At 38.1% G+C, this 288358-nt stretch overlaps 8 protein-coding genes, 3 long non-coding RNA genes and 1 pseudogene across 18 annotated transcripts in view; 4 read left to right on the forward strand and 8 right to left on the reverse strand.

Moving 5' to 3' along the window:
- Positions 1–8233: 8233 nt before the first annotated feature.
- Positions 8234–17474, reverse strand: LOC131544664 (peripheral plasma membrane protein CASK-like). The gene is given in 11 exon segments (XM_058783045.1): positions 8234–10153; positions 10250–10438; positions 14415–14469; positions 14557–14643; positions 14741–14802; positions 15015–15031; positions 15034–15097; positions 15841–15944; positions 16061–16130; positions 16226–16372; positions 17126–17474. Coding segments are annotated over 10 exon segments (1674 nt in total). The 5' UTR covers positions 16361–16372; positions 17126–17474; the 3' UTR covers positions 8234–9262.
- Positions 17475–27016: 9542 nt separating this feature from the next.
- Positions 27017–36898, reverse strand: LOC131544675 (uncharacterized). Its single transcript, XM_058783056.1, has 9 exons — positions 36824–36898; positions 31504–31605; positions 31169–31204; positions 30740–31001; positions 29733–29878; positions 27923–28214; positions 27681–27820; positions 27224–27310; positions 27017–27148 (listed from the first exon to the last, which is right to left on the reverse strand). Exons 1-8 carry the CDS (start codon positions 36870–36872, stop codon positions 27264–27266), a joined length of 1074 nt encoding a protein of 357 aa, XP_058639039.1. The 5' UTR covers positions 36873–36898; the 3' UTR covers positions 27017–27148; positions 27224–27263.
- A 6263-nt stretch (positions 36899–43161) lies between these two features.
- LOC131544658 (serine/threonine-protein kinase dst4-like) lies at positions 43162–67560 on the reverse strand. Of its 3 annotated transcripts, XM_058783035.1 has the most exons (13): positions 66522–67560; positions 64461–64545; positions 63494–63618; positions 63296–63386; positions 62971–63077; positions 62675–62758; positions 62540–62595; positions 62329–62424; positions 57947–58001; positions 53266–56265; positions 51592–51682; positions 50824–50887; positions 45925–48037 (listed from the first exon to the last, which is right to left on the reverse strand). In XM_058783035.1, the coding sequence occupies exons 2-10, from the start codon at positions 64543–64545 to the stop codon at positions 55186–55188; spliced, it is 1779 nt and encodes a 592-aa protein (XP_058639018.1). In that variant the 5' UTR covers positions 66522–67560; the 3' UTR covers positions 45925–48037; positions 50824–50887; positions 51592–51682; positions 53266–55185. The 3 variants fall into 3 exon arrangements, with proteins under 3 accessions (XP_058639017.1, XP_058639016.1, XP_058639018.1); XM_058783034.1 differs by lacking the exons at positions 57947–58001; positions 62329–62424; positions 62540–62595; ... (4 more) ...; positions 64461–64545; positions 66522–67560 and adding an exon at positions 43162–44212 and having other exon boundaries at positions 44861–48037; positions 53266–55180; XM_058783033.1 differs by lacking the exons at positions 57947–58001; positions 62329–62424; positions 62540–62595; ... (4 more) ...; positions 64461–64545; positions 66522–67560 and having other exon boundaries at positions 43162–48037; positions 53266–55180.
- A 4537-nt stretch (positions 67561–72097) lies between these two features.
- LOC131544680 (uncharacterized) lies at positions 72098–79039 on the reverse strand. The gene is made up of 4 exons (XM_058783066.1): positions 78901–79039; positions 78658–78719; positions 76795–76828; positions 72098–73245 (listed from the first exon to the last, which is right to left on the reverse strand). Exons 3-4 carry the CDS (start codon positions 76821–76823, stop codon positions 72411–72413), a joined length of 864 nt encoding a protein of 287 aa, XP_058639049.1. The 5' UTR covers positions 76824–76828; positions 78658–78719; positions 78901–79039; the 3' UTR covers positions 72098–72410.
- A 14292-nt stretch (positions 79040–93331) lies between these two features.
- Positions 93332–95049, forward strand: LOC131544689 (uncharacterized). Its single transcript, XR_009272187.1, has 3 exons — positions 93332–93414; positions 94256–94349; positions 94573–95049. It is a non-coding gene; the product is annotated as an uncharacterized LOC131544689 (long non-coding RNA).
- Positions 95050–99580: 4531 nt separating this feature from the next.
- LOC131543898 (uncharacterized) lies at positions 99581–125407 on the forward strand (annotated as a pseudogene).
- Positions 108763–117034, reverse strand: LOC131544687 (uncharacterized). The gene is given in 12 exon segments (XM_058783073.1): positions 108763–111327; positions 111330–111516; positions 111613–111753; positions 111755–111805; positions 113480–113534; positions 113625–113711; positions 113824–113885; positions 114782–114865; positions 116545–116654; positions 116766–116835; positions 116908–116958; positions 116960–117034. Coding segments are annotated over 12 exon segments (1644 nt in total). The 3' UTR covers positions 108763–110656.
- A 3351-nt stretch (positions 125408–128758) lies between the features above and the next one.
- LOC131544661 (apolipoprotein L3-like) lies at positions 128759–158524 on the reverse strand. 2 transcript variants are annotated; one of them, XM_058783040.1, is made up of 11 exons: positions 158201–158524; positions 157851–157988; positions 157703–157772; positions 157490–157575; positions 145256–145321; positions 144951–145034; positions 135493–135554; positions 135279–135365; positions 135110–135164; positions 130346–130534; positions 128759–130201 (listed from the first exon to the last, which is right to left on the reverse strand). In XM_058783040.1, exons 2-11 carry the CDS (start codon positions 157974–157976, stop codon positions 129272–129274), a joined length of 1755 nt encoding a protein of 584 aa, XP_058639023.1. In that variant the 5' UTR covers positions 157977–157988; positions 158201–158524; the 3' UTR covers positions 128759–129271. The 2 variants fall into 2 exon arrangements, with proteins under 2 accessions (XP_058639023.1, XP_058639024.1); XM_058783041.1 differs by lacking the exons at positions 157703–157772; positions 157851–157988; positions 158201–158524 and adding an exon at positions 154531–154575 and having other exon boundaries at positions 128762–130201; positions 145256–145324; positions 157490–157553.
- Positions 158525–173108: 14584 nt separating this feature from the next.
- On the reverse strand, positions 173109–176990 carry LOC131544691 (uncharacterized). 2 transcript variants are annotated; one of them, XR_009272190.1, is made up of 5 exons: positions 176482–176990; positions 175658–175771; positions 175432–175528; positions 174900–175002; positions 173133–173211 (listed from the first exon to the last, which is right to left on the reverse strand). It is a non-coding gene; the product is annotated as an uncharacterized LOC131544691 (long non-coding RNA). The 2 variants fall into 2 exon arrangements; XR_009272189.1 differs by lacking the exon at positions 174900–175002 and having other exon boundaries at positions 173109–173211.
- Positions 176991–183688: 6698 nt separating this feature from the next.
- LOC131544660 (serine/threonine-protein kinase Nek11-like) lies at positions 183689–237055 on the forward strand. 3 transcript variants are annotated; one of them, XM_058783039.1, is made up of 10 exons: positions 183689–183876; positions 190313–190391; positions 193215–193339; positions 194145–194235; positions 194410–194519; positions 216073–216162; positions 216244–216311; positions 234413–234496; positions 234635–234689; positions 235109–237055. In XM_058783039.1, the coding sequence occupies exons 2-10, from the start codon at positions 190313–190315 to the stop codon at positions 236189–236191; spliced, it is 1785 nt and encodes a 594-aa protein (XP_058639022.1). In that variant the 5' UTR covers positions 183689–183876; the 3' UTR covers positions 236192–237055. The 3 variants fall into 3 exon arrangements, with proteins under 3 accessions (XP_058639022.1, XP_058639019.1, XP_058639020.1); XM_058783036.1 differs by lacking the exon at positions 183689–183876 and having other exon boundaries at positions 190165–190391; XM_058783037.1 differs by lacking the exon at positions 183689–183876 and having other exon boundaries at positions 190165–190391; positions 234416–234496.
- A 37956-nt stretch (positions 237056–275011) lies between these two features.
- LOC131543899 (fibroin heavy chain-like) lies at positions 275012–285188 on the reverse strand. The gene is made up of 5 exons (XM_058781704.1): positions 285083–285188; positions 284720–285010; positions 281489–282189; positions 280645–280675; positions 275012–276525 (listed from the first exon to the last, which is right to left on the reverse strand). Exons 4-5 carry the CDS (start codon positions 280649–280651, stop codon positions 275012–275014), a joined length of 1521 nt encoding a protein of 506 aa, XP_058637687.1. The 5' UTR covers positions 280652–280675; positions 281489–282189; positions 284720–285010; positions 285083–285188.
- A 2200-nt stretch (positions 285189–287388) lies between these two features.
- LOC131544693 (uncharacterized) overlaps positions 287389–288358 on the forward strand; it is a 2940-nt gene continuing 1970 nt past the window's right edge. For both annotated transcript variants that reach the window (XR_009272191.1, XR_009272192.1), the window contains exons 1-2: positions 287389–287471; positions 288335–288358. The exon at positions 288335–288358 is cut by the window's right edge and continues 37 nt beyond it. This is a non-coding gene — a long non-coding RNA (uncharacterized LOC131544693). The remainder of the gene's footprint in view (positions 287472–288334) is intronic.

Genomic DNA, 288358 nt, shown 5'->3' on the forward strand with positions numbered 1-288358 from the left:
GCCTCACTTCTCAGAACGATGAGCTTTGTAAAAATCGCGTTTCAGAAAGCGGGGCAGAGAGGAGCAACAATAATGTACAGTATGAGGAAAATAACGTGTTTTTTGAACCTTAAACCGTATAAACACATTGTATTTCACAAAATACACAAAATAATGTTCTTTTTAGCAACGTCATATGACCCCTTTAATAAATTTTAAATAATTTTTAGGCTGTGCTGGTCAAAACCATTTAAAACAGTTCAAATCTTAAAACTTCAAAAATTAAGTTTTTTAATTAAATGAATATTAAATTAATCATAAATAATATTAATATCTTTTTGATATATCAATGATATGAAACTTATTATAAAACCTATCACTATTTTAAACTGATTTACTGTTTGTTTGTTTTTGTGTTTGTTTGTTTTAATACATAGTTTCAAATCTACGACGGCGTTTTTACGACGGTGTTTTAGTGCCACCTTAATAAATAAAAAAAATCTAAGATTAGAGATTAAAGTCGTAATATTTCGAGAATAAAGTCGAAACTACGAGAATAAAGTCGAAATATTACGAGAATAAAGTCGAAATATTACAAGAATAAAGTCGAAACATTACGAGAATAAAGTCGAAACACTACGAGAATAAAGTCAAAATATTACGAGAATAAAGTCGAAACATTACGAGAATAAAGTCGAAACACTACGAGAATAAAGTCGAAACACTACGAGAATAAAGTCGAAACACTACGAGAATAAAGTCGAAATATTACGAGATTAAAGTCGAAGTGTTTTGAGAATAAAGATTATATAGTTATATATATCCTTTTGTTCATGCAAATGGCCCGGATTGGGAGCACCGGGAGATATTCCAAATCTCAGTTTTCAAAATCTGTCAGTTTTATAGCGAAATACAAACAATATGTAGGCTATATTGCAATAATGTGTTTGTTAAGCGGCATGTGAGTCAATCATCTTTCAGATTACAATAACAAACGACGAGACATTTTCATTATAAATTAGGCTAAACTTTTTTTTTTATGCCTTATGATGTTCCTTCAATTTATATCTTGCTATAAACTTGAAATAAAGAGCAAAAACACATTTATAATTTGTATTTCGTTATAAAACTGGCAGAATTTGAAAGCTGAGCTGTGTGTAAAGCAACAAAGCACAAAATTGTTGTGATTACTGGTATCATATAATGAATGGAAGACGTTAAATATTATGTCCTCATTTACAGTATACCATGAATAAAACAGTTTGTGAATAGGCACTTAACGTTTACAGCAGAAAAGACAGCAATATAACATATGTTAACAAATTTGAGTCCACTTCAACCTTTAGAACGTTTTATTGCTGTTTAATTAAACAGGCTCTGTGAGGAGTGAAAGTTTGGGACGTTTTTGCGGAGTAGGTGGAATTTTCACAATAATTTAATGAATTTATTCACATAAATACAGCGATCTGTCACGCCACATTAAAGAGCTTGAAAATCACATTATTGTAAGACACATAATTTGTGTTTCGTTATAAAACTGATTTTGAAAGCTGAGACTTTGTTTTATATTAAAAGCACTAAAAGCACAAGCTTAAGCTATTGCTATTGTGTGGCTGACGCACTACAAATAATGAATGCAATGGAATGCATTAAATATTATTTCCAAGCATACTGTCCCCGCGAGTATGAGACATGATATGATTTCTGCTAATAATCCTACATAGCTATATTTGTAGTGTATTAAAAAAGGGTTAAATAAGAGAGCTAGAGCTGATGTTAAGATAAACAGTTGTTCCTGTTCAGTCTGTTAATAAATATCATATTCTTGATATTAAGCTGTTCCCGCGAGTCCTTAAAATTGACATCCCAGTAAGATGATGCGGCCGCTCGGACGCAACAATATTCAAATCAATTCCGGTGGCCTGCAACTTCTCCCGGTGCTCTCAACGCGGGCTATTTGCATGCGCGATATAGGCTATACTCTCAAAATATTATAACTTTAATTTCTACGATTTAAATGATCGAAACATTTCGACTTTATTCTCGAAACATTTCGACTTTATTCTCGTAATATTTCGACTTTATTCTCGTAATATTTCGACTTTATTCTCGAAACATTTCGACTTTATTCTCGAAACATTTCGACTTTATTCTCGTAACATTTCGACTTTATTCTCGAAACATTTCGACTTTATTCTCGAAACATTTCGACTTTATTCTCGTAGTTTCGACTTTATTCTCGTAATCTTTGATTTTTTTTTTATTTATTAAGGTGGCACTAAAACGCCGTCGTACAAATCTTCTACAAAACTGGCTCAGATTGGTTCAAGACTTACAAACCTTGATATTTAAAACCATTTCTTTGACAGTGAATTTGAATTTGATCACAGAGCACTAAGAATTAACATTCTAATATTGCATACTAATGAAAAGTTACAAAGCTATTGGTGGATCTCCTTAGTCTTTGCAGCAAAAATTATTTAAGAAACAGAATGCAATGAGCAAAATATATATAAGCAGAATTAAAACAATGTAATGTTGACCAATGTGCTAAAATTACTCAAATACAATCTACTATGAGACAAACAATGACTAACAACATCAAATGCTAAGAGCCTCTTGCTAATTAGCCTGCTGAACCAAACACTAATTCTAGTAAATGCAATTACAGGTTTCATTTAAGCTGGTATCTATATCTGTTCAGCTATAATCATCTGTCCTTCATATGTTTCCAGGATGAAAATGGAGGTTTTCCTCGTGCTCCTCATGACTCTGGTGTTCACTGATGGATTGGATAATGCCACATTAAGCCGTGACAAACAGGGTCTGTTTTCTAACTGGGAATATCCTTGCCAGAGATCTCAGAATAACAACGCATATAATATCTTTAATCACCGACATATTCTCTCAGAGGAATTTGACATGAACAGTGAATGGGCTTGGGCAGACTATCTAAAAAGAAAGCGTCTTTGCGGCAGAAAAAGTTCCCAGTCCTTCCTCCCTCAATTATACACCAATAGCATTATAAGAATCTGCAACGGACGAGGAACCAGAGACACGGGACACTTGTGCATCAGTACGGAAAGGTTCACTGTGTACATTGTTCAAAGTTCTTTGAGAAATGGACAGTGTGAAGTTAAAAAACCTCATAACAATAAATATTATGTGACTGTTGCCTGTCAGGTCATTGATAACCAATGTTTGCCTGTTCACTATGAGAAACAGATTTACTGGCAACCATCACAACGTGGTCAGACCTGTGAACCATAGGCAGAGGTTGTACTAAATAGAAATTTTCACCATTAATTAATGTTGCTATGCCACATGCATGTTTAAACTGGATATAATTCCAGAAGCTTCTCAATAAAAGCTTTCTTTACAGAGCTCAGTTTGGTTTTATAAAATTAACTGATCAACTGTATAGCTTAAATGCAATGTAAGTCGCTTGAAATAAAAGCATCTGACAAATTTATTAATGCATCTACTTTTGTGAAATCATTTTGATTGCCTTTAAGGTGAGTGTTATGCGTGCATCATGTACGCCCCAGCCCAGAGTCCTCAAATAAACATCAAATAAACAAATAAACAACCTAAAAAAAGGTTCTTTGGGGTTCTATATAGAACCCTAGGGTTCTTTACTCAACTCCAAAGAACTATTTATGCCAAAAAGGTTCTATATAAGGAGAAATAACCCTTTTTGGCACAAAAGGGTTCTTTGGGCTGAACCGTGCTTTACATATGTTTACACATTAGGCTATTTAAAATGATTATACTACATTATATTTGTGTTTTTATTTCCATTTTACTTTGACACACCTTTATTCTGAAGAAAATAAACTTAAAATTTACATCTGCACTGAATCAACCTATTATACCAACAAACTGATCAGGTATAAATACATGTGTACTAGCAATGTATAGCAATCTGGACAGTTGTATCTATTTATTAAAAGGTACAAGCTAGTCTTCTATTTAATCTGCACACTAACATGATTGCAAGTTCTTTAGTTATCATGTGATGTAAGATGCCATGCAGCTCTTTTATTGACGAGCAACATACTCATATGGAGTTTCAGTGTTTCATTTAAAAAGGCTATTCTTGTAACTCATCCCTCCAAACAGATGCATAAAATGATCTTTGGCATAAACGGCAAACAACTTTAATGTGTATCTATGCGCTGATCAGTTTTGTCTCGTCTGCACAGCGCCGCATTTCAGTCGCGCGCCTCTCGCGAGAGTGATCACTAAAAGCGCGCGAGCTCCGCTGTTTAAACTTCATCGGTTCACGGTGCGCTGAATGCGCTCAGCGCTCGAGAGAACGACGATTACATTGGTAAGTGAGAATATTAATTACTTTTAGTTTCTTTTAATTAATTTTACATAAACTCTTGTCATTTTTAGTTAGCAACCCTTTTCTTTCAAGAAGCACTGTTATTTTTCTCATGATTTCCCTACCGTGCCTAATGAAGTGGAAGTCTCGCACATTTAGTCTATGAAAAAAGCTTACTTCCACATTAAAAAAAGGTGAATAAGTTTGGTGCTGTTGCCACAGTAGCGAATTTCTACCGTTCCATCTCTGGCTGTAGCTAATAATATCCGCTTGGGCTTGGAGCCGTTGAGTCACATGATGTCATAACAAAACACTAAAGCAGGGGAGGAGCAGTAATGTTTGCATACGAGACGTGAAAAGAGAGGTATATAAACACACAGATATGTCTATTATTTGTTGAATGTATTAAGCAATATATTAAGTGTAGAGGAGAGAAAATTAACCTAAAGTATCGACCTAATCAGGCTAGTATCGATCCGATACCGATACCAACGTTGGTATCGATATTATCGATATTAGGATCGATCCGCCCACCCTTAGTTGTGGCTAGAAGGGATACTGCTCCGACCAGAAACTAACAATGAAGTTAAACTTTATACCTATTAGATTGTGTTTTATTAACGTCTACACCTATACCCCTTACAACAATGCAAAAATAGTAATCATTGGTGTACAGTGTGACAAAAATTACGCTGCATTGATGTGCGCATGCCCAGTAGAGCTACAGCTGTCTCCCTTCTGGCCTTAACCGCAGAAGACGATCACAGATGGACGAATTTACAGAAGCACGGAGTAACGAAGGTAAATGAGAGAAATGAAACCAGCAGAAAAGTGAAATTAGGACATATATAGTTTTTGTAGAACATTTTTGTGTTTTCGTCACTGGATGATTTATTTGGGTAGTGTAGGGACCAAAGGGACAGTTGAAACATAAGTAACTTGCGTGTGCATCACACCTGTCCCATATTTCTGTTCAACACATGCACAGTAACTTCAACTTCGATTGAAAGGGCATGTGATTCACTAAACCAAAGATTTCAAAAGAAGTCCAAGAGTTTCATTTCACCTCCATTCAACATTGAATAGCTTCTTGTATGCTCTTTTATGACAGTAAAACTGAACTTTGATGTTTGTGTTCTTTAGTCTGTGCTCTGTAGGGGAAAAAAAGACTTATTTTATAACATGGTGTTCTCTAAGGTTAATATACAGTTTATATAGCCTATATTTAAAAATAAATAATAATAATAATAATAATATGTGTGCTGGTCAGCTGGGTACTGTTGATAGTAAGGGCTATGATTAGAAGAGATAAAGAGGCTTTTTAACTCTTGCGCCAAATGTACACTGCAAAGGTGACAGAGAAGCCCTTCTGTATTGGCATTTAGGTGGCTATACACTAGTGTTGGGTTCGAGTCCACCTTTGTCGAGTCCGAGTCGAGACCAAGTCCGTAACCTATTTAGTCCGAGTCCGAGTCCAAAAGGTGCCGAGATGGACTCAAGTCCGAGTCCTTAATGTTCAAGTCCGAGTCGAGTCCGGTCGAGTCCAGAAACTGAATTATACTGGAAAAAAATATTGAAAATACAATCGACCTTTTTATTATTATTGAACTTTTAATCTCAAAACTTAGCCATTAAATTAATATTTGAACTTTTACAAACCAATGGCAATAAAAAAAACAAATTAACCTATTTCATTATTATATCTTTATTGTGTCTTCCAGTTCAACAACTGACACTTCAATTATTTGATGCCCCTGTCCCACATTTACAGAGGATGCAGAAAACAGAAAATAACTAGTAGTCATAACAACAAGCTTAATGCTTCATTACTTTTACTTATCTGTCTATCAATGACAAGAAACATTTTTAAACGTTATGTTGCTCAGATCAGATGCACAACTGTTCTGGTCTTTCTGGCACTCTTGAATTAATGAATAAAAACAGCAAAAAGAGTAATCAATATTTTGTGTCCCTTTAACTACTCGTTTATTTAACTTTTGTATAAAATCAGAATAAATTTGCAATAGTCCTCATTCGGATTGTGTTATTTTGTCGATATAATGTTAACAATATATATATGGCCTCAAAGCCGCTGCTGAAATCCACCCGCAATTAGCGGGTATTAATGTCAAACACTGCATGCCGAGATATGTATATTAGCCTATATTCTGTTGACATATTGTCATATCGCCCAGCATTAGTAAGCTAATGTTATTGGGATGCCTTGCAAATAAATTCCTTGTGATTTTCATAAGCAAAACTAATTGTTGCTGACTTTGATGACATGGTCTGCTGCTGTGTGCAGATGTGAGGCGCCAAATTCGGGGATTTACGGTTTGCGCAAGTCTAACGTTACTGCTGCCTGCTGGTGTGGTGCCGAGAAGGCAAGTAACATTGTATATATATATATATATATTTAATTTATATATTTTATATATATATTTTTTTATGTTACACATAATGCAAACTCTACTGTACTCGGCAAAATTCTCGAGTCCAAAATGTCAGAGTCTGTGACAAGTTCGAGTGCAAATTCATCAGAGTACGTGACAAGTCAAGTCAAGTCAAGTTGAGCTTTATTGTCATTCCGCTACATGCGGGGGCATACAGTGGAATGAAATGTCGTGCCTCACAGGACCACGGTGCTACATAAATACAGGCATACAACAATGGAGTAAGACAATATAAACCTATACACTTTGGAGTGATTTCCTTATGAACTAGCGGTAAATTTACACTATTTGGAGACGAACAGACGACATTAAAAGACAAAAAAGCACCCTCTTTGGGACCTGGAGCAGCCGCTGCATCTGATCGCGCCGCCATCTTGGATCCAGCTAAGACAAGTCAGACAAGTCCGAGTTCATTCATAATTGCACTCGAGTCCGAGTCCGAGTTCGAGTACCCCAACTCTACTATACACAGACTGATTAATGCGGCTCAGAGGTGGCATAAATATATTAACACTGCATTTTGTAATTGCTCTGTATACTTTGATGTAAGTGGCTGAGGTGGGTCAGAGCAGGCATAATTCAGCCTGATTTAAGCTGGCCTTGTAATGCCATACGATGTCACGCTATTGTATAGTAAGTTGTGATGTAATGTATATACTGAAGAATTAATACACTGAAGAGCTGGAACAACTTTTCTGGTAAAATTACAACTTTGAAATAATTTTAACATTTAACATTTGTTAATTGAGATATTTTATAGCATTAAGGATGAGTGTTTTAATTTTACTCTGGCATGAGTACAACTGGAACATATTTACTCCTTGTCTTTATGAACTATGTGTGGAAATATGAACTATTTATAGGTATTATTGATCATAATTTATTTTCGAGACAAAAGAAATGTCAGGATTGTATGTTTTAATGACTAGTTTTTTCTGTATTATGTAAAAAGCAAAAAGTGTTCAAACTGTACACGTCTGCGGGTTGAGAAGTCAATGGTGTGATTTATATTTTGTGTATCTTGGTCTTTAATGCAGTGCATTGTTTGATTTATGAGTAGATTTAAGTTATATAAGATGTTAGTCTTAATTTGTAATGTTGTTCAATAGGCAGATGTTGTGTTGCTTTTTTGTATAAATTACTCCTGCAAAATGCCAATATTATTGTATTTGCTTGTTTCAGCTGTTTCGATCAATGCAAGGAAAATAAACAGGAATAAACGCAAGCGTCAGTGCAAGAGCAAAGAGCGACCTCTCAAAATGCTGTAAGAGAATGTTTTTATGCATTACTCATTGAATCTGAACTACTGGTTATTGGTTTGTAATGTTTGTATGGTGTTTTTAAGGGAAACCTCTAGAACTTCTGTCATGGTTTCTATTTCTATCTGAAATGTCTGAAAAGTAATCATAGTCAATTAAACTACGCTATTTAAGCTGTTTATTGTGAATTTAATAAAATAGAGTGGACTGAATTGAAAATACCAAGGTTCGCATTTATTTCAGTTCAAGTGTACTGTATGTAGGAAAAAAAAAAAGCAGCCATTTACAAAGACCCGCTTACAGAAAAACAAGATTTTCAAAACATCAAATTAATAAAGGCAAAAATTCCCAAAACACATTCTTAACATTATTAATTGGCAGTGAAGTGAGCTTTCTCTGAGCATTACTCAATGGTTTAGACACTTCATTATTATAAACCCCATTACCTAAGCTTTGCTACCGCTAGTGTATAGTCAAGACCAAACCAAACTCCTCATCAAAATAAGATCCACATTACTGCTGGAGAAATGTCTTGTTTTTAATCATTAAATACAATTACAACAGTAAGACACTTTAAAAAGTTATCAATCAAATGAAATCACTAACAACAAAATTCATCTTTACCCTGCAGTGGTGGCACAGAAGTTGAATCTGAATTAATATAGTAACAACTGCATAAATATTGTTGAAATGTTTTAAAAAATAAAATTATGTAGAAATATAATGAAAAAAATTAATTATACTTTTCAATATGATACTAAAACTGCCAGTTTGCTAGGTGGCAGCAAATCACCTGTCACAGAATCATTTATTCAACCGCTTTGTTGAAAGCAGCTGATTCATTCAAGAAATCACAATCGTGCTCATATTCAGTAAACAGCTTATTAAATTCTGATCCAGCACAGCAGTGTCAAATAAATCAAATTAGAAATAAGTTACCGATTGCATTTGAAGCAGTAAGTTGTACGTCCAATCACATTAATGATGTTAACAAATAAACCACAAACGATGCACCAGCAATTTAGTGATATCCACAGTTGTGGTCTTGACCGTTCGTGAAATAAAATCCTGAGTCCTCTTAGTCTGAGACCAAGAAAAGACTGAGTACAAATGCTGTCGAGACCTTCAAAAAAATGTTTTAACACATGACTTGAGTACTACAACACTAGAGACTAATACAATCAAAACGTACATCTATGATGAAAGAACTGAATATATCAAACTTCCACCTTTGGTTTTTCTCAGTTATCTGTGTTTGGCGTCTCAGAGTTTGGGCTCAGTGAGTCTCGTAACATATCCAGAATCATCTGAAGCTCCTCTGTAGTGTCTTTTATTTTCTTCACAAATTTCATGGTCTCAGACTTCAGCTCTTCTGCCTGTTGAGTGTTTGAAGGCAGCAGGTTTGTGGTGTCGCTGTTGTTTGATGTCTGGTCATTCGACCTTATCGTTTGGTTGCTGGTGGGTTCTGGTTGACTCGATTTTAAAACGTAATCTCTGCGGATGTTGTGGATTTCTTTCGAGTCGAGAAAGACAAAGAAGATGTCAACAGCTATGAAAAGTGCAGATAAAACCCCTGTAACCGTCTCGGCCACACGAACTGCTCTTGCAGCCTGAGCTGCGATTTTCCCTACATTTATGACTTGAGTTAAACGGAGAAGCTCCGGGATTCCTCCCAGTCCTCGTCCAAGTCGAGCTCCAACACTCATCCCAGATTGTGCATTGGAAAGTGATTCATTGCTTGCTGAAAACTCATTTTCTAGAGTTTCCACTGCTGTTGAGATGTTTTGGATGCAGCATATAATGGAGGTAATTTTTTCCTGGAACCCTGTTATGATCATTTTAATCTTTTGTCTGTTGGTATGCTGGTTAACCATGTTTGTTATGTTGCTGACACCAGCTGTTATTCCACCAGCTACTGCCGTACCGATTCCCACTCCTGTTACTATCAGAGACGCCCCGAGAGTGAAGGGAGCCAGGATAAGTCCCACCACAGATGTGATTCCTCCAGCCAATCCCACAACACCTCCTGTGAGGCTGCTGACGGTTGTGTTGAAGTGGACCGTCTCCAAATCTTCTGCCAGGTTTCTCAGTACATCTAGAGTCTTATAAAGCTCATCGACAGTTTGTATGCTCTGAAAAATTATTAAATGGTTCAATTCAATGCCAGTGTCTTAAAAATGTACTCTTATTTCCTAAAAGTAAAATGTAAACATTAGTAACCAACTTGCCATTTTATGAAGGTGTTTAATGATAAAAGGCCTCATCAAGATCTCATTGACAGACGGCCGTTTCTCTTGATCCTTCTGAAGTGTATCTTTCACAAGCTGACGAAGGTCCGCAGAAAAGGTGTTGGGAAGAGCTTCATAGGAGCAGTTGAGTATCCTGCTAACAATCTCAACTGGATTTCTTGCTGTGAACTAAAAGGAATAACGATATGAGTTAACCAGTCGGTGGGATCTTAAAATAATGTATCAATGAGTTCATACAAAAAAGACAAAACAACCAACTGTTTGAAAATATAATGCAATATTATATAGATTATTTGTATTTCACCCAAGATGGCGGCGCGAGTACATCGCGAGGCTCTGGGTCTCTCCAGATTTTGCAATTTTGCGGTATTTTTCTTACTCATCTCGGGCCTGTTCGTGCAGAACAGTTGTGCCTTTACATCGTACACCCGTTGTGAGCTTTTGGATATCGGTTTGCGAATTTCCGACACTTTTATGGACAATCTTCGACTCCTTCCTGAGATCGCTAGGACACCCGAGGCTATGCACCCTACCCGGCTGGGCGGAAGTGCTCGCAGGCGGCGTCGAGATCGTAAACAAAGGCGGGGGAAGCGCGGAGGACTAAGAGCTAAGCTAAGGCTAACACCACACCGGCTCTCTTTACCCAGCATTTTCCTTGCCAATGTACGGTCGCTAGTGAACAAAATGGAGGAGATTCGACTCTTGAACTTTTGAACTGTAACGTCCTAATCTTCACGGAAACCTGGTTAAACAGCGGAATACCGGACACCGCTATTGAGCTAGCGGGACGCCACACACTCCGGGCGGATAGAACATTAGATGGCTCCGGTAAGACCAGAGGTGGTGGATTGTGCATTTACATTAACAAAGCTTGGTGCACAAACTCTGCTATTGTTGGGAGTCATTGTTCAGCTAACCTTGAGTTTCTCATGGTTAAATGTAGACCGTTTTATCTACCGCGGGAGTTCACTTCCACCATTATAACTGCAGCCTATATTCCCCCGGATGCTGATGCCAAGCTTGCTATGAAAGAACTTCACGCAGCCATCAGTAAACAACAGACTGATCACCCGGAAGCGGCTTTTATTGTTGCAGGTGACTTTAATCACTCAAACTTAAAGTCAGTGCTACCCAAGTTTCCTGTCACACCAGAGGAAACAAAACCTTAGACCATGTTTACACAAACATGGCTGGAGCTTACGTTGCGACACCCCTCCCCCACCTGGGACAGTCAGATCACCTTTCTTTGTTCCTCACCCCCAAATATGCACCCCTCATCAACCGTGTGAAGCCATCAGTGAAGACCATCAAGGTGTGGCCTGCGGGGGCAGATTCCACACTCCAGGAAAGGTTTCTACACACAGACTGGAGTATGTTTGCTTCTCAAGCCACCAGTGGCGCTCACACAGACATTGACTCTTACACCTCCTCTGTATTGGATCATATCAATATCACCATTGACAGTGTTACAACCCAGAAACAGATCACCACATATCCAAATCAGAAGCCTTGATGAACAAGGAAGTGCGACTCCTGTTGAAGTCACGCAACGCTGCCTTCAGATCAGGAGATGCACAAGCCTACAGCACATCCAGAGCAAACCTGAAGAGGGGCATCAAAAAGGCCAAGCACTGCTACAAGCTAAAGATAGAGGGACACTTTTCCAACTCTGACCCTCGACGCATGTGGCAGGGCATTCAGGCCATCAGTGACTACAAACCCACCCACTCCACCCCCGCAGCCACTGATGTCAACTTCCTGAACGAGCTAAATTACTTTTATGCTCGCTTTGAAAGAGACAACAGAGAAACTGCCACCAAGCTCAATCCCTCAGATGACCACCCACCAATCATACTCTCCTCCACAGATGTCTGCAAGGAACTGAGCCGGATCAGCGCGCACAAGGCTGCTGGACCAGACAACATCCCTGGTCGTGTTCTCAGGGCATGTGCGGAGCAGCTCGCTGGGGTTTTACAGACATTTTCAACCTGTCTCTTGCCCAAGCAGCCGTACCAACATGCTTTAAATGCACTTCCATTGTGCCAGTGCCAAAACACTCTAGTCCGAGGTGCCCTAATGACTACCGCCCTGTAGCACTCACACCCATCGTCATGAAGTGCTTTGAGCGGCTGGTCCTGGAACACCTAAAAGACTCTCTACCATCCACATTGGACTCACACCAGTTTGCCTACCGTAGCAATAGGAGCACAGAGGACGCAGTTTCCATGGCACTGCACTCTGTGCTCACTCACCTGGACAATAAGAACACTTATGCACGTATGCTGTTTGTTGACTTCAGCTCAGCATTCAACACTGTCATCCCAACCAAGTTAATAGCCAAACTTGGAGACCTGGGCATCAATACCTCAATGTGTAACTGGATTTTGGACTTCCTGACCAACAGACCCCAGAATGTTCGATCAGGATTCACCTGCTCCACATCCATCACACTTAACACTGGTGTACCACAGGGCTGTGTGCTAAGCCCGTTTCTCTACTCCCTCTTCACCTCCGACTGCAAGCCTGTGTATGGATCTAATTCCATCGTCAAGTTTGCAGACGACACCACGGTGATTGGCCTCATCAGTAACAACGATGAGACTGCCTATAGGGAGGAGATCCAGCACCTGGCCACATGGTGCACTGAAAATAACCTGCTCCTCAACACCACCAAAACGAAGGAGCTCATCGTGGACTTCAGGAAGGAGTCAAGAGGCACACGACACCATCCACATCAATGGAATGGCTGTTGAGCGTGTCTCCAGTTTCAAGTTCCTGGGGATCCACATCTCGGCGGACATGTTGTGGAAAACCAACACCTCCAGCCTGGTCAAGAAGGCTCACCAGCGCCTCTTCTTTCTGAGGACACTGAGGAAGAATCAGCTCTCCTCAGCTATCCTGGTGAACTTCTATCGCTGCGCAATAGAAAGCATCCTGACCAACTGTGTCACAGTATGGTATGGGAGCTGCTCTGTTGCGGAGCGCAAGGCACTGCAGCGGGTGGTGAAAACTGCCCAGCGCATCACAGGGACTCCACTACCTGCCATCAAACACATCCAGAGGAAACGCTGTCTGCATCGAGCTTGCAGCATCCTTAAGGACTCCTCTCACCCAGCCCACAGACTGTTTTCTCTCCTGCCCTCCGGCAGGCGTTTCAGGTGCCTCCGGACCAGGACCAGCAGACTAAAGAACAGTTTCTTCCCCAGAGCTGTCTCTTTACTGAACTCTAACCCCCGTTGATCCACTCCCTCATATATTATTAACTCTTCTCTCCTACCTCACATCTGCCTTATTTGCACTACTGAATGTAAATTTTATTACAGTAACAACTGTTTACTTTTGTATCTTGCACTACCATACCTAAATTGGATTATGCTCATTTGCACTGCCGACTGTTGTTACATTATCAATGCTTACATTAACATTTTGCACCGTCGTCTAATTGTAATACGCAATCACTTCCACTGCACTTTTACACCTTGTTTATAGTAATAGTCATCTGTATATATATTATATTGATAGTACATATCACCTGTAAATTCTGCTTATAGTAATAGCCATCTGTATATTTATTCACTATACATATTCACCTGTAATTTCTGTATATTTATTCACTACACATATTCACCTGTAAATTCTGTTTATATTAATAACCATCTTTCTATATATATTTATACATATACTCAGTACATATCCTTGTCCTGCACTTATTCAACCATTGTATATACTGCACTTGCTACTATTGCACTTCTGGTTAGACCTAAACTGCATTTCGTTGCCCTGTACCTGTACTTGTGTAATGACAATAAAGTTGAATCTAATCTAATCTAATCTATTTCCCTGAATATGGAATGTGTTATCCAGATGGAAAGCATTTCCTTTTATAAAGAAAATCTTGGAAAGCGAGCTCGATAAAATGGTTGCCTGCATTGTATTGGTTTGAAAATATGATTGATTTTCTTAATAAGAGTAAACTACTTATTTTGTGTGTGTGAAAATATTGTACAATATCTTACAATTTTGACAACTTGTATGAATTATTACAAATTGTACAGTCTTGGCATTTCTAAGTACTTTAAATTAAATTTGTGCAATATATTTCAAACTCAATGTATTTAGTTATTCAAAGGATTAAAAATCTTACTGCACACTTCAGCTTGCACAGCTCATAGATGACACATCCCAACCTCCAAATTTCACTGAAAAAGAAAGTAAATGTTATACAGGTATAACTCTCTCTATATAAATATATATAGAGCATGTTAACATTGCAATTCTTCTATTACGTCTTCTGATCATAAGGTTTGCCACTCAAATTCTCAGGTGCAACATATGCAAGAGCTTCAGTTCCTGTTGCGTGTGCATCAGTGGACCTAGAAATACACGGTACATATCATGTTCATCATATGAACTGATGCATTATTTCTTTCTGAAGGGTGTGCATTGTTTTGAAGTAAAGCTGCACGATACCATTCATTAATCTCTCCAAACTCCCCAAGACGAATGGTTCCACATGCAGTGAAAAATAGGCTCTTTAAAAAGAAAACACACATATTTTATAAGTTTGTGGCCGCTGGGAATGAGTGGATTGCAAAAAGAGTTAGTAATATCAGTCAAAAATCAATCTATTCACACAGCCTCCAACTATTACATGGCAACATATAAAATAGATTAATTGCAGAGAAACTTCCATTGTTTTGTCCAAGAATAAATGTACACTATGACACTTTAGGCTCATTTGTACCTTTGGCTGCAGGTTTTATGTAGAATCTGTTGATCATGCAGGTACTTTAATGCCATGCAAATCATCACAGTCCAGTCCAGAATCTGTAAATCAATAAAATGTGAATTTACAAATCAGAAATGTTTGCAACATTTTTAATACATGTATGAAGCAAGACACAGTGACATAAAATCACATAAACAGAACATTATACATAATTTAAAGCACTGTAAATATTGTTTTTTATGATTAGTTATTATATTAATAGATTTTAAGTATATACATATTCTACTTCCTATTAAATATTATCTGCATGAATAGACTTATTCCCAATGTCTTTAAGTCAAGTCACCTTTATTTATATAGCGCTTTTAACAATACAGATTGTGTCAAAGCACTTAACAGTATCAAATTGAAGGATAGAGTGTCAGTAATGTATAATGATAAGATTAAACACTCAATTTTCAGTTAAAGGCATTTCATTATTGAATTCAGAGATGTCGTTGTCTAGCTCAGTTTAGTTTAAATAGTATCTGTGCAATCAAATCGGCGATAATCGCTAGAAATTATCTTTTGTCTTTTAAAGACAACAAATTATTATTGTCTTTAATGCTTGTATTACAGTGTACTTCCTAATGCTGCTTCTCTGACCTGGCATGGTAACCTTGTTGCAATTTTCACCATGCTGTGAGTTTAAACAATGGGCAAGTCATGGGTTTTATTAGCAGTTAATTGGCTGTCCTGGTATTTGGGGCTCTATAGTGGCGACCAGATGTTTAGCATCATTATAATATTACATGATGATGGGTTAATTTTGACTATCTTTAAATCTATAAACATACCGTACCTCATTCTCAGAAAATATATCTACTGCCTGTATTTTGTGTTTGATTTTCTGAGCGAGATCTCCACCCTCACAGTGCTCCAGTACAAGATACAAGCAGTCAGGATCTGAAAGCAGATTCAATCATCACTGTATTTTAAATCACTGAAGTGATCAAATTACTGAAGGTAAGGGTGAATAAATATACCATGTTAACAGAATAAATTTTGAAGATTATTTCAACCTGTGAGGACTTCCTTGTGATGGATGATGTGTGGATGACTGAGTTGTACGAGAAGGTTTAAATCATTTTCCTAAAACCAGACAGACACTTGTGTATCAGAATTCCTCTCTTTTTTATTAAATATAATCTTTTAAATATCATTCAAACTTTAAATGTACGCTTTACCTGTCCATTGTTGAACTTTTTAATGACAAAATGATCACCGCCTTCATTTTTCACCAGGATCATCTGCTCGTCTTCACTCACTGATGTGTAGCCTGGATATTTTATAGCAGACTGTGTGTACTGTGTGTTGCCCATCTCTGAATGTTTCTACAAAGCAATATTTGAGAAGAGAGAAAGGAAAGGGAGACTGTTAAGCAAATAGTAATATGTTAATTAAGACAATTCTGTTCTAAACGTGTGTGTGTGTGTGTGTGTGTGTGTGTGCATTTTTGTGACAAATGAGGAAATAAATTTGTATAATAACAAGGGAATGACATAGATATTACAAGGAGAAGGTGACTTTTCAGGACATTGACCCATGTCCCCACTTTTCAAAACGCTTATAAATCACACAGAATGGAGTGTATTGAAAATCTGAAATAGCACAAAGTCTCCTGTAAGGGGTAGGGTTAGGTGTAGGGTTGGTGTAGGGCAATAGCACATACAGTTTGTACAGTATAAACACCATTACGCATATGGGATGTCCCCACTTTTCACAAAAACAAACATGTCTGTGTGTCCATATATATTTATTAATTAGAAACTAATAATAATAATTTAAAAAAGTAAAATGGTACGACCAAAATATTTATGTATTTTTATTAACTTAATACAGATCCACGAAAATGACTAAAAACACTATTAATTAATGTTAGGCCAGTAGTTGGCAATGCCACTTTGTAAAGAAGTAAAGACGCATTCCTATAGACTGGACATGTAATACTTTTGAGCATGATGTCACTGTTTTCCTTAAATTTGTGTTTTCTTAGCTTACACAGAGATCTGACAGTATTTGTAAGCACCACCTAAATGAAGATCAAATGATGAAATAAATGACTGAGTTGGGGTTGAGGCCTTTACCTTCCTTAAACTAGCAGAGCGACACACGGCATTTGTTGAGGCAAAAGTGGGCTGTAAAAACCCATGTAAAATCAGTCTTTCTGTATGGAGCAGAAATTTGGAGGACCAAAAAGTCCCAAAAAAATGTCCCAAAGCAAAAGTATAGACCACAAAAGGAAAAATAACTATCCACAAATAAGGAATCCCAAAAATGAAAAATTATTTTAGGAGCAAATCCAACCGAAGTAAACAGCCTCAGGTTCGCTTCATACAAACAATATATGCAGCATTCGTTGATGAATGCCGAAATAGTTTCTCAAAGAAAACCACAGCATGCTGAAGAGCCAAACAACCATGTTCACTATGTGAAACTTACCGTCTGCCACTCTCTTCCTTGTCCTTTATACCTGGAGTCTTACTCTCTCCACCCGAGGAGACTGACCCCTACAGATTTGGAAGAGAATTACAAGGATCTGTTACGAGTCTATTGAATTTTAAAAAATCATGTCAAAACAACTAAAGAGAGTATTTAGCAATGTAAAAAGCTACAATCCTCACTCTCTTATCTTTGTTTGATTTTCAAAGTCTTCTGTATGATATGCATATTAGGCTACTTGCCTCTTAAAACAAGAGGCAAATGACTTGCCCTGCTACTTTAAATTCTTAAAGTACTTTAAATACTTTAAATGCAAAGGTTGCAATGATGCACATAGACTGTAAGGGAACAGTTCTCACTATGGATTTTGCTTCAATAAACTCCTAATTTGCTCCTTATTGATATTTAATAAGGAAGCTGTTAAGTTTAGGTATGGGCTGGATTAAGGGATCTAAAATATGTTCATGCAGAATAAGGCATTTATGTGCTTTATAAATACTAATAAACTGCCAATATGCTAGTAATATGCATGCTCATAAACAACTAGTTAATAGTCAGAATTGGTCCCTAAACTGAAATATCACCGACTCTAAAAAGTGTTGAACTGCAACTGTTACCTTAAAGAGCTGTTTCCTGATTTAACCTATCAAAATGAGTTTTGATGGTATAAACTAATGTATATAGGTTGGTTCAGTGATGTTAAATTATATTTCTGACTTGAATAAAACCAGTTCATTTAAATGTTACTATTTTTTTTTATATAGTTAGTTAACTGCTTTTTACACAACAATGCTTACAGAAATGGGGATGAAGTTGTATAAACAGGCCAAATACACACTGGAAAAGGAGATCGGAGTGGCAAAGAGGAATTATTCTGGCAAGCTAAGGAACAAATTCTCTTCCAGTGATTCTGCTTCAGTGTGGAAAGGTATTAAAGATATCACCAGTTACAAGACACCATCCACCAGCACTCTGGAGAATCAACAACTGGCAGACGATCTGAATGAGTTCTACTGAAGGTTTGAAAAAACACCCCACACCCACCCTGAACACATCTCCACACAGCCATTAACACCTCCATCTACCCCCCTCTCCCCCACACCTGCAATTCAGATCAGCGAAGATGACGTGCGCCAGTTCTTCAGAAAGAACAAAAGAAGGAAAGCACCAGGCCCAGACGGTGTGTCACCAACCTGCCTAAAAAGCTGTGCTGACCAGCTGGCCCCCATCTACACACAGATCTTCAACAGATCACTGGAGCTGTGCAAGTCCCTTCATGCTTCAAACACTCCACCATCATCCCCGTCCCAAAGAAACCCAAAATTACTGGACTTAATGACTACAGACCTGTGGCTCTAACGTCTGTGGTCATGAAATCATTTGAAAGACTGGTTTTGGCTTATCTGAAGGCCTCCACTGGACCCTTACTAGACCCCCTGCAGTTTGCCTACAGAGCAAACAGGTCTGTAGATGATACAGTCAATATGGGACTGCACTTCATCCTGCAGCATCTCGACAGACCAGGGACTTATGTGAGGATTCAGCTCCGCCTTTAACACCATCATCCCGAACACCCTTCAGAATAAACTAACTCAGCTCTCCGTCCCCACCTCCGTCTGTCAGTGGATCACCAGCTTCCTGACAGACAGGCAGCAGCTAGTGAGGCTGGGAAAATGATCATCCAGCACCCGTACGATCAGTACTGGTGTTCCTCAGGGTTCTGTTCTCTCCCCACTGCTCTTCTCCCTGTACACCAGCGACTGCACATCTGAAGACCCCTCTGTCAAGCTCCTGAAGTTTGCAGACGACACCACACTCATCGGCCTCATCCAGGACGGTGACGAGTCTGCTTACAGACAGGAGGTTAAGGAGCTGGCTGTTTGGTGCAGTCTTAACAACCTGGAGCTCAACACGCTCAAAACTGTGGAGATGATCGTGGACTTCAGGAGAAACCCCCCTGCTCTCCCCCCACTCACCATCATGAACAGCACTGTGACTGCAGTGGAGTCATTCAGATTCTTGGGCACCACCATCTCTCAGGACCTGAAGTGGGACAATCACATAGACTACATTGCGAAAAAGGCCCAGCAGAGCCTGTACTGTCTTGGCCAGCTGAGGAAGTTCAACCTGCCACAGGAGCTGCTGAAACAGTTTTACTCCGCCATCATTGAATCCGTCCTCTGTACTTCAATAACTGTCTGGTTCGGCCCAGCTACCAAATCTGACCTCAGAAGACTACGGAGGGTAGTCCGGACTGCTGAGCGAATCATTGGTACAACCCTCCCAACTCACTCTTTGAACTGTTGCCGTCTGGTCGACGCTACAGAGCTCTGAGTACCAGAACAACCAGCACAGGAACAGTTTCTTCCCTCAAACAATCCATCTCATGAACACTGGACATTAAACGTGGAACACACAACACTATTATACATTATTTATTCACCACACATATATTATTTTTTCCATTTCAAATTTGCACATATTAGAGCTGTACACACATAATTGTCTATATTATATGTTGTGTTTTTGCTATTTTGTACATTGTCTATTTGTATATTGTATATTATTCTTTTATTATCTGTGTCCTGTCCTGTTGCTGTCTTTCTGTTGCACTGTGGAGCTTCTGTCACTATTACAAATTCCTCGTATATGTGTAAACATGCCTGGCCAATAAAGCTCATTCTAATTCTGATTCTGATTTAATTCTCAAACAGGATGATGATTGAGAAATGCCACACATGCTTTCTTTGTCTTTTGCTAAGATGAATATCCTGTAAGCTGAATATGCATGAAATATTTTGGAAATATGCACTTACTGTCGCCGATCTATCGTGCAATGTGAACACAGCAGCGACTGAATGCTACCCCAGATAGTCGTGCAGTGTGAAAACAACAGTGATCCGATTACTCTGAAAATCGTGAACTCGGCATTATGAGACATGAGATGTTTTCGACAGCTGATAGTTTGATTTGATTTACTCAGGTCACATGAGAGACTATCATTCCCACAAGCTTCACAGTCTGCTCGACGAACAGGACACGCTCTGCAGTTTGCACCAGGAAGAACCGATAGTGCAGCAAGTAATTCCTTTTTTGGCGTTATTAATCCTCACATGCATCCGATTCAACTGAACGTGACTCACTCGGCGGCGGCTCGATTGTTTTTTTCAAAAGTAACTTACAATGACAATCGGATTTAACAGTGTAAGAACAAAAAAAAACCTGCTACGAGGGATTTAAAGTATCAATAGGCCTAAATTAAACAAAAACATAAATACAGAAATAATAATAATAAATAGACAAAATAACTGGCTAATAATAATAATTAAAAAAAAAAAATATATATATATATATATATATATATATATATATATATATATATATATATAAATAATTGTTTTTTGTTTTTTTTCTACTTTTCATATTGACTCAAGTGGGGGAATAGAAGAAGAACCTCATCATCTCAAAATTTTTTGTTGTTGTTGTTTTGTTTGTTTCTTTTTAATTTACACCGGGAATCAGCAAAACAGAGCAAAATACAATAAAATGTGGTTTAGCAGCTGTAACTTTAGACTTGAGAATATGACCTTTTCCAAGCAAGCATTTTAACAGCATTATTTAAAAGAGCAGAGCCAGCATTACAAAACAAAAACAGGACCATTTCTTCCATAATATCAGTGAGGTTATTAAATCAAAATTGAAATCTCTGTCCAAAATTATACCATGAAGGGACATCTAAAGAACAAATAAAGCACTTATTTAATTTGCAGATCCACAAAAACAGCTTTCTTGATGAATATCCATAAACTTAGATTTAAAAAAAAAAAAATGTGAAGGACTTTAGTATGAATTTCTTTGACCTTATTTCAAAATTATTATGAACAGACCATATGTTACACAAAGATAAGGAAGGATAAATCTGTGTCCATGAATGCTTTAGGGGCAATACTGCTCATTGAGTGTAATGTTCTTCTGATATGCACATTACTGCATTTATTTATCTAACAAATAGCAGCCTGTATACAATATATACAAATAGCAATGCCACATATCATTAAACGGGGAATTTCTTCCTTTAGAGTACTGTAGGTATGATTTAATAAACTGAAGAAGCTTAGGCGATATGCCCTTAATTATCCTCAAATAATTATCCTATTATTTTCCATTGACTTGTTTTTTAATTTTATTTTTTTTATACAGAATATATTGATTATTCCATACAATACATTTGTGAGGTGTATACCTTTATATATAGTTCTGAGAATATTTTTACATTTTAACCCAAATAAAAATTTATCTAAGGCTGTATATATAAATTCATGCTCAATAGAGTCAAGTGCCTTATAGAAGTCTAGGAACAAAATAATGGCACCTTCTTCAATAAGATCAGAATAGTCCATCATATCCGATACAAGACGTATATATTATTAGAACTATGTCTACCTTTAATAAAACCCGATTGCAGACAGGGTTTTAATCTTTTTGCAAATAGAGAAGTTAACAATCTGCAATCAGAATTTAGGAGAGTGATAGGCTGGAAATTGTTAATGTAACGATTATCTATTCTTGGTTTTGGCAAAAGTCTAATAAGACCTTGTTTCATAGATTCTATTAATTCATCAGAACTTAAACAGTCTTCAAATACAGTGAAAATCAAATTTCTTAGAGCTTTCCAAAAAGTTCTATTAAATTCAAATGGCAAGCCATCAGGACCTCCAGGAGTTTTAGATAGATGGTGCGTAAATATACCATTATTAACTTTCCCCCTCATTTACTTTTTAATCCTTAATTTTACTGTACAACACACTAAACAACTAAAGTGAAACAAATAGTAAAGTTAAACATTCACAGAACAAACTGCATATATCCTTTAGTAAAGTTTACAGATGAACATTTTTACAAGAAATGACTGATCATCACCTTAAATCAGGTCCTCTACTGAAATTCTTCTACAATCTATGATGGCAAAGGGCTCTTTGAATCCAGCGATCTTCTTCTGTCGTCTGGCTTCTTCCACCAGTGGCCATAACTTGGCTCTTGCATCGTTCACATCTTGTGTCAGATCCTCAGTGATTTTAATGTTCTTTTGTTTGAGAACCTCAGAGTTTTTGGCGTCGATCCGAATGCGGTCACGTGTCATGCACGCCAAGAATTGCACAATGATATGGCGTGGTTGTGAGGAACCGAAACCCTTTTTCTGTCTGGGACCCAAACAGTGAGCAACATCCAAGTTTTGCAGAGTATCCACAAGATGCATGATAGAAGAACAATTACAGTCATCTTGACATTCTCGTCGTCGTGTTCCGGAATTCCAGATATTTTCAAATTCCAGCGTCTTTGATAGGATTCAAATTCATTCACCCTGTTTCGTATCATCTTATTCTCCGCATTTATCATTGATAATTTTTCCTCTGCCGTATCCAATCTATCGTTTATGCCACTCACTTGTTCTTTAATTTCTTTCACAGCAGTCTCAACAGACATTTTCTCTTGAAATGACTGTTGTGTTTCTCCATGTTGACTGCAGCTGCAGGGTGTTGTTAAAGACTGTTTCAGGTGTTTCCACTCTTATTTCCTTTTTTTTTTTTTTTTTTTTTGCTGAGCTGTCGGTGAATTGTTTCACATAGCCATGGTTCGATTTAATGCTGTCCCTGTCAGTTTCCACCGGTGTGGGTTTCTGTAGATTCTCCCTCGAGTTTCCAACGCTTGACTTAATTTTTCTTTCTGAGAAAGTATCTCATCAACGATCACGATTATTTAGACTAAGATTTTCATCGATATAATCACAAAATCCCTAGGAGGGTGGATGATAATTATCTTTTTTTAGTCTGATTTAGCAAGGCATAAATAACAAGGTCGTTCAGCACCTACGAGAATAATTTTGAGAAACCTAAAGCTAAATTGTGCACAAAAGAAAACGTCTCTCACAATACAACTTTCCTTGGCACCATCTTGGTGCGGCTTGTGGCTTTATTGGTAGCAGCACTCACTTCAACTCACCACGTCACCATTTTCCTCTATTTCCTGTCATTACTCTTTCCGCTTCCTCTTTTATTCACCGATTTATGATTCTTTGACGTCAGTTTTTGTATCTCTCCAGATTGGCTTTTAAACTTAGTTAGCTGATGTGTGATTCATTACAAAACGAACTCGTCACAACATCTGGCTCTTGGTGAGTGTTAACTGTGGACCCTGTATGAAAAAGAGCAGATTCAAATGTGTGTAAACATCACAATGAAACTGAAACATGAATTTGCTTTGACTGAAGTAAACAAGCAGAGAGAGGACTTTGCCTCCTCATGACACTCCGTCCAGAAATATCCATTAAGTTGCATGTGGACTTGGGAGTGGTCTAAAACTAAATTTGTTAAATTACAAACATTATTATCTACAACTTGGAACACAAGGCTTCAGGAAATGTGACATACAATGTGTGTGTGTACTTGTTATGCTACATTGTACATAACTAGTTAGTTCAGTGTTACTGTAAAGACGTTGACTTTGAGTTTATACTGGGTTACAGTGTGCTTGCATGAGAATTAAGTGATCGCTGTCTATATTTTCTGCTATTGTTGAATGATCGGCTGTTATTCGAGTGTTGATTAAGTAGTAGCCGGTTAGCATAGCCCCGCCTGTATTACCTGCTCGATTCAGTACATTTGCGAATATTTCTGTGATATTCCTTGTTGTGAGATGCTTATATGTATATTCTGTACATTGTGTTATTATTGCATATCTGCATTATTATTGTGTGTGCGCGTTACCAGACAAAGGAAAACAACAAGAGGCCAACTAATATACACTGGGTAATGAGGGTGACAAACTAGACACAGGTGAAGGGAGGTTAACTAATGATGAGAACATGACCAAATAAGGGCACACAGGAATTAACTAATGAAAGAGAGACAGAAACAGGGTCAGTGAACACATGAGGGATGAAAACAAAAGTCCAATGGGGTGTGACAATAATTAATCACAAATAATGTGAAATCAAATCAGCATATTAGAGTGATTTCTGAAGGAACTGAAGGAAATTCAGTTTTAATCACAGAAATAAATTACATTTTAAAATATATTTAATAGAAAACCACTATTTTAAATGTAATATTTAATATTATTATTATTTTTTTTAATCAAATAAATTCAGCCTTCTTTCAAAAAAATAAAAATAAAATAAAACGTCTTAATTATTTCAGAAATTTGACTGCCAGTGTGTAGCCTATATAAAATAATGCATGTAATTTACAATGTTATAGAGTAAGTTTGAGTATGATATTTTATGTTTGTTTTTTACATTTTCTTAGTTATGTGAAATTACAGAAGAAAGCCTGGATAGATTCACAAATATTCACTCTTATCTCATGTCTGCTGAAAACTGCTACGTTAATGTTTCTATGTACTTTGTGACGAATTGTCCATGCACTGAGCCAGAGCGCGTTAAATTAATTTGAATGTTTGACTCAAGTGGGCCATTCGTCTGGGCCAATGGAGGGATATAGGCTAAGTACATTTACTAAAATTTATTCTTTAAATATATTTACGAAATGGGCCGTCTCACATTGCACAGCGGCCCACCGGGAAAACTCCTGAATTCTGACCCCTGCCAGATTACTACCCCCCTAGTATTGGTAGGTTTAGGGTTAGGAGTGGGGGAGGGGTTAGGATTAGGCAATCAGGTAGCAATTACAACGAGAGGGGGTAATAATTTGGCATGGAGTCGAAAATGGGCACAACACCGGTGCTCCAGATGGCCAGTCCGCCACTGCATCCCTATTCTAACCAGACAAAGCTGCAAACTGTTCAACCACCCAAACCAGAATGCATGCAGATACTTTTATTTGTTAAAAGACCTTTTTAATATTGTCTAGTTGTATCTCATATAACTTAAAATTGAGTGAAATTGGTCAATTATGAGTTAAAGTAATAAAATTATAAAACATGTTGACTGATCATATATTTTACAGTGTACCACGTAATATTTTATCATTAATAGAAATGTTGTTAAACTTGCTTGTTTTTCATAGCATCAGTAAAGATGTTGCTGCTGACATCTAGTGGTTAGAAATATTATCATTCCAAACAACATTATATTTACATTTACATTTATGCATTTAGCAGACGCTTTTATCCAAAGCGACTTACAGTGCATTCAGGCTATACATTTTTTTTTTTTTATCAGTATGTGTATTATATGTGCAAGGAGTGAAGTTATCAAAGACTTCTGCTTTCCTGTCCCAAACATATCTTGAGTAACAAAAGGGCCATCTGGCATTCCTGAAGGCACAGGGGTGCTGATGTTGATCAAGGCCTGTAGGCCAAGGTGTGTATACATCGTGGGTCTGCTAATTGTCACACCTTTTGTACAGTGGGTGGAGCTGTAATCTGCTGATTGGTCCGTTTGAATTGGTTTTTAGTCACATGGTCAAGGAAGGGATAAAAGAAGATTGCAACTGTTGCTCTGTCTCTTTCTCTTTGCTGCCTCTTTTCTCCGCTTTCTCTCCCTCTTTATATTCCACATTGTGCTGTCTGTTCCAATATGTATAATTGCAGTGAACAGTGCCCCTGTTTCTGTATTCGAAAAAGTATGCACCCATCATAAAACTACTCCACACGGCTCCGGGGTGTTAATAAAGGCCTTCTGAAGTGAGTAGTTTTGTGTTGGATACATACTTTTTTTTTCGGATTCAGAAACAGGGGCACCATTTACTGCAATTATACAGATTGGAACAGACAGGACAATGTTGAATATAACTCCGAATGTGTTTGTCTGAAAGATGAATGTCAGACATGCCTAGGATGCCCTGAGGGTGATTAAATCTTGTTTTACCATCCTTCATCTATTTTGTAACAAATTCAAGTGTAACCATAACAAAATGCTGTTATTAAACCATTTTAATTATAAATGATGTGCTAACTAGTCTTGATTCAACATTAACTTTGACGTACTACCTACTGCAATACAATATGGTCACTCAATAGAAACGCTCTCCCACATATTTAGCTATTCTAACTGCGCTTATTTCCGGCGTTGGTATAAGTACCAGTGGGTGGCAATAGACTAGAAATATATGGTTTTATACCATCGTGCTGATAACGTTTCTTTAGTCATTCGGCAATCCTCCAGCCTGAACCACTGTAGGAAACCACCCTTACATATGTGAATAGCTAAAACATTTCAGCACTTAGCAGTCCTCTGACACTTTATAAAGTTACGTGAGGCAGCACCTTTTTAAATGGATATTTTTGTTATTTTTTTCTTAATACTAATGACTACGCAATTGCTGAAAACAAAATTAAGTAAATTATAACAGTAAACTGCAGTAAAACAAATGAATAATGATGTTAACTGAAATAAAACTTTAAAATTAATATTAATATAAATATTAATAAAAATATAAAAATATCACTTAAATAACACTGCCTCCACATAGTCAAGTACTTGCACTTTATACAATACAAATGGCTTCAAAGCAACAATCAGGAATCAGTAGTTTCAATTTTACATATAACTTTATTGTGATATACATTGAGGAACAGAAAAAATTCCAGCATGTAAATGAAGAACATCAAAACTGATCTGAAGAGAGTTTAGGTTTCACGATCATCGTCATCATCATCATCTCTTTCTTCACGTCAGAAATCCCTCGTTCCACCAGAACAGACTGAATCTGAAATTATCAGATCTCTTAAAACTACTACCAATGTGATTTGATTTCAGATTTCTGTATGTTTCCCTCTCTCACCTGTGACAGGAGCTGGATCTCATCTCAGGTTCAGACAGACTCAAACTTCAGGTTCATCTTCACAAGAGTCTTCTGGCAAAAAAGGACCTAAAAGGGCACACGAGCATGAACATGCATAGAAGAGAAAAGAACATGCTAAATGCAAATAATAAAAAACATAAAATAACTAAAAAGTCTACAATAACTGCAGAAATTTGTTGCAAATGCATCTGTCACGATTAAATGGATGCAGTGAGAGGTTGTGTAGTGATCCTCAAAAAGCATGAACAAAACTACACAAAGTAAAACAAACTAAAATACCTAGATGACATTAAATACAGGTTCACCTGCAGTAGTCAAACACAAATGTGCTTTATGCAGTAAATTATTGACAGCTGAGAGCATGCAACTATTGAAGTTTCACGTTGAAAAACTATAAATAGCCAAATTTCAACACTTGTGGCTTGTTTGATCGCACCTTCTCCATACACCTGCACCTCACACAGAGTAAGATACTTTGAATCTCCAGGAATGATCAGATTCACGTATTGACCCTCCATATCGTTACATGTGTAGTTGGAGGAAACACCAGCTGGAATGCTAGAAATCACAGCACATCTAAAGAGAGACGGAGAAAACCTCATTTAGACTTCTAGTCTTTCTTCATGTGTGTTTTCAGGGATTATTTATCAATATTAAGTCACTGAAAGAGGGTCTCACATGGGATTGTTGTTGCCGTTGTTCTCCAGAGAGTTTCCGATGTGAATCTGTGCTCCGTTTATTCGCTCTGGACAGCAGTCTAGTCTGTTTGTGATGACGACTCTATTAACTCGGTACACAGAACCGAGATCCACCCTCCACCACGGGTTAGTCTGAGCATCGGTTGAAGAACATGCTGACCATGAATTTGTGAAACCAGGATTGAAGTCAATGGCTTGTTGAGCAAACCAGTAGCCATAGGTTGACGACTGTGTGGCAGTTCTTCCTGTAGCCAAATTACCTGCAAGATATACTGTCAAGAAATGGCTTTAGTCAGCTTATTTTATACACTTTGAATGTTTTTGAGGAGGTTTTCTTAGGAATGCATATCTATCAGATCTGAACTGGTTTGAGTCTTGACAAAGCCATTTTTAAGGAATATCTTTTCACTTGACGGCTGTATTTGTAGCGTTTCCCAGGGGTATCTTTTATTATCTTTGAAGGGGGATAGTGATATATAACTGATGTAGGCTTATTGGTTTTATTACATACATACTTTACAACGTTTTAAAATATAAAATGTATGTTAATTTGCAACAGTTATGCTAACAACAATAAAAAGACATCATGACATTAAAACAGCGACATCTGCTGACGCACACCATGCTGCGTTGTCATGGGAACATCCCAGCTGCAGATAATGAGGAAATGCCAAAGTGCATTTCAAACGATGAAATAATGGCTCGCACGTGCCCTGTTCACTCCAGAGTCCCCACTCCAAAGGAATCAGGATGATCACATCCATTTGAATGTGCCCGTGAACCGGACGGTTCGGTACGTGTACCGTGCCACCCCTAATATATATATATATATATATATATATATATATATATATATATATATTTACTTATATATTTATATTATTATTTTTTATTCAAAATATTTCCAAAAGTGTTAACTGTATCATGAAATATCTCGATTCTCAAATATGTGTAAGTAAATGCATTTTGCACATTTATAGATCATGTTAGTTGATCTTTAATAGGCAAAGTATAGCTTAATGTTAGTGTAATCTATTAACTATGCATAAAACCTGTTTTTTTTTACTTAAGTGCCAGATATGGATGCAATGTCATAAAATATTTGAAAACGACTGACTTACTGCATTTAACATAAATTTAATAAAAACATTGTTACTAATAATAACAATTTCATTTTAGGAAAGAGAGCAAAGAACATGTACATTATCAAAGAATATTATCACTGACTTCAGTCTAGCCAGAGTTGAAGCACTCTCAAAAACTCTCATTATAATCACTGAAGCTGTTTACACTGTGAAATTAATCTCTTGTTTACATCATACGCACATCTGCACTTTGACGTTTCTAATGAGAGAATTCGCCAGAGAGCAGAATTCAGTCAGTGAGTGTGTGCTGTTTCAGCGATGACTCATCTGAACGCCTCTGATTGGTCATTGCATTCATAAGCTCAACAGAATTGTGTGTGATTGGTTATAATGTGCAGTGCTGTAAGCACGCGTCTGTCTCTGTGCAATTGTATCAAATATGAAAAAAATATTATTCTGCTATTTTTGTCTTTTGGAAGCTGCATTCAAAATCCACTTGGCTCAAATATCCGATTTGAATGGGCATGAATAATATGAGAGCAACGTCTGGGTATACCTAAAGTCTTTGGACCTGATCTTGACTAGAACTAGGCATAGAACTACATAAAAAAAAAAAAAAAAAAACACTTTATTGAAATTATTATTTTTTTTTAAGTCAAATTTGCATGGAAAGAGTTTAGACCAAGTTAAGTAGGTATGCATCACCTGGAAAAATCACATAGACTCCCATTTTACAGAGAGTAAGAATCTTTGAAGTTCCAGGAATATTCACAGAAACATAACGTCCCTCCATCCCACGACACAAGTAGCTGTAGGTAGCTCCTGCTGGGATAGTAGAAACTACAGCACATCTGGAGAAAGACAAAAGAGTGAGACACTCCTGTGACTTTGTTCCTCATTACTGGTGTGACTTGTATTTTCTTCTCTTATCCCTGAATGCATTTAATATGATTAACTCTTTCTTTTATAACACAATGTATATTTTATAATTTGATATTTCCTCAAACTTTTGTAACATATGTTTTACACGATTTTTATTTATTTTTATTATTATTAAGCAAATGTGCAATTATTTGTCACAGAAAATAAAGTTTTGCTGTTTTTATCCTTTTATCCTTCATCCTTGTGACGTTTCAGAAAGAAATGGTCTCATCGATTTTGTATTGTTATGAACGTTCTATGCAGGACAATGTTTCGTGTTTTATTTGATTGTAGGTGGCGGTAATCTGATCACTGGAGGCGAATTGCTAAGCGTATTGCCTGTGTGACACGAGCTGCAGTTTTAGAAAGATATAACATCAACCGTCTGATCGTTAGGTAACTAATCCAGTGTTTCCTCCACCGATCATCGCCAGGCCAAAATTGTTTTACCTGATCTGAGAAGGTGAGTTTACAGCCTAAAAAAGCAGTGTACCATGAAATAATAGTGTGAAAGTCTTTGTATTGCAATAAACATAGAACAAACAAATTACTCTTATGATCTGCTTCTTTTTAGGTAAAAATACACAAGTCTAAGTCTGATTCAGGAACAAGTGACTTGTATAAGTTCAATCCTTCACTGAATCAACATTTGACTCACTTACTGAACTGCAAATACCAATATTAACAGTCTAAACACATGCAAATAGTCAGTACACACACACACACACATGTGTATGAAGATACTGACCAACTGGCCAGAATCTGTATAAGAATACATCAGAGAGACTCACAGTGGGTTCCTGAAAACATCTGAAGAATGGTTTCCAATCCGAATCTCTGCCCCGTTTATCCATCTGTAACAGCAGTCCTGGAGACTGTTAGTGATGGTCACTCTGTTCACGCTGTACGTCTTCATCAGATCCAGTTTCCACCACGGGTCACTCTGTGTGACTGTACGACTACAGGTGGATCTCAACCTATCCAGAGCTTTTTGAGCATAACAGGTTGTATATGTTGTCGACTGATCGGCTGTTCCCCATCCTGCTACGTTCACTTAAATACGTTCAAGAGAAAACCTTATTTACAATTACAATTATTTATATTATAGCCCTGCTGGGCTTTTTAAGTTCATGGGTTTTCATCATGTGTCTGAAAATATTTCACAGCAGCACAAACTCACTAATAAAAGATGTAATAGTGTTTAATCCACAAAATCTCACCTTCTGTCCCCGCCTTCGTCTGAACTGAGAAAAAGCCTTGACATGAGAAACACAGAATGATGCTCAGTATTTAGCAACTTAAAAGGATTGTTCTTATATGAGTGTAAGCATATTTTGTAGGATTTATTTTTTAAAAATATTTGCCAGTTGGGTAAAATCCATTATAATCTCTAAAATCATGCATTAATGTACACTACATAATTTAGCTTCTCAAGTAAAAGTATTTTGTTAAAAAATTTCACATTCAATTATAATTTAACTTTCTGTCTGAAAGATGAAGCTGAAAACAGACTGTAGGTCATTAAGATATGCGACAGATTGTATGTTTCACTCACCCAGTAAAAACAACAGACTCTTGTAGAAAACGTTCATGTTCATTTCAGGCGATTCGTGATTCTTTCTGCTTTTGTTTGAGGAGGTTTGAATGAAAGTTGTTCCTGGGAGAAATATATTAGTTCAAGTTACATCAGAGTCACGTGATCCTAGTTCTCCTCCCACTTTTCTTTCTGATTGGAGCTGGAAAAAAATTGTTTACAAATAACAATAATAATAATAATAAGTATTTTTCTTAAACATATTTTAGCAACAAAACAAGCGAACACATTTTCACTGAAAATTATAATTTGTAACTTCAGTTTAGTGATTAATGATATCAAAATGTCAATATTGAAATTGTGCATTTATCTCTTTGGCAGACTCTTTTATCTAAAGCGAGTCAAAGAATGAATTTCATGTTGACATGCTTACATTGAATATTAAGTTAAACAACAATAGCAAAAGCCAGCAAATTGGATTGGTGCATTAAGGTTTGTATTCACTTTTGTATTCTAATTCAGTGGCATCAAATTTTACTTGAACTCTGTTGTTATTCCATGTAATTCTAACCTGTGTGACTTTCTTCCATTGAAACACCAAGGATGAGTTATTTTAAGTGAAAGAGACCTGAAGCTGTCAAGCTCCAAAATAACAACAAAACATAACGGTGCCACAGAAGTGGTTCGTATGACACTTCCCAGTCTTTATCTGGCAAACTGCATATTGTTTCCATCTTGTGTGCTGCACCTGCCATTTTTTAATTTGTATTTTCTTTCCCATCTTCTCAATATCAACACAGATTTGCATTTTGTTGTTTTATGCATGGAGGCTGCCTGTCAGAGCTACCTGACAGCATGCAAACACTGTCCTGCATCTGGTCCGATGAGAGGATCTGTTTTCTAAAAGACACAAAGATATCTTTAAAATTTGAATATTCACATTAGATGTTTATATAGCAATGCAGTAAATCTTTGCAGTATGCATCTACATCTGCTGCTGCTCATTTGTTTTTCTTATTCACAGCAAGTAAGTCGTTTGCTTAAGCATCTTCCAAAACCATGAATGTAAATGTAAATGTTCACAAATTGTTTATTCAGAAAAGCACAAACATGTGAGGATGTGCGTGGTTTGAAAAGAAACAGATCATCATTATTTATTTTTCATTTTAAAACTTATAATCTATAATCTGCCACAAGTCTTAGTTGCTTACAAATGTCTGATTAGTGTTTTTCTTGTCCCCGATACACTTGGTTATGCAGTTCGATTGACTAGGCGTACAGTTCTTTTGCCTATGCAAATAATGTTGTCTTTTTTTCCCTTTTTCTTTTTTTTTTGTGGAAAGAAGCTCAGAAAATGACAGTTGATGGAGATAAATTAAATGTTTAATTCAACGTGTTACTTTATAAGTAATTACAAAATTTACAGTGCATCTGTAAAGTTTTCACAGCGCTTCAATATTAATACTATTAACTATTAACTTCACTATTAATAATAATGGGAATTATTATTATTATTATTCACTTTTTCCACATTTTGTTATGTTACAGCTTTATTCCAAAATGGCTTACGTTCATTATTTTCCTCAACATTCTACAAACAATACCCCATAATCACAACGTGAAAGAAGTTTGTTTGAAATTTTTGCAAATGTATTAAAAAAAAAAAAAAAAAACACATGTAAAGAAGTATTCACAGCCTTTGCCATGACACTCAAAATTGAGCTCATGGTGCATTTACATGTTTGATATTTTGTTAATTTTTGAGCATGAGAAAGTGTCACACAACCTGTCAATCTTGCGTCATAAATTTCCTTCAAAATACCATCCATTCGTTTCCCAAAAGCACCATAGTTAGTATGGTCAAAGACTATAGAATACCCAAGAAGTGTCACTCCTATAGTTTTGAATGGGGAAAAATGCAACGCTCAATATGGCCGCTCAATCGCAGGAAGCCACGCCTTCTGAATGAAAGAGCCAATCGCTAATCAGTAAAGTCAGCATGTCACTGCAGCTGCCGTTAGAAGTCCCGGTTGCTATAGAAACAGTCAGTGCATGCGCACTGGTTGATCTAGCCTGAGAAATAAGCTTTTTATAACGCTATTAATGATACAGTTGTCAGATTTCTTTGGTGATTTCAAATATGAAATTGAATCGTAAGCTTAGTGAACAGTTTTGGAGAATTTGATGTTTCCTCATTCAAAGAGATAGGAGCTGCACTTGCATGCCCGAGAGGCGTTTCAAAGATGGCTGCTGAGTGTTACGGGGCTGACGAGACGTGAGACGTATGGATCCATTCGCAGACTTTATTAGGCAGAGACGTGGTCGTACAGGCAGGGTCAAACAATGGCAAACAGGTATGGCAGAGACGAAACAAAGAGTAATCCTAGGGCAAGCTAAGGTCGACGATCGGCGAACAGAATCCAGTGGGCAAGGCAGAGAGATAATCCAGGGAACACGGGCGAGAATCAAACACGGGAAAACAAAGGCAAGGCAAGGCTAGGCTAGGCTAGGCTAGGCTAGGCTAGGCAAGGCAAGGAAAACTAACGGGACTTCGTAGAGCAGCGAAAATGCATACAATACTCGGCAACTGGGGAGAGAATGTCCAGGGTGAAATAGTGTGTGTGATTGGTGATGCTGTGTGATCAGGTGTGCATGTGATTGGTGCAATGAGATATTGGTGACAGCTGTGATCAGAGTGGGATGATGGGAATTGGAGTCCATGTGATGTGTGGTGTGAAAGTCCATGTGGTGAGCGGGTGACCTCTAGTGGTGAGTGACCGGGAGTGCAGACCAGATTCATGACACTGAGTGACATGACTTGCCTTTGTAATGTGTTTCAGCAATACATTTCTAACATTTGTAATGTGTTTAGAAACAATTCTCAGAATTATCTTTACATGGACTTTAAAGAGACTTTGGTATGGTTCCCTGTCAGTCACTACAAGTTATGGCCCAATCCCTTTTCTACCCCTTCCCCTTTCCCCCACCCCTCTGTTTTGTACATTCACGTGAAGTGGTAGGGGTGTCTCGGTTTTGTTTTAGTTGGTGGGATTGGGGTAAGGAGAAGATAGCCCTTCAAATGAAGATTTTTCAGGACCACACTTCAAACGAAGGAGAATGAGCATAAACCGGCTACAGCGGCTACATGGCTGCCTGAGCGAACAAAAAGACCCATAAATGCAGGGACAGATTATGACTTCAAAAGGCCCCCTCCCACCTTTTTTCACCATTCCTGCTCTTTCCCTTAGCTGCACATTCACAGTAATAGAAAGTGAAAGTTCAGATTATCATGAATATTCAAACCGTTCTCATGCTGCGTCAAATGTCTGTGCAACACCTTAGTGGACATAAATGTAAATAAAAAGCTTTGATTAAAAATTTGAAGTTTTGGAGCAGAGAAACTTACTGACACAAAGAGACAGAGAGGAGACGAATTGGTGAATAAATGTTGTTATTTTTATTTTCTTTGCGTACAAAAAGTATTCTTGTCGCTTCATAAAGTTCAGATTGAACCACTGATGGCAGATGGACTATTTTGACCATACTTTTCTGGGCCTTAACCATGTAATTTACTTGGTAGTCAATGGGACAGTCACAAACCTCCCGGTTTTCATCCAAAATATCTTAAATTGTGTTCCGTGGACAAACGAAGCTTTCACGGGTTTGGAACGACATGGAGGTAAGTGAATATTGACAAAATTTTCATTTTGGGGTGGATTATCCCTTTAAACACAGTCGCTAATGTCTGGAGTCAAGATGAACATGCAGGTGGAAACCCGGTGACGTGTCAGTGTACTGGATCTGTGCTTTTTGTTCTTAAAGTGACAGCAGTATAATTTAGCGTAACGTTACCTGCAGTCGGTCATAATTTTAATCAAACAACAAAATACTAATCGCAAAATGTATTTAACTTGTCTTTGTTCTATTGAATTAATCTTATTGTCAGGGGCGGATCTAGAAAATAATTTTTAGGGTAGCAAAGGGGTGGCATGGTGTCTATGAGGGGTGGCAAAACCAAAGCAAGCATGCATAGTTTTTGGGGATTTATTGTCTGACGTGCACAATTGTGTTCACAAATATTGCATTAAAGTAATACTGTTTAAAATGAAAAATAAATAACAACATTTCAATATCCATCATGGCACCAAGTCAATACGCAATATGAAAAACTTCAAGAGGTTATAAATGTTTCTGAGCTTGTATCATTAAAGAAGACATTCTGTTATTACCAGAGGTGGGGATGTCTGTAATCACCCAGAACACACTATCAAAAGTCTAGCAACACCCCAGCAACTGCATAGCAAAAGCCTAGCAACCACCCAGAATATCCTAGCAACACTTTAGCAAACATCTAGAACATGGGTCACCAAGTTCGATTCTGAGGGCCGGTGTCCTGCAGAGTTTAGCTCCAACTTGCCTCAACACACCTACCTGGAAGTTTCAAGTATATCTAGTAAGAGCTTGATTAGCTGCTTCAGGTGTGTTTGATTAGAGTTGGAGCTAAACTCTGCAGGACACCAGCCCTCCAGGACCGAACTTGGTGACCCCTGATCTAGAACATCTAACTGACCAAACTATTTAGGTTTCTTAAACAAGACTTTAAGACAAGCCAGCATAAAATTGTCTTTCAAACTTTTCAATCTAGTTATTACAGGTATTCTTAAATGCTTACAATTTAAATAGACAGATGACTTTCCTGCCCAGTGAACACTCATGAGATCAATAACACTTAACAAAAACTCTTATTAGGATTCAGGAATTATTTTTGCAGCTCAATGTCTATTACAGTATACAACATAAATTAAATTACAGATAATAATAATAATTCAGCAATTAACTTTTGGGAACAGATTATTTTCATTTTACTACTAAAGTAGTCTTGCAGTAGATGAAAAACACTAGAAAAGTTCAAATACCAAAGAATTGTATATGAACTTGGTATGCACCACAATACAGTACAGTACAAAATGAAATAAAGAAAAGTAAATTCAGTATCCTCTGCACATTTGGTCAAATTTCATTACAGTGTACAGTACTATAGCAGTTTAGCTTACTGTACATATAGAAGAGTGAAATTTCCATCATCTAATGTACTGGTACTGTACTGTAATTATACTGAATGTGTAAGTATAAAACCCATGTATATTATTCGTTCAGCTCTCTCCTCTCTCAGTTGATTGGTGTCATCAGTTTTGCTGCCTAATGTTTGATACTCATTGTTAAACTTTTTGAGAAGTGTGTCTTTGTTTTGAGAACTGAATTAATGGTTTGGGAAAATGTGCCAACTAAAATCAGTTATATTAAATTAACAATCGAGAAAACGGCAATACAAGATTCTTACCTAACTCTGCTATTAGTTTGTGTGATCGGCATCTTCTTACTGATTTCATGTTATTGTTTCGTCCGATATGGCAGAAAGGCCTCTATATCTGATGAAAGTGGCGCGAGCGGTCGGAGAATCGATCAGCAAACAATTACGGGATGAATCTCAGACATATCCAGACGGGATTAGATTTCTCAGAGGACTTCTGAATAAACCGAGAAGCAGTATCTGATTCACGCACAAATGTAAAAAACAATTCGTTAGTGAATGGGCTGCGCTTTGTGTTTTTGACTCAAAAAGAACCGGTTCATAAGAGTCATTTGTTAATGAAGCCGACTACACTGGGCGCGCTGCGTGCGCGTGCACCATCGCGCGCTGTCATCGCCGCGGCTGAAAAGTAGCACATGAAACACTGCTTACATTTATATTTTATTCTGTGATCATTCTGGGGTGGCAGGTGGGGTGGCACAGCTTTTTCTTACTGCCACCCCGTGCCACCCTGGTAGATCCGCCCCTGCCTATTGTTTGTAATTTGCTACTTTGATCTTATACATGTGATATATAAGATATATTGTGATATTGTTATTGTGAAGTAAAATTTCCTATATTGTGTGAAATAATATGGTCATAAAACTGTCAGCTAGTTTTAAGATCAAACTCATAAAAAGTGACAGAACTTTGAAATATGTAACCTGAGAACACTGTCATGTGAACTCATCTGACAGAGAGGACCCGAAAACGATCCTTGGACTCCTTGGAGAATAATACTGTATGCAAAACAGGATTCTGGATCAGCTGTGAAGATTTTGTATGGAGCTGGTGAGTACATTTTTGCAAGCCCATGTCTCTGTCAGTAAGTAGATAGTGTTTTATTAAACAAATTAATAATAGTGTGTGTGTGTGTGTGTGTGTGTGTGTGTGTGTGTGTTTGATCAAATGACAAATATAGAGATACTGCCACCTGCTGATAATGTTTATTATTATGTCCTCTCATGCAGCCGCAGAACGCTGGCTACACGCGTGATGATTGGCGGTTGATCTTGTTTTTTATAATGGTTAATATATGATACTTTTAATGTTATTCCGGTCACACTTTATTTTATGGCCCAAATCTAACTATTAACAAACAGTGGCGGCGCCAGGGCGGGGCTTGACGGGGCTATAGCCCCATCAGAAACTTGCTTAGCCCCGGCACAGCCCCACCAAGGATTTCCAAAAGATTTTCCTGTTTATTAACTGTGGTGTCATTAACATTGAAAAATAAATATTAAAAAACTAAAAAAGGTGCCTAATATGTGGCCTATAAACAATTAATAATATGAGGGAGGGGTCAAGCAACGGGCAAAGTTTGCGCAAGACGGTGAACGTCACTGTAGAGAAAGTGAAAGTAAAATACTGACGGTTAACGCTGCAGTTACGGCGCATATTCTCTCCGAGGCAACGAGAGACGAATCTAATTTAACATATGCTGATAACGGTATATAACTGTCTTAAATTATTCCCTTAATATTTCTCTTGTGGCTCGTCAAGTGAAAAACATGAGACAAAACGTATTTCGCGTTAAACAGGATGTTTTTGAAAATCGGTGCATGAAATAAAGCTGCTCTGAATTTTCATTGATGCCTGCAGTGTTAATAATAATAATTATAGGCCTATAATTAATTGAATAAATTAATAGACCTGTTTTAAAAATAAAAAAAACTTTTTCAATGAGGATGCAGTGATGCCCCAGGTGAAAAAGAAATATATTTAAATTGTGCTTTTTCAGACACACTTAATATATTTATATTATACTGTACTAATTGCATATTAAATGTATTATTTTGAAACAACTTTAAGTATATTAAGTGTATTTCAAGATATGCTTAAGTTCAATTTTAATCTATTTGTAATATATTTAATATATTGAAATTGTGTTAAATTGGAACCACTTTAAGTATATTTAGTGCAATTTAAGTGTATTTTTAAAAATACATTTAAAATGTACTTTTAATACTTCATGAACTACAGGTAGAGTATATTTGAAGCATTGTTTTAATGTGCTTCAAGTACATGTCAATTGTATTTCAGCTTATTAGAAATGCATTAGCATTACACTAATAGTATATTATATTATATTTATTAGTATTATATTTTTCAATATATACACACACGTACACTTTGATATTTAGAAAACTTTATTGTATTATATATTGTGTACATTACAAATATTCATGAAGTACATTAAAAAAAGTACAGCAGCATATATACTTTGGTGAAAAACAAAAAAAAAACATACTATTAAATGTATTAAAAATTATTACTACAAACATACTCAAGTACATTTTAAAACATTATACAAAAAACAAATGAAAAAAAGACTGAAATGCTATGGAAGAGCCATCTTATCCATTTGTAGAACATTTCAGTTATACCTGTATTACTGAAAAGTAAAGAATTTTACATCAATGAATAAATAAAAATAACAATGCAATTTTCTGAAGAAAAAAAAAACATTTAAAGTGAATAGATGTGTGTGCAAAGACTGAAGATGATAAAGTTCAAGCAACAGAATAGGGAGGGATGGAGGGGTTTTGGAGGTGGACGAGGAGGTGGTGTAGGGATGGTGATGAGAGGATGACGGTGATGCCCTGGCGGCTTAGATGGTGTTTGGCACATGGCACAGACCCAGAGCATCCCAGTGCTGACAACACACGGCGGAGTCGAAGGAGGGAGGAGCCAAGATGTAGATGGTGTGGCTGCCGACCGATGGAGACAGAGCTGGTGGATCCGAAGCCGCAGACTAAGGGCCGATGGAGTTGAGCGTCGTCGCAGGTTCCGGAGACCTGGGCACAGCCTAGTCAGTAGTGTCTTGCAGCTTTAGAAAAAAAACAAAACAGAAACAAAATTAGATAACAGATTTTTACATGAATGACTGAAAAGAAGCACAAATTAGCCACCTGGAATGGACACATTGCTAACGTTTTTCTTCCAAGATTGACCGAATCACCCTCCATTAGGCCTGATTCAAAAATCTCTATAACAGAGGAGATATGACATTAAAATATACTTACTATTCCTTTGCTTGTCTCTGCACTCAGATTTCAGTTTGTCTTCTATAGCAGCTGATCTGAAAAACAACAAATGTTAATATTTCTCACACGCACACACACAAAAAAGGCAAATGATGATTGATGATTTGTTTTCTATTTAAGAATGACAGAACAATTTACCTGGTCGGAAATATAGTCAAAAACCTTACCAGTCTCAGCAGTTTCAGATGTACTGTATGCTTTTATAAGCAACCCTTCTTACAATTTAATCTTTGTTCTTATCTGTAATGAGAAATATATATATTAGAAAATAAAGTCATAAGGTTGTCAAGCTTGAACAAATATAGACACCAATCAACCAACACTACCACAGTTTGCTGATCATCTCAAGACAAAGTAATTGTATGTTCATAATCATGGTTTTTCAAAGATCATTAACCTCATTACAATGAAGCCAAATTGTTCAGGAAATCAGAAATAAATATACTTCATGTTGCAAATAAAAGAATGTTAATGTTAACTCATTTTATTTAATTTTTTTCTGCCAATGCATGTGTCAAAAACACGACTGGTACAGACAAATAAGGTTAATTAAATACAAATCTTACCTGAAGTCACAGTGAGGTTCTGAAGCCAGACGCCATACACGCTCGCAGAAGCTGGTAAAAATAAGAACATACCGCTGTCCTCCAACAAAAAACGACCCTATAGGTCGTTTGTGCAAGCCCTTATTACGACCTATATTTACGTTTTAAAGTTAAGCGCCCTCTAGCATGCGTAAAAATAATGACAGTCTCGTGTTGCGTCTGTCGTCATGAAATGACGTATGACTGTCATTACCAATCAAAATGCGTGTTTATTTAAATGCAATATGTGGACTTTTTACACCGATCTCACAGTATTCGTACATATTTTACTAGGTGGCTAATTCGTACGAATAACCACACCTAACCCTACCCCTAAACCTACCCCTTACAGGAATCATGCAAAATCATGATTTTTAGTGCACATTTTATGAGCGCGTGCGTTCTCTGGGATCGAACCCTTGATCGCATGATCACGTAATTACATATCGTCATATAACGCAATGCTCTACCAACCGAGCTACACGAAACCCGAACTATGACGCAGATAAAAGTGAAAATGTCCTGTTGCCGATAGGGGCGCAATTGTAGCATACGCTCTGATGGGTCGTATTTCAGGGATTTGGACAAATGACCTATACGGGCGTATTGGTTGGAGGACAGGTTGGGAGCTATGCCATGGTCTGTCTGAATACTGGATTCTGATTGGCTGGCAGGTGTTGATTAAATTCGTTGAACCGCACAGGTAGTTCCAGGCCAGTTTGATCACGTTCTATATTAATGCGCTTCCTATAAGCATTGGTAACCATAGTAACATACAGTTACAGTTGAATAGTAATACAGACGAAAATAACCGTCATTTTTATCGTTCCGGTCAAATATTACAGCACAAATATTATTAACATCTTTAATATGTGAATGCTGGCAAATGACCATGACATAAACGGAATAATCAACGGCTAGCTGTGCATTAAACGATCTGAATGCACTCCGCTGCGCGTCGGGCGGTTCTTCCCCTCCACGTCCTGCATTCAGATCGTTTAATGCACAGCTAGCCGTTGATTATCCCTTACATATTTTCTAATTAATTTCATAATTCCCCCAAAACAATTTGAATTCTGCCATCTGTAACATGGCTGACGAGACGTGAGTCGTGCGGATCCATGTGCAAGCTTTATTTAGGCAGAGACATGGTCGTACAGGCAGGGTCAAAACAATGGCAAACAGGTATGGCAGGGACAAGACAAAGAGTAATCCTAGGGCAAGCGAAGGTCGATGATCAGCAACAGTATCCAGTGGGCAAGGCAGAGAGATAATCCAGGGAACACGGGCTAGAATCCAATGGGGTGCAATGAGAGTCCAAACGGCAAGGCAAGGGTTAATCCAGGGAAACACGGGCTAGAACAAACACGGGAAAACACAAACCAAACAGGCAGGGGAAAACTAGGAAAACAACAGGGGCTCGGTAGAGTAGCTACGGCTATGGGAGCGGTAAACGCATACAATACTCGGCAGTGTGGCAGAGAAGGTCCAGGGTTTAAATAAGGTGTGTGATCAGTGTGTGCGTGGGATCAGGTGTGCGTGTGATTAGTGCCTGCAGCTGTGTGCTCAATTAGTGCAATGGATGATGGGAAATTGAGTCCAGTGTGCTGTGTGCTGTGAGAATCCATGTGGTGTGTGGTGACCTCTAGTGGTGAATGAATGGGAGTGCAGACCAGATTCGTGACACCATCACTCACCCTTAAGATGCTCCAAACCATCTAAGACTTTTGTTCATCTTCGAAAGAAAAGCGGAGATATTTTAATGAAATCTGAGAGATGTATGTCCCTCCGATGAAAAGATTCATCAAAGATCGATGTTCACGTTTCAAAAAGTTCATCGCAAAAAACATCACCAAAGTAATCCATATGAATTGCGTGGTTTCCTCCAAGCGCCCTAAAGAGACACGATCGCTCTATATAATATAACACTGTTTAAATTTAGACTTATATTCACATTCAAGGGACATTTGCACGCACATCATATTTGATTTACGAAGCTCTCTGCTGCGAGCTCATTATCATACCAACCAATCAGAGCCGTTCAATGGTTCTGGAACCAATCAGGTTTAGTCTGTGTTGTTTGAATTTAAACACAAATAAACGTTTTTTTGTTTTTTTCTCATTTCAGATATGATGTTGAATTTCAGAAATGTATATTAGAAAATAAAGGCGCTTGAACAAGTTTATAAACACCTAGCTTATTACAATTAATGTATCATGTAATGAACAACAGCCTAATCAACCAAAGTAGCATAACCCATATTAAACAACATATTTTAAATAAGTTTGTACATTGTAAATGTAAAAAATGTTTTTCAAAATATCGTACTTTTCCAAATATTAAAATTATAAATACATAAATATTTAAAATATAACCATGTGTAGGCCTACTGCAATATAAAGTACATTAAAAACCTACTAAAAGTGTAATCATTTTGTTATGTTCTTACACAAAATACACATAAAATATATTTTAAGTAAGAGTAACATAAGTGTGTTTTTTGTAAATACACTAAAACGTCACTAAAAGTATGCTTGTGTTTAGTATATTCCTTAAAAGTGTAACTAAGAATATATTTATTACCAAAGTATTTCTAGTATACTTTTTATAAACACATTAAAAGTATGCTTCTGTTCAGCATATTTCTTAGAAGTATAACTAAGCATATATTTAATACAAAAGTACTTCTAGTATACTTTTTAGAAATATATTCAAGTATATTTTTAATGCACTTCAAATAAGCATGTTGGGAATACAAATGTATTATAAACATACTACTTGAATTTCAAGTATATTTTTAATACATTTAATACTACGTCTTTTTCACCTGGGGCGCTATGAAATTATTGCGGGGCAATAATTTCATGTAATTTAATAATAAAAGTAATCTAATAATAATAATAATAATAATAATAATAATAATAGGCCTAATAATAAGAAGAATGTAACAGGCCTACATTAATTGGAAATGCTAAATCCTCTTAATATTGCCAATTTTTAATGCTTTTGACAATATCTCTGGCTATCTACACATGCATGATACGATGCAAATCAGCACGGGGAGGTTATCACCCGCAATGTGTGCCCGTGTGGAAATTACTAGATATGTGTAAAATAAAAAAATAAAAAAATAAAAATAAAGATAACTTAAATAAATAAATAAAATAAAACAAAAATGTTACGCGGCTGACGAGACGAGAGGCGTGCGGATCCATCTGCAGACTTTTATTTAGCAGAGACGTGGTCTTAACAGGCAGGGTCAAACAGTGGCAAACAGGTATAACATGGGCGAGACAAAGAGTAAACAAAGACAAGCGTGGGTCGACGATCGGCGAACAGAATCCAAAGGGGCAAGACAGGAGAGGTAATCCAACAACGTGAGCGATAGTCCAGGCAGGGGAAAACACAATCCGACAAAGGCAAGGCGAGGCTAGGCAAGGCAAGGAAAACTAACGGGGCTCTGTAGGGCAGCGATAATGCATACAATACTCGGCGACGAGGGAGAGAAAGTACAGGGTTTAAATAGAGTGTGTGATTGGTTACAGCTGTGTGCGTGTGATCAGGTGAGCATGTGATGGGTGAGATGGCTGATGGGAAACGTAGTCCATTGTGATGTGTGGTGTGAAAGTCAATGTGGTGAGTGAGTGACCTCTGGTGGTGAATGAACGGAAGTGCACAGACTGGATTTGTGACAGATAGAGCAGGAGCCCACCAGGGCGGATCAGGAACCCACAGCAGAGCCTGGGACCTAGAGAGAACAGAGACATAGAAAGGAGAGAGAACATGCACGGACCCAAGGACCGAGGCAGGGAGCACAGAGAGTTCATAGACGGCCTCTATAGCCGTGACAGGACAGAACGAGAGTTCATTGACGGCCTTCATAGCCGTGACAGGACAGAACGAGAGTTCATTGACGGCCTCCATAGCCGTGACAGGACTGAGCGAGAGTTCACCGATGGATACTGCTGACACCTCTGGAGGTTCTGCAGCAGCTGCCGCCACCTCTGGTGGTTCTACAGCAGTAAACTCAGGACACAAGGAGAGTTTAGTAATGGTCTTTTCGACCGCAACACAACAGGTTGAGAGTACATTACTGAGCGCCACCACCATACAAGGGGCTGAGGTGAGCCCTGCTGCTTCTGGAAGTTCTGCAGCATGTGCCACCACCTCTGGAGAAGCTGTGGCAGCAGTCGCCACCTCAGACAGTGCTGCGGTGGTGTACGCCGCCCAAACACAACATAAAGCAATCCCCATCATGGGAAGCACTTCAGACAGGGGAATCAGTTCAGGAACAGGAGGGCTAGAGTGAGTGGGTTTGGGGATACCAGCTGTGCGTGCAGACACCAGCGGTGAATCCCTCAGACTGGATATCAGACTGGAATAATGAAAGACTGACCTTGATGATCTGGGTGTGTCAGCCCGGACGTGACCCGACTCTGGAAGGTCAGCGGGGACGTGATGCTGTGACTCTGGACGAACAGCTGTGACGTGACTTGACTTTAGGAGATCAGCTGAGACGTGAAGTGACTCTGGATGATCAGCTGAGACGTGACTCGGTTGATGACGACCAACTGTGACTTGGCTTGACTCTCTGACATCAACTGCGACTTGACTTGGTTCTTGAAGATCAGCTTTGACTTGGCTTGACTCGTGAAGATCAGCTTTGACTTGGCTTGATTCGTGAAGATCAGCTGCAACTTGGCTTGACTCACGAAGAGAAGCTGTGACTTGGCTCAACTCGTGAAAATCAGCTTTGTCTTGACTTGATTCGTGAAGATCAGCTGTGTCTTGGCTTGATTCGTGAAGATCAATGGTGACTTGACGGGGTTCATGACGATCAGTGGTGCTTTGACTTAGCTCATGACGATCAACTGTAGCTTGACTTAGCTCATGACGATCAACTGTAGCTTGGCTTGACTCTCTGACATCAACGGTGACTTCACTGGGCTCTTTAACAGCAACTGTGACTTGATTTGACTCTTTGACATCAACTGTGACTTGATTTAGCTCATGAAGATCAGCGGTGACTTGGCTTGATTCCTGAAGATCAAGGGCGACTTGACTTGGCTCATGAATGGTAGCAGTGACATGACGGGGTGTTGTTGCGGCTGCCATTTTGTGAGCGTGCTCTAGCGCGTCTGTGATCATACAATTGAAAGCGGTGTCACATTCCTCCGCGACACCCACAGTAAATGCTGAACCAACAGTCACTAAAGCGTAATCTATAAAGTCACTTAGAGACGAACGGGGAGCTTCAAGGGTTAGTCGTGACTTGAGTGGCTGGTTAATACCCTCACAGAAAAAGTCTATTAACATGTAGTCTGGTAATTCGGAGCCATTAGCCAAAGCCAAATATTCCGTAATGTAACCCTCGAGTGATCGTGTACCCTGCTTGAGGGCTAGCAACAAGATCGCTGCGTCCATACCTGGCAAAAAAATCCTGGAGCCGCCACTGTTAACAAACCATTAACTACAACTTTTGAATCAGTAAACTTTCAATAAAATAATTAGCTTCTTATTAATAATTAGTATGGTAGTTGCTAAATTTAGGTACTGGGTAGGATTAGGGATGCAGAATATGTGCTTTATAAGAACTAATAAACAGCCAATATGTTAAAAATATTCCTGCTAATAAGCAACTAGTAAATAGTGAGAATTGGTCTCTATACTAAAGTGTTACCTTCATTCCATTATATATGCCATAATATGTATGTATTTATTTTTACTGGTTTAATACATGTGTGATTTGTAGTAAAAGGCAGAAAAATTAAGCTACTGACTGAGAGTAAAGTGTATATGTATAACACTGTTTGAATGGACACTAGTTGTTCTTCCTCTTGATTCTTTGTATTACTGCCCCAACTAAATAAAAATAATAAATAAATAAACAGACAAACAAACAATTAAATAAATAATAATAATTTTTCCATTGTTTTTTCCCCTTGGTGAGGATGTTAAAGGTTGAAGAAATTCCAATACATTTTTATCTGTGAATTTTATTACATGTTTTGATATGAAAAGTGGTTAATATGAAGCACATAATAGCGCAAAATAAAAAACATATTTTGATCAATAATGCAGAGCAAAAACAATCGTACTCCTGGATTTCTGCATTTAACAAAGTATCAATTTCCATAACCAAGAAAAAAAAAAGACACTGTTAACATTAACTGTTTTAGAACAATGAATTGTTGAAATTATTTAATACTGCAATGTAATATTGTAATATAATATTGGTCACTAGTTGTGTTGTCCTCTATCATGAGAATCCAGTAAGAAAGTTCACTTTTTCATTTTGTCAGGTTGAACTCGATTGTTTTTTGTTTGTTTTTTGTGTTGTTGTTGTTACACATTTATTTTAGTGTTTTTGCTTTTTCACAGAACAACAACTATGAAGGAAAGAAAAAAAATGATAATTACAATAATATAATAGAATATGAATTAAAATAATAAACCTATGACAGAACAACAGAACATTGAGGGACAAATGCATACAAAGACAAATGATCATTTAACTGGTCAGGTAACGCATAAGCAAGACACAAATTCGTAAATGCTGTAGAGTCACTGAATCCAACGTGAACTCAAATGATTTGATATTCTGTCTGCCATTTGGTTGATTTCTTTCACTCCGTTTTTAACTCACAAATTCCATTCTGCATATCATTAATGAATTTCTCTGCTTTCTCCTTGAACTCCATTTTATTTTCATTGTAGGAAAATAAAATGTTGAAATTCTTCAATGCAAACTTGTGTCTCAGCAGTTCATGCTTTTTCATTTTGTCAGGTTCATTTCAAAAGATTTGACATACTCTCTGTTGTTTTCCTGATTTGTTTCACTCCATTTTTTAACTCACATATTCCTTTTTGCATATCATTAATGAATTTATCTGCTTTCTCCTTAAACTCTCTTTTATTTATTTGTTCCTTTGTGGGTTTTGTTGGTTTGTCACGATGCCTCTTGTTGTCTTCGATGATCTCTTTGAGGATATCAGGCACAGAACTAACCTTGGCGATCATTTCTGAAAGCTTTCCAGAAAAATGCTCCATTTTAGAAACCACTTTAGTCCTGTCATGTTCCTGAAAGAGACTTTTTTCAAAGCAGGAGGCAAAATGTTCACTTAATGCCTGGGTTTTGTGGACTGATAGCGAAGGGTCTCTCAGTATTTCCTCAGTGCATTGACAGATATTTTCCAGCATGTCAATAATAAGGTTCATTTTATCCTGAAATCCCTTAAGTTCCTCTTCAATGGATCGTTTTAATTTCCTCTCCTGCTGTGTTTTCCTGTATCGCCCAAAAGCAGCACATAATACAGCAACTACAGCCACAACTGCTCCTGCTCCAGCAACAATATCAAAAACCTCTTCATCAATTAAAAATAAAGATAATGCTGACAACACCATCGCGATTGGTCCAGTTATTACTGCTCCTCTGAGTGCATGAATAACAAGTCTGTTACCATTTTTAAACTCATTGATGAGATCATGAATGTTATCTCTATACTTGTTGCATTCTAGGGAAATGTCCTTATGAACTCTGTTCAATTCCTCATTGAGATGAAAAATATCAGATCTAAAAAAAGAAAAACAGCAGAAACATCAGGGATTTTTATTCAGCATATTCTGTATGCCTCATAATACAAATATTTATATTTTAGTACATATACCCATGGGTATAGAAAATAATCACCCGCCTTTAAAAAAGAAATCGCAATGTGTTGCTTTGTGGCCTGAAATTAAAACTGACACAGTTATTGTTTTATCCAGCTGTATTTACTGAGAGCAACTTATAACATCCAAGTGAAAGATGACACCACCATGAATATATATATAAATATATATATTCATACACTGAGAAAAACTGTAATCTGACGTGTAACATTATATTAGATCCATGCATTACAGTAGGTCTTAGATCTGCCTCAATGTTAATCAAATATTAAAAGCAAAGACGGAATCACTCGCTGCTATTGATTAAACTACTGTTTATTTGCATCTTTGTTCTTATTTTTAATAACAAAGATAAAATAAAAAAACAGCTATACTGTGATTAATAATATAGTAATTATTATTAAGAAAAGAATTGTAGGGAAATATGCAACATTGCTGCTTGGAGATTTTTCTTTGGAATCTTCAGAAAACTTCAACTTGATTTTTCTCAAAATCAACTCTGCTGACTCTATCGCCTTCAGACGCTGAAGCTCAGTCGTTTTTTGTCAGATTCCAACATTTGCTCATTCCGACTCATTTTGCCAGCACAGGTCACAGATGGCGTTGTGTGCCCTTGAGATGGTGATTAGCCTCATTGGATTGAGTTTGGCGTTTTTAGGAGGGGGTGAGATTCAACTCTGCGATTTCTGTTTATTTATTTCTGGTAACACTTTATAATAACGTTCAGTTGTAAGTCATTTATAAGTGATTAGTTAATGATGAACCAATCATTTACAAAACATGACTATGCGTTCGTAAATTATTAATAAGTGATATGTTAATATCTTTCTATGTTTTGTAGATTAAGTTATAAAACATTTATAAGTGATTAGGTAATGATTAACTAATCATTTACAAAATATGACTATACCTTCACAAATGATTATTACTGTAAGTAATATGCTAATGATTTACAAATCTGTCGTGAGTTATCTTTAAAAAATAGCATATCATGAAATAATCAAACATATCCTTAGTAAATGGTTAATAAATTACTAGTTAATATATTATTAATCACTTATAAATCATTGAAATGTCAACATTGTACTATTTCCTCAATAAACATTTGTTAATCATGAACAAATGATTATCAAACCATTAGTAAATGATTGGTATATTATTTTTTGTTAAAGTTGTCTATTAAAAAGCACAAAAATACAATTCTGCTTAAACTAAATGATTTGCTGTCAAGTGAATAAACGTGTAAATGACTTACGGAGAGTTGTGTTAAACCCATTCTCTCATCAGCACAGACTTGTGTTCAGTGTGGAGTGTGTGGGATCTAGTGATAATGTGAACCGGTTTTACCCTCCACTGAAGACCACATCAGGTGCGCAGCGTTAAAATACTCCACGCGTGTCAGAGAAGACATCTGTCTACACCCTCACCGGTCAGACCTTACCGTGCAGTACACACTACAAAGTATTCAAAACCTGTTGTGTAAACGCATGAATAAATCATTTACAAAGCTTTCTGCATCCCCTAATCTAAAGTGTAAACTACTCATCACTTGTAAATGTTTTACAAAACGTATGTTTTCCGGTTGTGTGTGCGTAAATATATATACAACCTGTAACCGGAAGGTTTGTAAAACATTTACAACTGATGAGTGGTTTACACTTTAGATTAGGGGATGCAGAAAGCTTCGTAAATGATTTATAATGTTTATTGGGTAACACTTTAGAATAGGGAACACTTATTCACTATTAACTACGACTTTTCCCTCAATAAAGTCCTGATTTGCTGCTTATTAATAGTTAGTAAGGTAGTTGTTAAGTTTAGGTATTGGGTGGGATTAGGGATGTAGAATAAGGTATTAATATGTGTTTAATTACTACTAATAAATGGCTAATATTAGTAATATGCATGCTAATAAACAACTAGTAAAGAGACCCTAAAATAAAGTGTTACCGTTTATTGAGATAATAGTACAATGTTGACTTTTCAATGATTTATAAGTGATTAATAATATATTAACTAGTAACTTATAGCAACTATTTACCATTTACTAAGGATCTGTTTGATTATTTCATTATTTCAACTCACGCCAGATTTGTAAATCGTTAGAATATTACTTAATTATTTGTGAATGTTTTGTAAATGATTAGTTCATCATCATCATCATCCAATCACTTGTAAATGATTTATAACTTAATGTACAAAATATATATAAATATTAACATATCACTTATTAATCATTTATGAACGCATAGTCATGTTTTGTAAATGATTAGTTCATCATTAACTAATTACCTATAAATGCCTTACAACTGAACGTTGTTATAAAGTGTTACCGTCATAAGTTGCACTGAGTAAACACAGCTGGATAAAACGAAATCTGTGTCTGTCTTCGTGTCAGGCTGCAAAGCAACACAATGTGATTATTTTAAAGGGGGTGATTCTTTTCTATACCCACTGTATGTAAACATGTATATTAGCTGATGTGTATCGATGAAACATTTTCTTTGATTTGATACTTTGTCACATAAACACTTACGACTACACAGGCTTTTATTATTACGATTTTTTAAACATTGTCTCATTATCAAAATTATGTTAAACACTCATATAATTATTCTGGTCCTTTGTATCAAGTGAAAACCCATAAAAATACACAATGTATTAAAACAATAACTAACAATCTCTTACAGCATGTTAGTTGGCAGCTCCATGCTTCCGCGCCGATGGCGGGGTCTGGGTGAAGCCATTGTTGCTGTGATTCAATAACACAAGTGTTATTTATCATGCCAGGACCAGATAGGACAACACTGCGAATTTAAACGACTAGCAATATCTTCATGCTAACAGTCAAGCCAGTCGTCTGTTACTGGATGCTGCTATATGGTGCAGGCTACTTTGAAGCAATCTTATAAAACAACCAAAAAACAAACGTTGTTATTGACAAAATATCTTCCCTTCTACATAAATGTATGACACATGTTTACAAGAGACCCACAATGCATGTTGTGTTGATGTGAGAGTAGACAATTTTACATTCATGAAAGACAAGCCAAATCAACTTGGAATGTAACAAATGAAGCTTGCACGCAATGTCATATTTCCTCCGCTGTAAACAGCTGCACTCTCAAATTAACAACATGCATGTGACATTTCATTGTTAATTAGCTTTTCAACTCACAAACCCCAGTTTGGGAACATATGGTATACATATACCATATAATAATTCCATTCAATATGGCACACACAGTAATTCCATCCAATATGGTATACACAATAATTCCATTCAAATGTATGTAATACACTAGGTAGGTCAAAAGTAATCTAAAAGTAATCAAAAAGTAATCAGAATACATTACCTAAGACTGATTAGCACTGTGTGCCAATTGGCTGGTTGAAAGTATTTTTGTAATAAGTATAATGACTTAACTTTAATAATGTTAAGAACTATGACCTTACCCGAATAGCGTGTAGTAATTGTCCTGAACTCATCAGTGGAGTGGCAGTGCGACTCAGATTTGGCATCAGTCTTCTTTTAACTTCTTATAACCTGTCAATAAATAAATAAATAAATAAATAAATTTCATAACAGAAATTTGATATTAAACTAATATAAGTTTGCCTATACCATCAAAGTCTCTGTCTGAATGAAAGTCAACACTGAACTGTTGAATGTTGAATTCATATTGTGAAGCATTAACAGCCACTACATCTGTGTGGATCATGACTCGCATGCCAGCGGATAGTGCATTCATTTACATTTACATTTATGCATTTAGCAGACGCTTTTATCCAAAGCGACTTACATTGCATTCAAGTTACAGTTTTTACATTTGATCAGCTCTTGCTTTCCCTGGGAATCGAACCCATGATCTTGGCGTTGCTAGCGCCATGCTCTACTATTTGAGCTACAGGAAATCACATTCATATTCATTATGACACATATCGCATTCATATAGCCTACCATGAGGAGCTGATTAACCCTGCCATTTTTACATTAATCCAATAGAAAAGCCAGAGAAAGTAAGCAAAAATAGAAGCAAGAAAAGAACAAATTAAAAATAAAACATATCAATTAGGCAAAGGGTAGATAAAACTGGTATTAACCCATGTAATCCCACCGGTCACAATAGTGACCGTAAAAAAGGTTTTCATTTATAAAGCTCTAAAAATCTTGCTGACTATTTTAGTGCACTTCCTGCAAATATGGAAAAAGTAAAGGGTCTCAATTAAATACGTGCAGTTTCACATGATTAGTGCAAATTGTCACATGACCAGATCAGTGTATTTCCTGTTTGCACCTTGAGAAGATGATAACTGCCTCAAAGCTCCAAAACAAAAGGCTAGTAAAGTATATTATTAACATAAAGATATGACAAAGATTTTGGTACACATTATCTTTAAGGTGTCTAGTATTAATATATTAATTCACATATATTCCGTTTTGTTGAGTGTGGTCATAGAATGAGTAAACATGTTGATGGTCACAATAGTGTCCGGTGGGATAACAGTGAATTTAGGTATACAATATAAATCCAATTGCAGCTGTAAGTGAAAACTGCACAAAAATGTTGCAATGACAAAATATTGCACTAAATTAAAAATTAAAATGTTACAAAAAAATAAAAAATACAATATTGAAGTTGTAGTTCTGGTAGCACTAATATTTAAAAAAAAAAATAATTCCTATCAATGTTGCATAAGGTTATTTATGCATACTAGTAACCCTAGAATGTGATCAAACAGTTTAAAATAGCTGGGCTAAGAAGATATATAACAATTTTTATGAATGCAGAAATATGTTAATTCAGTACACACATTATACCTCCAACACAATTTTTCACACACTTTCCAAAAATAATTCTATTTATATCAATAAATAATTGTTGACTGTTTCAAAGGTTTACTAATGACACATCATTTGGATATTTTCGTGTCTGGGAAAAATTTGGGATTAAGCGGGTCAGACTTGACATTCTGTCCGCTCCTATATCACTTCTGAAATGATGGCCACGCCCCCTGTTAGTGCGTCATTATTGCAACTCCAATAACAACTTACTGCACTGGACATTACAGTGCGCACAAACAAGCACATAAACACACACATTCTCATCATATTAACACTAGACCAACCTTGCCGCAGTCCTGATCGGAGCTCATATTTTGCGCCCTAATAAACGATTATGATGAAACTGGAGAAGCTCCAGCTTTAAATCCACGCGTTGAAACAGAGCAACATCGTGCTTTTAACACAGAGACGATGAAAACTAAATTGCACTTAACATGCATGGAACATATCTATACAATTTAGTTTTAATACATAAAAAAAAAAAAGATAAACACGGCGTAAATCGTTTAAAGTTAGCCGGAATGAAGTTTGAAAATCACAAGCACACTTTCAGTTTCCGCCTTCTTCCTCGTTTCCTGCTCCTCAGCTCTCCCGCCCAGAACAGGCTGAACACAGTACACAGCAGAACTAATCACATGAAAATGAGGTTCGGGATGTGTTCTCCGGTAGGCTATATAACAGATACATGTCTGCGAATACAGAGTGCAAAGATGAAAATGTCAGAAACAGCTAAAGATTCTTAAATTATACATAGGTAATAATGTTTTGACGTCAGCAGTGATATTCTTCAGCATGTTTTAGTAGATTATATTAGGCTTCGTTGTTGCTTGTTGTGTCCACCATTAGATGGCAACACTGTACACGATAACTTAAATAAAATCAGTTGCTTATTGATTATTTATTTTTCTTTGTGCAGGCATGCATTAGTTCAATCGAATGCAGCACAATATGTATAAGAATAAAGTTTAGAAAGAGCTTTATTACCAAGTATGTTTACACACAAATAATTTGACTTGGCCACAGGAGCTTCTAGTGCAGAAGAAAGTAGTGCAAATATACATGATAGTGCAGACATAAATACAAATAAAACATTGTTTACAATGTCCATTGTGAACATGCGAGCTGTAACCACTGCGAGCTGTAAAGTAAACAGGAAGAGTTTGTCCGAACTCAAATGAACGCAAAACATTTGAAAATATTTTTTCCTCCCACCCCGATTTTTTCCACCACAATGTCCTTTAAAGGGCTCCGTACTTCAGAGATATTTTACTCACAAGAATTTCTATGGGTACCAATAATTGTGTCCAACGTGTATTTGAGAAAAACATTTATTTCATAATGAGATTTCCCCCATTTTCAATTGTTTTAGTTCAATGAAAGGTTAGATGTGTGATTTTTATTTATTTATTAATTTTGTTTAATAAAAGATCAAAAGGATTAACAATGCAGATTTATTTTCACAGACTTCTTTGGTCATATTTACCAAGGGTGCCAACAATTCTGACCATGTGTGTAAAAACAAGGTGAACAGAATCTGATGATCAATGATTATCCATAGCAACAAACTAGAGAGTGAATGAGTGACCAATGGAATTAATTTATAAACAAAGGCAAACAGAAACAGAGCAAACAAAGTGAAAACGAAATAAAAACAGAACATAACACAGAATGCATGAATTATTACCTTGGTAAAATGTATTAATTACCCACAAATCACTAAAAACAATTATAAAACACACACACCAATAAGTACTTACTTTTTTTTTTTTTTTATAATTCATAAACAAATCTACACCTCATGTAATAAAAAAAAAAAAACACTTGTATACAATGGATATGTAGTATCTGCTATACAGTTTTTATTTAATTTTATTTATTTATTCATATTTTTTCCTGTTATCATTGTAAACCTGCTTTGTTTTGTAAAATTTATATTGTAAAAAGTGCTATATAAACAAAAGGTGACAACTTGACAACATCACAAAAAACTCATGCTACATTTACATTTACATTTATGCATTTAGCAGACGCTTTTATCCAAAGCGACTTACATTGCATTCAAGTTACAGTTTTGACATTTTATCAGCTCTTGCTTTCCCTGGGAATCGAACCCATGATCTTGGCGTTGCTAGCGCCATGCTCTACTATTTGAGCTACAGGAAACGTGCTACACATGTGAATTCTGGTTTCAGAGCAATATAGGACTATATGTTTAAACTATTTAAATCATTGTTTATTTCCATGTCATCCCTGGCCAATTCTATATAGTCTTTTAGTTCCTCTCTTGTTTTTTGAATTTCCTTCTGGACATTGCAAAGCTCATTATGTGTTCTCCTCATCTCTGCAATGGATTTGAGAACTCTGGATGAGACCTTTTCTGGATCATCTACTTTTCCCTGTCTCATCTGGTGAATGTCTACAGAATCCATCACTATGAAGGCGACATCAAGTATGACTAGTAGTCCACTTAACACACCTGAGAGTGCTTCTGCTACTACTCGTCCTACTCTTGCAGTCTGAGTAGCAATTCTGCTAACATTTGCCAACAGACCTAAATTCATGAGTTGTGTGGCACACAACATATTTCTTTTGTCTAAATTGCATGATATTTGTACGTTGTCAAAAGTCGAGGTGCCACAAAAAAAACTGAACTTTGCGATTTTTCTCAGTACCTTTCTCAGTGTGTTCAGCGGTGTGAGAATAGGCTCACTTACAGAGTCATACTTTTTCTGAATTTGTTCAAGGCTCTCTCTGAATGATTTTTGTTGTACAGTATTAGTAATGGTGGATGCGGCACCTGTTACTCCACCTGCAACTCCAACTCCAACACCGACACCAGTAACAATCAGAGATGCACCGAGAGTGAACGGTGCCAAAATTAAACCAACTAATGCAGTGATTCCTCCTGCTGCTCCAATCACTGAACCTGACAGACTGCCTGCTGTGGCACTGTAATGTGCAGACTCCATCGAATCTGTTATTCGTCCCCACTCATTTACTAAATCCTCAATGTCTTTATAGTGCTTGTTGTAGGCCTTATCAAAGGCATTGATAGACTTCATAAAACTCTGTAGCAGTGTCTCTGGAGTTCTGCCGTTTCTGTCCACTGCATCTTCCAGGAACGGTTTTGCTAGAATCTCTTCAGCTGAAGGCCTGTCTTTAGGGTCACGGCTGAGCATTTGTCTGATTAATTCTCTCAGTTCTACTGAGTATCTCTCTGAGATATGAGGAGGGTTTCCTTTCATGCTGACTGCATGAATTATGTGACGCTGCATGTTATCTGCCTGTTGAGGAAAGAATAAATAAATAAAATAAGAATCTGGTTAGTGTCAGTAGGGGTTGAAAAAAAAGAAAAGAAAAGAAAAGCAGGTCTTGTTACCTAGCTCAAAGTTAATAAAATATCGCTAACACGTATTATGACCTTTGGCCAAGGGAATAATATAAATATCAAAATTGTTAAGATATACTGAATTTAACGTTCGTCGGACGAATAGTTGATGAAGTGTTAACTATCAATTTTGAATCAGTTTTACTCAAGTTGATTCCAAATCTTTGGATTCGATTCCCTCTGAACTTGACTAATTCCTTACAAAAGACTAAATAATCTTAACTGAGAACAGTACAAAACACAATTTAAAACCCAGGGGCCATTACACAACCCTGTTTTCCAAAAAAAAAAAAAAAAGTTTTATGCATTTTAACTGTTGTCTGTGAAACCAGGCATGAGACTGTTAATTTAACTGGAGTTTTTGCTGTGTACCATGAAAAAGCACTGAGCTCTGGGTTTATAGATTATTAGGTCACGCTTTATATTAGGTGGCCTTAACTACTATGCACTTACATCAAATACATTACACTTGTCACTAATCATGCCTGGCTGGCCTCCCTCTCCCGACTCCTCATCCAGATTCACCAGTCCTTCAGCCCCATCTTCACTGGTTCCCTTCAACCCATTGTCTTCTCCCCTGATGCTTTGCTGTGTGGATGAGCCTCAAGTCTTGTGGTCTCCAGCTTCGCCCAAGCAAGTGGATCACCCGGCTCCTCCTCCAACTGATGCCCATCGCTCCATCGACCTGTTGGCTCCGCCTTGGCTCCTCCCTCCATTGGCTCCACCAGGCACCCTCATCCCTCTGGCTCCACCTTTGACAGCCGTCACCCTGCCTGTGCCATGGACTCAAGAGCCTTCCACTGTGCTCCATCTATCCACCCTACTGCTTCAGCTGGCTCTGCTTCCCCCTGGCTCTGCCTTGGTCCCCAGTCACAACGGCTCCCCCTCAGTCCTCAGGCAGTCCTCGCTGCGGCTACGCCTTGGTCGTTTGAACATCGGTGTCGCTCGTTCCCATCAGCTCTCCATCTGTGCCTAGATGTCATCAGCCAAGACTCCATCATGGCTTCTCTCTCCATCAACTCTGCCATGGACTTGCATCTAGGCTGTGCCCAGGTGTACCACTTGGATACTCCTCCCATCCTCACCTCCCTGGTTCTTTCCACTGTGGCTTCCTCCTTCACCAGTAATTTGTACAACTCCGGAACCACCTCCTCAGCCATTTTACAACACAGGGCCGCACCTTCTCAGAGAGGGGCATTCTGTCACAATTATGCTCTTTAGTTTCATTTTCATGGACCCTTAGTTTGTGTCACATCAGTCACGTCTCCTTTGTTCCAAGTTCCAGCCACAATCTGTTGTCATGGACACTGATTCAGTCATCATGCATGCTAGTCCTGTATTTCGTATTCTCTGTGTATTAAGTTCATCAGTTTGATCTGTTCAGGGTCCTGTACTCTTTGTGCACAGCACATTGATTTGTTAAGTTTGCTTGTTGTTTAGATTTCCTGTTTTGAGTTCTATGATAACTCTTTTATTTGACCCTTTTGGCATTTTGTCATCATCACTGGACTATAAATGTAACAGTAAAATGGTGCTTTTTGGAAAAAATTAAAATTAATTAATTAATTAATACTCACCCACACATCAAGCATGCAGAGATCATGGAGCAACCATCCCAATGACCATATGTCACTAAAACAGTTGATGCATGACAATGAAAATCAAGAAGTATGTGTACACTTTAAAAATATATATAGTAACAATACTACACATTATATTTTTTAGTAGTTTTAAAGGCTTTATTTCTTTAATGGAATCTACCTGAATAAATCATGTAAAATCTCAGAAATTATTTAGTCTATAACACAATGAATTTAATATTTTTAGTGAAATGTGCTTTCTGCTTTTATATTTTAAGTCTCAAAATTGTGTGATTTTGAGTGGATGCAAAACATTAGTTTGAATTTGATTTTGAGTTATGTTGTTAAAGTAAATGTCTGTATGCTGCTAAAATGGCACAAGTAGGAAGAGTCTTGTTGCTGCACTGGCATTAACAAAGCTATGACTCATTGATCAAAGCAACATGCACAACTGTATTAACGTATGCAGTTATCTACAACCTAACCATAAGCTCTACTCTTCTGCGCAGCAGTAATGCCAAAAACTTACACATAACGGAAACATTTTCAAATGTTAAATATAACTGAACAATAAAGATCAACAGATGTCTCCCTTCACTCAAAAACACATAAAACAATGTGTAATTTCAATATTCACTCTCCATATCCAGCCACATGCAGAGCATGCAGGGAACTATCAATCACAGCCAAATGGTGTCTCTAAATAAAACTGCATTATTTAACTAATTATCTTAAAATGTTCTATACAAAACTGAACCACAATTTCCTTAATAAAATATACACACTATTTTTAATTATCACCTTAATTTTTAAATGAAAATGACAACACCCATGATTCATTTTGTACTGTACTGCACATAATTGATACATTTTTAGACAACTAAAATAATCAACCTGCATTATTTTGTGACATCTTGTGACATCTCATAGTCACAAGATGGCGCCGTGTGTGTTGGCTGGCCGTCGTTGCGTACTGTCTATTTTAATGTTTTTTGTTTTATTTGTATGTTTTATCAGCCCTAATTACTCTCTCTGGACTTATGACTGCAATACTTTGCTTCACATTCGTGCAGTGATGAACGATCTCTCTCGTAGTGGAAAGTGTTGTTTTTACCCGCGATTCATGCCTTCTATGCCAGTGGAACCCTGGCTTGGCCTAGAGTGTGGGCACTGGCGATCACGGCGGATTCGGAGCAATCGCCGTCGGAAGCGGGGCAGACGGGCGGGTTTCGCTGTGAAAGCTAGAGCATCATGGATGTCGGAGAGTCGCCTGCTGTCTTCGGGAGACTGTTCGAGTGAGAGACTCTCCTGCTTATGTTCAGTTTGTCCGGACTTTTGTATACCATCTCCGCGGGCTGTGACTCAGCGACACAAAGTTTCGAGAGGAGTAACTACTAACAATTTGCGTTATATTGAGTCGGCTGTTGTCTCGGTTGGAGCATCATCGTCTACGCGGGAGTCTGAAAGTATAGTAAATATGGCTCTGGTTAACGCAAGATCACTCTTAAACAAAAAGTTTATTTTAAATGACTTTTTTACACAACATGATTTGGATTTTTTGTTTATTTCTGAAACATGGCTTAATGTTGGCGAGACACACGCCCTGATTGAGCTTTCTCCATATGACTGTAAATTTTTTAGCACCCCTAGAACTACTGGCCAGGGTGGCGGGCTTGCATGTGTTTTTAAGAAGGGATTTAAATGCCGTCTTTTGTCAGTGATGAACTTTCAGAGCTTTGAGGCTCAAGTGATGATGTATGACGGCTGGAAATCTGTAATGTGTGTGTTGGTCTACAGACCACCAAAATATAATAAGGATTTCATTCAGCAGTTCTCTGAATTTTTATCACATATTGTGCCAAGTTGTGATAACATTATAATTCTTGGGGACTTCAATATTCATGTGTGTTGTCCAAACAAGCCAATGGTTTCTGAGTTTTTACAGCTGGTGGACTCTTTTAATTTTACACAATTTATTTCAAATCCAACCCATGAGCAAGGCCATATCTTGGACTTGGTCTTATCTCTGGGTCTTCCTATTTCTAATGTTGATGTCTTAAACTATGGTCTGTCTGATCACATGCCCGTAATTTTTAATGTTACTATGCCATGCAAACCAGTGTTGCCACAGTTAGGTGTGCTTTGTTCTCGTCTTATTACGTCATCCACGGCAGTAGAATTTTCTGAGGTATATAACTCCTCATCATTTGTGAATGTGATTGAGTCTCCCTCTCCTTTTGTGGGCCCAGACGAGCTGCTGATATTGTTCAATTCTGTTTGCTCTGATATCTTAGATGTAGTGGCCCCATATAAGGTTAGGAAACCTAAACCTAAACTTAATCCTACTCCATGGCTTAATAACAATACCTGTTTTCTGAGGCAGGAATGCAGAAAGGCTGAACGGAAATGGAGAAAGGATAAGCTGCAGGTTTCACTGCAATTTATGAGGCAGTGTTTTTCAGATTACCAGGCTGCTGTGAGAACTGCAAGGCAAAATTATTTCTCGAATGTCATTGCACAGAATTACAATGCCCCTGCAGCTCTTTTTTCAATAATTAATAGACTTCTCAATCCGATTGGATGTTCTACTTTGACCCCCTCTTTGGAGGTCTGTGAAATGTTTCGGACATTTTTTGTGGAAAAAATCGAAAAGATTAGATCTTGTCTGCCTGCATTCTCAGCTGAGTCTGTGATGCTACCGGCGTGTGTAAGGAGTTTGGAGCTCTTTGAGCAGGTGTCTCTGGCGCAAGTTAGGGATATTATCATGCGTTTGAAGCCTACATCTGGTAGTTGTGATGTGGTCCCTTTACGTCTTCTTAAGGAGATGGTTGATGTTGTTGGGCCGAGTATCACGTCTATTGTCAATAGTAGTCTTCATAATGGAGTTGTTCCTACTGGCCTTAAACAAGCAGTTATTCAGCCTCTTCTTAAAAAACCTAATTTAGACCCTCTAGATTTGAAGAATTATCGGCCCATCTCAAAACTTTTTGAGATGCAGGTAATGCGGCAGCTTTGATTTTGTTGGACTTAAGTGCAGCTTTTGACACAATAGACCATGTTATTCTTATAAATCGGTTGTCCCATTTAGTTGGAATTTGTGGGACGGTTTTAGAGTGGTTTAAGTCTTATCTGTCACATAGATCATCCTCTGTAAAGTATGGCAACTTTGTTTCCAACTTTGTTAACAGTGCCTGTTATTTGTGGTGTTCCCCAGGGTTCTGTTATTGGCCCCATTTTATTTTTATTGTATATGTTGCCCCTGGGCTCAATTTTTAAAAAATACAGCATGTCGTACCATTTGTATGCGGATGATACACAGATCTATTTACCTATGACAATGGGAGAGAAAAATGGCTCGAATTTGCTCTTTGCATGTTTAGAGGAGGTTAAGAGCTGGTTGTCTCAAAATCTGCTTCAGTTGAACTAGAGTAAAACTGAGATTATGTTTTTTGGCGCTGTCAGAGGTTGTTCAGATATGTCCACATATTTGGGTTCATGGTCTGATTATTGCCATGACCAAATAAGAAACTTAGGTGTGGTGTTTGACCCAGATCTGAAATTTGACAAGCAGATAAATGCTGTAGTAAAGAGTTGTTTTTTTTCAGATTAGGTCTATTGCTCGATTAAAGCCTATTCTGTCAAGAAAAGACTTAGAGAAGGTTATTAATGCTTTTGTGTTGTCTCGTCTGGACTATTGCAATGTATTGTATGTGGAGTCCTGCCAGTCCTCTATTTCACGTTTGCAATTAGTTCAGAATGCAGCAGCTAGGCTGCTAGTGGGTGCTAAGAAAAGTCATCATATCTCTCCTGTTTTAGCCTCACTCAAATGGCTACCCGTGAGCTATAGGATAAAATATAAAACTCCTTTTATATGTTTTTAAAGCATTGCACGGGTTGGCCCCTGCTTACGTGTCTGAGCTCATTGCTGTTCGTCAAGCACCTAGGTCTTTAAGATCTAATAATAAGTTATTGCTTACTGTCCCTCGTACTCATTTAAAGTCAAAAGGGGATCAGGCCTTTGCTGTTGCAGGCCCGAAGCTCTGGAATAGTCTGCCTCAGGAACTTAGACAGGGCGTATCGTTAAATGCCTTTAAAGTTGAAGTCAAAAACTATTACTTGTCGTTAGCCTTTCAGAGTGTGGGCTAGTCTTTGCGGTTAGTTGAATGTGTGTTGTCTTCTGTTTTGTGTTTTAATGACTGTTTCATGATTGTTCAGCACTTTGGTCTGCAGGTGCAGTTGTAAAGTGCTATATAAATAAAGTGAAAAAAACAAACAAACAAAAAAAAAACCTTCATGGAACGATCTTAAGGAAATTGTAACCATTTTATAATGCTGAACATATCGATATTTTATATACACTCAGTCATCCTAAAGCTTACCTCTTGGACTTATATTTCTTCTGATAAACTTCTGGGCTGACATAGAGATTTGCACCCACAACTGATTTGGCATATTCATCAGCTCTGCAAAGAAAAAAAAACAATGTAAACTCAAACCTATACATGTCCACGACTTTTGGTTTTGGCCAATAATTTGCATTTTGATCCATCACTAGTTCCCATTACTGTTTTTTGTTTACCTTTCCAATGCTTTGAGCATCCAAAATCGCCTAGATTGATGTAACCGTCTTCAGTCAGAAAGATATTCTACAATGACAAGAGAAATCTTGTAAGTCTTACAGATTTTACTTTGTGATATGATTTACTGAGCTTTATTGGTGCATACCTGAGGTTTAATATCTCTATGAAGAATTTTCTTCTCATGGAGATACTGCAGAGCCAGACAAATCTGAACAAGCCAGTCAAGGATCTGCACACATGGAGAAATGTGTGTGTGTGTGCGTTAGTGAGTGTGAGTATATGTGTGTGTGTGTGTGTAATGTCCCCACAAGGGTATTGTATGTTATGGGTATATCATACTAAATCATGTTTTTTAATCTAATATTTTGTAAAGTTTTTTGAGGGTTGTTTAAAGTATAGAGAATGGAATGTACAGTATGTATGTCTGCATAAGAAACTCACCTGTTTTTCTTCAAAAAAATGTTCATCTTTATGTTTTTCCATGACTTTTGAAAGATCACCTCCTTCACAGTACTCCATCACAATATAAATACGTCCCGCTTCTTTATCTAAATAAATTAACATCCAGTCAGAGAATAATTTAACTCAATGTATTAAAACAGCTTCATTTTCTGACAGCTATACTGAGGTGTTTAGTTAATTGTGCTATTCTTCTTCAGTCTCTATTGTGGTTATCGTTAGTAGTTTTTTAAGAAACATTATTACCACATTTTGATTTGGAACAAATAAAAATTAGTGTACAAAGAAGAAGGAAAAAAACAACAACCTTCAAATGAATTCACATAGGTAACAATGTATCCAAAGTTCAGATTGTTCAGGATCTCAACTTCCTTTCTGACTGCATCCAGCTCCTCCCCCTAAAAGGAAGAGAAAAAACTTCCATTTAAAAGTGACACTCTTATTGGAAAGAAAATTATGTGAATTCTATGGTCAAATACTTAAGTAAGATTTGGTAAATGCTTACATCTCTGGAATTCATCTGTTTGACCACATACAGGTCTCCATCTGTGTCTTTCACCAGAAACGCTATTCCTGAAGCCCCTCGTCCAAGTTCTTGCTCTATGGTGTATCCATGTTCTTTTAGCACTTCTATAATCAAGATTTAGAACAATTTCTACAAACCCACTAGAGATAAGAGAAACAAAGCTTTTCCAAACTTTGAATCAAATGAAACAAATGCTTCGTGAAATGTGTATTTTAAGTGCTCAAAACACCACAAGGTGACACCTGCAATGAAAACTCAGTCCAAACAAGCAGAAAAACCTTTTACAAAATGACTCTTGAAAAAATATTTTCTTGAATGTGTAATTTATTAAATGCAATCTACGTAAAATACTATTACATATGTTCCTGTACAATAATTGATTTCATTTATTGTGTGGGGTTTGTTTTGTGTGTTTATTGGGGGCCTAGTTTATAGGCCGATAAGAGATAAATAACTGTTTGTTCACACTGTCGCTCCAAATCCAATTATTTGTAAATCCAATTAGAAACTGATCTAAACAATTGACTTGCACACGGTTTAATAGTAACTTTCAGTTTGTCCCTTGACACTTTTTCATTTTCTGGAATATCTGCATTGGTTTTTATGGCAATGATGTACCGTTATGCCAAACAACAGCAAGATTATGATTCTCTATTACAACATAAATGTGTAGCCACCACACTGGACTGTCTAATGGGGCCTAAACAGGTTGGTATACCTGTAAGTTATCAGCAATTTGTTGAAACTATTGTGATGTTTAACTTTAATTTGAAAAAAATAAATAAATAAAATAGATGCATTGTTTCAGTCCTCTCTTGACTCTGGTCCACTCTGGTCTACTATTGCCATCAGATTGTTTTTTGTTTTTTTCTAAGGGAGATTTGATGCTTTATGCTGCCAACATAAAACTGATGTTGCTCAAATTCAATGTGAAGTTTATACTCACTGATCACACCAGCAGGAACGTTCATGCTGTGATCCGAGGTACTGCTGCCAGCACTGGTGACTGAGAGTCTGCGATACTGAGCCATCTTTAGGGGAAAACATACTAGATCTTAATGAAGTATCCATGATACTTACACTTTAAATATTATTGACTGAGCCCTTTTAGTGTTCATCGTATGATCCAACTGAATCCTGTAAGATCTCCTCATGAATCTTAATTCTGTCATATCTTATTATTGAATCGCCAAGACACAAAGGACAGAACTTGATGGGTGTTTTTGTCCTCCTTGAAATCTTGAAAGTGCTAGAGTCATCAGTACTGCCCTTCCCACCCTTCAGAAACAAGGAAACGGGCTGGAAAAATCACCATGGATCACAGCTATAGGCCACTGCTCTGCTCCAGTTGCGTCAGCAAAGGCTTTTTACTATTTAGATTTGAAACATTAGGTCTTAATTTATGGCATGCTATATTTTAGCATTTATAAACAAGAACAAGAAGAAAGATCATAACGTTTAAGCACTTTGGAAATGTTTTGGCTGCATATATCGTTATATTATTATAAGGTTGTATATGGCTTTTTTTTTTTTTTGTCAAAATTGAGATCATATTCTTATTCTGCAACCTATTTACATTTTTTTAAGTTGTGTATATTTTGGGAATGATGTATGAAAGAGAATTGTTCCCCATATCATTTTTGCTATATGGAATGCAAAAAAAATTGAAGCTCAATATCCATCTATCTATCTATCTATCTATCCATCTTAAATATGTTCAAGTCCATGCACTTAAAATCTGTCACTTCTATGTACTTTTTATTTTATTGTACATTTATTTTATTTTAAACACACACACACATATACATATATATACATATACATATACATATATATATATACACATATACATATACATACATATATATATATACATATATATATATATATACATACATATATATATACATATACATACATATATATATATATATACATATACATACATATATATATATACATATACATACATATATATATATATATATATATATATATATAACAATAGAAAAAAAGTTTGTAAAAGTTACAGAAAAAAAAAAATATATTAAAGTTATACAAATCTGTTCAAGTCCATTAAATGACATACATTATGCGTCCTCTGGTGGTGTGCAAGAGAAATTACGTGAATAAAAAAATATGAATTGTGCGTCTCCCTTTTCCCTCATTTAAAGAACATCGTTAACTGGAGTAATTATGGACAAGTTGTTTTGAATCATTGCCTTTCGAAATCTATATATGCAGTTTCAGCACAGAAAGCTGGAGTATCACTATCAGATTTTAACTGGTGTAAAATGACCACATCAGCAGCCAGCAGGCCAATCAAATATCCCTCTGGAAGCGTGCCAATAATACCTGGCAGACTGGGACAAAAACAGCTTCTGCTATATGGACGAACCAACAAAATTATTTATTTTTCTCCTAGCTATACCGTAGTAAAATCTGATCACACAAAAGATTTTGCAGTGATCGCTGTAGCCGGTCTATTCTCAACATTTATTGTTCGAATTGCCAGATAAAATTGGCATAGTTTAAAAGCTGTGATTTTGCTTTATTATGTAGGCCTATAACATGATACAGTTAAAAATTCAGGTGTTTTAAAGCCACGCTTCTCCACAAAGAACTCGTCGTCATCGAGGGGCTTTTAGCTACAAACCAGCTAACATTAATTTTGCCAAACTTTCATATAGGCTATGCATTTAATATGAAATCTCAAAATCGAAAACACAAAGGTAAACAGAAGTATTAGAGCACATACACACTGCATATGCTTCAGTCACGCGTTCCCTAAATAAATAACTGCATCCATACATACATACATAAATGAATAATTAATTCAAGCAATCGATCAATCAATCACAGTGGCCACTTGGACAAATATTACATTATTTAGAATTTGGTTCGTTTTTCCAAATAAAGCCTAATCATTATTTATTAATTTGTTTTGTTTTTTAGTTTCGATTTCGTTTTGGACATTCATACTGTTACATTATTAACATACTCCTACCTTGTTGCAGTCCTGATCGAACCTCTTGTGTTTTTGTTTTGTTTTGTTTTGTTTTTTGTTGTTTGGTGTTATTTTATTTTATTTTTTATTTTTTGCGAACTAAGGATACATGAAACAGGTAAAGCTTGAGCACGCGCCAAAACAGAAACACTTTTTGCTTTTACAGCTCGACGATAAAAACTAAAGTGCACTTAATGCGTACGGGTCCCACTGTAGTTTTAAAGCACGTATGTGCACCTGCGTGTTTAATAATATAACTTCCTTTTCTATAGCTGAGTCCCAAACTGAAGTGCACACACTTCTGAAGGCCACGCCTCCGAAGTGCATGAAGGAAGCTCCGCCTTCGCAGGATTTCCTAAAATTGCGCTACCTGGGTTTCCGGATTAGCGCTCTGTCGCATAGCAACGGTGCGAAAGGACTATGGCCAGGCCCGGGGTGGCCATCGGGAGAACCGGGAGAATCCCCGGTGGGCCGCTCCGCCCCGCTCATAAATTGGGACTGGCAGACTCGCCTGCTTTTTTAAAATTTATTTAAATTTTTTTACATACACAGAATAAGCTCTATGTGTTAAAGTTACTGTGTGGCTGATAACTAAGCTAATATCACTAGATTTGAATTTAACATTAAAATGTTACGTTTTCTGTTGTCAGAGCGCGTGCGCGCTCTCTCTCTCTCTCTCTCTCTCTCTTCCTCTACACAAGCGCGTGTCCCAGGTCGGTGCCATGGAGACAAACCGAAACCATTAATGCTGTGGTGTGAGTTAGCCAGAGTGCGCTAATCGCGGGAAGAATAAAATGGATAGTTAAAAAAAAAAAAGAGCCAGGTTACAAAAAAAAAAAAAAAAAAAAATACAAGAAAGGCATTGGAGGATGACGCGGCCAAATGTGCCAAACTGTCAAATATTTTTTCAAGAAGACAAACGAGCACACGTGACCTGGCGACTCAAGGTACACTAGCAACATTTACAGTTATGCATTTGGCAAACGCTTTTATCCAAACTGACTTACATTGAAGGATTTTTTTTATTCAGTTTTTTTCTATTGATTGTCTGTTTCAATTAAATGTAAGTGATTTTAGACTTTCGAGATGCATACTGATTTTCCATTTAGTTGATGACTGCTTGGCAGCTTTCAATTTTGAATCGAACTTTTTTTATTATTATTATTTTTTATAATGTTACAGTTGTATGTTTTGTAGCAGAAATATTTCATATAATTTCATTATTTTATTTATTACATTGACGTGGATATAAAAAAAAAAAAGTAGTGCAAAAAGTATATTTCCTACTACATTGTTACTAGTGGAAATCTAATTCCTGATATCAAGAATGAACATTTTAACTAGTAAAAACTGAATTGTTGATATCAAGAAGTCATATCCTGAGAATGAATAAAAGTCAAAACGGCTTGCCATAAAAGGACAGCTGACCAGAGGACAATCCTGCCAGGATAGGTGGAGCCAGAATTGCTCATTTTTGTTTTTGTGTTTTACCTCATAATGGAGGAGACTGTAATGTACCTCAGGTTTAGCCAAGACCAGGTAAATTACACTGGTTTGCTGCGTCCTTAATTGCCGGATTACAACTTTAAATGCAGGTATTGGCTTGGAGTTTACTTGAATAATGATACATATGAAAAACTACAAAATACAAACACACACACACAGCAGTTCAAATGCTGACTGATATCTTACAAAGGTGCGATTTTATATAGTTTATTGTCTTGACCATGGTGATCATATGTAGACAAGTTTGCAACCCGGATTTCTTAGGCAGTTAAGCATAAAAATAAAACTGTGAATATAAACAACAACATCAACAAAAAAAATAAATGAAATAAAAATAGAGCATTGCACAGCTCGATGTTCAGTGGCAGCTGTCCCGTCCGAGTCCTTCAGATGCAGCCTCTGATATAGTTATCAACAATTTGTTAATATTCTGACAAAATGTTGATACTTTCATTTTCAAAATAATCAGAGGTGGACCTCCTACAAATATGAAGTACTAAGTTTTCTTTTCTTTTTTTTTTTGCTGGTTTCTGTCATTGGACAAAGATCATCAGTGACTTAATCAAGCTCAAAATCGAACAAAGGTAGTCAGTATTTGTTGACGTTTTTCACATTAATTCACATTGTGCGTCACAGTATTTGAGCTTTTGCAACTTACTATAACACCCTTCATTTGTGTTGAGGTTTATCATTGAAACAAGTATTTAATCTCCTTTGTTATCATTATTCACCTTTCTTTCTTTCCTAGTCTAACTTTAACTGACGGATTAGCCTAGTCAGCAAGCAAGCAAGAACAGGTGAGGTGTTTCTTTTTGTTCAAAATATTTTTAAAGCAATACGTCAAACAATTGTTTTAATTACCTGACGACTTGACAGTGTGCTGATTTGTTGTTAGCATGATTAACTTCGCCAACATTGGCTCATACAGGCAGACCACTTAAAGGAAGAGTTTTACCCAACAACGAGATTTCTGTCATTATATACTTGCCCTCATGTCATCCTAAAATGTCTGTGAATTTCTTTGTTCCCAACAACACAAAATTAGATATTTTGAAGAATGTCCATACAGTAGAAAAGAGCTCCAAAAATCAAGCTATGTTTTGGTCTCTATTTACTTTAATTATGGGGACAAAATCATTCTTTAAAATAACTCCTTTTGCGGTGAATGGACAAATTAAATACAAATTAAATTAATTAATTTCAAAGAACAATGGAAGTGTTTAAACTGATGTCAATTAAAGAACAGATCAGCTAGAAAATAATCTGTTGACTTAATGTAAAAGGCAAGTATCACAGCCGGCAGCCATGTCACCCTGTAGCCCAAGACTGGTTACTCACTGAAGCTAAGCAGGGCTGAGCTGGTCAGTACCTTGATGGAAGACCTCCTGAGAAAACTAGGTTGCTACTGGAAGAGGTGTTAGTGAGGTCAGCAGGGGGTGCTCACACTGTGGTCTGTGTGGGTCCTAATGCCCCAGAATAGTGATGGGGACACTATATTGTAAAAAGCATCGTCCTTCGGATGAGATGTTAAACCGAGGTCCTGACTCTCTGTGGTCATTAAAAATCCCAGGATGTCTTTCGGAAAGAGTAGAGGTGTGACCTCGGCATCCTGACCAAATTCGCCCATTGGCCTCTGACCATCATGGCCTCCTAACAATCCCCATATCTGCTGATTGGCTTCATCACTCTGTCTCCCCTCCACCAATAAGCTGGTGTGTGGTGGGGGTTCTGGCGCACTATGGCTGGTGGATGCTGCACACTGGTGGTGGATGAGGAGGAAATATTTTAGTCCTCCTTTGTGAACAGTATGACAGGGGGTTGTGTTTAGGTTTTTGCAGAGACTGTTGTGACACGGTCACAGAGGTCATATTTCTCCCAGCCAAGAGAGGTTCTTCTGCAGTAAGACACGTAATGTCCAAGAGATTCCCTTGTAGGTCCTGGAGTGAATGTGACGACCCCTCTCACAGTGAACAAATGGTTGTCCATCTCCATGGTCACAGGGATTTCGGACAGTGGATGGTTTGTATCTGCACTTATTTCAATGCCCAGTAGTGGTCCAGTGATGCAGCTGTGTGTGACTGAGCCATTGCAGAGGAATTTCACTGATGAAATATCTTTTGTTTTCCAGCTATCTGACACTCTTGGGGTGATTTCAGTGGCTTCAGACACTTGGACCTGTTGAGTGCATCTTCCAGTGCTGCTTGGAGACTCTTCAGTCCTCCAGTCGGTAAAATATCTGTGTTGACTGGTAGGAGTGAGATGGTCCTTGAAAATGTTGTATTTTGACTGCAGTGTGGAGAAGAGCATTCAGTCGTAATTGTTGCACTTGGTACTTGTTTCATCGTTGATGTGATTGTTAGCAACATTGCAATCTGCATCGACCTGCCTCACACCTGATTTTAGGTGAACACATTGAAATATTTCCAGCAGCATTTTTGCACTCTTTGCGTAAGCATCTCTTCCAGCTCCGTTTGTGACAATGGTCTTCACCAAATCAAACATTTATATTTTTGTGCTCTTTGTCAAGATAATGGCACAATGATCCACTGTCACAGAAAGCAGAGCAAAGGCACTGGTAAAAGGAGTCAAAGACACAGGTATTATTTACACTTACAAGGATTTTGTCAACTGCAATATGTGTTTTAGTCTGGTAGTTGCCATTCTTCAAGACATTAATTTTTCTCTGTTTTCTTTTCAGGTTTATGTCTGCATGTAACCACTCAGAGCAAGGGGTCAGGTAGGACAGTTGGATTTTTGGAGGGACACCAAGGCCTTTCCAGTTTTCATCAGGGTCATCTTCTACGGTTTGTTGCTTAACCTCTGCATACTGCTCAATGCGACCAGGTTTTGGCTCAGTCTCCTGTGTCTTTGTCTCAGTGTGCTCTGTTTTCTTCACCGGTTTTATGTTTTTAAACTCAGCTTCAACATTTGCAGAGCTTGCTGTGTTGTGTACACTTTTGAAATGTGGAACCATCACAGCCAATGTTCCCTCTAAGCTGTGTGCGCGTGGCCGCGCAGAGAAATAATGTGCCGCGCACACGCAAAAATGAGTTGGGAAAGCCATTTGATTGTATTCTAGTAAAAACAAAATAACTGCAATGCTCGGGTAAACCGCTATAGAGTTAGAACCAATGCGGTTTACAGGTTTCATAGAAAGAGAATGATGTGCGCTAAATGAGTCGCTGTGGAAACCGAATATTTCAATGGTTGCGGATGAAATAGCTCAACACGAGAGCCAACACAATGACATGTGAAATAAAACGTCCTCATGTGTTAAAGAAGAGTGGCTTGATTAAGTGCTGGAAAAAGCGGATGATGGGCACAGAACGGAGACATTTACAGTCACACACAGGTGTATTGTGCAAACTGTACTTCATAGGGATGTTTAGACGGCTATAGAAGAATTCACATTCACGTTTTTTTTTTTATATTTAACTTGCAGATCTCAGTATAAATGCTTCAGTTTGTTTTCTATTCTCTTCTATCAGTTTAAATGCTTCAGTTGTTGTGATATTATATTATGTTAGGCCTATATTATGAACCTAATAAATAATTGACCTTGTTTTTTTAATGGAGTCACTTATGCTCATCAAGGCTGTATTTATTTGATCAAAATACAGAAAAATAAAACCAGTAATATTGAGAACTCTTAGGCTATTGCAATTTCTAATATTGGGTTTCTATTTTAATATATTTAAAAATCTAGTGTATTCCTGTAAAGCAAAGCTGAATTCTCAGCATCATTACTCCACTCTTCAGTGTCACATGATCATTCAGAAATCTTAATATTATGATGTATTATCAGTGTTGAAACTGTTGTGCTGCTTAATATTTTTTGGAACCTTTTTTCTTTGATTAAAACTTGACTTGACATCTTGACGTAGACATGTGGGGGCATGTTTGAATGAGCCGTTTTAGGGAGGCTTGGTCGAGTCTTAACTTTTATAAAGAATATCTCTTTGGTTTTGAGACTTTAGTCTTTGCAACTTCAGGGATCTTATCTATGCACAATCAGCTTGTAACACTCCAAAGAGAAAGGACAACTTGAAATCGCATCATATGACCCCTTTAATAATAATAATAATACTGAAGATTGATTCCAACCTAGTTGATGTGTCTTTACACCATGACAGCCAGAGTAATTACATATTAAACAACAACAACAACAACTACCAGAACATATGTAAGTATGTTAACTTCTATAATTTAGGACATACTGCTCGAAAAGACTGCACACATCCTGTGCAATTTCATACATCATTACATACACACATTTTTACAGGTTCAATTTTTAAAGAGTCTGTTTTCACTGAATAATTGATGATAATATCAGATGATGATTATAATACCAGACAGAGCAGTTCAAGCATTTCTAAACCAATTTCAACTGATTTGTATTGCTCTGTTAATATGAACTCTGGCACTTTTAATTTCATCCAGTGTCTCCTGAAATTCAGCAGCTGTTTCTCTCATCTGATAAATGAATTTCAGAGTTTCTGATTTGATTTCTTCTGCTTTTCTCTTGTGTGCTGATTGAGTCATTTCAGAGAGCTCTGTTGAATCACAATAAATACTGTAAGCATCAAGAATAAGCAATAGAGCTGAGAGAGATCCAGATAATTTCCCAACCATTCGGAGAGTTTTGGCAGCTCTTGCAGCTGTTTTTCCAATCTGAGCAGTTTTAAGTACAGTTAAAAGTCTTGTAACGCTCAAAATGGTTTTCACAGATCTCACACTTGTCACTATCACCTTATTTTGAACAGAATATGCCTGTTCTGCCTGCTGAAGCTCTTCTATGGTGTTAGAAATTGCATTCATGTGCTCAATCATTGGGTTGATTGTGTTCTGGAAATCATTGATGATCTTCTCAATAGTTTGTCGCAGGTTTTTCTGCTTGATCATGTTAGTAATGTTACACACAGCACCTGTTACTCCTCCAGTTATTCCAACAGCAAGACCAACACCAGTAACAGCTAAAGAAACACCAAACGTGAAAAATGATAAAGCCAGACCCGTTAGTGCTGCGATTCCTCCAGCCGCTCCCATTGATGATCCTACCAAACTGCCCACTGTAGTTGCTTTGTGCATGGATTCAAGTTCATCAGTAATGCCATTCAGTTCCTTTACTTTACTGATGAGAGTTGAATGGTTTTTGTCAAATTCAGAGTTAAGTTTCTTAATACTTCGTTGCAGTTGATCATTAAGAGCTTCCAGTTGCCTGAAACATCAAAAAATAAATAAATAAAAATAATAATAATAATAATAATAATAAAAATAGAAGTAGACAGCACTGGGTATCTGTTTTATGATTTTACCAGCTTACCACAAAGTACACATATTTTATTGACTGTTCTGCAATTTATAATTTTCATGTTGTACTTTTGCAATATAGCAAACTAACAACAACAACAACAACAAGCTGAATCTTTACATTATAAGCGCTCCTTTGTTAACATGAGTTAATTCATTTGCTGTTATAGAGGCTCCAGTTTTTCTCTCATACCGCTTTTCCACCAGGTCTGGTGCTGGAGCCGGAGCTCAAATGGGAACTGGACTATGCTTTTCCACTCAAAAAAAAATCCTGGGCCGGTGCCCAAATTCAGGTTCTGAGAATGAGGTCTCTGCAGAACAAAAGTGGGCATTTCTAATTTTGTGGGTTTTCAAACTGATGGTTGTTTCTAAATCATGCAGTGAAAATGATGCACCATACCTGACCCCACCCCTAAACATAAGTGCCGTTGTGACATGAGCCAGTCAGGTAACATGGTCGAAAACGCCCCTCTGTTTTGGCCTTGCCCAGCGATCTGGTAATTATCGTTACTTTCCTGCAGAGACCTATATTTGCGAAAACTTTCTGGTCTCGAACAATGGAACCTATGACATCAGTAGGCGGAGCTTCCAACCCGATCTCACAGCAAATCATACATATTTTACAAGGTGGCTAATTTGTGCTAATTTATACGAATTCGCACAACCTCACTCGTACAAATTCATACGATTTCTGCTAAATCATATGTATTTTACGAGTTGTACAATTTGTATGAATTTGTACGAATGACCTACACCTAACCCCGTACCTAAACCTACCCATCACTGCGATCTAGACAAATTGTACAAAATCGTATGAGTGAGGTTGTAAGAATTCGTATGAATTAGCCACTTCGTAAAATGCATATGAATCGGTCATGAGATAGTTTTGGAGCTTCCACTACAGACCACAGTTTGAAAAGCACTATTTTTAAAAGCCGTCGGAAATCAAGTAAATTAACAACAACTAGATAAGTCAGTTCAGCAGTAGTCAGCAGAAGAGACCAAGGCCCAGTTGCATGAAAATAGTCAGTATGTTAAAGGGGTCATATGATACGATTTAATGTTTTCCTTTGTCTTTGGCGTGTTACAAGCTGTTCATGCATATATAAGGTCTGTAAAGTTGCAAAGATTAAATTCTCAAACCCAAAGAGATGTTCTTTATAAAAGTTAAGACTCAGCCACGCCTTCCTAAAACGGCTCATTCAAACGCCCCCACATGTCTACGTCACGATGTGGGAAGATTTGCATAACACCGCACAAATGTAAAGAAAGAAGACATAACTTTTATTCTCGGTGTAGTATTGTTGCAGCCGCCATGTTGTGGAGACGCTGTGTATTTCGTTGTGAAAGTGAAAGTACTTTGTTTGGCCTTCCAAATGAGTACACAACTAGAAATCAGTGGTTAAGTTATATTTACAACACTGTTCCTGAACAGTACAACTCAAACATTTTTACCTCTAATCTTTTGAGTCAAATTGTTACATTTAATCACTCAATTAAGATAAGACATTTAGGCTGTTCCCAAACAAATGAAACCAGTATAATCAAAATTAATCTTTGCAGAAGTTGCATCTGAAGTGATATTTAGATGTATTTACACACTGTTTAATGCAGCTCAGAGGGACATTGAGTGCTTTAACCAGTTACAAATGCATAGTTTTGTGACATTTTAAACATAAAACATTGAATACTGATATCTGAAATTATTTTAAAAATGAAAATAGACTTTAAATGTGAAATTAAAACCGCCAGTAGGTGGCAGAAAGTCACTGTTAATAAGTGAGTCATTGCGACTGAACCGAATCATTTAAACAGTTGATTCATTCAGGAACGAAACATCGTCATGTTGCTCAGAGACGCAAAACAGTGCTGTAGCTGTTTGGAATGATTTTTTGTTGGCGAAATGGAGCAAAAACAGTAAATATGGTGTCTAAAATGTAAGTCTCTTAATATTAACTTATTGTTTATTGAACTGTTGTATAATATCATGCTTATTTTTGAAGAAAAATCGGCACTCTTCGTGTGATTTTTAACTATATGAAATTATGTAAATATATACATTTTCTGCCCCCATATCTTGAATTGTGTGATCATTCTTGATGCATTTTAATAAACTGAACCATGCAGTGAAAGAACACTCTAAATGCGCCGTTTAACCCGCTTCATCACGTAGGCTAATGTATGCGTGCACTCCATAGGTGTTTTATTTGTTTTTTGCAAAATACTCTATAATATCAAATTGCACATCGTTAAAACGACAATTACGATATTATCGCTGACGATATAAATCGCACACCCCTAGAGAGTAGCTGTGAACACTATAAAGTGGGGCAATTCCAACTTTGCAAGGACAGTCTGGCTCTTCTGACTCACAGCCTGTAAGTACGTTTTGATATTTAAAGAATTTGCTACTGACTATTCAAACGCAAGTTTTGGGCAGCATAGGGTAGTGCGATCACAAATGCAGACATGGTGTTATGTTTAAGCGGCATGACGCAATGCTACGAGTATGAGTCATTATAATCAGTAATTATGTCCTCACTGAATACAACAAATGCCTCATTTATAGTGGGTTTTATTGTTTTTGTCTGTCGCAATGGGACACGGCATCACAACATGGTTAGGGGCGTAACATTTCCGTCATATGCATGAGGCATTCGGCCAATCACAACGCACTGAATAGCTGGCCAATCAGAGCACACCTCGCTTCTCAGAACGATGAGCTTTGTAAAATTCGATGCATTTCAGAAAGGCAGGGCAGAGAGGAGCAACAATAATGTACAGTGTGTGAAAAATAATGTGTTTTTTTAAGCTTAAACCGCGTAAACATTGCATTACACCAAATACATAAAATAATGTTTTTTTTTTAGCAACATTATATGACCCCTTTAAGACTGTCTTAAAAACTAGTTTGACCAACTAGCAGTTAGCCAAGGGGTCTAACTGCTAGTTGGAAAAGTAACCAGTCTTACTTTTCAATTCAAATTAGAGCAGTCTACCTTTTTGTAACTGATTTTAAAAAGTTATGACCAGTCTAGAAGAAAAAAAAATTGCATGACTAACTTTTTTAAGACTAGTCTAAGCAGGCAACCGGCCCCAACACTCTCCTGCCGATTCTGGTCACATAGAGGGTTATCCTCCCTGCCAGTGGAAACGCAAGCCGGTTCTGAACAAATGCCACTCTTGGCTGAGCACCGGCTCCAGCTCCGGCACCAGCCTCAATCAGAAAGGCATAGCACTAACTTCCCTCCGTCTCGTTGACTGGGATGTACGTCAATGCTTACGGTGCACCAGCGCCCGCTACTGGTGGGAGCCAAGCTATTTGTTGAACTGGAAAAAATTGTTCAATGCACTATTCTGTAGGACTATTAAACCTGGTTTTATTTATTATTGATAATAATCTGTTGATTAAAAGTTAATAAAGATCAAGTCAAAGCTTTGAACAAGAAATACTTACTGCAGCGCCAGCTTGTCTGACTGATTCATTTCACCTGTGAACATTAAGCATTTTCAAAAGTTACTTTAATCATAATTCAAAACTAACAATATACAGTGCTTCATTTTTTTCAACATAAGACATAGAGATGTTATATACAGAAAGGCATTTCAAGACATTTGTATAGAGCTTTTCAAAATAAAAACTATTCAAAGCTGCTTTACAGAATGTCAATAATTAAATGCCTCTGTAAACAGGAAGTCTCATGAGAGGTAGAAAATTATTTAAAATGTAATTGATTAAAGCTAAGTAATGTCAATTTTGTGCCACTGGAAAATAAACATTGTTAAAACTGATTTTCAAATACAGCACCTGTCAACCACTGACGGGACAATTAATTGATTTACACACAATGTTGTAGTAAAGACTCTGGCCTACACAGTCTCAGAAGGTCTTGTGAATGTGTGTTTTTGGTCCTATCTCAGTTTCTTAAAAATATTATTGCTCATATATAGGGTTTAGATGCTTATCGAGAGTTTTAAAAAAAAAATCTATTTAGAGTCATCCATATTGTTACGGAAGGAACAGATCTTTATTCATAAACATGGTAAAAACACAGGCAGGGTCGAACAACAGCAAACGGGTATGGCATGGGCAAGACACAAGAGTAAACCTAGGGCAAGCGTGGGTCTTCGATCGGCGAACGTAATCCAGGGAGTAAAACAAGAGAGATAATCCTTAAACACAAGCAATGGTTCTTGCAGGAGCAAACAGAGTCCAAACAGCAAGATGAAAGAGCAATCCAAAATAAACAGGCAATAGGCCCTTTCGCACCGCAGGAACCTTTTCATAGTACCCAAACTAATTGTAGAACTACCCACTTTTTGGCGTGTTCGCACCGCGGGAACTAGGAACTGTTTTAGTTCCCGGAACTCCGTTTGGAGGAACTAATTAGCTCCTACTTCAGAGTAGGGTCTAAAACAGTTCCATAGGAACTATCGTGACGTAAGTGCACACTGATTGGCTAAACGCATATGAAAACGCCCTCATCCGCCATGATTTAAAACACTGTGTAAACACATACTGTGTAAACATCGCATCAACTTATATTTCGCAAGAATGGAGAACAGCGATAGATGGACGGACGCTGAAGTGAAGGCACTTTCGAACTCCTTTCCGATCTTTCAATTGCTTGACGTATAAGTTACGTCGACATTCCATGTCCATTATTGTGAACCCCGCAAGACACAACAAAAACACAGCTCCGATCACAGCGTCCTCCATTTGTTGTTAACATTGTTCTTCTTTGTTTTCGTTGTTGAACGCCGCGCAGAAATGACGTCACTGTCGACGGACTTAAGTCACTTCTTAGTACCCACTGTCGGTGCGAATGCAACCCTTTAAATGGTACTGGAAAATAGTTCACGCAAAATCGTCCCAGTACTTTAGTACTGTACTTTTAGTTCTGGAACTAAAGCGGTGCGAAAGGGGCTAATGATCAAAACACAGGTAATCCAAACAAGGAACTATACTTAGACTAGGACTAGGACTAGGACTAGGAAATAAGCAAAGGCTAACGAACAGGCTCCGTAGTGTAGCTGTACAAAGACAGTGATAATGCTAACAATACTCAGCAGAGAGAAAGAGAAAGTCCATGGTTTATGTAGCATGTCTGATGGGAATCAGCTGTGTAATCAGTGCATTCAGCTGCGTGTGTGTCATCAGTGCAATGGATGATGGGAATAGTCCGGGGTGAAGTGCAACAGTAGTGTAGTGCAAGAGTCAATATGATGGAAAACCAACCTCTTGTGGTGAATGAAAGGAAGTTCATAAACTGGATTTGTGACACATATCTGTTTTGTAAATAATCTAAATTAAACTCACCTGAAATCTTTAACTGTTGATGGACTGAAAGTATAAATCTCACAGAAGATTTCAACAGTTTCCTGCCGGCAACAAAATAACTAATTTAGTTTTTTGTTTTAAAAATAAATTTTCAACAATCTAATATATTGTTATATAAACAACCAAATAATCATAATCATCTGTGTGTAAGAGAAATGTTATGCTTTCTCATCAATTATAGAAACAAATTGACTAGACATAAAGAAGTATGAATGTTCCTACCTGGAGCAAGTGAAGAGTGATCAGCTCTGACTGAAATGCTGTTTTATTTATACAGTGAAAGTGAAAGGTATACGCTCTATTTATACCTCTCCCAGCTTTATATGATTATACAATGAACAAGACACTTTGACTTCTGTACAATGTTCTGCTATTGCAACATTTTCAGTTTCACTTTTGGTAAATTGTTTATTTTCTCTTTCACTATGCAATGTTTTCCAGGAAACACTGCTTTTCCAGCTCATTCAGTGTCCTGAAATATCTGGGTACTTTCTCTTGTCGAATTAATACAGTTCAGTGTGTCTGGTCTGATCTGGTTTTGATGTTGTCTTCGACCTTCTTTTTTTTTTTTTTAGTTTAGCATTTTCATAAAAAAAAAAATATGAATAATACATTTAACTGCTGAAGATATATTATTAATCTTATTATGTGACAAAGAGCTGGATGATGAGGGAGAACATTAAATATCCTGAATTTATTGTCAGTGAGGTGTAGCTAGCTAGCGGGTAGTAACCAATTACTTACATTCTGATGTCCCTAGCAGTGGCGTGCACAGACCTCCGGAGGGGCAGGGGAAAAAGGGGAGGGGGTTTGTATGGGTTTGGTCCCCCTCAGCTAGGGGTGGGCGATATGGCAAAAATATCACGATTTTTTTTTTTAGAAATATCACGATTCACAATATTATCACAATTCTTTGTCATGTTGGATTTTCTATTTTCCAAGTTGTTTGAGCAGTACAGCCAGACTAATTTCCCTATTATAAATACAAAGCCTTTCAAGGTAACAAAATATAAAAAAGTATGGCGGATATTTAGGCCAAAGTAGGTGAAGATAAAAATCGTTGTCATTATTTTATCTTTGTTATTAAAAAATGAGAGCAAAGATGATGTTGAGTGATTTTTCTCTTTGTGTTTGGTGTTTTATTAACATTAAAGGAATAATTCACCCCAAAATTAAAATAGGCTAGTGTTTGATTTCTATACCTTCATTTACTCACTCAAAAGTTGTTTTAAACCTGAACAAGTTTCTTCTGCTGAAAATAAATGCTATTTTGAAGAATGTGGAAAACCAAACAGTTGCTGGTCTACAGTGACTTCCATAGTATTTTTTTCCCTACTGTTAAAGTCAATGTGAACCAGCAACTGTTTGGTTACCCACATTCTTCAAAATATCTTCTTTTGTGTTTAGCACAAGAAAGAAATTAATACAGGTTTGGGACAACAGGTGAGTGAGTAAATAATGACAAAATTACAATTTTACGGTGAACTGTCCCTTTAATTACAGTCGGCAGCATGTAGGCTACTGTCCCTTTAAGACCTGCACGCATCTAATATACAGGCACGCATGCGTTTCTCTCAGCTGTTTACCTTCATTTTAGACATAACCAACTGAGTCTATACATAAACCTGGTGTGTTTTGACAGTATTAGCACAAAACATAACTTAGTTCAGTAATCAGGCGCTGTTTGACGGGCTTTTTACAGCACGCGCTTTGGGTGTATGTGCTCAGAAAAGGCGCTCGTCAGAACAGCACGCGAATGAAATGTTTAACCAGTAAGTCTTTGAAGCAGATGCAGATAATGTACTTTTGGTGACTGCGAATAAGTGCAGTGTCCCGTGAGAGTAACTCCACCGCTGAGTTAACACTGAATGTACGTGGCGTTGTACAGAGACGGCGGCGCCAGAACTGCAGCTGATAGAATGCGCGCTGAAGTACGATACTACGATATTTCTTCAAAAAAGCAAATCGTGGAGACGTTTTTATAGTCCACGATCAAAAATCTTCATATCGAACACCCCTACTCTTGGCAGAAATCGCAGACCGGGGGCACCGGACCGCAAGGGCACTTTACCGTCGGACCTCAAAGGGGCAGGGGCTCGAGCCCCCACTTGTGCACGCCACTGGTCCCTAGTGAAGAAATAAATATACAAACATGTATTTGAAATACATTTATTTCATGTTAAGTACACTACAAATACATTTACAGATTTATGTATTTATTAAAAATACCCTGCAATAAAATACTTTTATTACACTAAACCGGTATACTTAAAGTCTGCTAAATTGGAACAATTAAAAAGTACTTACTGCACTTTAATTGTGCGATAGTGATGCTGAAGTCCAACTGAAGATCATACAACCTCATCAATAGTGACAATAGTACATCAATAGTAATATTGAGAAATGTGAATAGTACACAAGTAGTAGTCCAAATAAAGTTTAATTACAATTTTTATATCAGTAAGTCTTGAGCAATATGTTAGCAAATAGCCATAAGAGAGAGAATGCAGAGAAGGGACAGATAGACAAATAAGCTGACTGGAGAAAGGATACAAGACATTCAGTGAGTAAAACATTCTTTATGACACATTTATAATATTTCATTTACTTTATTTATTGTCCATTTACTGATATATCACTCAATATTTACTGATATAAAAATTATCATTTAAATTTATTTGGAGAACTACCCTAGTGAAAAAAAGTATACTTTATTGTGTTTGTAATATATTCCCTGTTTTAATAGTACATTGCAAATATACTAACATAAAATGTACTCTTTAAATATATAAAACATATATTATTATCATGCTTTTGCCTATTTTCACAATACAACTTTTAACACACTTTAAAATAATTGTAATTTAGTATATTTTCTAAAAAATATATTTGAATTGAAAGTTCTGTTTATTTTTTATAAGTACATTTATTTGCACTTTACTTAAATATATTTTATGAATATTTTTTTAACTGTGTGCTGAAAATTATCATTGTAACAATACATTGAAAGTATACTTTCAAAGTACATTATTAAATAACCTGAAGTTGTAGTACACTGTAAAAAAAAAAAAAAAACGTAAAAAAAACGGTAATTTTCTGGCAGCAGGGGCGCCAGAAAATGTCTGTTAAAAAACAGAAAAATACTGTCAGGAAAAAAACAGTAAAAAACAGTTTAAAAAAAAACTGTAATTTCGTATCCTATAATTACGGTTTATTACTGTTATTCTACACAAAAATATCCTTATAAAACCATGAAATCTTTTAATTTTAATAAATTAATTGTTAAAATACAGTCATACACCTCTAAAACACAGAAAATTGTCTTCAAAAAAAGTTTTAAGTACAGATAATAACATACTGTAAAAAAACGGTAATTTCTTTTCCTATAATTACGGTTTATTACTGTTATTCTACGCAAAAATATCCTTATAATACCATGAAATCTTTTCATTTTAACATACATTGTTAAAATAACATTGTTAAAATGTATGTTAACATGCATTGTTAAAATATTCAAACACAGAAAAATTTTTTAAAGAATGATAAAAAAAAAAAGTTTAAAAGATCATAATCAGCAATTCTGATGAGCCATATAAAAAGTATTTAATTTGAGCTAGAGAGGTGACACATATCTAAAGGTATAGTTCACCCCAAAATAAAGTTGTCATTATTTACTCAACTTTAAGTTGTTACAAACCTGTACACATTTATTTCTTCTGTTGAACACAAAATATACTTTGAAGATTTGTTTGTAACCAAACTGTTGATGGACCCCATTGACTTCAATAGTATGGGAAAAAAAATACTTTAGAAGTCAATGGGGTCCATCAACTGTTTGGTTACAAACATTCTTCAAAATATCTCTGTTCAAAAGAAGAAATTCATACAGGTTTAGAACAACATGAGTGCAAGTAAACGATGACAATTTTATTTTGGGGTGAACAAGTATCTCCCATTAAGCAACTGTGCCTACAATGGCTGTGATGTGTTCCAACAACCAGTCTTAAAATCTGCTGCCAGTGTCAACATCTCCATAGATCATAAAGGAAATGTTACACCATGTCCTAACCAGCCGTGACAGCGACACACAATGATGCTATTTTAGAAACTGCTTTTATTTTTTATTTAAATGATCTAAAAGATCTTTCAGATCAATGCATTGTTTCTGGCAATGTGGCTTTTCACATTTCAGTGGACCCTGTACGGTTTCACATTGTGACACGGATGACCGCCTATGGTGGTGCAACATATGACTTTTAAAGGAATTATACTTGGTAAACTTTGATTTGCACCCAATTACACAACAGGCATATTCACCATGTGCTTCATTTGTGTGTAATTTTTGATGATTTACATACCCTTTCACTGTTTCCATAGAAATGCCACATATAGGACATGTGAAAGCATTTAGAACACTTGCCATATTGCAAACTTACTTAATGTTTGAGCTTGAAGGCTTCTGACTGATCTCAGTTCCAGAAGTTCCAGATAGCTATTGTTCCAATTCCTGGTATTGAATCAAAAAACTGAAAAATAAAAAAAAATTAGTTTGCATAATATTTGTGCAAAATTACATTACAATAAATTGTAACACAGCAACATTGATTTTCTTTATTTAATTGAGTCTCAGATTCAGTCACAAAAAAATCAGTAATTTAGGCATTTCTGAAACAGTCACTCAGTGTTAAGCCTTTACAAATTGAAATAAAGTGTGTTTGTTTCTTAAACCTTTACAATGTGACCATCGAGCACCACACTACCAGTATTTTCCTTATGCCATTTTAGCTGTATATCAATTACACTAAATTTGCTGACATTTTTTTTTTTTTGAGAATCGTGGATGCTTTTGCTAGAGACTGCTGTTAGTGTACCATTTGAAACCAAAGTCAACGTTGACTTATCACTTTAAGCCAAACAATTATCTTTTTCTAATAATTTTGACGATGTTTTGGGCCAGTTAATGCGCTTACGTGCGCAGCATATTTGAAAGCTGTTCCTAGCAGTGGTCAACTTTAGTTAGCTAACTTTTTTAGTTAACTTAGCCAGCCACGTGCCACACAGTCACGGCCACAAAAATACAAGCCAACACAAAGATAATGTTCTTAAAAATGTAACGTTAAATTGCGTTCAGGTAACGTTAACACAAAGCTAAAATGCATCTGCAACCTAGCTAATGTAACATCTGACATGCATTAGTTGTTTTGTTTTCGGTCGTCAATCTTAATGTATACTCTAGCTATGTCAGTATTGCGTTGAATTTTTGAATGTGTCAGTAAATATTTTCGACGTTACCTCTCACAACTGTTGCTTCCTCGAAAACAGCAGAATAATTCACCTGTGCTGTACAGAAAAATAAACATAAGTACAATTAATATGCACACAATAAAAGCATTCAAAGTAACAAATTAAAACAAGCAAATAAAGTCGACATCTTAGGTGTCAAAAGCCAAAGAGAAAAGATGGGTTTTAAGACTGGTTTTAAAAACAAAAAAAAAAGAAGAGGCCTGCTTAACACAAGTCGATAGATATACTTTTAACTAGGATATCTCTATTTCTAACAGATCTCTGATAATCTGTGACAAGCTAAGGGGTGTCAGAAATTAACACAGTTGTTACAGTATTTCACGTGTTAAAAGAGGCCAGCAGGTTAATAAAAAAATCACTTTATTTTTACAGTTAGTTTCGTTAAAATTATCATTGAAAATATGTTTAAAAACAGATATATACTGTATTCCATTTATACAAAGTTTCTCTGTTAAATTACGTTACACATGTCAATAAACAGTTTTTTTTTGTAATTTCATTAAAACATTTCTGTAATTTAAAAAAAAAGGGAAAACACTGCAAAATTTATTGGCAAAAACTGTAAAAAAAATATTTATTTTTTACAGTGTATGTTTTAAGTCACATTTTTGAGTAATTTTTAAGTTTACTTCTTCATGCTTGGAATTCACTTCATTACTTGGACATACATTTGTAACGGTATGTGGTTGTAGCAATCAGCGCTCGACGAAGGAGTAGACAAACCCTTCTGCATTCCTTATTTGGGAGTCACACTCATGGCCTTCACGGTCAAAAGTGACCGGACACCTGAAATTGAATTTTTTTTTTTCTTCAGTAAAATCAGTCTAATATATTTTTGTTCAATAATATTTTTTATTTTGTATTTTGAGAGAATTATATGGTACTAATTAATATTTATGCAATAATTATGATAGATTTTTCCAATTGAAAATAGTACAACATTTTTTTTTTCAAATTTTTTCAAATTATTTTTCAATTTATGCAGTATTTCAGATGAAAATAGACACTAGGGCTTTAAAATCCAATTTTTTGAATGCAGATTAGCACCTCCTGGTGTGAGCAAAGAAAGAAAAACATGTAATTTTATGGTGTAACCACTAGTTGGCTGTATAGGACTCTATAGAGAGTCTTGTGAATTTTAGACATATTTTTTTACTTTTATTAGGTTGTCGATATAAATGTATATTTAGGCATTCTCAAAGACTACTTTTTGTCAAAGTTTATTTTTATTTTTTTGCATTATTATTATTATTATTATTATTATATAGGGTATTATATAGATTTTTGCATTATTACTAGTCAACCCTGAACACAAAGCATTTTGTTACACACTAACATTAAAAAACTATAAAAATGTAACAAAAATGAAGAAGAATGCTTTATCAGAGCCTAATCCTTCAGGGTCTGATCTGATTTCAACCTCTTTATTTCACTCTAACTCATTTTGGCTATATGGTAATAGCCATACCAAGTCATTTGAGTGTGTATAATTGTGTATGTGTGTGTGTGTGTGTGTGAGTGGATGTATCTGTTTTACACTCTTGATGTTTTAGAGTATAACCCATTCCTTGTTGTCCACTTTTTAACTGCAGTGTAGTTGAATTATTGATTTTATTTTACATAGTTGCTGTGTTACAGGCACACCAGTTCATTGGGGTGTGTGTGTGTACAAGTGTGTGTGTGTGCGCGTGTGTATGAGTGGATGTGTTGATTTTGCACTCTAGATGTTTTAGAGTTTCACCCCTTCATTGCTGTGCAATGTTTTTCTGCATTGTTGGGGATTTGTAGATTGTACACACAAAAATGTTCTGTACTTTTTAATTTTTTCCCATTTCCCATTCATTTCCTATGGTCGGTCATTTTTGACCGAAGACAATGAGTGTGACTTTTTTTTTACGACCACTTAACTTTTTCGAATCATGCTCTCAATTTTTTTGTGTGTTCACATACCAGGTGCCATAAAAGTCACAGAGTTTCGTACCATTCTGGTGAAGCTACGATTTTAAAAAATTCTAAATGTAAAATTCTCTGGTCAGAAATGACCGAAGGCTGCAGTAAACATCAACACACACACTGAATACATTAAACCAGGACAAAGAACACAACGAAACGGAAGGCTTATAAAGATCAGGAAACAAAGGAGCAAATGAGATGATTAATACAAAACAGGTGACATGAATAAACTAATGATTAACTAATGAAAACAGGAACTACCAAATAAGGCAAAACAGGAACTCAACAGGAACATACACGTAACAGGTGCAGGACAGGGACACAGAGGAGGCCTCCAGGGCAGATCAGGCAGACCCGGGAGCCATGGCGGATCCGCCTCTGTGGTCTTGGCCAGGCCACTATGGAGAAAAATAGGTGAGGATGGTTAAGATTAAGCGACAACCGAAAGGCGGCTCTCATCTCTCTCACCACGAGCTGTCGCGCAAGTGATGTCAGCAACCATCGACACACTTGTCTATAGAGTGCAGGTTAAGTGTCACTAAATAAACAAGTATATATTCAGCTTATTGTCAGCCTCTTACATGTGTGCTTCTCATAATTAGTGAATATGCATAAACAGCCTTTTAATTAACAGAGTAGAATAATCATGGCTGATAGTAAGACATGCAAATGTAAAAGAAAAGCAAACTGAATGCAAGAACATGTTACTTCTTGCCCAACTGATTAATGAAAACAAGGAACATTTGGAGTTGGGATAACCTCCAAAACCAAAGGTGATACCTAAAGCTCATTATCGTCAAATGTTCCTAAAATGCTTATATTCTGAGGCAGATTGCTGGCAACAGCAATTTTAGGATAGTTTGTGGTTCAGTCTTAGTGAGAGTCCTCTAACGTTTCACAGATTTAGGAGCTAGTTTTAGCGCTAAAATGCTTTGTGAAATACTCTTAGAGCAAAGATTTAGGAGTCCTAAATTTAGGACTGACACACCCATTATTTTTAAGATTTTCTCCTAAATCGGTGAGTTATGAGCTACAGTACTTTTAGCCTTAAGATGTTTTGTGAATACGGGCCCTGTTGACTAACTCTCTGTTATTGCAGCTCTAGCTAACTGTTGTGCTCTGAGTTGAGTCAGACACTGCAAGATATTCAGCCTACAGCTTTGCTGTTTAACATTAATTTTGTATTTCCCTGTTACCAACTGCTTAAGCTGTTACTCTCTTGATTGATGGTTACCCTTTTGGAAGCTGTAGGGAGGTGGGCTCCTTTTCTTTTTGTACTGTACCTGTTTTCTCCTGTTTTGAGGATTAGAGAGTGAGTGAGTGTACAACTTTGTTGATTTTCTTTTAGAAAGAATTTAACCCCCAGAATATAAATGCTTTTGTTTGTTATTTTGGCATTGTTCCCGCTCCTGAAGTTGTTTTGCTTCCTTCTTAATTTAACTTCCTTTTATTTGGAAAATATTGTATACACTCAGAGCGGTTAATAAACCTGTTAAAGGGATCTTGATGATGTTGTCATGCTGTGGCAGGGGCTCGGGCAAATGCTCTCCTTAAACCCTTAATATTGTTACGTTATCTTCAAACCCCTTGACACGTGCAAGACATAACACTATTAAAAACAGTAGTAAATAACACTAGTACACCGATCTGTAGAACAAATGGGTTACAGAATGAAATGAATTATGCAAACACTGGCCATGAAGGCGGCTATGCTTTTTCATTCAGTATAGCAGTTAAACTTTCACATGCTAAAATCAGTCACAAGAACACTACATAAACATCTACATAGTAATGCTTACTAATGGAAAATATTACAGTAATAAGTATTATTGAATGAATAATAAACAAATGTTTAAGTCACCCAGTTTATAGTGTATATAAATAGTTGTATTTGGCCTATAGCTAAATTCTGAACCCCACCTCAGACCTCACTAATCGTCAAACCCTGGTTACGGTCATGGACCTGAGAAACATGTTCCCTGTGAATATTTCAGCAGTTACTATTTGTGTCCTGTATTTCTTTCAAATTAACCAGTGATAACAGTCGTTCGTGATTTAATTCTGTCTTTTTCAAAGGGACAAATACAGATTACTCTCACACAGCTGCATAACCGTGTTATAGTCTTTGTTTTTGTTTATTTATTTTTTTTGTAATAATGGTTAATATTATAGTTAATCTTATTCCATTATGTATGCCAAAATATTTATTTGTTTTTACTGGTTTAATACATGCTTACCCAAGTTCAGTTGTTTGATTTATAATAAAGGTAGATAAATTAAGGTACTGACTGATAGCATAATGTATATGTATAAATGCTGTTTAAATGCACACCGGACTTTCTCGAATCTTTTTATTACTGTCCCAACAAAAAACAATAAAAAAAGCTTTTATTTTTTTCCATTGGTGAGGAAGTTAAAGGGTTAAAACAATGACTTTATTCACTTTAAATTCCAATGCATTTATACATTTTATTACATGTTTTGTTATGAAAGTGAGAAATATAAAGCAAAAAAAAACCTTCTTCAACTTTTGATCAAGAATGCAGAGAAAAAGCCATCTGGTAAAAAAACAAAACAAAAAAAAAAATTGTAGAAGGACAATGAGATGTTGAAATGATTCAATACTGCATAGTGATATTGGTTGCTAGCTGTGTTATCTTCTGCTGGATCCAATAACTAGTTGTGTCTCAGCAGTTCATACTTTTTCATTTTGTCAGGTTGAACTCAAACGATCTGATATTATGTCTGCCGTTTGGTTGATTTTTTTTCACTGCATTTTTTAACTTGCAAATTCCTCTCTGCATATCAGTAATGAATTTTTCTGCTTTCTCCTTAAACTCTCTTTTATTTATCTGTTCACGTGTGGGCTTTGCAGGTTTGGCACTTTGCCTCTTGTTGTCCTCGATGATCTCTTTAAGGATATCAGGCACAGAACTAACCTTGGCGATAATTTCTGAAAGCTTTCCAGAAAAATGCACAATTTTAGACATCCGGTCATCCACTTCAGTCCTGTCATGTTCCTGAAAGAGTTGTCTTTTTTCAAAGCAGGAGGCAAAATGTTCACTTAATTCCTGAGCTTTGTGTTCTGATAGTAAAGCGCCTCTCAATATTTCCTCAGTGCGTTGACAGATTTCTTCCATTATGTCAACAATAGGGTTGATATTATCCTGAAATTCCTTAAGTTCTTTTTCAATGGTTCGTTTTAATTTCTCCTGTTGTGTTTTCCTGTATCGCCCAAAAGCAAGACATAATACAGCAACTACAGCCACAACTGCCCCTGATCCAGCAACAATATCAAAAACCTCTTCATCAATTAAAAACGAAGCTAATACCACAAACAACATCACGATCCCTCCAGTTATTACAGCTCCCCCGAGGGCATATGTTTCAAGTCTGTAACTATTGTCCAACTCATTGATGAGATCACTAATTGTCTCCAGATTCTTGTTGCATTCTGGAAAAATGTCCTTATGGAGCCTATTCAATTCCTCTTTGAGATGATTAACATCAGATCTAAAGGTAAAAACAAAAAAGAAACAAGCAACAGTATATTCTGTACATTTTGTAATACAAATATTTACAGTGTATAGGCCTATTGTTACATTTATGGTAAAACTGTGTATTAACTGATATTTATAGATAAAATAGTTTAAATAGTGTGATACTTTATGCTATATACAGTATACTAACTTAAATTGTGTATTACGTATAACTAGATAGATTTTATTAGTCATCTGCATCAAGTGAAAACCCATAACAACCATAAACATAACCTATTAAAGCAATATCAACAATCTCTCACGACAGGTTAAGCGGTTCCTCCATGCTTCCGCGCCGATGATGACCTCTCGGTGAAGCCATTGTTGCTGTGATTAAACAACACAAGAACTACGTAATTATCATGCCAGGACCACACTGCAAACTTAAGTGACTCGCAAGATCATCACGCAAACAGTCAAGCCTGGCTAAGTTTCATCCATATTTCATCCTGCTGGAGAGACCAAAACTCAGCAATGAACTTAATTTCGCTGAGGCTCATTTCAGTCTCCAGTCAGAAGGAGGTGTATATACAATTCTGAATGATAAACACACTCATGATGCAGACTGGAATCATAAGTCACATTGTGTTTGTTCGATTAGGCCAGAAGAGAGCTGCCAGAAAATATTATCAAACTAACTGTACTGACACAATCAGATGAGAACACAAAACCTGAACTGATTTGAGCTGAATAATGACATTAACTTTGCAAGGCTGACATATTAATTCTTCTATTTCCTGAAGCTGCTTTGAAGCATTTAGGTTGTCTTAGCTTGATGTGCTTAGTTTATCCACAAGGTGGCAATAATAACAATAATAATATAATGATAATAATAATAATAGCCTACAAGTATTACCAAGATAATGCATGGACAAAATTTGTAATACTTATATTGCAAAGCCTTATTATATCATATAAGATCTCTATTAGAGAGTATTTTTCTTATGCATTTGAATCTCAGGCAGTAGTGGCAGAGACAATCACTTACATTAGCTAAACTATAACCTCATAAGTTAACTTTCCACCTCTGTTACAAGCAGTTATCACGGAAGTAAAACAGTCAAATAATAGATAGTGTGATACTTTTACTGCTTTTGTTTCAGCCAAGTTTTGGTTTTGTCCCTTGTGTTAAATGTACAGAATTATACAGTTTAACTTTATATGTAGGCTACAGTAGGTGAATCTGAATGGTTGCTTTAGCGCAAACATCCTTTTATAATGTAACCAAGAATACTCACATTTCAGAAAGAAATCTGAAATTATCTGATTCCTCCAGAATTCATGCGGATGACATTAGTTTCACATTTTTCCTCTTCTTTCATAATTTTAAGGAGCACAAGCCTCCTTATCCTATATGGAGATAGGAACATATCAACATATGGATTTGTTGTAGGCTACTGGATACCGGAGAGGGTTGGTGTAACGTCTTGCAGAGGGTTTAGTCTGAAGTGAAAGACGGGAGGCGGGAAGGAAAACCCGAGGCACAGAACTGGTATTCCTTATGGATAGTTTCGCACAAGCGCACTCTCCACATACAGTACATGTCAAGGAGCGGATATAAAACAGGAAAATAAACACTCTGATAAACGCTACAAACTAAACGAAACAGACTAGGCTACACAAGTAGTGTTCTATAGCAGTCAGAGAGCAGCCATCTCTCTTTCATCTGCGCATGCACGCTCACACAACGCGCAACGACAACGAACAACAGCAAAAGTCATCGGAAAGGGATGCGTTATATATCCATTTGGTACCAGTTACTTTGGGCCACACGTGTTAAACAGATCGTTTGTCTACCCTTCCTCCCGCAATGACATTTTTATATAGGAGAAAATGTATGTAGCCTAATATATAATAAGCAAAATAAAATATAGGAATTATAGAAAAAAAATGTACATGTGGAAAAAATCTAATGTTTTTCTGCATTTTTTTTTTATTCCTCATGTTATGTGAAACATAAAAAAGAAACATAAATGCCAAAAATGCGTATGTCTGTCTTTTATATTAATTCATATAATATCAACACATGTTGACAGGATGGATATATGTACAAGACATATACTGTATGTCCAAAAATGTTTTACACATACATAAATATACATATTTGTATACGGTAGTAAACATTGTTCCCATTTCTAATAGCTTCTTATGTTTTTACTTAATTTTACAATACATTATTTATTTACATTTACATTGTCATTTAGCAGACGCTTTTATCCAAAGCGACTTACAGATGAGGACAATGGAAGCAATCACAATCAACAAAAGAGCAATGATACTCAAGTGCTATAACAAGTCTCAGTTCGCTTAACGCAGTATAGCAAGTTTTTATTATTATTATTATTATATAATAAATAAAAAGAAAACAGATAGAATAATAATAAAAAAAGAAAGTATCAATAAAATAGCTTCGCAGCTAAAAAGCCTCATTACATTTCTTAGTATGGAGGTTCTTGAAGCAGTTTGACTTAAGATTCGCTGGTAGACGCTGCTGCTGAGAGACACAGACAACGCACTTAATCTCTCTCTAATAACTGCATTATACAGCACTAATAACTGCATTAAAATGATTTACTAATTAATTTAAATTATTAACTAATGCACTCTCAAAGTGGTCATGTGGCCACGAGGCCGCACTAACGGAACGGTCTCTATATTCTCAAACAAACTCGATTTGTATTGACCGAAGCGTTATTGCGACAGAAAACACTGTAACGGTTTCCACTGATTAAGAAATATTTTAGTTTGCTTGTGTACTAATATTATGCCTATTATATTAATGTTTTTTTTTTGGCTATGTCACGAAAAGAAGATGATGCTCAAAAGCAGGTGATGTGACTTTCTGCTCATAATCCCTTCTTGTGAATTTAAGTTTTGCATCTGAGTCTCCATTTGTATTTTTATTTTATTTTATATATATATATATATATATATTTAGTACAACTGATTAGTAGAAGACTTCATTTACGTTCTTCATTTCAGATTAAGTTTAAAGCTTTATTAATCTTGGAGAGAGGGGAGGCCAAGAGTACTGATGTTTCATCATGAAATGTGTATTAAAGATAGAAAACGTTACCCTATAAGGACCACAGTTGGAGAATTGCAGATGCTAGTTGGGTCTTGTGGTCCCCAAATGTATGTCAGGTCTCATGTAACCACAAATTGTTATTGGAAAGGTTGCCACATTTTTCCATGGTCTCATATTTATTAAGGGTACCGAGCCAACTGTGAGTGCTTGTCATTCCTGGTGGATATCTGCTTGTTACAGGTGCTGGTGTTGGAGTCACAGCTGGTGTAACAAGTGCTGCCTCCAGCATTACCAATGCAGTCAAACAAAAATCTCTTCGTGACAGCCTTTAAACAAATTCAGAAGAACTATAAGCAAATGTGATCCCATAATGAGCAGAAACATGAGTATTCTTAAAGGAAAAAAGAATATGGTATTTATACTTTGAAAGGTCTTTTAAAAAAGCCATAATGTTAAAGGAATTTTCAGTATTCCAATTTTTAAAAGACAATTTTTATATACACTGAAGAAAAAAAAAAGATACACATTTTTTTTTTTTAAGGTAAGTGGTTGCAAACAACTTATTTTAGCTACATTTAAATAAAATAAAAATACAAAATTGTTGAAAGTTAGTCAACTAAATTTGTTTATTTAAATGTAGCTATTTCAACCATTTACCTTAAAAAAAAAATATTATTATTATTTTTATTTTTTTTAGTGTAATAAGAACATTTCTTTGTTAGTTATATGTTTCTTTTGTTTTAAAATGTTATTTTTCCCCGGTTTAAGTGATTGGTCCTCTAGAGACTTTTATTTTGATGGGAATAAAGCTGATAAGTGCGAATAAAAGAAAGAAGTTTATTTTGAAGAGCGGTTCAAGCAGCAGAAGACGATCGCAGATGGACGAATTCACGGAATCACGGAGCAACGGAGGTAAATAAGACAAATGAAAACTGCAGAAAGGCGAAATTAGCACATACAGTTTTTGTATAACATTTTCGTGTCATTTATTTTTTTTTTTTTTGTATTTTCCTCACTGGATGATTTATTTGGGTAGAGTAGTCTGTACAGTTGGACAGACAGTAACACCCTCTTCTATTGTGTTAATAAAGGATTCGGTTCCCTAAAACAAGGATTTCTAAAGAAATCCAATAATTTCATTTCACCACCTCCATTCAACATTGAAGAGCTTAATTTAGGCTCTTTTATGACTGTAAAACTGAACTTTGATGTGTGTGATCTTTAGTCTGTGCTCTAAACATTGACTTATTTTATGACATTAATGCAGTTTATGAAAATGTGTGCTGGTCAGCTGGTTATAGCTGATAGAAGAAATGCTGCAATGGTTGGAAGCGATAAAGAGGCTGTTTATTTCATATTTCATAGCTTTAAGGATGAATGTTTTAATTGTACCCTGGCATGGGTACAACTGGAACATATTTGAACTATTTATATGTATTATTGATCATAATTTATTTTCGAGACAAATAAATCTCACATGGCAGGATTGCATGTTTTAATGACTTTTTTTTTTTTTTTTTATTAATTTAAAAGCAAAAAGTGGGTTGAGACGGACACAAAGTCAGTGGTGTATATTTATTTTTTTATTTTTTGGTGTACCTTGGTCTTTGTTAATATGGTGTTTAGTTTGATTTATGATTTTAGTTCTGTTAGTCTTCATTTGTAATGTTGTACTACAGGCAGATGTTGTGATGCTTTTTTTGTATAACTTTCTCTTCCAAAATGCCAGTATTATTGTATTTGCTTGTTTCAGCTGTTATGGTGTTTTGTGGAGACAATGCAAGGAAAATAAAAAGGAGAAAAGGCAAGCGTCAGTGCAAGAGCAAAGCGCTACCTCCCACAATGCTGTAAGATAATGTTTTTATGCATCACTCACTTCAATCTGAATTATTGGGTGTTAATACAAAGATGTGATTCACTATGAAGCAAACTTGTTTTATAAGCAAAGCATGTGTACACACGTTGCACAAACTATTAAAACTACATATCAGTAGTGGTTAGTATTATTGGAAATGCATGCAAAACAAATTGTACGATTCAATACAATTGTTTTTTTTTTCTCTCCTGTAGATCAGTTTTCAATCATCTCGAAAAACAATTGGTTGCACTCTATCTGAGAGATTTCTCTCCAGTCGAGCAATGCGTGCAGATTGCATCTTATCATCAGGACATTTGAAGAAGATTTCAGACGTGCTTCTGGAGCCATTACAAATGCATTAAATGTGGAAGTAGCTGGAGGCTTGATGATGGGTTTGGGGTTAGTTTTAGCTCCAGTTCATCAGTGCATTTCTGCTCTTATCACAGGAGCGGGAGTAGTTGTGCTTTCAGGTGCTGCAATCAGTGATACAATCTGGAACAAGAAGATCATGAGCCTGCAGGCACAATTAATACAAGACACTGAAGCTGAACTGAGGGAATTTCAGAATAAAATCAGCCCTATGATGGACAAGATGAATGAGATCAGTCAGCAGGTTCATGAAATATTGAGAGACCTCAATTACCCAGAGCGTGATGTTGGATATTTAAATAAATATTTTTCATCTGCCAGTGAATTAGTGCGCTTCATACAGATATATGACATTAGTGTACTGGCTGCGCAGATAACGTCTCAAGCGTCATGTTTGATTGGAGTCCGTTTCATCGGAGTTCTGCCCGTTAGAATGGCACTTGATCAGATGTGGATAGAAATGGTTCAGTTACAGAATGTCATGGAAGATATTACTAAAGCAATAGATAGAATAGAAAATCAGCCTGACTAAATATTGTAACTTATATACATTCACATGCAAGATTACAAACACTGCTTTTACACTGCATTGCTGATCAAAGAATTTATGTTTTGGGCAGAAATATTCAGATTTTATGTTCTCAAATAAGACTTGTACACTTTAATACAAAGTAAATGTAAGGTGAATTACAATAGCCCTGTTTATTGGGATACATTTTAGGAGAACTAAACAGGGAAAAAACTACCAAGACACATAAATGTTTTATATTGTGTGCACATGAACAGTATTTATGGTGATCAAAATGTGTTTTCCAAATGCACGGCTTTAATAAACTGAAGGTGTTACAACTTTTGATTGGTGCTATTTTCAGTCTAAACACTGTTGCTGGAGCTTCTTATGAATAAGGTAAGTTTTGTGCTGTTGCTCTCATCTGTCTTGTTTTGAGCAAGGATAATTATTCAAAATTTAAAAAAACTGTACATTGAGGCCATCTAGTGGTGAAAATGATAAGTAAAAAGAAAACTGATACTGAAACACAGGCATATCACTGCTGATGTCAACTCCTTTAAATTGAAATATAACTAAAGGATCTTCAGCAGTTTCGGACATTTTCTGTTCCTGTTCTTTCCGTTGCTCTCCGTGTTTGCAGACATCTGTGTTTGTCTATACAACTTTTTCAAACATGGCCTATCTAAAGTCACTGTTGTGTTTCCCAAACATATTTTATTAGATTGTGCTCACTCTGAGAAAACCTTTTTTTTAAACAGATTTTAACAGAGTTATGCCAAGTACTTTTTTTAAAAATATTTTAGCAAAGCAAAATAGTAAAAGCATGATATAATTCAGCCATAATTTTTCTCGCCATGATAATAGCCATACTCTTGTTTTCCCCTAGATATTATATATATATATATATATATATATATATATATATAATATGTTAAGCTACTCAATCATGTAAATCAGCTTTTAAAAAGTTTAATTATTTCACTTTACGCTGGAAACTAGCAAAAAAAAAAAAAAAAGACTACACTGAGTTATTTCAGCGAAACCGAAACTACACTGGGTTTAATATTGTTTAATATTGTGAGACTGAACAGGCTGTGGCTGGAAGTCAGCAGTAGTTCTGTGTTTCTCTTTTCTTCAGTGATCCTGCTTGTGTTTAATATACTAATCCTCAATCAACACTTACTCATCTAATTAACCACCATTTCAAAGACAGTTACAGAAGAAAATATGCCACCAACTGAGACCAAAGTTATTTCACAATGGCAATATATAACATATTTTCTTATTTTTGCTGAAAAATTGGTTGTTAGGATACCAAAACTTGATAGATAGCAGTGACATTCTTATTAAAGTTACAAACGCTATTCAGTCAAGAGTAGTGAGTGGTTTTCTCTTTTTCTTTTGTTGTTTGATTAATCTCAGAGATGGGGCGACACGGGTTTATTAGACTGCTGTCACGAAGGACAAAAAAATGCATCCTTTTAGGGGTATACAAGTATAACATTCTATCTGAGATATAGCAGGACATATAAACATTTTATTTCACTGTGTTGCATCTTTATGTATACAGTAATTTATTAATGACATGCATCACTTGCATGAACTACTGCTTATCAGAAACTGGATCTGTAGGTCAACTTTGTCCCATGGGTGTAAGAAGACATTAAAACGGGCAAGCTCACAATTCAGCTAAAATGTCATTTCCTTAAAGGGGTCATGGTATGAGAAATCAAATTTGTCTTGATCTTTTGGCATATAAGAGGTCTTTGTACCATTAAATCTAATGTTATCAAAAGTAGAGACGGGGATACCATCCGGTCCTGTAATTTTAAAAACATCCACATCCACTGGTGTTCACTCGCTTAACGACTGACACTTGATTACGCTGAATGCTGAATGCTGAATGCGCATCAAAAGCATGTCTTGTCTACACTGGATACAGAGCATTTTGTTTTGTAAAGGAGGCACATAGAGTTCACAAATAAACATTTGTTGAAAGATGAAGCGGTACTAGATCTGACTGCAGCTGTATCAAATGGTAAGCAAATGATTTAGTAATGCTTTTATTTTGATCATGCTGTTAAAACACTCACATGCAATAGTGAGGGGGTGTTGATACTGTTTCCTATGCAATGACGTTAGCCAATCATAACAGTGGCTGATTACTGACAAGCCTTTAAGGACCCACCCCTTAAAAACAAGTCATTTTAGAGGTAGGTTCAGAATGAAAATAATCATTTTCCACATATTTATTTATTTATTTTTGTGTGCAAAAAAACTTTATTAACATTACAATTAAACATTAATTAAAATTAAAACACAATCCATGTCATGACCCCTTTAAGCCGTGGTGCTGTGCAGGAAAAACAGGTGAGAGTATCTATCTGCAGGGCCGTAGCTAGAGGATTGGGGGTCCCCTGAAAAAATATTGATGTGCTCCCCCCTGAGGTGAGCTAATATTAGACAGACCCAGGTAAACAATGAAAATGAATTAATCTTTTCTGTTTCTTATAGCATTAGTTTTGTATTGTTTGTAGTGTGATCAACGTTTGCATAAGTAGTAGATGTGTTAGGGAAGTAGCACGTAACATTTTAATTATATTTTGCTAAAATGAACGAAATGACTCGAAAAAAGATTTGTTCATTTTGCTGAACGAGACTCAAAGGTGAATGAGTCAGTAAAATGATCCGAACTTCCCATCACTAATGTACATCGCTAACTTCATCTGACGTCTCAACTCTGATTTGTCATCTTGTTCACGATCTGGGGTGCGACTTCTGAGGATACTTCATATCTGACTAAACCATTTTTCAGGAGGGTAGAGGAGCAGATATTAGAAAATGTATTTAACCAAATTGCATGCTTTTTTTGTGGTTTTCATAATATCTCAGTTATACAACTAATAAAATATTAGAATTATTTACAGAACATGGGCCTATATAGTATAATTCCTGGATTCCTAGAATTGTCACCACCTTTCACCCCACTAGCTACGGCCCTGCCTATCTGAGTATTTCCATCAGAATGTGCTGCTAATTTGAGATTGGTCATCAGTGTTAAAATTCAAATTGAGGCCAGCTGGATATTTTATAAATGTTTCCTGCCATTTTATTCACAACAGACTATTTATACTTAATTTAACTGAACATAAATCTGGTTGCGAGGGACTTCGAAACCAGTATTTCCGTCAAAGCTGATTGTCAAGTAAAACACTCAACACAGTCTGCAGCTGTGTAGGAATATTCATTCATATTTAAGTATAATAACAACATTGTGTCTCTCAGGATATTTAATGTAAAATTATATATATATATATATATATATATATATATATATATATATATATATATATATATAAATCTTCGATCTTCATCTCCATCCTCAGCAGCGACCGTAAGCAGCAATAACCGTGCTAATGCGCTCGTTACAAATCAAGAAGCTTATAGGACAGGATTTACAGCAGAAAAGCCAAACACTCTTCGGCTCTCGCTTGCTTCGTCACAGATTGTGACATGCCGTGTTTCTGGTGAGGGGTGTTTGAATGAGAAATGTGTGCCTTCACAGAGTGGATCGGGATAATAATCTGAATAATATTTTTGAGCAATTAACAACTTATTCCACTGCGGCTGCAACACATCATCATTTGGACTAATTTTAGTACTGCTTCTGATATTTTTGCAATAAATATTGTGATTACACTTATATTTTTGTAATGTTTTTCTTTATACTGTACATATTTTTAAGAAATAGTTATGGTTAGGTTTAGAGGTAGGAGTGGGATTAGCGACTATAAAATATATTTTTAATGCTATTTTGTTCCTAATGTAACACCCTACTCTCAGATGTTGCCTTTCTAGAGCTCTTCAGGATGAACACACGGGTTCTTTTGAAGTGTCTCTAGACTAATTAGAAGAACTCCCTTTTACCCCAACTAAATCATCTCTAACTGGTGCAGCGCGATGGGAATGAAACAATCAAACTCTGTATTTAACAAAACCACTAACTCAAATCAAACACCAAATTAGAGAAACTAGTCAGTTCTCTTCCCTAAAGGCAATTACAGTTTTATTTAGAACCACAGTAAACGTTGCAAACTGCAATAGAAAATAATAAAAAATGAATAAAAATCACACTTCCCCACACAAATAAGTTACCTAAATAATTATAATACTCATAAAACTAGACCCCTTACAGATTCGAATGGTGTATTGCTCTTATCTGTACGATCAAAAATGGCAGTAATTCAAAAAAGAGTAAAATAAAGAGTAATTCAAGCTCATTTTGGCCTTATCAGGAAAATCTGCCTCAAAACGCGTATTTGTCAACCCCAGAGGGTTAAATGTCAACTGTATTAAGGTGGATCTTGTTGTTTCTTTACATTTATTATGTTCATGTTAAAATTTATGTAACACAAAATATCTTACATTCTTGCTAGACATTTATTTTCCTCCATATTTTACATACAGCCAAGTCTTTCACCATGCAGATCAACTCTTATCGATCGAGGTCCTCCAAAACGATTCCGTCTAGACACAGAGAGAAAAGTGCTTGATGAAAACGGGAAAGTCAGAAAATGGATTTATGGGTTAAAATTTCCCATGGATTAAAAGATGCCAGTAAACAAAACCAAATTGTTCTACTGGTAGGAGAGACCGGCACTGGTAAGACGACTCTCATCAACACCATGGTCAACTACTTACTGGACGTGAAGTTTGAGGATGAAATGTGGTATGAAATAACAGAGGAAGAAGCGAAGGACCAGTCAGAATCACAAACCTCTGAAATCACTATGTATGAGGTCTTTCCTGTTAAGAATCCCATATCGCTCACCATCATTGATACTCCAGGCTACGGAGACACTAGAGGACTGGACAAAGATCTGGAAGTAGCTGAGAATTTATCTGCACTGTTTCAGAGCAATGATGAAGTTTGTGAAGTCGACGCTGTGTGTTTTGTGATTCAAGCATCTAAGAATCGTCTCTCAGATCGACAACATTACATTTTCAGTTCAATTCTGTCTTTGTTTGGAAAAGACATTGTGAACAACATTGTGTTTTTAAATCACACACTCTGATGGTCTGCCACCTAAAAATGTCCTCGGTGCCATTAAAAAAGCTAAAATCCCCTGCAGACGAGAAGAAAGTGGTGACCCTGTTTATTTCTTATTCAACAACCGGCAGGCTGAAGCCCGTCACACCAGAGAACGTCACATGCGTGCTCAAAGAGTTGCCTGGGAAGACAGCGCGGAAGAGATGAAGAATTTCCTTCAGTTTCTGGACAAAAAAAAAAACAGAAGGAGTTTGGAGTTGACTTCAGATGTCCTGATTGAGCGCATTCGATTTGAAGCATCCGTCTGCAACTTACAGCTGCGAGTTCGAGAGAAAGAGTTAAAGAAGTTTAAAAAAGCTCAGATCCAGGAGGCAATGAAACAAAACAAGGAAAAGATTGACGTGTACAAACTTTACCATTAAAGTGAAAGAGACAGTTAAAATGAAGGTGCTCATTGAGAGCGAATCATGGAAGCACAGGAAGGCAACGACCTGCACCGTCTGTGAGGAAAACTGCCATGAGTTTGACTGCTGGTGGGTTTCTAATCCCAGCAAATGTGAAGTCATGAAAGACAGATTCTGCACCGTGTGCACAGGGAAGTGTCATCACAGCAAACACGTCAAAGAAAACAAGAAATATGTGATTAGAAACTCCAGCGTGCTATTTGAGTTTGAGGAACTTAGAAAGGAGTATGATAAAGCTCAAGAAGAGTCCAAGAGGTTTTCGGTCATAATGGATGACCTTGACCATGAACTGGAGGCGCTTGAGGACCAAAAGTCAAATCTTCTGTCCACTGCTTATGAGAACATCAAGCATCTGTCTCAGATCGCATTAAAACCAGACTCCGCCTTCACTCTTCAGCATCTCGACTTCTTCAGCCCCAGAGTGAAGGAGTCTGGGAAAGAAAAGTGGGTCCAAGAGCTTGAAGAAATGAGGAGAAACGCTGAAGCTGAAGAAGCAAATAAAGACGCTTTGAGTTATCTTAAAGCTGGTCTGTCAAACTGGAACCTTTCTTTGGGGGGCACTGAATAAATACAGTGAAATGAATCAATGAAAATGAAGACGACTGCATACAAAGAGAAATCAATGCAAGTGACTTTCTGTAGTCCTGAAAAAAAACTTAATCTCAAGTTAATTTACATTAACAAAGCAAGCTTGATAATATCTCCAGTCTTTTATTTCCTGTACTCTAATAACAAATGGATATCATTAGTTTTGGCTACTGTACATAATTAACAATTTGTTTTTGCAACCACAAACAATGATTTATTTACTACTATGTTCATTCTGATTGAATACTTAGAGTTTATGTCCAATTTTTGTTAACTCTTTTGCTTTTATTTTTATTTCACACAGACTGTTTGTTTGTCTGTTTGTCTGTTTGTAAAACACAATTAAAATCTCTATGACCAAGCCAGCCAAACCTTCTTCAGGTTAGTGACAAACAATTAGTGAAAGTTAAAATCTGAACATTACACATGTGGAAATCTGTTCACTGAAGTACTAAATTGGGTACTTATACAAGTGGTGCACAAACTCTTCCCAGGCGTTTACAGATCGAATCTTGCACCTCCTGATCTGCTTGCTCACAAGTCGGGGCTGCCCCTATTAACATCAAACTTGATTTTTATCTGGATGATGACGACTATTATTATGTCGGTACTTTCACAATGGCCAATATGCGAGTGCAAAACAAGCTGTTGTACGGGTCTGTTGCTAGTGGAGATGGAGAAACTGCTTGTGGAAGTTTTGCAATAAAGCAACTGTCTGTATAATGTGACACTGATGTGCATTTTTGTACTTTTGGATAAAATTATTATTATTTATTTATTTTTACATGCCAACTGAACAAACTTTGAAGTTGGCTTGAGAAAGCCTATTTGAAGATTTAAAAGCTTGTAGTTCGAAGGCGTTCATTTGAAGTTCAATAAATAAACAATAGTCTAGATAGATAGATATATAAAGTTAAATGTTTAAATGGCGTAGAATATTACATAGAATGGAAGCTTCATTTAGTCTCAAGTGATTCTGGAAGTTTAAATTTGAATTTTGACAATTGGAGTTTGCATAGTCTTGGCTCATTTGACCATTCTGTCAGTGTAAAGGCATGGGTATACTTCATGTTCCGCGTCCGGACATGTCTTGCGTTCAGTCGCGTCTGCACAGCTTTCAAACCATACTCATCCACGGATGAGCGTGGATTGCTGAGTTTGACACATGTGCAGTATAATTGTTTGGATTCTTGCGTCTCTGCTGCCTTTTTCTTGCTCATGCACTGTTGTACGCACACTGTCTCTGTAACGGAGCCAACGAGACTTGAGGCATGCGGATCCATTTGCAAAGCTTTTAGACAGAGACATGGTCATAACAGGCAGGGTCAAACAAATGGCAAACAGGTATATTGAGGGCAAGACGGAGGAGTACTCAAGTAAACGGGCGTGGTCTTCGATCGCCGAACAATATCCAGAGGGCAAGACAAGAGGGGTAATCCAGGTACACGAGCAATGGTCCAGGCAGGGGCAAACAGAGTCCAAAACAGCAGGCAAAGGGTTAATCCAAGATGCTAAGGCAGAAATCAAAGCATGAGGAAACAGGCAAGGCAAGACTAAGACAACTAAGTGGGCTCTGTAGAGTAGCTATCACTAGGAGAGCGATAACTGCGTACAATACAGGACCAAAACAGAAACACAGAATGGCTCAGTGAGGCAGCTAACACTAGGGGAGTGCTAAACGCAGAACAATACTCAGCGATCTGTGAACGGAAGTCCATGGTTTATATAATGTGTGTGATTGTGTGATAGTTCTCAAGTGTGAGCGTGTGATTGAGACAGGTGTGTGTACTTAGTGCAATGAATGCTGGGAAATGCAGTCCGGGGGTGACGCGCAACAGTTAGTGTAGTGCAAGAGTCCATGTGGTGAGCAAGTGACCTCTGGTGGCGAGTGGACGGAAGACCACGAACCGGATTCCTGACAGTCTCCAAGGTCTCAAAAAATCGCCTGAATGCGGACAGGGTGCGCGGCTGTCCGCAAGCCCTCCTGATGACAAAAATTACGTAATGTGGACGGTGTGTGGCTGCGGACGGCCGAAGTATACTTTGGCCTTAAGTCTATGGGATTGGAAGTTCCACCCAATTGGTCCAACGACGAAATCCATTGGGGTGGGTCAAGGTAAAATGTGTTTTGGTCTTTTACTTGTGCTTCTGCAAAGTTCACTTATTTTATCAGTATTTAGTTTCAATTTGAGTCTACCTTTGTGTTTAATCTGACTCAAATTTAAATAATTAAATTTAGGCTGTATTTCTAATTAAATAAAAAAGATATTTGATTATTTTGAATATCCCATACTTTCAATTATTCGTACATCAGTGACCTGATGTTGCATTTGAGTCTCTCATTGGCCGTACGTGGATCTCACGATCACAAACTCGTCAGTCTGATTTTCGTCAGAGGATGTAGCTTGACTAATAGGCTATCTTTAAATCTGCTGCCTACTGCTTGCTTTTGATAAAAAAAAATGCATAAAATAGTGTAGTTAACTTAGTCATTTCCGATTCAAATTGCTAAATCAGTTATAGATAGAAATCCAAAGATCACCGATGAAGTGCCTATACTGGGTTTGGGGTTTCTGGTTACAGAATGCCAAAGCAGTGTTTTGCCACTTTGCTTATATATCCAGACCAGAATAAATCCATTTTCAAATCAGTTGTAAAACCATAAAATAACCCGAGTCAGAATTTCTGGAAGAAATGCTTCCAACATGGCTCAAAACTACACACTCAAACATAACTTATTACCAAAAATTTTTTGAGTAAAATGGATTTTATTCCCATATCCACACCTTGCGTATATCATTTCGAATAAGAACAGATTCATCCACCAACTCATGGGCCATATCATGCAAAAAAAAAAAATTGGAAAAGGATGTTTAAATGTATAAAAGTAAAAAAAAAAAAAAAAAAATATATATATATATATATATATATATATATATATATATATATCAATATAGAAAAGGAAAGGATGTTTTGCTTACCTGGTTAAAGTCAAACTCCCAGTTCAGCTCCAAATACAGTGCACTCTGTCAAACAGATGACTTTTTTTTTCTTTTTTTTTTTTTTTACAATTTTGAATATAAAGCAAACTGTTAATTTGACAACACCTGAAAATGTATAGAAATCTATTTTCATTAGGATCAGCCTGATGTCTTTTGATGTCAATTACAATGTAATTTTACAGTTTCCATATGCAATCAAAATGGGACGGCTGTGGCCACATCTGAAACATGAATACTCCCTCAGAGCAGAGAATGTTAAAATGCTTTTCGTATCAATTGTATGGAAGAGTAATGTTGGCATGATCAACAATTGTTTGTAAAAAATGTCCAAAGGCAATATGATTAAAAAAAAATTAAAAAAAAAAATTAATTAAATAAATAAATACATAAATAAATTACATTTATTTAATTTAAAAGACAGTCAGCTGTCTTTTAATATCCAATAATATTATTAATAATAATAATAATAATAATAAAGAATAGCACTGACAGCAGCAATTGTTGTCCACATTTTAAGTTTATTTTCTGTGTAACTCTATGACTTGAGAGGCCGTTCATGTCCAATTTGTATTTACGATAATTCCAATAGCACTTGAAGGCAGCATAAAGCGTGCACTGGCATGGAATGTAAAATACAATGTGAGTGCAGGCCAGCAAGGGAGTGGGGAGGGGGAAAATTGCACTCGGGCTCGGTTCAAAGAAACCATGCCTAGTGTGAGTACACCCTTAGAAGATTTTTCTGCCACCTGCTGGAAAACACTTTAAAAATTAAAATGCACTCCTTAATACAGTCATTTTCATGTGTTCTGCTTTTGGAATTATATTTAGACATTATAAAATCAATATTGCAGCCTCACATTTAAAACCACTAAAACATTAACAATTTTAACACTTTTTGGTACTGATGTATGATTTAGCAGCTCAAATGAACCACACAAAAGTTACCTATTTTTAATTAAAAACAGCAATTTTCAGCAAAAGGTACACTATAGTTTACATCCCTGTCAATGATCTCCTCGATTTCTCTTAAATGTAAACCGATTGCCCATACACAAACATAAGGTTTTGTTTTGTTTTGTTAGTTTGATTGTTTTATTTAATCTGAAATGAACAACAGTGTTTTTGACTGTTACGTGCCGCGTGTGTTTTTGTTTCCTTTCTCTTATTTCTATCAATCTGTTCTCTAGTCTGTCATCATTGCTCTTAGGTCTCTGCTGGATGGAGGAGACGGCTGTTAATCATCATTAAGGGCGTCGTCTCTGCAGCCAATCCGAAGTCACCCTGCTGTTTAAAGAGCTCCCGGCGTGTCACGCTGAGTAGTTCAGTGTGTGTGTTCAGGTGTTTTGAGTTAGTTTGTTTCGGAGTTCGTAGTTTCTTTGGTTGTGGATGTGTGAGCATAATACTTGTCGATGTGTTATCGCGACGTTGAGTGGAGTGTTGATAATAGTTACTGTTCTTTCTTTGATTGGGGAAATGAGGAACAGGTTAGCGTATTGCGCGCCCTAGGATACATTCCGCCCGCAGTTAACAAGTGTTAGACACACTAGGTGAGAGGTGAACGTCTCTTTTGTATTTTTGTTTGTAGTTAGTGTAGTTTAGTTGTGGCGTCGCATACGCCGAAGATGTCGAGTTTGTTTTCTATATTTTTCTTTGGTTAGTTAGGTTAAGAGGGTTTTGGGGACTCAGTTTAGAATATTTATGTTTTATTATTTTTGTTGATTTGACGCCTCCTTCGTTCCTCAGTTTTTCCTAATTTAATGTATTCTTATTATTTTTGCTTTATATATTATGCATTGTATATAGCTCACACATTGTTTAGTGGCTCAGGCTTAAAGAAATTAAAACATTTAATTGAATTTAAGCGTTCTTCCTGCCTGTTTTTTTCTACAATTTCTATTCTCCCAGCAATATTGAATAATAATGTTGCGTTCCAATCCCTAGATCTTTAAAGATCGTAACATTGACTGACTAAATGACTTAAAGTGAAAAAATATGGTTAATTTTACTAATCTCTGTTTGTTTACTTCATTTTAATGCATTGTTGTATATTCCTTTGTGTTTTTTATGTTCCATGCTCCTTTCACTCATGTGTCTGTGTCAGCAATGTGTCGAAGGGTAAGCCATAGAGTGAAAGTGAAGTGACTTGTGGCCAAGTAAGGTGAGCTATACTCAGAATTTATGCTCTGGCACCCAGGGAGCAGTTGGGGGTTCGGTGCGTTGCTCAAGGGTTTCACCTCAGTCATGATATTGAAGGAGGAAGACAGCGCTGGTCATTTACTCCCCCACCGACAATCCCTGCCGGACCTGAGACTCAAACCCTCAATCTTCGAGTTACAAGTCTGACTCTCTATCCATTAGGCCACGACTGTACTCACTTGACAATAAAATAAATTTTGCTAAACACAGTAAAAAAAATTAAATTCTTCATTATTTTTGAGGAAGATTCTGTTTTCCTTTTCTTTTAGTTTATTTCATTCAAGCCACCTGGGAATTATTGTCCACTGCAACCTTGACCACTTTTATCTGCCCGAACGAGTAAAATGGCATGCATCGGCAAACTTTGCTCTTCTCATCATTTCACGAACATGACCTAACAAGCTTACGCTGCCACTAGGAGTTGATGCAACCTAGAAAGTAAAAGGCTGCAGTGAAGAGTGAAATAAGCGTTGTTCAGACAGACAGTTCTCACTTAGAAGTTGATCAGAGGTTTTATTATGCTTCATTAACAAGAAATAGCATGTACAACAATATCCCATAGTAGCTAAGATACAGGAAAACATTTAACTGCATCGTAGTCTAGCCTTTTGTTGTGAATAAACTGGATAACTTATTTTCTGCTGACATCATAACTTGTTTACATGATTAGACAGACCTGAAGTACATCATAATTTAAGAGTAAAATTGTCTTTTCATGTGTAATATTTAAAATGTTATCATGACATCGTATGCCATGGTATGATTTTCAGTTTAAACTCAAGCATTTAGTTTGCATCCAAGTAATGTATTCTTTTTTTTCTTTGATGTTTACTTCCATTAAAGTGTAGCAAATTAGCTCAAAAGGGAATGTATATAAATAATTAAAATTAATTATAATTATTTATATCAGATGCCAGCAGGGACGCCGCTACGGATCCTGGGCCCCCTGGACCGCATAATCACTTGGGCCCTGTGGGGGGGTTGTTGTACAGATCACGTTCTGGTAGATTCCCCCTCGGTCGAAATCGTGTTATACTGTTTCAGCTATTAAAATAGTTCAGTTTTGTATGTAATGGCAAATTTTCGAAATTTCGTTTCGAAGCTAGTCGAAACTAAAGCGCAGGACGTGGAGGCGCCAGCGCAATGAATTGCAATGTTTTCAATGGAAACAACTTACGCCGTAATTTTTGCTCATAAAGGTAAGAGTAATACATCATTTGGAATTGTAAAGGGTCTACTTTTATTTGTGTGCACTCACAATATTTAAAAAAACATTTGATAAAATAAATAAAATAATTTGATAAAATAAAGAAAACAATGATGCGCCGTCTCGTCTTGAACATGAGCGCTTCACAAAAATGAACCAAAAGTCAATACATGCCTCACAGACATGATAAATATATCTATAGAAAGCTTTAAATTACTACTTAACGAAATAAATCAAATCGAAAACAAAAACTCTTTCATTATAAACCGTGAAGATTCACTTGCGCGTCTAATGAGGAGAGAGTCAGGATCATCATCTTCATCTTTGCAACACTGACACAGAAAACACTAGTTTATTAGTAAATAATTCAAATATCTCCTTACTATTTTCCCCTGACACATTCATGGTAATTACTTTTGCTGGGGCTTTGCAGCAAGCTTCAGCGTATTGCGTGTATTTGAAGCAGAACTCTTCATCTGTGCTGACGGCGCGCTCTCTGCTGCTGCTGCGGGACTCTAAACACCGTCGAGCCGCTCTTCACAGCCGCAGCACAGTCTCGTACGTGTTGTTTCCACCAGCGCCAATTTTTTTCATCACTAATTGATGGATGTCTAAAATATAAAAATAAGGAGAAAGCCTAAAACAGGCCCGGCCCGCGTATGAACTATGACGTGAAAATTGGCCCGATCTAAGCCCAGGGAATGCAGGGCTCTAGCGTTCTCCTCGGTAGAAATCACGTTTCCCCCTCGGGGGCCCCACCCCATCGTCGGACCCTTAGAATCGTCCTAACCCCCCCCAACAATAAAAGCAAGGAATTAAAATTTTAAAATGATTTAAAAATTGATGTAAAATTAATCAAAACAGTTAAGAATAAAAGATGATGATACATACAATACACACAGATGAATGCACAATACACAGCTAAACAGATGTGTTTTGAGTCTGGAATTAATTATGACTACTGATTTAGCACATTTGATCTTTTCTGGAAGCTCATTCCCACTGCGGGCGGCATAATAGCTAAAAGGGGACGCCCCTTGTTTTGTGTGAACCCTTGGTATTTCTAACCGACTCTATCCTAATGATCTGAGTGGTCTGTTAGGTTTATATTCAGTGAGCATATCTGCAATGTATTGATGTCCTAGGCCATTGCGTGATATATAAACGAGTAATAATACTTTAAAACATGAGGACTGGTGTGATATGCTTATATTTTCTAACATTCTGGATGAGTTGCAGCTGTTTAGTTATTGCTTTGAGATGACTACTGAAACTAAGGCCTAACTCCAGAATCACACCAAGAATCTTGACCTTTTTTTCTTTTTTTTTTTTGACCCCAAGACTCAAGGTATGTATTCACCTTGAAAACTTCATCATTGTTTCCAAATGCAATGACTTCAGTTTTCTCTTTGTGGGGTCTTATGATGTGATTTCTTGTTTTCCTTTTCTTTAGTGTGGTATGTAGCTGTTTGTGCATGTATAAGATCTGCAGAGTTACAAAGCTCAAAGTCTCCCACAAAATGATTTATTCTATCTAAAAGAGAAGGCTGATCCAGACCGGGCTAAAACGCCTCATTAAAACACGCCCCCACATGTCTATATCATGATGTGGAAATACTTGCATAATGCCACCCAAATGTTCACGCAAAGGAAGAAGGCGTAGTTTCAGTAACTGCAGTAGTGTTGATGCAGCTGTGTCAGGGAGACGCTGTGTGTTTCTATGCGAAAGCAAAAGCACTTTATTTGGCCTCCCGAAAGTAGATGCAATTAGAAATCATTGATTAAGATTTGTTTACAACAGAACAGCACAACCCAAATGTTCGAATTTGTGCAATGCATTTTATGGACAACAGTTTCATGAACCTAAGAGAGTACAAGGCTGGCTGTGAAAAGAAAAAAAAAAAGGGTAAATTCCTACTTTGCTATGACAATCTGGCACTTCTGAATTAGCGACTGCAAGTATGTTTTGTTATTAGGTTAATCATTTGCTATTGATTGTTCAAATGCAGAGTTTTGCGCGTAATGCGTTCTGTTACACCAAATAACGATCTTTAAAATAGCATCATATGACCCCTTTAACTAAAGAACATTTTGGCATCTCCAGCTGTTAATTTAATCAGTGCATTGTCAACTGTCCTGTCATTATGAAGGTTAAAAACGCCAAAAATAAATCTTAGGGAAAAAAAACAAACAAACAAAAAAAAACTAATTTGTAGAGACCAAACATGGTATAGGTGAGGTTACATGAACCAGTGGTTCTATCATAAGCATGCATAAAACAGTATACAATACAAAAGACAATATACAAGAACAGTAATAATACACAGAGTGACCTGGGGATATGCATGTTCATTCATAGAAAGGTTTGTCTATGAATTAATGAAAGGAGTCATTTTCTATAGACAGTATGTGTCTGTTTCAGAGGGAATGAAGTAAGAGGGGGAATCTCTCTGCATGCCATTATGTTGTAAAGTTTTTCTGGTCTGGCTGAGGTGTCCTGGCATGGAGGGTCGTTCACAGACATCCCTGCACCCAGTCTGGTTGTTGCGTGAGGGATCTGTTGGATTATTTATTAAAAATAACAAATAATAATGTGTCTGATTTCCCCAGCCCTTACAAACACAGTTGAAAGGAAAAGAGTAACGTTTACATTTTATAGTTTCAAAACATCAAGGTTATAAAGGCAATAACTTCCAATATAAATTCTTAGTTATTGGGAGTGGAAATGTTTCTCTTACTGCTTAAGTTTTCTCTGAGCATTATCCAAAGTAACGATATTGATTTAAACACTTCAAGAAAAAAAAACAATATATTCAGTTACCATTACCTAACTTTTGCCACTACTTTAAATAATTCATATATAACGAAAGAACAAACTGAACATCATAAACTGCCATCTCTGATTTTTCTCAGTTATCTGTGTTTGGCGTCTCAGGGTTTGGGTTCAGTGAGTCTCGTAACATATCCAGAATCGTCTGAAGCTCCTCTGTAGTCTCCTTTATTTTTGTCACAAATTTCATGGTCTCAGACTTCATCTCTTCTGCCTGCTGAATGTTTGAAGGCAGCAGGTTTGTTGTTTCACTCTTACTTGATGGTTGGTTGCCGGTGGATTCTGTTTCTTGCTGACTCTCTCTTAAAGCGTAATCTTGGCTGATGTTGTGAATTTCTCTGGAGTCGAGAAAAATGAAGAAGACATTAACAGCTACAAAAAGTGTAACGGTCTCAGCCACACAAACTGCTCTTGCAGCCTGAGTTGCAATTTTTCCCACGTTTGCAACTTCAATTAAACGAACAAGCTCTGAAATTCCTCCCAGTCCTCGTCCAAGTCGAGCTCCAGCACTCGTCACAGATTGTGCACTGTGAAATGACTCGCTGCTTGTGGTAAACTCATTTTGTAGAGTTTCCACTGCTATTTGAATGTTTCGGATGTAGTAAATTATTGAGGTGATCTTTTCCTGGAACTCTGTTATCATCATTTTTATATGTTGGCGGTTTGTGCGCTGGTTAACCATGTTTGTTATGTTGCTCACACCAGATGTGACTCCACCAGCTACTGCAACACCGATTCCCACTCCTGTTATATCAGCGAGGCTCCAAGAGTAAAAGGAGACAAAATTGCTCCAACTACAGATGTGATTCCTCCAGCCAATCCCACAACACCTCCTGTGAGACTGCTGACGGTTGTGTTGAAGTGGGCCGTCTCCAAATCTTCTGCCAGGTTTCTCAGTACATCTAGAGTCTTATAAAGCTCATCGACAGTTTGTATACTCTGGGAAAAAAAAAAAAATATATATATATATATATATATATATATATATATATCATAAAATCTGATTTTGTGCAGATTTTATGTTAGTTAACTTACCGTTTTATGAAGGTGTTTAATGATAAAAGGCCTCATCAAGATCTCACTGACAGATGGGCGGTTCTCTGGATTGATCTGAAGTATGTCTATTACCAGCTGATGAAGGTCCTCTGAGAAGGTAAGAGAAAGAGCTTCACAGGAGCAGTTTAGACAACATCTTTGTAACAATCTCAACAGGTCTTCTTGCTGTAAACTAAGAGGAATAAAAATAGAGTTAACCACTTAGTGGGATCAATAATGTATCAGTGAGTTCAATCATCCAACTAACTCAATTTTAAATCAGTACTAATCATAGCTAAACCAAAACCGAAACTTAAACGTCATCTGTTAAGTTCACAATTCAGTCTCCAAAGGAACCATATCATATTCTGAGTACTGTAATCCAAATAAAAAAATTATTTGCTCTACAGCATTGAAATTTTCGATACAACTAAACTTCATTCTTCAATCATATTTCATTGTGTTCATATTGCATAATCACACAAAATGACAATTCTTTCACAATATGATATTTTCAATTTACAGCGAAGTATAAAAGAATGAATGTACACATTATTAAATAGATTATTGACATACTTTATACAGTTTGTACTGAAGGAATACATTTTCCAGATCTGCCCCCTTATAGCAAGCGTTTCCTTTTATAAAGCACATTTTGGAAGGCAAGCTACACTGATAAAAATGATTTTTTGGTGAAGTAAACCCTACATAAAAACAAATGTAATTTCTACATTAAATAATTTAGTTCAGGCAAGAATTAAAAAATTAAAGTAAATTCTATATTAGTACTCAATTTAAGCTTGTAGAAATTAAAGTTTGAATTTATAAGCATATTTTACTTGGAACTGTTTGTCATGTTTACAAGGATTCTTTAAGTAAATATCAAAGTTATGATCCCGTTTTTCCCATCATGCACTGGGGCATGAATAATTAAAAAGGTTAAATTTGTCACTGTTTTTTAGTTATATTTACACTGTTCTATGGTTGCTTTTGTTGTTAGGTTTAGTAACTTACTGTTTTGTGACATCTGGAGTTGATTTTCTACTCAAAATGACCCATTCTTACTCAAACACTATCCACTGATTGTCACCGTCATTGTGTATGGTGTACCAAGTATTGAGGTCTCTGTGTTCATTTGGGTAACAATTCTTTTGAGTGGACATATTATCTTAAAAGGATAACAAGCTGTCTACTTGCTTGCTTACATGTTTGTAAGTGAATCACATGCTTTAATAGCATGGTTGTTTCCCAGTGCTACATCGTTTGAGTAAATTTTAGAAGCCATGACTGAGTGAAAAATACTTAAGTATTGCAGATTTAACATAAAATAATCAAGTAAAAATTACTCATCAAACTCTAACTGGCCATGTTAATTTTACTTATTTCCTTTGCTAATTTTACCTAACTTAGCCAAGTAGATTTTACTTAATTCAGTACTTACATTTTACTTAAAATTTATTTGTGCAAAAACTTGCCAAATAAAAATTAAGTAAATTTACTTATTGTTTTTTTCAGTGTACTTAAAAACAATTGCTTATATTGTATTGTTTTGAAAATGTGATGGAAGGCTAATTGATTTGCCTCGAGTTAAATCCAGCTATCTTGTATTGAATTCAGGGCCGTCCTTTGGGCGGTGCAACTGGTGAGGTTGCACCGGGCCCCGCGCTGTGAGGGGGCCCTGTGGCGAACGGACCGAGGGGGACCCCCCCTCCCCCGAAACGCGATCATGAACGGACCGAGGGGGGGCCTGCTCCCTACCTCGCACCGGGCCCCACGTCAGCCAGGGACGGCCCTGATTGAATTATTAACCATTTAACAGTGTTGCATTTTGACAACTTCTTAAGTTAAACTGAAACAAAAATCTTACGGCACACTTCAGCTTGCACATCTCATAGATGACACACCCCAACCTCCAAATTTCACTGCAAAAGAAAATAAATATTATAAAAGCTTGAATTCAGGGTTCTGATATGGAAATATATATTAAGCCAACACTGCAGGTTTAAGATTACGTTTTCTCATCATAAGGTTTGCCACTCAAATTCTCAGGTGCAACATATGCAAGAGCTTCAGTTTCTGCTGTTTTTGCATCAGTGGACCTGATAGAAACAGAAATGTGTGGTATGATTATGTCTGCACATATACTATATAAACTATCTTTATTGTTTTCTATTTGCTTTTGAAGAGGTTTTTATGTTTGGAATTCCATACCATTCATTAATCTCCCCAAAATCTCCTAGGCGAATGGTTCCACATGCAGTAAAAAACATGCTCTGCCATAAGAAAAGACACATATTTTGGTGGGTTTTTGGGTGCTGGGAATGAGTGGATTGCAATAATATCAGTCAAACTCAACTCAAATCAATACAGCCTCTAGCTATTTTGTGACCATGTCTAAAATAAAATCAATGGATTGCAGAGAAGCTGCATTTATTTTATCTTGTGTACATTTTTTATCTAGTGTACATCTGTGGTCGAATCATGAAAATGTAAGATACTTGCATGCAGGGGAGCAGCTTCAGCTCCAAAAATATTCAAAAATATTCAAAAATATTCAACTATTTACACTAAGTGCAAATAGCTATAGATTCTATTTTACACTATATTTTCTGTTATTTATATTACTTTTTGCAGATAGTGGCAATTATCTGCACCTACAGTATAAAACAGTACTCAGTAATAACATATTGAGTGCAAATTATCATTTTAATTCAGATTATTAGGCTACACGGATGCCACCTTATTGGGACAATAAAGCCCTCCCACACCTTCAACCTTTTGATTATTTCCTCCATGTTTATTGAAAATAAAAATGCCTTTCCGATGTGATATGACATTTGAAAAGGGAGAAAAAAGTTTGGCAAAAGGTGAGTTCAAACTCAGGTCAATCATGTCAAAATGCACACACTTTACCATCTACACCACTGGAGGTGATGTTAAATAAGTGTCTTTTGTACTGTTGACTTCCCCAATGAACCGTTGGTGGGCGGAGTTAGTGTAAATAGACACTCCGTATAATAAATGATCTGTATGGTATTTTGAGCAGAAACTTCACAGACACATTCTGGGGATACTCAAGACCAATATCACATCTTGTAAGGAGAAAGGGGTATAATAGGTGGTGTTGTTATTTAGTGTTATCTAGAATGAATTTTCAGATATTGCATACCTTTGGCTGCAGGTTTTTATGTAGGATCTGTTGATCATGCAGATACTTTAATGCCGTGCAGATCTTCACAGTCCAGTCCAGAATCTGTAAATTGATCATGTTAAATTACAAATCAGGGATGTTGCAGTAGTTTTGCATTTTTTGTAATACAAGTATGAAAAAAGACAGTGACAGAAAAGACAATTGTATTCTAATTCACATAAACAGATCATTATACATCATAGCAGTCAAAATTTCATAGCTTCGTTATCATTGTTGCCAACTTAGTCACTCTGTCATTAGATTTAGTGACTTTTCAGACCCATTTATGAACTGTTTACAGCAACAACAAAATCGCCTGGCAACAAATCTAGTGACTTCTTTCGAAAATGTTATCTAGTTTTCGATACTCGTATGACATAATGACCTATAGAGCAGGCTTTAGCTACTTTATATTGAAAGTAATTGGCCACAGTGTTTCTTTATGATTAGTCTATATTAATAGATTCATACATACATATTGAACAGCCTAATAAATATTAAATATTATTTGTAATGCTTTTATTGCAGTAGTTGTACATCATAACCATTTCTTCTCTAGTTTAGTCTAGTTTAGTATCATTAAAATACTATGATGTGATGGATTCATTTTTTTCTATATTTAAATCTACACTTAGATACAGTCTGCAGTACCATTTGTAGGCATAGGCAAGCTGAAGGGGCGCCAATGAGCGCACGTACTGGCACTATATTTTAGAAGGGTTGTGATAAAGAGTGGCACGGTCACCCTGAAATATGATCGCCGCCCCCACTGGATCCCCAACATCACTGGGCTAGAGTACTGTCAATCTGACGATGCCTGTATGCCATTGGATCAGAGCGCTGTCATTTGCTGCCTGATTGTTGCATGCAAAGTTTGCATTTGTAGCGCTCATCAACGCCATTAGATCAGTGGGCTCTTTCAGTGCTTTGGCAAAGTAATGCTTTTTTTTTTTTTTGCCATGCAATAAAGCTAAGTTCAAAGGCCACTTTATCATATTGGTACAGTAAATAAAGTTCTCAAAATCAGTATTTTGTTTAGGCAGTATTTGTGGCAGTTGATAAATCATGTTGCGAGATTTGTCCAAAAGGTGTACGTTTTTGCACCAATGCATTATTAAAGGATCAGCGTGTCATGTAATATTCCCAAATAAACTTTAACAGCCAATTAAAAAATATTGGTATAGTAAAATTCGCTAATTCAATACATCCTTTATTAAACTGCTTTGTCGAGTTTAATGCATCCTTACGGGGGTGTCGATATGCTGAATCAATTCATTCACTTCTAACACAGCACTTAATGGGAGAAGCGTCATACACATAGAGGTGCAGAACTTCACATTATTTAAAGGGGAAGTTCAGCATTAATGAGTAGCAAAGGATTAAGTAGCTGCATTGATTACTTTTATGCCACTGATCAGGCTTTTATATGTAGTTTGGGGCAACAAAGGGTTTTATAGGTTTGACTGAAATAATAATGCAATAACTGACACTTTAAATCAATGTTTCAAGCAACAACAACAAAACAATTGAACAAAAAACAGATAAAGACAAAAAGTAGCCATTGATAATATCTAAACATGTATCCAAATGTAATAAAATTAATTTGTGATTTATGTGTAAATTATGTGCAATGTCTTAGCTACTAGGGATTGTTACATAGGGCTATACAGGCATCTAGTGGCAACACAGTGATATTACAGATAATAAATTGAGCAAAAGGTTTATCTTAACAGTAAATTTACCTCATTCTCAGGAAATGTAGGCCTATCTGCTGCCTGTATTTTGTGTTTGATTTTCTGAGCGAGATCTCCACCCTCACAGTGCTCCAGTACAAGATACAAGCAGTCAGGACCTGAAAACAGATTCATTCATTAAAGTGATCAAACTACTGTAAGTGAGAATAAATATACTCCTGTAACTTCAGATATGTTAACACAATATGAATTTTGAAATTTCTGTCAGCCTGTGATGACTTCCTTGTGATGGACGATGTGTGGATGACTGAGTTGTAGGAGAAAGTTTAAATCATTTTCCTAAAAACAGAGAGACAGACACACGTGTAACAGAATTTCTTAATAAACCTAAACTTTGAAATGGAATCTTACCTGCCCAGCATTGAACTTTTTAATGATAAACTGATCACCACCTTCATTTTTTCACCAGGATCATCTGTTCATCTTCACTCACTGATGTGTATCCAGGGAATTTTATAACTGACTGATCATTGCCCATCTCTGAAAACTTCACAAAACTGACATGTTCACAAAATCACCAACAGGTGGCACAAACAGACTGTTTCCATGCATGCACAGCTGTGTCTGTGACATTAAATGGAGATAGTCAATTTAAGTTAAGTTAACTCAACTAATTATTTACAACTTAAATTTAATTGACAAAAAAACAACAACAAAAACAACAACAACAACAACTAACAAACAGTTTGTTTAATTTAAAAATTCACAACAAGAACAACTAAAGAGAGCATTTAGCAGTGCAAACAACAACACATTTTTTTTTCATCTTTGTTTGATTTTCAAAGTCCTTAACCTGATATGGAAATGTTTGCCTTTTCAAACTACAGGCAAATAACTTGCCCTGAAAGGCAAATATATTAAATCCAAAGGTTGCATTGTGTAAAAAGTGATGATCTGAATCAGCTCATAGAAATCAGTTTCCATAAAGAGCTGTTTCTAATGTAACCCATACAAATGAGTTGCATTAGTATAAATGAATGTAGGTTGGTTCAGAATTTTATTTATTTATTTATACTTAGATGTCACCATTTCATTTTTAGTGTACATAAGACAAAATGTGAAACGTATGAAATCCATCATGCTGTCATTTTCATTCTGTTTACGTCATAATTTAACCACTGTTTACACTAGTTTGTTTACTCCTATCAAACATCCTGTTTACTCCTAGCATTTCTTTGTACTCTGCTAATTCTACATATAACAAATATGTTTTGTGAACAGTGTAGATGTCAATACTAAATGTTTAATCTACAGTAACTGTAACGGAATAAAAACATAAGTTTGAAGTGGTTTGTCACTGACAGACAGAAATATATCTCCTTGAGTCTCTGATCAAAGTAAACATAAATAAAGCTAATAATGATGCAGCTGTATCTATGTTGTGCTTAGAAACGCCCATACAGTGAAAAAAATAAATACATACAAATAATAATATAGCAATACAGTTTCATTACTGTGGGTGAGAATGAGATCCCTAGGGATGAAAATTTACTTGAAAAATACTTTTCTGAAGATTCATAAAGTCTACATATATAAAAATTGTGCCTCTGTAGGTTAATGGTAGCTGCTGTTGGTTCTCTGACTGGAAGTATCTCTGGTTTTCTGGATTATTCCTAATCCTGTCCCAGGAGTGTTTTCTCTGAGGAGGTAGGGGAGACGGCTCACTCTTTATGTTATGAGCAGTGAATAATCAGTCTGTTTACCCTTGATATGTGTGGCATTTGAAGCCATTCGTTTAGATTTGATGAGGCTGTTTATGAGTGAAAAATACAAACATTGCAGAAAAACATCCTCCAAATGCACTGCAAAAAGCTCCTGTCTTCCAAAGTCAAACATTAAAAAATTAAATTATTATTATTATTTATTTATTTTTTTTAAGAAATTGAAAAATTACTTCTATAAATTCAGTTTGAGAAAAATAAAATATTACTCTTTCCCGAGGAAGGGTGCAAAACGCCCGCGCTCTGACTCAAACGGTTGTAGTAGTAACACCAGCGCTGGGTTGTGGTTGTTGTTTAGTCTGAGGTTGGGGAGGGGGGCGTTACAACAGCCCTGGTTACACTTAAGAGTTTGCTGGGTAAGGACTTGTTAAATAAGCCAGTTGTTAATAAACCAATAGGCCTATTTCACAGCTGATTTAAGTGTCTCAAATTGTTTTGATGGGCCTTTTTTAACCTTATAGGTGATTTAATGATTTATTAATTAATTGTTGTTTTTATATAAATGTGTACAATTAAAAACCATCATTCTCAGGAAACTAATGAATTGTTTTGTTCAAAGCAGACTCGGTGTCTGTCTTCTGTGAAGTGGACAAATTTAGTCCAACGATCACCATGAATTCCAGGTAAGTTAAACATCTTTTACAGGACGGTAAACATTTCAAAATTAAACGAAGGTATTTAAGTGCTATATTTGTCTGTGTTAGGCTATATGTTGTGATGCTCTGTGATGAACTGATTTTTATGTCATATATTTGTCACAGCTCTACCTGTGTCACAATCAAAGAAACAAAACAATCAACATAAAACGCATCAGTTTATTGGTTTTAATATTTATGTTAATAATAATCTAGGTTAATAATATTAGTTTTACATCGTTGTCCCATCCATGTTGTGATGATAAGCAGTGGGGGCTATACAGCGGCAGTTCCCACATAACGTGTTTTTGCAATCGACTGTATGAATGTGTGGCCCAAGGGACTGGATGACAACAAAGTCAAACTAACAATTAGAATTTGTATTTATTTATTTATTTTATGTTGACTACTCCACCTAGGGCCTATTACCCCAGGAACTTATCAGCATGACATTTTATCTAAAAGTCACGGATTCATTATCGGACAAGGAAATGGTCAGAGACGTGAGTTCCCCATAAAAGCACTTTTATTCAACCAAATACAATCACAAGTCACTCTAATAAAACACCCATTCCCTCAATTAAGCATCCTACTAAACACACTTATACCACTACAAATTGTATAGAAAATTTGATATCAAAAGAATGAACAGAGAAAAGGAAAGAAAAAAATAAAGTAAATTGGAATGCAGATGAAAACAAACAATTATACACACACACAAATAATAATAATAATAATAATAATAATACTAATAATAATAATAAAAAAAACAATTCAGTACAATTTCCAGAAGACTATACCACAACAATACAGGGCTGAGGGACAGCTACTTCAGGCAACCCTGCAAAAAAAGGTCATTAAGTACTTTTTGATTACTTTTCTAAATTTCTAATGAATGTTTTCAAACATTTACATCATGCAGGGTTAACAGTATTCAACACCGATTACTGTCAGACTTTCAAAATCCTTCATTCATCACTTAAATTAGGATGATAATACTTGAACTCATCCACCACAAAATCATACTTTTTGAACCACCTTTTACTTTGAGATTGATCTGAAGTTCAGTGCAGATTTAAAATAATAAGAATTAGTTTACTGTTACTGTTTTTGAAACCAAATTCTAGAGATTATGTTTATGTGTTCATCTCATATATTGAGGCGGCAGAGGCTGAAACACCACGAGCGATACACACGCTTCAGTATTTGTGGTAAATGAAGCCATTAATTTACACAGAGATACGCAGAACGTGCAGGATTCATATATTGTCTTTTTCCGGCTTAATATTCACAGACACTAGTCCATATCACGTTTTGATTCAAGTGTACTGACCTGCTTTTGATTTATTCATCCAAAATGTGGCATATTCTGTGACATTATAGGATATTATATATACAGTGCCCTCCAAAAGTATTGGAACAGTAAAGACAATATTGCTCTGTTAGCTGTGGAGTCAAGACATATACAAATATGCCAACCCCCCTACTGGTTACTTTTAGACGAAACCTACGTTCACTTTCTCCCTCCCATCTTTCCTCTGTAGTATCCTCCTCTCTTCCCTCACCTACCCATTTATCATCTCTGGATGTGAATGCAGCTACTGACACTTTATGCTCCACCTTAACTTCTAATCTAGACAACATGTGTCCTCTTTCCTCTAGGCCAGCACGGGCTGCCCCTTCTAACCGTGACTATACAAAATAAGGTAGTACGCAGCTATCTTCCTGCCCCTAAAAAGATAATGTGGCTTGGTTCTTTAGCAGGAAATTTTAGATGTGGACGGTGTAAACATTGTGATAATATGGTGACAACTAATAGTTTTACTGATGTGTCCTCTAGGAAAATATATCAAATTAAGTCTTTTATTAATTGTAATTCCTCGTATGTAGTCTATAGGCTAGAGTGTGAGTGTGGATACTTCTATGTAGGTCAAACCAAGAGAAAATTGCGTTTAAGAGTGGCTGAACACCAGTGATGGGAATAACGGCATTATAAATAAACGGCGTTACTAACGGCATTATTTTTTTCAGTAACGAGTAATCAAACAAATTACTGTTTCCCCCGTTACAACGCCGTTACCGTTACTGACAATAAAATGTGGCGTTACTATATTATATTATTAGAATTTAATTTTTCAGTTCATCTGAATGGATGCGCAGTGTAGCTGTATTTGACGTACCACAGAAGGCACACGACTCACCATCGCTTTCTCTCACATACACGCACGCAAACAAAGATACAGAGCAAGAGAGTCTTTCATAACATGCAGAATTGACGCGCTACATGTAAACGATATTCTTTGTTGTATTTTCCTGTCAAAATAACGGAGTTCCTTTTGGAATTCTTCAGCTTTTAAGAACTGCCGGGTTCTCTGGTAGTAGGCGGAGCTAATGCGCAAACGACAATCTCATTGGCTGGCGCTCACCTATTATCATCCCTGTTTTGATTTCAGCAAATCAATTCTAGCGAACGCAGACAACGTGATTAATATTCATGAACCCAGCAGCTCATTAATCCTTAGTGCGTTTTATATTGATGACAAATATGCATTCATACTTGGTTATTCTAATTACTAAAGTTCTATCATCATATAATATTAAATTATCATGAAATTATATTATAATGCTTGACTGACTGATACTAAGTGTCAGTAGATAAATAGTGTAGATTAATATACAATGTTTTATAATAATAGTTTATTCTTTTTAGTGTCCATTTCATTAATTTAACATATTTAATATTGGGAGCATCCAAAGTTATTTGACATTTGAACATTTTTAAAAAAGTAACGCAATAGTTACTTTCCCTGGTAATTAGTTACTTTTATAATGATGTAACTCAGTTACTAACTCAGTTACTATTTGTGAAAAGTAACTAGTAACTAATTACTTTTTTATAGTAACGTGCCCAACACTGCTGAACACAAATATGCTATTCGTGTGAAAAATATGGCATATCCCATGGCGAGGCATTATAATGAGGTGGGCGATGTCACTGAGAGTTCTCTTAAAGTTATTAGAATTGAATCTATCCCTTGTTCAATAAGAGGTGGAAACAGACAGAAACAGCTTCTACAAAGAGAGACTTTTTGGATGCATATGCTCCGGGCGACTAAGTCCCCAGGAGTTAATGAAGAAATGAAGATTTTTTACAATTTTTGTAATTTGTACTATTGATGATGTGTGGTTTGATATTTGCATTGATATATGTATAAAAGTTATTTTTTTATTTATTTTTTTATTTTTTTGGACTAAGACACTAGTATTAGCCACACCTACATATTAACCAGCTGTCTTGGATGATTTAGTAATTAACTCTAGTTTAAGAACACCTGTTTAAGCAATTGATGTGCGTCCTGAAGAAGGCTTTGTGCCGAAATGCGTAGATCTACTTTTAAATATTTGTAATGATTTAAGCCCAGCACATTAAAGGCTTTTTATCTTACTCCGTGAGTGCCTTGGAAGTATTTCGTCTACATAATTTGATCTTTACCTCTACTATACCCAATGAGCACCAGGGGCTTTATAAAGACACCTGTATAGCACTCTCTGCTTCTGTTTCCAAAACAAGAAATACATCATCAGAAACTCCAGCATAATCGTACAGTTTGACAACGTGATAAAAGAATATGAAAAAGCTGAAGAAAAGTGCAAGAAGTTTTCAGTTATAAAGGATACACTTGTCAAAGATCTGCAGGAGATTGAGGACCAGAAGTCAATTCTTCTGTTCAATGCTTACAGGACCATCAAGCATCTGGCTCAGATCGCATTAAAACCAGACTCTGCCTTCACTCTTCAGCATCTGGACTTCTTCATCCCCAGAGTGAGGGAGGCTGGGAAAGAAGACTGGGTCAGATTGCTGGAGGAAATGAGGAGAAACGCTGAAGCTGAAGAAGCCAATAAAGATGCTCTCAGTTATCTCCAGGCAGGTCTGACAAAACTAGATCTCTTTTTTAGTGGGCAATGAACACATGCAGACAAGACAACAGATAAATCAATGACAATGAAGAAAACTGTTTACAATGAGAAATACAATGAATGCAAGTGGCTCTCTGTAGATCTGAAGATAATAACGTTCCTTTAACCATAATATCAAGTTCATTTTTATCTCTGTTTTTAGCGTTTATTTAAAACGAGGCAAGCTTGATAATGTTTTAAACTCCTATTAGTTCATGTACTCTAATTATACTGTAAATTAGTTTTAGTACTGGATGGTAATTTGTCACAAATTAAAATATCACAACCACTTGTGTTAACCTTGGTTAATCTCTTCTACATTTGACCGATATCAATTGCAGTCAATTTAAGTCTTTCCTGTCTTCTTGATTTGTGTTATTCCCCTGTCTGATTGTCTCTCTCTATGTCTCTATTCCTGTCTGTATGCTCATTGTCTTTACCTTCGTTAAATAAAACTCATACAAGATATTTTAGAATTTTTATTTTATTCATTGGATTTACATTTTAGCCATGATCTTAGCCATGTCGATAATGCGTGCCATGCATAATCCCAGCCTGTGGTTTTCATTGGCTGCCTGTAAATAGCATATATTTTGACCTGCTCTCAAACACTTCAGTTAGTTCCTGTTATCAACATGTTAACAATGCAAAAGCAAATTCTCTTTGTATTAACTGAAGAGACAGTGGTTAAAATGATCACAGCAGTATGACTTTTTGTTGGGTACTCAGGTGGGAAAGACGTAGTATTAAATTAAATGTAATATTAAATGTATTAAAAATATACTTGAAATTCAAGTAGTATGTTTATAATACATTTGTATTCCCAACATGCTTATTTGAAGTGCATTAATATATTGAATTGCATTTTAATATATTTCTAAAAAGTATACTAGAAGTACGTTTGTATTAAATATATGCTTAGCTATACTTCTAAGAAATATGCTAATCACAAGCATACTTTTAATGTATTTCTAAAAAGTATACTAGAAATACTATGTTAATGAATATATTCTTAGTTACACTTTTAAGGGATATACTAAACGCAAGCATGTTTTTTTGTAACGGTACGTTAGACAGAGTGGGATCCATAAGCAGCTTTATTGAGTGAGCCAACAGACAAAGTCAAAATGCCAGCAAACAGTACTGGAGGAGGCTAGGCAGAGACAAAGTAGCAGGCGGCAAGAAATCAAAGTAAAGTTTACCAAGACGAGGCAGGTGGAGAACAATCACAAGTTCAGTGGGCAAAACAATACTTCACATAGATCAGAGTGTGAGTGCTGCTTATATAAACGAGGGACAGGTGTAGCAGGGTGATTGGCCCAGGTAAGTGGGATCATGGGAAACTGAGTCCGGGCAAAATGAGATCAGAATTCGGGCGACATGGTGGCGAGAAGAAGGTAATGCCGGAGTTCGTAACATTTTTAGTGACGTTTTAGTGTATTTACAGAAAAAAAATGGTAACACTTTATTTTAAGGTCTCTTAACTAGTTGCTAATTAGCATGCATATTAATAGAATATTAGCCATTTATTAGTAGTAATTAAGCACATATTAATGCCTTATTCTACATGACCTTATTCTACATCCCCAATCCTACCCAATACCTAAACTTAACAACTACCTTACTGACTATTAATAAGCAGCAAATTAGGAATTTATTAAGGGAAAAATCGTAGTTAATAGTTAATAAGTGTTCCCTGTTCTAAAGTGTTACTGAAAAAATACTTATGTTACCCTTACTTAAAGAATATTTTGTGTGTACTTTGTGTAAGAACATAACAAAATGATTACACTTTTAGTGGGTTTTTAATGTACTTTATAACCATGTGTAGGCCTACTGCAATATATTTTAAATATTTATGTATTTATAATTTTAGTATTTGGAAAAGTATGATATTTTGAAAAACATTTACAATGTACAAATGTTTGTCAACTATTATTAAGCATTGCAATACTTAAAATATGTTGTTTAATATGTCGTTCAGTTTTACTTATAAGGTTATGCTACTCTGGTTGATTAGGCTGTTGTCCATTACATGATACATTAATTGTAATAAGCTATACTGAAATTCCCACAAGGATTTCAACATCATATCTGAAATGCCTAAAAAAAAAAAAAAAAACACGGTAACACTTTCTATGAAGCCCGTATTTATAATACACTATGAGGGTATTCTTAAGGCATTATAATGAATGCATAACGCATTATAAAAAACCTTGTGTGTTATAAAATCTCATGAATAATCATGACAACAATTATCATACATTATAGTACTTACGTATTTGTGGTTATAACTTTTAAGAGTATGATTATTTATAACACACAATGAACACCATATTAAATCTACTTCATTTATAATGGGCTATATCATAGCTTGACATTGTTTATTTAAGATCTGTACAGTACCTTACTATATCTCTTGAGTGCAATGTTTATATATATAACTAATTGTATTAGTAGACTTAGGTAGGGTAGGTAGAATGTTCGCATATTTGCAAATTATCCTATATTCAGTTTGTCTGTTGAGGAACCATCAAAATAAAGTGTTAGCAAGCAGTATATTCAGCAGACACACTACTAATACTCTCATGAGTGCTAGTTGACATGTAGTTGCAGACTTACTTATCAACAGCTGTCTAAAGGGTGCCATCAAAACTGATATTATATATATATATACAGTCATGGCCAAAAATATTGGCACCCTTGGTAAATATGATCAAAGAAGGCTGTAAAAATTAATCTGCATTGTTAATCCTTTCAAACTTTTATTTAAAAAAATTCAGAAAAATCTAACCTTTCGTTGGATAATAAGAATTTAAAATGGGGGGAAATTCATTATCAAATAAATGTTTTTCTCAAATACACGTTGGACACAATTATTGGTACCCCTAGAAATTCTCATGAGTAAAATATCTCTGAAGTATATTCCCATTCATATTCACAATTTTGAGCAGTCCAGGGTGATTATGAACATGAAATTATCCAGCCATGGCTTCCTGTTTCACAGAAATTTAAATAGGAAGGAAAACAAAGCACAAATTCCCTTAAATCCGATTGAGATGCTGTGGCATGACCTTAAATAGTTCATTCATGCTCGAAAACCCTCCAATGTGGCTGAATTGAAACAATTCTGCAAAGAAGTGTGGGACAAAATTCCTCCACAGCGATGTGAAAGACTTATTGCCAGTTATCACAAATGTTTGTTTGCAGTTGTTGCTGCAAAGGGTGGCACAACTAGTTATTAGATTTAGGGGGAAATTACTTTTTCACGTATGGGCCAGGCAAGTTTGGACAGCTTTTTTCCCTTAATAAATGAAATCATCATTTCAAAACTGCATTTTGTATTTACTCAGGTTATCTTTGTGTAATATTAAAATTTGTTTGATGATCTGAATCTTTTAAGTGTGACAAATATGCAAAAGATTAAAAAAAACAGGAGGGGGGCAAAAACCTTTTCATATATATATATATATATATATATATATATATATATATATATATATATACATATATACACACACACAGTGGGTACGGAAAGTATTCAGACCCCCTTAAATTTTTCACTCTTTGTTATATTGCAGCCATTTGCTAAAATCATTTAAGTTCATTTTTTTTCCTCATTAATATACACACAGCACCCCATATTGACAGAAAAACACAGAATTGTTGACATTTTTGCAGATTTATTAAAAAAGAAAAACTGAAATATCACATGGTCCTAAGTATTCAGACCCTTTGCTCAGTATTTAGTAGAAGCACCCTTTTGATCTAATACAGCCATGAGTCTTTTTGGGGTTGAGAAAAAAAAAAAAAAGCTGGAAAAAAACTCAAATTGATAAAAGGACTTTAATGCCTGAGGTGGGAAAATATGATATTTTGAATATGATATATTAAAATATGATGAATATTTTTTGGAGGTTTGATATGTGCCTAATGATGTGGGGTATTTAGAAGTTGAAAAGGTTGAAATGTTACCGAATCCCAGGAATGACCCTCCTGTCATTGATCAGAAGGTATGTTCCTATTTTTTTTTTTTTAAGTAGGAGCACTAGTGCTCCTGAAAAGAAATGTAAGCAATATAGTCCTCAAGAATGTAATATTAAAAACTAACTGCAAATGTTTTTGCAAAGTAATATGTGCAAATTCACACACTATGTATCTTTAATTTGGCCAGAATTGCAGGTGCTTGTCTAAACATACAAGAAAGTTTAGAGAAAATATTAAATACGTTGTTAATAAATGTTATTATAGATTATAAATAATCTATATATAAATAAATAATCTATAATTAGATTATAGATTATAATCTATAATCCCCCCAAAAAAAGCTCGAGTCCCCCCCAGTGAATTCTGGCCATTTCCACCACTGCGTGCAGCGCGATTCACCGACAGGTCCGCCAGCATAAGCTCACTGTGGCTAGCTATCTCGGCTACCTCCGATCACGCGTCCGCTCCTTCTCTCCCAAGTATACGGTCTCCGGCTTCGTTTTCCACTCACTCACTCAGTCGCTCGCTCAACACCCCGAGTCCGCGATCCCCTTATCTGAACCCCCGCTCAGTTTCATCGGCTTTACTCACTCTTTCTAGCGTTACATTTGTCTCAAACGCGCCAGCGCCCTGTGCTTCACACCGGTCCAGCGAGAAGAAGCCCGAAAAAACCCCTCTCGCACTCTCTCTCACGGTCCCTCTTCCGGTCACGTGTATCCGTTGTCATACCGACAGCCAGACACTATTGACTATACAGCATTAATACCCAAATGACCAATAAAAATAGTAACATGAAAACAATAATGATAGAGTAATAAAAAGCTTACTGTATGAAACCTCTGATAATATTATTTAGCTAAATAATATAAACTTTAATTTGAATCACTGTCATGAAATAAAATCACAAATATTGATCTCCTTTTAATTATGTAAAATTAATTGAATATATCCTTCTTTAGAAATCAATGTCTCCTATTATTTATTTTAATTAAATAAACGTTTATTTTTTAATAGTCATGTGACTCGTTTTTGAGTAAGAGAGATTAATCATAACCTGCCCTGTTTCCGTTACACTATAATGCCCAAGTTTACCACTGGGCTACATACAGAACACCCAATCTGTCTGCCTCACTATGGAGTCCTATCTAGGGGTCACATCACATGCCACTATATAGACAGCAACACAGAACTGGGCTCAGTGGTGCTGGCAGTATCTAAGTTCCCAAAATCACATACAGCTGACAACATCAAAGAGTCTTTGACAGATCTGATATCTGACTGGTTCAGTTGCTGCTATGGCGACAGACAATGCGGCCAACATGGTGTTAGGAATTCAGAAACTGGGACTACGCCATCTCCCTTGCTTTGCTCATCCCATCAACCTCATTGTTAAGAGGGCAGTAGAAGAACATGATGTGTTGGCAGACATCCGTAGCAGAAGCAGGAGTGTGGTGTCTTTTTTTTTCTTTCTTTTTTTCAGGAGCAGACACTGACATAAAGACACAGACAAGCTAATCCTTGCCTAAAGGATGGGCAGGCAGCCCCTGAAGCTGACACACAAATGTGTAAAAGTACAGTCTTTTGATTAGAAATGTACTTGAGTTAAAGTAAAAGTAGCCACCTTTAAATCTACTCTGATGTAACAGAGTAAATGTGGTTTGTTATACCCACCTCTGAATTGCTAGAATGACTTTAAAGTTGTCTTGGAAGGGAGAATCAGTACAAACTTGAAAACTAGGTGCTCAAGGTAAAGATGCAGGTACTCAGTGTAACCAGTGTATGTTTTGCAATTACTTGACTTGCATGCAAAGACAATGTCTGAAATACTTCACACTTTCACAAAGTGATGTTTGAATGGAGAAGGAGTCATGTTTGTATTTGTTCTATGTTTATTATTAACAGTAGTAAATTAACTGTTTATTGAATAACTAAACACAGCCTAAAGTCTTCTCATTAATGCTTTAATTGATCATTCATTTTAATGGCAAATCAGTTGACATTTTCCTGAAAATTTACATTGCAGATTGCAGTTAATCTGCAGAAAAAAATAAATAAATAAAAAAGACAGACACAATGACTGGTATACACAACAAGCTCATGTTTTCCATTTTTATAGTTTTAAAAACATAGAGGAAACAAAGATAGAATAACTTAATATTCTAAATAGAAAAAGGCCCAATATGCATTTCGAACATAATTAAAATTACAAGACCACTGGAAGAGCAGTGAGATAAATGCTTCTCTAATTTCTTCTAGAAAAAAATATCTCTGAGCAACAACCAAACTAGAAATTACATCATAAAAACCCAGAATATATGCTCAACCATTACATGTGCTGCTACTATAATCAGTACATATACTTTATCTATGATGAAAGAGTATACTGAGTATTATAGACTGCCATTCTTGTAATTCTTAGTTTGGTATCAGAATGCTTAGTTCTTCCAGTTCATTTTTTAATTCATTAAGATTATTGTTTAGCTCCTCTACAGTTACCCTTATTTTTTTCACAAATATCATGATCTCAGACTGCAGCTCTTGCTCATTATTATTGGAGGAATCATCTTGTTGAATCGCCATTGAAGCATAATCTTTGCGGAGTTTGTGAATTTCTCTGGCGTCGAGGGCAATAAAGAAGATGTCAACAGCTACAAAAAGTCCAGACAGAACCCCTGTAGCTGCTTCAGCCACACGCACAGCTCTTGCGGTCTGAGCTGCAACTTTCCCAACACTTGCGACTTCAGTTATACGGACAAGCTCTGAAATCCCTCCCAGTCCTCGCCCCAGTCGAGCTCCAGCATTTGCCCACACATCTTCCCCAGACTGTGCAATGGACCATGATTGATTGCTTCTAGATATCTCTCTTTGTTGCATTTCCACTGCTATTTGGATGTTTTGCACGCAGCAGCTTGTGGAGGTAATTTTTTCTTTTAGCTCCGTAATGAGCATTTTGATCTTTTGGCGGTTTGAACGCTGGTTAACCATCTTTGTTACGTTGCTTACACCAGCTGTTACTCCACCAGCTACTGCAACACCGATTCCCACTCCTGTTACTATCAGAGAAGCTCCGAGAGTGAACGGAGTGAGGATAAGTCCAACTATAGAGGTGATTCCTCCAGCCAATCCTACAACACCTCCTGTGAGACTGCCTACAGTTGTGTTGAAGTGGACTCTCTCCAAACCATCAGCCAGCTCTTCCAGTACCTTTAGACTGACTTTAGACTCATTGGTTGTCTCCTGATGTTCAGACTCATTAGATGACTCTTGACTTTCAGGCTCATTAGGTGTCTCTTGACTGTCTTCATACGTTTTACGCACATTAAGCTCTTTAATAGTTTGTGTGCTCTGAAAAAAAAAAACGTTTTATGAAATTCAAATCTTTTTTTTGACGGTTCAATGTTCTGTCTAATATCATTAATGTCAGTGCCAGTTTCTGAAACATTGTTACTTTATGACTTTAGGGGACTTCAGCAAAGTACAGTAACTCACCTTGTCATAAAGGTGTTCAATGATAAAAGGCCTCATCAAGATCTCACTGACAGACGGGCGGTTCGCTGGATCAGTCTGAAGTGTGTCTGTTACCAGCTGACGAAGGTTCTGAGAGAAGTTCACAGGAAGCGCTTCATAGGAGCTTCTTAGTATCTTTGGAATAATATCAACTGTGCTTGTTCCTACAAACTAAAGACAGGCAAAATATGAGTCAACGATTTTGTAAGTAGTTTGCAAAAAAAATAAATTAAAAAAATAAAATAAAATAAAATAAATACATATTGTTTCAAAGCAGCTTTAAAGGGGTCACCGGATGCCCATTTTACACAAGCTGATATGATTCTTTAGGGTCTTAATGAAAAGTCTATAACATACTTTGGTTAAAAATTCTCAATGGTAGTGTAAAAAACACCTTTTTAAACCTGTCAAAATCAGCTCTGTTTTCAGCACGCCGTTTTTTAGTCCATGTTGCTTTAAATGCTAGTGAACTCTGCTGACTCCGCCCCTCTCTTCTGTGGAGTCACGAGCAGACCATAGATATGTGTAGAGACCCTATTCGACCACTCCAGATATTTATTTTGACGCTCAGCCATCACGCATTCACCATAATAATCAATGAATATTCAATATATACAAGCGTATAATTTGCTGTTGTAGACGCACACAGTCAATGTGCTCAAAGATTCACAGACCGTTCCAAAAACGGCAGATGCCAGTTTGGTTTACTAGGCTACACAATCATGGGGAAGACTGCTGATCTGACAGTTGTCCAGAAGACAATCATTGACACCCTTCACAAGGAGGGTAAGCCACAAACATTCATTGCCAAAGAAGCTGGCTGTTCACAGAGTGCTGTATCCAAGCATGTTAACAGAAAGTTGAGTGGAAGGAAAAAGTGTGGAAGAAAAAGATGCACAACCAACCGAGAGAACCGCAGCCTTATGAGGATTGTCAAGCAAAATTGATTCAAGAATTTGGGTGAACTTCACAAGGAATGGACTGAGGCTGGGGTCAAGGCATCAAGAGTTGTCGTACAATTTGGCTACAGTTGTCGTATTCCTCTTGTTAAGCCACTCCTGAACCACAGACAACGTCAGAGGCGTCTTACCTGGGCTAAGGAGAAGAAGAACTGGACTGTTGCCCAGTGGTCCTAAGTCCTCTTTTCAGATGAGATCAAGTTTTGTATTTAATTTGGAAACCAAGGTCCTAGAGTCTGGAGGAAGGGTGGAGAAGCTCATAGCCCAAGTTGCTTGAAGTCCAGTGTTAAGTTTCCACAGTCTGTGATGATTTGGGAACAATGTCATCTGCTGGTGTTGGTCCATTGTGTTTTTTGAAAACCAAAGTCACTGCACCTGTTTACCAAGAACTTTTGGAGCACTTCATGCTTCCTTCTGCTAACAAGCTTTTTAAAGACGCTGATTACATTTTCCAGCAGGATTTGGCACCTGCCCACACTGCCAAAAGCACCAAAAGTTGGTTAAATGACCATGGTGTTGGTGTGCTTGACTGGCCAGCAAACCCAACAGACCTGAACCCCATAGAGAATCTATGGCGTATTGTCAAGAGGAAGATGAGAAACAAGAGACCAAAAAATGCAGATGAGCAGAAGGCCACTGTCAAAGAAATCTGGGCTTTCATACCACCTCAGCAGTGCCACAAACTGATCACCTCCATGCCACGCCGAATTGAGGCAGTAATTAAAGCAAAAGGAGCCCCTACCAAGTATTGAGTACATATACAGTAAATTAACATACTTTCCAGAAGGCCAACAATTCACTAAAATGTTTTTTTTATGGGTCTTATGAAGTATTCTAATTTTTTGAGATAGTGAATTGGTGGGTTTTTGTTAAATGTGAGCCAAAATCAATCACAATTAAAAGAACCAAAGACTTAAACTACTTCAGTCTGCGTGCATTGAATTTATTTAATACACGAGTTTCACAATTTGAGTTTAATTACTGAAATAAATGAACTTCCACGACATTCTAATTTATTGAGATGCACCTGTATATCTATGGAGCATAACCAAATTTCAGCCGTGAAACTTGCTAACTAGCATGTACAGAACTGCGTCATTCTGACAGGAACCTCAGAACAGTCCGATTTGAGAAAGGGGATTTTAAAATGGGGATTAAAAAAAAAAAAAAAAACACTGGGTGGATTTTTATAATTATAGGATGGATGTGTACACACACTTCCAACACACATTTATGTTCAAACAACTTGAAAAGTGAATTTTGTATCCTATGACCCCTTTGCATCCGAAGACGAAATTAAAATGACATCGAGCTTTTTCTGAAAACGGTCGGTACTTTTCAAAGATACATTCATATTATTTGAAACGTGCAATTCTCATGTATAAACAAAGTATAAGCCTTTTGGAAAATCTAGCTATTTGTGCCAGTCAGTTTTGATATAGTGATGACGGGCCGCCACAAATAACTCAAATAAATAATTCATGGGAAACGCTTGCTATAAGTCAAATGGCCATATAAGTGATAAAAAATAAAGTTAAAATAAAAATAATCTCATATTAGAGGTGAAATGTCACCCGATTACGCCAAACATCATACTCTCACTGGATGTCATGACAACAAATGTCATGAAGGAAAAGTTTGAATATCTCACCTTCGCTTTCATTCTTAATTCTTAATAGTAATATTATATTACTATTACTATATTACAGGATTCTTTGACAGTGGCCTTCAGCTCATCTGCATTGTTGGGTCTGGTGTCTCTCATCTTCCTCTTGACAATACCCCATAGATTCTCTATGGAGTTCAGGTCAGGCGAGTTTGCTGGCCAATCAAGCACAGTAACACCATGGTCATTGAACCAGCTTTTGGTACCTTTGGCAGTGTGGGCAGGTGCCAAGTCCTGCTGGAAAATGAAATCAGCATCTTTAAAAAGCTTGTCAGCAGAAGGAAGCATGAAGTGCTCTAAAATTTCCTGGTAGATGGCTGTGTTGACTGTGGACTTCAGAAAACACAGTGGACCAACACCAGCAGATGACATGGCAGCCCAAATCATCACAGACTGTGGAAACTTCACACTGGACTTCAAGCAACATGGATTCTGTGCCTCTCCACTCTTCCTCCAGACTCTGGGACCTTGATTTCCAAATGAAATGCAAAATTTTCTTTCATCTGAAAAGAGGACTTTGGACCACTGAGCAACAGTCCAGTTATTTTTCTCCACAGCCCAGGTAAGACGCTTCTGACGTTGTCTCTGGTTCAGAAGTGGCTTGGTAGCCCTTTTCCTGAAGACGTCTGAGCATGTTGACTCTTGATGCATTGACTCCAGCTTCAGTTCACTCCTTGTGAAGCTCTCACAAGTGTTTGAATCACCTTTGCTTGACAGTATTCTCAAGCTTGCAGTCATCCCTGTTGCTTGTGCACCTTTTCCTACCCAAATTCTTCCTTCCAGTCAACCTTGCATTTAATATGCTTTGATACAGCACTCTGTAAACAGCCACACCTTTCAGTAATGACCCTCTGTGACTTACCCTCTTTGTGGAGGGTATAACGGCTCCTGAATTCTTCTCCGTGACCAGAAAAACCACGCTTCAACTGATGCCTTCGATGCTTTCAATTTTTAATTTCTTCCTCGCAAACGTCAGGACAGTAAACGAATGAAAATAAATACAATTACAATCAAGTTTGTGATGCTTTGTGAATTCTCCATGATGTAGTTCGATTAATCCCAAAATGTATTAAACTTACATCAGTACACACTGTACCTTAAATTATAAACAAATGATAAACCAGATAGCAAACATACCGTGTGCTTTCCAATCAGGATTCAGGAGACATTAGGAGACATATTCCGAACAAACACTCTTCTCAATCTTACACCTCTCAACTTGCGTGCAAGTCTTTTCTGAGATCACGCTGCTTGTAAGAAATCACGTGACCGGTAAGTCTAATGTAAGTCTCATTTTCTCCTGCAGGTGTCACTATTGGCAACTATAATGCAGATAAAATATACAATACCCAAACTAGTATTCAATTATTACACAACATTTATAATAAACAAAAAAACCTTTTAAGTGACCAAAATATTCAGCAAGAAAACTATCTGCGACAGCTACAGAGGGTGTCAATGTTCGTCTTCTGGATCATTGCCAAGGCAGCAGTCTTCTCCATTATTGTGGTTTCAAAGAACAAGGGATACCTGGAATTTATACTGTAGGGATGGTCATTTATTGAAACTCAAATGTAAATATTCTAATATTTTGAGATGCTGATTTTTGACTTTCATGAGCTGTAAGCTCTAATCATCAAAATCAAAAGAAATAAACATTTGAAATATATCAGTATGTGTGTAATGAATGAATATAATATACAAGTTTCACTTTTTGAATGGAATTAGTGAAATAAATCAACTTTTTGATGATATTCTAATTATATGACCAGCACCTGTATGAATGTGAAAGAATTAAAAGCTACTTTTTTAATGAAAAAAAAAAAAGGATAATCTGTCACAAAACACCTTTTCTGAAACCTTGAAAAACCAAATGAAACTTTAAACTGAACTGGAATATGATAATGAGTAAAGAGAAACATGTATACTAATCTGGAAAATGAATGTACTGACTGACTGAAATTTTGATATTATTGCATCGCTAGTTGAGTGGTTGATTATCTCAATGAGAGTAACCTGCAGTATATCTATATTACTAAAAAATGTGTATTTTATTTATTGTTTTTTTAAGCTTAACATTGTTCTAAACATGCTCAATATCTAATGAAAGAAAAATCTTACAGCACACTTCAGCATACACATCTCATAGATGATACAGCCAAGACTCCAGATTTCTCTGTAAAAAAGAAAAATGAGAGAGAAGATTATAAAGGTTACAGTTTCAGTATTTAGCTATGGAAACGGTTTAGTCATACTAGAATAAATATCAGAAATGTATTATATTTATTACGATTTCTCATCGTAAGATTTGCCTCTCAAAATCTCAGGTGCAACGTATAAAAGAGCTTCAGTTTCTGATGTTTGTGCATCAGTGGACCTGACAGAAACAGAAAGAGAAATACATGTTACAGATCACTGTGCTTTGACTAAACAGTATTTCATGTAGTACATGTTGAATAGATCATGTCAAGTCCTGTTTTTAATTAAATGAGCACATACAGTACCATTCATGAATCTTTTCAAACTCTCCAAGGCGAATGGTTCCACATGCAGTGAAAAATATGTTCTGCCATAAGAAAACATATGCATTTAGGAAGATATAGTTATAGCGGCAATATTAGTTTAAAATAATTAAGGCAAGACACTACACGCAGCTGTCATGAATCCTGTCCTTGGCCCTCCGTCCGATTGCTACCAGAGGTCGCCCTTCCATTACATTGACTCTCCCATTACACAGACTGTTACATGTCACCCCGGACTACATTTCACAGGTTCCATTTCACTGATTACACTCTCACCTGTAGCCAATCACACACATTATTTAACCCCCTCCCAGATCCTTCTCTGGTTGCCCCTCGTCTGGACTATAGTCTGTTTTTTGGATTACCCGTTTGCCTCGCCCTTTGGATTATGTTCGCTATTGATTGACCCTTGCCTGTTTGCTGGACTACTCTTTGTTTTGTCTTCAACATACCTGTTTGCAATTGTCTGACCCATGCCTGTTTTTGACCACGTCTTTTAATAAAATTAAAAATTAAAAATTGTCTGGCTGTTGAAAGTATTTTTATATAGCAACAAAAAGAAACAAGAATTTTGAACCCATGGCTTTATTCAATGTTCTAATTTTTGTCCTAGAAATTAATTTCTCAAGATGGCACCGAGGATGGCAGCTATGTTGTGAGCTCTGAGAAAACTCTGCAGTTTTTTGTATGTTTTATTTGTTATTTTGTTGTTTTAAGTATTGGATGTTGTTAGTATAACTGTCTACGATAGACACACGCTTTTAAACATTGGTTTCTTCGTCGAGCAACGTAAACCGGACTTTGAATTCTTGAACGCCGGTGTTTTGTTTACAGACACCGCATCAGCACCCTTTGTCTGGGCTGCACGGTCGCAACAGAGGAAACGCCGCCGGAAAAGGGGGAAGAGAGCCGCCGTCCTTGTCAGAATCAGACGACGTCCTCTCCGACCTCCTCTCCCAACCATTTTGCTGGCTAACGTTCAGTCAATGGACAACAAACTCTGTGAACTGTGGGCACGCATCTCATACCAATCATAGGTGGGGGCGTTTCTTTATCAACAACTTGTGGTGTGATGAAAGGAACCTACACTCTATTAAATCCTTCTGCTCCTCTGATCTGGAATTTCATATGCTTCTGTGTCGACCATTCTGGCTACCGAGGCAATTTACAGCGATCATGATCACAGCTGTTTGCATTTCCCCTCAAGCCAACACAGACCAGGCATTCAAGGAACTGTATGGGAATATAAGTGAGCAGGAAACCGCTTACCCAGATGCGGCATTTATTGTTACCGGGGACTTTAACAAAGCCAACTTCAGAACAATAGCTCCAAAATATTTCCAACACATCGCCATCAACACACGTGGTGATCGTGCACTGGACCACTGCTACTCTCCTTTCCGGGACACCTACAAATCCCTCCCCCGCCCACCTTTCGGCAAATCGGATCACTCTTCCGTTCTGCTCCTGCCTGCTTATAGGCAGAAACTGAAACGGGAAGCACCTACCCTCAGGACAATTCAATGCTGATCGGATGCTGTACTACAGGACTGTTCTGATCACGTGGACTGGGACATGTTCCTGGCAGTGTCTGATGACGACATATAGGCGTACTCAGATACTGTAATGTGTTTCATCAGGAAGTGTGTAGAAGACGTAGTACCGACAAAAACAATCTGCATCTACCCCAACCAAAAACCGTGGATTAATAGCGATGTTCGAGCAGCCTTGTCAGCGTGGACATCTGCCTTTAAATCCGGAAATGTTGACGATCGAAAACAAGCCAGTTACGATCTCAGGAAATCCATCAAAGCCGCCAAACGACAATATAAAAACAAAGTTGAAGAACAATTCAACACCAACAATACAAGAAGCATGTGGCAGGGCATCAATAACATCACAGATTTTAAAGGGAATAAACCAGTTACTGTGAACATTGTCGCCTCTATCGGACGAGCTTAATAATTTATATGCTCGTTTCGAGGCTCACAATACTGCCCACACAGAGAGCGCTCCCACGGCTGTTGCAGAAGAGGTGAGTGGACTCTCCATTTTTGTCACAGATGTAACCCTATCCTTCCGACGGGTGAATATCTGCAAGGCTGCGGGTCCTGATGGCATCCCAGGCCGTGTGCTCCGAGCATGCACATTCCAACTAGTTGGGGTTTTCACAGACATTTTCAATCTCTCCCTCTCTCTGTCTGTGGTTCCCTCATGCTTCAAAAAATCCACCATTGTGCCCATACCAATGAAAAATAAAATCACATGCTTGAATGACTGGAGGCCTGTTGCTCTGACACCCATTTTCAGCAAGTGTTTTGAGAACTCATCAGAGACTACATCTGCTCTGTGCTGCCTGCTTCACTGGATCCGCTACAATTTGCATATTGCAGCAATCGTTCCTTAGAAGGGGGTGACCCAATACTTTTGGCAATATAGTGTATTTGCATCGGTAAAAATCTATTTATTTATATATAATTACTAGTGGATGCGCTACAGTTTTATTGTTTAGAAAGTGACCAATAATCTGTGACCAATATTTTATATATAGATTGATTTCTCCTCTTGAAACTGTTTCTCAAGCGCGTTCTCTCATCATCGCTGTGCGTGAATATGACGAAGCACAACGACACTACGGAGACCTGAGGAAAAACTGGGATTAAAGTCCAAAACCTGACTTGAAATAACCTAACAAATCAATTGGGGCTAAAGCGGTTATAAACGACAATGTAAGTTCACACAATCGAACTAATTTTTGCACGTTTATTCTTAAGCAGCCTTTAATGTCGATCATGGATCAAATCGATCCACCATGGCGAATATATTTGTGCTGTTTAATGCATTTGAGATGTTTTGTTTTCCTCAGTGCATAACAGAGATGTCACAAGTATATTTTTCATCTGTAAATGTTAGAAAGTCATGCACATATATCCATTTTGCTTTCAGGAGTGGGCTTACGCAAGTGGATGAGTGCTGCTGTTAAAATAGGAGCGCAATAATTCTGAGTCAAATATGCATTTTATATGCATTTTATGCATTTTATGATAGCATAAATGTAAAGGGCCTATTGTAATGGGTAAATAAAATGTAAGCTGATACAGTCCTAATTACTTAGCTCAGATTAGTTAATGTGTGTTTCTTATAGCAGTTAAAATGTAGTTTTAATTTAGTGATTTTAACTTTTAGTTTAGTGATTGTTAAAGGGGTCATATGATGCGATTTCAAGTTTTCCTTTCTCTTTGGAGTGTTTCAAGCTGTTCATGCATAGATAAAATCCCTGAAGTTGCAAAGACTAAAGTCTCAAAACTAACAAGATATTCTTTATAAAAGTTAAGACTTGTCCACGCCCCCCTAAAGCGGCTGATTCAAACACGCCCATGTCTACATCACGGTGTGGGGAGATTTTCATAACACCGTCCAAATGTATACGCAAAGAAAGGGCGGCGTGATTTTTATTCTCACTGTAGTGTTGTTTCTGCCGCCTGCGCCATGTCATGGAGACGCTGTGTTTCGTTGTGAAAGTGAAACTACTTTGTTTGGTCTTCCAAAAGAGGACACAACTAGAAATCAGTGGTTAAGTTGTATTAGCCCAGACATGATAGTTACCTCCGAGGTTTCAAAACAGCTGATCATGCTGGAACTTACGGTTCCATGGGAAGAGCGGATTGAGGAAGCAAATGAGAGGAAACGTGTTAAGTACCAGGAACTGGTGGAGGAGTGCAGGGAGAGAGGCTGGAGAACCTTCTATGAGCCTATAGAAGTCGGCTGTAGAGGCTTTGCAGGACGTTCACTTTGCAAAGTCCTCAGTCGTTTGGGCGTTACAGGGGTGCCTAAGAAGAGGGCAATTCAATCCGCAAGCGAAGCCGCAGAGAAGGCCACAAGGTGGCTTTGGATTAAGAGGGCTGATCCGTGGACTGCTACTGGGACGCAAGTCGGGGCTTGATCAACCCCGGCTGGGTCGCCTGGGCGAGGGTGTATGATGTTGCGAGACCCGAAACACCCAGTGATCCCATGGTACATTACTGAGGATGCGTCCCAGGGCATCCATGAGATGTTTCTTGCATAGTTAATGTCTGGCTCAGCCAGTGACTCCTAGAAATAGACTAGGTGACGAGCAAGAACAGTTTTGGTCGACTACTGGAGAGACAGTTGACGGCACGGAAAGACTGCACCTGGGACAGTATGGGTTAGCAACCCAGCCTGTGTCTTTCGTGAGAGAGAACCCAAACAAGCTACTGAAAGCCCTATAGAGAGATACCCACAGGAGATCCCGAGAGGGGGGGAGGATGAGATCTCCAATCGGACGGATCAAAGGTTAACAACTTATGCAAACGGACAAACGACGAATGTGACATGCATTTGCGGAAAGCTGTGCAAGAATCATCGAGGCCTAAAAATCCATCAGGCCAGAATGAAATGTTTGGAGCGGGAGAGTGAGGTGCAACGCACAGGTCTTGAACCTGGTGAGACGCAGGAGGAGCCCGGCCAGGAGGCAACCCACAGAGCCCAGTCCCTCCACGTACCAGAGCCTCCAAATCCCAGCAGAGTAGTTCAGCAGCGGATTAAGTGGCCCCCAGCCAGCAAACGGAGTGAGTGGCTGCAGTTTGACGAGGATGTGTCCAACATCATCCAAGTCACAGCCAAAGGAGATGCTGACAGCCGACTCCAAACGATGACTACCATCATCTTTAGCTATGCTATGAAAATAATTTCAGGATGCGGGTCACTTCAGGGTCAGAAACATCAGACTGGCATCGCACTGGGAAAGGAATAATAACAGGCTGTACCATCTCTATTATTCTTTTCGCTCTTGCCATGAACATGGTGGTCAAGTCAGCCGAGGTGGAATGCAGAGGGCCCTTAACCAAGTCAGGCGTACGACAGCCCCCTATAAGAGCTTACATGGATGACCTTACCATCACAACGACATCAGTCCCAGGGAGCAGGTGGATACTACAAGGACTTGAGAGACTCATTACCTGGGCAAGGATGAGTTTTAAGCCCTCTAAGTCAAGGTCCATGGTGCTGAAGAAGGGGAAAGTGGTTGACAAGTTCCGTTTTTCCATCTCAGGAACTGTCATCCCAACCATCACGGAGCAACCTGTCAAGAGTTTGGGGAAGCTTTTTGACTCCAGCCTGAAAGACTCTGCCGCCATCCAGCAGTCCAACAAAGAACTTGGAGCCTGGCTTACCAAGGTTGACAAGTCCGGTCTGCCTGGTAGATTTAAAGCTTGGATCTTCCAGCATTCCATCCTGCCCCGAGTCTTGTGGCCCCTGCTGGTATACGCAGTCCCATTGACAACAGTTGAGTCCCTAGAAAGGAAGATCAGTGGCTTTCTTCGGAAGTGGCTGTGCCTTCCACACAGTCTTACCAGCGCTGCACTGTATGGGACGAGTAACATCCTGCAGCTGCCCTTCAGTGGCCTCACAGAAGAATTTATGGTGGTACGCACCTAAGAAGCCCTACAGTATAGAGACTCCAGGGACTGCAAGGTGTCATCAGCCGGCATTGAGGTGAGAACAGGAAGGAAATGGAAGGCTGGGAAAGCAGTGGAGGTGGCAGAGTCACGCCTGAGACCAAAGGCATTGGTGGGCACAGTGGCAACAGGCAGAGTTGGCTTGGGCTACTTCCCAAAGACCCTGGTTAGCCAGGCCCGCGGCAAGGAAAGACACCATCTACTTCAGGAAGAGGTCCGAGCAGGTGTGGAGGAAGAGCGAGTGAGCAGGGCAGTGGGACTATGGCAGCAGGGAGCGTGGACTAGGTGGGAGAGTACACTGCAGCGTAGGATCACCTGGGCAAACATCTTGCAGGCAGATTTCTATCGTGTCCGTTTCTTGGTACAAGCTGTCTATGATGTCCTGCCAAGCCCAGCGAACCTCCATGTCTTGGGGAAGAGCGAGACACCTTCCTGCCTTCTTTGCTCTGGAAGAGGCTCTTTAGAACATCTCCTCAGCAGCTGCCCAAAGGCTCTGGCTGATGGTCGCTACCGTTGGCGCCATGACCAGGTGCTTAAGACAATTGCGGAGAGCTTAGCCTCAGCCATCAACACCAGCAAGCACCATCATGCTCCAAAAAAGGCAGTCCCCTTCATCAAAGCTGGAGAGAAACCCCGGGCGCGCCCACAATTAACAACAGGCCTCCTCCACAATGCCTCGGACTGGCAGCTGCAGTTCGACCTGGGAAAACAGCTGAGGTTCCCTCAGCACATTGCAACAACAAGCCTCCGCCCAGACATGATAGTTACCTCCGAGGTTTCAAAACAGCTGATCATGCTGGAACTTACGGTTCCATGGGAAGAGCGGATTGAGGAAGCAAATGAGAGGAAACGTGTTAAGTACCAGGAACTGGTGGAGGAGTGCAGGGAGAGAGGCTGGATAACCTTCTATGAGCCTATAGAAGTCGGCTGTAGAGGCTTTGCAGGACGTTCACTTTGCAAAGTCCTCAGTCGTTTGGGCGTTACAGGGGTGGCTAAGAAGAGGGCAATTCAATCCGCAAACGAAGCCGCAGAGAAGGCCACAAGGTGGCTTTGGATTAAGAGGGCTGATCCGTGGACTGCTACTGGGACGCAAGTCAGGGCTTGATCAACCCTGGCTGGGTCGCCTGGGCGAGGGTGTATGATGTTGCGAGACCCGAAACACCCAATGATCCCAGGGTACATCACTGAGGATGCGTCCCAGGGCATCCATGAGATGTTTCTTGCATAGTTACAACACTGTTCCAGAAGAGTTCAACCCAAATATTAGAGTGTGTATAGCACATTTTACAGAGGACTATTTGCTGATCCTGGGAGAGAGTAGCCTTGCTTGCAGGCTTGCACAAAGGCTGTTTCTATAAAGTGGGGCAATTCCAATTTTGCAAGGACAGTCTGATGCTTCTGACTCACAGCCTGTAAGTACGTTTCTGCTACTGACGATTCAAACGCGAGTTCTGAGCACTGTAGAGTAGTGTTTCTTGTTTGTCGTTTCTCCGATCACAAATGCAGACATGGTAATGTTTATGCAGCGTGATGGGACGAGTAAAAAGGCAGTATAAGTCATTATAATCAGTAATTATGTCCCCACTGGATGCAACAAATGCATCCTTTATTATGGGTTTTATTGTTTTAGGCCGTTTCTCAAACAGAAGGCTGCATCCTCCGGAGGTCGCATTTGTAGGCTGCATACGTTACAAAGAAGATCTTAGTATATTAATGGTTATAAATTTGACTATTATTCTTAGTTAAGTGTAAATTGTTGTAATATGCTTTTGACTCGCAAATGTAATGCTCAGTTAACTGAAATAAACCAGGCTTGATGACGTATGCAGCCTACAAATGTGACCTCCGGAGGATGCAGCCTTCCGTTTGAGAAACGGCCTTAGTCTCGTCTCGCCGGGAAAGGCCATTACAATACGGTGAGGGGCGTAACATTTCCATCTCACACTTGAGGTATTCGATCAATCACAATGCACTGGATAGCTGGCCAATCAGAGCACACCTCGCTTCTCAGAAGGATGAGCTTTCTAAAAAATTGACACGTTTCAGAAAGGCAGAGCATAGAGGAGCAACAATAATGTACAGTATGTGGAAAATAATGTGTTTTTTGAACATCATATGACCCCTTTATAGGTAGCAATTTATATGTGACCCTGGAGCACAAAAGCAGTCATAAGTAGCACAGGTTTATTTGTAGCAATATACAAATATTAGCCTGACAGTTAGCCTGCTTTATACCAGGTTAGTTTCCCAGCATAAGTTTCCACAGTGACTGAGGTTGATCTTTGTTAATTTTGCTTTATGGAACCAAATCATTTGACAGTGAGTCAGACTAACTGAAATAAGCCTGGCTTATTTGGTTAACTTGTTTTATGAAACAGGCCTCGAGGCTTTAGATGCCAGACAGAAGAAGACACAAGTTAATTTATGATTTGCTGTCTGTCTGAACCAAAGAAATAAAAGTGATCATATTTTTTCCATTGCATATTATTGCATCAAATCGCATTGTGTTGAATCGCATCGAATTGCACTGCATCATAATAGGGGTGAATCACATCACATTGCATCGCAAGCTGCTTCATATGTATCTTCAGTGTATCGTGTCGTTGGCTATGCATCGAGATGCGTATCGCATCGGCCTCAGTTAGGGAGATGTTCATCCCTAGTGCAAATACATACGAGCATCATCACTGTGTCTGTCACGTGACTCTGTTCCCCTCTGGAGCTTGAACTGATGGTAAAACTAAGGACATTATTAACTGTCTTTACATTTATTTTGAAAGCTGAAGCTCGCAATTGTGGAAAGGGGCGTTACATTTCCGACGCGTTCTTATGGTTTTTGGCCAATCACAATGCACTGGGTCAGCTGGCCAATCAGAGCAGACTGTGCTTGTCGGAAGGAGGGGCTTTGTAGAAAACAACGTGTTTGAGAGAGGTGGGGCATATAGTGAAGGAGTGGATGCCGAGCTACCATATCCTTCATATTGATATTAATTATATTATTACATTATTTCTTGTTTGACTATTAATCAAGTTATGTCAAGAGTGAAATGTGTAGCCTTATGTGCGCTTATGAGATATTAAAGAATCCTGCTTTATGCTGTACTTCTACTCTCTAAGATGATGACTTCATAGTGTGTGTGTAATGAAGGCAAGGAGGCCTTGAAGTTCTGATAAGTGCTCTGTGTGTATGTATGTGTGCTGGTAGCTCTCTCTCTCTGTGTTAGAAGACTGTCTCTGTCAGCTGCCGCCATCCTGACCAAAAATAGTTGTCCAGAAGACACCTATCTTGTATGATCCCTGATCGCTGACGTCTGCCCAATCTGATGGAGATATGTTTGAAGCGTTTTCGTCCATATGTGGAGATTATCTAAATTTATCTAGGTTTTATCAGAATTTTGATGACTTATGCATTGACGCAGTTAGCAACCTCTGTTAGGGTATAATTGCTGGTGTTTTTGACATGTACGCAGAGCGGCCTACGAACTCGATTGTGAGTCTTGAAGCTGACTTGTGCTGATGAAACTGCAAACTGTCTTCAATAAATTTTCTTCATTTTTTGATCGAATCTTTTGACTTCTGGTCTTTATTCAACACACCTGGTCCGAGGGTCTTTACTGTAAATTCCCCTACAAGAGGAACTACAATAATGTACAGTATTTCAAAAAATAATGTATTTTTTGAACATCAAAGCATGTCAACATATGCTGTTACACCAAATACACAAAATAATGATCTTTAAAAAAGCATCATATGACCACTTTAAAACTGTGAGACAAAGTCTTTACTTCACCAGAAGCTTCAGATATTCACTCTGATTAAACATTACACAAAACATTAAAAATAAATAAATAAATCTATGCTCAAATGAATTGTTAACAATAAAATCTGTAAACATAATTTAGAAAACAGAAGTGAATTTTCAGTTTATGCATTAATTGTACATGAACTGAATGTAATTTGTACCTTTGGCTGCAGATTTTTATGTAGGATCTGTTGATCATGCAGGTGTTTTAATGCCATGCAGAGCTCCACAGTCCAGTCCAGAACCTGTAAATAGATAAACTATGAAAAACATTTGACATAATAAACTCAAAAATATATATATATTTTTAACTTTACAGATCATATTGTATTTGTAAGGTTTAATGTTCCTTCCTGATTACTGTCACGGCTACATCGTTCTCTCTCCACTGAGTTTAATTACCACACTCATCAAGAACTGCACTTATTCCCAGCACACACACACACTCACACTCTCTCTCCATCACCTGTTCAGCCCATTGCTGGTTGACTGCGTTTACTCCCTCTATTTGGTATCCTTGTGTTCTCATCTCCTGCTAAGACTGTTAATTCCAAGCTAAGTGTTTTGTGAGTTCAGCATGTTATTCAATAAAATGGGTTCCCAACATTGTGGGGCCCTTACTGTCACGTAATATAAAATTAAGGCCTCCTGACTGCATCGTGATCCCAAAACAAACATGTATACAATATATTGAACACGCCTAGAGAAAACAACTGTATAAAAGAGGGTACAGAAAATGATTCTGGGGATTGCTCTGCAGAGTTTTCTTATTGTCCCTGATGATAATAAAGTCTCTCTTCTAGCATCAAAATCGCAAGACTTTGAGAATGATCCCTCACAGCAGCGGCAAAAGCCACCACACTTATTATTATTAAAATAATAATAATAATAATGCTGTGATTAGCTAGTAATCAGTACTTTGGTATTGTATTACAAATTGTACAAAAGTGTGTGTTATATATACACACACACACCTTTGTCTTATTTCAGGGGCTCACAAAATTTCTAAATCCTTGATAGTCCATAGCACTCTTCAGGTTTTGGTAGCCCGTGATTTTAGCTATTTTTTAACTAGAATTTCATTAGCCTGAATTTGAAAAAGCCATTTTTAAAGAATTGAACAAAAGTCAAAATATCAATCTAAAACATTTTCAAAACACAAATATCGACAAATACCAAGGAAGGAATTTTATTTCACTATTTATGATGCATCTGCATGATTTTTAAAATCTAATTTAAGGTTTTTGATGACCCCTAAGACCTGCACAAATAAAATGAATACAGCATGATTAAGGTAGGGCAATGTCTGTGGTAACATTAAACCATAAAAAATTATTTACAGTTCAGATACAGGTTCTCACAAAACAAATCGTATTATAAGTCAAACATACAATTTATGATTTTAAAACATGTATGTATGTATGCATGTATGTATGTACAGCCGTGAAAATTTTTTTGCCCCCTTCCTGTTGTTTTCTTTTTATTATTTTTTGCATTTTTGTCATACTTAAAATATTCAGATCACCAAATACATTTTTTTTATTACACAAATATAATGCAAGTAAATTCAAAATGCAGTTTTTAAATGATCATTTCATTTATTAAGGGAAAAAAGCTGTCCAAACCTACCTGGCCCTACGTGAAAAATGAATTGCCCCCTCCTGTTAAATCATGAAAGAACTGTGATTAACCACATTATTTTAGAAAGCTGAGTTAAATTTCACTAGACACACCCAGGCCTGATTACTGCCAGACCTGCTGAATCAAGAAATCACTTAAATAGAACCTGTGACGGTTCCAGTGAGTAACCGGTTAACTCTGAGTTGCAGGTGATTGGCTGAAGTGAGTGGTTTCACACCTGAACGGAATCATGGTGCTCCTATGAAAGACTGGGACAGTTCTTCCAGAAGTTAGGAAGGAAGTGGGGACTGAGCTTCTGCTGTCTTTGTTTGAGTTGTGTTTCGGGTTCCTTATGAGGCTATCGGAGAACTGCTGAGATGTGAGGGATAAGGGAGATCATCGCCACCTTTGATTCATCTCTCTTGGGTTGGCCGTTGCTTTCTGAGGTTTTCTGGACTGTGAATGATTGGACTGATGTCTTTCATAAATATTACACATTTACACGCACCTGCTGACACTGATTACCATTTATACTGACATTCAATGTTGTTCTGTCTTACACGGATAAATAAATTAACATAATTGGCTGTGGTGTGTGGTGACTCCCTTGTTTTGTTGCGATTCAGAAAAGAGAACGTAACAAATGGGGGCTCGTCTTAAAGCGAAATTATAACGTAACCGGATGAAATTTGTTTGATTAAGATTTGGTATGATGTGTGAAATAATGAGCTTTCGGTATGCGCATTGTTTTGAGAGATGCACATAAATATTGTGTGTTTATTGTCTCGTGAGTTCGAAGGTAGTCCTCATTAAGGGTGAGTGCATTTTTCTTTTTGCAGGTGAGGCATTGTTCATTTTCTCCTGGGTAGGAATTGGCAACGCTTAGCGTTGATTTTGTTATTTTGCCTTTTTTATTTTTGTGCAGGCTTTTGGGTGAAGTACACCGCCGCGGTTGCAAATTGAGCTGTTTGTTCAATTTCTAAACCATCATTACTTTGGTGTTTAATGTCGCTTTACTCTTGAAAGCTGCACAAAGACTAGGCATAGGTTAGTTTAGTGGGTTTGTAGGCAGTTTAGAAGGGGGAGAGTGAATAATTGTTTCACCTGTTTTGTGTTCCGAAAGGGAAATAAATGCACTTGCTTTGGTTTAAAAACATAACATTTTAAAAGAACAGAATGTCATCTATAGAAGAATTTATTAAAGATCCATCAGAAGAGATATTAAATTATTTTGTAAAACAACAATTATGGGAACTTGTAGATCATTTTAAAATTTGTGATGTTGACAAAATATGGAAAAAGGAACTGCGTTCTGTTGTGAAAAATTGGTTATGTGAAAATAACTTTATGGTGGCCTTCCCTCAGAGAAAACGCGATGTTGATGTAAAAGGTTCATTAGATATTTTCTCTGGGTTATCTTTCGAGGAAAGGAAAGAAATCTTGCAAATGCAGCAACTTCATGATAAAGAGTTGATTAAAGAAACTAAACGTTATGAATTGGAGATTGAAAAAATAAGAAATGCGAATGTGCTCCGACAACGCGAGATTGAGTTTGAACAAAGTAAATTAGAGGCTGAGAAGTTCGCACGAGATCATGAGCTGCAGGTGGAGCGGTTGAGATTGGTGAAGGAAGGGAGAATTATGTCGGATGCTGGGAGAGAGGTTTTGGTTTATCTGGAGGGTTTGACTTGGCCAGTAATTTAAGGCTGCTTCCCAAATTTAATGAACATGATCCTGATGGTTTTTTTTTCTTTGTTCGAAACTTTGTCTGAAGAAAGGAATTGGTCATTGTCTATCTGAATTGTCACGCTTCAAACGGTGATTACAGGCAAGGCACCGGAGGCATATGCAGCGCTCACGATGGAGGACAGAAATGATTATGACAAGGTAAAGGTAGCTATTCTGAGGGCCTATGAGCTGGTTCCGGAGGCCTATCACCAGCGATTTCGAAGCTGGAGAAAAGGTGATCGCCAAACACACTCTGAGGTGGTAAGGGATCTGGTTTCTTATTTTGATCGTTGGTGTGTTGCGTCCGCTGTTGATGATTTTGAAAAGCTGTGTGATTTAATCATTTTAGAACAATTTAAAAATATTGTGCCGGAATATATTGCTACATACATAAACGAAAAGAAGCCTAAAGACGCAACGGAAGCTGCAGTTTTGGCAGATGAGTATGTATTAACGCATTAAAAAGGTGTACAGAGAAAATAGATCAGGTCAACAGAGTGGCAATTTTAATGAAAATAGAGTTGGTGTAAAGAAATTTGAACAAACTTATCCTTTAAAATCAGAGAATAGTGGTCGGGTGAAGACGGACAGAGACCTAGCATGGAATTTATTGTTTTAATCTGGGACATTGGAAAAATAAGTGCCCAGTTTTAGCTGCAAAGTGGAAGTCTGGAAAAAATAAATCCCAAACTAATTATGTTAATCCTGTGTTAGTGACTGACCTTAATGAAACTTCAAATGACCTTGATCATGGTACTTCCATAGTGGTTGGAGATGAAGTATGTGAGTCCAAGATAATAACCAGGAAAAACTTTGTACCGTTCATTACGGAAGGTTGTGTGTCTTTGCTAAACTCTGAGAATAAAATATCAGTTAAAATCTTGAGAGATACAGGCTCATCAGAATCTTTTATTCTTGAATCTGTTCTGCCCTTTTCTGAGGTATCAAGTGAAGGGAGGAGTGTTTTGCTTGGGGCAATTGGATTAAACACGCTTTCTGTTCCCCTACATAGAGTACACCTGACGTCCGATTTGATCTGTGGAGAAGCATCCTTGGGAGTTCATCCATCTTTGCCATTTGATGGGGTTACTGTTATCCTGGGCAACAATTTGGCTGGAGGTAGAGTATGGCGAGATGTGATTCCACCTCCTGAAGTAGTGCCTATCCCAGTTACAGAGAAATCCGACATTCTGCATCTCAATTTTCCTGAAGTATTTACAGCTTGTGTTGTGACTCGTGCAAGGAGTCGTGAGATGTCATTGGAGAAACAAGAAGTGTCAAAATATGTTGTGCCTGGTTTGTCCACCCTTTCACCTATTTCTCATAGGGAGTTGGTAGATGCGCAGCAGAAAGACCTTGAGTTGCAGAAGTTGTTTGATGCTGTTGTTCCGTCTCAGGAGGTAAGAAGTGCTGTTAGTGGATGCTTTATCCAAGATGAGATGCTTCTAAGGAAGTACGTCCCTTGTAGAAAGTATTTGTTGGATGAATGTGTAATTCAAGTGGTGGTGCCGAAACCATTTCGAGACATGGTACTACATCATGCACATGGTGAAGTTGCTGGACATCTAGGAGTAAAAAAGACTTATGATCGAATTTTACGACAATTTTATTGGCCCCATTTGAAAAAGGATATTTCATCTTTTATTAGAACGTGTCACACTTGTCAGGTCACTGAGAAGCCAAATCAGTTGTTGAAACCAGTGCCTTTGAGTCCCATAGTTGTTACAAGCAAACCGTTTGAACACTTAATAATTGATTGTGTGGGACCACTGCCTCAGTCTAAATCAGGGAGTGCATATTTGTTGACCGTAATGTGTCAGGCAACTCGCTATCCAGCAGCCTATGCCATTCGAAAAATTACCACCAAAGCAGTTGTGAAAGCTTTAACTCAGTTCATATCTATTTTCGGGATACCTAAAATTATTCAAAGTGACAATGGTACTAACTTTACGTCACGAATGTTTGCTGAGATTTTGAAGGTACTTAAAGTGAAACACAATCAGTCGAGCGTGTATCATCCTCAAAGTCAGGGTGCGCTTGAACGGTTTCACCAGACTTTGAAGTCACTTTTGCGTGCTTACTGTGTGGAGCTAAACCGTGACTGGGAGGAGGGTTTACCCTGGCTATTACTTGCTGCAAGGGAAGTACAGCAAGAGAGTTTGGGATTTAGCCCAAATGATTTAGTTTTCGGTCATCGCGTACGTGGACCTCTTTCTGTTTTGCGTGAGGGACTAGGTGAGGAGGATCTTCTGCAAAATTTGGTTGAGTATGTAAATGGTTTTCGCAGACGTTTGTTTTTGGCCGGGTTGACTGCACAGAAAAATCTTGCTGTGGTGCAAGGGAAGATGAAGAGGCACTTTGATAAGCGTGCTGAGGGTCGTGTCTTTACACCAGGTGATCAGGTGTTCATTTTGTTACCGTCTCCTGGATCCCCTTTTAGTTTATTGGGCCATATACTGTTCTTCGGAAACTGTCTGATGAAATCTATCAAGTTGCAACCCCAGATAGGCGAAAATCTAAGCAGTGTTTCCATGTAAATTTGCTTAAAGCTTATCGTTCTCGAAATGCTGAAATTCAACCAATGAAATCAGTTGTTCTTGTTGCCACTGCTTCTTTTGAGTCTTATCAATTTTCTGTTGAGGGAGAGGATATGGTTGTGAATGAGGACATAGTAGTTCCTGAAGATTGTGTTTTGCTTCCTCGATTAAAGAATTCAGAGACTCTGCAGAATTTAGATGCCCTGTTTTCACATTTGACAGAGGTTCAAAACAAAGACCTAACCCAGTTGTTATGGGAGTTTCCTGGCTTGTTCTCAGATATACCCACTCGTACTCATCTGATACAGCATGATGTTGATGTGGGAGATGCGCAACCTATTCGTCAACGTTTTTATAGGGCTCCAGTCAGTAAGAGGAAAGCATTGGAATCTGAAATTCAGTATATGCTTGAGAATGGAATAGCTGTTCCGTCATGCTCAAGTTGGGCCTCACCTTGCTTGTTGGTGAGGAAATCAGACTCAACTTATAGATTTTGTACTGACTATCGCAAGCTTAATGCCATCACTAAGCCCGATGCTTTTCCACTTCCTCGAATGGAGGATTGTGTAGATCAGGTGGGTACAGCTAATTTTGTGAGCAAACTAGATCTTCTTAAGGGATATTGGCAAGTGCCGTTAACTCCTAGAGCTAGAGAAGTAACCTCATTTATTACATCGTCTGGATTATACGCGTACTCTGTTATGAGTTTTGGTTTACGAAATGCACCTGCCACCTTCCAGAGATTGATGAACCGAGTGGTTTTTGGGCTGGAAGGATGTGCAGTGTATTTGGATGATGTCATTGTTTTCAGTGAGACCTGGTAACAACATTTAGTTCATCTCCGAGCTCTCTTAAATCGCTTGGCTGAGGCATGTCTTACAGTTAACCTGGCCAATTGTGAGTTCGCTAAGGCTACTGTAAGATATTTGGGAAAAGAGGTTGGCCAAGGTAAAGTGTGTCCGGTTCAGGCCAAAGTTCTAGCCATTCAGCAGTTTCCTTCTCCGTCCACTAAGAAAGAACTCATGCGCTTTTTAGGGATGGTCGGTTATTACCGGGGTTTCTGTTTTAACTTTTCGACTGTGGTTTCTCCACTGACTGATTTGCTTAAGAGTTTGGTGAAATTTGATTGGAGCGAAAATTGTCGGAGAGCTTTTGAAAACGTTAAACTGTCATTGACCACTGCTCCTGTGCTGGCTGCTCCGAGGCTGGATATGCCATTCAAATTACAGGTGGATGCCAGCCAGGTTGGTGCTGGAGCTGTCTTGTTACAGACAGGGGAGAATGGATTGGACTATCCAGTAAGTTTCTCTTCTCGTAAATTTAACTGGTAAATTTAGTGATTGAGAAAGAGGCTTTATCTTTAATTTGGGCACTTCAGTTCTTTGACGTGTATGTGGGGAGAAATGCCCGTAGAGGTGTATTCCGATCACAATCCTCTAACATTTTTGCATTCTTTACAGTCGCCGAGTCAGCGCTTAATGCGTTGGATTCTCTTTTTACAGCCTTATAATTTGATTGTTAAACGCATTAAAGGATCGGATAACATAGTGGCAGATGCGTTGTCTCGTGTTCCTGATCTGACCAATTAAGTACCATGGTTGTACGGTAGTTTCTGTTTTTCTGTGCTCTTTTGTCGCCTTAATTTGCTTTCAGGATCCAGATTGCTGGTGGCAAGGTGGGCCGTGTGGGAGAATGGGGAGAATTGTGAAAATCATGTTTGTACTACGATCAGAGGTTGTATAATAACATGGGTATAGGAATATGATTTCCAAGGTTATGGTGGTGGGATTTGTTTTTTTTTAATCTGGTTTGGACCAGATCTTTTTTTAAAGGGGGGTGTGTGACGGTTCCAGTGAGTAACCGGTTAACTCTGAGTTGCAGGTGATTGGCTGAAGTGAGTGGTTTCACACCTGAACAGAATCATGGCGCTCCTATGAAAGACTGGGACAGTTCTTCCAGGAGTTAGGAAGGAAGTGGGGACTGAGCTTCTGCTGTCTTTGTTTGCGTCGTGTTTTGAGTTCCTTATGAGGCTATCGGAGAACTGCTGAGATGTGAGGGATAAGGGAGATCATCGCCACCTTTGATTCATCTCTCTTGGGTTGGCCGTTGCTTTCGGAGGTTTTCTGGACTGTGAATGATTGGACTGATGTCTTTCATAAATGTTACACATTTACACGCACCTGCTGACACACTGATTACCATTTATACTGACATTCAATGTTGTTCTGTCTTACACGGATAAATAAATTTACATAATTGGCTGTGGTGTGTGGTGACTCTCTTGTTTTGTTGCGATTCAGAAAAGAGAACGTAACAAACCTGTCTGACAAAGTAAAGCATGTTTAAAGAGCAACACATCACGCCGCGATCTAAAGAAATTCAAAAACAAATGAGAAACAAAATAGTTTACATGTATCAGTCTGGAAAGGGTTATAAAGCCATTTCTAAGGCTTTGGGACTCCAGCTAACCACGGTCAGAGCCATTATCCACAAATGGAGAAAACTTGGAACAGTGGTGAACCTTCCCAGGAGTGGCCGGCCTACCAAAATTACTCCAAGAGCACAAAGACGACTCATCCAGGAGGTCATAAAAGAACCCAGAATAACATCTAAAGAACTGCAGGCCTCACTTGCCTCAATTAAGGTCAGTGTTCATGATTCAACAATAAGAAAGAGACTGGGCAAAAACAGCATCCATGGGAGAGTTCCAAGGCAAAAGCCATTCCTGACCAAAAATAACACACAGGCTCATCTCAAATTTGCCAAAAAAATATCTTGATTATCCCCAAGACTTTTGGGCAAATATTCTGTGTACTGATGCAACAAAAGTTGAACTTTTTGGAAGGTGTATGTCCCGTTACATCTGGTGTAAAACCAACACAGCATATCATAAAAAGAACATCATACCAACAGTCAAACATGGTGGTGGTAGTGTGATGGTCTGAGGCTGCTTTGCAGCTTCAGAACCTGGATGACTTTCCATAATTGATGGAACCATGAATTCTGCACTCTGTCAGAAAATCCTGAAGGAAGGACCATCAGTTTGTGACCTCAAGCTCAAGTGCACTTGGGTTATGCAGCAGGACAATGATCCCAAACACACCAACAAGTCCACCTCTGAATGGCTCAAGAAAAACAAAATGAAGGTTTTAGAGTGGCCAAATCAAAGACCGGGCTTACATCCATTTGAGATGCTGTGGCATGACCTTAAACAGTCCATTCATGCTCAAACCCTCCAATGTGGCTGAATTAAAACAATTCTGCAAAGAAGAGTGCACCAAAATTCCTTCACCGCGATGTGAAAGACTTATTGCCAGTTATCGCAAATGCTTGTTTGCAGTTGTTGCTGGAATGGATGGCACAACCAGTTATTAGATTTAGGGGGCAATTACTTTTTCACGTAGTGCCAGGCAGGTTTGGACAGCTTTTTTCCCTTAATAAATGAAATCATTATTTCAAAACTGCATTTAATGAGTTTTTCCTTAAAAGATGCAAAATAATCTGCCAATGGGGTAAGCAAAATAATCTTATTTCAAACCGAAAACAAGATTATTTTGACTTTTTTTTTTTTTTTTTTTTTTTTCTGAAAATTTGATTTAAGAATTAATAGATATTTGGACTGGAAACAAGACAAAAAAAGCATTTTCAGAAAAACATTTTTCACAGTGTGTAACATTTTCTCCCTATAAAGCAGTTTGAATTGCCATTGTGTGTGAAATGTGCTATGTGAATTAACTTGCCTTTACCTATGTTGGCATTTAACTAGTTCAGGTAGCCAAACTTTACCACTCACCCACTTCAACTTTTTTTTTCAGAGTGAGGGAATGAGAGAGTTTGAGGAGGACGATGCCCTTACTGTGGCTCAACTAGAGGCTGGAGTCAGGTGCAAATGGAGCTGGTCCTGGTTGAAGTTAGAATCAAAGTGTGATGTGAAGGGAAAGGAATATTTGTTTCAATTGTCACAGTTAAAAAAAAAAAAAAAGAAACCAGGCCATGCCAGATGCAGCCTCTGCTGCAGAGAGATCAATTATGCTACCAAGGCCTCCCATGCCCTTTTGGCACATTGTAAAAGTTGTTTGTAATTCTATATATAATATTTGGTAAAACACACATATATATATATATATATATATATATATATATATATTTAATACATCAGATATAACAAATATTTACATACATGCACAGTTTAAGATAGCTTTAATCACCTTTTTGGTAACTTCACAACTTAACTATATGTATATAGTTAAGTCATGCACTAACTATATATGCTTTCTGTGTGTTCATTAAAAATTCTAACCTATCATTTCAGAGCAGTTTTACTGTCAACAAACAACAGTGAGTTAAAAATGTCAGTAATACAAAAAAGGAAGAAAATTACAAACAATAAGGCAAATACAACAAAGAAATATACAAATAAAATAAACAATTTAGCCTATAATAGCCTACTATACAGAAATTGTTAAAAGTATTTAAATCTAAAACAATAAACCACCGCATAGACTTCATACAAATTTAACAAATTAATTCATAAAGTTATGAACAATATTCAGTGAAGAGTATTTAATATTCAATTCAATATTTGTCTGTGTTTCACTCCATCTCGAACCGCACACACGGAAAGCACTTGGGAACAGTGTCCATCCACAGCTCAGTGCGCTATTAACTCATTTTTTAGTATCAAGCAAGAATGACAGGAGACTGCATACGACAGTCACGATACATGATTTGACTGATTTGGATGTTACGTTGTAGAAAAAGGCGACAGCACACCGCATTAAAGGAAAGGATCATTCATGTTTTCTGGCCAAAATAAAAAACAAACCTAAAATGAAATCATCTTTGAGAGCAAGAGGGCCCCCTGGTATTTCGGTGGCCCTACGCAACATGTGTACTTTGCGTACAGGGAGCATCGGCTCTGCTTCTGTTGATGGCTTTAAAGCTTCCAATTTGAAAAACACAGTATAGAAAAAATTCAACATAACACATGCACACTGCAATAAAATCACAATATCAGTTCCCATTTACAGATAACATTACATTTGTAAATACAGTCGAACCAAAATTTATTCAGACGCCTTCAACATTTCTCACATTATCACAGTTTATTCACTAGAGTTTAGAAAATGGTAATAACATATGACAAGAACTGTGTTAGAACAAATTCATCTTGATAATGTCAGATAACTTTGATAGAAAGGCATGTAATGAATTCGGTTGAATAGCTGTCAGCTGTTAAATGTAGGTCAACCAATTACGAAGCAATGCTTCATTTTGTATGTGGTGTAAAAGTTCACATTAGCAATTAAAGAAAAACACGAGCAAAACGTGGTCAGGTCAAAGTGTCTGAATTATTTTTGCTCCCAAATTTTTTTAATCAGTTTTACTGGTAGTCCACTGTATGAATAATTTTTGGGTATAATATGTCACAGTTCATTTTATTTTGCTATCCTCACTTACATAAATGAACTAGTGCCCTGCACACACTAGTAAAAAAATATCAATAAGTATATCTGGTGTCTGAATAATTTTTGGTTTAACTGTAAATGTCTTCTTTTAAAGTCCGTGTAAAGAGAATTCTGAGAATTGTTTCTAAACAAATTACAAATGTTAGAAATGTATTGCTGAAACACATGACAAAGACTCTGAACTATGTAGTACTGAATTGTGGAGTTAAACCTTTAAACAGTTTTTCACCAATTCTGTGTTTAGGATTTTTTGGGCGGGGCTAAAACCGTGCTCGATGACGCAATGGAGCCACCGAGCGTGGCCCCGCCCCTAACACTAATAACTATGTTGAGAGGTCAAGTTCTTATGGCTACTTCACACCGCCACAGGCGGCGAGCTCCGGCGAGAGCGGCGCGGCGTGTCTTGGACGGTGAGGGCGTCGAGGAGAGTTGAAGTCAGGTCAACTTTATGGTAATGAGTTATGACGCGGTTGGGCGGCAACCAATCGGAATGTAGAAGTCCTCCGCTTGAGAGGAGTCCAGAGAACGCAGTCCTGTAACCTTGGTTTCCAATCACGTTAGTTCCCAAGCATTTTCACGCTATACGCTTGTTTTCAGCGGGAATGCAATTAATTTGCTCAAAACAACACCGATTTGACCAGTTGGCATTTATTGGTTTATTTCGTTAGTAAACATGTAACAATAATTGTTGTAACTATAAGTTATTTCCATTGATCAGTTTCTTACTTTCACAATTAAAATATTTCATGAGGTTAATTTATACCCTACGTGGTCAGTCTGCACAAGATCAACATCCTTGTTTCCTTTTCGGCTCCTTTAAATACAAGACCAAGCGTTCGATCGTCAGAGCGTCAACAAATATTTCTACAGCATCGTTGGCAGGGCGGCCAATTTTGACGCTCTCGCTGGCGGTGGTGAACGCACGGTTTGTCTTTTTGAATGTCTGTGATGTTAGATATACAGATTCAGGGAATGGATACCAGGGTCTTAGCCCAGAGACATCAATATGTGGCAGAATACATACAATTTAAAAACATGGAGCGTTCACAATTCGCATCTAAAAACGCATGGAAACGCGAGCTGTACTGCTTTCTCTTCTTTTCTTCTTCTTCGTTTGAGAGCAGAGAGTCCTGCTTATTTTTCAAATATTTTGATAACTTATTTTAGTTACTTGGCGGGTTTTTTATCATTCAAATTTTTCTGTTGTGTGACAAACTCAGAACACATATTTTAATATCACTTTACACGGACTTTAAGTTCTTTCTGAGAACAACTGTTAACTACAGTTTAATTCTCCAAGTCATTGCAGTGGGTTAAATTTCATAATCTCTGAATCTGCAAACATACCTCAGTTGCTTTCTTTTTGATTTTGATTATCTGAGGTAGATCTCCACCCTCACAGTGCTCCATTACAAGATACAGACAGCGACGATCTGAAAGCAGATTCATTCATTACAGTGCACTTTAAAATCATATATTAATATTTGCATATATCATTGCATATCCCTGAATGCAGCTTTAGGTACAACAATGGTTTAACAATGTAAATGTTCTTTTAACCTGGGATGATTTCCTTATGTTCGACTATGTGTGGATGATTGATGTTTTGGAGAAATTGTGATACATTGCCCTAAAAACAGACAGAAATGCACTTATCAGAATTTATCTTTACATTTAAATATCAATATAAACAATGAGTTTGTCTTACCTGGTTAGCATTCAGCTTTTTGATGACAAACTGATCACCAAACTTATTTTTCACCAGCATTTTATTGTCTTGTTCACTCACTAATGAGTATCCATTTTTTGTTAGAACTGACTTATTGCTCCCCATCTCTGAAGATTTCTGTGACGTAGAAGAAGAAGATTCATAAACTTTTTCTTTTTTCTTTTTAAATTCAAGAGTTTATAAAGGTTTCCTAAAGCTTTCATAAGTTTCCTAATGCTTTCTTAAATAGTAAGTTCATTAGAGGTGTTGTATTTGTTAACCGTTTGAAAAACGAAATCCTCTAACTTCAATCCAAAAACCCAAAGCCAAATCAGGAGATTTGCCCTTACCTCTTTGATTGGGAGATGTCGCTAGTGGTTTCAGAAATCCTACGACGGTACCCGGGCAGTTCAGTGGGTCTGGGATGTTTTCAGGTTCAGATAATAGGTCACCATTAATCAATCACTCCGAGTCTTGTTTTAAGAGAGATTTCAACGAATCACCATTGAAATGGTTTCGCTTTATTAAAAACAACAACAACAAAAAAAAAAAACAACAACTCATAAGTAATAAATCAAAAGCAACAGCGAATATAGTCTTCAACCGAGATGCGGCAAAGCAATTCAGATAACATCAGTGGATTATATAGTAGGAGGCGTTTACAATACTTTCTCCTTTGCAAAGCATTTAATAAAAGATTCACTTATAGGGTATACAGAAGTCACATTCACAAATTAGGTCACACCCATTTCCCCTGCAGCTGTGCAGTGGGTCTTGTCGTTAGGGCCGTGCACAGGGGGGTGTCCCGATGGCTAGAGCCACTGCCCCTCTGTCCTCATCGGCTGAGGTGCCCTTCTCACCAAACCCACCCCCGCTATCACCCCAGCTCAAAGCGTCCAGTTACCGCTCCGCTAAAGATCCTCTGATTCCGCGAATCCGCTCCGTGTTTTCCCGCCGCTCCGCGGCATCACTCACAGTCTGTGTGCCGGTCTCTCTGGAGACGACCGTTTTTTCCCGAAGGTCGATGCATTGTAATCCACATTACAGTCAATGGTTGAACTGCTGAGTTCGTAACTTGGTAGTTTGTTTTTGTATTTCTGTCTGCAATGATTTGCTCTCGGTCTTCTAAAAGTTGTAGCAACTTGTACAGAATATCCACGTTCTTAGAATGTCTAATCAAATTATTCACCAATATAAATAACACAAAATCTGCTGTTGTTGGCACACTTTGTAAAAAAAACAAAAGCTTCACAAAAAAGGAGAAAGAGAGAAGGGAGGCTGCTAAAGGCAAATCAACATACCAAACATGAATTCAAAGCTCCAGCAGGTAAATCATCATTTAGAATATTTATCAGTTTATCACACTTTAATTCTTGCTATTAAGTATAGTTCCCATTATAATCACTTGTCTTAGTTACTAGTAATCTAACACGTTTATAATATTAAAACCATAATAATAGGCCTATAATAGTTAAAAAGGTCATAGAAATGTTCTAAATGAGCTGTTTATTAGTATATAATATGCTGTATAATTTTAAATTACATGTCTAATACTTATACTTCCATTGAAGAGGAGGCAGAAGCAGGCTCAGAGATTGAGGGAGAGCCCACTCCATCAAAACATCTACAATAAAGTCCGAAATTATTACGGAGTGTGCTACTGTCACAAAACAGACCAGGAGAAGTTAACTGGGATGTGTTTATTTATACAGCAGATGCAAACTGAAGCAAATACGTTCAGACTGGACATTAATCATAACATAACTTAAAGGAAGGTAGCTTAAACAGTCCTTTCTGCTTTCGCAGGATAGTCGAACATAAAGATCCAACGGGGAATTCCAAACAGCAACTCAGGTAAGTGTCCAGTTTTCATGAGTTCAATTGACTTATGATAATTGGTTTATTTTTCCCTTGCAGGTATAAGAATATAAGGACAGATGAACTGCAGATGGCAGAAGGTCAGATAGGGGAATCTAGGTAAGTACTTCAGATGAGTAAACAGGTTGATGTTCACCAAAACTCCTGAAGATATCCAACTTGACCATCCATACACAATATATCCCTCAATTGGCAGGTAGGTAGGTAGACTGGAGGAGTGGAAAAACCACGAGGTTGGAAGACTGAAGAAACTGCAACAAGACCAGGCAATTGTGATGTGACTGGTGACAGTTTATATAGCGTGGGGGAATGCGGTGATCAGTAGCAGGTGTGCTGATTGGAGAAAGGGTGCAGGTGTGAACCAGACAGGCTGCTGGGAAATGTAGTTCTGGGCTGGTGACTGAGCTGGTGAGAGGGCTGGTGACTGAGAATGTGAAAGCTGCCTTCTCTTTTGAAAACTCAAGTTTCTGAACAGCAAGATTTTTAATGCTTTTTATTTATTTATTTTTTTAATCTCTTCTGCTCATCAAGCCTGCATTTATTTGATCCAAAGTACAGCAAAAACAGTAACTTTCTGAAATATTTTTTACTATTTAATATTCCATTTGAATATATTTTAAAATGTAATTTATTCCTGTGATTTCCAAGAATTTTTAGCATCATTACTTCCTTCACACGATTCTAATGTTCTGATTTGCTGCTCAAAAAACATTTATTGTTAGTATTATGTTGAAAACATCTGAGTAAAATTGTTTTCAGGTTACTTTGATGAATAGAAAGTTCAGAAGAACAGCATTTACCTGAAATAGAAATATTTTGTAACATCATAAATTCTTCATTTATTATAAATCTTTATCATCACTTTTGATCAATTTAAAGCATCCTTGTTAAATAACAGTATTAATTTCTATAATTTATTTCCAACATATATATACTTTATATATATATATATATATATATATACACACAGATAGATAGATAGATAGATAGATATAGATATTCTGAATGGTTATAGTGTATAAATGTGGATCTTTGGATATTTCTATTAATCAAAGAATCCTGAATAAAATTATATTAATATTAAAATAATATTAAAATGATAGTATGATAATAATTAGGGATGCACCGATACCACTTTAGTCCACTGTATGAAGAATTTTGGGGTATAATGTCACAGTTTACTTTATTTTGCTATCCTCACTTACATAAATGAACTATAGTGTCCTGCACCCACTAGTAAAAAATATCAAACATTATGTCTGGTCTCTGTATACTGACTGTATATCCTTCGGTTATCTTAACACTTAATTATGCCCATTAAAATTAATTTTACAAGTTTTTGTTACATTCGCTGTTTTTTTTTTTTGTTTTTTTTTGCTCTGTGGTACATTATCTTTAATTTAATAGCATTAGAGCTGCTCCATTGCAGCGGCTCAGTACTGTAATCACGCACTTTGCTGTAATAATGCAGGGAACTACTGGTTATAAATCTCTAACTGTGATATTTTCAGAAACAGAAGTTGTTGTTGAAGTTTTTGTTTGTTTGTTTTTTAAATCTGAAACGTGCTGCGATTTATATTTCAAAGCCACTCATATAATGCAGAAACACTCATAAAGCAAGCAAAACGTGCAACGCCCGCCCATACAGTATTTGTACTGGTGCAGAATGAGAGGGACAAGTACAGTACAGCCTAGCCATTTCACACAGGCTGATGTTTCACTTTCGCCAGAAAGTCGTGTATGCTTAAGGTTGAAAATAAATGATGTTTATAGTGAATGTCCCTAAATTGTCTTATATTTACGATTTAGTTTTAATTCAAATGATGCGCGCTATGTGAGCGAACATCAATAAAGTTCACACAACAGAAGTGCGCTCTCTCTCTCTCTCTCTCTCTCTCTCTCTTCCTACCGTTAAGTAACTTGTGCATTGTTTTACTTACTTGTTTTTGACATATCCGACCGAAGTACAAACTTTCTGGTGATGTCTGTGAGAAAGGGATATTCACTCGACAAGCTCGCGCATCTGCGCCGCCGCGCGCTCAATCCACTCAGCGTGCTTTATCAGCTTGCGCACATCAGCTAATACTAAATGTTCAACATTGTATTCATTGCATACATATACTTCGTAGACATCCTTAATCTCTAATAACTCCATTCTGCTGTCTGTTGTTCTGTTGTCGGTGTTTCTTTGTCTGAATATGGCACTTATCACATGATGTGTGGTATCGGCGTTTGGTAATCGGGGCATTTTAACGAGTACGAGTACGAGAACAGGAGCTCAGTATCGGTGCATCCCTAATAATAATAATAATAATACTACATGTTTATTGAGCAGCAAATCAGAATATTAGAATGATTTCTGAAGGATCATGTGACACTGAAGAGTAATGATGCTGAAAATGTTGCTGTGATCACCGGAATAAATTTCATTTGAAAATATATTCAAATAGAAATCAGTTATTTGAAATAGTAAACATATTTCAAAATTTTACTGTTTTTGCTATACTTTGGATCAAATAAATCCAGACTTGGTGAGCAGAAGAGGCTTCTTTAAAAACATTAAAAATCGTCAAAAACCTTTGACTGGTAGTGTATATTTGTAATAACTGGATAATGTGTATTAACAAGCACCCACCCCCTTAATACCCCTTTTTTGGTTTGGGCCACTGCCCCTCAAAATGTCTGTGCATGACCCTGCTTGTCATCATTACATAAGCTAAGCAGAACTAGCACACACACATACCTCCAGACCAGTCAAGTCAAGTCACCTTTATTTATATAGCGTTTTTAACAATACAAATTGTGTCAAAGCAACTTCACAATATCAAAATAGGAAAATAGTGTGTCAATAATGTAAAATGACAAGATTAGACATTCAATTTTCAGTTAAAGGCATTTCATTAGGCACAAAAACTTAAGTCTGACCTTTATTCCACTTACAGCTGCACATTTTTCTACTTCACAATAACAAAATCTTTTAGGAAGCATGAGCGAGGCATATTCATGTCAACACTTTTCCATCTTAGCCGTTAACCACAATAGCAACACTTGCAATCTCTCGCTTTGACAGGATGTTGGTTAGATTATCTAGAGGCCTGTTTTGTTTCTATTCTTTGAAGCAGGCGCTGACATTCTGCAGTTCCAGAACCTCAGTCTCGCCTCTCAAAGATTCAATTTTTAAATTAAAATCATTAACTTCAATCGATTGTTTAATCTTTCTCATAAATTGTTAATTTACAGGTTCATGTTGACAAATTAACTGAATCAGATCTTTAGCTGTGGAGATGAGTTCCTCTTTTTCCTGGTTTCTCTGGCTCATCTCTAGCTTTGGTGGCTTTGTGGTGCCTCCGCTGTAATGATTCTATAAGCAAATCATCGAAAGGAATTTCCAGTTCACATGTATTATTCAGATCTCTAATATGTGGAGATTGGCCAGTAAATTGAATATAATTTATTTCTCATACAGAGGCCATAATTAGTAAATAGTTGATGTCCCAAACAAGTGTAAAATGGTACCAACAAAATCTTTGAAACATCAAAAAATGTTTTTATGTTTTAACTGATGGTTGGTACTCAAGAGTAGTAATCAATAATTCAATAATGTTGGTAACTGAAATAAAAATGGCAAGTCATTCATCTATTTTTTAAATGACTTCTCTCTGACCTCTCTCTGATTCTAAATCATGTTTTTTTTTTGTTTGTTTGTTTTGTTTTTATAAATGAGATAAGATTTAATAATAATAATTTGATTTTAAATTAAATAGAAATGGAAGAAATTGTCTAGAATTAGTACCTTCTTCTTTTAAGGCTTGAGATAAGGTCTCTGTGTTCCACTCAACAGAATCTGCTGTCATATGTAATGCAGACAAGTTATTTATGGCTAATGTAAGGAAAATGTAGCATATAGGTGAAAGTATGTCACCTGTGTGACATTAATGTACAAATATCCTGTTCAATCGCTATAGAGTCAGATTTCCCTGCTAATTCTAGCTTTCGTCTGTTTCATGAAGTATAACGTGATACATTATGACTATGAAAAAATACTATAGTAATTTATAGTGTAGTGTTTTTGAACCATACTATAATAGAGAACATGAATTAATTTGTTGTGGTAATTCCATAATTGCTGTGGTAGTATAACAACTATAGCAATATAAACAAATTACTTTACCCAATAGGCTACTGTACTACGTTTTCTACAACTATAGGGTACTTTACTACATTACACTACAGTTTACTGTAGTAAAAACTAAAGTATAATACAGTTTTATTACAGTTTATCAGTTCACTATAGCTAATAATACAGTATGCTTTAGCATTCATTAACAAAGTGTTGTAAATACTATAATATATACAGTAAAATACACTTTACTATAGTATGGTTTTACTATAAATTACTATAGTATTTTTTTCATGTGGGTATACAGGCCCCCTTGTATATTAACTTCTGAGGATTTAAAACACAATGCAGTGATGCTGGTGATAGATGTAAGTGTCATAATTACAGCTAACCTGTCAGAGAGTCACAGTCACTTCAGTCACCACCATCACCGCAGTCATCAGCACGTTCACAAGATCACAATCACATGCATTCTAATTCCCCGCACCTGCTGCAGCTCATCAAGCTCCACTACATCTACACCGCGGTATGAAAATGATCGCTGCCATACAGTCTATGTGCCGTGAACGAGTCTTCTTGAGAGAGTTGCGAGTGAGGGCGAGCAGATCCAGCTATTTTAAGCGTTTTTTGACTTGTCTTTTCCACTTAATTTGACACTTTAGAAAGTTGATAAAGTAGGTTGCAGTTTAGGGTCAGTGATATCTTTATGATATTATCTTATTTGCAAAAGATTTGAAATAATTTTGGTTTATTTTTATTTATTTATTTTTTGTTTGTTTCAATAGCAATAGCTGGCAACACTCACTTAAACTGACAGTAATCAAAAAAGCCCATGGACAGGTTACCGCTGACAGGATAGCACCTTCGGTCAGAAACGCTGTCAAAACAATAGCATTTGACACAGACCTGTAGAACAAGTAGGTTCCAGAATGAAATGAAGAACGCAAACACTAGCCATAAGTCTTCTCACTAATTTTCAAAGCCTGGCTACGCCCAGCAAACATTTGGACGTATAATGACCGTTGAAAAGACGCCCCTCCGACACGTCCCGTCATGGTCGAAAAATATATCCAAAATGAAAATTGAACCGACGTCTTCTGGCTGTCAATTACACGTCTTTTCTGCACGTCCCTGGACGTCTAAATGTGTCATCTTCTGGATGTCTAGTTTGTGTTAATTTAATGTATTAATTTAAGTATATAAACCTGCATATAAAATAATCACACACCCATTGTGTAACATCCTGAAAGGCATTAAATTATGTCTTGAGGTTTACACATTGAACTTGACAAAAGTTGTAAAAAGGTCCAAAATTGGTCCAGTCAGACCTGAACGTCTACAAAACGTTTTAATCATGTGTACATCACAAACAATAACACATTATTCGTGGACTTAAGCAATATATATTTTTTTCCAACAGTCTTGCACTGACAAACCCCCCCCCCCCAAGTCAGATTCCCAGTGAAATGCTCTCCGACAGTAAATGCAATGAGTTTGCTTCCTTCTTTTCTGAGAAGATCAATAACATCAGAAAGGAGATTGGCATATCTACTTTTGCAGAGGTCACACAGATTCGACCGCAATTTCAAAAAGAAGTGACTATGTCTGTTTTTGAAGCAATTGATTGCAACATTTTGAAAGAAATAGTACAGCACCTTAAATCATCAACCTGCTATCTTGACACACTTCCCACATCTTTTTTCAAAAGTGTGCTTAACTGTTTAGAAGCAGATCTCTTAGAAGTGGTGAACGCCTCACTTCTTTCTGGGACTTTTCCAAACTCCCTGAAAACTGCAGTTGTTAAGCCCCTTCTGAAAAAGCGCAATCTTGATAACACAATGTTGAACAACTATAGACCAATATCAAATCTTCCGTTCATAGGTAAGATTATTGAAAAGGTAGTTTTCAAAACAACTGAAACAACTACTTAAACAACTACTTAAACTTAAATGGATACCTGGACAATTTTCAATCTGGTTTCCGAGCACATCATAGCACAGAGACAGCACTCATTAAGATAATAAATGATATTCGCTTCAATTCTGATTCAGGCAAAATATCAGTTCTGGTACTACTAGATCTTAGTGCTGCGTTTGACACTGTTGATCATAACATACTTCTAGAGAGACTGGAAAACTGGATCGGGCTTTCTGGGATGGTACTCAAATGGTTCAGGTCATACTTAGAAGGGAGAGGTTATTATGTGAGTATAGGAGAGCATAAGTCTAAGTTGACGTCCATGACATGCGGAGTCCCACAAGGCTCAATTCTTGCACCGCTCTTGTGAATATAAAAAAAAGGCAAGGTTTGAGGTAAATGATACACTAATTTTGAAAATGTTTTTATGGTCCTACAACCAAATTTAAATTACAATGGAACAAGATTTTGCATCCATTTTATGAACGAAGCATTAGAAAAAAGTAATCAACATGTATTATATGCTATTTTACTCTACAATAATCTTATGTCAGTAAAAGGTTTTCTGCATTAAATGCGTGTTAGATTTTAGCTGTGAAAAAACAGCATTTCTCCGCTCCCTCTTCAACCCCACTGTGGTGTCCTTGAGAAAGACCCTTAACCAGGTGTGTAAGTGTGTGAAAGTGAACAGGACATTTCTGATAAAGACAGGTAGTCTTTTAGAGAACGTCCCCTGAATAGATAAAGGGTACCAATACAAATGACATAAGACAAGGAACAAGACATTTTTTGAATGTAACAAGGCCAAAATTACATACATTCTTTTCAAGTCTGGCTGACTGTCTGAGTTAAGTACGGACATCATAAAACTTCTGAGCAAGAAAATAGGCAGGTATATAAGGAGATATAATGGTGTGTGTGACAGGTTAAATCCTGAATTCAAGTAATATCAAAGGCTGGGTTTATTATTGTGGCAATCATATTTACAGTATATATAATTTACTGAAATATCATGCAGCAGTACACACAAACAATGCAAGGTAAATACATAACTGTGCATGACTTTGTTCACACAGTCTCTGAGAGAAGATCCACCAACTCTAGACAGATCAATCACACCACCTTGATACCGACTGATGTTCACTGTCATGAAGCCTGTTATCACCTGTGGAAAAAATACAACAAAACAATTTATATTAATTTTGAAATTCATATCTCAAAATATATAAATTACTTTAATATTGTTACATTTGCACTATCAAACCCTGCAACAATCAGACCTCATTCCAGAAGAGATTATTTTCATTACACTCTAGAGATGGCACAATGACAATGCTTACAATGACAATGGTGACGTGACCTGAATTGCACCCTTGGGGTATCAATACAGTGTCATTAAGCATTTAACCTATTGATAACTACTACAGCATTTTAAAAGTGTCAATTGTTCATTCAAAATCAGAACAAATTCTTCACATATTTCTAGATGCTGGAGCTGGTATTTCAGGGAAACATATAGTCCTTTAATTTCTGTAATTGACAGGACTGTGTTTGTCTTGTCCTGTAACAGGGCAAAAAAAGAAAAAAGAAAAAAAAAAAGAAAAGAAAAATCAACTTCCTAGTTGTACACATTCAGATATAAAGTTTTCAAAACATTAGCACCTACGCCTCAACATATGTCCACAGGTCTGTGAAGATTCATGGCTTCTGTGTTGTTGATGTTGACCTCCAAAGGTGTTATGTTGTGCATCCACTGTTGAAAAGAGTAAAACAAATAATGGAAATAAAGAACCATTTTATCTATGGAATTTTGAAGATGGTTATAAAGAGCTTTGCAACCACTTCCATTAAATGTTATCCAGCAGGCTCTGGGTAAATTGTCCTTCTTGGAAATATTACATAGGATGTGTTAGTTTTGAGCATTTCACTGTCCCATTTTACTACTAAATGCTAAAACAATAACATGTATTTGTCCTATGCATCTACATAATGGAGGGAGGACCCTATTATCTGAAATCAAAGCTAACAAACAATATCTTTCATCCAAAACTTGCATGCCTGCTGAATTAATTGTTTAAAGTACTCAAATTTCCATGGAAGGTGACATTACTTCCATAACCCATTAATGATCATATAAAAATCAGATGAGAATTGTACTACATTCACAGTAATTTTTGGTGGCGTACCTGTTCTTTCCTCCTGTAAGTGTGACAGCCCAGCGGTTTATTAAAACATTCAAGAAGTGATGCTGTTCGACTGTTGTTGTATGGGATGTAATTCGTCATGTGTTGATCCCTCCGTGAGGGGATTGCCCTCCACTGACCCCTCGGATTCAGAGCTGCAATCACGTTCCACTAAAGCATCAACCCTTGTCCATCGTCGTCTCCACTTCCTTTGGTACTCAGGACATATTTAACAAATCTAAAGTTTTCAAAATATTTTTAAAGCAGTTACTGAAAACATCCATGTTCAAATTCATTTACAGACTTCAGCACATGTTATTATTGAGCTCTTCGTACACTTTCTGAACATTTCAGTCTCTTTCAGGTCATTTACTTTCTGAAAGAAACTCTGAAAAGGCTACATCTGACAGTAATAACTTTTACTCGATCATTAAATATACTGGAGTGATATTATCTGCTGTCTGTCATAGCTACTACAATAAATACATATCCATTTGTTTGGGGTTTTAACGAATTCATGTTTTATTTTTTAATAACAAAAAATGTATATATATATATATATATATATATATATATATATATATATTTCACTAAATGTACTTCTCATTTTAAATTCCAATTCTAGCAGTTACAATAGCACCTAGAAAATGAAGCACTAGAACAGTGCTTACCAAACCTGTCCTGGAGGACCCTTAGTCCTGCACATTTTGTATGTCTCCCTTATCAGACACACCCAATTCATGTCTTGCAGTCTCTACTAACGAGCTGATGAGTTTAATCAAGTGTGTTAGATAAGGGAGACATACAAAATGTGCAGTGCTAGTCCTCCAGCACAGACTTGGGAAGCACTGAGCTAGAAGATAATTCATTTTGCCCTCCCGCACTCCAGCCTCATCTGAAATGGGGTGTTTCTCAAACGGAAGGCTTCTTCTTCTCAGTTTTCTAGCGGGTAGCGCCAACGTTTAGGTGCAGTATCGCCACCTACTGTATTAGAGTGTGGACCAGTGGACCAGGAACAATAGATTATTTATTAGATTTTTTAATGAAACGCCAATAAAAAGCCTATAATGGATGAATCTGCAACAACTTTCCATTATCTATTCCCCACTGTTAAGCAGAAATCAAGGACAATTTATACACATTGTGATATTTCACTATTACTATTACACAAGGACAAATTCATGCAGTACTAAGAATCACTACATATATATATATATATATATATATATATAAATCTAATTAGCAAAAATCAGTGTAAAATGTCCTCCTCACCCCCTTATCTTTCTCCTCACATGCTGGACATCAGTAATGTGCATGCTCGTGGTTTTAATGCAGTACAAGATCCACGTTGATCATTCCTGGTACATTCTCAGTTATCCCTTAAGTGTTTGTAGCAATAAAGCCCATGGCAGCATCTTGTAACGCAAAATAATTAATCTTGTAACTCCCTTTATTTCACCACAAATTGGTATATTTGTCACAAAATATTGTGACGGGAGGAGCCAACGACAGACACAGTGGGTGTGGCGTCAGGCCTCGGAGAGGCTTTTATTAACAAAATAAAGTGTCCAGGGAAAGAAGTGTCCAAAATAAACAGGGGTCTGGTGTCCTCGTCGTGCTGCGGGGCTTGTGCAGGAGGGCAGTGTTCCAGGAGGAAGGGTCCAGGAAGGCGGAGTCCGGCGGCCGCACGCGCTCCCACTCGGGTCCGGGCGCGAGGCGGCGGCTTCATCACAGCGGCGGCTCTTACACGTCGTCCACGGCCTTTGGCAGGACTTGTACGGCCCGACATCCTGGTCCGACGGCCGTGTCTGGTGCGGCTTTCGTCCGGACCGCGGGTTCGGCAGCTCACGTCTCGGTGGCGCGATGTCCCTCGCACCCTTCCTGGACCCACGAGGACACCAGCGTGCATGCGGGGAAGAGACCGGTCTCGAGGAGGCGCGCTGGGCATTTAACAGCGGCGGTGATGAGGCTTCATTCAGTCCAGCTGTGCCTCATCACACGCCGCCAGCCAGCGTTGATCCCACGCCTCCTCTCATCCACCCACTCCAGTCGGGAGCCTGGTGAAGGGCGGCGAATAAGGGACGGGTGGTGATGATAATGAGGGGAGGGCCACTGATCCGTCACATTCCCCAAGCGACATCCCGTCATCGGTCGCCGCCCACGCAGGAGTGCTACCTTCCTCAACCAGGCTCCATACGGTCGGAGTGGGCGGGCAGGGATTCCTCTCCGGGCGATCCTCCCTCTCGCACCGCGCCGGAACAGGGACAGAGAAACCGGTATTAGTCGACAGCCTCAACCAGCCACAGGGTAAGATGACAGGTGGGGAAACGTCACTTACCCCTTTGGTGGTTGGGAGGCCGTCTCCGTCGTTTCTCCGTCCCACGCGCTTCTCCACGAACTTTGCGGGCGAGAGGGATGGCGTCTTCAGGTGTTGCCCAACTGCGCTGTCTAGGCTCCGCCTTGCCCGCATTCTCCACCACTGTGACGGGAGGAGCCAACGACAGACACAGTGGGTGTGGCGTCAGGCCTCGGAGAGGCTTTAATTAACAAAATAAAGTGTCCAGGGAAAGAAGTGTCCAAAATAAACAGGGGGTCTGGTGTCCTCGTCGTGCTGCGGGGCTTGTGCAGGAGGGCAGTGTTCCAGGAGGGGAAGGGTCCAGGGAAGGGGCGGAGTCCGGCGGCCGCACGCGCTCCCACTCGGGTCCGGGGCGCGAGGGCGGCGGCTTCATCACAGCGGCGGCTCTTGGTGAAGAGGCGGACATCCTGGTCCGACGGCCGTAATACGGGTGCGGCTTTCGTCCGGACCGCGGGTTCGGCAGCTCGCGGGTTCGGCAGCTCACGTCTCCGGTGGCGCGATGTCCCTCTACGCACCCTTCCTGGACCCACGAGGACACCAGCGTGCATGCACGGGGGAAGAGACCGGTCTCTCGAGGAGAGGCGCGCTGGGCATTTAACAGCGGCGGTGATGAGGCTTCATTCAGTCCAGCTGTGCCTCATCACACGCCGCCAGCCCGCGTTGATCCCACGCCCCTCCTCTCATCCACCCACTCCAGTCGGGAGAATGGTGAAGGGCGGCGAATAAGGGACGGGGTGGTGATGATAATGAGGGGGAGGGCCACTGATCCGTCACAATATATACAATAATAACTTTTTGGTGTATCGCTGTCCCAGATGTCATTTATCAAAACTGTTTATGTCTTAAGTAAAAACAATCATGGTAATTAATTGAATGTAGTTCTTCAAGTATATCAAATGAACACATATGAGCCTACTTAGTAAAATTATGTATTTATTTACCAATCATTTTCTGTACACAATATTCACCATATTCCTCCCCAACACACTCGACCTGCTCCAGTTTGCATACCGTCCAAACCACTCTACAGATGATGCAATTTCCTCCACCCTCCACCTGGCTCTTACCCACCTAGAAAACAAAGACTCTTATGTTAGAATGCTGTTCATTGACTTCAGCTCAGCATTCAACACAATAATCCCACAACAGCTCATCAACAAACTAAACCTGCTGGGCCTTAACAACTCCCTCTGTAATTGGATTCTGGACTTTCTAACCGGAAGACCTCAGTCAGTCCATGTCGGCCACAACACCTCGAGCACTACCACACTGAGCACAGGTGCCCCACAAGGCTGTGTGCTCAGCCCGCTGCTCTTCACGCTGCTGACCCACAACTGCACTGCCAAGTCCAGCTCCAACCACATCATCAAGTTCGCTGATGACACAACAGTGGTAGGCCTCATCAGCAACAATGATGAAACGCACTACAGAGAGGAAGTGGCACAGCTGGCGGAATGGTGTGGCACTAACAACCTGTCCCTCAATGTGAGTAAGACAAAGGAGGTTGTGATGGACTTCAGAAGGAACTCTGTTGACCACCCCCCACTGACCATCGACAGCTCGCCTGTGGAGAGAGTCAGCAGCACTAAATTCCTGGGGGTGCACATCACAGAGGATCTCACCTGGACCACCAACACCATGTCACTCTCCAAGAAGGCACAACAGCGCCTACACTTTCTCCGCCGGCTGAAAAGAGCAAGTCTCCCTCCACCCATCCTCACCACTTTCTACAGGGGCACCATTGAGAGTGTGCTGACCAGCTGCATCACTGTCTGGTACGGGAACTGTACTGAAGCAGACCGCAAGACACTCCAGCGGACAATGAACACAGCTGCAAGGATCATCGGTGCCCCTCTCCCCTCCATCCTGGACATTTTCCTTACACGATGCTCCAGCAAAGCCAACAGTATCGTGAAGGACTCCACACATCCCTCCCACAGTCTCTTCCAGCTCCTACCGTCAGGAAGACGGTACCGGAGCATCAGAGCCCGCTCTGCCAGACTGCTCAACAGCTTTTTCCCCCAGGCTGTGAGAGCCCTGAACTCAAATCACCCCGCCCCGCTCTGAAACCCCATACAAACCCCCTACCTCCTGAAACATGGACCATCTGAAACTTATGGAACTTTTTTGTGCAATCGAAGTGTGCTACACGCAGGTGAGTGGGCCTGTACAAACCACCTGTAGTAGCACACTCTCCTCCTCTATGCACACTAGTCACTTTTCACACACACTGCTGTGTGTACACAAATCCCACAAAAAGACTCAGTAATACACGTATGTTTACATGCTCATGCACTACAAATCTGTTCCCCAGACAGCTGCTGACTCACAATGTTTCTCTTCGCACAAGTACAGTATTTATCTGAAGCACTCGTATAGTTTGTATTGTTTGGTTTGTTTGTTTTTCTAGTTTATGTATATGTAAAACATTTTTTTTTATATATAGTATATTTATAGTCAAATCTATCGGTAGGACAGTTGTGTATAGGTTTATATTGTTTTACTTCATTGCTGTATGCCTGTATTTATGTAGCACCGTGGTCCTGTGAGGCACGACATTTCGTTCCACTGTATGCCCTGCATGTAGCGGAATGACAATAAAGCTGAACTTGATAGTAAAGTTGATAAAGTAGCATGGAAGACAAATGAGATTCAAGAAAAATAATAATGGATCATCAAAAATACATTAACATCATATATTAATCAGTTCACACAAATGAGTGATGAACTGTCCTTAAAAGTCACACAATCCCATCCAGTCAACTATGATACAGATCATGTGATGCATATAAGACATTTGATACTGTTTCTGAAAATAATGATTCCTTATCACATCTAAACTGGTTTCTTGCTCTTCCCCGTCCATTTCCCCATCATGATCTTCTTCCCTCGTGTCTGTTCCCAGACCTGGCCAAAGCAAAACAAAAAACACAAACAATTCAGATGGGGTTGTTTAATGGACAGTCAGCTCAGCTTATGTTCTGCGTGATGTTTTAGCAGGGTGAGCAACTATGACCCTTGAAGCAGTGGCGTGCACAAGGGGGGGGGGCAGGGGCTCGAGCCCCTGCCCCTTTGAGGTCCGACGGTAAAGTGCCCTTTGCGGTCCGGTGCCCCTATTCTGCGATTTCTGCCGAGAGTAGGGGTGTTCGATATGACGAGTTTTGATCGTGGACTATAAAAATGTCTCGATTTGCTTTTTTGAAGAAATATCGTAGTATCGTACTTCAGCGCGCATTCTATCAGCTGCAGTTCTGGGGTCGCCGTCTCTGTGTACTGTACAACGCCACATACATTCACATCAGTGTTAACTCAGCGGTAGAGTTACTCTCACGGGACACTGCACTTATTCGCAGTCACCAAAAGTACATTATCTGCATCTGCTTCAAAGACTTACTGGTTAAACATTTCATTCGCGTGCTGTTCTGATGAGCGCCTTTTCTGAGCACATACACCCAAAGCGCGTGCTGTAAAAAGCCCGTCAAACAGCGCCTGATTACTGAACTAAGTTATGTTTTGTGCTACTGTCAAAACACACCAGGTTTATGTATAGACTCAGTTGGTTATGTCTAAAATGAAGGTAAACAGCTGAGAGAAACGCATGCGTGCCTGTATATTAGATGCGTGCAGGTCTTAAAGGGACAGTAGCCTACATGCTGCCGACTGTATTTAAAGGGATAGTTCACCCTAAAATTGTAATTTTGTCATTATTTACTCACTCACATGTTGTCCCAAACCTGTATTAATTTCTTTGTTGGGCTGAACACAAAATAAGATATTCTGAAGAATGTGGGTAACCAAACAGTTGCTGGTTCACATTGACTTTAACAGTAGGGAAAAAAATACTATGGAAGTCACTGTAGACCAGCAACCGTTTGGTTTTCCACATTCTTCAAAATAGCATTTAGTTTCAGCAGAAGAAACTCGTTTAGGTTTAAAACAACTTTTGAGTGAGTAAATGAAGGTATAAAAATCAAACACTAGCCTATTTTAATTTTGAGGTGAATTATTCCTTTAATGTTAATAAAACACAAAGAGAAAAATCACTCACTACTCTTGACTGAAAAACTTTAATACAGTTGCTTTAATAGGAATCAATCTATATAGTGTTTTATTTTTATATTTGTTCATTCAATTTCTTGAATGGTCCTGCTAAATACACCTATTGCCTACCTGAAAATAAAACACTGTTTATTTTATTTGTATATTATGTGTATTTGTAATGTGTATCTTTGCTCTCATTTTTTAATAACAAAGATAAAATGATGACAACAATTTTTATCTTCATCCACTTTGGCCTAAATATCCGCCATACTTTTGAATATTTTGTTACCTTGAAAGGCTTTGTCTTTATAATAGGGAAATTAGTTTGGCTGTACTGCTCAAACAGCTTGCAAAATAGAAAATCCAACATGACAAAGAATTGTGATAATATTGTGAATCATGATAAATAAATAAAACAATTGTGATATTTTTGCCATATCGCCCACCCCTAGCTGAGGGGGACCAAACCCATAACCCCATACCCCCAACCCCATTTTGCCCCTGCCTCTCCGGAGGTCTGTGCACGCCACTGCCTTGAAGTACTGTACACATACCATTTTTTTAAGCTGTTTTAAGGCCTTTTGAGAAGCTTTTTCTTTGAAGACAATTTACAACATCCTCTTCTTTCACTCCTATCCTATCCCCTCTTGCTTCCATCTTAAAACACAAATGTGTTGCTTCAATATTAAAACACAAATGTGTTTTAGTCTGTGCAGTCTGAGGCCTTGCTTCAGACCAATCAACTATCAATCAACAATTTATAACACACAACACTTACAAAACAATGAAATAATGTAAACTGGTGTTTATGTCAACTAAACCACTTTTATAACACATGTCTGCTAAGAAAGAAAAAGAAAAACAGGCAGTGTGGTTTTTAAAAACTTAAGATCAAAAATGTTCCAGTCACACTTTGTTAACATGCTATAATTGTAATTTATCCATTTTTTATGTAATTTATTTTGTTACATCCAAAAAAAAAAAAACAAATAGAAAGATTAATCACTGCTGACATGAACAGTCCTGTGACAGATCGTCATAAAGTGCTGTACTACATAATACAGCATTGCTTCAATACAGACATACCAGTGGACTTGCGCACCTTTCTGTCTTCGTTTGGGCGCAAGATGGCCATGTTCATTCCTCACCCTGAACAAAGAATTTCCTTGATCTTCCTTCGCTTCTGTAAAACAAGAAAATCTCTACTTACTCTATGTGCAATTAATATTGCTCCTTAAACATATAATTAAGTTCATTTAAAATAAGAATCAGACCAGAGCATTTGATGAGTAAAAAAATCTAGAAAATTTACCTGGGAAGGGCTGATCATGGCAAGATTCGTTAAGACTCAGTAATAACTTTTAGTTTTTAGGAAGGTTTGTGAGGGTTGGCTCTTAAAAGAGCTGTTGAGTTCGATATTGTAGACCTGAAAAAGAAGGACAGCACAATCTGTGAGTAATCCTGTAAGACAGAAAGGAAGGAAATATTATTATATTGCATGCAACTTGTTGGTTTATACATTACTGTGGGTTTTATTTATTTATTTTATTTATTATTTAATGAACATACTTTCCAGAAGGCCAACAATTCACTAAAAATTTATTTTTAAAAAAAAATTTTATTGGTCTTATGAAGTGTTCTAATTTGTTGAGAGTGAATTGGTGGGTTTTTGTTAAATGTGAGCCAAAATCATCACAATTAAAAGAACCAAAGACTTAAACTACTTCAGTCTGTGTGCATTGAATTTATTTAATACACGAGTTTCACAATTTGAGTTGAATTACTGAAATAAATTAACTTTTCAACGACATTCCAATTTATTGAGATGCACCTGTGTAGCACAGAGGAGACTCTCTCTGAGTTCCTGTGTTTCAGACTGGCCAAAATGCTCAGTACAGTAGTGTGTTAAATGCCTCTGTCACAGATCAGTCAGGCCCTTCATTCCACCAACCACAGCGTTCCACCTCACCAAAGTATTAATCACGCACACCTGCACCTAATCACAACCTCATCAGCACCCACTATAAAGATCCACAGCAACTACACCACATTGTTCGATCTCATTGATGACAACATGGATTCTCTCAATGCTGGACATGCTAACCAGATTTATATCCTTCCAAGATAACTACTTACCTTGTGTACCTTACTTCCTGTGCTCTTCCTCCTTGTGTTGTCCTCTCCTCATAGATCGCCCTTCTTCAGAGTGTGTGCGTGTGCCATTACGGATCCCCTCGTCTTGTCATCTTGAATTCTCTGTGGGAAAGAAAACATTATCATCACCTCTCATCTATTACCAAGAATCACGCTTCAAGAGACTCTACTCCCCTCTAAAGATCACCCTCTCACCTTGCAATATATCACCTGTTCAATAAACCTCATTTTGTATTACCACTTACCTTTTGTGTCCGAGCCTGAACGTAACAGCCTCCTTATTTAATTGTATGAGTTATGACTATTTTAATACATGTCTTTCCTCCTTTGTCTTCCTCTTAACATGAGCTCCTTTCGACTCTGTGAGACCACGCCAGTGTTGATGTGGACCAACAAATTCTCACACAGCTCTCTGTAATGGCACCCCGAGTCCTTCAAGTTTCACGGAAAAGTTCAGGTGCATGATTGATGACTGAAGATGGCAGACTGAAAAAAGGTAATTAAATCATTACTGCTTAGTTTTTCACTTACCTCTCTGCCTGAGATCATACTTGTCCTCTTTCCTGCATTTTATCTGTCTTACACACAGTAATGGATGTGTAAAAAAAAATGGTAAAAGATTCCACCATGTTATGTTAATCCAATGAGGTTATTTTGTTGAAAGGCATACAGTTGGAAGCAGCTATTCCGCTCTTGCCTGCTCTGTTCAAGGAGGACCCGGCGTTGCTGTTTGAAGTTGAGGTGAGCCTTGAACAGTTGACTACAGTGTGTGAAACACAATCTAATCAAAGCACTACACTTATTGCACATTTTGTTATTCAGATGATTTCAATGCAAACATTAGTTTTTTGTTTGTTGGTCTACACAAACTATGCTATCAAACTGAAGAGAAATTTTGTTAACACACACACACACAAACAAACGTAAGCGCACACAAGTGAGCACACTCCCACTCCTATTTGTAAATATTAAGCCGCGACACGTCTATTTAAATATGACTTTGTGTCTCTGTGTTAATGTATGGCGCAGACGCACGGGTTTGCTCACTACTCATACAGAAGACCGCGTGACGCTTGCGGCGATATTAACGTCTGTCGTCTCACTAAATGAGGACATGAATACATGAACAACATCTCCAGAACTGCTCTGAGAGTCACTTCATGAGCATTCGAGCGTTTCATTTGAGAAAAACTATCCTCACGGCAACCCGTCAAAATAAAAGTTCGGTTTCACTTGAAGACATTGGGCAGAACGTAATAGGCTACTACGACTAAAACTATTAAAACCTTATCTTTAAGGAATAATCATACAATGTCTTCAATGTTATTATCAATATAAAATTCTTGATGACTGCTAGTTGTTTACTTATCTACTTGGCAGAATTCAAATGAGCCATATTAATCTAGATTAATTCCAAGATTACAGTGAGATTAATCTAGATTAAAAAAATTAATCTATGCCCACCACATATATATATATATATATATATAAGCAGGACTCTCTCTTCTTCAAGAATATACGTATTTCAAGCTTGTTGCATTATTTTGTGTGTGTATAAAACAACTCCCTGTATATTGTGATGTTGTATATGTATATTCCCTGGCTTGTCAGCACTCATTTTATTTGCTACTGAAATAAATTAAAAGGTTTTGAAAGTGGGATGCATTTTGTTTCTCAGTAATCATTAAAGCCGCAATTTGGTAAGAAATTATTAGTTATCGTTCATCTTTTTAATTAAAAGTGTTATTTAGAAGCATATTGGCTCATCTATGGTAGTAATATATGGCACCTCTAATGGTTCTGTATAACACAATTTGACAAATGTGCTATAAAGCTTCTTATCTTTAAGAACATGTGCCATATAGTACCAAACAAGGTGTCCCTTAAAAGCCAAAGAACCACTGTTGAACACCATTTTTGAGGAAAAAGTGCTATATGGCACCTCAAAAGACTGCAGCCTTTTCCTAAATGCAAGTCACTGAACCCTGTAAGTTGCTGTCTTCCCATGGAGTTCCACTGGAGATAAACTGTTCTGTGTTCCAGTTGAAATGCTATGCATGTGACTGCAAAACAATTTTAAGTTCTTTATTTTTGATATATATATATATATATATATATACAAAATATATTGGGACTGTTTGTTCTTTATAACTTTTAACAGTTGAAAATATTAGTTAATTGGTTCAGTTCAACATTTTGTTCTCTGGCTTCAGATAGACGGTGGCTTTCCTTTTTTTTTTTTTTTTTTTAATTTCTCTCTATAAATAAATTTATTTTATTATATTTATTTTTTTTACAGCTCAATTGCAATAAGGATGATGTATCTTTCAGTACAGTCAGTATCTGTGGACAGTGGTGTATTTATGCTAGTGGTAAGTGGTTACAGTTTTTGTTTTCTTTCCCATTACAACATTCATAATTGTCATCAAAAGACACTAGGCTGATCCAAATGAAAAAAAGTTATATCAATTTCCAGGTATTGTCAAATTAACAGTTTGATTTCTATTTAAAGTTGTAAAAAAAAAAAAAAAAAATGTATTCTGTTTGGCAGTATGCTCTTTATATGGCGCTTAACTGGGAGTTTGACCTCACCCAGGTAAGCAACATATCGTTTCCTTTTCTATATTGGTAAAAGGTATTACTTTTGGACATTTAAACATCAATTTCCAAATTTATCCTTTGCTTTTCAGCATGATATGGCCCATATAAGGAGTTGGTGGGTGAATCTGCTCTTATCCAAAATGACACATGGTAGGAATATGTGAATAAAATCCATTTTACACAAGTAATGTTACTTTTTTTTTTTTTGTTTTGCAGTGCACATCAGCCATGTCGGAAGCATTCAAGGAGGAGACAACAGCAGGAAATGTTACAGGATGCTTTTGACACTGTTTACACCAGGGGTGTCAATCTCAGTTCCTGGAGGGCCGGAGCCCTGCAGAGTTTAGATGCAACCCTAATTAAACTAATCAAGTCCTTCAGGCTTAAATGAAAACTGCATAGTATGGGTGTTGGAGCAGGGTTGGAACTAAACTCTGCAGGGCTCCGGCCTCAGGAACTGAGTTTGACACCACTGGCTTATATTGTACAGCCCTGACTTTTACTACATACCTGTCACAGTTATGGACTTTTTGTGTTTTCATTCCCCATGTGCTCTGTGTGACCTAGTTTCTGCCATTGTCTAATTATTAGTTAATCACCTTCATTGTGTTCACCTGTCTGCCCCTCGTTATCTGCCCTATATTAGTTGCCGTCCTTTTGAGTTCTATTTGTTTGGTTATTGCTTATGTTACCCTGTGTGTGTTGGACTCCTCCTTCTTGTCATTATATTAAATGGATCATTCTCTTCAATCTTCTTTGTCGTATGAATATCGTGTGTGCACAGCTCAGAGACCGTGACAATACCTAGCCTGTTACGAATTTAAAGACTACTTTAAACAAGAACAAAACAATGTTGTTGTTTTTTAAATACTACAATTGTAAGACTGAACTTTCATAACACAGCAAAATATGATTTTAAATAAACGTCATTAATGAACCCTTTTTTTTCCATTTTTTTTTTGTAATTTATGCAGGTCTTTCATTATGTAAGTTTACTGAATGTTTGAGTATTTATATAATACAAATGAAACATGCAATATGAAGGCATAAGCATCTCTCTGTGTTTATGTATATCCTTTATTTAACACAAACAATGTATGTAATGTATGTAATGTATGTAATGTATGTAATGTATGTAATGTATGTAATGTATGTAATGTATGTAATGTATGTAATGTATATGTAATGTATGTATATGTAATGTATGTAATGTATGTAATGTATGTAATGTATGTAATGTATGTAATGTATGTAATGTATATGTAATGTATGTAATATATATAATGTATGTAATGTATGTAATGTATGTAATGTATGTAATGTATGTAATGTATGTAATGTATGTAATGTAATGTATGTAATGTATAATGTATGTAATGTATGTAATGTATGTAATGTATATAATGTATATAATGTATATAATGTAATGTATGTAATGTAATGTATGTATGTAATGTATGTAATGTATGTAATGTAATGTATGTAATGTATGTAATGTAATGTATGTAATGTAATGTATGTAATGTATGTAATGTAATGTATGTAATGTATGTAATGTAATGAAAAAAAAAACCAAAACCTTTTTATCAAATAATACACAATACTGAATAATATATACTTACATAAGTATTAACATTTGTTATAAACTGATATACTTAGTGATGTGACGTTCGACACCGGGGCTTCAAAGCCTGTATCAAAAAAAATGAAGCATCTGGCTGTGAAGCACTGCACCGGTGCTTGATTCATTTTGACAAAACCATATGATCTGTGACGTCCGAAGCTTCGTTTTTGCACACAACCACATGACTGTTTCAAATAACGCGAACTACTTGCGCAGTCTGAAGCGTCACTCACTTCTTTGATAAGAATGAATCAATATACGAATAAATATATGCATGTGTAGTTTTGTGCATGTTCATTTTATGTTAATTCCCGCTTCACAATCACTTCAGCTGACCATTTTGATAATCTTCTTTTATTTTGATCATTTATGCATAATCATATATTCTTGCCTATTTTTTCCACAAATTTATTCACAGACTCATTTATTCATATATTGTGTAAAACAATGACTGACATGTAAAATATTAATTTATATAGAGTTAATACTTTCTTTGTTTTATTTTCATAGCACAAACTGATTTATTATCTGAAACAATCCAAAAAGGCCTGGGTCGTATGGGACGCAAAGGCAGCTATTTCCACCTTTTGACCACAAAATGTCGTTAGTGTGCATCGTCTTGAAAAGCTTCGAGTAATGAACCTTTTTACGACACAGTTGAGGGGAAGCCTCGGTGCTTCGCAAAGCTTAATTTTTCCATCACTAGATATACTCAATTATTTGTCTTCTTGCCGCTGGCTGCAAGCGACAGCCTCTTCCGGTTTTTAGCGACAGCTGACGTTCGGTTACATCCGATTGGCTGCTGCTACGTTGGTCGATACTGATTGGCTGCTACTGAGTGGCAGGTCCCTCCTACCCTCCGGCTGCCAGTAACTGCCTTCCGGCTGTCAATGGCAGCCGCTTCCTGCTGCCAGCTGCCGATTTTTTTTTTATCTGAACCCCTGCTGCCTGCGTGTCAATGGATAAACTCTCTAATCTATCAAGGTAAGATATTTACATTTCATTTTATATTAGCCAAATTACTGCTGCTTTTATATAATTGGATATTTTTTTAAATATTTGAAAATTCAGTAATGGCAGAGTCGACAGTCGACTCTGCCAGTCGCGATTACTTGGGTAAAGTTGTTTTTATATTCGCACATTCACAACATTCACACATTTCCGTGTTCAATAACTTTCTAATTATATGTGCAATAAAGTTATTTTTTGCAAATTCTAATCAGCGACATCATTGTCAACCTACTACATTTTTTTCACAATCGATCAAAATGGCCAAGTATTGTTTTAATGTCATACTTACTTACGAATGTCTGCTAAATCTCCAATTTGTGGGGAGCATAAAACTAATAGGTTACAGAATGAAATATGCAAACACTGGTCATGAAGAATGATATTAATTCAGTTTGGTAGTTAACCTTTTACTAAAATCATGCTAAAAACATTCATAAGAGCAACAAAGTTATTAACATCCATATAGCAACACTTTTTTTTTTACAGCTATTACAGTAATAAGCATTGTTGCATGAATAATAAATAATAAAGTAATCAACAATTGTGATTAAAGATAATGTCTGATTTATTAATGCCCATCCCCCCAAAACAGAGAGTGTAATGAGTTACATTTTAGGTGTTGTTAGGTTTTAGGTGTTACCCAACATCTCCCCATGCGATGGCATGGCACCATGATGGATTTATTGTGAAGATGAAAGCCCATAAGAGTGTGGTAAGTTAACTTTAATTTTCAACTTTTTTATACATTTTATTCTGATGATGTTTGCAAGATATAAAGCTACATTCATTTTTATAAGAATATGTGAGCAAACGCTCAGTTTCTGAGTCAAGCTGTACTAACTGGCCTTTTCCTCCCGCAGCGCGGCTGTCAGACCAGGGGAAGATTCGTCGTGAAGTCCTGAGAGTATGTTAAATTGGTAGGTATACGTTAAAATACATGTGTACAGTTTTCTTCATCATCATGTACATATTATTGTAATTTTACTTGCTCACTTTCCCAGTAAACTAGTATTTTCCTCCCGCAGCAGCACTAGCAGACCAAAGACTCGTGAAGATCAGTGACTCGTGAAGTCATACGATTACGTTAAATAGGTACAGGTGAACTTTTGTTTTATCAATTAAGCCGTGCTAACTAGCATTTCCCTCTAGTCTGGACTACCGTGAGGCAGGTGGAAAGAGTCGTCGCCATGAAGAAGAGCATTTTAAATGTTTTGAGATGATATGTGTTCTCTCATTATTATTGTGTAGTCTTACTAATTAAGTACATTAACTCTTCAAACTTTTATTTTTATATTTTAAACCATTTATTTTCCACTGGCACAATGTGTTTTCTGTGATTTTACTTGTAGGCTATATGTATGTTCACTGAAATATGGTTAATACGCTGTTAATTCTGTGTTATTGAAGTTCAGCTGTGAAAAATAAAAGATGAATCATGAATAAAGCTGTTGTGTGAAGCAATGACTTGTTTTGTTGAATATAAACTAACAAAATATAATTAAAATATCGTTATCAATTACTTATTTAAAAATAACTTTTAAAATATCTTTATCAATTACTTATTTAAAAATAACAATTTCACTCTGAAACAACTGATAGGGATTTTGTTGAAGCTTTCTTTTAGGCCTATGTTCTGTCAAAAAAGCTGTTCTTTTTTGTTCTTTGTCACAAGTCACTGTCAAAATGCCCAACTCCTGCATGTTATTCAAGGAACAACAACCATCTCATCAAAGCATAAATGCAATGAATAATAATAATAATAATAATAATAAATGGATAGATAAATATCATCACACTAAACAACAACAAATATGTGCCATCCAGTAACAAGCCCAAATATGCATCTGTATTCTGGAAATAAGGCCCTGCCCCCCAAAAACCTGAAGTTCAAAGTCGCAACTGTGGGTGGACATAAAGAGGAGAAAGATATACAAGAGAAAGAAGGAGGAAGTCTTTTATGTATGTTACAGGTGCTTTGAAACTAAAGTGGGTAGGTTCTGTGCATGTTAAATGCTATTTAGTTTTCATCACGCTGTAAAGCAAGAAGTTCTCCTGCTTTGGTACGTGGATGTAAAGTTTGAGCTTTATCTATTTCATTGCATCTTTCATTTGTAAGCATCCTTCATCAGGACTACAACAAGGTTAGTGTATGCATTGGTGTTACTGTAACGGTGAGAATTTGTGTGAATTTGTGTTTACAAAAAAGTTGTACCCTTATTTCTAAAATGTCAAAAACGAAATCGAGACTACTCCCGGAGGTGGGTGGGTAAATACATAAATAAATAAATACTGTTTTAAATTAGGCTTTGTTTGGAATAACTAACAAAATAAAAAAAAAAAAAAAAAAACGTAATATTTGTCTAAGTGATCACTATTTTTTTTTTTTTTGTTTGTTTGTTTTTATCATTAATTAAAAATAAGTAAATACATTTATTTATTCATTATTTAAGATTAAATTCAATAGACGGGATGTGTGATGCCACAGGGTGTATGCACTCCGATGCTTTTATTTAGCTCAATGTTTTCAATTTTAACATTTTATATTAATATAATATATAAATGTAATATATAATTGTCACGCCCAAGGACTGTTTGTGTGTGTTTTCTGTCTCTACGTGCTCCCTTTGACTTAGTTTATCCTCGTGTTTGCCCATATTTGGTTATGTTCCTGTCCTTATTGTTTCATTATTAGTTCATTTGTGTCCAGCTGTGTTTGTTTATATCTAGTTTAGTTTGAGTATTTTAGCCCTGTGTTTTCCTGTGTCTAGCGTCCGGTAATATATGTTGATGTTGTGTTTTTTTTGTGTCTATGCTTGCCTTGCATTTCCCCGTTTTTGAAGGATTAAAGACTGTTTACTTTTAGTTTTGCCCTCATCTCCTTGTTCTTTGTTTTGCCACAGAAGGCAACCATGACAATAATATAGCCAATATAAATATATGGAAGTTTGATCCGTTTGGAGTAAAGCATAATTCATATAATCAGAAAGCTTTATTTTGGTGTTCCTTGTTCCTTGTTCCTGCTCCTGTTTTTTTTCCGTGTTCCTGTCTCACAGATATGACTCACACATTTCCGCAGATATTTGATTGGCCTGCTGGTGCGGTACGTTTACGCCAGTATAAATCTGATACCCGATGTTCCTGTTGGGACAGAATTAGTGAAAAATATGGATTTCGAAAGGCAATGATCTAAAAACAACCGAGGAAGTGCTTTTCCATAACAAGCATGGCAATTAGTGTTGGGCCAGTGTTCCTTATAGGGGAGATGATGAGATGTTTTCATATTTAACACATCAATAACCACATTCACATGTAAATATGGGAATTTGCACATATTCCAATTATGTAGACTTAGAAATTTGCTTTTAGAAATCCATGTAAGACATGTACTTTTCAGTAAAAGTGTTCTAAAATCACTAAAAATTGTCTACAATAAATGATGAGGTTTTATTATTATTATTATTAATGTAATTTCCCTTTCACACCACCAAGGTATGTAGCAAAACATGGTCAGGTCACACCACCAGAGTATATTGTATTGTTTGTTGTTTGATTGACAGATTATGTCAGACATGCTGTCACGTAATGCACTGATACTGACTAGTATTTTACTACTGTTTTGGCAAATCTTTCTCTAAGAAGCTAGGTCTAAAATAACATTTCACACTTGTCTTGCACACACACACACTCATGTTTGTTTTAGTGGTTTACGGGGACTCTCCATAGGCATAATGGTTTTTATACTGTACAAACTCTATGTGCTATTGCCCTACACCAACCCTACACCTAAACCTGCCCCTTACAGGAGACTGTCTGCATTTTTAGATCAAAAGAAAAACACCATTTAGTATGTTTTTTAAGCCTTTTGTTTTACAGGGACATAGGCAGTGTCCTCATAAACCACCTTCAAATTGTAATACCTCTGTCATACCCATGTTATTATACAAATTTTGTCCCCGTAAACCACAAAAACCAGTACACACACACACACATTAAATAGATTTCCAGTTATCTCTCAGCTCATCGAAAAATCAAGCATATTAGACAATTTAAAGAACACTCTTTAGTAGTTTAAAGCAATTCATATCTATAATAATAAAATTTACGTTCACTTAAGACATAACTGGCTGTGTTAATTGAAAACTCACCAAGATGGACATTTTGAAAAATACAAAGCACAAAGTAGCCTATATTTGTCCGTGTTTCACTCCGTCTTGAATTGTACACATGGAAAAAGCTTGGGAAACTGCAGCTCGGTGCACTTTTAACTCGTTTTTTTAGTATCGAGCAAGAATGGCATGAAGACTGTATATGACGTTACATGATTTGACTGATTTGGATGTTACGTAGAAAGGGTGACAGTGCACAGAAAGGAACATTCATGTTTTCACAACCGCTGACCAAAAACAAAACTAAAATTAAGAATATAGCTGCAAGCAGTGATCACCAGGGTTCAAGCATTTTAAGGCCTAAGGTGGTATGCTTTTAGGGTCTAGGCCAACCTGGATGTACAGGTGCATCTCAATGAATTAGAATGTCGTGAAAAAGTGAAACTTTCATATATTTTAGATTCATTGCATGTAAAGTAAAACATTACATACTTTTTTTTTTTAAATTTTGATTATTAGAGCTTACAGCTCATGAAAGTCAAAAATCAGTATCTCAAAATATTAAAATATTTACATTTGAGTTTCAATAAATGACCATCCCTACAGTATAAATTCTGGGTATCTCTTGTTCTTTGAAACCACAATAATGGAGAAGACTGCTGACTTGGCAATGATCCAGAAGACAAACATTGACGCCCTCCACAAAGAGGGTAAGTCACAGAGGGTCATTACTGAAAGGTGTGGCTGTTTACAGAGTGCTGTATCAAAGCATATTAAATGCAAAGTTGACTGGAAGGAAGAATTTGGGTAGGAAAAGGTGCACAAGCAACAGGGATGACCGCAAGCTTGAGAATACTGTCAAGCAAAGCTGATTCAAACACTTGGGAGAGCTTCACAAGGAGTGAACTGAAGCTGCAGTCAGTGCATCAAGAGTAACCACACTCAGACATCTTTAGGAAAAGGGCTACCAAGCCACTTCTGAACCAGAGACAACATCAGAAGCGTCTTACCTGGGCTGTGGAGAAAAAGAACTGACTGTTGCTCAGTGGTCCAAAGTCCTCTTTTCAGATGAAAGTAAATTTTGCATTTCATTAGGAAATCAAGGTCCCAGAGTCTGGAGGAAGAGTGGAGAGGCACAGAATCCATGTTGCTTGAAGTCCAGTGTGAAGTTTCCACAGTCTGTGATGATTTGGGCTGCTATGTCATCTGCTGGTGTTGGTCCATTGTGTTTTCTGAAGTCCACAGTCAACGCAGCCATCTACCAGGAAATTCTAGAGCACTTCATGCTACCTTCTGCTGACAAATTTATGGAGATGCTGATTTCATTTTCCAACAGGATTTGGCACCTGCCCACACTGCCAAAGGTACCAAAAGCTGGTTCAGTGACCATGGTGTTGGTGTGCTTGATTGGCCAGCAAACTCGCCTGACCTGAACCCCATAGAGAATCTATGGGGTATTGTCAAGAGGAAGATGAGAGACACCAGACCCAACAATGCAGATGAGCTGAATGCCACTGTCAAAGAAACCTGGGCTTCCATACCACCTCAGCAGTGCCACAAACTGATCACCTCCATGCCACGCCGGATTGAGGCAGTAATTAAAGCAAAAGGAGCCCCTACCAAGTATTGAGTACATATACAGTAAATTAACATACTTTCCAGAAGGCCAACAATTCACTAAAAATGTTTATTTTATTGGTCTTATGAAGTATTCTAATTAGTTGAGATTTGTTAAAAGAACCAACGACTTAAACTACTTCAGTCTGTGTGCATTGAATTTATTTAATACACAAGTTTCACAATTTGAGTTAAATTACTGAAATAAATGAACTTTTCCAAGACATTCTAATTTATTGAGATGCACCTGTATAGCTGACAGTGAAACACATCGAAAATGGACAATAGTCTCACAAAAACACACACACACACACACACACAGAGAGAGACACTCATACAAGGACATACATACACACATATTTTATTGCTGATATAGATCTTTGAAATAAATGACAGGTGACAATAGTTTTTGCAAGTCTTCTCTTTTTAAGAGTTTATATTTCTCTGTGATCATAATATGGCAAAATCATAAAAACTGACATAACAAAATGGTAAACTTGAATTAAATGTGATGTTAAATGCTATAACAGTGATGTTATAGTATCTCCATGAGAAGAGCTATGAACAGTTCTGTTTGAGAGTTTAATAAGCCCATTAGTGGTCTTCCGCTGCCATCTAGTGGTTATAAATAACAATTTCTCATACAACACTGTGTTTTTAACCTTTATAACTATTATAGTGGTATATCACTATGTAAAGAACATATTATAAGATGACCGTTTTATAGTTGTCCAAATGCAAATGATCAACATATTTTTTTTTTTTTTTTTTTTGATAAATATCGACCTAGAGAGTCTAGAGAATAGTACTGCACTGATTTTTATTGATTTTCAGTTAAAACCTGAGGGCTAGTTCACAAAAGCAGTTTTTTAAAAATAATCTCAAATACTTAAATAACAGTTTGATTGACAGCAGTGATCCTAGAGGCAAAGTTGTTCAGAATGAGAAGATCTATTTTATGATATGAAGATATAGTGTATAAGTGAATATTATGAACATGTTATTGCAATTTGAGGCCATTTACTATGGAAAAAGTGTTTTTGGAGGCCTTTTTACTGTTATAGCAACACCTATAATCCAATCTCCATGAAACTTTGCATAGTTGTTAAGAGTCATGTGACACATGTTTTCACCAAGTTTAGTAAAGTTTCGAGTTTTCCGTTAGGTTTTATAGGCTTTTGGGTATGTGTGGCCACGCCCACTTTTAAAATGAGCCTGTTATAGCTAACCAAAGGACAAAATTCAACATTTCTTCGATAATTATTGATCTAGAGCAGGGGTGTGCAAACTCGGCCCTTCCAGGCCACTTTCCTTCAGAGTTTAGCTCCAACCCTAATCAAACACACCTGAACCAGCTAATCATTGTCTTCAAGACTACTAGAAGGATACAGGCAGGTGAGTTTTATCAGGGCTGGATCAAATCTCTGCAGGAAAGTGGCCTGGAAGGGCCAAGTTTGCCCATCACTGATCTAGAGAGTCCAGAGATTATTACTGCAGTAGTTTGATCGAAATTGAGCAAAAACCAGAGACTAGTTCGCAAAAGTAGGTTTTTAACATATTTCTGAATAATTAATAAACGATTTGATTTACAACATTAGTCCTAGAGGCAAAGTTGTTCAGAATGATGAGATCTATCATATGACATGAAGATCATGTGTTTTTATGAATATATGAACATGGTCATTTTCAATAGAAATATTGTGTTTTGAGGCCTTTTTAACTGTTATAGCGTCACCTATGGTCCAATCTCCATGAAACGTTGCATGATTGTTAAGAGTCATGTGACACATGTTTTCAACAAGTTTCGAGTTTTCGTTTAGGTTTTATAGGCTTTTGGGTATGTGTGGCCACGCCCACTTTTTAAATGAGCCAGTTATAGCTAACCAAAGGACAAAATTCAACATTTTTTTCCATAATTATTGATCTAGAGAGTCCAGAGATTATTACTGCAGTGGTTTCAAGATCGAGCAAAAAACCAGAGACTAGTTCGCAAAAGTAGGTTTTTAACATATTTCTGTATAATTAATGAATGATTTGATTGACAGCAGTAGTTCTGAGGCAAAGTTGTTCAGACTGAGGAGATCTATCAAATGATATACATATTGTGTGGATTTGTGAAAGGCCACGTGATTACAGAGCCAAAAAAGCTCATTAGCGCCAACTAGTGGCAGATTTCTTTCAAAATTCTTACAGACCTTTAGGGCCATGAGTTGAACATGCCCACCGAGTTTCGTTCCGATTTACCTCTGTTAACCTTGTTTAATAGGTGTTTAAATTTCATTGGCCAATCACGGCCATGTTTTTTGAGATACGCAAATGACCTCATATACACTTGTGCCCCTTTGGACCAAGATGCTGCATACCAATTTTCAAGTCGATCAAACGCTTCAAATAACATTTGGCTAACGTTAGCATAGACGTTAATTGACATACTGTTTCACGCGAAAATCAATATTTCAACTTTTTTTTTATAATTATTGATATTCAGTGTCCAGAGAATATTTATGCAGTAGTTTGGTTCTGATCAGGTGAAAAAACCTAGGACTAGTTCGCAAAAGTAGGTCTCCGATATAAAAAAAAAAAAAAAACTTGGGTTTTAGAGAAAATCTGGCTCATACACTTTTTCGCCCTAATCGTATAGGAAGGATCAGCTCTGTAAGGAGGACAAAAACAGCCTTCAAGTTCCATCTTTAGTGTTGGCAATTCAATAATAACATATCACAGAATTAAGGAGATATTACATTATTCAACTGCTTTATATGTTGCACATTAAAGGGGCTTCATCAATAATATTTAAACTGTAAATATGATGGATACTTCATTAAGATTTTTTTTTTCTTTCTTTTTTCTGAAGATGGCTCAGAATCGCAGACTCTCCAGTGCCAGTCATGACAGCAGTGCATCAGATCACAGCAGTGATACTAGTGTGATCAGTGAGTATTCATTTCATATTGAATTCGAGCAACATTTGTTTTATGTCAGCAGCATACACTGAAAACTGAATTTTAGAAATCACAATCTGATGACAATAGCCCCTTTCACACTTACAGACTTTACTGGAAAATTACCGGTAAAATTGAAATTGAAATTCAAAGTGGTCAATCATAACATTCTGACACAGATGACGCATTTACTCCACATTGTGTAGTTCGTTTTGAACAGCGCCGATCCCAGACTTCTGGGGGTCCTACGCAAAACTGTGTTGCCAGAGAAGTTCGGCGGAGGGATTCACTCGAGAAACAGTATCTGTACTACGTTCACATTACATGGTTTGACTGATTTATACGTAGAGAGGGTGACAGCGCACCGGATTAAAAGAAATGATCATTCATGTTTTCATAACCGCTGGCCAAACTCAAAAACGAAACTAAAATTAAAACACGTTTGAGAGCAAGGGGGCCCCCTGGTGTTTCGGGGGCCCTACGCAGCTTGCATATTCTGCGTATAGGGAGGATCGGCTCTGATTTTGAAGTAGTCTAATATGATGTCTCTGGGCCAAAAGAAGCTGCATGAAAGTGAATGTGTGAAAGGGGCTAATGGTAGATGAGAGTAGGCTGCAGTCAGGGGAGGACATATCATTGCACTTTTTACTTTTAACTTTGCATAAATACTTACAACTTGCCGGTAAAGAATTATATATATAATTCTTTATGAATATATACATTATTAACACATAGCATTCTAAAAGGGGACTTTTAAAAGGCGGAAACGACTGCATGGAATAAAGTCACATATGAAAACCTACTGGTTTCTGCCTCATTAGACATAATTCATCGTGGTAGCTACACATTTATGTTGTAAGACAGTATCTTAATTGCAGACCCCTCATCAAACTGGGTGTTATTGTTGTTTGGCCTAACACATTATGATAGCCATAGAAACCAATGCAGATATTCCAGAAAATGAAAAATTACCACAGGACAAACATAATGGATCTGAGCAGTTATTACAATGTGGAATGTCAATCATCTAGATCAGATTCCAATTAGATACAAAAATAATTACATTTAGAGTGACAGTCTGAACGTTCCTTCCTGATCTCGAATAAGATGTATACATTTTAAGACTTTAATGATACGTTAACACTTAACAATGCGTGTGCACAAATATGCAATAATTCATTCTTAACTAATGCACAGATAATCATGAGTTAATGCATGACTCACAATGCAACTGATAAAGAGTCTGTCTGATTAATAGATTAAGTAATATATGAATTGCTATTAATTAAATGTGTCATCATGTATTAATTCCTTAACAATATAGTATTAACTAATAGAGAAAATAATGTGTTAATTACCACAGCGGGTCAAAGATATGCATTTCAACTTCCAGTTGCCTACTTTAATTAATCATTAGCTAGTGATTTGCAAAGATATCATTATATTATGACTTCACTTGTTGAGGTACATGACTATTAACTAAAAATGACATTTTGGTTTTGACATACACACTTAGCCATGGATTTCGATTTCAAGCCATATATAACTAGAATTCCACTGTACCAGATGAACAGGCATCCAGTGCCTTGTTGTTTATGGCACAGGAATATATCGGGCTGAAGCTTGAGTTCTAGAATTCAAAGGCAGGACACTGAGAACATGCAGCCTGGGACTGGTATTTCTGTCTATCACTGATTCTACATCTGACGAGAGCAGCGCGATGCGACACGACACAACCAAAGACAATAAAGCCAAAATAATCAGTGATATTGTCTACACTGAATTTTGGCACGACACTATGTGGTACAATAAATCTCTGACAGTAAATTGATGCTCATTTCTATTTCTGACTGATTCCAAGGGCTTGTGTTACTTCCAATACGAAGGACGAACGGATTTGGAATGGTCTATCATGTCCAGTAGTTCAGATTCTGGTGTGCTAATATTCATGTGCAGCTCAACTTACCCATCCTTAAAAATATTCTGACATTACGTTCACTGTGCAACTGTCCAAACAGTCCCACAGACCTGTCCCCCAGATAGCAAAACCATAATGGCATATTACTTAACAATGAGTTAATAGTCATGTGCCTCAACAAGTAAAGTCATAACAAAATGCTATCTTTGCAAATCATTAATGATTAATTAAAGCAGACAACTGAAAGTTGAAATGCATAGCATTGACCCATTGTGATAACTACTGTAACACGTTCATTTGGACTATACAGTAAGGTAATACTAAGGAATTAATACATGATGACACATTTAATTAATAGCAATTCATATATTACTTAATCTATTAATCAGACAGACTCTTTATCATTTGCTGATGTAGTAATCGTTAATGAATGGTTTAGAGTCATGTATTAACTCATTATTATCTGTGCATTAGTTAAGAATAAATCCATGTATATTAGTGCACCTGTATTGTAAAGTGTTACCATTGTCTCTTATTCGTCTAGGCCCCCCAAAAACACACAAATCAATCCCCACAAATAAATGAAATAAAATATTTTACAGACAATTAATATTTAATAGTATTTCATGCATATTGCATTCAATATATTATACTTTCAAGAGAATATTTGCAATTGTTTTGTAAAAGGTGTTTTTATGCTTGTTTAAAACGAGTTTTCATTGCATTTACACAATTTGACCAGCAGGTGTCACCATATGGGGTTTTGTATACAAACAAACAAACAAACAATTAAATAAATGCATTTGCGAAGCAATTGGTTCAGTTGATTCAAAGTTTCCAAAAGTTCTCTAGTGGTAAATATATCTTGTAGAAATGACTCTAAATCTTGATTATAGGAGTGTTAGATAAACATGGATACACCATGCAGAAAGAACTTGGACGAGGGGTTTCAGGAATAGTGTTTCTGGTCACAGACACGGATGGAGATCACTATGCAGTCAAACAGATGAATTCCAGAGATGTAAGTACAATTAAGCATTTACTAAATTAAGAATTTACTTAATCATTGACCATATTAATTACATCTTTTGTTTGCTATTAAAGTGTCATGAAACCAAAAACAATTAAAATACATTTAAAATAAAAAGAATAAAGGCAGTTACTTTTTGTTTACTCTTCTTTGAATTTTCGGTCTATTATTGTTTGCTGTGTAACACAATAATCCGTCGTCTCATTGCGTTCATGATCAGACGCTGTATCAGCGCCCTTATTTGCGCATATTTCATTTGAAGAAGACATCACATGTGCACGTAAACGGTGCTGGTTCATGTTTGGAGCACGAGAGAATATGAAATATGCTCACAAAAACTTGAAACAGTTTGCTCCAGTCCGGATATGAACTATGATCTGCGCAGCGAGTGTTGTTAAACTCATCGCGCCGTTCAGCAGAAACTGATAACATAGACGCTCTCTCCAGCCACAGCAGCCAATCACCACTCCAGATTAACGCATATGCGTCACTTTTCGTGATGTTGGTTCAACTTTGCTTTTAGAAGAACGAAATTGCTCCAAAAATAAAAATAAAAATAAAAAAAATAAATAATAATAATAATAATAATAGACATAATGAGTGCTATTGTTGTTTTCACTGATGTACAACATATTCATAAATGTTAACAGCTCAAAAAAAATGTGTTTTAGGGTTTCATGACACTTTAAAAAGCTATTAAAGTTACAATTTTTCAGTTGCTATTAAATGCAAGCTCATCTTTTGCTAAAAAAAAAAACAACCAAAAAAAAAAAACAACTACAATTGTTCCCGTCAGAGGAAGGAGCTGGACAAAGTCCAACAGGAAGTCAAGATCTTGAAGAGAATGAACTGCGGATATATTGTTTCTTATGTGGAATCATTTGAAGGTGTGTTTGTTTAAATATTAGAACAAAGGAAATATTTTTTTTCTTTATTACAAAGTTAAAATGTTTTATTTTTCTCCCAAAATTAAACAGAACATAAAATGAACACAAATGAACACATACTGTTTAGATATTAAATGAATGAATGAATGTTTGACTGGTCATTTTCTTATTTAGATGTTGAAGCCAAACTCTTTTATATTGTGATGGAGTATTGTGCAGGAGGAGATCTTTACAATACGATGAAAACACAGAAAGAGCACACTGGCTATTTTGAAGAAAAGCAGGTGAGTGTCTTATGTAGACACACATACTCTGCGCAAATCATTCATTTTAATTTTGGCATTGGTTATTTTGGAGCTGATCTTATTGCTAAATGCATTTGAAAGTAAAAGAAAGTGACGTAGCGTGTGGCGACCCATACTCGGAATTTGTGCTCTGCATTTCACCCATCCAAGTGCACACACACACAGCAGTGAGTAGTGAACAAACAAACACACAGACAAGTAGCAATGGGCAGCCATCTTTTATTTTTTGCTGCAGGGAGCAGTTGAGGTGCCTTGCTCAAGGGTCTCACCTCAGTCGTGGTTTCGAAGCGCTGGTCATTCACCCCACCCCACCTAATTTTGACTGCCAACTCTTTAAAATACATCAAAACAGCACAGAAACAGTATTCAGTTGAAGAAAAGATGAAAGTTATTCCCAGTACAATCATCTCCATTTAAATCATAAAGTTTGAAAAAAATAGATTTAAAATTATGTGCCACTGAGACAGCATGCTGTTGTTGCACTTAAAATATTAACGTTTAGAACAGTGCAAATACAAACACCATTATAAACTCATAGTTCAGCATCACAAACCATGATATGGGTTAAAATGAGAGCCCATTTCTCTCCAAAACGGTGCCAGTTTTAGCGTTTTGCAATAAAGAAATAAGAATAACTAAACTTGATAATTATGTTACAATTTTAATATAAATGCACATTGTTCTAGAAGGATGGCATCATGCCATACCTTTTACTCGAATAGTTATGCTGATAATACAGTTTGCAAGAAAAAATGCATTAAATAGCTAAGTATTTCTGGGGAAACTTTTTTTAAAAGAAAACACGCGCGCACGTCTCTTTGCTGAGCCGCGGCGGTCTCGGTGAATCAGCAGCATCCACAACTGAATGGAACAAAAAGTGTTTAACTTGAAAATTGTTTATACGCGAGTGCACTTGCTAAATGAAGGCGGATTGGATAAAATGAATAAAATAAAAAACGTTTATTAACGAGTTTCAGTTTTATTACATCACGCGCTGACACAGATGCAGTAGCCTAACGCCACGGGTCATCAATAAGGTGCAGATTGGTCCTGAACAGTGTTGGGAAGGTTACTTTGGAAATGTAATAGGTTACAGATTACAAGTTACCCGATTTAAAATGTAATAAGTAGTGTAACTTTTCAATTACTTTATTAAAGTAATGTAACTTATTACATTTGATTACTTTTCTAAAATTTTCAACTGTTAATCATTTTGAAACATTTAAAGCAGGCAGGGCTAACCTTACAGTAGTGCTCAACACACTTTCAAAATCTTTCATCACTTGAATTAAGATTATAATAAGTAAGAGATAATGTACATCTTTATTTTGCAATAACACCTGGCTGGATGTACATTATCCCGCTTATTACAGGCTGCTTGCCACAAAAGAAAGTAATTGGACACAAAACACTGATCTGAGTTGAAATATTTGAACGCAAAGCTTCCAAGAAGAAAGCAGTTGCTAGTAAGCGGCAAGTTCAAAGATGGATATTTAAGGGATATGGTACAGTCAAACCTTTTTAATTGCACAACATTCCACCACATAAATAATGAAGTACTAGTACTTACAGTACTGTCACGTTTCTCAGGAGCACGGAACGAGGAGACATGGAGATAATCAAATAACAGTCTTTAATGACTCAACAGGCAAGGAACAGGTGTAGACACACACAAAAGACATCTAAGAGCCGACCAAAGCCAAACTGAAAGGACTGGGGCTTTAAACTCAGGATAACGAGGGAACTAAGGAGACACAGCTGGAATCAAATTAACAATCCGACTGGGGAGAACAACAGAGGGGTGGGATGTGTGGGAACAATGGCGGAAGCTCAGGAGGAGGACGGACACCCGAGAGGGGGCCGACAGACAGAGACCAGGGAGGCGACGAAGGAGGGAGGAGCCATGGAGGAGAGATGGCCACCGACTCCAGGGGGCCGACCAATGGTGGCGGAGCAGGTGGTGGAGGAGCCCGAGGCGGAGACAGAGAGCCAACGAGCCAGGGGGATGCTGATGATCCGGGGGGCCAGGGTGGAGCCGAGGGCTCTGGCGACCGAGGCGGAGGCGGAGCTCCCGGAGATCCGCGGCAGAGCTGGAGCGACTGAGGACCAAGTTGGAGTTGGCGGGAGGAAGGAGCCCAACGGAGCCGGTGGGACGGAGCGACGAGGTGTAGCCGGTGGAGTGGAGTCCTACGGCAATGGCGGGTCGATGCCCGACCAAGGCGGAGCCGGGGGGATGAGGGAGCCCGGTGGAGATGATGGATAGACGGGTGACGGTGGAGGCAAAGGAGCTAGGAGCCGAGGTGGAGCCGCTGGGTCAACGGGCTGAGGCGGAGTCTGGGCCTTGGAGGCTGGAGGCGTAAGTGAGGGATACTCCAGTCCCGGTGACGCTGGAGGATGGCCGTCCCGTGGGGCTCGCACCGCATAGATGGTGGGCTGAGGGTGAGCGGAGGGGCTGCCAGACGACAGCGGTGGAGGAGGCAGGAGCGGGTGGGACGGTGGGCATTTGTGAGCCTCCGGGCTTCCAGGACTGAACTCAGGAACAGAAGCTGACACTGGGGGGGCGCTCTGGAGGACGCCTTCGGGGAGCTGGCACTGAAGGGCGCTCTGGAGGCGCGGAGCTGGCTGGGACCAGCGTAGGTGAAGGAGGGCTGGTTGGGACCAGCGGGGACAACGGAGAGAAGAGAGGGGGAAAGTCGACCTCCAGATCCGCTTCCCAATCGATCAGATCCCCTTCCACATCCAGCAGCCCCAGATGTATAATCAGCTCACCATCAGCCGCGGTGCAGGGGGCGGAGCTACACTCAGCGCACACACCGTCCACGGCTGGCTGCCTCGTGGTGGGCACTGTCAAGCTTGCATCAAAGAATGAGCAGAGTGCGTCGTCCGGGTAGCTGCTGGCGTTAGCTAAACACAGGAACAGTCTTTTGCGGTCCTCGAGAGATCTGTCCCCCTGCTCCAGCAGGAGGAGGAGGAGGAGGAATTCGGGCCAGATGAGGGGATCCATGGGGCACAACGGAAACAAAAAACACTGGGTAAAACACGGAAACAAAACGGAAGGGAAAACACAGAGGTTACTGCATTTCATTCGGTTCTTCTGTCACGTTTCTTAGGAACACGGAACGAGGAGACACAGAGATAATCACATAACAGTCTTTAATGACTCAACAGGCAAGGAACAGGTGTAGACACACACAAAAGACATCTAAGGACCGACCAAAGACAAACTGAAAAGACTGGGGCTTTAAACTCAGGATAACGAGGGAACTAAGGAGACACCCCTGCAATCAAATTAACAATCAGACTGGGGAGAAACTGGGTCACAGGGAACACATGGGGAGCAAAAACCACAACAAAACAGTCCAGGGGCGTGACAAGTACTAGTTTTTTAGTTATCTTTTAATCAATTACAGTGCACAAAACAAAATGGCAGCAGCTGAGTGAGTCCACGATACCGGGATGACAGAATTAAGAAATTGTACACATAATATTGAATTGAGTTTTAATATTTTATTAGCTCACCAAACGCAAAGCTTCCACCAAGAAAAACTGTTCCTTGTAAGCGTATAGCGCTGACTTCAGTTACCCCGATGAGGCTGCGTTATTAGCTATCACCACTTGTTATCGGGCAATAGCAGACCTTGGAACGCCACATAATCAAGCATTCCACAGAGCCCTGTAATAATTTAATTTAAAGTACAGCCACCACAAAATCAGACTTAACTCCTCTTATTTACTTTGACATCATTCTGAGATTAAATGCAGATTTAAAATCATTACAAGAAATAGTGTAAAAGCTATGATACTGGTTTTGAAATCAAATGTTTGCATAGCTATGACAGGAAACACTGGCATCTAACAATGCCTTGGAAAAAACAGATAACTTAAAAAAAAATATAGCATATGAATAATCCAAATAGGAAATAAAACAGTTATCAAATAAGCATGTGTCCTATGTGTCCTAAACTCCTGAAACACTGGTGTCTCATTTTAGAGCAGTGTAACGCCACACCAGCAGAGGGAGCCCTCGCCCGAGTACTGACTGGTACCACTCCCTCTGCTGCTTCTGTGATCACTTTCTGTTTGGCAGCTATTTAAGCATGGCCAGGCTAACAGACCTTGCGAAGTATTGCCAGTTTCACTGTCTTACTGAGCGTTTCCTTTGACTAGTATTGTTTGCTACGTGTATGACTTTTCGCCTGTTTCTCTGGATTTTTGCCTTTTGGATTGCCCTCTTGTTTGTTTGCCAGTTGGACTGTGTACTGTTATTTTGACTCCTTGCCTGTGACTACGACTCCGAATTCTGCCTCACGACTGGGATTGTTATGTGATTCCTAATTAAACTTCTGCATATGGATTCTGACACAGAATCAGCCTCTCCCTCATTACAAGCAGTCAATGCAATTTATTAAAGAAGTCAATTAAATATGTGTGTGTGTGTGTGTGTGTGTGTGTGTGTAAAAAAAAAAACCTTTGTCAGAGGTGTGAAGTAACGAATTACAAATACTCACGTTACAGTAATTAAGTAGTTTTTATCAGTAATTGTACTTTTTTTGAGTGGTTTAAAAATTGTGTAGGGGAGACCGGGGAGTGTTGTAACACAGGGTTAGTTGTAACACGGTCAGTTTGACAAGTCAGAAAAGGGCTGTGGTCATGTCATCAGTATCATGCACTCCATTCACATTTTTTATGTTACAGAAGAAGTGGCATGTGAATGTGAGCAACAGTGTAGATTTTATGACCAAAAAATGATTTTCAGGAAAGAAACCAATATTTTTCATTAAGATTATTTTTTGCCTAGCAATCATTGTGTTGTAGATACAACCTTTTGACTTGCATAACCTAAAGTAGCTGTTTCTCTAGTTTAATTTGATACTTTGCATTCATGCTAACTTAAACCCCACATGCTAAAACAGTTAGCTATGTTATGGCTGTTTGGGGTGGGGATAGTTGTAACAGTTCATTAAAAATGTTACAACCAACTCTTAATGATTACAATGAGTCCAGTTATCAGTAACACTTTACAATAAGGTTCATTAGTTAACATTAGTTAACAACATTAGTAAACATGAACTAAGAATGAACAATACTTCTACAGCATTTATTAATCTTAGTTAATGTTAATTTCAGCATTTACTAATGCATTATTAAAATCACAAGTTGTGTTTGTTAACATTAGTTAATGCACTGTCAGAGGTGGGTAGAGTACCCGAAAACTGTACTCAAGTAAAAGTAAAAGTACTTGAAGAAATATTTACTCAAGTAAAAGTAAAAGTAATAGTCTGAATAGTTACTTGAGTAAGAGTAAAAAAGTATCGGATAAAAAAACTACTCAAGTAGTTAGTTACTAGTTACTTTGGATATACTGAATACTGTATAGTCTATTTTTATTTAGATATATAGATATTTAGATACATTTTTTATACACACACACACACACTGCCGTTCAAAATACTTTTAATGTTTTTTTTTTTTTAATGTAATTTATTTCAGTGATGCAAATCAGAATTTTTATCAGCCTGATTTATTATCAATGCTGTTTTTTTTTTTTTAGCTTTCTATTCATAAAAGAATCCTGAACAAAATGTCACAGGTTCCAAAAAATATTAAGCAGCAAAACTGTTCCCTGTTGAAAAAAACAGTATATGCTGGTATGGTATGTTTTGAAGCATGGGATGCTGGTTTGAGCACCAGCTCAAGACCAGCACATGACCAGCACAAACCAGCATCCCAGCTTCATAACATACCATACCAGCATATGCTGTTTTTTTTGTTTGTTTTTTTTCAACAACACTGGTTATAAATCAATATATTTGAATGATTTCTGAAGGATCATATGACTCTGAAAACTGGAGTAACCGCTGATACAAATTCTGATTTGCATCACTGAGTTAAATTAAATTATATTTTAAAGTTTATTTATGTATTATAAATGTATATAACCTCTGACACGGAGAAGAGTGAAGACTCCTCACATGACCGCTACAGAACATCTGAACATTTACATTTACATTTAGTCATTTTGCAGACGCTTTTATCCAAAGCGACTTACAATTTGGGGAACACATGAAGCGATTCATCTTGAAGAGGCAATTCGACAAAGGAAGTGCTTGTAACACCAAGTCTCAGGCATTGTTTAAATAAGTACAAGCTAGCAAGGGAAGGAATAAGTAAGGAGAACATTTTTTTTTTTATTTATTTATTTTTTTATGTGTAGGTTGAAGTCAAGTAGTGTCGAAAGAGATGAGTTTTCAGCTGTTGCTTGAAGATTGACAGGGATCCAGTACTCCGAATATGGGTGGGAAGATCATTCCACCAGCCAGGAATGGTGAACGAGAATGTTCTGGAGAGTGATTTTGAGCCTCTTTGTGATGGTACCACGAGGCGTCGCTCACTAGCAGATCTCCGATTTCTGGAGGGGATGTAGATTCTTAATAGTGAGTGCATGTAGGCGGGTGCTGAGCCTGTGGTTGTTCTATGAGCAAGCATCAGTGTCTTGAACTTGATGCGAGCTGCGATTGGTAGCCAATGCAATGAGATAAAGAGAGGTGTAACATGGGCTCTTTTGGGTTCCTTGAAGACCAGTCGTGCCGCCGCATTCTGAATCATTTGTAGAGGTTTGACTGTGTTTGATGGAAGTCCAGCCAGAAGAGCATTGCAGTAGTCCAGCCTAGAAATGACAAGGGCCTGGACAAGAAGTTGTGCAGCATGCTCCGTCAGAAAGGGCCTGATCTTTCTGATGTTGTGTAGTGCAAACCTGCAAGATTGAGCAGTCTTTGCAATGTGGTCTTTGAAGGTCAGCTGGTCATCAAAGATTACACCAAGATTTCTGACCGAAGTTGATGGGGTAATTGTTGATGAACCTAACTGGATCGTGATGTCATGCTGTAGAGTTGGAGCGGCAGGAAAGACAAGAAGCTCAGTCTTTGCCAGGTTGAGCTGGAGGTGATGTTCTTTCATCCATGCCGAGATGTCTGCCAGGCAACCTGAGATCCTTGCAGCTACCGTTGGATCATCTGGTTGAAAAGAGAGATAGAGCTGTGTGTCATCAGCATAGCAGTGGTAGGAGAATCCATGTGCCTGTATGATGGGACCCAGTGATGTAGTGTATGTGGAGAAGAGGAGGGTCCAAGAACCGATCCCTGAGGAACCCCAGTGACCAGTGTATGTGCTTTGGATACCTCCTCCCAGGCCACCCTGAAAGACCTACCAGTGAGATAGGATTCAAACCAGCGAAGTGGAATTCCAGCGATGCCCAGTGATGAGAGAGTGGAGAGGAGTATCTGATGATTGACAGTGTCAAACGCGGCAGATAGATCCAGCAGAATGAGGACTGATGATTTGGAATGGGCTTTTGCAATTCGCAGGGCTTCAGTGACCGAGAGAAGTGCAGTCTCAGTTGAATGGCCACTCCTGAAACCTGACTGTTTAGCGTCCAGTTTGTTGTTCTGTGAAAGAAACAATGAGACCTGGTTGAAGACAACACGTTCAAGTGTTTTCGCTATGAATGGAAGGAGAGAGACAGGTCTATAGTTTTCTATAAGAGAAGTGTTTAATGTAGGTTTTTTGAGCAGTGGGGTTACCCGAGCCTGCTTGAACGCAGTGGGGAAGATGCCTGTGAGGAGGGATGTGTTGATGATGTGTGTGAGTGTCGGTAAGAGCGTGGGAGAGATTGCTTGCAGAAGGTGCGAGGGATTGGGTCAAGAGGACATGTTGTAGGATGGTTGGAGAGGAGAAGTTTGGATACTTCAGCCTCCGTCAGGGGACAGAAGGAGAAAATGGGAGGTTTAGCAGTGGAAGTGGTTGGTTGGGGGTCCTGTGTGCGTGGAGGTGAGAACTGATCACTGATCGATCTAGTTTTGTCTGTAAAAAAAGTAGCAAAGTCATCAGCTGTAATAGAAGTGGTGGGAGGTGGTGGAGGGGGACAGAGGAGAGAATTAAATGTTCTGAAGAGATTACGCATGTCTGGAGCGCTGTTGATCTTGTTGTGGAAATGTGAGGATTTGGCAGTGTGGACATCAGCAGAGAAAGATGAGAGCAGAGACTGATACCTACTCAGGTCCGACGGGTTGTTTGATTTGTGCCATTTTCTCTCTGCCGCTCTGAGTTTAGTCCGATGTTCACGAAGAACATCAGATAACCAGGGGTTAGAAGGGCAGTCCGTGCTGACCTAGAGGAGAGAGGACAAATGTCGTCTAGACAAGAAGTTAAGGTAGAGCATAAAGTTTCAGTAGCTGCGTTTACATCCAGAGATGAGAAATGGGTAGGTGAGGGAAGAGAGGAGGATACCACAGAGGAAAGATGGGAAGGAGAAAGGGAGCGCAGGTTTCGTCTAAAAGTAACCGGTAGGGGGGTTGGTGGCACACGGGTAGCAAAATGTAGTGTAAATGTAATGAAGAAATGGTCCGAGATATGTAGCGGTTGTACCAGAATGTTATCTGCAGTACAATTGCGTGTGTAAATTAAATCAAGTTGGTTGCCTGATTTGTGCGTGCTAGTAGTGGTAAGGCGATTGAGATCAAATGAAGCTAGTAGCGAGTGGAAGTCTGTAGCATAAGGCTTGTCTAGGTGAATGTTGAAATCACCAAAGACTAAGAGTGGAATGCCATCCTCCACAAAAGAGGACAACAACCCGTCCAGCTCCTCTAGGAAGGTGGCTAGAATTTGTCCAGGGGGACGGTAGATTACCACAATCTGGAGTTTTATCGAGCTGATACAGTAATGGCATGACATTCAAATGAGTTGTAATTGCAAAGGGTAGAGCGGGTTGAGTATTTCCAATTGTGTGAAACGAGCAGGCCAGTACCCCACCCGACCAACTTGACGCCAAGTATGAGAGAAAGAGAAATTAGTAGAGAGAGCAGCTGGGGTTGCTGAGTCTTCTGGACGAATCCAGGTCTCAGTCAAGCCCAAGATGCTGAGAGTGGATTTTAAAGAAAAGGCAGAAATGAAGTCAGCTTTGTTGACGGCTGACTGACAATTCCAGAGACCCACAGAGAAAGCCAGAGGTGTAGTGGAAGATGTAGAGATAGGGCGTAGGTTAGCAGTATTACGTTGCCGTCTGCGAGTGATGTTAGAGCGTGGCTGAGAGAGAACCGGAATGTTTTGGAGACACATGATAGAGGTAGAAGGAAAGAGGATAGGAGAGCAGAGTGAGGAAGGAAAAAGATACTTAAGTGTGTAGCTCGGTGTCGTTGCTCGGTTCAAGTCGCACAGGAAAAAGTTGCAGGTCTTTACACTCCTCGGTCTTCACACGAGGAGGCTGAACACGACGGCTGAACGCTTCCGCAGACGCTTCCACGTCAGCGCACACACCTCAAACAAATACACAGTCTAGAGTAAAAAAAAAAGCTGTGGTCGCTTTTAATTAGCACAACCACCAGCCAATCGCAGGGCAATGGCTCAAATCGAAACTAACACTTCGCACTTAAGTGCAGGAAAGGAGTTTAAGCTAAAGGGCAGTTATTATAATGATCAGTTAGTGCAATCAAAAATATAAACCACAACGAAAAAGCAGAATAGAAATAGGTAGGAAACGAACTATTCTTTCCTAGCAACAAGGAATTAATTTAAACAACAGAGCTAAGAATGAGTATTAAAACACTTACGCACTGCCGTCTGTCTCTTCTGGTGACTAATCGCCTTCTCCCGGGGTCTAACAGTGCCCGAACAGTTTAAATAGTTTTTACAGTCGCTGTGGTCGCTTTTAATTAGCACAACCACCAGCCAATCGCAGGCCAATGGCTCAAATCGAAACTAACACTTCGCACTTAAGTGCAGGAAAGGAGTTTAAGCTAAAGGGCAGTTATTATAATGATCAGTTAGTGCAATCAAAAATATAAACCACAACGAAAAAGCAGAATAGAAATAGGTAGGAAACGAACTATTCTTTCCTAGCAACAAGGAATTAATTTAAACAACAGAGCTAAGAATGAGTATTAAAACACTTACGCACTGCCGTCTGTCTCTTCTGGTGACTAATCGCCTTCTCTGAACATAACGAAACAAATCTGAACATAACGAAACAAATGCACTTCTTCCGTCTGTTCTGCAAAATGTAAACAAATGTAGCCTTTATTTCTGCAAGCGTAAATATTGTGAAAATATCAATATTAATTGTGTCTTGGCAAGGCATTCCTCCTGGAACTAACACAGGTTTGGCGGGTGTTTATTTCATACTCTGTGACAATTAATAAATTATACATTGTATAGAAGGTACATGTACAACAAACTGGTAATGTCATGGTATCGTGTACTGTAATCGAATCTATACCTGTGGAAACGACAGCACACGCGGTGTTCGTCTAATAAAGATCTTCATAGCTAGCAATAGCCTTTCCACGTCTTCAACGCTCTTGATGTTACAGCGGCAGGGAACTGAACTAATCATTCAAACTGATTCGCGAACCGATTCACTGGTCTGCCAACTGGTTTGATCAAGCCTTCGAACAGAATTGACTCAAAAGAATGAATCATTCGCGAACGGGCATCGCTCATTGCCCAGAAAAAAAAAAAAAAAGTAGACGGGCACGCTTGGAATAAATTGAAGGATTTTTAATGCATTAAGATAAAGTAACGAGAGGAGCGTCGCCCACAGTAACGAAGTAAAAGTACCGTTTTTTCACTAGAAATGTACTTGAGTAAGAGTAAATGTACCCGTTTTTAAATATACTCTAAAAGTATTAGTTACCCAAAAAATTTACTCAAGTAAATGTAACGAAGTAAATGTAACTCGTTACTACCCACCTCTGTGCACTGTGAACTAACATGAATAAACAATGAACAATTGTATTTTCATTAACTAACATTAACAAAGATTAATAAAGATGAATAAATAGTGTAATACATGCATTGTTCATTGTTTGTTCATGTTAGTTAATACATTAACTAATGTTAACAAATGACACCTTATTGTAAAGTGTTACCCAGTTATCCAATCACATCCTCTATTGAGTCATGTGAGGTTTTTGTTGCACATCAAGGGATTTATGTAAAATGTGTCTCCATCATAGTTTATGTGCATAACTTTTTATTGGACAAAAACACTAGCTGCCTCAAATGAGCACATACATTTTTTTGTGCACAATTTTAGAATTTCTGTGCATCTTGACATTTCCATACAGCATTCCAAAATTCACATAAAAATAGGTAGATGGCAACACAGCTAGTGACTGAGCCCTTATGTGACAGGAACACAGTACACACACACACACACACACATACACACACACACACACTCACACAAACACACACAGCAATTGTTTTTGTGCTAAATTGAAAAGGAATACAATATAATGTTTTTTGTCACTTTAAATGGTTCACTTTATTCAAAACTGATTATTTTTTGTTTGTCAGTAAAGTTCTTGCATAAATTGGCAGTGTGGGTCTTATTTCAGCAAATTACTTCACACTGTTACATCTATCCCCAGCCTGTTACAACTCACCCCAGTAGTGGGGTAGGTTGTAACAACGGAACTCTTTGTATTTGACATTAACTCACACCATTTGTGATTATGCAGTACACGTCCAAGTGAGTTTTATTTGTAGTAGACAAATGTGGCTACGATATACCAAAGTTTGAGAGATCTAGCACAAACAACCACTGATTTACTGATGCTCAAACAAAAAGTGTTACTATCATCCCCGGTCTCCCCTACTTTTACTTTTACTTGAGTACATTTTAAGTGATATATCGGTACTTTTAATCCGCTATTTTCCTCCGTTTGTGGTCCTTACATGCTTATTTTAATTTTATTTTTATCCATCAACGTGATTGGATAGAGAGATAGTAATCGGTCTCGTGACTTTCATCAAATCAAACTGTGCATAGAAAACTTTAATCGCCAACTGCTGTTTACAACCTGGTCTCATAGAAATTCGTACCTCTGTGCACTTTTTGTGCGACACCATTTTACGTACCTTGCTGCACGTTTCGCCGCAGTTTCAAATAGAAATGTCCACTGAGTGGCGCTAAAACACAGGTTCAATATGTGAACCCTGGCACGTTTTTATTACGTAGATATTGGTACGTATTGCTGTTTTTTTATTATGTTGCTTCAGATACGTATTGCGACGGTTCAGAATTCAAATATCCGGGGACTATCGAGTAGGTTTAGGGCTGGATTTGGTGTAGGGCATGTTGAAAATACGCCCTACACCAAATCCAGCCCTAAACCTACCCGACAGTGTTAAAAAATGCAAAACTGATATAAAAACATATTAATTGACGCAACTGTGCCATTTGAACTTCCTTTTACACAGATTTTAACTGCTTTGTGGTACCGTAGTTACACGGGATTCGAACCGGTGCTTCTCGTCTCCTAAGTCCGTCTCCGTACTCCGTGAACCACCGAACAAACTTATCAGCGATGAAAACCCATAGATATGAAGCTGGATGTGTGCGATGTTAACGTTCGAAAGCATCACTTTTCAAATCTTCCAGCACATTAATATTGTTTTGAAGTCATAGCATCATATTCTTCAAGTAATTGTGCCAAAATTACGCTTTATTAATCGCAACTCTGTAAATTTGTGTGAAAATGTTCATTTATTTTGGAAACTGCAGTGATATGTACTTATTGGTACATATTTCATGGCACGATAAAAAGTGCACCCAGGTACGTAAATGCCATGAGACCAGGTTGGCTGTTTATCATTGCTGCTGGAACACAGCAATTTTTTTCCCCTTTTTTTCAAAGGAAAAATATAAGTGAAATCACTGGAGTACAAAGAATGACAATGATACAATGGCGCCGCAGATGGCAGCCATGGTTTGTCGCTGCTTGGTACTTGTTCTTTTTTTGTTTGTTTGTCCTGTCTTAAGCAAATTTTTCCCGATCAGCTTTACTAGAAACGAACTCCTGGACATCAGAAATGGCACACCAAATAACTTTCTACCTACATTTGAGCATTCAGACGTTTTACTGGACATTTTAATCGGAGGAGCTGCGTTCCTATACAAGCACTCCAGGCGACACGTCACCGAGTCCTCGGGGAAAACGAGAGGTGGTGGATTATGTTTTTATATCAATGAAGGCTTGTGTACAGACGTGACAGTTTTAAAGAAGATGTGCTGCCCAAATTTGGAAGCTCTCTTTATTAACTGTAAGCCTTTTTATTCACCGCGGGAGTTTTCCTCATTTATTCTGGTGAGTGTGTACATTCCTCCTGACGCGCCTGTGAGCGCGGCGCTAGAACTGCAGGCCGATCAAATTACACACACAGAACAGCGTTATCCGGACTCTTTCATTATCATTATCGGTGACTTTAATAAAGCTAATCTCACCCGTGAACTGCCTAAATATAGACAGCACATCACATGCCCCACCAGAGACAGAAATATACTGGACCACTGCTACACTGTCTTAAAGGATGCATACCACTCTGTCCCCCGTGCAGCACTGGGACTCTCTGATCACTGTTTGGTTCATCTTCTACCAGCCTACAGGCAGAAACTCAAATCTGCTAAGCCTGTAGTAAAAACTGTAAAGAGATGGACTGCTGAAGCAGAGCAGGATTTACGGGCCAGCTTCGAACTTACTGATTGGAGTGTTTTTGAGGCTGCAGCTACTGATCTGGACGAGCTTACTGACACCGTGACGTCCTACATCAGTTTCTGTGAGGACATGTGTGTACCCACCAGGACTTATTTAACATTTAACAATGACAAACCTTGGTTCAGTGCAAAACTCAAACAGCTTCGCCAGGCCAAAAGAGGACGCCTACAGGAGCGGGGACAAAGCCTTGTACAAACAGGCCAAATACACACTGAATAGGGAGATAAGAGTGGCAAAATTAAACTACTCTGGAAAGCTAAAAAAAACTGCTTTCAAGCAATGACTCTACATCAGTGTGGAATGGCCTGAAAGCCATCACGAAGACCCCATCCCCCAACACTGAGGCCAATCAACAACTGGCTGAAGACCTGAACGAGTTCTACTACAGGTTTGAAAAGACTGGTCTGACACCCCACACCCGCTCCGACCGTCTCACAACACAGCCATCAACACCCTCACCCTCCCTCCCCCCTACTGTTTCTCAACCTGTACTCAAGATCTGTGAAGATGGTGTATGCAAAGTCTTCAGAAAGCAGAAGATAAGGAAAGCCAAAGGCCCAGACGGTGTCTCTCCAGCCTGCATCAAAGCCTGTGCTGTCCAGCTATCATCCATCTTCACACTGATCTTCAACAGCTGTGTGAAGTCCCATCCTGCTTCAAATGTTTCACCATCATCCCTGTACCCAAGAAACCAAAAATCACAGGACTTAATGACTACAGACCTGTTGCTTTAACATCTGTGTTCATGAAGTCATTTGAGAGACTGGTGTTGGCCCACCTGAAGGACATTACTAGACCCTTGCTGGACCCCCTGCAGTTTGCTTACCGAGCAAACAGATCTGTGGATGATGCAGTTAATATGGGACTGCACTACATCCTGCAACATCTGGACAAACCAGGGACTTATGCAAGGATCTTGTTTGTGGACTTCAGCTCCGCTTTCAACACCATCATCCCGGACACCCTTCAGAACAAACTAACACAGCTCTCTGTACCCACCTCCATCTGTCAGTGGATTTCCAGCTTCCTGACTGACAGGCAACAGCTAGTGAGGCTGGGAAAACTCACATCCCACACCCGCACCATCAGCATTGGTGCCCCTCAGGGCTGCGTTCTCTCCCCACTACTCTTCTCCCTCTACACAAATGACTGCACCTCTAAAGACCCCTCTGTCAAACTCCTGAAGTTTGCAGATGACACTACAGTCATCGGCCTCATCCAGGACGGCGACGAGTCAGCTTACAGACAAGAGGTTGAGCAGCTGGCTGTCTGGTGCAGTCACAACAACCTGGAGCTGAACACGCTCAAAACTGTGGAGATGATAGTGGAATTCAGGAGAAACCCCCCTGCTCTCCCCCCACTCACCATCATGAACAGCACTGTGGCTGCAGTGGAGTCATTCAGGTTCCTGGGCACAACCATCTCTCAGGACCTGAAGTGGGACAATCACATTGACTCCATTGTGAAAAAGGCCCAGCAGAGGTTGTACTTCTTTCTTCAGCTGAAAAAGTTCAACCTGCCACAGGAGCTGCTGAAACAGTTTTACTCAGCTGTTATTGAGTCGGTTCTGTGCTCCTCTATAACTGTCTGGTTTGGGTCAGCCAGCAAATCAGATTTAAGAAGACTTCAACGGACTGTTAGGACAGCAGAAAAGATCATTGGTGTACACCTGCCCAGCCTTCAGGACTTGTACAACTCCAGAGTGAAGAAACGGGCAGGTAACATCATCAAAGACCCCTCTCACCCCAGACACAGCCTGTTTGCACTTCTCCCTTCAGGCAGACGGTTCAGATCTCTATGCACTAGAACATCTAGGCATAAAAACAAATTCCTCATGTGTTTGCGCACACCTGGCGAATAAAGCTAATTCTGATTCTGATTCTGGAAGTGCAGTCTTCAAGCATCAATTCAGCTGTATCTTTCTCTAATATGTTAATGTCAGTTTTAATGAACAAAAATAGCCATTATGAAAGTATAAGTACAAAGTATAAGAGGCTTATATAAGAGGAAATAAAGACAAAAGCAAACAATTCAGTCAAACATATGCTACAAAGTCAGCACTGTAATGTTATACTATAGTTCAAAATAAATATGACATGACCAGGAACAAATCATAGATTCATGAGACCACGAATACCTGTTAAATATACCCAAAACGAATTGTATCTCATGTTTAATCACAACAGAGCAGGGGCGGATCTAGAAAATAATTTTTAGGGTGTCAATGGGGTGGCATGGGGTCTATGAGGGGTGACAACACCAAAGCAAGCCCCCATGCATAGTTTTTGGGGATTTATTCTCTGACATGCACAGTTGTGTTCACAAATATTGCCTTACCATTAAGTAATCATCTATACTGTTTAAAATGAAAAAGAGTGAGTCCGAAATTTTCGCATGTTGAAAAATAAATACGACCTCACGTTGTGCCAATCACGTTTACACACTGCCTCCGAAACTTTCGTCCGTCACAAAAAATTCAGATCAGGTTCGATTTTCTGCGTTTTCGCATCCGTAGCATTCATTTTAATAGGAAAGGATGAAGAACACGAAAAAACGGAAAAACGCATGCGAAAATTTCAGACTCAATGTGCAATGGCCTTCAGTGTGCAGAGACCTTAATACTTTTGAATTTCCTAACATTAGAAAGAAATACAATAATATCACAGCATTGAATCTGGATCAGTTTTGAAAACAATGCTTGGTTTTCTGTTATTACCAGAGGTGGGAATGTCTGTAATCACCCAGAACACACTATCAATAGTCTAGCAACACCCCAGCAACTGCATAGCAAGAGCCTAGCAACCAACAACACTTTAGCAAACATCTAGAACATCTAACTGAGTAAACTATTTATGTTTTTTTAAACAAGACTTTAAGACAAGCCAGCATAAATTTGTCTTTCAAACTTTTCAATCTAGTTATTACAGGTATTCTTAAATTCTTACACACAATTCAAATACACAGATGACTTTCCTGCCCAGTGAACACTCATGAGATCAATAACACTTAACAAAAAACTCTTATTATGATTCAGGAATTATTTTTGCAGCTCAATGTCTATTACAGTATACAACATAAATTAAATTACAGATAATAATAATAATTCAGCAATTAACTTTTGGGAACAGGTAATTTTCATTTTACTACTGTAAAGTAGTCTTGCAGTAGATTAAAAACACTAGAAAAGTTCAAATACCAAAGAATTGTATATGTACTTGGTATGCACCACAATACAGTACAGTAGAAAAAAAAAATAAAAATTCAGCATCCTCTGCACATTTGATCATATTTCATTACAGTATACAGTACTATAACGGTTTCCTGGTCTCCTGACACAAGACTATAGGCCTACACATAAAATAAATTGTTACAAATAAAATTTGACAGTCACACGTTTGAAGGTGTACAACATGTGCTACAGTTTACTGTACATATAGAATAGTGAAATTTCCATCATGTAGCCTACTGGCACTGTACTGTAATTATACTGAATGTGTAAGTTTAAAACCCATGTATATTATTCGTTCAGCTCTCTCCTCTCTCCGTTGATGCAGAGATTCTGATTGGTGTCATCAGTTTTACTACCTAATGTTTAACTTACTCATTGTTAAACTTTTTGAGAAATGTGTCTTTTGTCCTGAGAAATTAATTAATGGTTTGGGAAAATGGGCCAACTGAAATCAGTTATAGTATGTTAACAATCGAGAAAACTGCAATACAACATTCTTACCTAACTCTGCTATTCGTGATCGGCATCTTCTTATTGATTTCATGTTATTGTTTCGTCCGATATGGCAGAAAGGCCTATATCCATGATGAAAGTGGAGCGAGCGGTCCAATTGTTTGGTGAGAATCGGATCACCAAACAATTACGGGATGAATCTCAGACATATCCAGACGGGATTAGATTTCTCAGAGGACTTCTGAATAAACCAAGAATCAGTATCTGATTCACGAACAAATGTAAAAACAATTTGTTAGTGAATGGGCTGCGCTTTGTGTTTTTGACTCGAAAAGAACTGGTTCAACTGAGTCATTTGTTAATGAAGCCGACTACACTGGGTGCGCTGCGTGCGCGTGAAACCATCGTGCGCTGTCATCGCCGTGGCTGAAAAGTAGCACATGAAACACTGCTTACATTTATATTTTATTCTGTGATAATTCTGGGGTGGCAGCTAGGGTGGCACAGCTTTTTCTTAGGGTTTTTCACCCCATGCCAGCAGAATCAACTTTAAACACATATTGTCTTATTAATAATCACTGTATAAAGGTCTTCTTTTATTTGTGTACACTCACAATTAAAACAAAACAGATTTTATATATATAATGTAATAATATTTAGTATTTTCACATCTAGATGTTTTTTTTTTTTTTAATTTGCACTACTGTCTGTTAAAAATAAATGAAAAGAAACTGAGCATAGTAGATTTTTTTTCCCCCCTGTTGTACCAAAACCGTATCAAACCCTGACCCCCGAACCGAGGTACATACCGAACCATGACATCTGTGTACCGTGCCACCCCTGGTATACAGGTGCATCTCAATAAATTAGAATGTCGTGAAAAAGTTCATTTTTTCTTGTAAGTTATTTCAAAAAGTGAAACTTTCATATATTTTAGATTCATTGCATGTAAAGTAAAACATTTCAAAAGTTTTTTTTTGTTTTAATTTTGATGATTAGAGCTTACAGCTCATGAAAAGTCAAAAATCAGTATCTCAAAATATTAGAATATTTACATTTGAGTTTCAATTAATGACCATCCCTACAGTATAAATTCCGGGTATCTCTTGTTCTTTGAAACCACAATAATGGAGACGACTGCTGACTTGGCAATGATCCAGAAGACGAACATTGACACCCTCCACAAAGAGGGTAAGTCACAGAAGGTCATTACTGAAAGGTGTGGCTGTTTACAGAGTGCTGTATCAAAGCATATTAAATGCAAAGTTGACTGGAAGGAATAATTTGGTTAGGAAAAGGTGCACAAGCAACAGGGATGGCCGCAAACTTGAGAATACTGTCAAGCAAAGCTGATTCAAACACTTGGGAGAGCTTCACAAGGAGTGGACTGAAGCTGTAGTCAGTGCATTAAGAGTCACCACGCTCAGGCGTCTTCAGGAAAAGGGCTACCAAGCCACTTCTGAACTAGAGACATCGTCAGAAGCATCTTACCTGGGCTGTGGAGAAAAATAACTGGACTGTTGCTCAGTGGTCCAAAGTCCTCTTTTCAGATGAAAGTAAATTTTGTATTTCATTTGGAAATCAAGGTCCCAGAGTCTGGAGGAAGAGTGGAGAGGCACAGAATCCATGTTGCTTGAAGTCCAGTGTGAAGTTTCCACAGTCAGTGATGATTTGGGCTGCCATGTCATCTGCTGGTGTTGGTCCACTGTGTTTTCTGAAATCCACAGTCAACGCAGCCGTCTACCAGGAGATTTTAGAGCACTTCATGCTTCCTTCTGCTGACAAGCTTTATGGAGATGCTGATTTCATTTTCCAGCAGGACTTGGCACCTGCCCACACTGCCAAAGTTACCAAAAGCTGGTTCAATGACCATGGTGTTACTGTGCTTGATTGGCCAGCAAACTTGCCTGACCTGAACCCCATACAGAATCTATGGTGTATTGTCAAGAGGAAGATGAGAGTCACCAGACCCAACAATGCAGATGAGCTGAAGGCTGCTATCAAAGCAACCTGGGCTTCCACACCACCTCAGCAGTGCCACAAAGTGATCACCTCCATGCCACGCCGAATTGAGGCAGTAATTAAAGCAAAAGGAGCCCCTACCAAGTATTGAGTACATATACAGTAAATTAACATACTTTCCAGAAGGCCAACAATTCACAAAAAATGTTGTATTTTTTTTTTTTTATTGTTCTTATGAAGTATTCTAATTTGTTGAGATAGTGAATTGGTGGGTTTTTGTTAAATGTGAGCCTAAATCATCACAATTAAAAGAACCAAAGACTTAAACTACTTCAGTCTGTGTGCATTGAATTTATTTAATACACGAGTTGCACAATTTGAGTTGAATTACTGAAATAAATGAACTTTTCAACGACATTCAAAATTATTGAGATGCACCTGTATATACAGTGCCTATAGAAATTCTTCATACCCCTTATTTTTTTTCACATTTTGTTATGTTGTATTGTTGTTAAACTGCTTTAAATTACTTTTATTCCCCACAAAAAATCTACACCCCACTCACCATAATGATAAAGCAAAAAACGGATTTATCACAACTTTGCAAATTTATTAAAAAGGAAACACTGAAAAAATTACATTGCACAAGTCTTCATGCCCTTAACTCAAAACTTAGTTAAAGCACTTTGGCAACAATTACAGCCTCAGGTCTTTTTGGGAATGATGCAACAAGTTTTGCACATCTGCATTTGTTTTTGTTTTTTTTGCCAGTCTTCTCTTTAGATCATCTCAAGCTCTGTCAGGTTGGCTGGGGACCATTGGTGGACAGCCATTTACAGGTTTGTCCAAAGATGTCTGATTGGTTCCAAGTCCCAGCGCTGGCTAGGCCACTCGAGAACGTTCATAGAGTCATCCCTAAGCCACTTCTACATTGTATTGGCTATGTGCGTAGGGTGATTGTCATGTTGGAAGGTAAACTTTCAGCCCAGTCTGAGGTTCTGAGTGCTCTGAACCAGGTTTTCATTAAGGATGTCTCTGTATTTAGCTGCAGCTTTCCGTCTTCTCTGATCGCTTCCCCAGTCCCTGCCCCTGAAAAACACCCCCACTGCATGATGCTGCCTCCACCATGCTTCACCGCTGGGATGGTATTATGCAGGTGATAAGCGGTGCTTGGTTTCCCTCAGACATGAATAAGGAATTGAGGTTCATCAGACCAGAAAATCTTTTTTTTTTTTTTTTCATAGTCTGAGAGTTATTTGGGTGTATTTTTGTAAATTCCAGTCATGGTTTCATGTATCTTTACTGAGAAGCTTGAGTTTGGTCACTTTGGTCATTAGCCCAGATTGGTGGAGTTTCGCAGTGATGATTGTCCTTCTGTAAGTTTCTCCCATCTCTAAGATCATGGAGCTCAACCAGAGTGACCATCAGTGTCTTGATCACCTCTCTAACCAAGACCCTTCTCCTTCGATGGCTCAGTTTGTCCAGGAGGCTAGATCTAGGAAGAGTCCTGGGTTGCGTTTCCCAAAAGCATCGTAAGCTTAAGTACATCGTAGACCCATTGAAACCAATGGAGCTACGATCAACTTAGGCTTACGATGCTTTTGGGAAACGTAGCCCTGATTGTTTCAAACTTCATGCATTAAGGATTATGGAGGCCAAATGCTCCTGTGAACCTTCAACACAGCAGAATTTTTTTTTTTTTTTTGGAAGTCTTCCCAAGATCTGTCTCAACACAATCCTGTCTCTCAGCTCTGCAGGCCATTCCTTTGACCTCATGGCTTAGTTTTTGGTCTGACATCCATTTCAGCTGTTAAACTTTATATAGACAGGTGTGTGTGCCTTTCCAAATCATGTCCAATCAACTGAATTTGCCACAGGTTAACTCCAGTCGGTGTATAGAAACATCTCAAAGATGATCCAGTGAAACTGAAATGCTCCTGATCTAAATTTCAAGTGTCAAAGCAAAGGGTATGAAGACTTGTGCAATGTCATTTTTTCAGTGTTTCCTTTTTAATAAATTTGTAAAGTTGCGATAAATTCGGTTTTTGCTTTGTCATTATGATGAGTGGGGTGTAGATTTATGTGGGGAAAAAAAGTAATTTAAAACAGTTTAACATAATAGCGCAACATAACAAAATATGAAAAAAATTAAGGGGTATGAAGACTTTCTATAGGCACTGTATATAATAATGAAGGGCCAAATTCAGTTTACACCTTTTATTAAAACATATCCTACCTTATACAGCAGAAAAATATAAAGTCTCTCACAAGTCAACCCCAAGATGCATATTTTTCGATGCTTTCTTCTTTCTCCATGTGTATCATCTCTGTGCAGATTCTTGACTGGTTTGTCCAGATTTGTCTGGCCCTGCAGTATATTCATGATGAGAGGAGGAACATTCTTCATAGAGATATCAAACCTCAGGTAGACACTGATAAAGCTTACTAAAACATTTGTCACCAAATTAAATGTGTATAATTGATGAGATTTCTATTGTCATTGTAGAATATTTTTCTGACTGAAGATGGCTACATCAATCTAGGGGATTTCGGTTACTCAACAGTGCACATCAGGTAAACAATACAAAACAAACAAACAAAAACCTAATACTCATAAACAGAATAACATTCTTGGACATCAAAATTCTGGACACACTGGACTAAAAATACATTGACAAATCTAATTTAATTTTGTTTGTAATAACTAATATAATAACCTATTCTAATTATTAGATTTCATAAAGTATATAAAGTATGCAAGCAGCAATTAAGGGGCCTAGCACAAAAGAGGCAAAGTAAGGAGCTAAGCATGGCAGGGAACTTCAGACTAACTGCAGAAATGAGTAATTAAAGGCATTTTAAGATGATCTTATTCAAAAAGGCTGAAAATCATAAATACAGTAACTAGTAATATGATTTAATGGTATATCATATCACATTACCAAATTGATGTGGTGTGGTTAGTGTGAGGTGACAATGACAAACATAAAGTTTAGTGACAATATGCTTTGCAGAGATACAGCCTCCGATGCAGCTTGCCATGAAATTTGTTGAAGTGGTAAATCAAAACCGCTTTGTCTTTCGTCACAAAACCCATAACTTTTTGCCAGAATGGTCTGAAGATGATCCGAGTCAAATTTGGTGAAAATCGGACCAATGGTCTAGTAGGAGTTAAAAAAAAAAAAGGTTTTATGAAGAAAATCAAAATGGTGGACAGGAAGTTCAGCCAATTACTGTCTAATTGGTATTGATGTTCTCAGCATGATCCAAGGAATTTACCAATACCAGTTTCATGACAATAGGCAAAACCAATCAAAAGATATCATTTTTTAAATGTATTATATTTTTTGACCACAAGGTGAGGCTGCCCTAGCCATTGTGTTTATAAAATGTAGCACGTTACAGCAAAATTCAAAATTGCTGACGCCCAAAATGGCAGACATTGGAAAATTGGATATCGTTTACAACTTGGAATGTTGCACTCAATCTGAAGAGACCAGTCTTGAGGTTTTTGTCCAAATCAATGTATATACTGTATATATATATATATATATACAGTGCCCTCCACTAAAACTGGCACCCTTGGTAAATATGATCAAAGTCGGCTGTTGAAAATAAATCTGCATTGTTTATACTTTTGATCTTTCATTCACAAAATTCACAAAATTCTAACCTATCATTGAAGTAAAACAATTGAAAGTGGGGGATCTCATTGTGAAATAAATGCTTTCTCTAGTTCATATTGGCCAAAATTATTGGCACCCAATTATGGCAACGTCCTTTTCCCAAGATAGCAGCTCTGAGTTTTTTCATTTATTGCCTGAAGAGTTTGGAGAACACCTGATAAGAAATCAGAGACCATTCCTTCACTTTCTGTTGGTCACATTTGACTTCACGCTGGAACGTATCACGAATTGGGATCTCGCCTGAGAGCCCTGTCATCTTCGAGTGCATCTTCCAAAGCATATCGGCGTGCGGGATTTGCATCTCGCGCTCCACCCAGCAGGGCAGGTATAAATGCGGAAGCGTGTGCAACGCACATTCAGCTTTTTGCTTCAGAGCTGAGCGGTTCTATTGTTCTGCTCTGCCTGTCATCTGAAGAGGAGTATTCTGACGAGTCAACGAGCGCTCTGGGGATCAGGCTTCTTCACCACTGGTGTTGGGGTTACAGCGCTGCAGCGGTGGTTTCCCCTGTGCGCTTCAGCACTTTGAAAGAGTTAATTTCCCTAAAAGAGCAAGACACAGGTGTGACGTTGCGTCTTTGTAAAGACAACGGTGCGTCTTTTTTAAAGATGTCATTCCACCCGTGTGTTTTTGGATGCAGTCATTACCTGGTGTCGGATGACAGTCACGATCGTTGCCTCATGTGTTTGGGCATCGAGCATGCTGAGGCTGCTTTCGTGGATGAGTCATGCTCTCATTGTGGGAGGATGACCATCTCAGCGTTGCGGTTGAGAGTCCAATACCTCAGGGGAGGTGGAGTCCCCTTATCTATGCCCCGATCTAGATCTTCTTCTGCACCGCAGAACAGGGCTACGCAGAACAGGTGAATAGACAGGGCTCCTGTCGTATGTCGCAACTTGCCCGCCATCTCCTCCTATCGAGTCAGAAGCATCTGAGGTCACTTCGTGCCATTTACATTCTGGGCCTGCTCAATCGTGCAGCCAATGAGCTTTCATGGCAGCATGCGCTTCCGGGAGAATGGAGACTCCATCCCTGGGCGATCCAGCTGATATAGAGACACTTCGAAGTGTCCAGACCCGTCGCATCCTTGAGTTCGAGGCTGAAATTAATGCTTATTTCAGTATGATTAAACAAAGAAAATGAAATAGTATCATATTAATTATTGGGGTGGCATCCAGGGTGGTCGATCAGATGTCCAATGCCACCCCTCTAGCTCCGCCGCTGTCTTTACGCCCAGTCCATTTGTTTAATCTCCACATGATTCCTCCCTACGGGCAGGATGTGAGTAGTTATATCCTATACTGTCCATCAATAATGATTTATGACCGGATTTATGACCGGATTTATGGGCACCCTGTCAGCGTTGATCGACAGGTTGTCCTATGTCAAATGTATACCAGGGTAGATTTCTGACCTGAGTTATGGGTATATGACCCCTCTGTCACGCTGACTGTCACGTCACCGGGGTCCTGTCAGCCCTGACTGACATGGCAGTAGGGGTTTGTAAATCAAAAGATCTAAACAGATGACATTTGATTTGACATTTGTTGGATTTATGAGTGGATTTACGATTTTTCTTATCACTCACCTGGTGCTGTGGGGGTTTTATGGCCTTCCTTCCAGGCCTGTTTTTCACACCTAAAGACCCCACCTACATCCTGAAATGCTGTTTTAAATAGTGTGGTTAGAATATAGTAATTTAAACACAGAAGACATTCTGAACGTTCCTGCCACTATGGCTGCCGCTGCTCCAAAAACTCCTAAAACCGTTAGAAGAGGCCTTGTTGATATGAGAAAGGAGCTGACTTTTGCACCAAGAAAAAAACAAGGAGTTAGTTTGACAAAGTTTCTTCATGACAATGTGAATATGATGACCCGTGACTTCCCTATGTCTGGTGATCGTGTCGGTAGATATGTGTTTGACAAATTAATGCGCGTTGTGAAGCTCTACGCTACAGATATCGAAGATAATTTTACAACGCGGGAACCCTGTCTGATTTTCCCGGCAAAAGACTGGTGGTTATTCTACAACTACGTCTGGAGAGATTTGAATGACTGCGGTGATGATCCTTTGTACATTGCAGAGTGGAACGGTATAGTTCCTGACACAAGATTTCGTGTGGTTGCTGATCACAGTAAAAAATTACCGGATAACTGTGTTTACATTTTTTGCCGCAACGACAAGACAAAGATCCGTGAGCGCGTGTGGCCTATTCCTGAAGCGGAACACTACATGCGCTATGACATGAAGTTTTTGTTTCAGTGGAAAGATGTTCATATAATCGACAATGTTTTTACATGTATTGACAAGATGTTCAGATGGTGTGATATGTACGATCGTTACAGCTCTGTAAAGGTGAAATTGTTCCACCCTGAACAGGGCGTTCCCGAGACCCCAAACCGTCTCTTATCTCCACCCACATATTACAGCCATTAAAAAGTCTACAGATCGGAACGCTCACTACATTCATTTCCACCATGTCTCAAGAATCCACGTCTGCCTGCTGCTATAGCAACACCCCTGAAACCCTGCCTGCAATGCCTGATGACAATGCTACACCTGTGGAGACCCTCCCACAAACCTCCAACAACGACTGGCTGGATAAATTCTGCATGGAGCTGGGGTATCACAACCTGACCTCTCTTGCGACGCCATACGGCAGTAGCGGTGCGATAGCTGGAGCCGCGGCCTGTGCCGGCATTGATGACACCGATGGATGTATCCGTACTGACGCATTCAAAATCATAAAAGCAACTATTGTGGTCATACTGGAGCATCTTATCAACAAAAAGCTTAAGGAACTCTGCCTTGGTTGTGCCGTGGATCATCCTAGTCAGCTTAGACACTCCTGTTTGTTTGAACCCAGCGCCTATTTCTTTGACGCATACTTTGAGGAACTATCACGTAATCTGGTAAAACCTGAGCTTAAACACATCATAGCTCAAGCACTGAACCGATTCGGTTTAAGGATTAATCCACACAGAATCCAGGGTTCGGTGGATGCTATATTGTGTGAGCTACGTGACGAGGTTTACATTGTGGAGAAACTTCGTGAGGTCAGAGAAAAAGTTGTGGATGTTACCAGTGAACAGATTGTCTAAGACGCAGTGGACAGCTGGAAGGGCAGCACACACACTGGACAAGTATAACATCGCCATGGGGAACGGATGGTGTGTTAATGTTCTGACAAAATGTATATTTAGACAACGTATTAGATGTGAAATGACCAACTTACTGTACAAGATCATTGATGACAATCCTGATGTGTCCTTAGCAGTAAAAGGATGCGCTGTTGATGCCAAACGTTTTACAAACCTCAAGAAACAAATGGCTGTTGTAAGAGCCATGTCAAATGACTGGACTGATGTTATGCGTATGTGTATTAACGCCAGTGAGACGGTTTCTGTAACTATCATAAAAATACTAGACCTGATGACTGAATGTGGTAGTGACATTAGAATTGCAGACATTTTATGTATGTGTACATACGTAACAGACCTGTGTACGGCATTGATGTCAAGAAATGATCAGACTAATGTTTGTGAGATTATTGAAACTCTGATTGACTATGTGATAGAGAAAAAAATTGTAATGTGTGTGAAGTTTCTTCAGTACATTGATGATGTTTGAAAACTGCTATTTTCTTCTTGAAATGCTTTTTGATAAATAAAAAACAATTCACTTTAACCCCAGGTGTTATTCTTTTCTACACTCCGAAGTGACAATATGTCCGAGCAGACACTCAAAAGAATTTACTATACCCCTTCTAACTCAGGGGCTCTAGGAGGTAAAAAACGATTAAAAGATGCCATTTTAAAGGAAACAGGTGTTCACTTAAGCGATAAACAGATTTCAGACTGGCTAGCTGGCGAGGATGCATACACACTACACAGGACAGCGCCGCTAAAATACAAAAGGAACAGAGTTTTTGTCTATGGTATTGACATGCAGTTCCAGGCAGATCTGGTTGATATGTCGGCATATGTTAAGGAAAACGATAACAACCACTTTCTGTTGACATGCACACAGCGTCAACGTTATTTTTAAGTATAAGGTTGGTGACACAGTTAGAATCTCTAAAGTTAGGGGTCCGTTTGCAAAAGGATATGAGAAAAACTACACAGAAGAATTTTTCACAGTAAAAACATGTATCCCACGAGATCCTCCTGTCTATAGACTCCGTGATTATGTTATCGATGGGGATTTTTACGAGGCTGAATTGCAAAAAATATCTGTGAGTAAGAACAAAACGTTTAAAATAGAAAACATTTTGGACAGGAGACGAGAAGGTCGATCAACAAAGGTTCTGGTCCAGTGGTTAGGATGGCCTTCAAAATTCAACACGTGGCTGAATGAGAAAGACGTGGTAGATGTGCAGAGGCCATAAAATGAAAGCACGCATAGGTGTGTCTGAGGGTGGATTTTACCTGACGCTCCCATGCAACGCATCGTTAGCCGTTTATCCAGAAAATATTATTTCTAGTTATAGAACCATGCTGGCAAGAACTATAAACCTAAAAGGTGAATGGGAAGTAGGATTGATTGAATTTGAATATCCAAAATCATGGTACACATTTCCAGAGGAAGATGGAGCGTATATTGTTAAAAGGGCTCAAAACACACCGGAAGATGATGATGGACATATCCCTGAACATTATGCTGTTGGCGAAGGGATTAAGATTCACATCAACAATGGAAGTCGAAGCATATCAAAGCTATGCAACACATTAAAGACTGGTTATTATGAGGATGTTCTTTTTCTGATTAGAGAAATAAACACAACTTTACCTCCTGGGATGACCCTCGGATATGATCATGTAAAAAACAGAGTCTTTCTAAAGGCCCCTCCAAAGATGTCACTGACGTTTTATGGGAAGTTAGCTGTTATATTAGGGTTAAACCCCGGCGTCGCTATAGAATCTCCAGACCAAGCTAATGAAGTCTATGGCGGTGGGATCACAACTGTGACGTATGCCCTGCATCAGGCGGACATAAATGGGGGTTTCTACAGTTTGTATATATATACAGATATCATAGAATATCAATCAGTTGGTGATGCGCACGTCCCGCTACTGAGATGTGTACATATAGATGCAGAGAATAATAAGATTGTCAATGTTAGATACGATAAGGCACATTACGTACCGGTCAATAAAACAACCATTACAGATATAACCATAGAGGTAAAAGACGATCGGAATCAAAACGTGCGTTTCACTTACGGGAAGGTGAGTGCTAAGTTACACTTCAGACCTGTGAAACAAGGTGTTTTTTAAAAATAAAATAATGCCGTATTCCAACACTTACAAAATGGATCCTGAGCGATACATAGCCTATTATCAAAATGATCAAGCGCAAGGAGACAGCAAAACGCGTTACAACCAGAGTCCTGCACGGGTCCTGTTTGATAAGCCCGCACCCACACCCGCCCCGCACCCGCAGTAGTTAACCGAATACCCGACCCGTTATCCGACAGCAACACTAATTTAATTCCGGACCCGACCCGACCCGACCCGTTTGACATAAAAACCGCGACCCGAACCGCACCCGCATTAAATCTACATAAGGCAGACAAAAAAAACTTTATTTTATTTTTAATGTAACAAGCAATTAACAAGTCATTCTGAGTTAATGCGTTAATATTTTAATAATAAATAATAATAAATTTAATAATAACATTTAACACACGCAGCCCAACAAGTTAACAGAGAGAGAGAGAAAGCACCATTCAACGTGTAAACAATAAAAAACTATTGCGGACTAAAGCTTTTATTCAAATTGTGAATAGATTAACTACAGAAAAGCGAGCAAAGAGTTCTCCCTTTAATATAATCACTAGACCTACAGCTGTCAATCAATGTCAGTACAGCTGTCGATTGGCTACAGTGCGCAGTGTTTGCAAATCCCGCTGTAGAAGCCCGGTCTTCAGACAGAGTGTGCGAACACAAGCACGGGACAATTTGAAAGGAGCTGCCTATCAGCGTGTACTGGATTAAGTCGAAATAGTCTTGGTTGTAATTGTACCCGCAACCCGCCCGTGCCTGTCACCAGTCCGACCCGCACCCGCACCCGACACGTCAATATTATTCCACCCGTTACGTCAATTTTTGCGGTTCACCCGTCGGGTACCCGCGGGTACCCGCCCGCGTGCAGGACTCTGGTTACAACAGCAAAGTCAAAGAGATCTGTCAAAACAATATTCTAGATCATGGCTTTACTACACAACATGTCCGAAGAATGTATTAAATCAGAACTCGACCTGTTCACAGTGCCTCTGACACAAACTGCTATTAAAAAAAATACCTATATAGAGGTGCCACCATTATCAGCGATTTCAGACACAGCACCTTTGGAGTTTTTTATTGCCGGGACCGGTGAGGATTACATTGATTTGAACAATACATTGTTATTTTTGAGGGTCAAAATCACTAACCCCGATGGTACAGATATTGCAGACGGAGCCCCAGTGGGGCTTATCAACTATGCAGGAGCAACAATATTTTCACAAGTTGATGTGTCGTTGGGGGATCGTTTGATATCACAGAGCACAAACACGCATGCTTATCGCTGTCTTATCGAGTGTCTTCTTAATTATGATAAACATACCCTGGAAACACTTTTCTCCGCCGGATTGTTCTATAAAGATACAGCAGGGCACATGGATGCAGCAGATCCAGCCGGTGGCAACCACGGTCTAACAAAGAGAGCCGCATTTACCAATGCCAGTAATGTTGTCGAGCTACTCGCACCCGTTCACAGTGATATCTTCTTTCAAGAAAAACTCATGCTTAGTGGCATTGGCATTAAAATACGCATGACAAGAGGTAAAGACGAATTCTGTTTGATGAGGAGCGGGGGTGTTTCCTATAAGCTAAACATTATGTCAGCCTCACTATTTGTGAAAAAAGTGAGTGTCTCACCAGCCGTGAGATTGGGGCACACACAAGCACTGCTGTCAACCACAGCCAAATATCCGATCGATCGTGTGTGTGTGAAAAACTTTTCAATTCCTTTGGGGTCACGAGTCTGTAATCAAGAAAACTTATTCTTAGGAACTCTACCAAAATCTATTGTTCTAGCCATGGTTGATAATGATGCCTTTACAGGATTCTATAATAAAAACCCGTTTGCGTTTAAAAATTACGATTTAGAATTTTTATCTATTTATTTGGATGGGCAACAATTCCCTGCAAAACCTCTGCAGCCTGATTACGGGGGTGGTTCTGCAGTGCGTGAATTCTACCAATTAGCGCTGGCTTCTGGAAAACATCTCAAAAACCAAGCTCTATCTATTGACAGAGAGGACTTTTTGCATGGTTACACCCTCTATGCGTTCAATCTTATGCCAGACGAAGGTTGTGGACAGCACGTGTCGCTTATCAAATCTGGGAATATTAGACTCAGACAGCCTCTACCCCATACAATTAACCTTATCGTCTATTCTATTTTTGACTGCGTCATTGAAGTGTCGAACCGTCGTCAGATCTTGGTTGATTACTATTAATAAAATAATAATGAACACGGTCCAGCTCACGTCAATCATGGATAAGATTTCATGCAACACCCATTTCCTCGGTGTGCTCCCTTGCGACTATTTACCTCAAACACCTTTACGAAAATTGCCATCATCAGTTATTTTTAATACACATGCTTCAAATATGCCAGGCCAACATTGGCTTGCCATTTACATAAATGAGGAAAGCGTAGGATATTTCTTTGACAGCTTTGGAAATAAACACGACGACATCCGTTTTCCACCAATAATCAACGCTTTTCTAAAACTAAATTGTAGAGTGGTACAATATTCCACAGTGCAAGTCCAGGATTTTTCATCAGACACTTGTGGCCAACATTGTGTGTTTTTTCTTTATCACATGGCAAAGGACCGTGATTATGATTATGTGTTGAAGTGATGATTATCATGAAATCATTATAGTGATGATTTTATAAAAAATGACAAACGTGTGTCTGTTTTTGTAAAAGAACTAAAACGATCTCAATGTAATGAAAATGTTTTTAAGTGTGTTCAATGTGTGCAAACGGGTGAAATGTTTATGTCTTATGTTTAATATTTCTCAATAAAAACTAAAGAAAAAGAACATTTATTTTATGACTTTATTATACACAACACATTTGGCATTACATACAACGTTGTTAATAACAAGGTCAATAACTCAGTCAAAATAAAAAATAATGAGAACATGAGAACACTTTGTAAAGAAATTAGATATTAAAAACTTAACCACTTGCTATGGTCAAGAGTGTGTGATTTGAATATCCCATCTTCAGGATATTTAGATTGTCTTGTTGGGGTACTTGGGTCTACTCTCTGTTTTTTCCTTTTTTTAGAAGATTTGGTTATTGGAGGTGTTGATTTGATTTTAAAAGAGTTAATCGTATGTCTAACATAGTGATTTGGGACCATTGAATACGGCATGTTTAATGTGGCAAACGCCTCCAGAAACTCACTCCATCCAATAGGCCTCCGGTCATCAAGAATATTTTGCGGTGCCATGACACTTTTAACTAAATCCAGCATGTGTGAACCGGGGACGGCTCTGCCTTTAAACACAAACTCGCCCGAATCGGTCCAAGAAGCGATGTCTTTGGATTTAGACATTTTATCCAAAACGTAGCGAACGTTTTTTGCATTCCTCTGTGGAACATTCTTCAAAACATCATCCACAACAACATCTAAAGCATCTTGGATGCTCACACCCGTAGTCGTCGCTGGTTCTTCTTTATCAGCATGGTTGGATGATGGAAGCGTCAATGTTAATGTGTTTGTCTCCCTGTCCGCTAGTTTAGCTAATGTTAAAAATCTCTGCAACACAGATGTGTACATCTTTGCCTTTTCATGCGGCTCCAGATCACCCCTGTGCAGTATATCTCTAATGGTCGTATCAAGATCATTCTCTGCAACCTGGTGTATAGACTCACGTGGGGTACCGGTCTTTAGCTTATCCAGCTGTCTCTGCGAAACCAGGTACATTCTTTCGGTGTGTTCCAGCCCCGCCATTATGTATTAGATGCAATCAAATCGCCCCGCCTCCCCACATAATGATCTACAAGCCCAATCATTGAATCTATCATGATGACTTCAGAGTTTAAAGCATTAAGTGTAATCCCTTTCACTTTCATACACACCTTACCCCTAGCTGTTAAAAACCCATAACTTTTGGGACCCGATGTAACAAACAGGGTAATGTGGTCGTCGGGACCAACGTCATCAGTAAGATCACCAAGATAGGGACCTAACGGCGGTTCGTATTCGCCTTCTTTTGATGTAAAGACAACACTGTCCGTATCACAATAAAGCAGTCTATCCCCCAGCCTATCCATAAGCTCGTAGAGTTCTAAACGTGCATGGGCTGTTGTAAAAGCACCGATAAAGACATTGATGTCACGAGTCGGCGCAGCTTTCCCATCTGCGTAAGACCACTGAACAATTGCAACAGTGTCTGATACAAATGAGAAATGTCTGATGTCGCGCTCTGTGCCAAAAATGTATTGCGCAAACTGTTCTGGTTCTGTAAGTATTTCGGTTGTAGGTAGACCTTCACGAAAGCAGTACCGTCCCCAAAGCGAGTTTAAGACCAATTTCATTATAGACCTACGTGCAGGGTTCGACGCGATCTTGTCCGCATTCAGCTGAATCCCTTCTTTCACAAAGTAATCTCTGATGTAAGATTCTTTGTCGGCGTCGGTCACCACATCTTTTGGAAACCCAGAGCTCTCCTGTTTGAACTGTAACAATGTTTTAACATAATCACGGAACAGTGTTTCTAATCGCTGGGGAAAATGCCAGACCTCATCCACATTCACTACAACATAACCTTTTTCAATAGCTTTTAGCACCTCTATGCTTACCCAGCAACCACTGATGGCTCTTTCCTCATCGGTGTGCATACACGGTAGTGTCTGATTCTGCTGTTCTGCACATAACCTACATAGTGGGAACGTTAATTATTATTATTTTTTTTACACGATATGGGAGTAGGGGGTAAAGTAGTTTTCGGGGAGGTAGCATCGTAGCTTTGATAAGTCCATAATAATTTTCAAGATTATCAAAATCTTTGAAAATTATTTGTGGGTGTCCTATAGGGAAAGATTTTGTTGCCTGGCAATACGGATACAAACTCGTAAAATCGGTATATCGTATGACCTCCCCTTCATCAATCTTATGGTACAGTTTGAACGAGTTCGTCCTACCGCCATACAATGCTTCGCGAGGTTTCAATCGCTCCGGATGTTTGTAGGTGGACATAAATGCAATCACGTCAGCATCCGATTGTTTAGCACGGTTCCAGCGACACTCTGACATACATTCTGTTTGTAAATTGTAAGCACTCTGCAAAATTTCAATCTTGTCATCAAACTGTCTTTTGAGAAGACTGTAAGGCACTTTTAATAACGGGTTTAAATCATTCGGGTCGTAACAACGCTCGCAGCCATGGAAAAAACAACCTGAAAATTCTAACGCTTTTTTAACAGTGCCATCGATATAAAAACCATCCACATAATACTTACCGAATGACACCTCACCTTGATTTAGTGCGTGTTGAACATCTACGCCGCGTGATTTTCCGATATATTCAAGCCATTCAATTGAGATGTTTGAATATGTTTTGTTCTGTCTGATGTACGCGTTGTTGCGTGTCAATGCTATTGTGTCTTTTGGGAGGTAGTGCGTTTTATAGATGGCCATACAAGTGGATGCCAGAGTGGTGTAATTAAATGGATCCAGACCTGTACACAGAATGAATTCATCACGGTACTTCAGACATACCTCCTTCAGCAGGACGACATCATTTTTTCCATACATAGCGAGTTCTTTTTTAAAATCAAACACTTTGTCGGAGACAGTACTGTACCACTCATCGAACTCTGTTCTATCTTTGTTTGACATAGAAGCATATCCGTAAAAATCTCTGGCAGGGTACGGTCCTACATACGATTCATTTTCGACGCGGTTGAATTTATGTGGGAAATATCCCTTCTCAGGATTGGTCAGATTAAACGCAGCAGGTGTGTTGGCTAGGCGCATGGGAATAAAACTGTAACTATCGATAAACCTCTGCTTGAACGCATCATCATACATTAAGATTAGACAACAGCCTTGCATTGTAATTTTAGGGGCAATCCCCATCTTAGTGAAGTATTCCAAAAGAATGAAATTGTTAAATCCTGAAGCATTATGTGCAATCCATGTGAAATTACGATAGCAAGGCCGTCTGAACTTCTTAATGAGACGAGCCACACAATCAGAACCTTCAGCTACGAATTCTTCACCATCAAATGTGATCGCACATACAAAATTTGCCACATGCATACCGTTTTCATAACGAGTTTCAAAATCATAAAAAATATAACGCTCGAACGGTTTCTCCATCTTAACCGGCTGGATAAAACACTGATGCACACCATCGGTAACCAAACTCTCACCACACTGGACACACTGATCTGCAGGGCATTTGTGTGGTTTAGGGGTGTGTTAACGCTGACGTGGTAACGTCTATTACATTTACAACAATATTTGGTAACATCGCATTGTGCAAATTGCTGACCTGGAGGCGGCTTTTTATGCATCTCAAAACAATAGTCTGATCTGCAGTAACGTAGACAATCCTCACAATGTTTAGTTTTTTTGGGGTAAAGATGACATTCAGATGCATTACAAACATCACAGGTGTATCGGCATCTGTGATCTCTCCTGTTGGTAAAGCCTCGGTAACAATACTCGCACACGTATGGTGTGCCAATAAATGCTCGTAGATTTTTAATCATAAAATAATGGTTGTCGTGTAGGTACAAAAACACTGTTTTAAGGTGAGGCACGTCTGTGTTTGTATATTTTTCCAACACCCCGACATTCATTCTATAGAATACCACTATTTTAATATTCAACATACGTTCAAACTGTGCAATATCATTAAGTGATATCATACGTTGATCAGTGTATCCAGCAGCCTTCTGCAGTGCTGATGCTACAGACTGTAGCTCTGTGTGTGGTTTCTGAGGGTTTAGAAAGTGTGTCAAGCAGATTGCAAGACAAAGATTGTTTTCCTCTGTGATGTTTAAGGGCATGAACAGATTAAGTCTGTTTCTAGCAATCACTTCATCATGGGCAAGCGTTTGTATTTTTCGACGAGCACCACCGTGTTTACTTCTTGCTATAGACACTCTTAAATTTAAACTCTCATCAAACTGCACATCAGAGTTGCTCTGCATGATTTTTTCAAGGTCATTGATAAAGAGATCGACACTGTAATCATCTTTAGCTGACAAGAGTGTATTAACATCTGATGTCAGGCTAGCACCCCTCAAGTTGATGTTAATTAAACTACCATCTCCACCTAATAATCTGGAAAACGCCACTATTTCAGAAAACGTGTCATGTAAAAACACTGTGTAGTCTGCTAGATCTGTAGAAGATATTTCCCTGAGATTTATAATTCTGTGGATTTCCAATCCGTTGAACCGAGTTCTGGGTATTATTGTGTATCCAGCCACATTACCACCTTCTCTTACAAGTGATTCTATTTCATTATGTGTGAGACCCATACTTGGGTGAGTAAGGTCGAGCGTGTGATGTGACTGGATACCTATCCCCTCCCCGGACTGTTGCGGATTTACAAATCGTTCGAAAATGGGGTATAGACGCGTTTCTGCAACCTCTCCGGACTGTTGAGAATTTACAAATTGTTCGAGAAATGGTTCTGCAGGAGAATCAGTCTCCTCATATGTCTGTTGGTAATTTACAAAGTGTTCAAAGTCAAAAAATGGTTCTGGAGGAGAATCAGATGTCTCACATGTCTGTTCAAAATTAAAAATTGGTTCTGGAGGAGGTTCTGACCTTGATCGCACTTCGTTTATTAATTTTAACAATCTAATGGATTTGTTTTTTTTCATCTCGTCAACAGTTTGAATGAGCCGGAGCAGATTTTCTGTAGTGTTTTGTTGAGGTTGGAAATTGCCATGATCACTACATCTTGGACGTTTTCGCTCAGGTGTGTTAGGTATCACACTATGGTTGCGGGGTCTTGCAGTCTTTTGTGGCCGACCCTGAACCGGCACAGCACTAGCAGTCACACCCCGGTCTACTCGTGGAGAACTCGATGACGCTTCTTGCCTCCTAACACCCACACCCACACCAGAACCACCATGCGGCGGTGGTGGTACGGCGTTAGCAAAACTCCTTGCACGACCTAGAGTCAAAAGAATATGAATTATATATTATTATTTTTAAGGCTACGGTACAGATATATTATAACTAATGTCTGTAATTAATACATACCGTGCAGTGTCGTATTAGTAGATCGTTGCACTGGAGCATGAACCTGGGCTGTCACAATTAGATTCTGTCCTAACTGTTGCCCCTCTCCAGCCCTGTTTGTTGCGTCATGTGGGTAACGGTTGACAAGCCGTCTTAAACACGCTAGAACAAACATAAAAAGTTATTTTTTTTTCATCATTTTTTTTTTTCACAACGTAATAGAAAACTTTTATAAATCTAGATGTTGATTAAAAAACACACCGAGTGACCCTCTGTTTTCAATTCGAATCTCTCCCGCTTCAGATAGGATCTGACGGTCCTCCCCTGCTTGTGTGAATAACGCGACAGAAACGTCCATAAACACAACACAACACAACACTTAATTTGCGTGGTTTACAAACCCTTAAACACTCTGGTGCAAGTACGATTTCTTTAGTTTTATGACATAATAGAAATTATTAATAAACTTACCGTGTGGTGGTGCGTTGTCAGGCCTAATCTCACTCGCCTCAGATGCGGTGCTGGGCTGCTGAGGTTGCGCTGTCGGCGAGAATAATAAGCGTAAGAAACGATCATAAACGCATATATTTATTTATTTATTTTTATTATTATTTTTTTTTTCAAATAAATAAATAAAGATATAGAATAGATGAATCATACCGCCCGTGTTCAGTGCTATGATCTCATTTACAATTGTCTCATAACCGTCGTCGTTCTGCATACAGAACATCATATTGCCTGTTAAGTAACGTAAGGAACTCGTACCATGATCACAAATAAACAAATTTGATTTAAACAATGTATGTTAATTAAAAATAGACTTACCGTTAGGAGAGCCAGACATTTTTCCCCCTCAAAAAAATGTTGTCCTGATTTAAGTCGTAGAAACAGTTTAGCTGATGAAGAAAGCGTCAGGCCTGCAATGGTGTTTTGGAATAGCGTTGATGCAAAAAAAACAGACTCACGTAGCATTTTGTATACATGGCGAACTGCACCCGCGAAAAACGGGCGTGCCAAGTGTAACCATACTCCCCCCTCAATGGAGACAACACCAGTCTGAAATATCGTTAACATAAAATCATCCTGGTATTTAAAAAATAAAACATAAATAAATAATAATATATATATATATATATATATATATATATATATATATATATATATATATATATATATATATATATATATATATATATATATTTAGTTTCATCTGTTTTAAATATCAACAGTCACATCTGTTTTATTATTTTTATTTTCGTGTTTAAAAACAGGTTTTGAAATTAATGAGAGATTTCAACTCTTTTTACACAACACGCAATCTAAGGGAGAGGGTATAAATCACATTTAGTGTATAGCATTTCTTAACATTAATGATTAATTTTATTCATTTCAGATAACATTAAATTATTTGTTTCTGTAGGAGGAGTGTAGCACCTTTCTAGGCTAGGAACAAATCGGTGTCTATAGACAATAACATATGGCATACAGATCAAGCAAACTTTGATCCTCTTAAGGTGTCAATACACACCCATTACTCAGTCATTTTTTCCAGAACCAGGAAGATTGCCCCCGTCTAGACGTTAACATATAAAATACAGATCAAACAAACATAAGGTGGCAATACACATCCTTTGCTCAGCCAATTTTCCACAATCAGGAAGAGGCCCAACACCTCCAGACTGACCGTTAGCTACAGGCCATGAAGGAACGCCATAAAACCCCCACGGCACCAGGTGAGTGATAAGAAAAATCGTAAATCCACTCATAAATCCAACAAATGTCATCTGTTTAGATCTTTTGATTTACAAACCTCTACTGTCATGTCAGTCAGGGCTGACAGGACCCCGGTGACGTGACAGTCAGGGTGACAGAGGGGTCATATACCCATAAATCAGGTCAGAAATCTACCCTGGTATACATTTGACATAGGACAACCTGTCGATCAACGCTGACAGGGTGCCCATAAATCCGCTCATAAATCATTATTGATGGACAGTATAGGATATAACTACTGATGTGGATTCCGCAGCATCCCTGGAAAGGGCACACTTTCCCAGTGTTATCCAATAGTCTTACTGTATGGGTTAAGAGGAACAACAGTAATAGACTATCTCCACGTAAGCCCTATCCTATCTTCCGCCCCATTAGCCACAGGGGGATCAGATGGCTTACTAGGGGCGCAGGAAGGGGCGGCAAAAGTGGCGCTTTGTTAGGGATCCCAATTTGTCAATACGTTCTGACGTGATGTCGAATGTGACCGACTGAAAGGGAAAGTCTCGGATGTGTATGTAACCCCCATTCCCTGAAGGAGGGAATGGAGACGTCACGTCCCGTCGCCACAGTTGCTGTACCGCTGCGGGTCACCGGGTCACCGGCTTGGCTACTCAGTGAAAACCTGAATGTTCGTTGCAAGCGCTTCCGCATTTATACCCACGCTGCGGGGCGGAGCAGGAGACGCAAATCTTGCACGCCAATATGCTTTGGCTCATTTAGTTTACACTCGAAGATGATAGGGCTCTCAGGTGAGATCCCAATTCGTCGGTACGTTCCGACATGACGTCTCCATTCCCTCCTTCAGGGAACGGGGGTTACATATGTAACCGAAACGATCCTTCAGATTCACAGCTCCATGTTGGTTCTTCTTCTCTTCAGTTCACCCTACTCATTTTCTATAGGGTTCAGGTCTGAGGACTGAGATGGCCATGGCAGAAGCTTCATTTTGTGCTCAGTGACCCATTTTTGTGTTGATTTTGATGTTTGTTTTGGATTATTGTCCTGATGGATGATCCAAGCACGGCCCATTATAAGATTTCTAAAAGAGGCAGTCAGGTTTGGATTTTTTATCTGTTGGTATTTGATAGAATCCATGATGCCATGCATGTATTTGGATGAACGAGGAGAATTTTTCTTGAAACCCTCCCGAACAACATGTGATGATGTACAGTAGGGGCCGTTTGATTTTTTTTTTTTTTTTTTTAGGCTTTCTAACACCAAGACTCAGCTAATCTCTGCAATTCTCCAGACTCCTTGGGGAGTCTTTGTCCACTAAAACTCTCCTCCTCACCGTGCATTAGGACAACATTTTCTCCCCACTTTCAATTGTTTTACTCTAGTAAAAAGGTTAGAATTGTTGTGAATTTTTTGAATGAAAGATCAAAAAGATCAGCAATGCAGATTTATTTTCACAGCTGCCTTTGCTCAAATTTTCCAAGGGTGCCAAAATTATTGGAGGGCACTGAATATAATTCAAAATTGCAAAAAAAAAAAACCTTACTTGTAGAAATTTACATTTTGATATGCATTCGAGTCAGCATGAGCCAAGGCATCAGAGAAAAAATAATTGCTTCAACAATTTATGGTTCAAAGTTATTAGCCTAAACATGAGTGAAATTGAGCTGTTGGTGGTGCTAGAGGGTTGGAGACTCCAAACTTTAATGTGGACACCATCTTCTATCTGCATGCCAACGTTTATAAGTTCCCACAAACAGTTATATTGGCTCCCCTAGACTCAAGAGTAGAAGAAGAAGAAGAAGAAGAAGACTAATTGATACAAGTGGTGCCTTTGCACCTGTGGTGTTTGGCCAGTAGTGATTGGCTTTCACATTTTTTGCCAAGTATTTCTGCCTTTTTCTCTTCCAGCTGATGTTTCAGTTCATCCCTAAGATATTTTTGAAGTTTTATCAGTTTGAGTTTACATTGATTTTTCTGTTTCAGAAGAGATTTTTATGCAAGCGCAGTTACAGGTTCAGAGCTCTATCACAGCCCAGAAGTTTATCAGAACATATATTCTTTCAAAAGGTATGCTTTTGAAAGTTTAAATATTGAAATTTCTTGCAAAGTCTTTACATGAAATGCTGACTGCTTTAGCTGTCTAAACAATGCACTTTAATTTATCCTTAATGTTCTTGTTTTTCTTTTTATTTATTTATTTTGTAGTGATATTTGTTCACTGGGATGGGTGCTCTATGATCTCTGCATGCTGGATGTGTGGGTGAGTTTTTTTTTATTTTTATCTTTTCCTTCTCAAAAAATACTCCATTAAATAATGCAAACTACAAATATTTTACTAATGGGTTCATTTCAGTTAGATTTATAATTTACAAACCAAGAACTACATTTATTTTCAAATCTTAATGCTTGACAAAAGTATAAAAAAATATTGTGCATTGTTGGTTCATACTACTTTATACATGAAATATTAACACAATATTTATTAAATACAATATCAAATATGTTCAGCTGTCCCAACTGCCGAAAAATGTAACGGAAAATGTGACTTGACTCCCTGCTAGGGATGTCATTACACATAGAAAATAGTTGGGGAAAAAAAGTAGAAATTGTATACAACACCTTCAAAGTGTTTCATGGTATCATAACCAGATTTTCCTTATACTGTTTTTTTTCTTTCAGTCAGATATTAAAAAACGCCGCTTTCAACTAGCCTCCCATGATGTAGGATTCCCCCTTCAATTCTCAGATGTGTGTTCACAGGATTTACAGGAATTAATCAAAGAAATGCTCAGCTGTGACCCTTTAACCAGACCTTCAGCTGATGAGATTTTAGCAAAGCCATTCCTAAAAGATGCTGTAGACAGAAGCAAGAGATTTCCAGAAGCACTGGAACGAAGGTTCATGATGTCCTTAAATATCTTTGATGAGACCTACAATGAGCACTATGATAAATTTAAGGCCTTAGTTACAGAGTGGGGAAAAACAACAAATTCACTAGAGGAGGTTCATCATAAATGCACAGCAGGGGCTCTGTCAGGTTCAGTGTTTGGTGCAGCAGGAGGAATCACTGCAGTGGTAGGTGCGATTTTGGCACCTTTTACTCTTGGAGCATCTCTGGTTGTTACAGGTGTTGGTGTTGGAGTTGGTGTTGCAGGTGGTGTAGCAGGTGCTGCTTCCAGCATTACCAATCTAGTCAAACAAAAATCACTCCGTGAGAACATTGGAAGAATTAAGCAGAACTTTTTAGAAGTGACACCGATTCTCGATTCACTGAATGCAGTGAGAAGGGTACTGAGAGTAATACAAAAATTCAAGGATTTTGTCAGTGACTCTTCTGACAATGTGCAAATGTCATGCAGTGTAGAGAAAAGAACAGTAGTGTGCGCCACAGAACTCATGCATCTAGGTCTGCTGGCAAATGTTGGCAGGATTGCTGCTCAAACCGCCAGAGCAGGACGAGCTGCAGCAGCAGTAGCTGCTGCAGTCACAGGAGTTTTGAGTGGAATCCTAGTCATTGTTGACACCGTCTTCATAGTGACTGACTCCATAGACATTCACCAGATGAGACAGGGAAAAGTAGATGATCCAAAAAAGGTCAAGTCAAGCTTACTCAAGTCCATTGCTGAAATGAGGAAAACACATACAGATCTTTGCAATGTCTTAAAGGAAATTAAAGAAACAAAAGTGGACCTAAACGACTATATAGAACTGGCCAGGGCTGAAAGAGAATTATACAGAGATTTAGAACGTTTAAACATATAAATATGATACCAGTCAGAGACTTGTGCAACATCCTAGATTTGTCTGGGAGCTTGAGTGAAGAAAAGGGTTTTGCTGAAAATGGTTTAAATGGTTATGTTGTACTGAGTCAAACAATAGAAGATGTGTGACGTATTTGGTCAAACTTTTGCAATCATTCTATATTGTAAATATCAGCTAATATATATATATATATATATATATATATATATATATATATATATATCAAAGGTTTTAAATATACAAAGATGGCACACTCTGGTGGAATAGTACCACCTTCTAAATAAAAGAGTCAATCAGTAATTGGTAACGTTATTGCATCACTGCAGCTGAGGGTGCAAAGAGGTGTTTCAAAGATGGCCACTGAGTAAAATGGCTTGCCTTATGTAGGATTGACATTGAACCTAGTGGTTGAACTAGGTATTGCAGTCCAAATTCAAAATATTGGAGACATTTTTTCACCCGGCCCCTCCTTCTCAGACTTGACGCACACGCAGGTTGCCAGATTAACGACACCAACAGGAAGGAGCGCACATGCCAATGAATGAAATTAAATATGCTGTGTTTTCCGCCAACTGGCAACCCGGGGTGCCGAAATACAATTGGGTAAACTGGCAGTGGGCGGGTTTCACAAACCATAACAAACACAGACATTCCTGGCCGGAATACACATTTTCAAAGGAGAATAACTGACTGTAGAATTGTTTTTCAGATAAACAAGTATGTTAATTTAGCATGTTTCTTAAATATCTGCAAACATATTATGCTATTTTTATGCCTTAGTAGAGTCAAAATCCTACATACAGCACCTTTAACTTTGCTATTAAACATAAGACATTGGGACTCATTCATTAATAATTGTGTGGATTATTCCTATTTATACACACAAGTTAAAAAAAAAAAAAAAAAAATATATATATATATATGTAAAGGCCTTTAAAGTTTTTCATGTTTATAAGGGTTTTTTTTTTTTTCGGGTGGGGTGGGGCGGTTACTTTATCAATGGATTTGTTTGTGAAATTTGTGAATTTGTTTGTGCAAACCTTTGTACTCAGATTTCACACGGCTAATACAGAGTTGCAAGTTTGTTTATGGATAGTTTTTATGGATTGCTGTTAGAAAATCTGAAGTATTCCAAATTAATACTGTATTCTCATTTTCTGATATGAACTGGAGATGCAACATTCCTCTTACTTCAGATTACTGTAGTACACTTTTGAAAATAATTATTCTTGTATTACTTGACTGTGTTCTTAATTGTTCTTGCATAATGATGACACAATGAGCATAATTTACAAATAATTTGATATATTTTGTTTGTTTGTATTTCACTTGATTAAAGTACTTGTGTAAAAATTGTCTTTAATAAACATGAAGCAAATAAAAATAGGATTCTCATGTTCTTGCAAATGAATTAATTTATTTTAAAAAAGAAGGGACAAAACAGAAAATCAAGTAGCTGAAAGGCTGCACTGAAAACCCTGGTCAGAAAGTGCCTGGTGATGATCCATAGGTACCAAATTTCACAACTTTGGCACTTTAATAAATAAAGACAAGCAACAGGAACAACTGCTGTGTTTATGGGGTCTTTATTTCATGGTATATTGGCCAAACCATACGGTTCAGACATGGGCAAACACAATCAGTCCCATGCATAAGGTAGTACCCACATAGGCAACCTCTGTATGGGTTGTGAATTGTGCTTTATAAGTGGAGCACGGCATCTCTGCATCTCTGGAGTGCTGAACACATTAGAGACGCACATCATTTCACCCGCAACTACGACACCACATCTCAGAATGTCTGACGAAGGGAAGCTGTTTATCTGCGGGCTGAGTTTATATACCACAGAACGGTCGCTAGAGGATGCTTTCTCCAAATATGGTTTCATCACCAACGTTCATGTGGCCCGAAACAGAGAAATCAAAAAATCCAAAGGATTCGGCTTCGTCAAGTCACCTTTATTTATATAGCGCTTTTAACAATACAGATTGTGTCAAAGCACTTAACAGTATCAAATTGGAGGATAGAGTGTCAGTAATGTATAATGATAAGATTGAACACTTAATTTTCAGTTAAAGGCATTTCATTATTGAATTCAGAGATGTCATTGTCTAGCTCAGTTTAGTTTAAATAGTATCTACGCAACCAAATCAACGATAATTGTTAGAAATTAAGTGTCCCCAACTGAGCAAGCCAGAGGCAACAGCGGCAAGGAACCAAAACTCCCTCTGTGACAGAATGGAGAAAAAAACCTTGGGAGAAACCAGGCTTAGTCGGGGGGCCAGTTCTCCTATGACCAGACGAACCAGCAGTTCAATTCCAACCCCAGCCATGTCAGATTTTGTAAAGGGCTTATCTGATTCCTGTGGTCTTGTCCCGATGGAGCATTTTAATTCATAATTTAATGTATTTGTTATATTTGTGTTTAATACATTATTTGAAGTTTTTCCATTTATGTGATTTATTCATTTGCTATAATTGTAATGTATAGTTTAATGCATTTATTGTTTCTCGGTCTATTTTTATAATATATATTTGTTTGTTTATTATAATTTAAATTTTTAGTTTAATTCATTTAATATATTTACGTTGTGTATATATATATACATACATATACATACACACACATACACACATACTCCATTAATCTCAATTAATTAGAATGTCGTGGAAAAGTTCATTTATTTCAGTAATTCAACTCAAATTGTGAAACTCGTTTATTAAATAAATTCAGTGCACACAGACTGAAGTAGTTTAAGTGTTTCGTTCTTTTAATTGTGATGATTTTGGCTCACATTTAACAAAAACCCACCAATTCACTAGAATACGGTGACATGCCAATCAGCTAATCATCTCAAAACACTGGCAAAGGTTTCCTGAGCCTTCAAAATGGTCTCTCAGTTTGGTTCACTAGGCCACACAATCATGGGGAAGATTGCTGATCTGACAGTTGTCCAGAAGACAATCATTGACACCCTTCAAAGGAGGGTAAGCCACAAACATTCATTGCCAAAGAAGCTGGCTGTTCACAGAGTGCTGTATCCAAGCATGTTAACAGAAAGTTGAGTGGAAGGAAAAAGTGTGGAAGAAAAAGATGCACAACCAACCGAGAGAACCGCAGCCTTATGAGGATTGTCAAGCAAAATCGATTCAAGAATTTGGGTGAACTTCACAAGGAATGGACTGAGGCTGGGGTCAAGGCATCAAGAGCCATTACACACAGACGTGTCAAGGAATTTGGCTACAGTCATCATATTCCTCTTGTTAAGCCACTCCTGAACCACAGACAACGTCAGAGGCATCTTACCTGGGCTAAGGAGAAGAAGAACTGGACTGTTGCCCAGTGGTCCAAAGTCCTCTTTTCAGATGAGAGCAAGTTTTGTATTTTATTTGGAAACCAAGGTCCTAGAGTCTGGAGGAAGGGTGGAGAAGCTCATAGCCCAAGTTGCTTGAAGTCCAGTGTTAAGTTTCCACAGTCTGTGATGATTTGGGGTGCAATGTCATCTGCTGGTGTTGGTCCATTGTGTTTTTTGAAAACCAAAGTCACTGCACCCGTTTACCAAGACATTTTGGAGCACTTCATGCTTCCTTCTGCTGACCAGCTTTTTAAAGATGCTGATTTCATTTTCCAGCAGGATTTGGCACCTGCCCACACTGCCAAAAGCACCAAAAGTTAAATGACCATGGTGTTGGTGTGCTTGACTGGCCAGCAAACTCACCAGACCTGAACCCCATAGAGAATCTATGGGGTATTGTCAAGAGGAAAATGAGAAACAACAGACCAAAAAATGCAGATGAGCTGAAGGCCACTGTCAAAGAAACCTGGGCTTCCATACCAGCTCAGCAGTGCCACAAACTGATCACCTCCATGCCACGCCGGATTGAGGCAGTAATTAAAGCAAAAGGAGCCCCTACCAAGTATTGAGTACATATACAGTAAATGAACATGCTTTCCAGAAGGCCAACGATTCACTAAAAAATTTTTTTTTTTTTTTTATTGGTCTTATGAAGTATTCCAATTTGTTGAGATAGTGAATTGGTGGGTTTTTGTTAAATGTGAGCCAAAATCATCACAATTAAAAGAACCAAAGACTTAAACTACTTCAGTCTGTGTGCACTGAATTTATTTAATACACAAGTTTCACAATTTGAGTTGAATTACTGAAATAAATGAACTTTTCCACGACATTCTAATTAATTGAGATGCACCTGTATACACACACACACACACGCACACACACACACACATATATATATATATATATATATATATATATATATATATATACACTACGGTATTTATTATTTTAGAATGTATTTATTCATTTTTTCATATTTGTATATTATTATGTTTTAATTAAAATTTTAAATGTATTATATTTCTATCTTTATATTGTTGCCATTTCTGACAATAATAGTATTATGTAGTTAGGTATTTTATTATATTTTTAGTTATTTTGTTATATTTTTAGTTTTATTGTATTTTAGTCGAGGTCTTCACTGGGGACATGTCTCTGGGGCTCATCTTGGACTAGGTTCACACCGCAGGCTAAAGTGGCCCAAATCCGACTTTTTGCCCAAATGTGACCCATATCTGATTTTCTTATGACAGTATGAACAGCACAAATACGATTTTTTAAAATCAGGCCCAGGCCACTTTCATATGTGGTCCTAAATCAGATACATATCCGATGTTTTGCAATGGGTCTTCTGTCTGAACGACCATGTCGCATTTCATGCGTTTTTTGCATCATTGAAATGCGACAGACGTCACAATTCTGCGCTGGAGGAAATTGTGCTCTCCTTCTTCTTAATATTCTTCTTCTTATGACTTCGTTATTTAGGCTCCGATTGCACATTAACTTAAAAATTGCTAAACATGCGCTAACACGAGCAGCATCCATTTTTATTTCCCTAAACACAGTGCGCTGCATCTGACATCACGTCTTCTTCCGCGCATGCCGGTCACTTCAGGGCCGTATACGGTTCACACATGAGACTGATGGCAGTCGCATTTAAATGACAATGTGAACAACAGCGCAAAAAAATTGGATTTCAGCAAAAAATCCGATCTGAGCATTAAGACCTGCAGTGTGAACTAAGCCTAGTGGACATTATCTCTTGGTGCTGATCCACCATCTGAACGGATACGGACTGAGAAACAGAATAAGAAAGAAACAGACAAATATTAGCGTAGATGCCATGGTTCTTATGATCCTGTGTTATGGGGAGTGTTCCTGGTTCCGGTTGATCTAAATAATGCAGCCTAACAATCAGTAAACCAGGTTAAAGAGATGTGTCTTTAATCTAGATTTAAACTGCCAGAGTGTGTCTGCCTCCCGAACAGTGTTAGGTAGATTGTTCCAGAGTTTTGGCGCTAAATAGGAAAAGGATCTGCCGCCCGCAGTCGATTTTGATATTCTAGGTATTATCAAATGGCCAGAGTTTTGAGAACGCAGCGGACGTAGAGGACTATAATGTGATAAGAGCTCGCTCAAGTACTGAGGAGCTAAGCCATTCAGGGATTTATAAGTAATTAACAAGATTTTAGGACTCCCTCCCTCCTCACAGGCATCTTCCCCACTGCGTTCAAGCAGGCTCGGGTAACCCCACTGCTCAAAAAACCTACATTAAACACTTCTCTTATAGAAAACTATAGACCTGTCTCTCTCCTTCCATTTATAGCGAAAACACTTGAACGTGTTGTCTTCAACCAGGTCTCATTGTTTCTTTCACAGAACAACAAACTGGACGCTAAACAGTCAGGTTTCAGGAGTGGCCATTCAACTGAGACAGCGCTTCTCTCGGTCACTGAAGCCCTGCGAATTGCAAAAGCCCATTCCAAATCATCAGTCCTCATTCTGCTGGACCTATCTGCTGCGTTTGACACTGTCAATCATCAGATACTCCTCTCCACTCTCTCATCACTGGGCATCGCTGGAATTCCACCGCTGGTTTGAATCCTATCTCACTGGTAGGTCTTTCAGGGTGGCCTGGGAGGAGGTATCCAAAGCACATACACTGGTCACTGGGGTTCCTCAGGGATCGGTTCTTGGACCCCTCCTCTTCTCCACATACACTACATCACTGGGTCCCATCATACAGGCACATGGATTCTCCTACCACTGCTATGCTGATGACACACAGCTCTATCTCCTTTCAACCAGATAATCCAACGGTAGCTGCAAGGATCTCAGGTTGCCTGGCGGACATCTCGGCATGGATGAAAGAACATCACCTTCAGCTCAACCTGGCAAAGACTGAGCTTCTTGTCTTTCCCGCCGCTCTGACTCTACAGCATGACATCACGATCCAGTTAGGTTCATCAACAATTACCCCATCAACTTCGGTCAGAAATCTTGGTGTAATCTTTGATGACCAGCTGACCTTCAAAGACCACATTGCAAAGACTGCTCGATCTTGCAGGTTTGCACTACACAACATCAGAAAGATCAGGCCCTTTCTGACGGAGCATGCTGCACAACTTCTTGTCCAGGCCCTTATCATTTCTAGGCTGGACTACTGCAATGCTCTTCTGGCTGGACTTCCATCAAACACAGTCAAACCTCTACAAATGATTCAGAATGCGGCGGCACGACTGGTCTTCAAGGAACCCAAAAGAGCCCATGTTACACCTCTCCTTATCTCATTGCATTGGCTACCAATTGCAGCTCGCATCAAGTTCAAGACACTGATGCTTGCTTATAGAACAACCACACGCTCAGCACCCGCCTACATGCACTCACTATTAAGAATCTACATCCCCTCCAGAAGTCTGAGATCTGCTAGTGAGCGACGCCTCGTGGTACCATCACAAAGAGGCTCAAAATCACTCTCCAGAACATTCTCGGTCACCATTCCTGGCTGGTGGAATGATCTTCCCACCCATATTCGGAGTGCTGGATCCCTGTCAATCTTCAAGCAACAGCTGAAAACTCATCTCTTTCGACACTACTTGACTTCACCCTACACATAAAGAAAAACCTCTTTCTCCTTATTTATTCCTTCCCTTGCTAGCTTGTACTTATTTAAACAATGCCTGAGACTTGGTGTTACAAGCACTTCGTTTGTCGGATTGCCTCTTCAAGATGAATCGCTTTATGTATTCCCCAAATTGTAAGTCGCTTTGGATAAAAGTGTCTGCAAAATGACTAAATGTAAAATGTAAATGTAATGTAAATTTTAAAATCTATCTGATGTTTGATAGGGAGCCAGTGCAGTGTTGACAGAACCGGGCTAATATGGTCATACTTCCTGGTTCTAGTAAGGACTCTAGCTGCTGCATTTTGGACCAACTGTAGTTTGTTGATCAAGCGTGCAGAACAACCACCCAATAAAGCATTACAGTAGTCTAACCTTGAGGTCATAAACGCATGAATTAGCATTTCTGCATTTGACGTCACTTTGCGTTTGTTTGAAATTCGAGTTTTTCTTTGCAAAGCAGATTGTGTTTATTTGCAAAACACTGGATTTGTTTGATGAATATTGGCTCAAAATTCGCTCCATAGAGGTTCCCACAGAGGAGGTGGAGGAGGTTTCTTCAGAGGGGGCCCGAGAGGCGGAGGCGGTTATGGAGGAAGTGACGGAAGTTACAGAGTAGAGATGCAACAATTATAGATTTTGTTAGTACGATTATTGTCTGAGGAATAATCACGGTTTCACGATAATTATGCATTTATTAATTTCACAAAATTATTATATTTAGATAATAGGGGTAAAGTCAAGATAAATTTTTACTGTAACGATGGACTGTGTTGACAAGAGTGATGTAGAAGTTTTCACCATGAAGCTTACACTGGTTATGTACCAGAGAGAAAACGGATTTCACAGTAAATGATCTAATTTTCAGCAGTGTGAAAAAAAGTGTTTTAAAGCTTGTTGTTTTGTAGAATATCACAGTTATATATGATATGAGATCAGTAGGGCCTGTAGATAGAGAGTATATGTACGTTTAATAAAAATATAATTTTATTTTTCAGAATGACATTTTTTTTTTTTTTTTCAAACATAGTGTGTGGGGTAAAACGGCCCCAGGGGGCAATGGGCAATTACTGTAGTTATTCTGTTCTGAACATCAAATCCTTTGTTTTTCCATCAAATTAATTTCTAACTAGTTGGTTGAATAAAAATAGTTGGACTTTATATTTAAAAATTACCTCAAGTTAGCATCAGGTAGCTAGACAGTTATCATCAGATAACTTTTTTTTTTTTTCAAATAGACTATTATAATTTTGTAATTTATAATTATTGATTATATTATTACTTTTATTATTATTATTTTAAGCTAAAACAGCCAATCCATTCTCACCCCCAAGGCGTCAAAAACCGAAGCATGGTCAAGCGCCTTTAGCGTCACTGTGAAGACGCCAAAGGTGCCTCTAGGCGTCGCTATATCGACGAACTTGGACCTTCATTGCTTTCAATGGGAAACTTTTGGCGTCAGTACACAGAAGCGAAGGGCATGAGATGTGTATCGCTATGAAATCACGTTCAAGAAATCTCATTCAGCACACATCGCGATATTTGCCATCATAACATGTGCCACACGTTGGGTGAGTAAATACGTTGTCTTAATGTTTGTTATAAAATGTATTCAGTATTCTTTATTAATCAGATTAGCGCCGTAGGTTTATTTGCTGTTTTATATCGGTCATCCGTATGGAATGCCAATCCTACCATAATTAGAAATAAATAAATAAATGTACAAAGAAATGTAAAAAAGCAAAAATAAATAAATAAATAAATAAATAAATAAATGTTCAAAGAAAAGTAAAAAAGCAAAAATAAATAATTATTTATAATTTTATTTCCTTATGTATTTTTTTTCATTTTTTTCCACATTTATTTATTTATACATTTATTTATTTCCACTTTTATTTATTTTCACATTTATGTATTTATTTACGTATTTATTTATTTCCACATTTATTTATTTATACATTTATTTATTTTCACATTTATTTATTTATACATTTCTTTGTCCGTAGGGTAATGAGGAGGGCGTGTTTTACGTCAGGAAAAGCAATCGAGCCAGAGTAGTCGAGGGGTAAGCTTGAGGCCACAGTGACACCTTGTGGTGCCCAAACGAAGTACAAGAAGTGTAGTCTACATGACGCGCCTGTTGATAGTGTGGGATGAATGACTTAGATGGGTGATATGGCCAAAATCTTATATCACCGTTATTATTTCAGTTTCATGTGGGGGGTTGTTTCAGCTGGGAAGCCTGCTATCTGTGATCGCGTGCATTTGTTGAAGCTCGCGAAAGCGTGCAATCGCTCTCTTATGCACGCTGTTTTTTTAGGTTTCACTTTCAAAGCATACAAGGCATGTTTCCAATATTCAGAATAGAAGGAGGTTACTGTAGAAGATTGGTCGCCTCGCGCCTCTTCCCGTGTGGACAGTCACCGCATCAACTGATTATAATGGGTTCTCTTGGTGTAGACACGGCTTTAGATATGGATTAATCACACGTCTTAGGCTGGAAATATCCAGAATTAGGTCAAACAAGAGGTGTCCATGGGAACGGAGCTAGTGAAACACACACGACATGCATTGAACATACAATCATCATGCTCATCCAAACGGCGCCTGTCCTGTGCCCTCAGTTTTTTGAGCTAACTGCATTTTTTTAATGTAGCCAAAAACCAAAAACAACATTGACGGCATCAGAAACAAACCTGTAAATTTATGGGCATTTAAAAAAAAAAAATTCTTAATTCCAATCGATAAACTCAGTTAAAATAATAAAGGGCTGTTACTAGTAAAAATCCAATCAGTGTCAACAAAAGCCATCAGAGACATCATTACTGAATGCATTTACACTGCAATAAGCCTACAAATGCATAAAATGTTTAAAATTTTGAAGGCAGAAATATGTCAATATGTCAATCAATTAAATGATACGTTTAATATGAAACTAAAACAGACACTAGGTGGCGCCAAGTCACTGTCTTAATGAGTGAGTTTAATCCATTCAGCTGATTCCTTCAAATACGTTACGCTGATTACGAAAACACCACTACTTGTTGCCACGGTTCAGCTGTGGATTTGTTTCTGTGATAATTATATGTAGGCCTAAGGTGTTATTTAAAGGAATAAAACATATTTTCATGATAAAATAATCAAAAAGATGGCAGGTAGGGTAGGGGACATGTTCGGCGAACACGACTTCTTATGTTGAGAGAACAACATTTATTTCTCGTGGCCATGCGTTTAATGCACGAACCTGCATGACCATAAGACGTGTGATTAATCTGTATCTAAAGCCGTGTCTACACCAAGAGAACCCATTATAATCAGTTGATGCGGTGACTGTCCACACGGGAAGAGGCGCAAGGCGACCAATCTTTTACAGTAACCTCCTTCTATTCTGAATATTGGAAACATGCCTTGTATGCTTTGAAAGTGAAACCTAAAAAAACAGCATGCATAAGAGAGCGATTGCACGCTTTCGCAAGCTTCAGCAAATGCACGCGATCACAGATAGCAGGCTTCCCAGCCGAAACAACCCCCCACGTGAAACTGAAATAATAACGGTGATATAAGATTTTGGCCATATCGCCCATCTAAGTCATTCATCCCACACTATCAACAGGCGCGTCATGTAGACTACACTTCTTGTACTTCATTTGGGCACCACAAGGTGTCACTGTGGCCTCAAGCTTACCCCTCGATTACTCTGGCTCGATTGCTTTTCCTGATGTAAAACACGCCCTCCTCATTACCCTACGGACAAAGAAATGTATAAATAAATAAATATGAAAATAAATAAATGTATAAATAAATAAATGTGGAAATATATAAATGTGGAAATAAATAAATAAATATGTAAATAAATACATAAATGTGAAAATAAATAAAAGTGGAAATAAATGTGGAAAAAAATGGAAAAATACATAAATAAGGAAATAAAATTATAAATAATTATTTATTTTTGCTTTTTTACTTTTCTTTGTACATTTATTTATTTATTTCTAATTATGGCAGGATTGGCATTCCATACATTCGAAGCTGTCTTTGAGTTTCATTGCATTTAACTAAATGAACACACCTGATAACTAGGGTGATTAAACGCTATCTGTCACGTGACGTGCCATAGACCTTGGATCAGTTTTATATTCATATCAGGTTCAAAGATGTAAGTTGTATTTGTAGTAAAATCATGGTAACCATTTAGTTTTACTGTGAAATTTGAAGTTAAAACACAGTAAACATGAAGTTTACCATGTTTTACCACAGTAACTATAGTGATATGTATAGTAATACCACAGTAATCACCAAACTTACTATGGTTTTACCACTGTAATGGAAGTTTTGATGTGCTTTTATGACAGATATCACAGTAATCACAACATTTACTGTACCATGCTTGTAATACCTTTTAATGTTACAAAAAAATAAAAAAAATCAGTGTTTTGCAGTTCATTCATAACAGTTTATTTCTTAAATATTTTGCTCACAGATCATTATTAACATTCTCTATATAATTCTATTTTATGTTCTCTCCCTTTTTTAAATTATTATTATTTTTATTTTATTTTTATTTTTAGCTGAAAAGACATAAAGGAAGCAGTCAGCCCAGTCGTGTTTGTGGAGAGGAAACAGAGAAGACAGAAAGCTGCGGAGGCAGACATTTGCAGCGGTAGGTCTGTTACTTTTACCCTTTTGTCAAACATTCCTGCTGTTATAATTTGCACAGCATTTGTTGTTTCTTAAACTTTTGCCCTGTCCAAATACCCACACTTGCAGTCTTTGCACTTGACCACTTGACTACTTATTTGACATATTTCCTGTATTTGGCCCAAGTGTTCAAGTGAGCATGAAGACCACAAGTGTGTTTAGAACTTTTCATTACCTTATGAGACACATTTATAGTGTTGTAAAAATGCAAGTGTTTACAGAGATTTATTCTTAGTTTCAACTTTGCATTTTAAAATAAACTTCTAAGTGTCTGTTCAGTAGTCCCTATAACAGTAATTTAATTTGTGGTGCTTCTAATTAAGTGATAAAAAGCAGTTGCAAATGATGTACAAAATAAATATATTTATCTTTGCACCAATAAAACGTGCAACATTTTGTTTTACTACCAAATTATTCCTAATATATAATAATAATTATTATTATTATTATTATTATTATTAATATTGTGACGAGCGTCCCGATTACTCATCAGCGTCGCCCTGGAAACGGATCAGAAACACCTGGACTCCCTCATCACCGGCCGCTCGGTCTCAGCTGAGATTCACCAACGGCCAGACTACAAAGCCACGCCGAACTAAGCCACAAGGGAGTTCATTCTCCATGAGGCAAGAGCTAACATCTTTCTCTCGTTTCTCCCTCAGACAGCAGCGTCTGACCGAGCGGCACTCCCTTGAACACAAGACTTATCGCCGAGCACGATCCCACGGCCAAGGAACAGGAGGAGAGAGAGCACTTACGGCACAGAGGCACCTCTTCACTTAAAATCCCCCTGCTTGTTCACAAATAAATCCACCCTCCGGGGCATTTATTTTGCACTTCCTTGTCGTGTGATTCTTCACCCCGTGACAAGTGGTGGAGAATGCGGGCATGAGAGTGAAGAATCACCGACAAGCGGGATCACTTGCCTACCTGTTCAACCCCGATTTTTTTTCTTCTCTTCTTCCCGTATAGGTGCGCGCTCCTCCCCCGAATCCCTCTTCTGACATGGACGAACTCCTAAAACACCTCACCGAGGTTAGCATCTGCCAGCAGCAAATTGCCGAACATCTCGCCACTCGGCAAAGCCAGACGGAGCAGGGGCTCGCAGCTCTCCGAGCCGCTAACCCACCCGTGCCGCCTTCGGATGCCCGCGTGCAGGCTGTAAGGCTACTTCCGAAGATGACTCCACACAATGACGTAGAAGCGTACCTCCAGATGTTCGAGACGACTGCGACCTTGGAAGGTTGGCCGACCGCGGACTGGGCCCGGGCGCTGGCCCCCCTCTTAACCGGTGAAGCTCAACGAGCTTATTTCAGCCTTCCCGCGGTTACCGCTGGCCAATTTTTAGATTAGATTAGATTCAACTTTATTGTCATTACACAAGTACAGGTACAGGGCAACGAAATGCAGTTTAGGTCTAACCAGAAGTGCAATAGCAGCAAGTGCAGGATATACAATGGTTGAATAAGTGCAGGACAAGGATATGTACTGAATATATGTATAAATATATATAGAAAGATGGTTATTAATATAAACAGAATTTACAGGTGAATATGTATAGTGAATAAATATACAGATGGCTATTACTATAAACAGAATTTACAGGTGATATGTACTATCAATATAATATATATACAGATGGCTATTACTATAAACAAGGTGTAAAAGTGCAGTGGAAGTGATTGCATATTACAATTAGACATACGGTGCAAAATGTTAATGTAAACATTGATAATGTAAACAACAGTCGGCAGTGCAAATGAGCATAATCCAATTTGCAAGATACAAAAGTAAACAGTTGTTACTGTAATAAAAATTTACATTCAGTAGTGCAAATAAGGCCGATGTGAGGTAGGAGAGAAGAGTTAATAATATATGAGGAAGTGGATCAACGGGGGTTAGAGTTCAGTAAAGAGACAGCTCTGGGGAAGAAACTGTTCTTTAATCTGCTGGTCCTGGTCCGGAGGCACCTGAAACGCCTGCCGGAGGGCAGGAGAGAAAACAGTCTGTGGGCTGGGTGAGAGGAGTCCTTAAGGATGCTGCGAGCTCGATGCAGACAGCGTTTCCTCTGGATGTGTTCGATGGCAGGTAGTGGAGTCCCTGTGATGCGCTGGGCAGTTTTCACCACCCGCTGCAGTGCCTTGCGCTCCGCAACAGAGCAGCTCCCATACCATACTGTGACACAGTTGGTCAGGATGCTTTCTATTGCGCAGCGATAGAAGTTCACCAGGATAGCAGAGGAGAGCTGATTCTTCCTCAGTGTCCTCAGAAAGAAGAGGCGCTGGTGAGCCTTCTTGACCAGGCTGGAGGTGTTGGTTCTCCACAACATGTCTGCCGAGATGTGGATCCCCAGGAACTTGAAACTGGAGACACGCTCAACAGCCATTCCATTGATGTGGATGGTGTCGTGTGTGCCTCTTGACTCCTTCCTGAAGTCCACGATGAGCTCCTTCGTTTTGATGGTGTTGAGGAGCAGGTTATTTTCATTGCACCATGTGGCCAGGTGCTGGATCTCCTCCCTATAGGCAGTCTCATCGTTGTTACTGATGAGGCCAATCACCGTGGTGTCGTCTGCAAACTTGACGATGGAATTAGATCCATACACAGGCTTGCAGTCGGAGGTGAAGAGGGAGTAGAGAAACGGGCTTAGCACACAGCCCTGTGGTACACCAGTGTTAAGTGTGATGGATGTGGAGCAGGTGAATCCTGATCTAACATTCTGGGGTCTGTTGGTCAGGAAGTCCAAAGTCCAGTTGCACATTGAGGTATTGATGCCCAGGTCTCCAAGTTTGGCTATTAACTTGGTTGGGATGACAGTGTTGAATGCTGAGCTGAAATCAACAAACAGCATACGTGCATAAGTGTTCTTAGTGTCCAGGTGAGTGAGCACAGAGTGCAGTGCCATGGAAACTGCATCCTCTGTGCTCCTATTGCTACGGTAGGCAAACTGGTGTGAGTCCAATGTGGATGGTAGAGAGTCTTTTAGGTGTTCCAGGACCAGCCGCTCATAGCACTTCATGACGATGGGTGTGAGTGCTACAGGGCGGTAGTCATTAGGGCACCTCGGACTAGAGTGTTTTGGCACTGGCACAATGGAAGTGCATTTAAAGCATGTTGGTACGGCTGCTTGGGCAAGAGACAGATTGAAAATGTCTGTAAAAACCCCAGCGAGCTGCTCCGCACATGCCCTGAGAACACGACCAGGGATGTTGTCTGGTCCAGCAGCCTTGTGCGCTGATCCGGCTCAGTTCCTTGCAGACATCTGTGGAGGAGAGTATGATTGGTGGGTGGTCAGCTGAGGGATTGAGCTTGGTGGCAGTTTCTCTGTTGTCTCTTTCAAAGCGAGCATAAAAGTAATTTAGCTCGTTCAGGAAGTTGACATCAGTGGCTGCGGGGGTGGAGTGAGTGGGTTTGTAGTCACTGATGGCCTGAATGCCCTGCCACATGCGTCGAGGGTCAGAGTTGGAAAAGTGTCCCTCTATCGTTAGCTTGTAGCAGTGCTTGGCCTTTTTGATGCCCCTCTTCAGGTTTGCTCTGGATGTGCTGTAGGCTTGTGCATCTCCTGATCTGAAGGCAGTGTTGCGTGACTTCAACAGGAGTCGCACTTCCTTGTTCATCCAAGGCTTCTGATTTGGATATGTGGTGATCTGTTTCTGGGTTGTAACACTGTCAATGGTGATATTGATATGATCCAATACAGAGGAGGTGTAAGAGTCAATGTCTGTGTGAGCGCCACTGGTGGCTTGAGAAGCAAACATACTCCAGTCTGTGTGTAGAAACCTTTCCTGGAGTGTGGAATCTGCCCCGCAGGCCACACCTTGATGGTCTTCACTGATGGCTTCACACGGTTGATGAGGGGTGCATATTTGGGGTGAGGAACAAAGAAAGGTGATCTGACTGTCCCAGGTGGGGAGGGTGTCATAGCGTAAGCTCCAGCCATGTTTGTGTAAACATGGTCTAAGGTTTTGTTTCCTCTGGTGTGACAGGAAACTTGGGTAGCACTGACTTTAAGTTTGAGTGATTAAAGTCACCTGCAACAATAAAAGCCGCTCGGGTGATCAGTCTGTTGTTTACTGATGGCTGCGTGAAGTTCTTTCATAGCAAGCTTGGCATCAGCATCCGGGGAATATAGGCTGCAGTTATAATGGTGGAAGTGAACTCCGCGGTAGATAAACGGTCTACATTTAACCATGAGAAACTCAAGGTTAGCTGAACAATGACTCCCAACAATAGCAGAGTTTGTGCACCAAGCTTTGTTAATGTAAATGCACAATCCACCACCTCTGGTCTTACCGGAGCCATCTAATGTTCTATCCGCCCGGTGTGTGGCGTCCCGCTAGCTCAATAGCGGTGTCCGGTATTCCGCTGTTTAACCAGGTTTCCGTGAAGATTAGGACGTTACAGTTCAAAAGTTTCTTGCTGTGTGTGATGCTGAGTCGAATCTCCTCCATTTTGTTCACTAGCGACCGTACATTGGCAAGGAAAATGCTGGGTAAAGAGAGCCGGTGTGGTGTTAGCCTTAGCAGCTCTTAGTCCTCCGCGCTTCCCCGGCTTTGTTTACGATCTCGGCGCCGCCTGCGAGCACTTCCGCCCGGCCGGGTAGGGTGCATAGCCTCGGGTGTCCTAGCGATCTCAGGAAGGAGTCAAGATTGTCCATAAAATGTCGGAAATTGCAAACCGATATCCAAAAGCTCACAACGGGTGTACGATGTAAAGGCACAACTGTTCTGCACGAACAGGCCCGAGATGAGTAAGAAAAATACCGCAAAATTGCAAAATCTGGAGAGACCCAGAGCCTCGCGATGTACTCGCGCCGCCATCTTGGGTTAGATCCAATATGAAGAGGTCAAGCACGAAATCCTGGCCCGATTGGGCGGTCAGCCGTATGTGCAGCGCAACACTTCAACAAGTGGGAATATAAAGCCCGACTGCCGGCCCGGGCCCAAGCCGCCGAGCTTACACGACTGGCGCGACACTGGCTACTAGAAGGGGACCCATCAGCGACACAAGTGATGGAGTGCGTCGTCATCGACCGGTTTCTCCGGGCCCTTCCTCGCTCTCACCGACAAACGGTCGGTATGAAGAACCCGACCTCGACGCTAGAGCTGGTGGAAGCAGTGGAGCTGGCGGATGCAACCCAACAGCGAGATATTGGGGAGAGAGCGCCGCCGTTTCCCCGGAGGGTGGGTCAGGAGCGACGCGCGCTGGAGGGCACCACGCAACACACGAGTAGGCAGGCGGCTCCCTCCGCCCGAAACGAACCCATGCCAACAGAACCTCCCACACCTCCCGCTCGAATCTGGCTGGCAGGCTGCATCGTGCACCGGGAACTTCCCGCCAGGGCACCGGAGACCAAGGTCAGGGTGAATGGAAAACTGTTCCGGGCCCTTCTAGACTCGGGAAGCGCAGTAAGCCTCGTCCAGGCGCACGTCCTGGCCCCTCGCATGGAGTGCAAGACGTCACTGCCCATAACTTGTGTCCACGGGGACACCCGTCAGGTTCCAGCCCGTCGTGTGACCATCTTGGCTGCTCCAGGCACCTGGCCCCTCGAAGTGGGCGTAATGAAAGATCTTCCTGTACCCGTCCTGATCGGCCGGGACTGGCCTGGATTTGACCGCCTCCTAGCGACCCTCACTCAGCCTGCCAGCCCTGGAGGGGGCCGCCGAAAACAACCAGCCCCGAAGAGGCCACGACGATGCCCTGTCCTTCTAACTACGGATATAGAGATGGTGAGTCCCCTTCCCAAAATCCTAACCTCTTCTACGATATATTCCAACAGGTGACTGGAGGGGGCTCTTTCGGCCGAGCCCAACGGGAAGACGACCGGCTAAAACACTGTTGGACCCAAGTCCTGGTGATGGACGGAGAAGAGCTTCAACCGGGGGCCCCATCCTCTCCCGCATTTCATCATCGAAAACGGGCTACTCTATTGTGTCGCGCAGCGAAGGGGGGAGGAAAAAAGACTACTGGTTTTACCCCGCTCGAAGACGGAGACGGTAATGGTTCTGGCACATTCCCATCCCATGGCGGGGCACCTCGGGCTGGTCAACACTGCACAACGAATCAAAGACCGTTTCCATTGGCCGTTTCCAGACGCCGAGGTGAAACGGTTCTGTCAGGCCTGTCCCACCTGCCAGATAACAGCGCCCAGGAAGCCTCCCCCCAGTCCGCTGATTCCGCTCCCCATCATTGAGGTGCCCTTCGAGCGCATCGGGATGGATCTGGTAGGGTCGCTGCTGAAGTCTGCCTGGGGGCACGAACACATACTGGTGATCGTTGATTATGCCACCCGGTATCCAGAGGCGATCCCCCTGCGGAAGGCCAAAGCCAAGGCGATCGCCCAGGAGCTCTTCCTTCTGTTCAGCCGAGTCGGCAACCCAGTAGAGATTCTGACCGATCAGGGGACCCCATTCATGTCCCGGCTAATGGCTGACCTCTGCCGGCTGCTGAGGGTGAAGCAGTTGAGGACCACGGTCTACCATCCCGAGACGGACGGGCTCGTTGAGCGCTTTAATCAAACCCTAAAACAAATGTTGAGACGAGTGGCGGCAGAAGACAAGCGCGACTGGGACCTCATGATCCCATACGTCCTTTTTGGAATCCGCGAGGTTCCCCAGGCCTCAACTGGCTTCACCCCCTTTGAGCTCCTCTTCGGACGACAACCCCGGGGCCTCCTGGATGCGGCGAAGGAGGCCTGGGAGCAGCAGCTGGCCCCCCAACATTCAGTCATCGAACATGTCAGAGAGATGAGGGAGAGGATCGACTGGGTTATGCCATTAGTCCGGGAGCACCTGAGCCACGCGCAGCAGGCCCAACAGCGCCATTACAACCGGGTGGCCCAACCACGGGAGTTCCAACCCGAAGACCGGGTTATGGTCCTCGTCCCCACAGCCGCCTGCAAGTTCCTCGCCACATGGCAGTGCTAGAAAGAATTGGGCCGGTTACCTTCCGCCTTCGGCAACCCGGCCGCCGAAGAACTGAACAACTTTACCACATCAATTTATTGAAGAAATGGGTCGGGACGAGGGACCAGCTCACCGCCCTCGCCACCTCGGAGCCCGTGGTTGTAGACGTCAACCCCCATCTGTCGGCCGCCCAGAAGACAGAGCTGCAGCACCTGATCGGTCAGTTCTAGGATGTGTTCTCCCCTCTCCCTGGGCGGACCAACGTCATCCAGCATGACATCCAAACGTCATCATCAGGCAGCGACCTTACCGGGTCCGTGAGGCTCGTCGGCAGGCTATTGAGGCAGAGATCCAACAAATGCTGAAGTTAGGGGTGATTGAACCATCCTGCAGCCCATGGTCCAGCCCCATCGTCTTGGTCCCGAAACCGGATGGCACCCTCCGTTTCTGTAACGACTATCGCCACCTGAATGAGGTTTCCCAATTCGATGGCTACCCCATGCCTAGGGTCGACGAGTTGCTGAATCGATTGGGAAGGGCCCGGTACATCTCCACCCTGGACCTCACCAAAGGCTATTGGCAAGTGCCGCTATCAGAGGACGCCAAACTAAAAAACGCTTTTTCCACTCCTAGCGGCCATTGGCAGTACCGGACCCTTCCCTTCGGCCTTCACGGAGCCCCTGCCACGTGCTGTCAGAACTCTGAAGGGCTGGACTCAACGCCAACCCCCGCAAATGTCATCTGGCACTCTCCGAAGTAAAGTACCTGGGGTTCCAAGTCGGCCGGGGCCTAATTCGGCCGCAAGAAAAGAAAGTGGAAGCCGTACGCTCTGCCCCCAGGCCGAAGACCAATACCCAGGTACGAGCCTTTTTGGAGTTGGCGGGGTATTATCACTGCTTCATCCCTAACTTCTCCTCTTTAGCCGCCCCTCTGACAGATCTGACCAGGAAGGGGCAGCTGGAGCAAGTGCAGTGGACATCAGCAGCCGAAGAAGCCTTCCGGGACATTAAGGCAGCCCTGACCTCCGAGCCCATACTCCGAGCCCCGGACTTTAGCTGCCCCTTCCTGCTACAGACGGATGCCTCCGATACAGGGCTCGGGGCCGTCCTGTCGCAGGTCCAAACAGGTGAAGAGCATCCGATCCTATACATCAGCCGAAAGCTGTCCCCCGCCGAGAGAAACTACGCCGCGGTTGAAAAGGAGGCCCTGGCCGTCAAGTGGGCGGTCCTGGAGCTGCGATACTATCTCCTCGGCCGAAAGTTCACCCTGATCACCGACCATGCGCCCCTACAGTGGATGGCTCGCGCCAAGGACACCAATGCCAGGGTGACTCGCTGGATCCTTGCGCTCCAGGACTTCCACTTTGACGTGCGTCGCCGGGCCCGGGGCCGCGAACGCCAACGCCAACGCCAACGCCGATGGGCTCTCTCGAATATGGGCAGCTTTCTCAGGTCTGTCAGGGGTCACTCCCCACCCACCCCTATTTCTCCCCTACTAACTCACATCTTCAACAGGACCAGGACGACGCTTAGGGGGGGGGAGTGTGACGAGCGTCCCGATTACTCATCAGCGTCGCCCTGGAAATGGATCAGAAACACCTGCACTCCCTCATCACCGGCCGCTCGGTCTCAGCTGCGATTCATCAACGGCCAGATTACAAAGCCACGCCGAACTAAGCCACAAGGGAGTTCATTCTCCATGAGGGAAGAGCTAACGTCTTTCTCTCGTTTCTCCCTCAGACAGCAGCGTCTGACCGAGCGGAACTCCCTTGAACACAAGACTTATCACCGAGCACGATCCCACGGCCAAGGATCAGGAGGAGAGAGAGCACTTACGGCACAGAGGCACCTCTTCACTTAAAATCCCGCTGATTGTTCACAAATAAATGCACCCTCCGGGGCATTTATTTTGCACTTCCTTGTCGTGTGATTCTTCACCCCGTGACAATATTTATCTTACATTGGAAAGGTTTCCGCAACCTCTCGCAAGATCTCGGCAAAAAGTCTCCCGATTTATTCCAAAACATGATGCATGATGGGATACTTATTTAAGATACATTCAAATAAAAAAAATAAATAAAAAAAAAGTTGAAAGTTAGTCAACTAAATTTGTTTATTTAAATATAGCTAAAATAAATTGATTTCAACCACTTACCTTAAAAAAAAAAAAAATAGTAAATTCAATTTTTTTTTTTGTGTGTAATAATTTGCCAGCATTCATATATTAAAGATATTAATAATAGATAAAAATGACGGTTATTTTCGTCTGTATTACCAAAGATTATGCCATGGTCTGTCTGAATACTCGATTCTGATTGGCTGGCAGGTGTTGATTAAATTTGTTTAACTGCACAGGTAGTTCAAGGTCAGTTTAATCACGTTCCATATTAATGCGCTTCCTATAAACATTGGTAACCATAGTGACATACAGTTAAAGTTGAATAGTAATACAGATGAAAATAATGAAAATAAAGCAAATATTATTAACATCTTTAATGTGTGAATGCTGGAATTCCGTTGGGTGGTTCTTCGCCTCCATGTCATGCATTCAAATCGTTTAATGCACAGCTAGCTGTTGATTATCCCGTTTATGCCATGGTCATTTGCCAGCATTCACATATTAAAGATGTTAATAATATTTGTGCTGCAATATTTGACCGGAACGATAAAAATGACGGTTATTTTCGTCGGTATTACTATTCAACTGTAACTGTATGTTATGATTACCAATGTTTATAGGAAGCGCATTAATATGGAACGTGATTAAACTGACCTGGAACTAAATAGTTATGGTTAGGTTTAGAGGTAGGAGTGGGATTAGCGACTATAAAATATAATTTAATGCTATTTTGTTCCTAACATGGTCATTTCCCTGCATATTTCGGTCTGTTACATTTTATTTATTTTTATATTCACTATAAAATGGGTAGGTTTAGGGTTGGGGGTACGATAAGGAGTCTAAAAATCTAAATAGTTTATCAAAACTATTATGAAAATGCATTGATACAAATATCTTAATGATATAAAAATAAGTTTTGTAAATATTTTACTTTTTTAGCTAAAATACGTAGCAGTTTTTACGTTTTAAACATTGTAATACGTCCAAATTGCACGTTTCAGCATCAGTCAAAACGTTGATTGAAAACATTGCTGAATGTCTTCTGTGCTCTTAATAATTTTACTCAGATTTCCAATAATTGCATTGATTGTGTTCTGTGAAAATCGTCTCACATAGGTTTTCCTGCAGGAAAATAATTTTACCTGATTCTCAGCAGATGTGGTGTAAGATTTGTGGGATTTTCCAGGGAATCAAAAAACATAAATAAATAAAAAAAATGTTTCAATTAATTAACTGTCATTCATTAATAAACGGTGTTGTTTTCTCTGCGTCGTTCTCATGTATTTCACTCAGTTCAAGCACGGGCACATCATGGGTTTTTTAATATGCTATTTAATATTGTTGCACATCCTTATAAATCCCTGTAACTTACATTTGGCTCTTGGTGAGCTTTAACTTTGGACCCTGAATGCAAGTGAAAGGATTCAAAGCTGTTCTGAAGGAGTATAATATCTTTGAAAATTAACCTTTGATCCTTTGCAAATTTTTATTCTGTTTATAATTCTGTTTATGATTATATAGGTGAGCATGCTTTAATATTTAGCCTGTCTGGCCTGTAAAGATTATAAGACTCTTAAAATAAGTCTGAAGAAGCCCTTATGGAAAAAAAAAAAAAAACAGATGACAGATGTACTTATATTGGGCTTATAAAAAGTTTTTGCTAGCTCCAGACAAAAACAAAACAAAACAAAACAAAAAATAAATAAATAAATAATAATACTAATAAAATAAATAAATAGTTTTTTTTTTTAATAAGTTATTTATTTTATATAGATGTCTTACCTGGAAAATAAAATAACACTTGTTGAAATTAAAACTAGTTTTACAGTGCACCAGATATAAAACTTCCATTTGCACAGAAATTAAATTATTATAGAACAAGTTGGATCGAAGTTGTAGACAGAACCAAAAAAAAATTACAATCAGGAGTTCTCTGTGATCTTGTCTGTAAGATAATTCTCAAGATTCATGCACATGCTTTTGATGAGTACAAAGGTTGTTTTCATTGAATGTTAAAATGTTTCCTTAATGTGGGTGAAATCACTGAATGATGAATATGATTCCACATTGGTTGAGACCCTTCTAATGCAATTATGTCTAACATATTTCTAAAACTTCATTAAGTAAACCAAAGTAAAAAAGAGTAGGCTTGTGGTCGTCACCGCTGGTTCTGGGACTGAAAATACCTCTGCTTTTCTGGATTATTCTGTGTTCCAGGAGCATATTCTCTGAGGAGGTAAGAAAGAAAGTTTGCTCTTAGACTTTTGTACTGTATGTTTACAGGCAGTGGATTAATCTGTGCATTTACTCTTTATATGAGTGGCACTGAAGCCATACAGTAGTTTGGATTTTTGAGTGACAAACTTCACTGTTTATGATCATGGCTGTTGTCTTTTGTGAAGCTCTACAGATACAGTCATTGTCATAATAACAAAAATAAAGGTGCTTTTTAACATACCCTAGGGAAAAAAATAAATCTTTAAATAAACAATTGTTTTATTTTAACTACATTGCATTCATTTATTAACCCCGAATTGTACAGTTGCGTGACATGCTTCTCTCTTTTTGTTCAGCAGCAGTATTTTCTTTGAAGATGTAGACAAACAAATATTATTCAGTCGGTAAAACAGAATGACCGTTCACTTTTACATTAACTACAGGAGAAATGCATGGAGAAAGCGCATTCTGGAGAAGCGTGTGCAGAATAGAGGTGCGCCGTTTTTCACCCCGTGCTTTAACTCTGGTCTAATACTGATAATGATTCCAGTTGATCATTGATTCACAAATGACTTTGATTCACAAATGAAAATACTGGATATTTTGTGTCTTTTGTGAAGAATAATAAAAGTAAAGGTGCACCAAAATATGCACCATTTAATGAGTAGAATGTAAATTTAATGTATTAAAGATGAGATGAAGTGCAAATTTCTGAGAGCGTGCACGTTGTTGTTAACAGCATTTTGGAATGTTATTCACAGCCAGTTATTCAAAAAATTAATTACACTGAAGACATTTGGTTGGGAAGGACTTCAGCTAGTATAAAAAAAAAAAAAAAAAACTATTTATGTCAAAGCATTTGGTAAATCTCGACACAGGCTGGTGTGTAGGAAATATTAATTTATATTTATCTTTAATAGCAAATGTCTTCAATGTTTTTCAGAATGTTTAATGTATAAATATAGTAAATGTTTTATTTTAAAAAAATAATAATAATCTATAATGTTTTGTTTTACAAATAAAGTAGGCTAATGAACTGTTGTTCTGTAAGCAGAGTGAGTGAAGGTGAAGTTCTTCTGTGAGGTGGACACATTCAGTCCAGATTGCACTATGAGTTTCAGGTGAGTTAAATTGCATGTGCTTTCTACAGGAAGGTGAATTGGCCTATTTCCTTTTTTTTTTTTTTTTTTGGAAGGTAATTAACTCTGGGCTTTTTGAAGAATCATGCATTTTCATTTCAGATGTTTTACAACTTTTACTTTGTCCACTCAGTAGGCTACTAGTAGTCCTTCATTCTGATGAAAAGCAGTGGTAGTTGATAAACATGTAGGTTATGCAGAACACATTTTTTGCGATCCATTGCACTGCTATTGAATTGTATGTAAACATGCACTCTATACAAACATGCATCTTTGACTTGCCCTGCGTCTCACGCATGAACCGTTTTTAAAACAGTTTGTTAAATTCCAAGTTCAGGCTAAAAGTTCAAGTACAGCAGAGATTCTCAATGCTGACCCTTGAGGTCCATTTTAGAGTTTACTTAGAGATGAAATCAAATCAATCTAAATTCTAAAGTGGATATCAAGGACCATGGCTGACAATCTCAGCTGTACATTTAGCCCAAATTTGGAAACAAACAAACAAACGTGTACAGAATATGTACCACTTGTCTGATTAATTCGTCAGACAGAACACAGATGACGGTCCGTCTACCAGAGAGAGATCGTCTGGTTGATGAATCTGATGTATCGCATGTGGAGACACGAGGTGTGTATCTGTTACATTCCAGCTCCCAAAAGGGAGGGGAGCATGACAACCCACTGCTCGTGCTTGCCAATGCCAGCAAAGGAGGTACGGAGTCGTAGTACAAGAAAAGGACACAAAAGGCCAAATACCGTAAAAACAAAGCTTTTATTTAGCCACGGTAATAGTATAAATAATAAACAATAATAAATTACTGGGAAAAGGGGAGGGCTGGACGGACCAAAGCAAAAAAAAATAAACAAGAACAAAAAAACCCACCCCTAACCTATAATAACCCCCAATAAAAATATAATAACCTCTATCTGGCACACGATCCAGGCGCCCTAACCAAACTTACAACTGGTGGTCCGCCCAGGTCTAGCTGGTGTTTCTAGACAGAGAAATATTCCTACGGGTGATGTATACCCCGGGGTAGCTCTTATCTACTCCCCAACTCCCTATAAACAACAGAGAGAAGAAAAATAATAGTTAACACAAATTATTAGGATCCATATACAAACAAGTTCTCCGTCCTGCTGCTTCAAGTTCAAAAAAATAGAACACACAAAACAGTTTAAACTATTAATCAAATGTTAATATCAAATATGTCAGAAGATTGTCTAAATGGCATAAAAATCCCCACACAGGGTACAAACCAAACCAACAGCAGGAACAGAGAGAGAGAACTGATCAAAAACTGGGCTTTTTAAAGAGCCCAGCCAGCTGCAGCCACTGACGAATGGGCGGAGTTCCAGGTCCCAATCAGCCGTTGAACCACCAATCAGCTGCCGGGACAGTCACAGAAGCCACATTGCCTGATAAAACAAACACAAACACACACCATAAACAATAACAAAACAAAATGTCTATAAAACGAACCCAGAACTCTGGGGACGTAACAGTATCCAAGCATGTTTTGGTCTGCAGTGTCAGCGTCTGGCCGTCTCGTGGAAGGCCAGTAGCGCTGTGAAGGTAACCCAGAGAAGAAAGAATACTCTTTTTATTGACCATGTGGTGGCTATCTGCCGGAGGACAGACGGCCGGGATGGAGCCGAATCCACCAGATTTGATCCGGGCAGGTCAACTGGTCCCTCTTCTCAGGGTTGCCCATCTCAGAAACACTTTGAAGCCTGTCGAGGGTTCTTGTTGGCCTGATGACGAGCTTCCACCTTCCTGCGAGAACTTGACCATTGGACGGGTCTGGCTGCAGCTCCAGCTTGCTGTGGGGCCTCAGCAGTTCTTGCAGGGGGCTGTCCTCAGCATTGAGCAGGCAAAGGTTGCTGTCTTGGGGGTGCAGGGCCAGAGCCCGAACCGCGCCGAGGCAGGATGAATTTGATGGCCTCCATCTGCTTCTTCACTGTGGAGAATTTCTGGGAAAACTCTTCCAAAGTGTCACCGAACAGACCAACCTGGGTAATGGGGGGCGTCAAGAAAGCTGACTTTCTCAGCATCCCACATTTTAGCCATGTTACGCCACAGGTGCAGCTCCTGGACCACCATAGTGGACATTGCCCTTCCCAGAGCCTGCGCTGTGACTTTCATAGCTTGGAGAGTGTAGTCAGTTGCCGAACGCAGTTCCTACAGCAGCTCTGGGTCAGGATCACCCTCATGCAGATCTTGTAACACCTTGGCCTGGTACACCTGCAGGATGTGCCATGGTGTTCAGGGTGGACGCAGCTTGACCAGAAACCGTGTAAGCCTTCGCCACGAGTGCCGAAGATAACTTACAGGCCCCAGATGGGAGCCTTGTGTGATCCCGCCAAGTAGCGGTGTTTTGCGGGCAAAGATGCACCGCAATCGCCATCTCCACTTGGGCAATCTCCGTACATCCCCTCGCTGGACCCCCGTTGAGGGTGGTGAGGTAGGAGTTGGTGTACCGCGTTCTGGCTGAAAATGGATCCTTCCACAGTTCCTCATGCACTTCCGGGAAGAAAGGCACTGGTGTCGAGCGTGGCTTCAAGTCACAGTAGTCACCCAACGATGAGGAGAAAGAGGTGAATGATGCTGCTTCTCACTGAGAGACGCTGCATTCGGCTCCGAAAAACAGAACAAGTGAGCAGATGCTGCACTGGCCTATTTATACCTGGAAATCCAAGGCGTGGCCAGCTAGGCAAATTCTGCACACCCAATTTCATTGGCCTTTCTCAGTGATTTCAGAGGTGTTTGGGCTCCCGAGAGTGAGCCCTAGTGTCGTACACTCGACACAATGTAGAAGTGAATGACTGAAAAGAAACTATAATTTGTTTGCATCAAATCCAAAGTACATGGTGGACTAACCCAGACAGCAGTTGACTCTGTGCCGGATCTGTTTTCAAACCGGCAAATCCGTATTACAGTCACACCCGTTTCAATGCTGTAACACGGATCCAGCCCGGGCCCGGTTTCAGTGGGCGGGAACTACTGTCGCAGAGCAGATCCGGGCCACGTCCGAAACGAGCGCGTGTTTTTCTGCAGTTCAGAACAGAAGACGTCAAATATATTTGCTTTGATCAAAGCAATAAATTGTATTTTGAAGTAAATTCAAATAGAAAACCATTATTTAAAATTTTAATACTTCAAAATATTACAGTTTTTTTCAGTATTTTTGATCAAATAAATGCTGGCTTGATTAGCATTTTGCGGAAAGAGTAAAACAAAATTGTGTTGTAATATACTGTTTCAATATCTTAGAGAAACCAATTTAAGTGGAAAGATATATATTTTATATTTATATTTTAAACAATGCTTATACACAACATTCTGGTCCACACTCATGCCAGATGGTGGCGGTAATGCACCAAAAAGTTGTTTTCCAACCGCCAATAAACCTTAGTCGAAGAAGAGGACGTCAAGACGATCGAGGCACGGACTGTACGCTGTTATCCTCAAAAACTTCACTAAGGTATGTCACACCGTGTGATCACACTGTTCTACTAACAAATTAATTTCTTATTATGTTGTGTACTCGATAACTTAAAGGTTTGGTGTTTTTATTGCTCCTTAGATCGGTGTTGGACCGGCGAACACTTTAGGCCTATTATCAGAGGACTTGCTAACATGAAGAAAACGGTCCAGAGGTCTGTAATTAACGAATTTTAACTTAATTACTTAATTTAAACTTTAGTAATTTTGACTGCTTCTATTAAAATTTAATGTTTAAGATTGCTGCCTGATAATTAGTCATAACGTTTAAGTGCTAACCCTCAAGGCTGCATGCATTTATTTGATCAAAAATAAAATTAAAAAAGTAATATTGTGAAATATCATTTGAATAGATTTTAAAATGTAATTTATTCCTGTTAATTTTCAGCATCATTACTGCAGTCTTCAGTGCATGATCGTTCAGAAATCATTCTAACATGTTTATTTAGTGCTGGATTTATATTGGTGCTCAGTTATCAGTAATGGTTCTTCTTCTTCTTATTATTATTATTAGATGTAAAAAAAACATTTTCTGGAAACATTTTTATGATTCTTTGATGAATAGACAGTTCAAAAGAACATCATTTATTTGAAATATATTTTTTGCTTCATTATAAATGTTTTTACTTTTATCAATTTAATGCCTATTTGCTAAATAAAAAGTAATTTATATTAAATAACACACACACCAAACATTTGAATGGTTGTATATCATGGTTTCTGCATATATTAAGGAGCATAACTGTTTTTCAACTGATAATAATCAGAAATGTTTCTTGAGCAGCAAATAATAATATTATAATGATTTGTGAAGGATCATGTGACACTGAAGACTGGAGTAATGATGCTGAAAATACAGCTTTGATCACAGAAATAAATTACGTTTTACAATATATTCATAAAAACATATTTTAACTGATAATTACTTTTAAAATTGTAATTAAAATATAATTTATTTCTGTGATGGCAAAGCTGAATAAATAAATGCTTTTCTTTTTAACTTTTTATTCATCAATAAATCCTGAAAAAAGTATCACAGGTTCCCAAAAAAATAAGCAGCACAACTGTTTCCAACATCTATAATAACGGAGTATCAAATTAGTATATTATAATGATTTCTGAAGGATCATGTGACACTGAAGACGAGTAATGATGCTGAAAATTCAGCTTTGATCACAGAAATAAATTATATTTTGAAGTATGTTAAAATAGAAAACCATTATTTTATTTAATTTCATTATTTTTAATACTTCACAATATTCGTTTTTTTTTTTTTTTTCTGTATTTTTGATCAAATAAATGCTGGCTTGATGAGCATAAGAGACTTATTTCAAGAACATTAAAAACAGTAATGTGTCCAAACTTTTGACGAGCCCAGTCCCCTTGAATAAGCAGGCAGAACGCTTTCAGGCACACTGAATGATAGAAACAGAGGGGCACTGAGGAGACAGACATGGATTACATTATATTGTTTGGTATGGTTTTTATTTTTAAAATATTTGCCAAAATATGCTTTTATTTCTGTTAACGGTATGCTCCATGTTAATTGGGTAAATGAACTGAGAAATTGTCCGGCAACACTATATAACTTTAAAAAGAATGAAGGTGTACATTTTTCTTATTTTGCCTAAATATTTTTTTCATTTAGTACTGCCCTTCAGAAGCTACAGAAGATACATGTTTCCCACAAGACAAAATAAGTTCAATTTACCCTGATCTTCAAATTCAAAAAGTTTTCACCCCCTTAATGCATTATTTTTTTTCTTCTGGAGCATCAGTGAGGGTTTAAACCTCCTATAATAGTTGCATATGAGTCCCTCAGTTGTCCTCAGTGTGAAAAGATGGATCTCAAAATCATACAGTCACTGCTGGAAAGTGTTCAAATACACAAAAGTGTTGGAAAAGCACAGCATTTGCGGGAGCTGAAGGATTTTTCTGAAGAACAGCAGACAGTTTAACTGTTCAGGATGAACAAGGGACTCATGAGCAACCATCACTAAACAAAAACACACAGCTGTGGATCATTCAGGGAACAACACAATATTAAGAATCAAGTGGATGTAAACAACGGAGTCATTTTTATAAATTCAACAATCGTTTCTCTTGTGGACAATATGTAAATATCTTATCCCTCTCATTTTGGTAAAATAATTAACATTTTGCAGATTCTGCAAGGTGTATGTAAACTTTTGACCTTATGTGTGTGTTTGTGTATATATGTACTGTATACGTGTGTGTGTAATATTTAATATATTAATATTTTAATATTAAAAAGATATTTAATCTTTTTTTTTTAGAGACAACGAAAAGGGGGGAACTGTCTTTAAGCTGTGGAGTCAGATGGAGGGCTCGCATTTACCTCAAAAACGGCATTGCAGAAAACTCGAACAACTAGAACCAACTCAAGCACACAATGGTGACACACATTTGTAAGACCTTTCCCTGTGATATAAAATTTCCCGGTGGTAATTATTCAGGTTCTTCTCATTCTCATTGTGTAGCACTGTTTTAAGCTTAGTGAATAGTATGTACAGTAAGCACTAGAAGTAGAGACTTATACTACTTGGGGTAGTTTTAAATTAACTTTATTTTTGCTTTTGATGCAAAAATTATCAAAAGGAAAGAAAAGATGTAGTGTAGTAAAAGATGTTTTGTGTAGCAATTCAATTGTTTTAATATGAATATTGTTTTAATAGTGTTCAGGACAGTAATTGTCTATACATCTAAATCATTTCTTTAAACTTTTTGTTGTCTAAGACCTTCGTATTATACCTTAAGAAAAAAAAAAGGTATTTAATTATGTATTCTGCAAGATGCTTGTAATCATTGCTTTTAAAGGTATTTATCATTTCTAGTTAAATAGTCATTATCTACTTGTATGATTTGTATTATCTGGGAACTGTACAAATACTGTGGCATATGGACATTACTCTTTTTATTTGTAACTTTTAAATGCAATACTCTTTTTAAATGCATTTTCTGTAAAGCTGCATTGGAATATGTACTGTGAAAAGCACTGTACAAATAAACAAATTGTGTTTGAATTCTAGATATGTATACAACTTATTTGTGTGTGTGTATGAAGGCCTATATATATAAAGGGTAATTTTGTACTTTTGGTGTACTTTGGAATCCAGTGGCGTGGGTGAAAGTAAAATGTGTTTAGGTCTTTTACTTGTGCTTCTGCAAAGTTCACTTAATTCATCAGTATTTAGTTCCAATTTGAGTCTACCTTTGTGTTTAATCTGACTCAAATTTAAATTATTAAATTTAGGCTGTATTAAAAAAAAAAAAAAAAAAAGAAGATATTTGATTATTTTGAATATCTGATATACTTTCAATTATTCATATATCAGTGACCTGATGTTGCATTTGAGTCTCACATTGGCCATACGTGGATCTCATGACCACAAACTCGTCAGTCTGATTTTCGTCAGAGGATGTAGGTTGAATAATACCTTTAAATCTGCCACCTACTGCTTTCTTTTGATTTAAAAAAAATTCTAAATCAGTTATAGACAGAAATCCAAAGATCACAGATGAAGTGCTTACTGGGTTTGGGGTTTCTGGTTACAGAATCCCAAAGCAGAGTTTTGCCACTTTGCTTATATATCCAGACCAGAATAAAGAAATTTTCAAAGCAGTTGTAAAACCATAAAATACCTTTTGGTTTGTTAGGACCTCGTGACTCAGGGTCACACCTGACCGGAGATAGTAAACTATTCTCACCCCACACTGAAGGAGACACCTCTCAGCAGCAGAGCAGAATTCTTCAAAAGTTTTTAATCTTTATCATAGTATAAGTGACTACTGTGAAACTGACACCATTTTACCAATCGCATTGAGACAATGATACCGAACATGAAAGGGTTAAGATCATGAATTCTTAATGCAGTATATAAGTTTAGTAACGTGAGTTCTTGACACTTCTAAGTCAACTTTCAGGGGCCCAGGCCATACACCCAGGAGAGAGGGAAAGGGTCTTAAGGATGGGTGAAGGGACAGTTGAGCTAATGGTTTTCTTTGAGATCTCTTCAGATTAGAAAGTTTGGCATCTGTTTTGTGTGAATTCCTTTTGTGTGAAGTTTTATTCCATGGGGAGATCATTTCAGGTCTTACAGGATTTTTATGAAATGTAATCTTCATTTTTATGAAAACTGTAAGTCTGATCAGTTAGAAAAAAATATATAGCAACATGAGTCAGAACTTCTGAAAGAACTCATTGAATGCTTCCAACATGGCTCAAAACTACACACTCAAACGTAACTTATTACCAAACATGATTTGTGTAAAATGGATTTTATTCCCATATTCACACCTTGCGTGTATCATCTTGGATAAGAGCAGATTCACCCACCAACTCAAGATATGGGCCATATCATGCTGAAAAGCAATAAATAAATAAATAAATACAAATTGGAAATGGATGTTTATATGTCCAAAAGTAACACATTTTATCAATATAGAAAAGGAAAGGATGCTTTGCTTACCTGGGTAAAGTCAAACTCCCAGTTCAGCACCAAATACAGTGTATTTTCACTGGGTCAGCCTGATGTCTTTTGATGTCAATTACAATGTAATTTTACAGTTTCCATCTGCAATAAAAAATGGGAGGGCTGTGGCCACATCTGACACATGAATACTCCCTCAGAGCAGAGAAATGTTAAAATGTTTTTGTATCAGATTCTGTGGAAGAGTAATGTTGGCATGATCCACAATTGTTTGCAAAAAAATGTCCAAAGGCAATATAATTTAAAAATTAAATAAATAAACAAATACATACATACATACATACATACATATATAAATAAAATAACCTCACGTTAATAGACATGGAGAAGTATTTGTGAAATGCAAGTCGTGTTTCCTCTCACTCACTGTGTCCAGATGTCATACAAGAACAGAGTGGAATTGTCAAAAAAAGTCCTGTTGTTCAGAGTTACTAACTGTCTTACAATGGCAGCTGTTAGTGTGAAAACCTTGTCCCAAGACGTTTTTTGACACAGAAGGATCACCACTTAAGTAAGACTTAAAAATGCTATGGATGGATATGTAAAAGATTTAAAAATAAATATGGTGGGTAACAAGATTACTTTGGAAGTAAGGGTTTATAGATCACAATCCAAGCAGGAGAAGCCTCATGTTACAGTCATCACATTCTCAGATGACAACATACAGGATTCATGTACCACAGGCAGGGCAAGATTACATTTAACCAGTTATATATGGAGAGGCACTGAAATGTAGGCCTTTGTCTATGTTTTTGACCTACACTACGTGAGAACAGTTTGCTATTTAGATTTATACATTAGCACTGACTCACTAACTTTAATGTTAGCTAGTTTTAACCAGAGATACCTTACTGAAGCACAAGATTTACATTAATGTTCTGCTTGAGCAGATGAAGAGTGTAACTTAATGAGAGTATGACAACCATAAATTAAAATTTTCGTCTTCATTGGGATTGGGACTGAATGCTTAGGGCCATTTTGCTCTGCCTTTTTTGGGTTTAGGAAATAGAATAAAATCAATTTCATTGCCCATCCTCACAGGATACCTGTAATCAGTGTTACAAGTATGCCAGGGACATTGTTTTGCTATTTTTGTAGCATAAACACCATCAAACAGATGAGAGCTTCAAATTTTCTAATGATTCTCTATGGCACTGAAATCTAAAGATGTCAAAGTTTCGGTCCCCGTGCAACTGATACTAACTCGACTGCCATTTAGCACCCTCTCCCCAAAGCTGGCAGAGTTGGGGCAGGGCAATAAGGCCAGTTAGACTCCAATGGCCTGTAGCACGAAGCGAGATGAACAAACTCAGAGTTGCAAAGTAAGTTTTGAGTTGACAAAACCCAATAAAGTCAGCCTGGTTTAGATCAGGATCAGCAGGCTCACAAAGCTCAATATAAACGTTCTCTGTCATCTGAGTTAGAACCAGAGTTTGTGATTAACTCTGGAGCGCATGCACCTGAGTGTGACGTGTGCAGAAAACAGCCAGTCACACGGACCGTGGAGAGCATCAGCAAAGTGTCAGCTGGATTCACTTCTCTCAAGAGTCAGCGCAATTCAGTGTTCTGCTGATGATTAAGAGATGTCGTTATTAAAAATGTTATACATTTAAATGCATTTACAAGGCAGGAATAAACACTTCTGCTGCAGCAAAAGTTTGGCAGCAGAAAGAAAATATATGACTATGCAAAGAAATCAACTGAATTTAATTATTTATATATAGTTTCACAAAGTGCTCAAAATGAAAACATAAGTTTAGTCATTAGTCAAGTTGGATATATAGTAGTGGTCAGAATTATTGGTACCCTTGGTAAATATGATCAAAGAAGGCTGTGAAAAATGTATTGAATTGTTAATCCTTTTGAAAAAAATCACAAACATCTAACCTTTCATTGGATAATAAGAATTTAAAATGGGGGGAAATATCATTATGAAATAAATGTTTTTCTCAAATACACGTTGGACACAATTATCGGTACCCCTAGAAATTCTTATGAGTAAAATGTCTCCGAAGTATATTCTCATTCATATTCACAATGTTGAGCAGTCCAGGGTGATTATGAACATGAAATTATCCAGCCATGGCTTCCTGTTTCACAGAAAACTAATTTCTTTAAAAAATAGAAAATAAAATATACTGACCTCAAGATTTTCAACATATATTGTTATATTTTAAATAAATGCTGTGCTTTTTAAACTTTTTATTAAATCAAAGAATCCTGAAAACTGTATCACAGGTTTCCAACATTGATAATACATCAGAATTGCATAAAATGTATTTTAAAGTATATAAAAAAAAAATTAGCAAATAAATGCAGGCTTGATGACCATAAGCAACTTATTACAAAAATATAAAATAGTAATGTATCCTTTTGACCTGTAATTTTTTTTTTTACATTGCCCCTATTTTACATTTGAACCCCTGCCCCTGAGGGACTCTCTGCACGTCCCTGATAAATCAGTTGAAATCTCCGCTGTCTGTTTACAGTTTTTTTTTTAAACAAACCTGAAATTGCTAAAGTAGAAGAAGTCTACTTGTAAGTAAGCAATAATTGTAAGTAATAGCTATTTGATTTACTCCTATTTACGTACTGCATATCGTCGCTGTCGGGCGGAAACCTCCTATGTCCAAATTTTGTCAATTTCATATTTTTTCACAAATCGATGCTATTGGTCAGTCCCCACGTGGGTCTGTTATTTTTACAAATTATTAACCAATCTAAAGTGTTGAAAATAGCTTGAGAGCAAATCTCTTAACTCCATTGGACACTTCAACTGTCTGAGAAGTCTCGTAACTCCTCCTCTTCTTCACTCCGCGGTTTTTATTTATGGGAGAAAAAAGGGCTGTCTACTGGTGCCAAGTAATCCTATCTTTGGATAACGCTGTCTGTTTTTTAGACAATAACAAGTGAAAATAGTTAGGTTAGATACATTTGAGTAGGCCTGTTTTGTTAAAAATCGATAGTTGTAATGCTTCGGTGCAGAAGGAAGCCCGTGAGCCACGAAGGGGGCAGACAGGGGCCACTTGTGCTTTTAGGGGGCACAATTTTCAAATTCATCCTAACCTACTTTAAGTATTATTATTATTCAGTCTTTTTTCACCATGTCATGTATCATTGCAATCTCTAAAAGTAATCTATAACAATTTCAACTAAAATTAATATTTCATCATGTTTCATTTATTTTGACAAATAATGATGTCAGGGGCATCATTTTTGAGGGTGCATGAGTGTGGGGGGGGGGGCTCTCATGCTTGTCATATGACACACAGCAGCCACAATACCACTGTATAACTGATATAGGCTTATGCATTATTATTTTTTTATTCGAAATATTCCCAAAATATATCATGAAATATCTCGATTCTCAAATATGTGTAAGTAAATGCATTTTGCACCTTTATAGATTATGTTAGTTGATCTATAATGGGCGACAGGCAAAGTAGCCTAATAGTGTAATATTAACTTTGCATAAAAATCTGTCTTTTTACTTAAGTACCAGATGTCATATACCATAAAATGAGTGTCATACCATAAACATATAATACGACTGACATTGTATTTTATGTGGATTTAATTAAAACATTGTAAATTACTAATTAGCTTATAACACTTTCATTGTACAAAAAGAGCAAAGAACGTTTACATTATCAAATAACATTTACACTTCAGTCCAGCGAGTTCAAGCACTCTCAAAAACTGCCATAATAATCTCTAAAGCTGCTTACACTGTGAAATTAATATCTTACTTACATTCGTACATCTTCACTTTGTTATTTCTGAGGAGAGAATTCAGTCAGTGAGCGCGCACGGTGACGAAACAGCTTGTTTCAGCGACGACTCATCTGAACGCTTCTGATTGGTCCTTGCATTCATAAGCTCAACAGAATCGTATATGATTGGTTTTAATGCGCAGTGCTTTAAAAACGTGTGTGTCTCTGGCTCTGTGCCAGCCAGCCAATGCGGATTTGATTTAACAGCTGTTTTTCTTTTTATATAGTTTACAGGACAAAAACCCATTTCACCCAAAATTGTTTGGTGTGATATGATTCCAAATTTGGGGCAAGCTTGGTGACAGCGGGGCACTGTAAGCCAATCATGGCCAGTGACGCCCCCAGAAAATTTTACTAGGGGTGGCCAGAGGAGGTAAAATAAATAGTTTATTCCCTTTATTAGACAATGCAAATATTAAATGTGTTTTATCGGATTCATTGCATCTTGAACATGTAAAATCTGGCAGGTTTGATAATAGGCTTGTTTGAGATGAGCAAAATCTGCGCAGAACCGATCACCGGTGATCACCGCGAGATGCATGCCGGTTAGAAAAGTGTCCGAGTTATGTCCGCCTTGCTCTGATGTCATGCTAACGTGTGCCAAAAAACTCTCGTGATGGCAAGGCGGCTGTGTCGGATTGAGCAGTCGCGCGCAGTTGCTCTCCACCGACTGCGCTGATCAAAAGCATGATGGGAAAAGACTGACTGACGACACAGCTTAATGCTCACTGGTCACTGGTTCAGACAACCGTGATGCTGCCTTCTCTTCTAAAATGTTTTATTTTTTTTTAATCTGATTTCAAGCAATTATGTATTTAAACTGTGCATGAATATTCCCAAACACTATGACAGTGCGATCTCTGTGTGAGATTTGTGATTGTTGCTATATTTTCTATACAAATCTAAAATACATGTTTGAATTAAAATAAAAATGGAGGATAAATACGCCTTTCGTATGGAATTAAATAGCAAGCACTTCGAGTGTCTTGTTCATCATATTTATATTCATATAAAAGCAACAGAACTGAAATTATATCATGTTTATCAGCAGCACAGCATATGAATGAGAATAACGCGATATCCGCCTTTGATCTCGTTTGATCTCGTTCTACTTCGAGAGGTCAGAACTGTCCGTCTTGACCGCGCTTATTTCACTCCTCCCCTCACTGCAGCCGCCTACTCTCGCCTACATTTCAGGCGAGGCGAGGCGCATCTCAAACAAGCCTTATAACACGCTTGTGTAATTTGCATTGCGTGATGACGTTAGGTGTTTTTGCATCTTGCGTGATGTAACACATCATTAAAACGCATGCGCATACTTAACAGAATACTCTAATAAAATGTAAAAGTATTAAAGAACGCTAAGGTGGAAAAAAAAAAGAAGGGGAAAAAAACAGTAAAATGTAACAGCACATATCCATGATTTTAACCATGTTTCATCTGAGGTAAAATTATACGGAATTACAGAGTTTATTCTGTAATATCTGTGTAGTATTTTATTTACAATTTATTAACATTTTGTTGCACTTTACTTCACTGTGTATATTATAACATTACACTTTAATGGCACCTTATATATTTCTTATTGTGATAGTCAACATTAAAAAAGATATCTATCAGCCGTCAATGTTAGTGGCGCAGATTGTAAAACGTTGTTCACATTTTGACGTGATCAACCAGGGTTCGAATCCGCCTTTTGGCGAAATTGTTTTTCTCCCTTTTCAAATTTCAAATCACATCACATCACATCAGAAAAACATTTATTTTCAATAAAAATTAAGGAAATAATCAAAAAAGTTGTAAGGGAGGGCTTTATTGTCCCAATAAGGTGGCATCCATTTAATAATTTGAATTGAAATTGGAATTTACACTCAATAAGTTATTATTGCATACTGTTTTACAATGTACTACAATACTGAGGTGCAGATAATTGTCGTCTGGCTCATTTCACTTACAATAAGAGAACAGGAACTGACAACCTCTTGCTACAAACTTTGTATATCACAGTCGTTCATCTGATGTCACCATCTTCACCATAAATGCTAAATACAATGTATATAACTTCTTCAGTTTGTATATTATTACATTGGAATCTAAATTAAACATTTAAATAAATTTGTAATCCCACACTAGCCACATGAAGTGGGCCTCTTCTCTGAATTTCGTCTCACTGATAATGTCCCTAAAAAGTCACACGAAGGTAAATTTAAGAGGTAACACTTTACAATAAGGTGTCATTGGTTAACACCAGTTAGTGTATTAATTAACATGAACTAACAATGAACCATACATTTGTTACAGTATCTATTCATCTTTGATAATGTTAGTTAATGACAAATATGAGATTTTTTTTTTTTTTTTTGCAATGCATGCAACCATCAATGGCATTACTCTATTAATATAAGTCTTTCTGCTCTTAAGACATCTTAAAAGGCTCATTTTAGGCAAAACAAGACTTTTAAAAAAGACCAGCAGCAGAATCCCTGTCACTTCGAATACTAACACATATCATAAAACATGTCATAAATGTTTGAAATCGCACACATTTGCAATGACACTCTCTATGATTATGACCAAAGCATGCTTACAATTAAAAGCCATTAACACAAACGCACATTTTTAAGAAAACACAAGTAAGTAAATGTTCCTTAACTGCCACCGAATCTCAAATCCACCATACCCTTAGAACATCCGGAAGTGAATGAACCTGGACATGTGCATTAACACCAGTCAGTACGGCGCGTACGCGTGTTTACGGTAAATACAAGGTACGTGACGTCACCACGCTACTGCGCATGCGTTTTATAGACATACCACAAACATGATAGAGGTTATGGTTATCTACTGAAAATAATTAATCATAAAGTGTTGATTATTGAATTTCATTTGTTTACTATTATTTTTTTTCAATGAAATACAATATGTTGTATTTATAAATTAATTTGTAATGTTTTATTTCAACAACAAGGAATTCTACCGAAACTTCTTACGAACATTCATTGGCAGTTGATGTGCCTTTTCAACAACCCCTTTTGCATTGTTATAGCTGGTATTGGCCGCAATCTTAATGGCATCAACCACAGAATCAGCTTCTTCTGTTGCTTTGAATCCAGTGATGCCTCCTCCGATCGCTCCTGCAAGGGCTGCTGTTCCAGCAACAACAACAACAGCGATTCCTGCACCAGTTGCTGCTCCGATGCCGGCGCTTGCAACAACTCCTGCCTCCACTGCCGCGGCTCCGGCTGCTGTCACTATTCCTGCTTTTGCTGCTCCTGCTACTGCTGCTGCTGCTGCTGCTCCTGCTCCTGCTCCTGCTGCTGCTCCTGCTGCTGCTGCTGCTCCTGCTCCTGCTCCTGCTCCTGCTGCTGCTGCTCCTGCTGCTGCTGCTGCTGCTGCTGCTCCTGCTCCTGCTCCTGCTGCTGCTGCTGCTGCTGCTGCTGCTCCTGCTCCTGCTCCTGCTGCTGCTGCTGCTCCTGCTGCTGCTGCTCCTGCTCCTGCTCCTGCTCCTGCTGCTGCTGCTCCTGCTGCTGCTGCTGCTCCTGCTCCTGCTCCTGCTCCTGCTCCTGCTCCTGCTGCTCCTGCTCCTGCTACTGTTGCTGCTGCTTCTGCTGCTGCTATTCCCAGCATCACTGCTTTATCGCAGTTTGCTCCCTTCAGTAAAGCCACAACGGAGGCCACTGCAACTCCGATGCCCAGAAAAGCACCAACCAGTGTCCCTGTGGCCACCCCTGCGAGCCGAATGAGGAATTTTTTTGAAACATTCTTCTTTGCTCTTTCACGCCTCTCTTCTGAAGATAAATTGTCTTTGTTTTCATTGTTCATCTCCTTTTGAATTTCTTGCTCTGCAATGAGCATAAGCTCATTGGTGTAGCAGCCATTCTCTTGCACCATTTTATTTATGGTATCCAGAAGATTTTTCACCTGGAAATTATTACTTTTGTGTCCACAACTACAGGGGCAATGGAGACATTGATTCCAGAAATTGTTGTCGATGATGTGACAGCGACCTCCACATTTATAAACAAACTCCTGCAGTTTGGGACTTTTCTGAACAAATTCTTCAATGGTTTGATCTTTTAGCTGTTCGCCATGAGTGAATAAAACCACTGCATGTTTAAAGATTTCCTCTCCACAATACTCACCGATTTTTTTCACAATCTCAATTTCTTGTTTTGTGAACCTGTCAACTTTTAGAACAATGACAAAGGCATCAATACCTGGAGCACATTCAGTAATGGTTTTAATGATCTCAGTTTTAATGGCCTTATCATTATGACCGTTTGTGTCAAAGAATCCAGGTGTGTCAATAACTGTAAGATTTATTCCATCTACTGTCCCATGCTCTCTTTCAGATGTACATGTTGTGGAATTTGGTGAAGCTTCGCATTTGAAAGCTTTTTTTTGGAGGATTGTATTTCCAGAGCTGCTTTTGCCATCTCCTGTTTTCCCAAGAAGCACAATCTTTCGTTCTGGTGAAGACACAACTCCTATTTGAAGAAAACGCTTGTTCAGGCATTATGGCATTATATATACAGCGGGTAAAATAAGTAATGAATGCGTCACCATTTTTCTCAGTAAATATATTTCTAAAGATTCTGTTGACATGAAATTTTCACCAGATGTTGATAATAACCCAAGTATTATCAACAGTACCCAATGTGCATACTATCCACCCTATTTGCCCTAAATAGTACTGAAAATTAATATTACATATAATTTAAGATATATAGAATGCACATTGGGATGCAGGCCATGCCTTTTTGCACCTCCCTCTCTTCATGTGACCATGGCCACAGCCATATCACCCTGCAGCCCAAGACTGGTTGCCCACTGAAGCTAAGCAGGGCTGAGCCTGGTCAGTACCTGGATTGTAGACCTCCTGAGAAAACTAGGTTACTGTTGGAAGAGGTGTTAGTGAGGCCAGCAGGGGTGCTCACCCTGTGGTCTGTGTGGGTCCTAATGCCCCAGTATAGTGACGGGGATACTATACTGTAAAAAGCATTGTCTTTCGGATGAGACGTTAAACCGAGGTCCTGACTCTCTGTGGTCATTAAAAATCCCATGACACTTCTCATAAAGAGTAGGAGTCTTGAAGCTGTCATTACCAACAAAGGCTTTGGTACAAAGTAATGCATTTCAGTAGTTTGATACTTATTTTCCCTTTTGTCATTCCATTTTATTACACATAACTTAATTTCTGAACTTATTTGTTTTGTTTTCTTCGAACGTATACTTAGGGTCGTTACCGACATCTGGGGAAAATTTCATGTCAACAGCACCTTTAGAAATATATTTACTGGGAATAATGGTGACGCCTTCAATACTTAATGTATCCGCTATATATACACACACACATACAGTTGCAAGAAAAAGTAAGTGAACTATTGTCTTTTAGTTAACTATATTAATAGTAATACTGATTTACCGATTCTGAATCTCTGTATGAATATTTTTTTTTTTTTTTTTTATATGAAATCCATCCTCCTAAAGTGCTCATCAGATTGAAGATAGGACCAAAGTCACAAATATCAACAAATACAATATTTCTAAGCTGATAAAACACAAACAGTCATGATCTTTCATGTTTTTATTGAACATACCCATTAAACATGCAAAGTGATGGTGAAAAAAAGTAAGTGAAAGTGCTTTAATAACTGGTTGAACCACCTTTGGCAGCAATAACCTCAAGCAAGCATTTCCTGTAGCTATGTATTACAACCTGAATTCCAGAAATGTTGGGACGTTATTTTTTATTTTATTTTTTTCCATGGATCGAATCGGGGCAAATACATTAAAGAGAACTATTTAAATATGATTAAAATATGTAAGCAGACACTGACAAAACTGCAATCAAGAAATGAACCGATGCTCTCGAAAAACACATGCATTGTCAACAGTCAGAATTTAAATGCAAAAAAAGTGCCCAATATAAATGATCAGAATAAGCAACGTAATTATAGGTATTTCACACTCGTTCATGCACACACCATGACAGTCAAAACTGTGTCATTCTGTATGATAATCGATAATCCGACAATAAAAAATTTTAACAACAACAATAATGCTCTTACCTTCGTGTCGCTCTATAATTTCACACAGAACTAATCTTTCGTGAAGTTCATATTGAACATAATACAGAACTTTGCACAGTCAGAACTAACAAGCCCAGCAGCTTTAAAGGATATACCAATCTGGACCGTTTAAAAGATAAAAGATAAAAGTGCGGCCGTGAAAAGTGGATTTTACGTCTCCGAAGACGTATCCATATCCTGTTAAACTTGGGAAATAATTTTTCCCTCCACAATGTCAAGTGGTCCAGAGGCAGCAAAGCAACCTTAAATCTTAATGCTCCCTCCACCATACCTCACCGTTGGGATGTTTTCATGTTGATATGCTGTGTTTTTATATTTATTTATTTTATTTTTTTTTTAATTTTTCACTATAACTAGCGTTGCATGTTCTTCCCAAATAATTATATTTGTCTACAAGACATTTTCTCAGTTGTGTTGTGGAGTGTCAAGGTGGTTTTTGGCAAACTTTAGGCATGCTGCAATGTTTGCAGGAGCAGTGGCTTCCTTCGTGGTGTCCTTCCATGGATACCATGCCTGTTCAATGTTTTATGTATGATTGACTCATGAATGGAGATGTTAACCAGTTTCAGTGAATTGGTTGTTTTCACCTCATTGAACATTCTGCATTGTGCCTTTGGAGAGATCTCCATATTGTATTATATTATCTCCATAGTTAGACAATTTTTCTAACTGTAGACTGATGAATATCTAAAGTCTTTAAGACTGTAACTTTTTCAACATGCATATCAACAACTCTTGATCGTAGGTTGTCTGACATGTTTTTTTTTTTTTTTTTTTTTGTCATGGCTCACATCAGCTAATGCTGCTTGTGAATGGCACACTGACACTGTTTGGGTGTTTATATAAGTCATTTTAGCTCTAAACCACACCCTTTTTTATAATTTCATTGATCTGACTCCAGTTGGCATTTAGTGATACCAGAAGCCTAGTGTTTCACTTACTTTTTCCACCATCACTTTGTAAGTTTAATGAGTGTGCACAATAAAGACATGAAATATGATGATTGTTTGTGTTTCCTCAGTTTAGAAATATTGTGTTTGTTGATATTTGTGACTTTGGTGAAAATCAAATCAAATTTCATGAACAATTTATGCAGAAAACCAGAAAATTGAAAATCATTCACTTACTTTTTCTTACAACTGTGTATATACAGTGGATATAGAAAAAAAAGAATCACCCCCCTTTAAAATGATCACATTTTGTTGCTTTGCAGCATGAAATGAAAATGGACACAGTTTTTGTTTTATCCAGCTGTATTTAATCAGTGCAGCTTATAACATCCAAGTGAAAGATATAACACGTCAGAACAAATAAATAAGTAAAATAAATAAAATCAGAATCACTGACTTGGAAAAATGATCACACCCCTCCTAAAAATGACTTCTAAACACAATCAGTTGTAGGTAAGCACCTTCTCAATGACAAAAAAAAAAAAAAACATTTGACTTTCAACTCTGATCAGATGTGGTCATTTTTATTAGCTCAGCATGAAAATAGCTTTTACTGGAGCATTTAAATCCTTAACTAAAGCAATCAACTTATGGGTGGCAAGGCACTGACTGTGAAAAGATCTCCGAAATAAAGTGGTGGACAGAAACAAGTCTGGAGATAGATACAAAAAATAAAATCAAAGGGTTTATCAATGCCTAGCAGCACAGTGAAGACTATTATTAAGAAGTGGAGGGTATTTGGTACAACACGGACCCTCCCTGCGTCAGGAGTCAGAGGAAACTGCTCAGAGAGGCTACCAAGAGGCCTACAGCAACTCTGAAGCAGTTGCAGGAATTTATGACATTGTGTGCATGTGACAACAATATCATAAATTGGTGGAGGAAAAAATTCGAGGAAGAAAAAAAAAGCCACTCAAGAAAGGCCACATGCAGTCACGACTGAGCTTGACAGAAGCTGCCAGAAACTTGTCAATGGGAAGAGGGTTTACCTTCCAACATAACAATGACCCAAAACACACAGCAGAACTGACCACACAGTGGCTGAAGGAGAAAAAGGTGAATGTCCTTGCATGGCTTAGTCAGAGCCCCATTGAAGATCTGTGAAATGACTTGAGGACTGTAGTCCACAAGCAGTCACCATCAAATTTAACTGAACTTGAGCAGTTCTGCAAAGAAGAGTGAGCAAATACTCCAATGTTTAGATGTGCAAAGTTAGTAGAGACATATTCCCAACAGACTAAATGCTGTACTTAAAGCAAAAGGTGGTTCAACAAAATACTGGTACAATGGGGTGATCCTTTTTCCAAGTGATTCTAAAAAATAAATAAATAAATATTATTATTTATTTTATTTTTTTTTCTGACATGTTGGTGTTATATCTTTCACCTGGATGTTGGATTGAACTGAGTAAATACAGCTGGATAAAAAGTGGTTATTTTGGGTGGGGGTAATTATTTTATATATTCACTATACATATATATATATATTCTGCAATTATTCAGCAGTAATATAAATACATGTTTGTTTCATGTACTCTGCCGATATCTAGCATTGCAAATCTTACCTCCCATTCCCGTTTTCTGCTGATGATGTCTCTGCAATTGTGAATAATATTGAGGTTATTCATGGCTCTGCGCCCTCTGAATCTCTCATTGCTCTATTGACATGTACAAGTCTTTAGTGGAAGGTCTTCCACTACAATAATCTACAATAATGCAGTTTCAGAAATCATATCAAATTACATTATCAGGAAATTGAAAGGTTTAACATTTTAAAATATCAGCATAATATTAAAGTGACAATTAAAATGAACTTTTTTATTTTTATGAAACGGTACTGTGTTTATTGTAAATGATGAATCTGTTCATACCATTATGTTTTTAAAATGAACTTGCCCTTGTAATCTTTAATAAAATATATTGTTTGAGATGATAAATGCCTCACCTTGAAATAAAGCTACAGTGAAATAAGAGCAGCCGAGATGGACAGCTCTCACTTCTCATAGTGTTTCACATATCTACGAGATCAAACACGGATTGTGATCCTGTGATTCAAGCTTATGTGTGTTGATCATACATTGGATGCAATTTAAATCGTAATGATATATATGATGAACAATCATACTTCTTCCCAAAGACGTATGTTTTTATTATTATTTGTAGCTATAGCCTAATAAAACACTTTTCATAGAAATATAACAAAAGTCACATGTCATGTAGATAGATCACACTGTCAGAGTGTTCATATTCAAATTTATCTTGTATAATGTTCAAGCATTTGTGTGTAAAACAATTCTGTAATTTATGAATCACAATTGTTACCCTTACGTTAAAAAGTGCAAATACAGTTGTGTACAAATATTTAAGCAATGCATTTTTGAATAAGAGTTTAAATATAAAAGTACTCACATCACTTGTTTTGTTTTTATTTTTGGTCTTTTGCCACAAAAATCAAAACAGTAATTATAGAGGTTGTTTATGGGACTGTAACACTAAAGTTCTAATGCTCTGATTTTCACCTTCTCTTCATTTATACTGGGGGAATCTCCATTTACAGTTCAGGTGCTGATCCTTCAGGGAGGAGCTAATGTTATTCATATTTGAAATATTCAGTTTTTCTTGTAGTTGCTATTTTTGTGTGATCTTTTGATCAGACTTATTTTTTTTATTTTTTATTTTTTTTTACTGGAACAGACTGCAAATGTTCCAGGAAGACAGGAGAGCAAAATAGTAAAGAAGAAGAAGAAAAGATATGCACGGATCACAATGATAAATAAGCTGTATAAATGCAGACAGTTTTACACGCTAAACACACCGAAAGAGAGAGTAACATACAAGGGCAAAAACTAAATGTAAATAAACAAATAAAAATACACACAGAGAGAATTAACACTAGGACATATTTGTATTCTCAATGTATTTCAGGAATGGGGTCCAACCTTTAGAGAAAAGTTTCAGCTTCTGTTTCTCTGTGATTGAGAAATTTTCCACTGCAAAGGCATGCAAAACATCTTAAACCCAATGGCCATAAACAGGAGGGCTTGCTGACTTCCAGTTAATAAGTTGTCTAGCCAGTAAAGTTGGCCGGCGATGTTGTTAGTGGTTGGTTTCTGGAAGAATACCCAAAAAATGCTGTTAAGGTTATATTGCAACAGATTTGACATTAATTGCATCTGTTAGTGTGTGTTGAATGAAACATCTCTTTATAAGCCACTGGCATGACTGGATTCCTTACCTCATATGAGTATACATAATCATAGTTGCTAAAAGTACTATTACTTTATTTAGGTGTAATGCATTTTAAAATGTATACACAAATGCAATGTCATAAATATATAAGACTTAAAAAGATCAGTTTGTGTCCACAAAAATCATATGGATAGACTAATGTAAGTCTCACACATGTTTTATTTTGTCAGTGCTGTTGCATTGTTCAAGCAGCTTGGAATAAAGACACTTAAAAACTCTTGTTTACAGTTTCATTGGCTGCTTTACGATAAAAGATGACAATGAGTCACAAGTCAATGTTTCAGTGAGCTCAAGTTTGTTTAGATGACACACACCTGAGCATTTGAAAACTGGTGCTGTCAATGAGTGTCATGTATTGAATATGCGTAAATAATGTTTACGGAACCACTCTGGAATGCAAAGACTTCAAATGAGTAGGAGAATACAGTGAGTCATACTGCAGGAGACAGCTGCGTTTCTAGTTTCACATTCTTTTTAAAGCATCGACGTACTATAGTGACATTATCATTTCCTGCAATTTTTTTCAAGATTCATTTTTGTAAAGGTCATGCAAATTATTAATATTCAAACTTAGACACGTTTAAGATTAAATAAAACACATGACCAGTACTTGACTTTATCTCTGTCGTAGTTTGTTACAAATGGCATGGCAAAAAATACGTTTTATTGCATTATTTAAGTTTTTAAGTATTTTTCATGAAAAAAACCTTTGCTTGGAACCCGGAACATTTATTCAACATTTCTGGGAAAGAGTTGGGGGCTTTACGTCACAGCTAAAATGTAGTATAACAACTGTGAATGTTTTTGTAGTTTCAACCTGAACAATGTAACTGGACTGACAGCATATGGAAATATTTGCATAATTGTGCATTTAAGGAAACAAACTCATGTTTAGCAGATCAAAGGAAGCAGGGTTTACTGTTGACCGAAACAGAGCGTGAATTCCAGCGTGAAGCTTTGAAACATTTAACATTTGAAAACTGTTTTACTATAGAAATGTTAAATGACCAACAGTGCTCAGCAATGCAAACTAGACATTCAAATGGTTGTTTTGAATTGAATATTTAAGTTGTTCAGAGGCTGCACTCTTTGAAGGCCACGAAGGTCAGACTGAGCATTGTTTAAATGTCTGGCCTAAAGAACATTAATCTTGTCGCCAGCTATGACAGCTGCCCTTGATGAGAGGCAAAAACATTTTCATTTTAGTATATATTTTCAAAGGACAATACTATAGAAATTAAACTTGGATATATTTTAGAGTAGTCAATGTGCAGCTTGCATAGAGTTACACATTTACTGTCCTCTAAATATAACTCAACATATAGCCATTATTGTCCAAATAACTGGCAACAAAAATGAATACACCCTTAGTGAACATGTCAAAACTGTGTCCCATATTTTGTAGAGGCATCATTGTTATCTAGCACTGCTTTAGTCCTCCTGGGCTTGGAGTTCAGCAGAGCTGTGCAGGTTGTTGCTGGCATCCTCTTCCACTCCTCCACAAAGACATCACGGAGCTGTTGGATGTTAGACACATGGTGCTTCTCCACCTTCGACTTGAGGATGTCCCACATGTGCTCAATAGGGTTCAGGTCTGGAGACACACTTGGCCACTCCAGCATCAGCAAGGCAGTTGTCATCTTGACGGTGTGTTTGGGTTGTATTCACTGTTGTTGCCAGCTTTTTTGACAATAATGGCTGTATGAGTTATTTTCAGAGGACAGTAAACCTTTACTGCTATACAAGTTGCACATTGACTACTCTAAAATATATCCAAGTTTCATTTGAATTAATGTTCAGATTTCAGAATTTTGCATTTGTACCTTTGACTGCAGGTTTTTTTTTTTTTTTGTATGATCTGTTGATCATGCAGGTACTTTAATGTTGTGCAGATCTTCACAGTCCAGTCCAGAACTGATAATGTTAAATTACAAATCAGGGGTGTTGCAGTAGTTTTTTTTTTTTTTTTTGTATTACAAGTATGAAAAAAGACACTTTTATTCTAATTCACATAAACAGATCATTATACATCAGAGCAGTAAAAATTGCATAGCTTTGTTGTCATTGTTGCCTGGCAACAAATCTAGTGACTTCTTTAGCAAATTTTATCTAGTTTTCGATACTCGTATGACATAATGACATATAGAGAGCAGGCTGTAGCTACTTTCTATTGAAAGTAAATGGCCACAGTGTTTCTTTATGATTAGTCTATATTAATTGATTCATATACATATTGTACTAACGCTTTTATTGCAGTGGTTGTACATCATAACCGTTTCTTCTCTTACCTGGCATGATAACCAATGTGTAAGTCTAGTTTAGTGTCATTAAAATACTATGATGTGATGGATTACATTTTTCTATATTTATATCTACACTTCGATACAGTACCTCATTCTCAGGAAATGTAGGCCTATCTGCTGCCTGTATTTTGTGTTTGATTTTCTGAGCGAGATCTCCACCCTCACAGTGCTCCAGTACAAGATACAAGCAGTCAGGACCTGAAAACAGATTCATTCATTAAAGTGATCAAACTACTGTAAGTGAGAATAAATATACTCCTGTAACTTCAGATATGTTAACACAATATGAATTTTGAAATTTCTGTCAGCCTGTGATGACTTCCTTGTGATGGACGATGTGTGGATGACTGAGTTGTAGGAGAAAGTTTAAATCATTTTCCTAAAAACAGAGAGACAGACACACGTGTAACAGAATTTCTTAATAAACCTAAACTTTGAAATGGAATCTTACCTGCCCAGCATTGAACTTTTTAATGATAAACTGATCACCACCTTCATTTTTTCACCAGGATCATCTGTTCATCTTCACTCACTGATGTGTATCCAGGGAATTGTATAACTGACTGATCATTGCCCATCTCTGAAAACTTCACAAAACTGACATGTTCACAAAATCACCAACAGGTGGCACAAACAGACTGTTTCCATGCATGCACAGCTGTGTTTGTGACATTAAATGGAGATCAAATTTATATATATATGTATATATATATATATACCTCAGTCAATTTAAGTTAACTCAACTAATTCTTTCCAACTTAAATTAAACTGACCCCCAAAAAAAAAAAAAAAACGACAGTTTTTTTCATTGAACAATTGACAACAACAACAACAACTAAAGAGAACATTTAGCAGTACAAGGAACAACAATCTTTTTTTTTTTTTTTTTTTTCATCTTTGTTTGATTTTCAGGGTCCTTAACCTGATATGGAAATGTTTGCCTTTTCAAACTACAGGCAAATAACTTGCCCTGAAAGGCAAATGTATTAAATTGGTTGCATTGGTTGCAAAGGTTGCAGTGATGTTTTTAGTGTAGAAAGTGATGATCTGCAGATGTTTCCATAAAGAGCTGTTTCTACCTAATGTAACCCATACAAATGAGTTGCATTATAAATGAATATATGTAGGTTGGTTCAGAATTGTATTTATTTATGTATACTTCGATGCTAATTCTACATATAACAAATATGTTTTGTGAACAGTGTAGATGTCAATACTAAATGTTTAATCTACAGTAACTGTAACGGAATAAAAACATAAGTTTGAAGTGGTTTGTCACTGACAGACAGAAATATATCTCCTTGAGTCTCTGATCAAAGTAAACATAAATAAAGCTAATAATGATGCAGCTGTATCTATGTTGTGCTTAGAAACGTCCATACAGAGAAAAAAAAATAAATAAAAACAATAATATAGCAATAAATCAGGTCAAAATGAAAGAAGTAAATTTTTCCACAGAGAAAAGAAACCTTATTTACCTTATTTTTAAGATCATCTGCTTGTATCTCAGAACTGGGCATGAGTAGTTGATCTAACTTTGCATGTGACAATGTCAGTATTGTGATTGGTTAATAATTTACAACAATCACACTCACTACCATGCTGCTGGACTCTATATTAAGATAGCAGTCATCCGGTTAGAAACATCTTGTGACACTGGTCAACAGACAGACCATTAATCATTTCATAGATTGCATTCTCATGATTTTGTTCCTCTTTGTAAATGGTCTATATTGCACATAGGTGTCATAACCTTCATTTCCGATGGTACATTTTTCTCCAAGGAAGAATTTGTTAGGGGATGTTTTCTTATGGTTCGATTTGATCCTCTCACATCACTTCCATCAATGACTGTCATTCTTACAGTTCCATTTAAACGTGTTATATGTAGAAATAATCCATTTTACTACAGTACATTTGGCTTTTGTGGAGGTTTAACTTATGACCCTGCATTAAAGTGAAAGCATTCAAAGTCGAAGCAGTAGAATGTTTTGTTTGTTTTTTCAGTATGAACCTTTGAACCTTTGCTGTTTATTTTTTATTTTATTTTAATTTTTTTAATGAGTTTTAATATTTGACTTATCTGATGTGTTATGATTGTAAGAGACAAGAAACTCTAAATGGATAAAACACACACACACACACACATATGAGACAATAATGGTATTATTTGTGAAAATGAGATTAAAAAACAACAACAAAAAACCATATCATGGAGGTGTAAAATGTTTGGTAAACAAATTGTATTAAGAATAATGGGCAGTAACCATGAGTCAGTGTGACTGCATCAAGGTCAGCCTCTGCAGTAGCTGCTGATGGGTGATGTTTAGCTGATTACGTGGTCCAATTTACACCTGCTGATAGAAACCGCCAATACACCATCTGGCCCTCTACGTTGTTTGCCATTCAGAAGTATTTAAATACTACTACTAATACTACTACTACTAATAATAAATACCTGTTTAAAGTAAGATTTGTATTGCAGTACACCAAAAATTAAACTCATATTTGCACAGCACTGCAAGTGTTTTACTAAGTAGTGTGGATCTAAGCTGTAATCATAACCATGAAGATAATTCTCAAAAACCACACCCAAACTACAATGAGTACAAAGGTTGTCTTCGTCAAATATTAAAAAGGTTTCCTTACTGTGGGTGAGAATGAGATCCCTAGGGAAGAAAATTGACTTGAAAAGACTTTTCTGAAGATTCATAAAGTCTACATATATAAAATTGTGCCTCTGTAGGTTAATGGTAGCTGCTGTTGGTTCTCTGACTGGAAGTATCTCTGGTTTTCTGGATTATTCCTAATCCTGTCCCAGGAGTGTTTTCTCTGAGGAGGTAGGGGAGACGGCTCACTCTTTATGTTATGAGCAGTGAATAATCAGTCTGTTTACCCTTGATATGTGTGGATTTGATGAGGCTGTGAGTGAAAAATACAAACATTGCAGAAAAACATCCTCCAAATGCACAAATCCTCCAAAACCAAACAATAAAAAAAAGAAATAAGGTTTTTTTTTTTTTTATACTTCTAGAAATTCAGTTTCTGAAAAATAAAATATTAAATGCAATTAGAAAATGTAAAAAAAATATTGCTGTGGTAATGAGGAGTGTACAATTTTGTTTTTGTTTTGCTTAAAAAGGTGTTTCATGGACATTATGGGATGAGACGTGTGATGCATTAAAAAAAAATAAAAAATGTTTTACAGCACAGTAAAGGCTTCATTTATTGAATAAAGCATATGAAAACCTTTATTTCAGTTAATAAATGTGCCAGTGGTGTTGAGAACTGCTCTTTCCTGAGGAAGGGTGCAAAACGCCCGCGCTCTGACTCAAACGGTTGTAGTAGTAACACCAGCGCTGGGTTGTGGTTGTTGTTTAGTCTGAGGTTGGGGAGGGGGGCGTTACAACAGCCCTGGTTACACTTAAGAGTTTGCTGGGTAAGGACTTGTTAAATAAGCCAGTTGTTACTAAACCAATAGGCCTATTTCACAGCTGATTGTTCAGCTAAACATGACACCGACACTGATGTGAAGGAATATTTGTGTGTTTTATTAAGTGTCTCAGATTGTTTTGATGGGCCTTATTATCCTTATAGGTGATTTAATGATTTATTTATTTTTTTAATTGTTGTTTTTATATAAGTATGTACAATTAAAAACCATCATTCTCAGGAAACTAATGAATTGTTTTGTTCAAAGCAGACTCGGTGTCTGTCTTCTGTGAAG

This window comes from Onychostoma macrolepis, chromosome 07 (genome assembly GCF_012432095.1).
Source record: "Onychostoma macrolepis isolate SWU-2019 chromosome 07, ASM1243209v1, whole genome shotgun sequence".
In the NCBI taxonomy this organism is placed as follows: Eukaryota; Metazoa; Chordata; class Actinopteri; order Cypriniformes; family Cyprinidae; genus Onychostoma; species Onychostoma macrolepis.

Excerpts from the sequence above, each read along its gene's own strand:
- LOC131544661 (XM_058783040.1), bottom strand. The coding sequence starts at position 157,976 with ATGGGGAGCAATAAGTCAGTTCTAACAAAAAATGGATACTCATTAGTG. Across the intron at positions 157,576-157,702 it reads ACATAAGGAAATCATCCCAG|ATCGTCGCTGTCTGTATCTT; the intron begins GTTAAAAGAACA and ends ATCTGCTTTCAG. Across the intron at positions 135,366-135,492 it reads TTTGAAAAGATTCATGAATG|GTCCACTGATGCACAAACAT; the intron begins GTACTGTATGTG and ends TGTTTCTGTCAG.
- LOC131544658 (XM_058783033.1), bottom strand. The coding sequence starts at position 45,888 with ATGGACGCAGCGATCTTGTTGCTAGCCCTCAAGCAGGGTACACGATCA.
- LOC131544660 (XM_058783036.1), top strand. The coding sequence starts at position 190,265 with ATGATGGATACTTCATTAAGATTTTTTTTTTCTTTCTTTTTTCTGAAG. Across the intron at positions 194,236-194,409 it reads TTATGTGGAATCATTTGAAG|ATGTTGAAGCCAAACTCTTT; the intron begins GTGTGTTTGTTT and ends TTTCTTATTTAG. Across the intron at positions 194,520-216,072 it reads GCTATTTTGAAGAAAAGCAG|ATTCTTGACTGGTTTGTCCA; the intron begins GTGAGTGTCTTA and ends ATCTCTGTGCAG.
- LOC131544675 (XM_058783056.1), bottom strand. The coding sequence starts at position 36,872 with ATGAAATCAGTAAGAAGATGCCGATCACACAAACTAATAGCAGAGTTA. Across the intron at positions 31,002-31,168 it reads GACGAAGGCGGGGACAGAAG|TGAACGTAGCAGGATGGGGA; the intron begins GTGAGATTTTGT and ends AACGTATTTAAG. Across the intron at positions 27,821-27,922 it reads AACGGCAACAACAATCCCAT|ATGTGCTGTGATTTCTAGCA; the intron begins GTGAGACCCTCT and ends GTCTCTCTTTAG.
- LOC131544680 (XM_058783066.1), bottom strand. The coding sequence starts at position 76,823 with ATGAATCAGTCAGACAAGCTGGCGCTGCA. Across the intron at positions 73,246-76,794 it reads TCAGACAAGCTGGCGCTGCA|GCAACTGGAAGCTCTTAATG; the intron begins GTAAGTATTTCT and ends TTGATGTTTCAG.